The 229,093-nt window shown below is 47.0% G+C and overlaps 4 protein-coding genes and 1 long non-coding RNA gene across 7 annotated transcripts; 3 read left to right on the forward strand and 2 right to left on the reverse strand.

The window, feature by feature from the left end:
* Positions 1–7,787: 7,787 nt before the first annotated feature.
* On the forward strand, positions 7,788–59,417 carry HELZ2 (helicase with zinc finger 2). 2 transcript variants are annotated; one of them, XM_082225742.1, is made up of 21 exons: positions 7,788–7,964; positions 22,725–23,843; positions 25,686–25,869; positions 26,700–26,807; positions 28,414–28,940; positions 29,802–30,434; positions 32,124–32,910; positions 35,603–35,650; positions 36,576–36,651; positions 37,306–40,822; positions 43,365–43,450; positions 44,454–44,588; positions 44,945–45,100; positions 47,868–48,012; positions 49,028–49,144; positions 51,544–51,739; positions 52,817–52,951; positions 54,725–54,946; positions 56,307–56,463; positions 58,036–58,203; positions 58,830–59,417. In XM_082225742.1, the coding sequence occupies exons 2-21, from the start codon at positions 22,843–22,845 to the stop codon at positions 58,952–58,954; spliced, it is 8,523 nt and encodes a 2,840-aa protein (XP_082081868.1). In that variant the 5' UTR covers positions 7,788–7,964; positions 22,725–22,842; the 3' UTR covers positions 58,955–59,417. The 2 variants fall into 2 exon arrangements, with proteins under 2 accessions (XP_082081868.1, XP_082081869.1); XM_082225743.1 differs by lacking the exon at positions 35,603–35,650.
* Positions 10,644–210,724, forward strand: LOC309534407. Its single transcript, XR_014220689.1, has 2 exons — positions 10,644–10,738; positions 209,995–210,724. It is a non-coding gene; the product is annotated as an uncharacterized lncRNA (long non-coding RNA).
* FNDC11 (fibronectin type III domain containing 11) lies at positions 67,041–72,538 on the reverse strand (the record flags this gene model as incomplete). The annotated part of the gene is given in 3 exon segments (XM_082226386.1): positions 67,041–68,055; positions 72,416–72,450; positions 72,452–72,538. Coding segments are annotated over 3 exon segments (1,074 nt in total). The 3' UTR covers positions 67,041–67,103.
* Positions 105,766–129,704, reverse strand: LOC309534207 (serine/threonine-protein kinase 35-like). 2 transcript variants are annotated; one of them, XR_014220599.1, is made up of 4 exons: positions 129,230–129,704; positions 122,633–123,382; positions 110,297–111,556; positions 105,766–110,235 (listed from the first exon to the last, which is right to left on the reverse strand). XR_014220599.1 is itself a non-coding variant. In XM_082226340.1 (3 exons), the coding sequence occupies exons 1-2, from the start codon at positions 129,687–129,689 to the stop codon at positions 122,670–122,672; spliced, it is 1,173 nt and encodes a 390-aa protein (XP_082082466.1). In that variant the 5' UTR covers positions 129,690–129,704; the 3' UTR covers positions 105,766–111,556; positions 122,633–122,669. The 2 variants fall into 2 exon arrangements, 1 of the variants encoding a protein (XP_082082466.1); XM_082226340.1 differs by having other exon boundaries at positions 105,766–111,556.
* Positions 175,211–201,368, forward strand: PDYN (prodynorphin). Its single transcript, XM_082226477.1, has 3 exons — positions 175,211–175,464; positions 196,942–197,086; positions 199,058–201,368. Exons 1-3 carry the CDS (start codon positions 175,439–175,441, stop codon positions 199,727–199,729), a joined length of 843 nt encoding a protein of 280 aa, XP_082082603.1. The 5' UTR covers positions 175,211–175,438; the 3' UTR covers positions 199,730–201,368.
* Positions 210,725–229,093: the final 18,369 nt, after the last annotated feature.

A 229,093-nucleotide genomic window follows, 5' to 3' on the forward strand; every position in this document is an offset into this window, starting at 1 on the left:
AGAAATTATGTGCTGAGTTGTGCCTTACCAAGCGGAAATGAAAAGAAAGAAGAAGAAAAAGGATGAGTGGTTGTGGTTTTTCACAAGGCATCGCTCTTGAAATCCAACAGGTGCAGTAATCTGAAATCCAACAGGTGCAGTTTTTTCTCCTTACGTACAGGTTGGGGAAGTTTTGCCTTTTGGCTTTCTATCTGTCCTGCAGGAGCTCTGCCAGAAACACTGGTCTTCAGCTGGTGGATCGTGACCTGATCCGAGGTGGGTCACACTACAGGAGCACTACCAGCATGCAAATATATGGCAAAATTAAAAATACACCAAAAATATATAACCACACGATTAACATGTGTTGGGGGGGCATTGGGTTGTTGTTTTTATTTTTATTATGTATTTTGTGGTTTTATATCTTGATTTTATTCTGTGAACCACCCTGAGACCCCTGGTATAGGGCGGTATATAAATTCAATGAATAAATAAATGAAGATTAAGAAAGGGGTCTCGAAATGGGTTATAAGAAGCAGGTCTTGGGTTTGAAAAGTTGAAGACCCCTGCTCTACAAAAAGCCAGCATCTTTCACCCAAATCCTGTTTTTGGCATGTATTTCTTTAATCGCTCTGAAACTATGGTAAGCAGGAAGTCATCCGAAATAACAGTATACTGTACAGCTTGTTTCTCTCTCTCTCTCTCTCTCTTGCAATCGGTTGCAACAGACAGGCAGGAAAGCTAAAGCAAGGAGCTGCAAGGCGGAGAGACGTCACTGGAAACCCGTGACAGGCAGAACCACAAAGGGGAAATGGAAACCGAAACTTAACTGCTTTACAGCTACGTCTGGCTTAAACTCCTAGTGCCCTTTGCTCTCTGCACATCGATCCCGGCTCCCTCCCTTTAGGAGCTGCAATCCCATTCAGAAGGACGGGCTCGTTATTGCAAAAACACTGCAGGGTGCCAGATAATTACCGGGTGAAACTCTGTCCATCTCTCCAGACCAGTATCACCTGGCAGGGGCTTTCCAGGGGGGGCTTTCTCAGTACACCTGGAAGAGGAGGAGGCAAGATAAAAAAAGGGGGGGGGATAAGGATGGAGTTTCACTTGAGAACTGGGTTTCCTCCAAAATCTCTCTTAAATGCCAAGACTCAGCCAGGAATAACCATTGCTGCAGAGTTCATAGAATTGTAGATTTGCGATGCAGGAATCTTGAGTTGCTTTGAACATGTGCAGAGTGCCCCTTGAGCTTTATCAAAGGTGACGTTTTCACCTGGGTTCCTTTGTTAAGATCATACCTGAGAAAGGATCCACATAAAAGCTTATTCACCTCCCTTCCCATTCCTCCAGGGGAGGAGTGAGTCGTGGACATTTTGTGTATCTGTTCATTTTGCAAACTCCAATCCCACTGAATCCAACGGGGCTTACGCCCAGGTAACGTAACAGGTTGAACATCTGTTTCCTTCTGCTACTACGCCATCAGTCTCCAGACCTTTCGCCATGCACTGAAAAATGGGCTCTAAATATTAGCCACCTCATCATCCTCAGTAGACGGTCTCTCTCCTAACCAGCTACTCAGAGACACCGTGTCACCTGTACAGTACAGTATAGGCTTAACGTGCTGATTCGTTTTTCTGAATTCAGATCAAAGCTCGTTTTGGAGTAAACACACTGAAATGTGGCACGTATAAGAAAAAACAGGATAAATATAGAGGGCAGCTAGCATTGGCCATATGGGCTCCCTGCTTCCCAAAGCATCAGTGAGTGTGTGTACACAGCCCTTTTCAGGATAGAAGGGGAAAGGAAGAACGATGTTCACTGCCTGGAGCCCTAGTTTGGAGGAAAAGCAGAATGCAAATGTCTATAAATGAGCAGTTTAGCAATACTACCAGAGGACACTAGCTAAATCCGCAGCAGGAAAAGATAAGTGAAATGGGCATAAAATAAATTTGCAGGTTACAGGACTGGATTGTGTTTGCTTTTCTTTTGAGGGTCTTCAGTTGAGTTCACTTTCAATGTTTCTTGCATCAGACTCCCGACATTTTCCTCTGCGGGAAATTCCCTGCAACGGTTTGAGAATGCCTGGGAGAAAGGAAATTTCAGGACAATTACAAAGCGAAATGGACTAGGGCTGTGGTGGTTTGCCTTACTAAATGGAAAGGGAAAATAGAACCCAGCCCTGGAGGAAGAAAGGGAATGGATCAAAACAGTTTGGATGTGTCAGTAATGACTTGGCTGACTAATATTCTACAGTCTTTTAAATGTGTGGAAAGGGAAGGGGTATTGTTTTGCTGTTTCGTTTTACTCATTTACTTGTTTTTATCCTGTATTTTATTCCTTGAACCGGAATAAATAACAGCAACTGCATCTCAGCATCTAGGACCCAAGTGACCACTCAGATCCATGCAAATATTTTGATCAGATTTAGAATGACAATCTCAGTCAGTAGACCACAAGGCTCTTAACCTCAAGGTCAGGCGTTCAAGCCCCACATTAGGCAAAAGATTTCTACAATTCTACAATTTTATTATTCATTTGCAAACCCCCTCTCTCCCCCACTTTTCTTTCATCTAATGCGGACTGTGAGCTATTTGGGGGGATTTTATACTAGGTACAATGACTTGAACATTGTTCATGTTATATTTCGGTTATTAATTCAGAATTTTAATTGTGCTTAACAGTTTCAGCAAGAATCCCTATGTGGTTTACGGAAATTATAAAATCGGAGTAAAGCAAAGTAATGCAACCAAAGATCAGAATGAAGTAAATACATCATTATTAAATTTAGATCGCAGGGCGGTTTACAGTATAAAAACACAAAAATACATAACAAATAAGAACCCCACCCCCAATTTAAAAGGCCATCGATTGTTTAATTAGCCAAAGGCCTGGTTATAGAGGAAGATATGTAATGTAACTGAAAATATGTAATGAAGGAGAGAATTCCACAAACGGGGAGTCATTGCAGAAAAGAACCCTTCTTGTATTGCCACCCTTCAGATGATTTCACTTTTTAATTCTGGTTGCGTCTACTCAGAAGTCCTGTAGAATTGAAGGGGGCTCAGTCCCAAGTCAGTGAGGATCACAGCCCCAAATTACGGAGCAGGATAATTTAATGTGCATTTTATATAAAGTACTTGGCGGTTTTGATGTTCAAGTATAAAAATAAAGGCATATAAATTCTCACATCCAACTAGGTGTGGGTGCCTTTAGTAGATGCAACTCCCAAACCTCTTTTGGGTGGTGTTTTTCTTGCTATTGCTTATCTCGCCTCCTTTTTCCTTGTAAAGGCAACAGTTTATTTCTGCAGGATCACCTTCTTGATCCTCACATACGGTAGCCCTGGTTGTACCCCCACCCTATCAATAAGCAGCTGACCATCACAAGGTGCTCTGCCCCCACCACATTTATTCCTTTGAAGCAAAGCAAGGGAAACTAGCTTTTAAAAACAGCATGCTTTTTATTCCCTCCCCTTTTTATTTATTTATTTGCTGCGATGCAAATTATTGGCTGGTTGCTGGCTACAAGAGCCTGGGGGGAAACTCCATCCAGATACTATGTAGTTTAAAGGGCTTTGGTTTGGCTTCCAATCTACAGTCAAAGCAGGGAGGAAACAATTCCCAAGAGAGATAGATATAGTTTAATGGAAGTTGATGTGGTCATTCAAGGTCACCTTGGTTCAAAGGTAATCTCATCAAGCCAACATAACAATAGGGTGCCCCTCCCAGTGATGGGCCCATTAACCTAGAACCAAAATTCAATCACACTGGTGAAAGGATTGTTAAGACCACTCATCTCCATAAAGAAACAAAGGAGTAGCCCAACCAAGGGGAGGGGAGGGGCTCTCCACCCTGCCAAAGGATGCTAGCCTAAAGGAAGTGCATGGATTAAAAAAAATTATTAAAGATTTCTTAGTTTACAAAAATACATGTGTTGTCTCTCTTTTCAAGCTGCGTTTTCTACAGATCAGTTTCATTTGTTGCAAGACATTAGTGTTGCATACAATGTTAGGCTAGGAAGAAAAGGGGGGGAATGGTGAAGTGGGGTGGGAATGGGTACCAATGCTTCTATTCTTTTTTTAATATATATTTATTCATTTAAAATAAATACATTTATGAAAAACAGACGTACATACAAGTAAACGAACATACAATCAAACAAACAAATAACAGAAGAATCAAACAAACCACCACACTATAAGATATAAAAAGATTAATATAATTATCATCATATATACTCCTGGTATTGAACACAATTATAAAATTTATAGAAAATAAATTTTAAACTGACTTCCAATTAATCTCACTGTACTTTGTCCATCTATTACTTTACATATTTCTTTTTACCTCCCTACAAACTTATATTTATACAATGCAATGCTTCTGTTCTTTGAAGCCCATCCCCGTTCTGACTGCGATACCATTTGCTCGGCTGAAGCATTCCTTGCTGAGAACCACTTTGCTGCCTGAAGTTTGAGAACAGAATTAGAATCATCGAATCACAGAGTGAAGGGACCCTGAGGATCATCCAGTCCACCCCCGCCTGCAATTCAGGAATACACAGCTGTCCCACACGGGGATCAAACTTGCAACCTTGGCATTATCAGCTATCCAACTATTGGGGGTCCTGACTCCATTATTTCTCCTGCTTTGCCTTCATCGTCTTCCTGCCTCTCTGGGTACCTGCCCAGTGAAGCAGAGGTCCTTGCTGCCGTCCCTTCCAGGCAGAGCTCTCTGCCTGTTGCTGCTTCCTTCGCAAAGTCCTTCTCAGGGCTCCTTTCCCCCTCCTTTCCTTGCTGCTGTTGCTGCCCACCTGACCCACACATTTCAACTTGCTGGAAGTGATTTCCTACTAATCGTAGGTTTCACGTTTTGCTCCATCTTCCTATTTTTAACTTTGTGTGGCTGCGCTTTACATACAGTTTTTGGTTTCTTATCTTTGAGAGTGGTTGCAGTATTTTGAACCTGTTACTAGACTAGCATTCTGGTCTTCCTGAAACTCATCTTTCCGCTGCGTTTATTATGCCAGCCATGCATGACTGAGGCCTAGCCTGCAATGTCAGCTCAGAGAACAGGTGAGGGGGATTCCCTTCAGGAAAACCCACTTTGCCTCCTGTGTCATAGGCTCACCCTTCCTCTCTTACGCCTTGCGTGATTGCTCTTCCACGTATGTTGTGTGTTTGTGTGTATTTAACCATGGTTATAATTATCTTGCCAATTCTCTCAAGCAAAAGGACTTTTCACTAAGCTAAGCCATTCTTGTTGCCCCGATAGTTGCACATATTATTCTGAGCTATTCCCCATTGTGGTACAGTCATACCTCGGGTTAAATATGCTTCAGGTTGAGCGTTTTCAGGATACACTCCGCAGCGACCCGGAAGTAATGGAACACGTTACTTTCGGGTTTCACCGCTTGCACATACGCAGATGCTCAAAATGATGTCATGTGCATGCGCAGAAGTGGTGAATTGTGACCCGCGCATGCACAGACGCACAGTCGCGTGTTACGTTCTACTCAGGATGCGAACAGGGCTCCGGAATGGATCCCGTTCGCATCCAGAGGTACCACTGTATTGAACATGGGCCATCCTTCCTTGGAGGTATTTAAGCAGAGGGTGGAAGGGCATCTGTTATGGATGCTTGGGTTGAGATTCCAGCATTGCAGGGGTTTGGACTGGCTGACTCCCAGGGACCCTTCCAAATCTGCAGTTCTGTGATTCTATGATACCCTTGAGAGACTGTGTTGCCCTTGCAGACCTCAGTAGGGAGAGACCTTGGAGTGGGAACAAAAGCAGAATTAATGGGGTCTGCCTATCACTTTTACTATTGACCTCCATTCTAATGTGGAAAATAGCAGAAAACCCACTTATAGTTCGCTATGGGTCACTTTCTCCCAGACCCTAGTCCAACACTCTAAGCACTACCTCACACTGGCTTTTGCCCCTGCTTTTGCCTTTCCTCAGCATCTTAAAAAGCAGAGACATCACCTTGCCAACAAAGGTCCGTATAGTTAAAGCTATGGTTTTCCCAGTAGTGATGTATGGAAGTGAGAGCTGGACCATAAAGAAGGCTGATCACTGAAGAATTGATGCTTTTGAATTCTGGTGCTGGAGGAGACTCTTGAGAGTCCCATGGACTGCAAGAAGATCCAACCTATCCATTCTGAAGGAAATCAGCCCTGAGTGCTCACTGGAAGGACAGATCGTGAAGCTGAGACTCCAATACTTTGGCCACCTCATGAGAAGAGAAGACTCCGTGGAAAAGACCCTGATGTTGGGAAAGATGGAGGGCATAAGGAGAAGGGGACGACAGAGGATGAGATGGTTGGACAGTGTTCTCGAAGCTACCAGCATGAGTTTGAACAAACTGCGGGAGGCAGTGGAAGACAGGAGTGCCTGGCGTGCTCTGGTCCAGGGGGTCACAGAGAGGCAGACACGAGTAAACAACAAGAAGAGTTGGAAGGGAATCTCTTGAGTCATCTAGTCCAACCCCTGTATTCTTGGAACATTTTCCCCAATGTGGGGAGCCAACTTGAATAAAATATTGCCCCCCACAACAATTGATCACAAGATGCAATGAGCACACGCTATTTGAATGGCAATGCCCATCAACTTTGGGGGCCAAATATTTTATGGGGGGGGGAGGGACCTCAGCCCCTAGGAGTTGACTCTTATGGCCACTGTGAACATATCATGTGGTCATTTTGCTTATTCCTTGTTTGATTTGAATGCTGATCACTTCCCCCCACCAGCCCACCATATACTGGAACAAAGACCCAGGAGAGACCTAGTTACAGGTAGGTAGCCATGTTGGTCTGCCGTAGTTGAAACAAAATACAGTTGGGAAACTGTACTTTGAAACAATTAAAGGGAAAAATAAGGTTAGAATGTGTTAAGTCAATTATAGGATAGAAAACAGAGAAAGATGGAAAGGAATTGCTGAAATAATTAATAGAAGTGGAATACAGAAAGGGAGGTGTGAGGAGGTCGTGGAAATTAGTGAAAGAAAGATAAGATATTGAAATTGGACTGTGTTTTAAATGGTTTTTGTTTTTTGTTAGTTGTATGTTAGTGTTTTGCAGTTTTTTTTGTATTGTATTGTATTATTGTATGCTTTTTCTTTTTTGGTTTTTTGTAGTGTTGTGTTCAATTTGTTGGAAAACTAATAAATATTATTATATATAAAAAAGAAACAAAATACAGTGGTACCTCGGGTTAAGTACTTAATTCGTTCCGGAGGTCCGTTCTTAACCTGAAACTGTTCTTAACCTGAAGCACCACTTTAGCTAATGTGGCCTCCCACTGTTGTTGTGCCGCCGGAGCACGATTTCTGTTCTCGTCCTGAAGCAAAGTTCTTAACCTGAAGCACTATTTCTGGGTTAGGGGAGTCTGTAACCTGAAGTGTATGTAACCCGAGGTACCACTGTAAAAAAAAAAATCCTTCCAGTAGCACCTTAGAGACCAAGTAAGTTTGTTATTGGTACAGTATGAGCTTTCGACCTGCAACTTATTATTATTAACTTATTATTATTGCACTGCAAGTTTGCTATCTATCCATTTAAAAGAAGACAGAGGATGGAGAGGCAAGGGCCACGCGCCGAAGCACGATGCAAGGGCTCCCGGGTCATCCTGGCGCCGGGAACCCATCGCGTCCGCGGAATGCCCCGACTTGCTCCAGAAAGGCGGAGGCGCGCGCAGAGGCAGCCGGCTGCGCGGGTCTGGATGCGCCGTCGGGACCGAGCAGGGCGGGCGCGGCTTGCCGGGCTGCCCCGCCCCGGGGCTGGAGCACCGCCTGATGTAATTTCCGAGAAGCGCTGCCATAGGTTTGGCGGCGGCGAGGCCCCAGAAAACGAAACCGTGGCCGGGCTTTAAATAACTCTCCGGCTGCCTCCCCCTCCACCGGCGCATCTTTCCGTCCGCCCTCAACTTCATCCCAAGGCGGGTCGCGGGCATCGGACGCGCATCGCGATTCGGACGCGTTCCCACGGTAAGGCTCGGCGCGGGGCAGGTTGAGAGGGCGCTTCTTCCGCCGGCGTTTCCAGGGGGGGCATGATCTCAGCCGCCCCCATCTCTCCCCCGCCACCTTCCTGCCCCTAGGGAGCTTGGATCTCGCGTGGGAACCGGAGTGGCGGCACGACCCGTGTCTGAATCCAACCCGATCGTCTGAATCCAACCCTCCCCCGGGGGCTTGGAACGGGGAGGCTGCTGGCTGCTCGGAGTTGCGGATCGGGGAGCTTTTGTTGCGGGGATGGGGAGGGGGAGAGTCGGGACTCCCCACGTGGCGAGCGCAGGCTGGGACGGGCTTGCTGCGGACGCAGAGAGAGAGAAGGCATTAACGTGGGAATGGACGGCGCGCTTCTAGCCTGGTGCCGGGATGCGCTCTCCATCCCCACGCCACCCCCATCCTCCCCAGGTCTGGGATCCGCCGCGTCTCTGCTTCCCTTCCCTGCCTCTCCACAAAAGAGAGAAGAGAAAAGGAGAGACAAAGGATGGGAGAGCGCCAGGCGCGATCCGGCAAAGCGGGTTTGCTTGCGCCGATCCAATCCCTAGGATGGCACGGAGGAAGGGAGGCTGGTGCGCCCTCGGGGCGCGCGGAGGAGCGCGCGGAGCTGCAGGCGCGTCTCTGTGTTAGTCTCCGTGCGGGTGATGAGATCAGCCGGCGGAACTCCCTGAGACGGCATCTCTCTCATCTTTCCGCAGAGCGAGAGGTGTTTCTCAGCACAGCCTCTCTCCTCCCTTGACCTTTTGCCGTCCTTAAAATAATGTTTTTAATAGAAAAGTTGTATACTGGTCTCTATTCAGGTAGATATGTTCCTGCGCCCTGCAGCCTCCCCCAAGCTGGCACCCTCCAGATGTTTTGGAACACAACTCCCCCCAGTCGCCCCCCCCCAGGGCATGGCCCAGACATCTGGAGGGCACAGTCCAGAGCAGCTGTGGGGCGGGGATCCTGCAAACCTGCCAGGTGTGCTTCTGCCCCTGTGGACTTTGCCAGACTTTGCATGCACCTGAGGAAATCGCTCCAGCCCCATCCATTGTGAGCCTTCCAAGGTCACTCCCCCGCCCTCCTCCCCCAATCTGTGGGTTTGTTTTTGCTTTTCTTCGAACTGCCTCCAGGTTTCGAGGTGGCTCAGGTTGCCAGGCAAGACTTGCCCGCATCTGTTCAGGGCTGTCCTTCCTCCCAAGGCTCAGTGTTTATTCCGAAGGCTGAACAACAACAACAGGGTGACTAGCAGAGGTCTGGCTGGGCTGTTGCTGCAGCAGCAACAACAAGGACTTCTGTGGCAGCCGAAAGCTTGCACATTGCGGCAGGAAGGATTTTCACGTATTCCCCACCCACCCAACTGCTGCCTGAGCTTATTTTTGGGGTTTGTGGTTTTGTTACCTTTCCACCCCACCTTTAAGGGAGCACAAAGTGGCTTATGTAATCCTCCTCCTCCCCATTTATCCTCACAACAGCCCTGGGAGGTACCGTATTTTTCGCTCTATAACACGCACCTGACCATAACACGCACATAGTTTTTAGAGGAGGAAAACAAGAAAAAAAATATTCTAAACAAAATAGTGGATATATGATTTTTGTGGTTCATGCTGTGGCCACAGACATGCGATCCGACAGTGAGTTTGGAGTAGCCCAATGCAAAAATCCTGAGGATCCATGTGGATCCGTGCTTTGTAACCACGGAGGAGGGAAGGAAGGGGAACCATGGATCCTCTGCTCACGACTGCAGCAGATCCCCACCACCACCCACAGGCATTCGCTCCATAACACGCACAGACATTTCCCCTTACTTTCTAGGAGGAAAAAAGTGAGTGTTATGGTGCAAAAAATACGGTAGGTTAGGTGGCGAGTGAGTGACAGGCCCAAGGTTGCCCAGCGAGCTGCATGGCTGAGTGCAGATTTGAACCCCGGTCTCTCAGGTCATAGTCCTGGCACTCTAACCCAGCCCTTTCCAAATTGAGATCTCCAGCTGTTTTGGGACTACAACTCCCATCATCCCTATCTACCAGGGCCAGTGGTCAGGGATGATGGGAGTTGTAGTCCAAAAAAAAACAGCTGGAGAACCAAGTTTGGAAAGCACTGCTCTAACCACTACACAACACTGCCTCTCACAAAATTGTGTAAAAACATGCTCCCCCCAAAATAATATGAATATATTTGCAATCTCCCTTTCTTTCAAGGATTTTAGGGTAGCATTCATGGTTCTTCCCTTGTCTGTTTTATCTTCACACCATCCCTGTGCGGTAGGTCACTCAGCTTTGTGACTTTGGGTCATCCTCTTCACTCACCTCTGCATTTTGTCCCTAGAAACAGCCCTGAGAGGTAGGTTAGGCTGTTTCTAAGGAGCTTTGCAGGAAGGTGGGAATTCGAATCGGGGTCTTCCCAAGTCTAGGGGTCTTCCCAAGTCTAGACGGCATGCCAGCTGCAAAGCCACCCTGTCTCTCTCTCCTTTCATCTGGCAAAGTGGGCTTTTTAGTCCACAGACCCAGATGCCGCAATAATTACCATATTTTTCGCTCTATAAGACGCACCAGACCACAAGACGCACCTAGTTTTTGGAGGAGGAAAGCAAGAAAAAAAATATTCTGAATCTCAGAAGCCAGAACAGCAAGAGGGATCACTGCGCAGTGAAAGCAGCAATCCCTCTTGCTGTTCTGGCTACTGGGATAGCTGCACAGCCTGCATTCACTCCATAAGACGCACACACATTTCCCCTTACTTTTTAGGAGGGGAAAAGTGAGTCTTATAGAGCAAAAAATACGGTATATCAGTCTTCAAGCTGCCATAAGAAATCATGAAGGCAACAGGCTTATATATTTACTATGGTCTCCAGTTGTTAGCTTTGCTGGAACAGACAAAAACATTATTTTCAACATTTCCCCCATTGATCTGGAGGGCTGGAAAACACAATAGTAATTGCCCCATAACGCCTTGACTCTTCCCCCTTTCCTGAAATCCACAATGAATTTCTCACTTTTCAGACTTTTGACGTTGCCGGTTGATGTGGTTGCTAGACAGTGATCACAAAAGGGCTCGTCCTAAACGCTATGTGGAAAGTTGTTTTTAATACTGCCTGTACAGTGGTACCTCGCAAGACGAATGCCTCGCAAGACAAAAAACTCGCTAGACGAAAGGGTTTTTTGTTTTTTGAGCTGCTTCGCAAGACGATTTCCCCTATGGGCTTGCTTTGCAAGACGGAAACGTCTTGCAAGTTTGTTTCCTTTTTCTTAACACCGTTAATACAGTTGCGACTTGACTTCGAGGAGCAACTCATAGAACACGGTGTGGTAGCCTTTTTTGAGGTTTTTAAAGACTTTGGTGATTTTTGAAGCTTTTCCAAAACTTTCCCGACACCGTGCTTCGCAAGACGACAAAAACCGCAAGACGAAAAAACTCGCGGAATGAATTAATTTCGTCTTGCGAGGCACCACTGTATTTGAACAAAGCTCAAAAGCTGTTTGCAAAGCAGGTTGAAGCGTCTGAAATGAATTGCAAATGTACCCCCACTCCACACAATAATTTCTGTTTGTGCATTACTTGCGTGTAATGCGCAGGCAGACATGCTGAAGCAGGAGGGAGGCTGAACTGCTGGCAGCAGTAGTGATTCAGTGGGGAATCATGGAATTGTAGAATTGGAAGGGACACCTGAAGACCATCTAGTGCAACCCTCTGCATTGCAGGAATCGAGTGCCTTTGTCCACCTAACCCCACCAGCAGCAGAGGTTTTTCAATTAAACAAAAATTGCATGAGAACTAACAAGACACGTAAGCTGTAACTTCACTATGAACTTAGTCCTGGTTCTGCTTGTGCATGCAAGCGGGGGGGGGGGGAGGAAACCCCCCACAATCATCGGTGGGGGGAGGAGAGATAGATACAGATAGGAATACGGAAACCCAACAAAGATAGATTTTGATCTAAGGTAGAATACGTGGCTCCGCTGGTGCAATCGCACAGCAGTGACTTCCCTGCCATTTTGCTCCTCTTCCCCCGGTTCAAACGCAGACGGTTGCATCAGAAAATGACAGCATGTTTATTTTACTTTGTCTTCCCCCAAGTGAAGCTAATAACCCGGAGACTGCTAGGATTGCACAACGCTGTATTTGCAGTTTGCAAAGCCACCCAATCCTCAGTATCGCTGACTGGTGAAGTTAAGGAATGGGAAAACCTTCTGCAGAAAAAAGAAGCCCTGGGCTTTCCCCCGCCTTGCATTACTAGGATGTAGGGAGTTCATTTTTTCGGCTGTTTGCATTCCATGTGGAGAAGGGGGAAAATTTAGTCTGGGGGTGAGGAATGCCAGAATGAGGGGCTCTCTAGACCAGGATGTGGGAAACTATTTCAGCCCTAAGGGCAAATCCCAGGGGTAGGCAGCGCCAGAGGCAAAGGCTCTGAATGTTGACATCATGTAACGTGGGAACTTGTACAAAATTGCAGCTTCTGTTTTTGGGATGCCCAGCTGCGGCTTTGCAAAGAGTTGCGGTTGTGCTGATAAGTTCTGCTTTGGGGTGTGCCAAACAGTGAGCGCTTGTTCACACCCACCAGTTATCAGTGCGCAATTAAGTTTCAAACGGGGGGGGGGGTGACTTCTGAGTTCCAGAAATGCATATCCTCCTTTTTTTTCTCCCCACCACAAAGAAGATAAAGTCCAGGATCCTATTATTCCCCCTCCTGCACAACCCCCGTTGTTCCTTAAGTTACTTCCGCTAGATGACCAGGAGCTAAGAAATTGTATCTTGATATTTCATGCTCAAAGTCTGCCCCCTAAATACGGTTGTGTTTCCACACCCAATATTTCTGTTATCTGCTCTCCAGAGCTAAAGGAGCCGTTCTCTGTGTGCTGGACAGAGAAACACCCTGGGGAGAGTGAAGAGTGTTGCAGAGATTTTATTATAAGCTACCTCTTATTGATTATTTATGCACCACTCTTGGGCCCAGCGGTGCTCAGCAGCACGAATGCGAGTGCCAGAGGGTGATAAGTTAGGAAGGAAGCGTTGGGAATCCTCCGTATCGTAGCAAAGAGAAGCCACTTAGACAACGATTTGAATGCAGGGACCATAGGGGAGGGAAGCAGTGTTAGAAACTAGGATAGAATCATAGAATCGTAGAGTTACAGTGGCACCTCGGGTTAAGAACTTAATTCGTTCTGGAGGTCTGTTCTTAACCTGAAACTGTTCTTAACCTGAGGTACCACTTTAGCTAATGGGGCCTCCTACTCAGTGGTGTAGCGTGGGGGGTGCAGGGGGGGCCGGCCGCACCGGGCGCAACATCTGGGGGGGGGCGCTTGCACTCGCAGCTCTCTGCCCCTACCTGGCTCACTCACTCTCTCTCACTGCAGTGCTGGCTGTGCGAATCCGATCCGAGCCACTGGGTCGCCGCCCACTGTGGAGGGGGTGGGTGCCAGGCGTGCGGTGCGGAGAGAGAGCGAGGGACTATCTGGGGGAGGGACAGTGCAGCGTCTGCCCAGCGCAGCGCTGAGCGCGGGAGAGAACCACACCAGACCAGACCAGGCAGCAGCAAGAAGAAGCTGGCAGCGGCGGCAGGTTAGGGGTTAGGGGGCGCAAATTACTTGCCTTGCCCCGGGTGCTGACAACCCACGCTACGCCACTGCTCCTGCTGCCACCATGTCGCCACCGCACAATTTCTGTTCTCATCCTGAGGTAAAGCTCTTAACCTGAGACTTCTGGGTTAGCGGAGTCTGTAACCTGAAGCATCTGTAACCTGAAGCGTCTGTAACCCGAGATACCACTGTATTATTATTATTATTATTCACCTCATTTCTATAACCACTTCATATTTTAAAGATAAAATCTCAATGCAGTTTATAGCACGTCAAAGCATCAAATGAAACAATCTAGAATAAAAGAAATTCAAGCTTCCAGGAAAATATTTCAGATCCTTCTCGAAAGTGGCATTTTGCATCGCCTGTATTTATTTACCTACTTAATTTATAGAGCTGCCCCATGGCCAAATTACTCTAGGCAAACAGTCTGGTATAGTGGTTAGAGCAGCAGACTAGGGCCCAGGAGATTGCATGACTCCCCACTTGAGTCATGAAGCCCACTGAGTCACCTTGGTGTCAGTCACAGCCTCTTAACCTACCTCACAGGATGGTCGTACGGATTAACTGAGGATGGGAGGTGAACCATGTACAGTGGTACCTCAGGTTACATACGCTTCAGGTTACATACGCTTCAGGTTACAGACTCCGCTAACTCAGAAATAGTGCTTCAGGTTAAGAACTTTGCTTCAGGATGAGAACAGAAATCGTGCTCCGGCGGCGCGGCGGCAGCAGGAGGCCCCATTAGCTAAATTGGTGCTTCAGGTTAAGAACAGACCTCTGGAACAAATTAAGTACTCAACCCGAGGTACCACTGTATTCTTTGGAGAAAAAGGTGGGATATGAATGCAATGAATCCAATGTTGTTAGCCGCCCTGAGCCCGGTTTTTGAACCAGGAAGGACGGGGTATAAATGAAAATGTATTATTATTATTATTATTATTATTATTATTATTATTATTATTATTATTAAGCTCATCTGCTTAGCTGCCTAAGAAAGCTGGAGGGGCCAGCCAGATGGAGATGTTTGTTGCTAACCAGGCATCCAGGGATCTCCATGTGATTGCAGTTGGACCTGCGCCAGTCGTAAAGCATGCCTGGTGCCTGGCTGATTTCCAACACTGGATAGAATCATCAGCGATGAAGACAAAGCTTTGTGTCTGACTGATGCTTGTGGACAGATAAGGTTCAATCCCTGTAAGGGACAGCTGCACATTCCTGAATTGCGGGGGGTTGGACTAGATGACCCTCAGGGTCCCTGCCAGCTGTACATTTCTATGATTTAGTCCAGGTTCCAGGCACCTCTTGCCTTGACAAACAGAAGCCACTCAGATCTGCTCCCCTGCATCTGTTCAGACTATGTGACAGCCGTCCTCAAACCCTGTCCTGGTTCAGAACTGGTAACAGTCAAAGCAGCTGGGAAAGGGAGAGGGTGAGTGAGGTGGGATGGAACTGGGGGAGAGGCATGTGCTGGCAACTCGGAGAGAAGGTTTCTTTGGAAACACAGCGACTGCCAGCTCAGTTCTCCCTGATGCAACAGGAGCTGTTAATATTTGCAAACCGGACAGCATTTTATTCCTAGCCTGCATTCTGTGGCTGTTTGTGGGTCTTTGCCCGGGCTCCGTTATTGCACCATTGCGCAGAGGCGTGGCTTCGTATATTTGTCCTTGGTCTTGTGACACAGGTGGCGTGGAACCTCATGTGAAATAGCGGCAAAAGTGTGTAAGCTCTGAATCGGGAAGTCTCCGTTTCAGATCTTGCTTGTGCCGTGAGCCCAGAAGGCGACCTTAAGCAATCCGCCCGCATTCTGCAAGATAAGGTTAAAAATGCGGTCTGGCGTTACAGGTTTGTTGTAAAGCAACGCTGGGGAACTTTGCCCTTCCAGATGTTGAAGGACTCCAGTTCCCATCAGCCTCAGCCAGCGTGGCTTTAGGACTGATGGGAGTTGGGATTCTGGCAACACCTTGCTTACAGTCCCATAAGACACCTCCTCAAGTGTCCTCAATTGCCACCCTCTGCTTCTCTCTGCTATGTTACCGCAGGTTTGCTGTGGTTTATTATCCAAGTTTGCCTTGGAAACAAAAGAGCGTTTATTAATGGTTGTCCCCTCCCCACTCCCAATCGCACAAAAACAATTTGCATCTTTGGCTGCTCCCAGGCAAAGCAGTCAGAATCAGGAAGTGAAAATTAAGTGGCATTTATCACCTTGTGAGATGAGAGGAGTGCTTGTGTCCGGGCAGCAGTGCCCCAGGTGGAATCTGAGCCTGAAATAAGAACAGTGTGGCACAGGGGAAGGTGTGAATGTAGCAAAAGGGTCCATAGATAGCACAGTGCAGTTGGTGAGATTCTTTTTTTAAAAAATATTATTTATTAATTTTAAAGGGTTACAAAAAGAAAATTTTTTTAAAAAGCATATTAAAAAGATACAAGACATCACATCTCAATAAAAAAAGAACAAGGAGAAAAAAGAAAAGAAACAGAAAAATACAAAGAATCTTCCCATAACTTATCTTTCATTTGCTTATTTCCTTGACCTCCTCACACCTCCCTTTTTTTGTATTCTAGTTCAATTAGCTATTTCAGCAAGTCCTTTCCATCTTTTCCAATTTTTGTCCTCTATTTTATCTTAATATAATGTAACTTTACTTTCCCTCCTTCACCGCTTAGCAATCTATTTTTTCTTAATCCTTTATAGCATTTCTGCTAAAACCACATTATTTCATTCCAACATTCCTTAATTTTACAATGTTTCTGTAAATAAACTTTAAATTTCTTCCAATCTTCTTCCACCAACTCTTCTCCCTGGTCTCGGATTCTGCCAGTCATTTCCGCCAATTCCATGTAGTCCATCACCTTCATCTGCCATTCTTCCCGGGTGGGTAGATCTTGTGTCTTCCAATACTTCGTGATGAGTATTCTTGCTGCTGTTGTGGCATACATAAAAAAAGTTCTATCCTTTTTTGGCACCAATTGGCCGACCATGCCCAGGAGAAAGGCCTCTGGTTTCTTCAGAAAGGTATATTTAAATACCTTTTTCATTTCACTATAAATCATCTCCCAGAATGTCTTAATCCTTGGGCACGTCCACCAAAGGTGAAAAAATGTGCCTTCAGTCTCTTTGCATTTCCAACATTTATTATCAGGCAAGTGGTATATTTTTGCAAGCTTGACTGGTGTCATGTACCACCTGTAGATCATTTTCATTATATTCTCTCTTAGGGCATTACATGCCGTAAACTTCATACCTGTGGTCCATAACTGTTCCCAGTCAGCCATCATAATATTATGTCCTACATCTTGTGCCCATTTAATCATAGTTGATTTCACCGTTTCATCCTGAGTATTCCATTTCAACAGCAAGTTATATATTCTTGACAAATTCTTAGTTTTGGGATCTAACAGTTCTGTTTCCAATTTTGATTTTTCCACCTGGAAACCAATTTTTTTTTCAGTTGGTGAGATTCTTTCTGTAGTTGCTACCTTAAAGGTAAAGGTACCCCTGACCTTTAGGTCCAGTCGCGGACGACTCTGGGGTTGCGGCGCTCATCTCGCTTTGCTGGCTGAGGGAGCCGGCATTTGTCCGCAGACAGCTTCCAGGTCGTATGGCCAGCATAACTAAGCTGCTTCTGGCGAACCAGAGCAGCGCACGGAAACGCTGTTTACCTTCCCGCCGGAGCAATACCTATTTATCTACTGGCACTTTGACATGCCTTTGAACTGCTAGGTTGGCAGGAGCTGGGACCGAGCAACAGGAGCTCATCCCGTTGCGAGGATTCAAACTGCCAACCTTCTGATCGGCAAGCCCTAGGCTCTGTGGTTTAGACCACAGCGCCACCTGTGTCCCAGCTGCTACCTTGTTGTTGTTGTTGTTTAGTCGTTTAGTCGTGTCCGACTCTTCGTGACTCCCTGGACCATAGCATGCCAGGCATTCCTGTCTTCCACTGCCTCCTGCAGTTTGGTCAGACTCATGTTGGTCTCTTCGAGAACGCTGTCCAACCATCTCGTCCTCTGTCATCCCCTTCTCCTGTTATTAAGGAAATGATTATTTTTCTCCTTCCAATAAAGTACAGCAGAACTGTTGTCCAAACATAAACAGTTAACTTAATAAACCTCACAATAATTTCATCGTTATCTGTCTATGTATTTCTAATAGTATAACCATATCAGTAATTTTTGATATAATTGTAAAAATTACTCTGAAAATTTATTATTCCAAAAACGAAACCTTCATCTGGTTGTAAATGTTAAGATTATACCAGCAAGAACGAGTCTTTCTGTAAAAAAATGACAGTCCCTGCATGTATTCTGAAAGTGGCGAAGGGCAAGCTGGTGAGTTCCTTTGGACTTGGCGGGGAAAGAGGTGTCCCTTAAACTAGTTTAAACTGGCAGAGTTTAAGGCTGCTATTGAAAAGGGCAGCTTGCCTGGTGAACTGTGACATTTTGGGTTGAAATGTCACTGCCCGGTACTTATCGACCAGGATTCAGTTTACATTGGCTGCCCTCCTTGAGTGCACGATTAGGCCCCTTCAGTCTATGAAAAACAAAGAAGCCCACATTTTCAGAGTTGCAGAGGCTAGGTCTTTCTGTATTGTGCCCATTATACAGACCAGAACCACCGAGGCACTAAACCTGCCTTCCCCACAACCAGGTGACCTGGAGATGTTTTGTACTACAACAGCAACGACCCTGTGAGATGGGTTAAGGGGCTGCATCTGACTCCAAGGTCACCCAGTCAGCTTCCTGGGGATTTGAACCCAGATCTCCCAGGCCCTAATCCAACACTCTAACCACACTGCTAGAGTCCTCCTGCTAGGGGGGCAACTCTATAAACTGAGTAGGTAAATAAACATGGGGAAAGCAAAATGTCACTTAGAGAAAGATCTGAAATATTTTCCTTGAATTTGTGTTCTTCTGGATTGTTTTATGTGATGTTTTAATGTGTTGCAAACCACTGTGATATTCCCCCTCTTTAAAATATAAAGCGGTATAGAAATGAACTGAAAAACAATTATTATAATGCGCCATTTGGCGATTAGCTTTTATGTCTGAGTTTCTAGCACTGCCTGTGAAAGCACATGAGCAGCCACGAGTGCCACGCTGGCAATCCATGGTTTTGTGGTTCTCTAAGCATGGTGTGTGTGTGTTTCCTTTGCATTGGGGGTGTCCCAGTGCCAAGCAGATGCGAATGTCCACCTTTGTTTTTAGTTTTTGTCCAGTTCTCAGAAGCCCTCAAAAGAGTGCTTTGCATTTGTCAGAGCGAGTGATGCTGGGAGTGACTGTTTGCCCAGCTGGAGAGCAAATCTCATCTCACATCGGCCGGTATCTCTGCAAACAAATGATGTTGTGGTCTTGCCCCACCCAGTTTCTGGGTCAAGCTGCCAGTGACTCACAGATCTTGCATTTTAACTTTCGAAGGCTTCTCCTGGGACTCCCTATTTGTTTAAAAATTTTTGTTTTGTTTGCTGCAGACATTTCCCTTTCGGTTTTGAGAATGACTCTACCGACAGTCATTCCTTCAGGCTCACATCTGCTGATGCAGCGCCGACACCCACGCTGTGTGGCCTCCTTGACTGTGTTCCTCCTTCTCCCCAACCAGCCATCCTTCTCCCCGGGGCTGGGCCAAGGGGAATGCCAGCCACTCTCAGGGCTGCGTACGATGTTAGCCCTCTTCTAGTTGCTTTGAGTGCAAACAGTTTTAGAAACTCGGGTATACAGTCGTACTTTGTTTTGCGACCGGGATCCGTTCCGGAGCCCCGGCCGCTAGCCGAAACGGACGCATTGCAAAGTGCCATGTCTGTGCATGTGCGCGGAGCAGTTTGCACTTCTGCACATGCGCAAAGCGTGGTTTAGCACTTCTGCACATGCATAAGCGGCAAACCCAGAAGTAACCCGTTACGGTACTTCCGGGTTTGCTACGGATGTTCACCGGAATGGACGCTAGACAAGGCGGATGTTCGTGGATGTTCGATTTTTCAGGTTACAGACTGCCAAAACCCAGAAGTATGGGAACGGGTTACTTCCGGGTTTTGGTGGTTGCACATGCGCAGAAGCTCTAAATCGCACTTTGCGCATGCACAGAAGCGCCAAATTGCAACCCGCGTGTGCGCAGATGTGGGTTGCGAACGTGCATCCCACGCGGATTACATTCGCAACCCGAACTTCCACTGTATCAGCGAATTGCCAAATGGCACCTTAAGCCAAGTTACGGTCGCCACAATAAGAGTTTTTAGGTGCCATTCCCCCCATAAGTTGTTTGTTGTTGTTTCTATACTGCTTTAGATTTTAAAGAGAAAACCTCAAAGCGGTTTGAAACATCAAATAAAACAATCCAGAAGAAAACATATCCAACCTTCTCAGATCTTTCTCTAAGTGACATTTTGCTTTCCCTGACACTGCTTAGCGTTATGTCTGAATTGGGGATCATGGCTTGTTCTTGGCTTACATCCCATGGTTTGTTGGAGGAGAAGTGGAAAGTTTATTTAGCTGTGCTGGCTGAGGCTCATGAGACCAGTAGTCCATAACATCTGGAGAGGACAGAACCAGGTGTTTGCACACAGAAAGTCCAAATGAAGTCCTTGGTCCCTCCAGCGCAAATATCTCTGTTGCAGTATTTGAAATTATCTGGGCGCCAGGCCCCTTTTGCAGCTAGCCATCAAGCACTTGCCACCAAGTGAAGATGCCTGGCGCCAGGATTGTGCCTGACATCTCCACCTTCTGGGGATCATTAGATCTGGACTGTCTCCATACACCAAGACCCCATCCTGTGGAATTCCAGGTACCAAAATGCCTTTTCTGTTCAGCCTGAGCAGGAGCAGGCACCATTAAGGAAAAGAGGTCGGAATAGGCCGATAGACATGTTGACTATCCCTGGACCAAATGCCTTTTCTTCTCTGAGTTCTCAAAGTTCTTAAGATGGCTCACGGTTGTCATCTGAACTAGCCAGATATTTAACTGATAATCATTCATAGCCATCCTTTGAAAAATAAGACTTTTAGAGCCACCGTGCCCCAAAATGGCCGCTAGACATTCCGTTTTGGCTACCGTAACCTTGGTTTAAGGAGCCATTTGGCACCTGGTTTATATATCTGAGCTTCTAACACTAGTCTATTAGCACAATGGAAAAAATCAGCATTGCTGGCTTAGGGCGATGTATAGCGAGGAAGACAGCTGGGAGAGCTGGTTCCTGTTTTGCTGCAAGCAGGACGTGGCTCTGATGAGCTGGTGCAACGCAGTTGGCAGAGAAACCAGCGCCTGGTGGAGCAAGGTTCTGAGAAGCCCATGGAAGTCAGCCAGGTTTGGGGGCAAGGAGGGTTTAGGAGAGGATTTTCGGTCACAGCAGTGATCCCGATATTGTACTTGGCAAAACAAGAGAGAGAGAGAGAGAGAGAGAGAGAAGGTACTGCGTCGTATTGTGTGCTGCCTACCCTTAAAGGTGCCTCTGGATGAATTTGTAGTCCATAAACAAGGTTTGTTAAATTCTACCCCTCCAACCCACTGCTGCCCATTCTCAATACTTCCATTAAAATACAGTCATACTTCGGGTTTACAGCCGCTTCAGGTTGCATTTTTTCGGGTTACGGACCGCCGAAACCTGGAAGTACCAGAACAGGTTACCTCCGGGTTTTGGTGGTCGCACATGAGCAGAAGTGCTAAATTGCGCTTTGCGCATGCGCAGAAGCACCAAATCGCCGCGTGCGCAGATGCGGGTTGCAAACGTGCATCCTGCACGGATCACGTTCGCAACCTGCGCGTCCGCTGTATTTCAAAGAACTGCTACCCTGCTTTGCTATCTAGGGAAATTAAAGTTGCTTGCAAAACAGAAGGGGAAAAAGGGGCTTAAGGGCCTGATTTCTGGATTAGGCCAAAGAGAGCCCGTCTTGTCTGGCCTTCTGTTCACCTCCTCTGAAGCGTAGGACTCGAACCGGTGGCTTCAAGTAACAACAAAAGAGATTCTGACTAAACGTCAGGAAGAACTTTCTGACAGTAAGAGATGTTTGACAGTGGAATGGACTTCCTTGAGAGGTGGTGGAGTCTCCTTGGAAACTTTTAAGCAGAGGGTGGATGGCCACCTGTCATGGATGCTTTTATTAAGATTCCTGCATTGCAGGGGGTAGGACTGGATAATAATAATAATTTATTATTATTATTATTATTATTATTATTATTATTATTTATTTATACCCTGCCCTTCCCGGTTCAAAAACCGGACTCAGGGCGGCTAACAAAAAATTAAACACTTAATTGTAAAAGCAGCATAAAATACAGTATAAAAACATGAATAACAATAAAATTCAAAGTTCAGAAATCAGTTTAGGGGAAATCCATCTAATAAGCATTAGATAATCCCCAGGGCTAGCTGGCTGAATTCATCCTACTTGGGCCAGTGAGGAGGCCAGGGGAGAATTAGCTGTGGGGTCTCAGAGCGGGTAATTTTCATAAAATTACTGTTGTTATCCGCTGTGAGCCCGGCTTTGGCTGGGGAGCGCGGGATATAAATAAAATTTATTATTATTATTATTATTAAAAAAGGAGAGGGGAGAGAAGAGAAAGTCAATAAAAGGTCAGGCTGAATTCAAATTAAAGGCCAGGCAGAATAGCTCTGTCTTACAGGCCCAATGGAAAGAGGTTAAATCCTGAAGGGCCCTAATCTGATGGGACAGAGCATTCCACCAGGTCGGAGCCATCACTGAAAAGGCCCTGGCCCTGGTGGAGGATAGTCTGACTTCCTTAGGGCCCGGGACCTCTAAACTATGGTTATTCATGGACCTTAAGGTCCTCTGCGTGGCATACCAGGAGAGGCGGTCCCCCAGGGTTCCTTCCAACTCTACTGTTCTACTATTCTATGAGCAACAACAACATACTTATACCCCACCCATCTGACCGTTTATTTCCTTGACATCTGACGGGAGGGCATTACTTAGGGCAGGTGCCACCACTGAGAAGGCCCTGTGCCTGGTTCCCTGTAGCTTCACTTCCCCAGTGCGGGAATCACCAGAAGGCCCTCGGAGATGGACCTCAGTGTCTGGGCTGAATGATTGGGGTGGCGATGCTCTATCCTCGAGGCTGTTTAGGGCTTCTTAAAACTGTGGACTTTTAAAAACAGTTCTGAATAAAACGCTAATTGCTTATGAAAAAGAAGGGCTGACTTGTTGCAAGGCAGATTCCTTAATCTCCTCTTGTTGTTAATTCTTAGGAGTTTTGAGAGCTGCGACGGGAGCTACTCTTCGCTGGGCATCCGTAGCTGCCTTGGTTCGACATCTCACAGAACCGATTGTTCTCTGCTGTGTGAGCTCATAGGACCTTTTCAAAAGATGCCCCTGTTGAACGGGGCGGTTGCGACACCGCTGGACGGTCTCCAGCAGCAACTCACCTTACACCTGGCCTGCTCAAAATGTGCCCAGAAGGAGAACGAGAGCACCTACAGGTTGAAGGAGGTGGCGCACCGCTGCATGATGGAGATTCTCCTGGGCCAGCGCAGAGGCAAACGGGGGAAGCTGTGGCGAAAAGTAGACAGGCGTCCCAGCTTCCCAAACCCCACGCACTACGACGTCTGCAGGTATTACATCGCCGGCTTGGGTTGCACCAAGCACCGCAACCGCTGCACCTTCGCTTGGAGCTGGGAGGAGGTGTTAGTGTGGACGTTCGAGCGCGCCAACAACATGGAAAGGCGGGCCCTGAAGAGGCTGGTGCAGCAGGCACAGGTTGGCAGCTCCGCCAACGGCCTTTCCAGACCTCCGGCTCTCAGCATCTCGGAGGAAATCTGGAGTGAGTTTGGGGGCCGTTTCCAGGAGATCTGCCGGGTCTGCTTTTACCAGACCCCACAGAGGATCTCTGTTAAGGACTCGGCGCCAGCTTGCCAGGGGCACTGGGGATCCCTTTTGGTCCACGTGATCTCTGATGGCAAGAAGAAGGAGCAGTACACAGAAGTCCGACCCTGCCCAGGCGGCTTGAAGAAGTTCAGCTACTGCAGATACGTCTCCGCCGGCAAACCTTGCCGCCACACTGTTCACCGGTGCAACTACTCCCACAGCGACGTGGAGCAGGCCGTTTGGGAGGCGGAGGCGAACCGAGGCTTGTTGCGCAGAGATCTCCTCCATCTGCCAGGGGTGGAGAGCAAGCCGGGCGAGGAGGTCTTGCAGCCCAGCGTGCAGTTCTACTGCAGGGTCTGCCTGGTGACCTGCAACTCCCAGGAGTCCTTTGAGAACCACTGCTCCTCTGTGGAGCACACCCAGCTGATTGCCACGGACCCCGTGACCGAGTGGGCTCACCGCGCCCCTCCCTACGGCCTGACGGCTTTCGCCCTTTGCAAAAGGTAAGCGCTGCAGTTATTCTTTCCTGGGCCCGGGTCTCTCTGGCGGCCAGGAGTGCATTTGCGCGGTTAAAAGTTACATCCCAATTAGATTACTGCAATAAGGCATGCTTGGTGGAGATGGAGGACAGGGCCTTCTTGGTGGCTGCTCCCAAACTTTGGAACTCCTCCCACCCTGAGAAACCAGACTGGCTCCTTCCTTGTCCTTCCGATGGCAGGTGATGACTTTCTTGTTCTAAGTGGCTTGGGGGGGGGTCTGTCTGCTTTTAATAAAATGACTGGCTTTATTGCACTTATATGTATGACATGCGTAGAACCATAGAATTGTTGAGTTGGAAAAGACCCCAAGGGTCCTTATATAGTCCAAGCCCCTGTAATGCAGGAATCTCAGCATGCATATGTGTCAGGGGTTCAGAAGCAGAGACGCAGAGAAGGGTGGAAACAGAGAGCGAGGGGGAGGAAGCCGAAGGGAGAATGAGTGATGATGACGACCCGAGATCTCCAAGCCTAAGCAGTGAGTCAGAGGACTCCCAAAAGGGAGCCCCAGTGAGCAGAGCAAGGGGGGGATCCGGGGGGACACCCCAGGAGGAAGGGAACAGAGGAGATTCAGAGAGCAGCAGCTGGAAGTCGGGACCCACGCTCATAACTGAGGGCGGCAGCAGCTGGAAGTCGGGACCCACGCTCAAGACTGAGAGCAGCAGGGAGGAAGGTAGCCAGGCATCGGGTTCCGGAGGCTGTCAGCAGGAGGGAGGGCACGAGTCAGGGGTGGTCACGCCCTCCTCAGAGAGCGAGGCAACGGTTAAGAGGAAAGTAGAGAGTTGGGCGCGCGCGCCAAGTTCAAATGCAGCGGAAGCTGGAGCAGTAAGCAGCCCGGAGAGTGAGCCAGGTCCTAAAGCCCGCCGCAAGGAGGCAGAAGGATCAGGGGGGTCAGCGTCAGAGGAGAGTAGAAGGGAGGAGGCCCAGGGGGGCAGAAGGACCCAGAGACGTAGGGAGAGGCGAAGGAGGTGGAGCAAGGCTAGGGTATTAAGCTGGTGTGCAAGAGGCGGGGACTCAGACGGGTCTTCGCCGACCTAGAGCAGAAGGTGTAGAGCTGCACGCTGCAGTTCGGAAATGAAACTTGTAACTCAATAAAGACTCTTTTAAAGTGGACGCTGTGTGGCGTGGTCCTATGTGAGCTGGGACCTGGTAGCAGCTCTGACAATATGTATTTAATTGTTTATTAATGATGGGTTTTTTGTTTTTAGCGGTAATTATTTTAACTGTAAACCACCTTGATGCTCTGTCAGGGAAAAAGCCAGAGTGTAAATACTACTACTACTACTACTACTACTAATAATAATACTAATACTAATAATAATTTATTTATACTACGCCCAGCCACTCTGGGCATCTCCCAACAGAACACTAAAAACAGAATAAAACTTCAAACTTTAAAAACTTCCCTAAGCAGGGCTGCCTTCAGATGTCTTCTAAAGGTCAGATAGTTGTTTATTTCCTTGACATCTGATGGGAGGGAGTTCCACAGGGAGGGTGCCACCACTGAGAAGGCCCTCTGCCTGGTTCCCTGTAACCTCACTTCTCGCAGGGAGGGAACTACCAGAAGGCCCTCAGAGCTGGACCTCAGCGTCCGGACTGAATGATGGATTTAACTCAGATTACCCAGAACAGTTTGCAGATTAGTTCCCATTCCACCTTTGCATCACTCAAAAGGTGACCCAGCCACCTATGATTTTTCGGTGCCCCTGGGTGTGGCTATACAAATTGAAGGGCATGGCTGTGCCAAAAGCACCTGTCTTGATTCTTTTATCCCATATAAGTCAACTCTGGGTTGGTGTCTTCCTGCAGAGTTGATGTCTGTGAATATGGGGAGGACTGCACGTACGCCCATTCTGCCCAGGAGCTGGAAGAATGGATTCAGCGGGCAAAGGTCTCTGAGAAGAACAAGCGGACCGCCAAACAGTATGGCCTGCTTTCGTATCAGGACCGGCTTCTTGCTGAATACCAGGAAAGCCACAACGAAGTCTTAATCGTAAGTTTCACCATTTCTGCATATTCCATAAGTTTTGGTATCCATTCCTCCTTTTCTGCTTTTCCGTTTTTGAGCAAGTAACATTCTTGCCGCTGGAGTCCAATTTAGGTAGTTCTGTCCCTATAATTCCCAAAAGAAAAGCTTCTGGGCTTGTTTGTTTTTTGCAAAGGTTATTTTAAACATCCTTTTAATTCATTTCCCAGTAAGCTTTAACCTTACTACAAGACCACCACATATGATAAAAAAGAACCTTCTTTCTCTTTACATTTCCAACACTTATTTGATTTAGATTTATACATTTTTTGCCCGTTTACTCGGTGTCCGATACCAACGATATATTATTTTCATATCATTTTCTCTTAGACGATAACATGCTGTAAATTTTATTTCCGTAATCCACAATCGCTCCCAGGCCTCCATGTCTATATTGTGACCAATATCTTTTGCCCAATGTATCACTGAGGATTTTACTTTCTCATCCTTTGTCTCCCATTCCAGTAATATTTTATACATTTTAGACAGCACTTTTACATTACATTCCAACAGTTCTCTCTCCAGTTGAGATATTGGTTCCCCAAACCCTCATAATCCTATCTTTCTTAAATACCTCATTCAAATGACGCTATTGTAACCATGTTGTTTATTTCCCTGATAATTCCTTAAGTTCTTTTAATTCATACTCACCTCCCTCTTGTTTTGATAAATTTCTATAAGTAGTCCTAGAGGGATCTTTTTTCTGAACGGTGACGAAAAGGGGGAAGGCTCCCATCTCATCTGGCCAGGCCATTGGCTACTGGCCGCTTGGCTCATCCGGTTGCCTCTCTCGCCAGATTTCCGAGGATGTTGACGGCGTTAAGGTCACCTGTCCGCAACCTCTGCGCGTGCAATCGGAGGACAAGAAGATGCGCTATCGATGGGTTTTCACTGTTCATTCCAAGGTAAGCTTGAGAAGGCAAAATAAATCCTAGAGATGTTGAAGGAGGGGGTCTTGTATCCTTACTTTAGGAAGACAGGGATGGATTAAACTGCCCCATCAATTTAACATTTCAAAGTTTGACTTCCTGCGGTTCCTTAAATTTATTTTTTAACATCTTCTGCATATCCAAATTCATTTAATCATCTACTTTAAATATATAGTCTTATGAAACTGCAGGTTATTACAATAATCCTGCCAATGTTTTTATCTGTTTTGCAATTTATCTGTAAATATCCAACAAACCATTTCCATTCTTTTATACAAAGTTTATTATCTTGATTTCTTATTCTTCCAGTAAGTTTTGCCATTTCTGCATATTCCATAAGTTTTTGTATCCATTCTTCCTTTGCTGGGACTTTTTTGGGTGAGGAGCATTCTTGCCGCTGTAGTCGCATGCATTAATAAATTTCTATATCATTTAGGTAGTTCTGTACCTATGATTCCCAAAAGAAATTATTTTGGGAATCAGGGGACCATTCCAAGTCTACGATTCCGCAATACACTTGTACTTCGGGTTAAGAACTAAATTTGTTCTGGAGGTCCGTTCTGAACCTGAAACTGTTCTTAACCTGAGGTACAGCTTTAGCTAATGGGGTCTCCCGCTGCTGCTGTACCACTGCCACACAATTTCTGTTCTCATCCTGAAGCAAAGTTCTTAACCCGAGGTACTATTTCTGGGTTAGTGGAGTCTGTAACCTGAAGCATCTGTAACCCGAGGTACCACTGTACTGATTTTGGGGGACAGGAGGCGGGCAGGTGTGGAGGACTCCCTGGTCCTGAATGGGGTAACTGTGCCCCTGAAGGACCAGGTGCGCAGCCTGGGAGTCATTTTGGACTCACAGCTGTCCATGGAGGCGCAGGTCAATTCTGTGTCCAGGGCAGCTGTTTACCAGCTCCATCTGGTATGCAGGCTGAGACCCTATCTGCCCACAGACTGTCTCGCCAGAGTGGTGCATGCTCTGGTTATCTCCAGCTTGGACTACCCCAATGTGCTCTATGTGGGGCTACCTTTGAAGGTGACCCAGAAACTGCAATTAATCCAGAATGCGACAGCTAGGCTGGTGACTGGGAGTGGCCGCCGAGACCGCATAACACCGGTCTTGAAAGACCTACATTGGCTCCCAGTACGTTTCCGAACACAATTCAAAGTGTTGGTGCTGACCTTTAAAGCCCTAAATGGTCTTTGCCCAGTATACTGGAAGGAGTGTCTCCACCTCCATCGTTCAGCTCAGACACTGAGGTCCAGCGCCGAGGGCCTTCTGGTGGTTCCCTCATTGCGAGAAGCAAAGCTACAGGGAACTAGGCAGAGGGCCTTCTCGGTAGTGGCGCCTGCCCTGTGGAACGACCTCCCATCAGATGTCAAGGGAATAAACAACTATCTGACTTTTAGAAGATATCTGAAGGCAGCCCTGTTTAGGGAAGCTTTTAATGTTTGATGTATTACTGTATTTTAATATTTGGTTGGAAGCTGCCCAGAGTGGCTGGGGAAGCCCAGCCAGATGGGCGGGGTATAAATAATGAATGATTATTATGTGACGTGAGATAACATGGCCGCCTTCCAATTTCAGAAGCCGCTGGTGCATGTGGCCCTGCTGAAGCGCGTTCCTGGCGCTGCCTTCTACCTGGCAGGGAGCGGGCTCAAGCGAGGTCTAACCTACGCCTCGGGAGAAAGATTCAAGGCCGTACGGGCGTCTCCGCCGGCGACGGAGGTGGAGGTGTGCCTGGAGTGCCAGACCTTCGGTGTCTATGAGCAGTGGCTGGTGTTCGACTTTGGCGCGCGCCCAGTCCTGCTCCGGAAGCTGCATGCCCGGGTGGGGCAGAAGGAGGCCCCCTGGCAAGTGGACCCGTCGTCCGCGGGGCAGAGCAGCCGCTTTGTGGACTTCGAGCGGTGGCACAGCGGCAACCGGGTGGTGGTGCCCAGCATGGAGCGCACCGGGCAGGAGCTGGAGCTGCTGGCCAAGTACAAGCCCCCGTCGCTCTCCCTGGACTTCCAGCGTGGCGCCCAGGGCAAGCCCATCGCCCGCCTGAACTACCGCGAGCAGATGCACAACTTCCTGTTCAGGGAGGAAGAGGCGCAGGAAGCGCTGATTGCCAAGTGAGTGAGGCCAAGGTGGCCTGAGGTGTGCGGCTTTTAGCCTCAGCTTTCCCTTCTGCATTATACAGGGTTGTTGTCTCTAGGAGATAATGTAATACCGGGACATCCAACTCCCAAGAGACTGTGATCTACTCACAGAATAAAAAAGTGGGAGTGATCTACCCATTTTTTGGCTGGGGGGGGTTAGATAAACAATAAGTCATAGTGCCAGCTGAGACTCCGCCTTCCGCTCTTCAAATTGTACACAGATAAAGGAAAGAGGGAGGGGGACCAAATTCTCCTTTTTAGGTAAAAGTAAAGGGACCCCTGACCGTTAGGTCCAGTCGTGGCCGACTCTGGGGTTGCGGCGCTCATCTCACTTTTTTGGCCAAGGGATCCGGCGTACAACTTCCGGGTCATGTGGCCAGCATGACTAAGCCGCTTCTGGCAAACCAGAGCTGCGCATGGAAACACCGTTTACCTTCCCGCCGGAGCAGTACCTATTTATCTACTTGCACTTTGACGTGCTTTCAAACTGCTAGGTTGGCAGGCGCAGGGACTGAGCAACGGGAGCTCACCCTGTCACGGGGATTTGAACCGCCGACCTTCTGATCGGCAAGCCCTAGGCTCTGTGGTTTAACCCACAGCGCCATCCATGTCCCTTTTTACCCGCGGTCAAAAATGAGCCTGTGATCGACTTCTGACAACCTGGGGCCGACCTGTCGATCGCAGTCTACCTGTTCATTATTATTACTATTTAGTATGCATTTAGCTTTGATCATTCGAGATTTTAAATTCATGCCTCTTTGCCCATCTGCCTCCTCCCCTTCTTCCCAATCTCTTTCCCTACTCTTTGATCCCCCCTCTTGTTCTGATATACAGGCTCAACTTCCAAGTGACCATCTCCATTCAGCAGAAGATGGAGACCCTTTCCATGGGGATAAGGTGTGCACTCCCAGGAGAGCTATTTGCCCACCTCCCCACCCCCTACTCCCTGACCCCGGACTCTGACGAAGGCTACCTCCTCTACCGCATGGTCAAAACTGCCTTCCTGGCCCCGGACCATCCGGCCAACAACCGCGTCTTTGAGGTCTCCGTTGAGATGAAGTCCGAGAAGAGCATCTGGCTTCTTCTGCCCAAGCGCTGCTGCGTCGAGCTGGGTCTCCGTGCGGACATGTCCCTCAAGGTGGAGGTCCAGTTCCAGATTGACCAGCTCCAGTTCCGGCAGTGGCACTGGGCCGTGGACCAGCTGAAGGATGAGAAGCTCATCTTCCCTGACGTCGCGGCCTGCTCCATCCCACGACCCCTCGGTCAGGTTCTCCTGCAGAGGGCCAACAAGAAGCAGATCCAAGCCATCTCTTTCATCACCGGGCAGGCGGCTGGAGTCCGGCAAGTGCCGCCTCTCTTGATCTACGGGCCGTTTGGGACCGGGAAGACCTACACCTTGGCCATGGCCACCTTGGAGATCATCAAACAGCCAAAGACCCGCGTCCTGATTTGCACGCACACCAACAGGTGAGTTGGGTCCTTGGAGAGGACTCTGCTTCTGAACACCAGGGGGTGGAAACCAGAGGAGAATTCAGGGAATCAGATCCCTTTACCTTTTTAATGTGCTTTAAAGGCACATTGGAAGCTCTTTAAACATAGCATCATAGAATTGTAGAGTTGGAAGGGACCCTGAGGGTCATCTAGTCCAACTCCTCCAATGCAGGAATCTCAACTAGATGATCCATGGCCGAGGGCCATCCAAGCGCTGATTAAAAACCTCCAAGGAAGGAGAGTCACTGCTTCAGGCCCTAAGGGCCTCTGGAGCGGGAGAAAACAAGCTTGGTCCATCCTCCATGTGACAACGTTTCAGAAGCATCTTTTTGTTCCTTTAGCTGCTTGATATAATCATAGCATGGCAGAGAGGGAAGGGATCCCAAGGGTCATCTAGTCAAACCCGCAGCAATGCAAGGATCCTGCCCACAGCCAGCTCTTGCTGGGCTCCGAACGCCAGCCTTCTGGTTACCATTGCAGTTCTGCATGTTGTGGAGAAAGGGGAGAGAGAAATGTGTTGCTCACACTCTCGTAACACTGATATGAGATCCACACCATGCAGCCCTTTCAATAGGTAAAGTCTAAAGGGCTGTCTAAAGGAACGTGGGTGGTGCTGTGGGTTAAACCACAGAGCCTAGGACAGGGGTCTGCAACCTGCGGCTCCGGAGCCGCATGTGGCTCTCTTACACCTTTGCTGCGGCTCCGGGGCGGATTCTAACGAGGGGAGGAGGCGCATTGTGCGCTCCAACACTCCCCACTGTGGCGGGCGCTGTACTGGCTGTGACGTCGCATGGGGGCGGTGCTTTCGTTAGTCACGCACCGTCCCGACGTCACCTTCCTGCCCGCCCGCCCGCTACATTGTAAGGGGCATGTACTCTGGTCACTGCATTGAAAGGGGGCATGTACGCTGGTCACTGTTTTGAAGGGGAGTGAAGAACACACACACACAAAAAGGTAACTTGTTAATTTAATGTTTATTTCTATGAGGAAGAGTAATTCTGAGGGGTCAAACAAATAAATAATAAAAAAGTGACAAAAAAGTTATTTTTATAATGACGAGTTTTGCGGCTCCCAGTTGTTTTTTCTTCGGAAACGGGTCCAAGTGGCTCTTTTTGTCTTAAAGGTTGCAGACCCCTGGCCTAGGACTTGCTGATCAGAAGGTCGGCAGTTCGAATCCCCACGACGGGGTGAGCTCCTGTTGCTCGGTCCCTGCTCCTGCCAACCTAGCAGTTCGAAAGCACATCAAAGTGCAAGTAGATAAATAGGTACTGCTCCAGTGGGAAGGTAAACGGCGTTTCCGTGCGCTGCTCTGGTTCGCCAGAAGCGGCTTAGTCATGTTGGCCACATGACCCGGAAGCTGTACGCCGGCTCCCTCGGCCAATAAAGCGAGATGAGTGCCGCAACCCCAGAGTCTGCCACGACTGGACCTAATGGTCAGGGGTCCCTTTACCTTTACCTAAAGGGCTGTCACATGGAGAGTGTCTGCCTTGGAAGCAAAAGGTTCAATCCCTGCTAGCATCTCTGTGAGGAGTTACTCCTGCTCAAAATCCTGCACAGCTGCTGCCAGTCCATGTAGACAGCATGGAGCTGCATGGACCAACGGTCTGATTTGTTACAAGCTCTGTGTTTTTAAATGGTTGCAGTAAACCCATCTTATTTCCCCAGTGCCGCCGATATATACATCCGCGAGTATTTCCACGATTACGTGACATCCGGGCACCCCGAGGCTGTCCCGTTAAGGGTCATGTACATCAAACGTAATATCAATATGAGAGACCACACCGTGAACCTCTACTGCTGCTTCTCCCAGAACCGAGACTCCTTCCGCCTCCCCACAAAGGAAGAACTGGATCGGCACAGGATCATCATCACCACTGCCATGCAGTCCCGGGAGCTTGGGCTGACCCCTGGCTATTTCAGCCACATCCTGATCGACGAAGCTGCCCAGATGCTGGAGTGCGAAGCCCTAGTCCCCCTCTCCCTGGCCACCTTCGAGACCCGCATCATCCTCGCGGGGGACCACATGCAGACGACCCCCAAACTCTTCTGCCTGCAGGCCGGGGAGCAGTCGGCCGACCACACGCTCCTGAACCGCCTCTTCCAGTACTACCAGAAGGAGAAGCACGAAGTGGCCTTGAAGAGCAGGATCATCTTCAACGAGAACTACCGCTCCGCGGCGAGCATCATCGACTTCGTCTCCAGGCACTTCTACGTTGGGAAAGGGGACGCCATCCGCGCCATGGGGAACATCCCTCCGCACCCCGAGTTCCACCCGCTCATGTTCTGCCATGTCGCCGGTTCCGCCGAGTGGGATGCCTCCATCAGCTCCTGGCGCAACGCCTCCGAGATCGGGCAGGTAGTGGAGAAGGTGGAGGAGATGGCCCAGAGGTGGCCAGATCAATGGGGAGAGCGGGACTTCAGGAGGATATGCGTGGTCTCTTATGGGAACCAGGTGCGTCATGAGGGTTACTGCGTGGTTGGGACTGTGCGTAATCAGTCATACTAACAGGCTAGAAAACAGTTTCTATCCGTGGGCTGCTAGGCTGCTGAACGGAAAATAATATAGTGCAACTGAGTTTTGGGGTTGGTGTGTTGTGCGGCAAGCACACAGAGTGCAAAAGGATTGAGTGTTTGTGTGTAGGGGGGAGGCTTGGTTAATTTCATTGTACACAGGTTGTACATTGACAATAAAGGTATTACAGTGGTACCTCTGGTTGCGAATGGGATCCCTTCTGGAGGCCCATTCGCAATCTGAAAGAGATGCAACCCCCATCTGTGTGGGTCACGACTTGCCGCTTCTGCGCATGTGTGTGACATCCTTTTTCGCATCTGCACATGTGCGAGCGGCAAAACCCGGAGGTAATTCTTTCCAGTACTTCCGGGTTGCCACGGGATGCAACCTGAAAATGCTCAACCTGAAGCAAACGTAACATGAGGTATGACTGTATTATTATTATTATTATTATTATTATTATTATTATTATTATTATTATTATTATTATTTATTATGTGCTCAGTGACAGGAGGAGGGACATTTATTATTATTATAATTTTTTATTCAGTTTTACATATAACATTTACACCAGACATACCCAACTTTTGGCCCTCCAGAAGTTTTCGCCTACAACTCCCATGATCCCTAGCTAACAGGACCAGTGGTCAGGGATGATGGGAACTTTATTGCCTGGTCACCAAGACATTTAAAAAAACCAAAAAATGCTTGCTTTATAAGCCAGGAGGTTTGTATGCAGCAAGACCAAAGCTAAAGCTCTCCAAAGCCAAATCTTGCAAGCATGCAAAATAACCACATGCAAAATAAATTGGGAAAATATTGCAGGTGAGAGGAAAGTTCCATCCTACCCAACAGTAGCCAGCAAGATGAGGATAACTATCCCAAACATCGATATGGAGACTGCTAATTACAAGTGCTCCTGTTAAGACCTTTTTATTTGCCCAAGCCTATTCTCTCTTTTAAAAAATAATATTTATTGAGAGTTTAAGATTACAGAAAAAAATGAGAAAAAAAGAGAAAAAATAAATTAAACAATACAAGTCAATACATATTGAAAAGGAATAAAAGAACAAAACACACAATACATCAAAACCAAAAACAAAAGCAAAAAATCTTTAAAAAACAAATCCAATATTTCCATATCTTTATCTTTCATTAACTTGTTTCATCGACCTCCTCACACCTCCCTTTTTTGTATTCTAGTTATTAATTATTTCAGCAAATCCTTTCCATCTTTCACTATTTTCTGTCATTTAATTGTCTTAATTTATTTTAACCTTATCTTACCATAAAGAACCCTAAAACTTATTTGTACATAACTCCTTATAACATTTCTACAAAAGCCATATAGTTTCATTCCAACATTTTCCTAAGACTCATTAATTTTACAATATTTCTCTAAATAAATTTTTAAAAATTCTTCCAATCTTCATCCACCGTCTCTTCTCCCTGGTCTCGGGTTCTGTCAGTCCTTTCTTTTTTTTTCATGCATAATTTTTATTAATTTGCGTAGTACAAAATACAAAATACAGAAAAAGATTCAATTCTCATTTTCACAGGCTTTTGGTATGACTTCCTTCAACCTTTCCACAAATCATCCGTTATAATTGTCAGTCCTTTCTATCCATTCCATCTAGTCCATCAACCTGGTGATCTTCTATCCGAGGCTCTTAACTCTTTTCCATGTCCCTTCTTCATATTTATACCTGCACTTTACTTTGTCTCCTGCTGATCTTGTTCTTAATTCCTTTGTCACTGAGGAGTAGATCTCGGGGAGACTCCAACCTAACAATGTCTTTATCCCTTCTCGACAGATCAGCCCATTCTCCATAAACAGAACTAAAATCCAAAGGATATTTCAGAACATGTTTCAAAATCCCTCCAAAGTTAAAGTCCCCCGCCACTCCAATCTCCCCCTGACCCAAAACCAGATCCCAAAAGCCAGAACATCCCTGCCATAAGGGGATTTTTCCAACTTTCCTTCTCCAATCCAAGCGGGACTCCATCTCTCCAAATCTGGCTTTCTCCAGATTTGGTCTTCAAAAACAACAGCTTATGTTCATACAAGGCTGAGGCTCTCTCCACTTGTATTACTTGAGGTTCAACAACAACCTCCTCCTTTGTCTTTTCCACAGCTTGCCATGTCAAAGCAGATTCCTGGGTCGGTTCCTGAGTAGTTTCTGTATAAGTATTCACTTTTTGTCCCAAATCAATCCTTTTTTGTCCAAAATTGTCAATGCTAGTAGTCATCACATCCATCTTCTCATGAAGCTGTTCCAATAAGGCACTTGTTTTACAAAAAGCAATCACTAAGGCTTCTTCTGTCCACATTCTTGTCCAAGGTCAATGCCTAGTTCTCACAGTCTTTAATCTTCAGCTGGAGAATTCCCCAACTCCACTCCTGCAACAGTTTCAAAAACTCCCTCTAGGGGAAACAATTTCTATTTGTATCCGTCCTTTTAAAAGCAGGTCCAGCAACAAAGTTAACAAAGTTAATTTCGATTTTCAGATATTTTGCTCCTTTTAAGTGCAAAAGGAAACATTGGAATCAATATGTTTCTCTTATTTAACTATCTGTCAACATACGTTTTATTCACAGTCAATGAAATCTCCCAAAACATCGTATTCACAGTCAATGAACTTTCCCAAAACATCGGTCTTCCTGGCAGCCCCTACCCAGGTTCGAAACGGTGGTAATTTATCTTTCTTCACTCTCTCCCCCTCTCCACTCTTTCCCCCTCTTCTCCTGCTTCCAAGGGTGGTTTAGTAATTTTAACCGATGGAGATTTAATCCTTTACAGAAGACTTTCCAGACTTTAGCTTGCAATGTCTTTGCTTCAATCTATTTACAAAAGCGGAAGGCGGACTTCCTGTTTGGAACCTTCCCGCTTCGGTGCCAAATTAAAGATGTTTAGTAATCCAATTTTCCGTTCTACTCACGGGTAGTTGTTTAAAGTCCAATTGTCCACAGGAAAAAGTCAGCGCTCTCCAGCAACAGCAATGCGGCTTCACTTCGTGAAAAAAGCAGTCAATTCGAAGCACTGCGCCGCTCACCCCACGTCACTCCGGATCCCCGCGAGTAGGGGAGGCGCAAAAGGTGCCAGCCGAATCCCACGTCCACAGGCTTCTCCCGCGTGTGGTTTTTAATGGGTCTCCGCCTCGCCGTGGCGGTCCAGACCCTAATTTCCACAAAGCGGATTCCTCCCGATCAGAGGAAATCCGGAAGTCTCTGCCCAAGCCTATTCTCAACAACATTTTAATTATTGCCCACTGATTCTCTTTGGGCATTGTCCTGTTATTTTAACTGTGATTATGTTCTGTGTTGCATGTTTAATTTTGCTTCCCTGTGCATTGCTCTGATACTTTACTGTGCGATCGGTTTAGAACTCCTTTGAAGCAATAAATCAGTAGCAAACATTGCCAACTCCCCACTCTCTTGACATGCTTCCAACAGCTACATGAGAGGCAGAAATGCAGCAGGACCCGCAATGGCAAAAAATGTACATCCCTCATGCAAGGGAGCCTTGCTGCAGAAGGACGCCACCAGCCTTGTTAAAGCCACCTGCCTGTTGGTGAACTGACCGGCTCCTCTTTATTTTCACCAGGTGAATGTAATAAGACAGGAGCTGAGGAAGAAGCGGCTGGGGGACGTGGTGGTGGAGGGCTACGAGAATCTGCCAGGTTGGTACTTGCCCAGCTGCCAGGTGTGCTTGAAGCCAAAGAAGGGAACCACAGCTTATGAGAAATAAGGACGCTATCCCATAACCCTTTCCAAGCAGCCACTCCCTGCCACAGGCCAGAGCTCAGTGACAGAGCACCCTTTCGCCACTGCCTGTCAATGTAGCTAAATGGACCACTGACCTGACTTGGTCTAAGGCAACTTCCTATGGTCCTAGGTCTTAGCTTGGTTACAGAGAATCCCATTTTGCATGTCCCAGATTAAAACCCTGGTTGGTGCCTTCAAGTAGGGCTGGAGCAGCTTCCATCCCCCGCCAGAAACCCTGGAGAGCCACTGCCAGTTAGAGTAGACATCACTGAGCTATGTGAACCCAATGTTCTCGATCCAGCTAAGTCCTGCTGAAATCAGTGGAAATCCTGTGAGTAGGGCTTAGTTGCGATATAAGTCTAGGTTGCATTGGACTTGGTTGGATCGAATTATATGTTTCAGACCACCTCTCAGTTCCCACCTTTAGCCTTTCCCTCCATGATCAGATTGTGGCAAATCTGGATCCCGTTTGAGGGACTCTTTACTGTATCTACGTCTGCTTCATGGTCTCCATTTGGAAGCCGCAACCCTTTCCATTTCCTTGCAATTCTGTCTTGTTTTTAAAACAGGGAGGGAGTTCCGCGTTATCATCATCAGCACCGTTCACACCAGGGAGAGCCTCTGCCACGTCAACTGCTCCCACCTGGAATTCTTCAACGATGCTCGGATGCTGAACACCATCATGACGAGGGCCCAGTCCCAGGTCGTTGTCGTGGGGGACGCAGTGGCTTTGTGTTCCTTCGGGCAGTGCAGCAAAGTCTGGAAAGGCTTTCTCAAGGAGTGCATTGACAAGAAGACCGTGACTCCTGAGACCTTGACGCTGGAGGAGATAAGGCAGGCGGTGTGTGACCGGGCCAGCTGGAACAGGGGGAGCCCCCAGCTTGAGGAAGACGGCAGCGACACCGAATCCTGGCTGTCGGATGCAGAGAGCTTGAACGTCGACGACCCCATATTGCAGGAGCTCCTGGATGAGAGCAAAGACATGGTGGTGACGGTCTCCGACGAAGGGCTGATGAACGTGAAGTCCGAGGTGGCCACCGTCCAAAGCAGCAGGCAGGAGTACGTCAGCTTCCACCTGCAAACCATGAAGGAGTGTCTACGCATGAACCCGAACATGTACAAGCGATGCGAGCTCATCAAGGAGAAATACGACCGAGCGTCTGCCTTCACTCTGGACGACGTCCCTCCCTTGAACATCCACATCAAAGGCCGGGTTCACTGTGGGATGGGCTTCACGGGGGACCAGGTCTTGGTGGAGATCCTGCAGCCCAGCCCAGGGAAGGCCACGGGTGAGGGAAGTCTCCGTGGGAAAGTGGTGGGGGTTCTGAAGAAGGCTGACCGGGACCGCATCTTCACCTGCATGATGGACGAGTTCGATCCCCGCGTCATGGTCCCCATTGACCAGACCGTCACCAAAATCTTCGTCCCAGGGCTGAGAGATGAACCCAATGTCATTCCCATCCGCAGGGTGGATCAAGGGGGCAAGATCAAGCTGAAGACCTGCAAGAAGATAACCCAAGAACTGAGGAGGAACTGCCTCTTTGTGGTCCAAGTCCTGAATTGGCGGAACGGCTTTTACTTCCCCTTAGGGATTATTACGGAGGTTCTTCCTCTGGCTAAGACCCTAGAGGAAGGGTTGCGTATCCTTGACACAGAATACTGCCTCAGGAGCAAACACCCACCCTCAGTGAACAAAGAGGTGGCCACAATCTCCTCTGGCAAGCTCTCTCTTACAAAGGGTAGCCGGAAAGACCTTCGGGCTTACCTCACCTTCACCGTTGACCCCCCAGGTGCAAGGGATCTGGACGATGCCATCAGTGTCCGAGACCTGGGTGACAAATATGAGATAGGGGTCCATATTGCCGACGTCGCTTCTGTGATCCCCAAAGGCTGCGCTCTCGATACGGAAGCGAAGAACCGGGGAGCCACCTATTACGCTCCCGGGAAGGAGCCGGTTTGCATGCTCCCGCCTCAGCTAAGCCAAGACCTCTGTAGTCTCCTGCCACAGAAAGATAGGCCTGTGATCTCTCTCTTCGTCACGGTGGATAAGAAGACGGACCAGATGGCGAATGTCTCCTTTGCTGTGTCCACAATCTGCTCAGACCGGCAGCTGACCTATGAGGAGGCAGAGGGTATCATCAAGAACAGCTACAAGGCAGAGGCGCCATCCCTACGCTTTGATACCCTGGAGGATTGTGTTGCGGTTGCGTACCACTTCTCCCGCGTACATCGGCTGTCCCGGCTTCATGAAGACTGTTATTATGATCAACTGGACGAGGAATGCCCTCTGGGCCAGAGGTGTTCCCACCAGATGGTTGAGGAGTTCATGATCATGTTCAACAGTTCCGTGGGCGAGTTCCTCACCAACAGGGCTTCCACCAGAGATCGAACCCCTCTGCGCTGCCAGGTGGAGCCCAACCCACAACAGATGGCTCAGATGAGGGACAAATACCGCGATATAATTCCTCTGTCCACCCACCTCTCCCATCATCTGGGAGCTGCAGCCAGAGGGGTCCACGTGGAGACCAGCGGGAAATTTACCCTCCTGACTTCATTGTGGGACCACCTCAAGTCAGCTGCCGATGCTTGCGATGTCCCCAAGATGCTTGACCTTATTACGACGGACGACATCCATCCCAAGCTGGCCCCGGCGAACATGGAGTTCCGGAAGCTTCTGTCCCGCTCCTTTTTCCTTCGCTCCAATTCGTCTCCTCAGTCCAAAGTGGGCCACTATTCCTTGCACGTGGACTCTTACACCTGGGCGACTTCCCCCATCCGACGCTACATGGACCTGATCCTCCAGCGCCACATCCTGTCTGTGATTTTAAAGAAGCCAGTGCAGTACTCCTCAGAGGACATTGAGTTCCTCTGCCACGATTTCAACAGGAAAAACAGCATGGCGAATGCCTATGAGAAGAAGGCCCACTCGCTGGAGATGGCGACTCAGCTGAAGCAACAAGCCCAGCAGAAGGTTTCCTTTGTGATGTGCGTGGAAGGGATGGCCAAGAACTTCAGAATCATGTTTCCTCTGAACAAGGAGACCCTTCGAGACCCTCACCTTGTCAACTACAGAGCTCTTCAGCTGGTGGCACAACCGGCCTTCATCGAGGAACGGAGCAGCGTGAGGCTGATGTGGAAGAAGAGGATCTACTCCGTGGTGACCTCAAAGGAGTGCACTCCAAAGTCACCAGTGCTGTGGGACAAGAGTGTCTCCCTCTTCAACGTGCAGGCCTGGCGCAACATCCTCGCAGCTGTCAGGAGCAAAGATTATGAGGAGATGATCTCCCTGGTTGAGAAGGGCCACAGCACGCAGCTGAGGACCATGGGCCGGATGGAGAGAAGCAAGTGCTCACACTACGTAGAACTGTCCCTGGAACTCAGCGCCGGAGATGTTTTGTGCCTCCAGCTCACCACTGATATCCAGCGGGGCTTCCTGGTGCCGTCTTTGCAGCTGTGGACTGTGGTCCCAGGCTTCGACGTATGTCTGCAGCACTCTGAGAGGCCCATCGACTGCTTCTCCAAATACGCCACTCTGGCCTCCAAGGATGTTTACAAGGATGCCTCCGATTATCGCAAGGTGTGGCTGCCCATCTCCGACATGGAAGCCGCCTCGTGCGCCGTGGCAGAAAACGACTCCATCGTCTTGCACGACGTCAAGATCTCCTGGGAGAAGCAGAGGTCAAAGAAAGGACACCTCCTGGGGACGTTCTCCTTGACCAAGGAGTTCATGAAGGAGTGCGCCATTGAAGTACACTTGAGCCACTGCTACCTCTGCGTCCGCCTCTCGGGCCTGAAAGCTGATGGGGCCCAGGATGATGCAGACACCCTCAGCCGCGGCCTCCAGCAGCTCAGCTTGACCAAGGGAAGCGCTGAAGCTGGCAAATTCACCATCGACCCTGCTACGTACACCTGGGTGGCCCACGGGCGGACCAATGAGTTTGATGACAATGAGAAATCTGACCAGCGAGGGGCAACGATGGTGCGTTTCAGCATCCACTTTATGTCCATGGAAAAGATCCCGGTGGAGGTCACCCAGGAGACGTCAAGGTTCACCGTGGAGCTGATTCCAAAGTTGCTGCCTGATATGTAAGTCCATTGCTCCGAACCATTTTGGTTGTTCTACAGTTGAGTTTCAAGAACTTTTATCATTGCGGGTCATATGGACAGGCAACAGTTCACAATGTAATAATAATAATAATAATAATAATAATATTATACCCCGCCCTCCCCAGCCAAGACTGGGCTCAGGGTGGCTAACAACCAATAATAAAAACAAGTTGATTGAAATACAACTTAAAAAACAAGATTAAAATACAAAATGCAGCCTCATCACAGGAGGAGAAAGGAAAAAAGAAAGAGGGGGAGGGAATCAGACTGATTCTAAGCCAAAGGCCAGGCTGAACAACTCTGTCTTACAGGCCCTGCAGAAAGAAATCGGATCCCACAGGGCCCTGGTCTCATGAGACAGAGCGTTCCACCAGGCTGGAGCCAGTGTTGAGAAGGCCCTGGCTCTGGTTGAGGCTAATCTGACTTCCTCAGGGCCCGGGACCTCTAGGGTGTTGCTATTTATGGACCTTGAGGCTCTCCGTGGGGCATACTGGGAGAGGCGGTCCCGTAGGTACGAGGGTCCTAGGCCGTGAAGGGCTTTAAAGGTCAAAAGCAGCACCTTAAATCTGACCCTCTACTCCACCGGGAGCCAGTGCAGCTGGAAAAGCACTGGGTAAATATGCTCCCATGGCAGGGACCCCGTGAGGAGCCTCGCTGCAGCAGTCTTTGCTAACCTGGTGCTGTCCAGTTGTTTACAACTCCCGTCAGCCCCAGCCGAGCTGATGGGAGTTGTAGTCCAAAATGTGGGGTGGGCACTAGGTCAGCAAAGGGCACAGCTTGCCAGTATTGGGCACAACTGTTTTGCAGCAAAGGCAGGAGAGTGCAGTTTCTTTTCTTATTTTTTATTTTTTTTATTTCAATGCAAAATTATAACAAAAAAACAAACATTGAATCCAAAATAATACCATGCAAACAAGAAAAAAAGAAGAAAACAGAACACACAAAAAAGAACAAAAAAAACACACACATCTACAAATAAAACCATATCATCATTCTAATCTAATCTAATTACATACATATACACATATTGACTTCCTTTGTTCTAAGACCTCAAAATTTTTGCTCTTAGTAAATTGTGTCTAATGTAGATTACTTCCATCATTGTAGTTTTTTACACCATTTTTCTTTTTCTTTAACCCTGTAAAGCATCATTCATTACATACCGATATACTTACTCCAGAACAATGTTTTTTCATATACTCTTTAGCACATCCCCATTCTTTTAATAATTTCTGGTCTGATTGTCCCCTTATGAATGCTGTGAGTCTTGCCAGATTTATATATTCACAAAATTTAATTTGCCATTCTTTCATTGATGGAATTTCTCTCCCTTTCCAATTTTTTTTGCTATAAGAGAGTGCAGTTTCCATGGTGGTGCTTCCTCGCCGTCACTGCCATGGTGAGTAGCGGTGCTGTCACAGCTGGAAGTCCAGCAGAACAGCAAGGCCCCACCTCACATATGGGCACCAATGACCATGAAGCAAAATCTCCCCACTTTGAGACATTTCCACCACATATGGTGATTGTTCCTTCTTTCTCTTTATGCAAAAGCAACACTGGCCCTCTCCTGCTATACTTCCAAGGCCATTCTATGGCTATTTTAACACAGGGAGAGTTTGGCACAAGGGAGGATCTCAGTTTTATTGGCACTTAAAGCCAGACCTAACAAATCAGCAGTTTCCAGAACAGTTTGAGAACTGCCAGCTTTCAAAATTTACACTTTCCCTAATTGTGCAATGCTGTTTTCCAGCAAAGTAGCGCGTGCATGAGAAGGGCATACGTTGGTGAAGGTAACATTCTTGAATGCATGCTCTTAGAGAAAATACGTTTGCAGAAAGGTGCCTTTTATGCAAAAATTGCACACACAAATGTGTATATCTGGAGAAATTCACACTAAATTGCTGGTGTATTTTCACGAAGAGCTCTTTTAAAATCACACACTGACGCAGGGAATGCGAGGAACCAAATAATAATAATAATAATAATAATAATAATAATAATAATATATTAATAATTTATTATTTATACCCCGCCCATCTGGCTGAGTTTCCCCAGCCACTCTGGGCGGCTCCCAATCAAGTGTTAAAAACAATACAGCGTTAAATATTAAACACTTCCCTGAACAGGGCTGCCTTCAGATGTATTTTAAAGATAGGATAGCTGCTTATTTCCTTCATATCTGAAGGGAGGGCATTCCACAGGGTGGGTGCCACTACCAAGAAGGCCCTCTGTCTGGTTCCCTGTAACCTCACTTCTCGCAATGAGGGAACCGCCAGAAGGCCCTTGGCACTGGATCTCAGTGTCCGGGCAGAACAATGGGGGTAGAGACGCTCCTTCAGGTATACAATACAAGTACAGTACAAGATTAGAAAAATGACAAACCGAGAAATCAGCACATTCTCCCACCCCTAGCTGGAACCTTTCCAGACTCTCCACTTCCTTTTCCCCCTTTTTTTTCTTCCATGCCATCCTTCTTCTCATTGGCTTTAACCTCACACAACATTTCTTCCTTTTCCTGCAGCCGGAAGGAGACCGCCATTTGGAAACTGGAGCACGCGACTGAGCTTGCTCAGCAAATTGCCCTCGGCAAGGAAATCTCTGAAAAACGTAAGTGGAAGCAAACTATAGTGTTTTATAACAACCATAATAGGCTTTGATGCTCCAAAAGCAACCATGATTTGGATTGTACATTATTTCAACATTGTATATTTACATTGTTCTAACCTGCCCAGGGATTTTTATGTTGAAGTTTGCATAAGAAATCTAATCCAATATTGTCACTCTCTATATTTTCCAATAATTAACTAGGGTTGATTGAGTCACGTGCCTTTTAACCGATTGACCAGTTGATTATCTACACAAATGAGTTTGCATATCGCCAGAACCTTCATACTGGTTGTTATTTTGAGATGCTCAAAATAATAATAATCTTTAACGCTTTTGTTAGGGCTTGCAAGATTCAAGGTGCAATTGCATGCACGCTGATCAGGATTTTGCTGTCAATTTGAGGCTTCAACTCGGAACTAGGGGTGGGGGACAAATTTGCTCAGAGTGGGAGAATTTCTTCCTGGGGATTCAAGTACAGAGGCTTACACCCATTTCGCAGTTGGTCAGACTTTATTTTGTAACGCATTACAGGACAAAGCCCAAAGGGTTTAAAGAGTCCACTCCTGCTCTATACCAGGGTCTCCCGCTGTTTTTGGACTACAGTTCCCACCATCCCAGACCACTGGTCCTGCTAGCTAGGGATGATGGGAGTTGTAGTCCAAAAACAGTGGGAGACCCAAGTTTGGGAAACCCTGCTCTATGCCTGCTTGATGACTTTTTGCAGTTCCACCACCTTCAACAGTAATATATCACATTATATTGCACCTTGTAATATAATGTAATAATGCACTGAATAACATTCAAAGCCCTCAAGATTCATACTTTAGTGTTGAGTGATACTTTAGGGAGAAGTGATACCATTTAAATGTGAAATTTTCACGCGTTTTTTAAAATCAGAAAACGAAAAGTTTAGCAGATTTATGACTGAGCGCAGGCGAAAATGATGCAATTGATGTTTTGGATGTGTGTTTTACATTGTCGTTGTTGTTTTGAAAATACACAGCAGTGAGGCAGTCTAAGTTCTGGGCACTCAAAAGCTTTGATCTTCCTGGAAGCGTCCGGAAACTCAACCCGAGCCAGAACCGTGCCATTTCAGAGGCTTTGAGAAAGCCTTTCACACTCATCCAAGGCCCGCCAGGTGAGTTGACAGCATGGAGGGGGGTGCTTAGTTGATTCTTGGTGGGGTGGGGGTTGGGGTGTCACTGATATTAAATCTGCCCCAACTGTTCCATGACTTTATTTATACATATCTCATTAAAAAATCCCATTAGAAGTTCAGTAGAACCAGCGCCAAGTCAGGGATATCTCAACTGGTAGCTCAGTTGGTAAAGCATGGGACTTTTCATCTGAAAGAGTGGTGCGTTCCAGCTCCATGTTGGGCAAAAGATTCCATCATTGCAGGCGGTTAGACTAGATGACCCTTGTTTTCCCTTCCAACTCTATGATTTGGTAACGGCATGCCCCTCACTGCTATTTCCCATCCTCCTTGTCCAGGGACTGGCAAGACCGTGGTTGGTGTCCATATCGTCTACTGGTTCCATCAGCTGAATCTGGAAGAAAAAGGGAAGGGTCCAACTCTGGATGCTGAAGAAGCAAAGAGCCACATCATGTACTGTGGGCCGTCAAACAAATCCGTCGATGTTGTTTCTGGTAATGGTCTTTGTTGAGTAAAGAAGATCCATTCTTACATCATGGAGAGGCAGTCAAAGTGGAGATTGTCTGGGGTGTAAAATTGGTTGGGCTGTTCCCGTCACAGCTGTGCTCCATCCCTCTGCTAAGACCTCTCTGTCATTGAAAGTCTGCTCAATATTGATCCAGGGTAGATTCCAATGTATAGTTAGCAGAGTAACAACTTAAACACGTTGCAGGATTCCCCCCAAAATAGACCAGAGGCAATTAATATTTAATCCAGCAGAGCTTTGCTGCTACTGAAGGCAAATGAGCGTAATGGTCACAAATCCAATACATTCAGGATTGGCACTGTCCATAAGAAATCCAGTTGCAGCAGACTTAAACTTAAAATAAAATAAGACTAAACCTTAACACTATATACAGAACACCACACCAGAAGGAAGAGAGACAGAAAGAGAAAGTGAAACCCATGCTCCTTCTGGCCTCTTATTAATGTCAGCATTATTATAGTCATCTCTTATTGACAGAAGAGATAACAGAATCATTTTACACCAGCTATACTCAGCTTCTCTGAAGGAATAACCCAAACATCATGAACCTTCTGCTTGTTTCTTTCACACATAGAAGCTTCCAGAACCCTCTTGAATTAAATAGAATTGGAAAGATCTCTTCACATCAGATCAATACTTTCTGCACTAACTGACACCCTTCTGCTACTTCCTGAATGCCTTTAAATCCCCTGTAATTCTCTCTACCTGTCTGAAACGTCACTTTTCAGGATGTGACCTGCGGTGAGGTGGAACTTCTTGAAGAGTGTCGACCCGATAGTCAATCCCAAATAAACGTTATTGAACAAGCAGGGAATAGCAAAAAGAAAGAAAAAAGTGTTTAAAACAAATAATGCGAAGTTTAATAAACTTGGATTGTTGTTGTTAATAATAATAGGTCCCACTGAGACTCAAAAGGGGCTTACACAACTTCAAACACTACAGATAAAATACAATAAGCCAAAAAAAAATAAAAGAGAATCATTAAAAATTATTAAACTGTAATAAAATAAAAATATTTAAAAGCAAATCTATTAAGTTACAGATAATAGAAACGATAAAAACGGCACTGTTAAAAGGAGATTCTTTAAAACTACAATCTTCACCTGCCAACAGAAAGACAGCAAGGAGGGAGAGTCCTTTAAAAAATTGTCTGGTGTCTGCTCTGCATAAGACACTCTCCCTGAACTCCAGGGTGGAGCAGTAGTTTGCTGCCTGTCCTGCTCCTAATAATAATAATAATAATAATAATACTGTTAAGAATAATAATATTGTCAATGTACAACCTGTATGGGATGTGGGTGGCGCTGTGGGGTAAACCACAGAGCCTAGGACTTGCCGACCAGAAGGTTGGCGGTTCGAATCCCCACGACAGGGTGAGCTCCTGTTGCTCGGTCCCAGCTCCTGCCAACCTAGCAGTTTGAAAGCATGTCAAAGTGCAAGTAGATAAATAGGTACCGCTCCGGCGGGAAGGTAAACGGTGTTTCTGTGCGCTGCTCTGGTTCGCCAGAAGCGGCTAAGTCATGCTGGCCACATGAAGCTGTACGCCGGCTCCCTCGGCCAGTAAAACGAGATGAGCGCCGCAACCCCAGAGTCATCCGCGACTGGACCTAATGGTTAGGGGTCCCTTTACCTTTACAACCTGTGTACAATGAAATTAACCCAATAATAATAATAATAATAATAATAATAATAATTTATTATTTGTACCCCGCCCATCTGGCTGGGTTTCCCCAGCCACTCTGGGCGGCTTCCACAGAAACCAAAAAACACTAAAATATCATACATTAAAAGCTTCCCTGAATAGGGCCGCCTTAAGATGTCTTCTGAATGTCAGGTAGTTGTCCATCACCTTGACATCCGATGGGAGGGCATTCCACAGGGCGGGCGCCACCACCGAAAAGGCCCTCTGCCTGGTTCCCTGTAGCTTCGCTTCTCGCAATGAGGGAACCGCCAGAAGGCCCTCGGCGCTGGACCTCAGTGTCCGGGCAGAACGATGGGGGTGGAGACGCTCCTTCAGGTATACTGGGCCGAAGCCATTTAGGGCTTTAAAGGTCAGCACCAGCACTTTGAATTGTGCTCGGAAACGTACTGGGAGCCAATGTAGGTCTTTCAAGGCCGGTGTTATGTGGTCTCGGCGGCCGCCCCCAGTCACCAGTCTAGATGCCGCATTCTGGATTAGCTGTAGTTTCCTATGCCCTAAATGGATCCCCACTCCTCAGTCAAGCCAGCCTTCTGGTTTTCCTGCAACAGTAAGCTGGCTATCAACTTCCCATGACTCTTCCCCACCTCCTTCAACGCAGGCAGAGCAATCCTCAGTATAAGAAGCTGCCAGAATTTATAGTGACTTAAATTAAAGCCACTTTAGTAGCACCAGGTGAGCCAGCAAAGCTATGCCTGAGCCAGGTTGAGGGAGGTATACAGGTATTTCCCTGACGGAGCTGGAATGAGGGACTTGTGCTAATGTAGCCCTGGCTGGGCCCCAGTTTATCCCCAACAGCCCAAGATCCACCAATTCCCAACACTCTCATGCTGGTGGCTTTGAACTGCACTGTTGGAATGTTTGTGAATATTCCGCGACTTCGTAGCAAATTGTACGGGCAGGGCCTGTCAATTGACAGCCGAGTTTAATTTGTGGCATAGGAACAGCCTAGTGTCTGTAGCATCTTAAGTTTTGGGTCGCTTTTAATAGGCTGCAGAGTTCATTTTTCAGCCTAGCTGTTTTGCTGCCTCTGCAGAGATGCTGTTGAAGATGAAGAATTCTCTGAGGCCCTTGAGGGTGTATGGAGAAACTATAGAGACCATGGATTTCCCCTATCCAGGAAGCAGCCTACATGTGTCCCGGAAATCCCAGCGGGACGCGAAATCCAAGCCGGAGATCAGGTTCGAACTTCAGTTTCTTCACACAATCAGATATATAGACATTTTTCTAACAGTGCTTAAAGTTAAACCTGCTTGTTTATACGATTTGATACAGCTGAATGTTGTTTCTTTTCTAGTGGGAATAATATATATAAAACAGATGGGATACCAAACCATAGTTTGGTGCTACAAGGATAATCCTGGATGCAATATTTTGCTTGTGCACTTCCCCTTTTCTTTTCCTTAGCCCTGTGTTGAATTAGTTCCTTCCTGGTTTCTGGCAAACCATGGTTTCCCATTGCGTCTGAAGAGACAAACTCTGGTTTGTGCCTACCCTGGAAGCTAGGATTGCAACTGCAATTTGAAGTTGGTTTGATGCAGCAAGCACAAACAATATTCTGCAGATCTGGATGTTGTGGCAAACTATACTTTGGTGCAAACCAGGAAGGAGTCAAGGAAACAAAGAACATTGGGTGGGGAAGAGAGAGAGGAGGGTGGAAAGAGAGTGTTGCAAATGAGCCCAATATTCCTTCCAGACTTGTGAATAAATAATAATTAATTGATTTGCAGTGTAACCCTTTGCATGTTCATTTGGAAACAAGTTCTACCAAGTTTTCTGGGGCTTTCTCCCACATGTGTGTGCTAGGATTTCAGCCTCTGCATGTTTACAGATCAAATAAAAGCAAATGACATTTTAGCAAAGGGAAATGGAGGTGCTTTTTGAGAAGTGGGTTGGAGGAAACTTAATGAGCCCAAGCTCCCAACGTCTTACAGGCAATGGACCTCTTCATATATCTTTCCATTTTGTCTAGCAGCAACACATCAGAATCCAAAACGGCTCTAAACAAAATGAAAAGGGAGCCTGAATTCTCAGTTTTGTCAATAAAACGGTCCTGTTGATTGACTAAAGCTTTAATTGAGTGATTAAATGATCTTAAAGCCTGTAGCCCTAGTAACTTCAAATTATTTGGGAGAAAGCTTATTGCTTGTGCATTGTGTTTAGTCTTTAACTTAAAAGGTAATACTTTCTGCACAGGGACATAACTCTACACTACGTGATCCGTCGTCCACCGAACCCTTTTGCGAGACAAATCTGTGAATTCGATGCACGTGTGAACAGAGGAGAGGAGATAACAGAGGATGAAATTAACGAGTGAGTGCGGTACAGATCTAGTTTTCTGCCAAACCTTCGATGGAGAAACCTTTTATCTTATTACTGCTTTGATTTGCATTCTGAGATTTCAGAATCAGTCCTTCAGACAGTCCTTTGGTGATAGGCAGTCTCATGGGCCCAGTTCAAATGTAATGGTAAAAATGGTAAATGGTATGTGAACGAGCCCTGTGGGCCTTCCACCCTCCTGGCTCCCTTTCTAATACGTGTCAGAATAGGAGATTGAAAGCTCCTGCTTTTGATCTGTAACAAACCACAGTAGCCTGTGATGTCTTCACTCGGAGAAGTACAGTTTGCTTGAACTATGGTTTGCTTGAACTGTGGTTAGAGAACAAGCCAGGTTATTAAACCTTGGTTTGATTCTGGTTTGTTCTCACTAACCAGTTTCAACAAACCACCATTTCCCAAGCATGGACATCACAAAGAACTATGGTCCTGTGGGGAAGCAGGATAATGGGCTAGATCAGGGGTCGGCACGTTTGATCTTGTCTGGGCCAGATTGGTCCTGCGGAAATCTCTCTGTGGGCGGGACTTTCAGCGTCTGTGCATGCGCACCCGTGAAAGCAAGTCCCTGCGCTGTGCTGCACCAGTTTAGCGCAGCGTGCGAGCGGGCTTCTCAGTTGGGGGGCGGCTCGTGGGCCGGTCAAACGACCTCTGCGAGCTGCTTCCGGCTAGATGGACTTTGGTGTAATTCAACGGGATTCTTAAGTTGCTCTCAGCTGACTATGATGAAGTCCCCTGAGTCTTCATTTTCTTTCAAAAACGTCAAACTTTTTAAAACCCTCGAGAGGTACAGGAAAGGTTCTGACGCTTAGTTTGCTGAAGTTTCAGAGAGGAAAGGGCACACCAGGCTGGATTTTATGGGGGTTTGGATTTGGGAACCTCATTCTGTTCAGCCTCTCCGCACCCCTGGTTCGTATGTTCCAAAATCCACTATTGGACAGGGCCTGTTGCTACAGCCTCATAAAAGAACTAATATGTGAACCAGCAGCTGCTTATCTGTGGCTTGCCTCAGTCAAAAATATACTCCCATTCCCACAAACATTGTGGCCTTGTATCTTGGTGACATAACATATTACTTCACCTGCTTCCTTCCAGGGCTCTCACACTGAGAGCCAGTGTGGTGTAGTGGCTAGAGCGGTGGACTTGTAATCTGGGGAACCGGGTTCGCTTCCCCGCTCCTCCACATGCAGCTGCTGGGTGACCTTGGGCTAGTCACACTTCTCTGAAGTCTCTCAGCCCCACTCACCTCACAGAGTGTTTGTTGTGGGGGAGGAAGGGAAAGGAGAATGTTAGCCGCTTTGAGACTCCAGAAGGGGAGTGATAAAGCGGGATATCAAACCCAAACTCTTCTTCTTCTCATGCAGTGGGTGGCTGTAAGGAAAGCTAAGTGCATTCTCATGGTGCTGGGCTGTTAATCTGCTATCCAAACAGTATCTATGCTCCATTCTGGCAGAAACATGCCAAAGTACAAAATGTGCAGACTTTGCTCCCCTCCTAGTGGTGCAGCAATAAAACTGCTAGCACATTTGCAAAGCTAAAGTGGGGTCTGGATGCAGAATCCTACTCTTGAGATTCTCAGCTTCCCTTTTTCCCCTTTCTGGGTCTCCCCCCCCCCCTTTCTAAAAAAAAATCAAGTCTCTAAGCCTTACGAAGTTAGGCTTCAAAGTGTGTGAGTGAAACCTGCTGAAGTCCCATTGGCCAGAATAATAACAATAAGAATAAATTTATTATTTATACCCCACCCATCTGGCTGTGTTTCCCCAGCCACTCTGGGCGGCTTCCAACAGAACACTAAAAATAGAATAAAACCAAACATTAAAAACTTCCCTAAACAGGACTGACTTCAGATGTCTTCTAAAAGTCGGATAGTTGTTTATTTCCGTGACATCTGGTGGGAGGGCATTCCACAGGGTGGGCGCCACCACCGAGAAGGCCCTCTGCCTGGTTCCCTGTAACCTCACTTCTCGCAGTGAGGGAACCAGCAGAAGGCCCTCGGAGCTGGACCTCAGGCTGAACGATGGGGCTGGAGATGCTCCTTCAGGTATACTGGGCCGAGGCTGTTTAGGGCTTTAAAGGTCAGCACCAACACTGCTCAGAAACGTACTGGGAGCCAACGCAGGTCTTTCAGGACCGGTGTTTATATGGTCCCATCAGCCACTTCCAGTCACCAGTCTAGAAAAAGTTGGGCAAGATGGTCAAAATGAGTGGAATCAGTTATGAGAGGTTTTCGGGGTAGGGGAAGCTAGACTGCCAGAGTGCAGAATTGTATTACTATTACTATTTATTAATGGATTTAAAGGGGATATAGAGGCATCTGCCTCCTTGTAAGGTTTTGGGTCATGTCAAGGTACTGAGCTGTCTCCATTGCGGTCTTGCAGTTATAAGCAGTTGCTAACCAAAGCCCGGTCGCATGAGCTGAAGCGCCACGATGTCATCCTGTGCACATGCACCACTGCCTCTGCCACATCTCTGATAGACCACCTGCACGTGAAGCAGGTGCTGATTGACGAGTGTGCCATGTCCACTGAGCCAGAGACCCTCATCCCGCTGGTGAGCTACAAGAAGATGGAGAAGGTGAGCCGGCCGCTTGCGATTACAGCCACGGCGGTTATGCTGATGGCTCGTTTATTTAGATATCTCTCAACACCCAGACGGGTTCCTGTTTTATTTCATGAGGTTGCTGCCAGGGTCCCCTGTAGATTGCTGCTGGACTGCAGCTCCTGCAACTGACTACTGACCAGGCCGCTTGGGAGTTGGTGGGAGTTGGAGTCCAGCAGAATGGGGGGGGGGAGGGCACGGGCGGCACGCTGCCAACCGCCAATTTATTTACTCATTCATTTGTTCAATTTATTAAACTTGTCACCCAAAGGTATCCAAGTGACTTTCAGCAAATAAAAAGGCACAATACATAATACGACGGGGAGGGAATCATATAACACAGTGGTCCTCAATTGGTGGTCTACAGACCACAGGGATCCATGACACATACAGTCATACCTCAGGTTGAATTTGTTTCAGGTTGAACATTTTCGGGTTGCGCTCCATGGCGACCCGGAAGTAAAGGAACATGTTACTTCTGGGTTTCGCCGCTCGCGCATGTGCAGACGGTCAAAATGACGTCATGCGCAGAAGTGGCGAATCGTGACCTGCACACATGCAGACGTGGGTTGCGTTCGCTTCAGGATGCGAACGGGGCTCCGAAACGGATCCCGTTCATATCCAGAGGTACCACTATACCTGTCTATTGTCCGAAACTTCCTGTTTTGGGGGGCTGTGAGATCGCAGAACCCAAAAATGTGTGCTTTAGGGCTCTGTGCTCTCTTGTGGTTCACGTGACTCACACGGGCCAGTTTTGTGCTGGGACATGTTGGAGGGAATTATTATTATTATTAATAGAATTTATATATAATCCATTTTCACATAACTCCATGGCGGGGGAACGACCCCATAGCAGCCATATAAATAGTAACGAACAACATTAGCAGCACTCAAATAATAAACAAAGTGATACTCTGGCTCACTAACAAAACCTCAACCTCCCCCCTAGTCCAAAAACCATTCACATCACACCAATAAGTTTCGCCTGCTTTGCAGCTGACCCGGTTGCTCCTTCTCAGCATAGCGGGCATCACCACAATTATTTCCTTCCAGGTGGTCCTACTGGGAGATCATAAGCAGCTGAGACCCGTGGTCCACAATGACTTCTGCAAGACCCTTGGGATGGAGACATCGCTCTTTGAACGCTACAAAGACTGGGCTTTGATGCTGGATATCCAGTACCGCATGGTAAGGGACGCAGCTGCTTCTTGCGAAGTTGAGGCGAGGCTGCCAAAGCATGGCGTGCCGCCTCCTGGGTTCTTTGGAGAAAAGGAGGAATTGCAGCAGGATGCACAATACTTAGTTCACCTGTTCTGCCTTTTGTTTCCTGCTGGATCTCTCCCCCTTGTGTTGGTTTATTGGGGGATACTGTGCTAGATCATTGGTGTGGGTTTTTTTTATTGTTTTAATCTGTTTCTCACATGGTAACATTATCTCCAATATGGTTCTTTACACTGCATGAGTTTTAGTGCTGATAGCTGCCCTGGGCACATTTTTTTTGGGGGGGGGGAGGCAGATGAACACCATATTGGCCCAAATATAATATAATAATAATAATTTATTATTTGTACCCTGCCCATCTGGCTGGGTTTCCCCAGCCACTCTGGGCGGCTTCCAACAAAGACCAAAAATACACTAAAATGTCACACATTAAAAATATCCCTGAAGATGTCTTCTGAATGTCTGGTAGTTGTTGTTCTCTTTGACATCTGATGGGAGGGTGTTCCACAGGGCGGGTGCCACCACCGAGAAGGCCCTCTGCCTGGTTCCCTGTAAATTCGTTTCTCACAGTGAGGGAACTGCCAGAAGGCCCTCGGAGCTGGACCTCAGTGTCTGGGCTGAATGATGGGGGTGAAGATGCTCCTTCAGGTATACTGGGCCGAGGCTGTTTAGGGCTTTAAAGGTCAGCACCAACACTTTGAATTGTGCTTGGAAACGTACTGGGAGCCAATGTAGGTCCTTCAAGACCAGTGTTATGTGGTCTCAGCGGCCGCCCCCAGTCACCAGTCTGGCTGCTGCATTCTGGATTAGTTGTAGTTTCCGGGTCACCTTCAAAGGTAGCCCCATGTAGAGCGCATTGCAGTAGTCCAAGCGGGAGATAACTAGAGCATGCACCACTCTGGCTAGACAGTCTGCGGGCAGCTAGGGTCTCATCCTGCATACGAGATGGAGCTGGTAAACAGCTGCCCTGGACACAGATTTGACCTGCGCCTCCATGGACAGCTGTGAGTCCAAAATGACTCCTAGGCTGCGCACCTGGTCCTTCAGGGGCACAGTTACCCCATTCAGGACCAGGGAGTCCTCCACACCACACTTTTTTTTCTTTCCAAATTCTGATCGTGAAAAGTTAAAGTGCGGCTTACGCTGCCGGCAAAGCGATGCGGCTCCGCCCCCCCCCCAAGCAGCCCAGGAGCGTGGGGCAATGGCACCAACTTGCCCGCTGCTCCCAAGCCTCCCCCAAGCCGCCGAATTTTAAAGGTGCAGCTTATTTGTGGGTGTGGCTTATATTCGGGCCAATGCGGTAAATGAATTATTGCAGCCCTTTGCTACCACTTTCCCCAACATTTGGTATTCAAAGGTAGAATGCCACTATATATGGCAGTTCCATTTAGCGGTCAGGGCTAAGAGATGCCCCACATTGTGGACAGGGCAGGTTCCATGTTGGGATCCTTAGGAGAGAGATTGAAAATAAAACTACCTTTATACAAGCCTGTGGCGAATCTACACCAGACTTTCCCACATAATACTTTTAATTGTTCCTTTAACTGTACTTGTGGTTATGTGTGTTTTCCCCCTCAACATGCTTGTTTTACCCTACAGTTTATGGATGTGGATATTTTATAACTGATTTTTAGACTTGTAAACTGCTTAGAAGCCATTTTGGCATGTAAGCGGCTTATAAATTTGCTGCTGCTGCTGTTGTTGCTAACAACAAATGCCTGCCTTTTTTCATCCCATCAGCACCAGGACATCTGCCAGTTCCCCTCCGAGGAGTTTTACAACAGGAGGCTAAAGACCTGTGCCAACCCTGCCTGCGGCCACAGCACCCTCTTCCACAAGGACAGGGCCGGCTGCTGCGCCATCGTCTTTGGCCACATAGAGGGGAGAGAGAAGAGTCTCGTGGTCTCCACAGAGGACGGCAACGAGAACTCTCGGGCCAACTTGGAAGAAGCGGAGCAAGTGGTGAGTAAGGAGTAAGGGTTTGGCTCCTTTCGGTTGTCCCTCATGAGGAACGCACTGAGAGTAAACCCCGAAGGGGGGGGGAAATCTACCCTCCCTTATGGGACATCTTCGGGAGAAGATAAGGCTAAGGAAAAAAACCTGTACAAATCTGAAGTGAAGTCTCTAAGTTGGTTGGATGGTGCCTTGTCCGCCTCCTTCCAGCAACTTCTGCAGCCAAGCTGGAGCCAAACGTCTTGCTCTGCTTTTCTTTGGACCACATCAGCCAGGCTGAAAAGGGGGGTTTTGTTATCTGGGCAGCCTAGGACCTCCAGACAAACTGCCCAGTCTTGCACCCCAGGGAGGTATCCTTGGTGCTGCCAATTGCAGCAAAAACAGCACGGAAGGCAGCAGTTCCAAGTTACCTTCCTCTACAGCCACAGCAGGCACTGTGATTCTCCAGCGGTTTGACTTCACCTTTGAATGCCAACATCTATCCGCCATCCAGCAGTTATTAAGACCGTGGTACCTTGGTTTACAAACTTAATCCATTCCGGAAGTCCGTTCTTAAACCGAAACCATTCTTAAACTGAGGTGCGCTTTCCCTAATGAGGTCTCCCGCCACCAGTGCCCTTCCACTGTTCAGATTCCATTCTTAGACCAAGGTAAAGTTTGCAAACTGGGACACTGCTTCTGGTTTTGCGGAGTTCTTAAACCGAATCGTTTGTAAACAGGACTGTTCTTAAACCGAGGTACCACTGTATTATTTACTGTATTTATACAGGTCGTCTAGTAACATGCTATTTCTGTGACTAACAAGAAATAAGATATTAAAATAGAAGAACCAAAGAAATATATACCAGGATAAACCCTTTTCAGCCTGCAAATAATAATAATAATAATAATAATAATAATTTATTATTTATACCCCGCCCATCTGGCTGGGTCTCCCCAGCCACAAAGAAAAAGCTAGTTACAGCTAGAACCCAGATTTTTAAGATCACAGTTTATTTCTTTGCGTGATTTGATTTTTGTTGTTGTTTTTAAATATTGCAGCAGGCTCTCCACTGTTACCCTTTTGACTCATTTTTATCTTCATCAAATTCCTTGTACACCATTTAGAGAGTATTCCAATTAGCCAGTATATAAGCTGTCAAAGTAAATGAATAAAAATAAATTGAGCTTTGGGATAGCTTTGCAGGGTTAACCAGATGTTGATGGACTTGCATTGCCCATCAACCCTGCTCAGCAGTCAGGGATGATGGGCTTTGTAGTCACAACAACATCTGGAGAGCCAGCCCTAAATTGGAGACTGAAGGCAGGTTTCCATCTTGGGTTCTGTGGGTGAAGTAAACAAAGATGCTGTCTTTTCGCTGCCTTTCAGGTGAGGATAGCAAAGCAGCTGACACTCGACAGAACCACCAAACCTGCCGAGATTGCCATCCTGACTCCTTACAATGCTCAGGTGGTCGAAATCAAGAAACTTCTTCTCCAGGCAGGGCTGCGAGATGTCACAGTTTGCACCATCATGAAAAGCCAAGGTAAGTCGCACCCGTGTGACACGGGGCACTGTGTTTTAGCCAGCATGACCTGCCGGGCGTTGATGGCCTTCACGCAGTGCAGAGTTAACTGTGGAACTCTCTGCCACAGGGAGCAGCAATGGCCACTAGCCTAGGCGGCTTTCAAAGAGGATTAGACAAATTCAACTAGCCGTGATGACTGTTGGAGGCAGCAATTCTTATTAATACCAGTTTCTGGAAACCACAGGAGGGGAGAGAGAGCTGTTTGGCTTAGGCTCTGCTTGCAGGTTTCGCATGAACATCTGGTTGGCCACTGTGTGAACAGGATGCTGAGCTAAAAGGGCCTATGACCTGGCCCAGTAGGCTCTTACGACCTGAGAAGCAGCCGCCCTGCACTGGGAAAAACATCCTGTGTCTGCACACAAGTGTTTATAATTATCCCCACGGCTAATCTTCCCTGCTCTTCCCACTCCCAACTGCTAGCTGTGTGAGCAGTGCAAAGGAACGAAGTTTGCAACTTCCATTTGCTGCAGCAAGGAACTTCTCTTGATAAGGTGAAGTGCACCGCGCTTAGGGCTATCTTTTTCTGATAGCACAAGGAAAAGGGAAGAGCCTGGGAAGTGTTGGTGCTGACCTTTAAAGCCCTAAACGGCCTCAGTCCAGTATTCCGAAGGAGCGTCTCCACCCCCATCGTTCTGCCCGGATGCTGAGGTCCAGCGCCGAGGGCCTTCTGGCGGTTCCATCATTGCGAGAAGCAAAGCTACAGGGAACCAGGCAGAGGGCCTTCTCGGTAGTGGCACCCGCCCTGTGGAACACCCTCCCATCAGATTTCAAAGAGATAAACAACTACCTGACATTTATAAGACATCTGAAGGCAGCCCTGTTTAGGGAAGTTTTTAATGTGTGACATTTTAATGTATTTTTAATCTTTCTTGGAAGCCGCCCAGAGTGGCTGGGGAAACCCAGCCAGATGGGCGGGGTACAAATAAACAAACAAACAAATAATTTTTATTAAAATATAACTTTATTGAATAATACAATCAAATTTCCAGATATATCTGCAAAAACACAATTATTTACATATTTGCCAAACATAAATTGTGAAAGAAGATAGAAAATAAGAAGAAACAAAAAAGAAAAAGAAAATAAAGAAAAGAGAAAATGCTGTTTTCCATAAACAGTAATTCCAGAATTACACTTACATATATTATAAAATAAAAATCTTAATTAAAATATCTTTAAAGGCTTCCACCGCCTAAACCACACTTCTTTTGTTGTTTAATTCTCCTTTGCCTCTGTTCTTCCCTTCCATCCCTTTAGATCCCTTAGGATCTTCCATAATCCTTATTATTATTATCATCATCATCATCATGCTTGCCGGTATCCAGTTCTCCTCTGAATACCAAGTGAATCACAAGTGAGGAGGACGCGGTTGCACTCATATGCGCTCCCCATAATGTGCCCCTGCTTGGCCACTGGACGCTGGGCTAGAAGGCACTTTGGTCCGAACCTTGGAAGGGCTTTTCTTCTCGTGTTCCTACAAGGTTCCTGGGTGGAGCGGGGCTTAACCATGTTGCAATTTCTGGCCTCCAGGAAGCGAATGGAAGTACGTCCTGGTGTCCACCGTGCGGTCTTGCTCCCGTTCCGAGGTCGACCGGAAGCCTACCAAAAGCTGGCAGAAGAAACACTTGGGTTTCGTGACCGACCCGAACCAGATCAACGTCTGCATCACGCGGGCGCAGAAAGGGCTCTGCATTATAGGTAGGTGATCTATATGCCCCACGGAGAGCCTCAAGGTCCATAAATAGCAACACCCTAGAGGTCCCGGGCCTTAAGGAAGTCAGATTAGCCTCAACCAGAGCCAGGGCCTTTTCAACACTGGCCCCGGCCTGGTGGAACGCTCTGTCTCATGAGACCAGGGCCCTGCGGGATCTGATTTCTTTCCGCAGGGCCTGTAAGACAGAGTTGCTCCGCCTGGCCTTTGGCTTGGAGTCAATTTGATTCCCTCTCCCTCTTTCTTTTTCCTTTCTCCTCCTGTTGATGAGGCCGCTTTTTAATGTTTTAATGTTGTATTTTAATCTTGTTTTTAAGTTGTATTCACTCAACTTGTTTTATATTATTGTTTGTTAGCTGCCCTAAGCCCGGCCTTGGCTGGGGTATAAATTATTATTATTATTATTATTATTATTATTATTATTATTATTATTATTATTGGTACGTGGCTTAAGGGAAACAGTGAGAGGTGGGCAAGTCCGTTGCTGTGGAGCCTTGTTCTTGCTGGAAAAGATGCCTTCTTCAGATGATGAAGCTGCAAAGAGAGGGATGGACTGCTTTTCATTGTTGCTTAACTCTTCTCTCTTACCCCCAACCCCCGGCTTTGCTTACAGGAAACCGTTACCTGCTGGAGAGCAACCCTTTGTGGCGTAGACTCCTCGAACACTACAGGAGCCGCAGGTGCTTCACTGACGCCACTGAGATCCAGGTCATGAAGGTGCAGGCAATTCGCCGATGAGAACCAACGGCTCTTGGGGGGGGAACCCCTCTTTGTTTTTAAGGCACCTGTTTCACGGGCACCTTTTTAATGAACACGATAATTGCTGGCCGGAGGCAGAACCAGTGGCCTGTCTAGCGCATGGGAATGGCTGCTCAGAAGCTACTGTGTAAAGAACACGCCTCTGGGATGATATGCAAGGCGCTACCGTTTTAGCCATTCAGCCGGGAAGAAAGCACAACGACCAACCTCCAACCTTATTTTGGTGATTGCACTAGACTGTGGCCAGCACAGCACCACATGGCTTAGGCAGCATGAGCTTGTGATGTGCCTGGGTGGGCGTGACTCTGCCATGCTGCCTTCTCGTAAACCAAGGGATATGGGGGCTGTGTCAGTGGTGCTGTCTTGGACGCTGGACTTCTCTGGATGGCACCACTTGCCACACTGTGCTGTTTTCTGAATGCATTCCTTTTGATTTTGTGTATATGTGTAGAGAATCTTTTAGAATGGGGGTGGGCAAAATGTTGGGTGGCTCTGTGGACAGTTTGGGATGTGCATCTTAGCTTTTTGCTTTGGGGTCCAAGTGGATGCTGTAGAAAACCAAAAGGAGATCCAAAACAGGATGTTCAGGATCCCACCCATCTGCCAAAGGAAACTGCACCAGCCCTGCTGCAACTGCCGCACCAATTCCTTGCTCAAAGCGAGCAGACCAGCTTAGTGCATTTGGGGAAGAGAGACACCGCAATGTACAGAGGACCAAGCCCAAGTTAAGTTTTCGTTTTTTTAATAATGAGGCCATCACAGCCATTAAACCCAAATCACTTACTCAAGGTGGCCTCTCTCCTGGGGAACTTTTTTGTACAAATGTTTTTAAAGTGGCCATTTTAAATTTTTTACTTGAAAAGTGTTTCTCCTGGCAAGAATATAATGTATATATTTTTTGTAGCTTGCTTTTTAAAAGTTGCACCTACTGTAGAACCGCAAACCCTGTGACGCTTTGTGCTTTTCGATTCCCCAGCAGTTCTGGACATGCAGTGCAAGTCTCCAGAAAATAACCTGGCATGCCAAGAATGACCAGGTGTTGCAAAGTAGCTTTTTCTCCACACACACACCCATGATCTCTGTATGGGCCTTGATGATGTCATTTCCAATCCGGTGCCTGGTCAGGCTAGGATAACTGAATGTAGCTGCCCAGCTTTGCTGGGTACCGTCTCCCAAATATCACATGGCTTTGAGAACCTAGTTCAGCAGATCCGTGTGCATTGCACTGTTTCCACACGGGTTGTGTGAACTGCACCAGAGGAGAGGCTTACCTTTTATCATTACATTAAGTGCCTACCTTAAAACAGAAAGTCTGCATGAGGCTTGATGCACAGGGACATTGATTCTCAAAATGAGTTGCCAGTCAGCTTTTGCTGGACTCTGCTGTTCTGGCCTGGCCTCATCCAGCTCTGCAAAGCCCATGGAGGTGAACTGAGCCGTGTTTGTAGTAATTTGCTGAAGCTAGACTACTTTTTCTGCAATAACGAGGGTTGTGGGGACTGTTTTTCTGTTCCGGCACCTCTCCACTGTCTTTATATTGTCGTGATGTATATATGGGGCTGCTTTTTAACAGCAGGTGTGGTGGGATGAGGGTCTTAGAGTTCTGCAAGCAGCAAACCTAATTATTGTGCAAACCTTTGGAATCCCCTTTCTCTTAGCATGAGGGTTTCCCCTCTAGAAATGTTTACTTATTGTCAGGAGTCTTAATAGCAATTAAAAAGGGGGGGGGGCTCTTTTCCCTTTAGTTCTACCTCGATTGTTTTAAATGTGAATGTTTGAACTTTGTTAGTGCAAATGCAGCTTCGTGAATCACTTTGCTCTGGAACGGGAAGGAAGTTTTGGACAGGAGTGCTGATCTTATAATAACAGCAGCGGATGTATAAAGAAAGAGCAAGTCAATATACAGACATAATCGTATCCTGGCACTCACTCGTCCTTTCTTTATGCAACGGTGATGGAAGCTTTTAAGCCAGCCTTGGAAATTAAAGCTGCCAGCCCATTTTCACTAGCCTTCATGCTTACTACATGGGTAGCAAGTGGCATAAAAAGAAAATAAGCTCCACATTTTATTACATAGAATAATAAAGTTTCCATTGCAGGCTACCCAGAGGGCGATCCTTACTCGCCACAGCTGACTAGGCATACGGCTGTTTACATTTTCATTTTAAACTCTCCCACCTCTGTGCCCTGACTTGATATCTTCCCCGCCCGCATCCTGTCTCCCTTCCACAATCTTGTGCTTTGGCAACTCTGGCCAACATGGCTAATGAGAGTTGCGGCCCCAAAGGTGGAGTTCTTGGGAAGGCAGTAAGATTGGTTGCTGTAAGCCACAGGAAGGGAGAGGGCTCTTGTTTTCGAATCCTGCTTCTGGATTTCCCAAAGGTATCTGTTTGACCACTGTGAGAACAGGATACTGGACTAGATCGGCCATTGGCCTGATCCAGCAGGGCTGTTCTTATGGGAGACACCAGGTTGTGTTCTTTCTGCCCATTCTACATTAGCTACAGTGGTGCCTCGCAAGACGAAAAGAATCCGTTCTGTGATTCGCTTCGTCTAGCGGTTTTTTTGTCTTGCGAAGCAAGCCCATTGACGGATTAGAGGATTAGCGCTATTAGCGGCTTTTAGCGGCTTATCATCTTATCGGATCAGCTGATAAGCGGCTTAGCGGCTTAGAAAAGGGGGGGAGGAAAAACCCGCAGGAACTCGAAAGACATTTTCGTCTTGCGAAGCAAGCCCATAGGAGATTCGTTTTGCGAAGCACCTCCAAAACGGAAAACTCTTTCGTCTAGCGAGTTTTCCGTCTTGCGAGGCATTTGTCTTGCGGGGCACCACTGTACTCTGCTCCTGGCCAACTCTGTTCCTTTCTTCCACTTCCAACTTTGTGCCTTATACAGTAGCTGCTGCATACCTGGCAGAAATCTACAACCTGCACTGTTGCTCTTTCCCGAACCACAATTGCCTCACCTTTCCCTCACCCTTCTGCTAGGTTAGCAAGCTCTTGACTCCCGCTTTCCCCTATCTGACCAATATCTTTATCCAGAGGGCACAAGCTAGGTTATAGCAAGGAAATACAAGGTAAAATCTTTGTTCCCCTGTAGCAGTGACCTCAGGTACCCATTCCTGCTGGAAGTCTGTAGTCGGGACCTTTTGCAGCTCTACGTGGCTGTGTTTGGTGATTGTTGGAGAGGTACTGCTAGGCGCAAACCCCTGGGCTCTTCTACTGCACATACTTGCTGAAATGAATGGGATGTGTGTAAGTGGACCTGTGCACAGGCCTGCATTGCAGGGGGTTGGACTAGATGACCCTCAGGGGTCCCTTCCAGCTCCACAATTCTGTGATTCCAAGTCGGATTCATTTCAGTGGGGCTCGCGAAGGAGGACTTCCTCGCGGAGTCTATTGTGAGGAGCAGACGCTGCAGTAATTGGCTGTGTCTTGGTCTCAGCATCCAGCGACTGCAAGTGATCCACTTGCTTTTCGTCAGTAGAATTTTATCTGTCAAATAGCTGCAACGTACGTGGCTTCAAGAAAATGTTCAACACCGAGTATTTTTTAAAGTATTTAGAGGTTTGTGCCGTGTATCGTCCCAATACATTTCTACTTAAGACAATCAGTATAAAGGCAGAGGCAATTTGAAAACAAAACAAAAAACTTAGTGCAATAATGTCGTTTAAACACAAATGAAGTGCACGGTTCAGCCCTGGCCCACTAATGAACTGAGCGGGGCCTAGCTCTTGCACAGCCCCCATGCATTTCATGAGTTTCCAACTGAATGAGTTTCCAACACATGAAATGTTGCTTTTCTGTGAAATGGACTGAAAGACAGATGAGCCGTAACCATAGAATCAGGATTGTAAGCGTTGGAAGAGACCCAAAGGGTCACTAGCCCAATGCCCTGAAATACAGGAACTAAGTTACACACTGTTTTTATACATATACTGCTATCTTTACTTGTTGGTTTTGATTGTATCTGTTGGATTACATTTTTAGGATGCAGTGTAATTTTTTAAAAAACAAAACTGGATTTGCATGTACAATTTCTTAAGCACCCTTTTGGAGGGCCTGAAATAAAGTTTAATAGATTTGAAGCTTTAATGTCTATAAATTATGGCTCCTTGTACTATTATTTTTTTTGTTTCAATTTACAGGCTGATTAAAATATTTCTGTGATGTTTATATGAACCTTAACCTTTTCAATGATGCTGATTGTATTATGCGAAATAAAACTTTTCTGAATTCTGACTGGGGTGATGAATTATTTGGGGTGTGTGTGTTTTAGAGGAGTCCTTCCCAGCAAACTCTGGAGAGCTGAGAGACTGAACCTGAGACCTTCCTTATACAAAGGTAGGAGCGTTCTCTCTACCTCTGAGTTATGAAGCCCCCTCACTTGAGGGATCACATTTTTTAAAAAAATGCTCCCAACTAAATAAACCCCCACAAGGTGAAAGCTAATGGTTGCCCCACCTCTAAAAGGGTATTTGTTGTTGTTGTTTAGTGAGCACTCGGGGCTGATTTCCTTCAGAATGGAGAGGTTTGATCTTCTTGCAGTCCATGGGACTCTCAAGAGTCTCCTCCAGCACCATTCAAAAGCATCAAAGGGTATTGCAGTTGGAAAAGGTTCAGAAAACAGCAACGAAAATAATCCAAGGGGTGGAGCAACTCCCTTAAGGGGAAAAACTGCAGCTTTTGGGGAAATTTTTTAGTTTAGAGAAAAGGCAAGTAAGAGAGAACGTGACACCAGTCTATAAAATCATGCACGGAGCAGAGAAAGTAAAATTAGAATGCATGGGCATCCAATGATACTGAATGTTGGAAGAACCAGGATAAAAGAATACTTCTTTACAAAGTTCATAGTTAAACTATAGAACTCCAAGCTACGGAATTTATGCCCTTAGCACACACAGGCTTACTTGTTAATTGACAACTACACAAGAGCCCCACAATACAATAGATATTTGTGATTGGGTTTTGGGAGCTCTTGTACATGTCAAGAACATGAGCCTGCTGGATCCGGCCACTGGGCATCCTGTTCTCGCAGTGACCAACCTGATGCCCGAGGGAAGCCTGCAAGCTGGGCACGCACTTTGCCCACTTGTGATTCAGAAGCATAATGGATGTAGGGAGGGCATAGCCTTTGATAGCTTTGCCTCCCTGGATGTTTGCAAAAAGCAGATGGACTGGGGCATGTGGCCTGGGACTATGGCCCTGGGGGAGGATGAGAGAATCCCTCCCACCATATTCCCAGTGATCCCCTTGTCCCCCCAAACTGCTGTTGGCCCAGTTAGGGGAAATTTACACATGCAATTATGAGCATCTTCAGGAGCAAAATGATGCTGGGTGAAAGGGCTGATCTCCCTCTCCTTTAGTCTCTAGAGGGACCGCCTCTCCTGGTATGCCCCGCGGAGGACCTTAAGGTCCACAAATGACAACATTTTGGAGGTCCCAGGTCGCAAGGTGGTTAGATTGGTCTCAACTAGGGTCAGGGTCTTTTTGGCCATGGCCCTGATCTGGTGGACCGCTCTGTCACAAGAGACTTGGGCCCTGCGGGACTTGACATCTTTCCGCAGGGCCTGCAAGACAGAGCTGTTCCGCCTGGCCTTTTATTTAACCTGTATTTTAACCTGAATTTTAAATTGGGGTCCCCCCCCATTAAGTTTTTACTGTAATTTTATTGGTGTTAGCCACCCTGAGCCCGGCTCTGGCCGGGGAGGGCGGGATATAAATAATAATAATAATAATAATAATAATAATAATAATAATAATTATTTATTATTATTATTATTATTATTATTATTATTATTATTATTATTATTATTATTATTATCCTATCCTACAGTTGTAAGGGACCCCCCCAGGTTCATCCAGTCCAGCCCTCTGCAAAGCAGGAATCTCAGCTAAAGCATCCATGACAGACAGCCATCCAACCTCTGCTTAAAAACCTCCAAGAAAGGAGAGTTCACCACCTCCTGAGGGAGTCCGTTCCACTGTGAAACAGCTCTTTCTTATTCATTTCCCTTCCCATGAAACATCGCCAAGTGATTTGACAGCAAAATCATGAACAATAGAAACACGGTGTGGGTTTCGTGGGGGGCGTCAAACAGCTCTTACTGCCAGCAAGTTCTTCCTGGTGTTTCGTTGGAACGGAATTACCGTATTTTTCGCCCCATAGGACGCACCGTCCCATAAGGCGCACCTAGTCTTTTGGGGGGGAAAGAAAGGGAAAAAAATATTTCCCCCCCCCAGGCGTGGGGCTGGGGCGGGGGAGGCCCGAGCTTCCCCCGATCCCAGCCCCCAAACAGGCAGCTCTCTGCAAGCCGTGGGAGCCCAGCGCTGGCTCCCGCTGCTTGTGGAGAGGTCCGCGAAGCCTGGAGAGTGAGAGGGGTCATGCGCACCGCACCGACCCCTCTCACTCTCCAGGCTTCAGCGAAAGCCTGCATTCGCCCCAGAAATAATTCGCCTCAGAAATAAAAGAAACGCCTGACACTCCACAGTGGGTGGAAGGACCCAACAATCATAGAACTGCAGTTGGAAGGGACCCTAAGGATCATCAATCCAACCCCATGATGCTGGAATATGCAGCTGTCCCATACAGGAAGCGAACCTTCATCCTTGGCATTATCAGCGCAATACTTTAACCAACTGAGCTGCCCAGGCTCCAAATTATAGTTGCATATAAAGCTGGCGCGGATTTTGGAGGAGACCCAAGAGAAGGCAGAATAAACAGAACCGCGTGTCTAAATATGGCTGACAGAGGGAACACGAGCCATCATCTGTTTCCTGGACAGCAAGGAAAAGGCAGATGTCGCTGCCATCATCAGACCATAAGCAATGTCGGCTGGTGTGATGAGCTGGACTCCAATAACATCAGGGGGTCCACAGCTCTCCCATCCCTGCATTAGAGCATGTCAGCAGGATGTTCCCCATGCCTGGGAGAAAAGAGCAGTGGCCCTGAGGCCAGCCAGGCTATCAGTTTGAGTTCCAGCATCTCTCTGAGAAACACTGGGCCGCTAGTTTAAAGGAGGCTTGCAGTGGCCCAAGATGAGCCTTGATGGTTTAGATCAAGCCCGTTTCTCACTATGGCAAACTAGATTATTGATTTGTTTGGATTTTTATTCAGCCCTTTTGCCCAAAGGAGCCCAAGGTGACACCAAACAAAATATTTTTAAAATAAATTGAAAACAATCAAATACCCTCATGGCTAAAAAAATGTCATGGTTGCCAAGAACTGAGATGTCTGTGGAAAGTCTCAAAATGGGTTGTGAAAACAATAAGCCTCCTCATCTGTCGTTTCAGTGGCTTTTTGCCTCCGAGCATCAAGCTAACCACTAGTAGCCATCTGAAAGACCACTGCTATATCTTGGGGGCAGTGGTGGATTCGCAGAACAAAAGACACTGGCTTCTGCTGAGTTCCATTTACACTAGGTGAGACCAAGAATATCTATGTGACCAAGAGCTGCATGTCTTCATATGGCCACAAGTGAAATCCACCAGGGCTCCTATCAACTCTTTCCCCCCAACCCAATCTATAGGACCCTAACTTGAAAGCCCTTTGGATAGCATTTCCTTGGCCAACCATCCAACTGGAGAAGCCAAAACTATCTACATGTTCTAGTAAAAAAAAAAGAAAAAAGTGAATTGGTACAATTTCAGGAAGTCCAGAAGGAAATGTTAGAAGCTTGTTTTTGCCAATTACATCTTTGCCAGTTCCTAATAGAAATGAGGATGATATCTGGACCTACACTGAAAGTAAAGTTTTGAAAGTTTTGGGGAAATGTCAGAAGTTCATTTCATTTCTCTCTGTCCCCCTTAAAACCTTAAGAATCACCAGTCAGCACCATGAGATTACCAAAAATTGCCTTCATAGGTACACTGTTACTGACTCTTGCCTGTGGGTGGCTGGTGTTTGGATGTGGGTCTGGTGCCTTAAAGGCGGTGAATCTGGACTGGGTGACATTCTCCCCCACTGTTGTGGGCGCCTCAGTGGTCTACAGACTACTGTTTTGGCAGCTGAAGGCTTGCCAAATTTCCACCCAAGACCAGAAAAAGCTGGTGGTTTGATGCAAAACCTTTAAAAATAAGTTTTTAATTTGACTTATTTTACATTCCTTGTGAATTGCTACGATGGGAAAGTCAGGGTTCAGACATAGAAGTCTCCATTTCTTCCTCAAGGTACGGTTTTGTCTTAAGCAGGATGGAATCGTGCCACTGTTCATAGACAAGTGTGTAAGTCTCTGCCCTTTTGACAGTGAACCTGTACAAACGGTCGGGCAACAGGTTGTGGATTTCGCAGGTGTGCGACGTGACCGGCATGATTCCGCAGTGGACTCGCTCTTGGGGAGTTCTGGGCTCCAGCAGCTTAAAGCTGAGTTCGTACTGTTCGAGCTGCGGCTGCTGGCTGGTAACAAACCACTTGAGACTCACCCAGTCCTCGTGAGCCACCGACTCCCTCCGGTCAAACATCACGGGCATCTTTGTGCTCAGGACAAGCCTGATGTGAGGGATCTTGGTAATCCCGACGTCCGATACCAGGCGGTGCTTGACGTACAGCCTCCCCGGTACCAGCATAGCAAGGAAATAATCCATCTGCTCAGAGAGACTCGACAGCCTTGGTTTGACAGCGTCCCATCTGGAGAGGAAAGCCATCATGTCGTGGGTCTCCAGGAAGTGGACCAGCTCCTCCCGACCTTTCTCCAGCTCTTCCAACAGGTCAGACAGGAGCAGCAGCTGGATTTTGGTTTGGATGGTCCCCACTTTTTTCATCCTCTGGAACCTCCAGGGGTCTATCAGTTGGAACATGGTGGTGGGGAGCATCAGGTGGTTCTGATCTCCCAGTGCCAAGTGCTTAGGCAGGATTTCAATGTAGTAGGAGCACTTTTTCAGAAGCTCAATCCTCTTATGGTGGCGCTTGAGCAGGTGGAGGCTGAGGTCTGAGTGCAGGAACTCCAGCACGACATTCTTCCTCTCCATGTACATTCTCCAGGCTTCATTCTCCTGCTCCTCTTCGCTGTACACCACCGTCGGGAGGTTGGCCCCTAACTTGTTCAAATAGACATCAATAGTTCCAATGTTCATCATGCCTGGGCTGGAACACAAGAACGAAACAGGCACACAAAGGAAGAGCAGGTCAGCTGAAAGACTGCCATCGCGGCGGCTTCTGAACCCCTCTTAATTTTGGTTCTCAGAGGCTTGCAGCCACAAGTTTGTCCAGTTATAAATGTGATAAGAGACTTCCTCTGTTCTGAAGCTCCTGGACCCTCTGCCATTCCTCTCCTAGTTTCCCTCCACCTTTCAAACTCCTCCCACTGACCCTTTTATTCATCTGGATCATTCCCTATAGGAACCCTACTTTCCTAGACTCCTCTGAGTCCCTCGGCTGGCTGCTGTTCTCTCCTCCTCCTTTCCGAGGCTCTTGCTTAGTCTATACACCTAAGGCAGGGATAGGGAGCCTGTGGCTCTTCACAGGTTGTTGGACTGCCGTTCCCATAATCTGACCACTGAGCCATCCTGGCTGTGGTTGATGGGAGCCAGAGTAAAACAATATACATGGAAAGCCACACATGCCTTTTTCTAGGATCTGAGCAGTTCTGCCAATGCGTACTTCCAGTCCACTAGCCAGACATGCTTAGGAAACAGAGAATCTGCACCAATGGGAGCTAGAGGCCTTCTGGCTATGTAGCTCTGCAGTGACCAGTAGGCAACTAAGCTAATTCCTCCCGGAGGCTACCTTACCACCATCAGACAATCCCTTAGTGCATTTATAGTGTATGTGTGGAAAGCAGCAGGAGGAAAGACAAGATGCAACAATCCTTCAAGGCTACAATAATGTCTGCTGCTCATCCTGGAACAAGGTATTTCCCTGGCACACTTTTGTGGCGCTGCACTCTGCTTTATTTAAGAGGTATGGCTAAGCTGGGATGCGGGTGGCGCTGTGGGTTAAACCACAGAGCCTAGGACTTGCCGATCAGAAGGTCGGCGGTTCAAATCCCCGCGACGGGGTGAGCTCCCGTTGCTTGGTCCCTGCTCCTGCCAACCTAGCAGTTCGAAAGCATGTCAAAGTGCAAGTAGATAAATAGGTACCTCTCTGGCAGGAAGGTAAATGGTGTTTCCGTGTGCTGCACTGGTTCGCCAGAAGCGGCTTAATCATGCTGGCCACACGACCCGGAAGCTGTACACTGGCTCTCTCGGCCAATAAAGCAAGATGAGCGCCGCAACCCCAGAGTCGGTCACGACTGGACCTAATAGTCAGGGGTCCTTTTACTTTTACCAAGCAGGGGTTATGCTTATGACATCTCCTCTTTATATTATTCCATTTTCGGGGCGGGGGCGGAATCCACTTATGTTGGCCTTTCTGAGTGCCTGTCAGGGAGTGCAATATCAAGGCAAACACATAGGCGCTTGGGAGTGGGCATATGTCAGTGTGACCCAAAGCCTGAAAATGGTGGATGGACTCGTGTTTTTGTTGTACAGCAGAACTCTCAGAAAATCTGAAGCGTGCGTAAGGACAGGGAGCCCTGCCTTGAGACATCCCTGAATGGCTGCAAGATGTTTCTAATGTACATTCTTGTGACAGCATGTTTCCTTCTCTTGGCAGCACTAGGGGCACACACACTTGAGCACTTAGCTCAGTTGAAACACAGGCACTAGTAGTTTTCTGCAAGCCTGACAGATGTCATGACCCTGAATGACACATTCTGCAGGTTTTCCAGTAAAATGAGCATATCATGCAAAGATGCACCATGTCCTTGAAACTAGAGGCGTTCTGTGGCAGCTGTTTACCTGGGCCTGTGGAAAGTGCTCTCTGGCTAAACTGTGGGAATAAATTAGGTTAGGTCATTCAGATTATTTTATGCAATGCTGCATGTGGGGTTTTCTTTTGCATTAATTTATAAAGATTATGGTTATTTCATGTATTTGAATTGCTATTGTTCATTTGATATTTTGTAAGCCACTTTGGGCACAATTGTGCAGGAAAGTGGCATATAAATAAACAAGATGATGAAGTCTGGGTATGTAGAGAACAGCTAGCCTAGGGAGATCAACAAGGATCATCTGCATGGTCACTCCGTGACTTTCTTTCAGGCCTTCCAATTCTCAGTATTTTCAGCTTTTTACTCATCTCCACAGCCATGATCTCTAGAGACATACTGTATTCCCTTAAAAAAACAAAAAAGTCAAAGGCAGTATTTTTTTTTGTAAAATGGCATATGCAATGACTGCCACCATTCAGTAAAACTCAAATGGTAAACTGGTTCATAGCTCAGCTCCTTAGCTAAGGATCCCAAAACCTAATTAAAATATCATCTGCCTTAAGAGAAAAATTAAGGCTAAATGTGTCCAATGCCAACTATAAAGCACTAATAAAGAGCTGTGAAAGCCAAGGGGACATATAGTAGGCAGCTTGAGGGTTCCCCAAAATAACTTTAATTTCAATGCTGTATTTGCCTTTGGCTATATCCTGAGCCTTTAAAATCCTAAGAACTTGAAAGCTGACTTAACCATGAACCTTCCTGTTCCTTGGACTTCTATGAACCCCTTCTTCTCATCCCCCAGGGTGTCCCATATTCTCATTCCTCAACCTTCAGGGCAGGGGGAGGAGGCCAATTAAAGATGCTCACAAACGCTTCAGCTTGTGATCTGTTGCAACAACCAGACTGGAACCTGCTGGTTTATCAATGGCCATTTAACCAGAGAGCGCCCAGGGCCTGCCTGCCTGCAGTCTTTTTTTTTTTTACCCTTGAACTTTCTCAGCCTGGCTCCTCTGTGCATCAAAACCACAGCCATAGGGGGAGAAAGTACTGTAGTGTGCAAAAGCGCAACTGGACAGCAGGTTGCCTGGCAGCCAAACCTTGGCAAAACTGTGAAATGTGAAAATCATACCCAAGGTGTACTTGCTGCCGCTGTCTGGTGCACACCTTGTTCACATGGCACATTTCCCCATTAAGAATGGATGCAAGGTGTTTGTATGAGTATAGCGGGCAAAATGACTGCATGAACCAGCTCCTAGGACCTGAGCCTCCCTCCTTTTACCCATATATTGGTGTGTGGTATTGTTAGTGTGGCAGCACGGACACTTTGGAACTCTTCAATATATATTTTGGGCATGGGCTGAAGGCTTTCTCATTTAGACAAGCCTGCCCAGGTGTCATGCATGATTTAATTACAGTTCCTGCAATCAAAATAAAAAAATTCCTTCCAGTAGCACCTTAGAGACCAACTAAGTTAGTTCTTGGTATGAGCTTTTGTGTGCATGCACACTTCTTCAGATGCATGCACACGAAAGCTCATACCAAAAACTAACTTAGTTGGTCTCTAAGGTGCTACTGGAAGGAATTTTTTTTTATTTTGACTATGGCAGACCAACACGGCTACCTATCTGTAACTAGTTCCTGCAATGTTGTACTAAAGGACCCTGGGATTCCTCTTCCAGCTCTATCTACCATTCCATGCATGAGTTTTAATTTGTTTTAGTCCGTGCCATTTGTGGCGTTAACCTTTTGGTACATTTTAAATTATGCTTGCAATTTTTGTGTGTGTGATTAAAAAAGAAAGAAAGAGCTTCCTCTTTCTTTGCAAACCGCTTTGAGGTCCGCCGTCTTCCCCCCCCCCCCCCAGTACAACCAAGCAGCATATCAATTTATGAAATTAAACGAACAAAACATTGCAGCCTAGGGTCTATCCTCCTTTCTGTAGCCCCGCTGTGCTTTCGGCTCAGCGGGTACCTCACTTTGCACCCCCTGAACCCCTCGATGGATTTGGGTGGAGGTGGCAAGAGATATTCTCCCTCACCTGACTCCTTCCCTACCTGTGAGACAGGTGAGTTCCTTTCTGCAAAAGGCGGCCTTACTTCCACTTCTGTCGCCCGCAGCCGTGTTTAGGGAAGCTTTTAATATCTGATGAATTATTGTGTTTTAATATTTTGCTGTAAGGCAAGCCGCCTAGAGTGGCTGGGGAAACCCAGCCAGATGGGCGGGGTATTAATAATAATAATAATAATAATAATAATAATAATAATAATATATTATAATACAATATAATATAATATAATAATAACATAATATAATAATAACATAATATAATAATAACATAATATAATAATAATAATAATAATAATAATAATAATAATAATAATAATAATAATAAAAGGCTCCCACCCATCTCCATAAAGCGGGGTTTCCCAAACCTGGGTCTCCAGCTGTTGTTTTGGGACTACAATTCCCATCATCCCTGACCACTGGTCCTGCTCGCTAGGGATGATGGGAGTTGTAGTCCCAACTACAGCTGGAGACCCACGTTTGGGAAGCCGCGGAGCAACCTCCCCCAGGGATGGGAGGGGAGGCGCCCCTTTCCCCTGCCTTCCACCTATGCAGCCCCCATCGTTTTCGCCCCCCCCTCCCGGGTCCCGAGGCTTCTCCCCCTCCCCTCCCCCCCCCCGGGAGCCTTACCTGTGGCTTAGCATGGTTGCTCCCGGGGCAGCCGCTCACCCGACACCCCCCATCTGCCGGGCCCGGGGCCGGAGCCAGGCTCGGGGCTGCGCGCAGGCCTCGCCCGTCGCCATGGCAACCCATTGTTCCGCGCGGCCGCGTTCTGGAGCCCGCCCAGGAGGGAGGCCCGCGCTTGAACCCGGGGCCGGCGGGGAGAGCGGAGGCCTCTGAGGGGGCGACATGAGGAAGGGCTCCGTCCGGCTGGGTCGTTGCAGGTCCCTTGACTTGCGACTCACTGGAAAACTCAGTTATTATTATTATTATGCAGGTCGCCTGACTTGCGACTCACTGGAAAATCAGTTGTTGTTGTTGTTGTTATTATTATTATTATTATTATTATTATTATGCAGGTCGCTTGACTTGCAACTCACTGGAAAATCAGTTATTATTATTATTATTGTTATGCAGGTCGCTTAACTTGCGACTCACTGGAAAATCAGTTATTATTATTATTATTATTATTATGCAGGTCGCTTAACTTGCGACTCACTGGAAAATCAGTTATTATTATTATTATTATTATTATTATTATTATTATGCAGGTTGCTTGACTTGCGACTCACTCGAAAATCAGTTATTATTATTATTATGCAGGTCGCCTGACTTGCGACACACTGGAAAATCAGTTATTATTATTATTATTATTATTATTATGCAGGTTGCTTGACTTGTGCCTCACTGGAAAACTCAGTTGTTATTATTATTATTATTACATGTATTATTATTATTATTATGCAGGTCGCTTGACTTGTGCCTCACTGGAAAACTCAGTTGTTATTATTATTATTATTATTATGCAGGTCGCTTGACTTGCGACTCACTGGAAAACTCTGTTGTTGTTATTATTATGCAGGTGGCTTTACTTATGACTCACTGGAAAACTCAGTTATTATTAATATTATTACTATTACTATTACTATTATTATTGTCATTATTATTATGCAGGTCGCTTGACTTACAACTCACTGGAAAACTCAGTTATCATCATCATCATCATCATCATCACTGAAAAATTCTGTTGTTGTTGTCCTCATCAATATCATGGGATCAGCCCGGGGGTGGGCAGCTGCCCTCCATCAATTAAAACCAGTAAAAAATAATAAAAATCCTTAGCTGAGATTTTACCCCTCTCCTAACAAAAGCCTGCCCCCCACCAAATCCTGACTATCATCATCATGGGATTAGCCAAGCGGTGTGTGTGTGTGTGTGGGGGAGTGCTCAATAAAAACCAATAACAATTAATAAAAATCCTTAACTGACTGAGGTTCTGCTCCTGCAACAAAAATCCTCACCACCACCATCATCATGGGATTTGTCAAGGGGGGACAGGTGTCCCACCCAATAAATGAAAATCAGTAAAAAAATTAAAATCCTTAACTGAGGTTCTGACCCTCCTAAGAAAAGCTTTCCCCCAAAAAAATCCTGACCATGCCCATCATCATCATCATCATCATCATCATCATCATCATGGGATTAGCTAGGGGAGGCAGCTGCCCCCTCAATCCCCACATCAAAACCTCTTGCAAAAGTAGAAGGGTCCCTTTGTGCCCAAAAGCCTTTTTCTGTGCAAATCCTTCTGGATTCCCAGGTCCTGACTTACAAAAGGACATTTTTTTCCTCCCGCAAGAGGGCAGCAAAGTTGTCTTTTTCCACTTCTGAACTGGCTTTGAATGTTGGGTTGTTTATACGATCTTGTATCCTTAATGATTTCGTGGCTTCAGGCCCAAAAAGAAGCAGTCTTAAATGTCGGTGGGGTGGGGAGCCAGACATTTCGCATAAGTTTTAAATCCAGGACATTTTGAAAAGGAGTGTTTTCAGTGATGGATTTTACATGTTAGAATTTGAAATGTGGGAATCCATAATTCCCACCCTAAAGAAGTTCATTTGTTTACTGGTTAAAATATTAGACTACCTGCTTAACACAATAGGATTAGACAAACAGATTCCTGAAGGACAGGTGGCTATTAGCCATGACACCTAAATGGAGCCTCCATGTTCATAGGCAGTATACCATTTGTCAGAGGGCTCACAGCACGGGCGACCTTTTCCTTTCATGCCTTTTGGAGTTTCTCAAAAAGTATTTGGCAGAAACGGGAAGTTGGACAAAATGGATCTTCGGTGTGATCTTGCAGAGCTCTTTGTGTATTTTTAAAAGGAATCTCTCTGATCCTCCTGGTAAAGGTAAAGGGGCCCCTGACCATTAGGTCCAGTCGTGGCCGACTCTGGGGTTGCGGCGCTCATCTCGCTTTATTGGCTGAAGGAGCTGGCGTACAGCTTCTGGGTCATGTGGCCAGCAGGACTAAGCCGCTTCTGGCGAACCAGAGCAGCACACGGAAACGCCGTTTACCTTCCCGCCGGAGCGGTACCTATTTATCTACTTGCACTTTGAGGTGCTTTCGAACTGCTAGGTTGGCAGGAGCAGGGACCGAGCAACGGGAGCTCACCCCGTCGCGGGGATTCAAACCGCTGACCTTCTGATCAGCAAGCCCTGGGCTCTGTGGTTTAACCCACAGCACCACCCGCATCCCTTGATCCTCATGGAGGGGAGTTCAAATTATCAATGAACCTCCTGGAAAAAGCTGTGCTTTAAGAACTTCCAAAATTTAGGACCTGGTGAGAGCTAGCCAGGGCCATCATCCGTGGGAAGCCTTGTCCCACACATGGGTTCCAAATCTGCTGGGGTTTTCAGCAGTGGCAGATACCATAGAGCACTGATGCACTGCTTTTTGGCTTTGCTTTGGGGCATCTGTGAAAACAGAATCCTGGACCAGATAGGCCTATGGCAAGATCCAAAAGGGCTCGGATGTTCTTACCTTTCCCGCCCCGATCTGGCCACAGTGATCCATGCGACGGTCACCTCCAGGCTTGACTACTGTAATTCGCTATACGCGGGGCTGCCCTTGAAACTGTCCCAGAAACTCCAGCGGGTGCAGAATGCTGCAGCAAGGCTCCTCACGGGGTCCCTGCCATGGGAGCATATTCACCCAGTGCTTTACCAGTTGCACTGGCTCCTGGTGGAGTATCGGGTCAGGTTCAGGGTGCTGGTTTTGACCTTTAAAGCCCTTTGTGGTTTAGGGCTCTCGTACTTACGGGACCGCCTTTCCTGGTATGCCCCACAGAGGACCTTTAGGTCCATGAATGACCATAGTTTAGAGGTCCCGGGTCCTAAGGAGGTCAGATTATTCTCCACCAGGGCCAGGGCCTTCTCAGTGATGGCTCCGACCTGGTGGAATGCTCTGTCCCATGAGACCAGGGCCCTGCAGGATTTAACTTCCTTCCGCAGGGCCTGTAAGACAGAGCTATTCCGCCTGGCTTTCAATTTGAACCTGGCCTGATCTTTTGTTCTCCTTCCTTCCCTCCCCTTCCCCCTTTTATGAAGATTACCCGCTCTGGGATCCCACAGCTAATTCTCCCCTGGTCTCCTCGCTGGCCCAAATAGGACTACAGTGGTGCCTCGCAAGACGAAAAGATTCCGTTCCGCGATTCTCTTCGTCTAGCGGTTTTTTTTGTCTTGCGAAGCAAGCCCATTGACAGCCTAGTGGATTAGCGCTACAGCGGTCTAGCGGCTTTCCGTGATCAGCTGTTAAGCGGGTTTTTCAGCGGAACAGCTGATAGGCGGCTTAGGAAAAGGGGGGGAGCGAAAAAAACCCGCGGGGACGCGCAAGATTTTTTCGTCTTGCGAAGCAACCCCATAGGGAAATTCGTTTTGCGAAGAGCCTCCAAAACGGAAAACCCTTTCGTCTAGCGGGTTTTCCGTCTTGCGAGGCGTTTGTCTTGCGTGGCACCACTGTCATTTAGCCAGCTAGCCCTGGTGATCATCTAATGTTTATTGGATGGATTTCCCCCCTAAAATGATTTTTGAATTCTGAATTTATTGTTATTCCCATTTTATACTGTACTTTATGCTTCTTCTTTTTTGTAGCATCAATTAAGTGTTTTAAATTTGTAGTTAGCCGTGCTGAGCCCGGTTTTCTGAACTGGGAAGGGCGGGGTATAAATAAAAAATTATTATTATTTATTACAGCAACATTATTTCCCACTCATCTGAGTCTTTATCCCATGATGTATAGACCGGTTGGTGACAGGAAGCTGCAATGAACTGCAGAATACTCTGAGCACACCTGTTCTTTGATTTGTGGATGCCTCCCTTCCCCCAGCTTTGCATAATGATGCTCACCACTCTTGGCCCAATCGCATAGAAATCTTCCATGTCACCGCCACATCTTCCAGGGTGTTGTTGGCATGGAGACACCTACATGCAATTATGCCCAAGCACGTACCAAGCTGCATAAAATGCGAACCGTGCCCATCTGGAGCACAGTCTCATGACGTGGATTCTAAATCATTTCCGCGTGTCAGGGATTTTTTTGATTCGGCCCTAAGTGCAAATATATCTGTAAGAGAAAGAAAGGTGAAAAAAAAGGAAAAGGGCAACATTTTAGTTAACAATTTTCAGAGGTTGGGGGGAAAAAAAACAGAAAAAAACTTCCAGTACTCTGATCCTGCACCACTGAGAATTTAGTGTGCCTGGGGAGCAGGATAGTAAATTATCCTAAAAATTAATTTATTAATTACTCATGTGCCAGATTTGGTCTTCCTTAAGACGCAGCTGCTTTACGTATATCAAACACCGCTCAGGCTGCACCCAGTACAAGTTCTGAGGGAGACTTTGTGCAAGATGTCATGCATGCAGTATTTTTCGTCGAACTATTGTCTATGTGCTGTGGATGTGGTGGATGGCATCATTCGTGTTTTAAGTCATATTGCTGGTGTTAGTGAATGGGTGCAGTTCACACTTGGGTATGTTTCCTGGTCCCGTGCATTGATGTAATTCTCTGTGTATGTGCAGGGTATGTGTGTGTGTCTTATGGCTGTTTTAAAGTTAGGAGGTTGTCTTTATCCCAGTATTGCTGTACCCTGCACTGCCTTTCTGGGCACCAAAAACGAGTTGTAGAGCACCACCCTAGAGCCGGTAATCAGATGGCACTGTGTATGTGTGCCATTCTGCCAGTGGAAAGAATTGCACTCGGGCTGCCATACACCCCTCTGCCCCTCCTGGCATGTCTGTGAAAAACTCTGTGCATATAGACGTTCCACTGGTGGCATTCAAATGGTGGTAAGGCTGAAGGGGAAGCCATGGATTGGCAGGGTCCTGAGTGCCCTCGTTTCCTTGGCACAGCCAGAAGTGAGCTCTCAGCTATGCCAGCTCTAGAGGTGGTGCCATCACCATTGATTACTCATTTGTTGTTGTTTAGTCGTTTAGTCGTGTCCAACTCTTCATGACCCCCTGGACCAGAGCACAAAAGGCACTCCTGTCTTCCACTGCCTCCCGCAGTTTGGTCAGGCTCATGCTGGTAGCTTCAAGAACACTGTCCAACCATGTCGTCCTCTGTCGTCCCCTTCTCCTTGTGCCCTCCATCTTTCCCAACATCAGGGTCTTTTCCAGGGAGTCTTCTCTTCTCATGAGGTGGCCAAAGTCTTGGAGCCTCAGCTTCAGGATCCGTCCTTCCAGCGAGCACTCAGGGCTGATTTCCTTCAGAATGGAAAGGTTTGATCTTCTTGCAGTCCATGGGACTCTCAAGAGTCTCCTCCAGCACCAGAATTCAAAAGCATCAATTCTTCGGCGATCAGCCTTCTTTATGGTCCAGCTCTCACTTCCATACATCACTACTGGGAAAACTATCGCTTTGACTATACGGGCCTTTGCTGGCAAGGTGACACCGCTTAATGCCAAAATAGACCTAAGTAGAAAGGTTGCCAAATCAGTACCTTTGTTGGGGCAATGGCTCTGGCTGACTAAAAAGCACCATGATTAGCATAACAAAAGAAGTTGCTCAGTGCCTTGTAACAAAATTGGTGGGCCTTTCTTCCACCTCCTCACCTAGCTATACTGGGTAGGAGAACAGTAGCCAGTGTAGCGTGAGTGAGCTGAGCTGCAAACAGGCTGGAAGCTGGAGACGCAGAGACCTGCTTGCTCTGTGCTGGATCCTAAGCTGTGACTAACGGAGAAGCAAGATCTGTTGGAGTGTCTGTGCTGTGAGCCCCTGCACCTTATGCTGTAGGTTGCATATGTGTATAAATAAAACCAGATATTTGCATTCTCCGCTGACCTTCATTCCAAAGAAGCCAAACTTCAACAAGTGCTGGATTCTCTCATTGCTCAGAGACTGGGGGATGGCATGTAGCAAGATAGACCAGTGTGGTGTAGTGGTTAAGAGCAGTAGACTCGTAATCTGGGGAACCGGGTTCGCTTCCCCGCTCCTTCACATGCAGCTGCTGGGTGACCTTGGGCCAGTCACACTTCTCTGAAGTCTCTCAGCCCCACTCACCTCACAGAGTGTTTGTTGTGGGGGAGGAAGGGAAAGGAGAATGTTAGCCGCTTTGAGACTCCTAAAGGGGAGTGAAAGGCGGGATATCAAGTCCAAACTCCTCCTCCTCCACTTCGTCTTGTAATACAAAACGCGATCAAAACACACAGTAACCAGAGCAGGAGACTTGGTTCAAGTGATCAAGGAGTTCCCTGTGCAAACAGGTGTCTTAACACCTTCCCGTTGACTCCAGGGGGCAAGGGAGCAAAGGAATTGGCAAAGGAAAAATAGTAAGAAAAAGCTGCCCTCCAACATGCCCTGGATGTAGCCAGGGCTGAAATGGCAGTAGCTGTACCATAGAATTTACCCACCAATGACACCCTAGGGGACTTACCAACTTTTCTCCTCTGCTACCACCCCCACTGATTGGTTTCCATCGTACATCTGCCACTCTGGATGTCTTATCCAGAGCCCACTCACTTCACCTTTCTATTCCCCAAGCACCTGAGTGATGCTTTCTTTCATTTCTGAGCCACCCGCCCACCCACCGCTTTCCTTTTATTTTTAACCCACCCTCGTCAGTTTCTTGCGTGGTGCCCCTCACCTCCAACCCACAGCTTTGACACAACACATTTTGGATTGCTGTTTCAACCTCACCCCCAACTCCATCTCCATTAGTGAGCGAAATACAGACCACATCCGATTGTGCGTGCGTGTGCTTTCGAACTCCCACCAAGGCGGAAGCCATTTCCAATGACAACTTGTGTGGGAGATGAAGAGATCAAGGCAAACTGCATGTCCTGAGGGGAGGGGAGAAAGCTGGCATACAGGGCACTCCTAATCACGTCTACTCAGAAGTAAGTTCCATTGAATATGGTGGCACTTACTCCTAGGCAAGCAAGGTTAAGATTGTGCTGATGGTATCAAGGCGGTTTTAAAGGTAAGGTAAATGGACCCCTGACTATTAGGTCCAGTCGTGGCCGACTCTGGGGTTATGGCACTCATCTCGCTTTATTGGCCGAGGGAGCCGGCGTACAGCTTCTGGGTCATGTGGCCAGCATGACTAAGCTGCTTCTGGCGAACCAGAGCAGCGCACAGAAACGCCGTTTACCTTCCCGCCAGAGCGGTACCTATTTATCTACTTGCACTTTGACGTGCTTTCGAACTGCTAGGTTGGCAGGAGCTGGGACTGAGCAATGGGAGCTCACCCCATTGCGGTGATTCGAACCTTCTGATCAACAAGTCCTAGGTTCTGTGGTTTAACCTACAGCACTACCCGCGTCCACAAGGTGGTTTTGGGCTATCCCAATTTCAGTGTTCATGCCTACGAAAGCTTCAGGGTGGACAGACAGCTTCATTTCCAATCAGTGCATGTCCCATAACTTATACTACAAAGGTTCCAGTTAACATTTTGTCCTATTATTTGTTGCTATAACTCAAGAGAATACCCTGTCAGGGACTGGACTGAGGAGGAATGGTGGGGACCGCCCTCCCTCCCTGGCACCTTGCCAAGAAGAGGAGGACAGTATAGATTTAGAACTGCGGTTTGCAGAAGGTCACAGTTCAGAGGCTGCAGTGGGGAGAAGCTGGGAAATATTGGGAGAGCAGTGGGAAGAAGAAGTACCAGGGGAGAGACAGCTGACAGACTCGGAGTTTCTAGAAAGCATTCTTGACCCCCCCCCCGGACCAGGCGTGCCTAGAGAATAGTAGAACAAAGCGCAGAGGCAGGAAGCACAGATCAGCTGGCGTAGGTGACGTAGAATAGGAGGGACTGAGGGGGTGGGACTTTACTTGGAGAAACGCCATTATCTAAGAAAGACCATATTCCTCCATCTTTCTCTGTGAATATTGAATAAACTACTACTTGGCAAGAACTCTTCTTGTTTTTCTGCTTCTTGGCATCCCACTGTGGGAAGAATAGGATTCTCTGAAGCCTGACAGCCCCTCCAGAAAGCAATAATGCTGTAAAATTGGGGAAGGACCACAGAACAGTTAAGAAAGTGGAATGACGTGTGGATATAGTCCGGTACAAATCCACCACCTATTATTGCTTCAGTGACATGTTGCAGAATACATAGACGCACGAAACCTACCTGCCTGGAACGACCCTAGTGTCATTGCAGACAAGACTGATCTATCAAACCTCACCTCTGCCATGAACTCAACAAGTAGACTAAGGGTCCATCCATATTTCTGTTTTCCCTCCTGATTTCAAGTTGAGGATCCAAGGGGACTTACTGTCTTTTCCTCCTGCTACTTTCCCTGGGAAAACCTGTCTACCGCTGAATCAGAGCAAACATCAACTGGCAGAAAACCTGTGACTTGAAATCACGCGACAAGCATAAGTGTGGGAGCTAGTCTTGCAGCCAGAGGTGCACCTAGGGGTTGGATAGATTGGCCCCTGCCAAGGGTGCAGGGCCCAGGTGGGTGCAAAAATTGCACCTCTCCACTTTGGCTCGGAGTGGCTAGGAGCTCACCTGCCCATTCTCTCTTTCTAGCTTTGGAGATGCACATACATCTCCATGCCACAGGTGCAAGGGACCGGGAGTGGCGCTGCCGCCAATACAGCTCCTTGCCAAGGGTGCAAGGGAGCCTAGGTATGCCTCTGCTTGCAGCTGGCAGTCCAGGAAGGCTGACTATGTGTGAAGCAAAACAGAAAAGGAAAAGCTCCCTTTGCATTCTTGTTAAAAGCATGTGTTAAAAGCAGGGGTTTGCTTACCTACCAGATGTTCAGTTTAACACATCATCAGCATATGGCTCACTGCTATATAATCAAAACAGCGATAGTTGCAATGCAATAAAGCGATGTTTCAACGGACGGAAGTGCTGTGTTTGGCCACAACAGTTCCTTCCCCAGAAAACATATATAGGCAGCTGAGTCCTATTTTCGAGTTCTTTGAGTAGAAGCCAGAATGTACAAATATTGCAAAACAAGCAAGCGGAGTGCCAAATCGACCAGCCTCCATTCCGATGTCCCAAACCTGCTTCTAGTGGAGGAGACTCCAGAACACCTTTAGCACAGGTATTGGGATGAGGCTTGCAGGTGCCTCATGTGGTGAAGCAGAAACGGCACAAGAAAAACTAGAAAGTACAGAGCAAGGAGAAGGAGAGGAATATTTGTTTCTTAGGCTGGTCATAGTTTTATCTTTTTATTTCCCAGCGGGGAGGGGAATGACACAGTCAAAAGCGATGAGTGATGTTGGCTTAGGGCTCCTCCAAAATCTGCTGACCTGGGCCTGGAGATTGGCAGGGAAGCCCATCAACAATCACACTGACAGGCGTAGCCTGTTTGGCACCCTGGGACTTGCCTCCCCCCACCCCCGGATTGTGGGATGTGAAACACAGGAGCAGTCAAGTACAGCATTCCTAGAGTGAACATGTTTACACATGGGGAGGAATGTTTGTCCAGCCAGCAGGTAAACTTCCTATTTCCTTCTGGGCTGGGGCAGACTTCCTCTGCATGTGACTAGAGGTGGGTGTGGCCTCACCTGTGCAGGTAACAACAAAAGGACAGGGCAGGACAGCCATCTCTCTCTCTTTGACTACATGCATCGAAGAAGCAACATCTGCTTAGCCAAAGATGCTCTTTTGGCTTCCAGCCAAGAGAGGACAGAGGGACTGTCTCTTTATGAGACAGTTTCCAGGTACAGTGGTGCCCCGCAAGACGAATGCCTCGCAAGACGAAAAACTTGCTAGACGAAAGAGTTTTCTGTTTTTTTAGTCGTTCCGCAAGACGAATTTCCCTATGGGCTTGCTTTGCAAGACGAAACGTCTTGCGAGTTATTGTGAGTTTGTTTCCTTTTTCTTAAAGCCGCCAAGCCGTTAATAGCCGCTAAGCCGCTAAGCCGTTAATAGCCGCTAAGCCGCTAATAGCCGCTAAGCCGCTAATAGCCGTGCTTCGCAAGACGAAAAAACCGCAACACGAAGAGACTCGCGGAACTGATTAATTTCGTCTTGCGAGGCACCACTGTATATATTACTTTTCTAAGCTAAGTCTGCCTTATGGGATCTGATTGTGAACAGAATGTGAGCAAACTATTTTTATACTTTTATAGAAGACATGTCATGTCTTATCTTTTATGAGGGAATAAGGGGAAAATACCAGAATAGTTATTATAGAGGCTTTAGCGAGCCTGAGCAAACGCATCCGCTGTGAGTTTAAAAAGGGGAATGTTACTCTGCTAAATTGTGAACTTGTTAACACAAGTTGGAAAGGCTATAATCAAACAATTTATTCTCTCCTGCATCCCTGAACATTCCCACATGGATTTATTTATTTGTTGCATTTATAACCCAACTCTCCCCCCCCCAAGGAATTCAAGGTGGTGTATGTGGTTCTTTTCCTCCCCATTTAATCCCCACAACAACAACCTTGCAAGGTACGTGTAATGGGGTATGAGTTACTCGTGCGTAAACTGCCGCCTCTCTAGGCTTAATTGCCTTGGTTAAACCGTTCTGACTGCACAGCCCATCTCCATGTGGCTGTCTCAGTCGCTGGCAGAATCTGTCTGTGGGCGTTTCTTAAACCTTTGCCAGCATAAAAGTTGTCTGACTCCCAGTCTCCTCCTCCTCTCACTGCGCGGAAGTCTTCTGCGCAGGGAGGGCGGGGGTAGTGGAGGACCTGTGCTCTCCTCACTGATCTCCAGAGAAGAATCCCGGAGCTCTTCCTTCGCTTCCCCCATCTGCCCCCCTTTATCCCTGGTGTTGCGCTGATTTCCTTCCTCCTCCACCGAGCTGCTTCTCTCCCTGGTGCTGGGTCCTTCGCCCGCAGAATCTGGGAGCCTCCCCTTCACCTCTCGCTCTGATGTCAGTTCCCTGACAGTAGGTTAGGTTGAGAGGCAGAGAGACTGACCCAAGGATATCCAGCGAGCTGGCACTTGTCCCCCCCAGCTGCCAACATTCTGGCCTCGACCCAAGATGCTTATGTTCTCCTGAGCACCTACTATCAGACTCCCATCATGCCTTGCAGCCAGAGTGGCCAAAGGTCAGAGGTGCCAGGGCTTGGATTCCTGCAACATCTGGAGGGTCATTGATTAGCTCCCCATCCCTGATGTAGGGCAATAAAAATGAGAAACGATTTGGTTTTTACAACGTGTTACGGAACTTAGCTCGGTTGTACTTTTTTTAAAAAAAAGGTTTTATATTTTAAATATCTTTTTCTTAGCTCCTTCAGGAGAATGCGTGGCGTAGAAACATAATTAATCAAAAAGCAAAACCCCAGTTGCTGCTACGGTTGTTGTACAATTGCTGTAGTTTATTGGTTTTATTGGTTTTTAATTTGCATCTCTGTGATCTTTCTGCCCTGGGCAGGAGATAGACTCGCTAAACAAATGAAATATATTTCCCCCCCTGTACAGCAGTCTACGCTTTATCGTGACGGGTCCTGTGTTTGGGTAGATTGAGCCTGCGACATACTGGGGAATTGACCCAGTCATCACTCAGAGTGGCGATGACTGAGCTGTTTCACAAGTCACTTGTGGAGAGTAAACACCTATCAGAGACACTGCAAATACAGCTTTTGCGCCACTCGGACGTCGCCGTTATCTTTGAAGCTGACAGCTTGAAGCATATATCTGGATGTTGACAGTGCGTGAGAGCATTCATCAAAAGCGAATGGTTTCCCGTGGCCCAGGAACAGACCGCTGCTAAGTCTGTGTGAGTCGCCAAGACTAAAATGCAATCTTCCTCTGTCCAGGAATTATTATTCTCACCTTTGTAGAATAGACACTCTGCCCACGATGGTCAGAATGGGTGGTATTCAATGAAGACACACATCCCACCATGAATCAGACTCAAGTTAGAACAGCTACAGGCAACTCTGATGCCAAAATCCTCTTTTTTAACCTGCTTAACTCCAACCCTGGGAAGATCTGACAGTGTCTCCAAAATAGAAAGTCTTTCATCTCATTGCCTCTTCTTTTGCCTTGCAAAGCCCAGAGAGAAGGATCGCTGCCGGACTAGGCTTTTGGTTTCTGGGAGGTTTTTCCTTTAGCTGAGCTGCGAGAACTTGTAGCTTGCCAAGTTAATCTTTATTTCTGGAGAGCAGAGGCAGCTGCCTGAGTTGGCTTGTGTGAAAGGAGAGTGGGTGACAGGAGGTGCTACAGTCAGACATAGGAAGGTTCAGGCTTGTAAGCCTTCAGGGAGAATTTCCTTTCCCAAAAATGTGGGAGGTAAAAGAGTCTGCCTTATTCTGAGCCAGTCCAATTGACCCAGTTGGTTCAGTATTGCCTGTTCTGACAGACAGCCACCCTCCAAGGTCTTTGGCAGAGGACTGTCCCAGGATCTACTGCTACCTGGTCTAATAATAATAATAATAATAATAATAATTTATACCCTGCCCATCTGGCTGGGTTTCCCCGGCCACTCTGGGCAGCTCCAAACAGAATATTAAAAACAATAAAACATCAGACATTAAAAACTTCCCTAAAAAGGGCTGCCTTCAGATGTCTTCTAAAAGTCAGATAGTTCTTTATTTCCTTGACATCTAATGAGAGGGCTTTCCACAGGGCGGGTGCCACCACCGAGAAGACCCCCTGCCTGGTTTCCTGTAACCTCGCTTCTCTCAGGGAGGGAACCGCCAGAAGGCCCTCGGAGCTGGACCTCTGTGTCTGGGCTGAACGATGGGGGTGGAGACACTCCTTCAGGTATACTGGGCCAAGGCCATTTAGGGCTTTAAAGGTCAACACCAACACTTTGAATTGTGCTCGGAAACGTACTGTGATCTCTTGGGGAGGGGGTTATGCTTTGAGCCCCACTCCCTTCTTATGCTCAATTTGTATTTATGTGTTAAATGAAACCTTCTATCCTAGAGACACTGCAGTCTCTGCTGATCTTCACCCCAAAGAAACCAAACTCCGAGCAAGCTCTGGGAACCCCGGGATTCTCTTGCCTCTTGGAGATTGGGGTGGCATGTAATGAACTCGTCTGAGACAGATGCAGACAGGGATAAGAATTGCAGTTAAAAGGCTCGCCGGAAAAGGAAGGTCTTCAGCAGGCAGCTAAATGACAGTAAAGATGGAGCCTGTCTGATGCGCAACGGGAGAGAGTGCCAAAGGGTCTCTCCTTGTAGTCTATGTAGGAACATGCTACCAGTTCCCACATCACATGAAGCAGACCTCCTGGTGAGATTGCACCCGCGGGAGGCCCCCTCCTGCAGAGCGCAGAGATCGATTGAATATATAAGGGGTGAGACAATCTTTTAGTTCTGTTTTGAGCTGCAGTTTGCCTTCTTCCATAACCGAAGATCATAGGAACAAGACTTAGGAACATAAGCTGTCTTATACTGAGTAAGAGCGTTGGCTCACCCAGCTCAGTACTGTCTAGACGGACTGAAAGCAGATCGCCAGGATTTCAGGCAGGGAGTATAGTAGTACAGTGGATGCTCAAGTTGCGAACGTGATTTGTGCGGGAGGCACGTTCGCAACACGCAGCGTCCGCAACACGCAGCGCTGCATCTGCACATGCGGGGGTTGTGATTCCGTGCTTCTGCGCATGTGCAAAGCGCGACCGCCAAAACCTGGAAGTAACATGTTCCGGTACTTCCGGGTTTCGGCGCTTCCGTAACCTGAAAAAACGCAACCTGAAGCGTCTGTAACCCAAGGTATGACTGTAGTAATAGTAATAGTAGTAGTAGTAGTAGTAGTAGTAGTAATTTATTTATACCCCACCCATCTGGCTGGGTGCTCCCATCATCATCATCATCATCATCATCAAATTGTGATAAAACATCAGACATTAAAAACTTCCCTAAACAGGGCTGCCTTCAGAAGTCTTCTAAAAGTCAGAGAGTTGTTTATTTCCTTGACATCTGATTGGAGGGCGTTCCACAGGGTGGGTGCCACTGCCGAGAAGGCCCTCTGCCTGGTTCCCTGTAACCTCACTTCTCGCAAGGAGGTAACTGTCATTAGGTGCTGGACCTCAGTGTCCAGGATGAGCGATGGGGGTGGAGACGCTCCTTCAGGTATACTTGGCCAAGGCCGTTTAGGGCAGGCTTCCTCAACCTCAGCCCTCCAGATGTTTTTGGCCTACAACTCCCATGATCCCTAGCTAGCAGGACCAGTGGTCAGGGATGATGGGAATTGTAGTCTCAAAGCATCTGGGGGGCCGAGGTTGAGGAAGCCTTGTTTAGGGCTTTAAGGTCAGCACCAACACTTTGAATTGTGCTCAAATACTTTGCCGACAAAGGTCTGTATAGTTAAACACACATAGAATCATAGAATCATAGAGTTGGAATAGACCACAAGGGCCATCGAGTCCAACCCCATAAAGCTATGGTTTCCCCAGTAGTGATGTATGGAAGTGAGAGCTGGACCAAAAAGAAGGTTGATTGCTGAAGAATTGATGCTTTTGAATTATGGTACTGGAGGAGACTCTTGAGAGTCCCATGGACTGCAAGAAGATCAAACCTCTCCGTTCTGAAGGAAATCAGCCCTGAGTGCTCACTGGAAGGACAGATCCTGAAGCTGAGGCTCCAATACTTTGGCCACCTCATGAGAAGAGAAGACTCCCTGGAAAAAACCCTCATGTTGGGAAAGATGGAGGGCACAAGGAGACGGGGACGACAGAGGACGAGATGGTTGGACAGTGTTCTCGAAGCGACCAGCATGAGTTTGACCAAACTGCGGGAGGCAGTGGAAGACAGGAGTGCCTGGCGTGCTCTGGTCCAGGGGGTCAAGAAGAGTCGGACATGACTAAACAACTATACAACAACGTACTGGGAGCCAAAGCAGATCTCTCAGGACAGGTGTTATATGGTCCCAGCGCCCACTCCCAGTTACCAGTCTAGCTGCTGCATTCTGGATTAATTGTAGTTCCCGGGTCACTTTCAAAGGTAGCCCGACATAGAGCTCATTGCAGTAGTCCAAGCAGGAGATAACCAGAGCATGCGCCACTCTGGCAAGACAGTGCGCAGGCAGGTAGGGTCTCATCCTGTGTAGGAGCTGGAGCTGGTAGACCGAATCTCCCAACCCCATCTGGAGATACCAATGGATTGAGCCTGAGACCTTCTGTTTGCAAGGCAAATATCGGCCTTGTAATTGGAAATCTCTGTAGGAAGCGAACATGGAGTTTCAAGCTGAGCTGCTGGTGTGTGAGTTCGCAGAGGTGTCAGTTCTGGGGGGGATGCATAAATTTATGTGAAAGGGCTTGTGCCAGCACACAAATGAACTTCAGAGACATTACACCAGACCTCCACTTGGCCCAGTAAATTTTACAAGGCTATGAGTCTCTGGGAACTAATGCAAATATAAATTTATATGAAGGCGTCTCGTCCCACGCTCCCCTTTATCAGCCAGATCTCCCTGTCAACGAGCTGCTTGCCGTTGTCCGAGGCATTAATCAGCCCGACCTTTTTGCAATCAAAATTAAGTGTGTGTCATCGTTCCTGCCTTCGGGATCAAAATATAAAGGAGCCGGATTGATTCTGCGCCCCCTCCTTTCTTGCTTGCTCTCCGATCTGACACTTAATAAAACATTATATTTCCTCGTGCCAGGAGTAAGCAAAAACGCTCGTATGCCACCTGTCTGCCGGGCCCCGACACCCGCGATCCATCTTCGTAGGAAATCGATCTCTCGGGGCGGAAGAACTAGCTGAACCCAAATTAAAAGTCTCTTGCAATCTCTGCCCTCGTAGTTCATGTCAGTTGAGTTTATGGGACAGCGATGCAGGACGCTCGGGGAAAACAGAGAGAGGAAAATAATGGACAGAGTGGCTTCATTCTGTCTCCATTTTGGGGGCATGCAGTGCCTGGGGTCTTTGGTGTCGGGATGTCAGAGAGGATGAGAAGCAGGCGAGTAGTTATGATTCCTGCTTTGCAGCAGGTTAGACTAGATGACCCACAGAATCCCTTCAGCTCTACAGTTCTGTGATTCTATGTGGATGGAGGGACAGCTCACCCTCCTGGTGACTGGGAGAGGGAAGCTTCCCATCACTGGATTACTGTGACATCAAGGGATGACTTTCATGTGCAAGCAGATCATGCCAGAAATGTAACACCACAAACAGAACCTCTACATTGCCTGAAATACAATTTCACAGGGCCAGTTTTCACCAGCTGTCAAGAGCATGGGTAGGCAAACTAAGGCCCGGGGGCCGGATCTGGCCCAATCGCCTTCTCAATCCGGCCCACAGACGGTCTGGGAATCAGCATGTTTTTACATGAGTAGAATGTGTGCTTTTGTTTAAAATGCACCACCGGGTTATTTGTGGGGCACAGGAATTCGTTCATTTCCCCCCCAAAATATAGTCCGGCCCCCCACAAGGTCTGAGGGACAGTGGACCAGCCCACAGCTGAAAAAGTTTGCTGAGCCCTGGTCAAGAGCATAGATCATGGGTGAAGAAGACTTTTTTTTCCAGCCTAAAGGCTGCTTTCTCTTCTAGGCAATCTTTTTTTGGGGATGGAGACAGAGCCACAAGTGGGCAGAGCAACCAATGCGAAGCTAGAGGCATTATCTGAGTTCAAGGGCAAATCCCAGTCTGGCAAAAGCCTTTGAGGAGCATGCCAAACTGGGCTAGTAGGGGTGTGTGGCTGGGGGGAGTTTGAAGGGCCAGATGGAGAAGCTTGGAGGGCCACATTCGGCCCTCAGGCCTAAAGTTTCCATCCTTGGCATGGATCAGGGGGTGGCAAGGTTTACCTTGCCTGGGTCGGTTCACTCCCCTGGAGATCTCTCCGTGGGCCGGATTGTGCACAAGCCACAATTTCCAGCATCTGTGTCTGCGCAGATAAGATTTTCGGCATCTGAGCATGCGCAGACGCGATTTCCATCACCGCAAAAGTGAGTCCTTGCGCTGTGCTAATTTAGCACAGCGTGTGGGGACTCGCCGAGTGCATCTCGGTTCAGGGGCGGCCCGTGGGCTGGTTAAATGACCCCCGTGGGCTGCTTGTGGCCCATGGGTCTTAGGTTGCCTACCCCTGGCATAGATGAACCAAGGGATGGATGCCCATATGTGTGCCAGTTTCTCCTTGTTCAGCTTAAAACCTGCTACTTGCCCAAATTCTTGAATCAATTCCAATACCCTCTTTGTGCTAGATTCTGGTTCCTGTAGAGTCAATACTAGATCATCAGCAAATGCTTTCAATTTATACTGTTTAACTCCCACTTGTATACCTTTGATCTCTTGATCCTTTCTTATCATGTTTAGCAAAACCTCAAGGACCGATATAAAAAGCAGTGGAGAAACTGGGCAACCTTGTCGTGTCCCTTTCTCAATCTTGAACTCTTCTGTCACTGCATTATTCACAATTAATTTTGCCTTTTGTTCTGAATAAATTTTTTTGAGGGTAAATTCCCCAAGCCTAAAGACCACCCACCTCTCATTTGGGCTACAACTCCCAATTTCTGGGCTTGCTGGGGGTTGCAAACCCTATTTCTGGTAGGGCTGCCAAATGTCCAGACCTATGTGATCCCAGTGACGGAATCAGTGTCAGTGGGAAATTTCTGGAAATTGTCAAAATGTCTGGGTTTTTGAAAGTTCCCCTTCCCCTTAAAACACAAAACAGAAAAACAACTTCCCCAAGAAAGCTCGACAACTTTCTTTCGGTGATTAAAAAAAAAAGCACAACTTTTTGCATCTGGATTTTTACTTCTTGCAATTTGGCAAATATTTTATGGGGGAATAAGAGGCAACGGGGCAGCTGGGTGTGTGTGCTGGAGGTACAAATGACTATCAGACTTGTACTGGAAAGTTTGTATCACTGGATCAAATCCATCCATTTTATTGAATTAATTAAACTCAATGGTTTTAATTGGGTTTTGAATAAATGTGCAATGAATTGCTACTGCTTTGAATTCCATGGTGCTGTTATCTTCCTTAGTGGGTCGTGCAAACTGCTATTCTGAACAATGCTTTTTATAGGGTAGGGGGCATTGGGGATGGGTTTATGGAACCAGGGAGGCAGTGGCCCCCAAAGGTTTGGGAACCATGGGTCTAGGGGCTGGTAACTGGTGGGCACCTGTTTGCAAAACTCAAAACTAGCTGAGGATAAAATGCCCCGCTTCCCGGCTCCAGGCTAAGCTGACTAAGGTGCCCGTTTCTTGATTTGCAGCCCTCTCCGCAATGCTGTATTTTTTTGCACTCGTCACCCGAGCCGAGACTTTAATTTACTACCCCGAATGCACCTTTGTATAAGCAGCATAAATTGACGCCGAAGTTCTGCGCCCAAGGGAAAACAGAGTGAAAGAAACACAGTACAGTGGTACCTCTGGATGCGAACGGGATCCGTTCCGGAGCCCCATTTGCATCCAGAAGCGAATGCAACCCACATATGCGTGGGTCACGAATTGCCGCTTCTGCTCATGCGCATGATGTCATTTTGAGCGCCTGCGCATGCGCGAGCGGCGAAACCCGGATGTAACACGCTCCATTACTTCCGGGTCGTCGCAGCGCGCAACCTGAAAATACTTATTCCGAACCTACTTCAACCCGAGGTACGACTGTAAGTAAATTTAATTGTAGGGTGTGAATGTGGCCAGCAATGATGCTGGATATGCCCCCCCCTGCATTCAAAAAGTGGGGAGCACATTTGCGGGGGGGGAGGAGGCAGTGGGCAGACCATTTGGGCAGCGCGGAGCCTGCGGGGACCCAAGCCACAGCGTCTCTCCTAGGAGAGACTCACGGCTTGGGCGCACTGCAGGCGCCACAGTGAGTGCCACCCAGCATTTTGTCACCCCCCTCAGTGGTGACACCCAGTGCAGACCGCACCCACTGCACCCCCCTTCCTCCGCCCCTGCCCCAAATCCAGCAAGCATCAGTAGCATCAAAATACTCCAAAGGCAGATGGACTTCCAGGGACCAAAGTTTGAGTCTGGAGGGGGGGAGGAGGGGGAAGAGAACCCCAGAGCTCGTTTGGGGCTTCTGCTCCTCTGCCAAGGGAACGAGCTTTTAATTGTCTCATTTGCTCCGGGCTTTAGAACTTCTCTTCACAGGTGCTTAATTCTCAGCACTTTGGGCAGAGCAAAGAGCCGGGCTATTAATCCTGCATGGCAAAAAGAGCTCTGCTGGAGAACAGTTTTATCAGCCTGCTTCCCCACTGAGTCAGAATCAGCTTACAGAACTACAGAAGTGGATGTCAAGGCGTCTGGTACCTGTTGTGTCAAGTGGATTTCATCACAGCCTCTGGGGCTTCAGACCGAGCAGAAACAACTTTGTCTTGTGTCTAGTCTTGGGCCAACAACACCTTACACAAACTGCTTCGATTTCCAAGAAGTCTGCTTGCTACAGGACCTTGCAGAAATAATTAGCCTTACCGTCTCACACTTTGTTCAAAGTTATTTTATTATTTAAATACAAGTACCCATTGCTACAGGGAGACGGGTGGTGCTGTGGGTTAAACCACAGAGCCTAGGACTTGCCGATCAGAAGGTCGGCAGTTCGAATCCCTGAGATGGGGTGAGCTTCCATCGCTCGGTCCCTGCTCCTGCAAACCTGGCAGTTAGAAAGCACGTCAAAGTGCAAGTAGATAAATAGGTACCACTCCGGCGGGAAGGTAAACAGCGTTTCCGTGAGCTGCTCTGGTTCGCCAGAAGCGGCTTAGTCCTGCTGGCCACATGACCCGGAAACTATACGCCGGCTCCCTTGGCCAATAAAGCGAGATGAGCGCCACAACCCCCGAGTCGGCCACGACTGGACCTAATGGTCAGGGGTCCCTTTACCTTTACCTTTTTACCCATTGCCACAGGTAAGGATCCCAATGAACACATTATGTTAATACTCTTATCTGCACCCCAGTCTCCAAGCAGCAAGAGACTCCGGGGTTTCCAGTGCTTATCCAGGGTTTTTTTTTTCAGTAAAGATCAGTGGGACTGTGGTGTCTTCACATGGTTTTGTTTACATTCATATATATCCTGAGCACATAGCTGTCAAGCGTCCCTTATTTGGCAGGACAGTCCCTTATCCCAGTGCCATGTCCCGCTGCTGTCCCTTATTGGCTTCGTTTGGCTGCTGGCTGGGCTTTCTGCCTTTGGCTCGGAGGGGTTCAGAAGTTGAACATACCTGTGCCTGGAAAATCCCTTATTTTGGCTGCTGATCCCTTATTTTCGAGCCTGCTGGTCCCTTATTTTCAAATCTGTAAGTTGACAGCTATGCCTGAGCATAGGATGGAGGAGGGCTCACAACATTAATACCCCAAAAGATCTTGATTCACTGTTAGTCGCCCAAGGAGATCTTTAAACCATAGTTATGGGTCTAGCATGCAGCAAGCTTCCGGCATCAGCCAAAACTCAACCTCTCTTTGGCCTATTGTTCTCCATCCTAGGATGATGTGGGGTCCAGCTGGGCGAGGTGACGAAAAGCCCTCCTGTTTGTCTCTACGGCAACATAGCGACTTCTTTGGACATGTAAATGGCGGTGCTTAGCTGGCCAGCTAAGGCCATCATCTGACCAGTTCATTGGCTTACTTCTAGTAGATTCTAAACCTCACAGATACAGGGTCACAGGTCTGGAAGGGATCCATGGATATCATCCAGTCTGACCGCTAATCCTGTAATGCTTTTATTAATGTACCTTTCTTATATGCATTCTGAAAGGTGGGGCACAAATAAATGATATGGATAAACTAAAAGGGAGAAAAGGTGGGAATGATTCGGGATCAATAAGTAGCAGCGGTGGTAGGAGAGGGCAGAAAACTCTAGCTGGAATCCTGAAAGGTCTTCTGCCTACTCATAAGGCAACCTGGCATGATGGTTGGAACCTGGACTGAGACAGAAGAAGAGACATGCCAAGGAAGAATGCCACAACGTCCCCTGCAATGGTGGAGCTGAAAGGGGGTCAAGCCAGGTAATGTGTGCATAGGCAGAGCTGTCATCCAGGCTGAGTCCCACCCAATGCCAGCCAAAAGGACCAAACGCACATGAGCCTTCTGGAGCAGGCCAATGTTCCATATAATCCCACAGGTGGCATGGCTCAGAAATGACCCTCCTTAAGACCTGGGACAGCCGCTGGCAATAAGAGAATATTAAGACACATAAAGGCAGTGGTGATGGGTGACAGTGTAATGGCCTGGGACTCAGAACCAGAGGAGTCTCAGTTTGCACCGGATCCTCTGCCTAAGGTGGCATCTGAACCAAGTCTGGGGCCTGGTCCTGAAGAGTCCCAGTCTGCACAGGTTCCCCTGCAACAAGTACCAGCTGGGCCGAGTCAGGGACCCGAGCCTGCCCTGGCTCCAGATGCGGGGATGACCTCGTTGCCTCCAGCTGGGCCATCACTTACAGCTGCTCCACTACCGGTTGGGTCAGGAGAGGCTGAGGCGGCCCCTGGGTCTAGTAACCCACCGACGTCTCCTGAGCTGCAGAGACTGAGGTCTGAGAGAAGGAGAGAACTGAGTACTCGCAGGAGGAGTGCTTGCCTTCAGGTGAAACAGGGAGGTGAGTCGCTGGGGGATCAGGACCGGCCGCTACCCCGACAAAGATGAAAGGCTGTCAGACCCTGGCCCAGGTTGTGGGAGCAACATTGCTGTTTGCTAGACCCTGTCTGAGACCCTGTGCCTGACCTAGCCTGGTTTCCTGCCTCGTGTCCTGCCTTGGCCCTGTCAGACTGTCTCCTCGCCGTACCCTTGGCTTCGGGACTAGACCTGGACTGCGTCGCTCGGGTTACCCCCGGGCCCAGCACAGACAGTCATGTTGTAGTCTGTCCTCACCCCACAGCTTTCGACACTGCTCTTTAAACCCTTGCATGTAACATAATTATGGAAGTGTGACAATTAAAAAATAAACAAGGAATATTTGGTGTTATGCTGGAGGGGATGCCAGGAAACAGGGAATTTTATTCACATGTGGTGGAGGTGTAAATATGCACATTTTTTTTTGGCAAAGGGTGTTTAAGGTGATAACAGAAATCACTGGGTTAAAGCTGACCGGAAGTCCAGAGGTAGCATTATTATCAATTTATGATGGGGTTTGCAGACTATGAAGGACTTGCTCACAAATTTATTGACAGCTGCACGAATCATGGTATCTAGGAAGTGGAAGGGGCAAGAAGAATGTAAAATGGAAGAATGGTATAAAGAGGTGTGGGATATAGCTATTAATGATAAATTAACATGTGCCATTAAGGTAAGACGGGGGATATGCAGGAGAAATGATTTTGGGGAGTTATGGAAGGTGTTTGTAGAATTTGTACTGTTAAAACGGGAAGGGGTCAAACCATCGCAAGAGGTGTTGAAATTTTGGGAGGTTGGATAGTTACAGTGGAATGGTCTCGGTGGTGGGGTCACATTTTTACTCTTATTTATTTATGGTTATTACAACAACAACAACAAATTCATTTTAAAAAAAGCCTCTGATCTATCACTTTGGCTTCGGGTTGCAGGCACTCACATGTCCGCAAGGGGGAGCATGAGCCTTGGTTAAAAATTGGAACAATTGTGAGTCATTTCGCTGTGGGAAAGTTTCCTTACTCAGGTAAGCTTAGGTAAGCATTATGCCATTATGCAGCAGCTGGATGAAAGAGACTGGGTTCAGAAACCCAAGGATGCTATCGGTGAATGGACTTTATCTCTGCTGCTTTAAAAAAGTTATTATAATAATAATATTTTTTTTAAAAAAAAACATTATGACAGTGAGAGTCGTTTGACAGTGGAACAGTCTCCTTCGGGAGGTTGTGGACTCTCCTCCCTTGGAGGTTTCTAAGCAGAGGGTGGGTGGCCATCTGTCGTGGGTGTTTTAGCTGTGATTCCTGTATTTCAGGGGGTTGGAATGGATGACCCTCGGGCGTCTCTCCCAACTCTATAATTCTTTTTTTTAAACTTTTTTTTAATTAGGAATTTCAACATAACAATTTATCAAAAACACATCATCCTCATCCCCCCCATTTCCCATTTCCCCCATCCCCCTCCCCCAAAATACCCCCCCCCAGACTTCCCTCAGCTCCTCTCTCTGGTTTTTCAGCACATGTTATTCTCTGCATATTATAAAATTGTAAAGATCCTTAATTTATCTATCTATATATTACCAATAAGAAACCTGCCGAGGAGTCCAGTTCATTTTGTTGTTTCTTTAAGTACTTTGTAAAAGGTTCCCATACTTCTTTAAAGTTACAGTTGTCCTTATTGCGTAGTTTGTGTGTCAATTTCGCCAATTCTGCGTAGTCCATCAGTTTCTCTTGCCATAGTTTTTTAGTCGGGATTTCTTCGTTCTTCCATCCTTGTGCTATTAAGACTCTTGCCGTAGTTGTTGCGTACATGAAGATGTTTTTCAATTTCCTTGGAAGGTCTTTTCCTACAATCCCTAACAAGAATGCTTCAAGCTCTTTTACAAATATTAATTGGAACATTTTCTTCAACTCATTGTATATCATTTCCCAAATTTTTTAAATTTTACCACAGTCCAACCATATATGGTAAAAAGTCCATTCTTTTTCCTTACATTTCCAACATATATTTGAGCAAGTTTTATACATTCTTCCTATCTGCACTGGTGTTATACACCATCTATACATCATTTTCATGTACCGTAATTTTCTTTCAGCAAAGAACCAACTCTACAATTCTATGATTCATCTCTACATTTAATTTTTGCTTTTGCCCCTCTCCTCTAAAACTGCGAATTGTTTATCTGGAGACACTGGCCAATAAGAGAGACACTTTTTCAAGTGCTGAGCTCTGAGTGTAGACCGTGAAAGTGCAAGAGATCAAAATGATTTATATTTCTTAACAGAGATCATTCTGGAAGGCCTTACTGAACACCTTTTGCATCCATTTAGTCAAGTCGAGTCAAGTAACCTTTATTGGCATCACATAAGAACATTCAGAATAGATAGGCCAGTGTGATCTCATCGCATGGCCCTTAAATGCAAAATGTATGATGACCTCCCCAACAATTTCTAGACCATCTATGTATTCCAACATGGAAACCAGAGACAGAGGTTATGCATCCATTTAGGGCAATAACAGTGGAGACTCCTAGCTCAAGGCCAATAGTAGGGTTGCTTCTCTCTCTAACTTCCCCAACCTTGACTGTGCTCCTGTACCTTTAACATCTCTTTGCAGGCAGAAATGCAATAGGTGAAGCTTCTTTCCAGTAGGAGGGTGTGGGGCTGGGGAGAGTCCCACACCTTTTACCTGTTGCTGCAGAGTTGTTAAAGAACCAGAACTGAACCAAGAAAGCAGCTGTTAAGGAATGAAAACAATAACAATAAAAATCATCTGGACTTTTCCAAATCACGACAGATGAAGGAATCTCTTTGAGGCTGTGTGGAGATGGAGGTGACCTGCGACATTTGTGAGGATGAAGCTAGCAAATTGCCAGCTCCTGTTGGCATGGCAACCCTGCTGGTCCTCAACTGGGAGGCGGCGTTTAAAGTTATGTCTCTGTCAATCTCGACTTGAGGGTTAAACAATGAAAAATGCAGAGATACAAGAAACACGGCAAGGGAGAGGAGGACTGGCTTGGAAGCCCACAGGTTTGCTGCTGCAATCTCTGTTGCAGTGGGCATTTATTCTGTTATCAGCAGGGCATTGTGGCACCTTTGCCTGTAGCTGAATGCATCTGTCTGATCCAGTGCAAAGAGCTCATTCAGAAGTGCAGGTTCCCTCCGTGATAGTCACAGCCACGCCCCCTTCTTATACATAATCTCATGTAATAATAATAATAATAATAATAATAATAATAATAATAATAACAGATGCAACAGGAAGGATTCGAAACCTGCGGGACCAGAGATTTACAGAAGATTGGAAGAAGTATATGAATTATCTGAAGAGCAACTGTAATCAACAAATTACGCTAGTAGGACTACAAGAAGTTTTGTAAGGAGAAATATACACAGTGTTACAAAGTAGGAAAAGATAAGAGATATTGGTTATGAGTTTGAAATGTAATAGGGAAAATAAGAAATGCATACTAAGAGATTAGATTGGAAAATTTTCAGACAGGACTAATGGAAGTCAAAAAATTGAGTAAGATGTAAAAGTAGGTTTAATTATTGTTGGAAATGGTATGTTAAAAAACTAATAAAAATTTATATATATAAGAAATAGATGACCCATTCTTACATTCTCACATTCTTACGATGCCGGACAGACCTGATGACCTTAAGGAGAAAGAGAGAGGTTATTCTTCACGACTTTTTCTCCGCGCTTGTTTTGGTGCTGGAGAAGAGCTCCTAAAACGCCAGCCAGAGGGCCTTGCAGGGCTCCTGTTCTTTGAGCAATTGCGCTTAATGATCTGTAAGGGGCTTGGAGGGAATAAACTTCACGCTCATGCAGGCACCTGGGGAAAAAAGCCATTAGGGGGATGGTGCTAATCGCACTTCCCATTACGGTCTTCCAGCACCTGGAGGAAGAAGGGAAGAACAAGAGTTGGGTGGACTCTGCTGAGACAAGAGCAGAAGGAGGCCGCCTGTTCTTCACTGAAAGGGGACAGAGGGACAGAGGGAGGCCGTGTTTCAAAGAAGCCGTGTGTGCAACAACCAGGCGGGTGTTTCAGTCTTGCACTTTACTTCCTTTTTACGATACGATACGATAATCTTTATTGTCATTGTCCCATACAGAACGAGGTTGAAAAATCTACATCAGACATTCAAAAACCAACAAGCCTGCTATCCCAACTATCCCAATCTGGTTAGCCCCCTAAAACTCTGATACCCCATTTTTAAATACAATATACTCCCATAGAGACTCCTTACACTGCGTTTAAAATCAAAATCACATTTGGGTAGAAACAGTTTCTCAGGCGGCTAGTCCTACTCTTTATAACCCTGTACCTTCTTCCAGAAGGCAGAAGCTGAAAGAGATTGTTTCCGGGGTGCGCACTATCCTGCACTATCTCTGCAGTTTTCTTATGACACCTGGAAGTGTAGATTTGATCCAAGGTGGGAAGAGTGCACCCAATTATTCTCTCCGCAGTCTTTGCAACCTTGTTTTTTCCCTGACCGTGCAGCTCCCAAACCACACACACAGACCATAAGTTCATACACTCTCCACAGTACAATGGTAAAATGCCATCAACAGGTCCTTTGAGAGATTGTTTTTCCGGAGGATTCTCAGAAAATATAACCTCTGCTGTGCTCTCTTCATCAGGTCTTTGCTGTTTTCTCCCCAGATTAGGTCATCTCTTAACTCCATTCCCAGAAATCGAAACACCGAGAGCTGTTCCATGCACTTTCTCTCAATAAAAAGTGACTGAATGTTCAATTTACATTTCCTAAAGTCCACAATAATCTCTTTTGTTTTCTTTAAGTTAAGGACCACTCCCCCAACTGCTCAACTTCCTTCCTATAGGCTGCCTCTCCCTCTCCAGCCGTGATTAAACCAACCACCGTTGTATCACCTGCAAACCTCCTTGAGGTTCCTTCCTTACGTTCTGCCATAATTTCTAAGACGAGGTGCCCCGGCTCCGTGTCACCACCTATGATACCATGCCTTATGAGGAACGGCTAAGGGAGCTGGGCATGTTTAGCCTGGAGATGAGGAGGTTAAGGGGTGATATGATAGCCATGTTCAAATATATAAAAGGATGTCACATAGAGGAGGGAGAAAGGTTGTTTTCTGCTGCTCCAGAGAAGCGGACACGGAGCAATGGATCCAAACTACAAGAAAGAAGATTCCACCTAAACATTAGGAAGAACTTCCTGACAGTAAGAGCTGTTTGACAGTAGAATTTGCTGCCAAGGAGTGTGGTGGAGTCTCCTACTTTGGAGGTCTTTAAGCAGAGGCTTGACAACCATATGTCAGGAGTGCTCTGATGGTGTTTCCTGCTTGGCAGGGGGTTGGACTCGATGGCCCTGGTGGTCTCTTCCAACTCTATGATTCTATGACCTCCACAAGAGCAGCTTCCAGGCCAGCTTTGCCCTTTTTCTTCTTGAACAACAAATGAACAAGGGGTTGAAGTGACAGGGTCAAGCTGCTCCAACCTGCAGCCTGCAGGCTGTGCGTGAGTCCTCCTTTCGCGGCTCATAGCAACACCCCAGAAAAAAAGATGCCTTGTTAACAGAAGCGCTTACATCTGTTTGTGTATTAAATTTGATAATTAAATCTATTGTGCATTTAATTAGATATATTTAGGTAAATAGATTGTGCATATTAAATAATATCAAATATATTGGAAACACTTCAATTTACAAGATGGAAATTAAATTCAGCGCGCAACCTGCAGGTTTCTGTATTTTTGCTGCCCGTTTGGTGTGAAAAAGTCGACCGCCCTGTTTTAGGACTTTTAAAGTTTAGAGAAAAGTCAAGCAGGAGGCGACATGATGGGAGCTTATGAAATCATGCATAGCATCCGGAAAGAAGATAGAGGGAAGTTTTTCTCCCTCTCTCCTAATTCTGGAGCTCGTGGGCATGCAGTGAAGCTGCGTATGTTGGAATATTCAGGACACATAAAAGAAAGAGCTTATTCATGTCCCAAGTAGTTAAACTGTGGAACTCGCTTCCACGGGAGGCAGGGATGGGCGCCAAGCTAGATGGCTTTGAAAGAGGATTCGACAAACTCATGAAGGATCACAGAATTGTAGAGTTGGAAGGGGCCTCCAAGGGCCATCTAGTCTAACCCCCTGCAATGCAGGAGGAGGCTATCAATGGCTACTAGACAAGCCGGCTGTGCTCTGTTTCCACGGAGACAGGGGAGTGGGAGGCTGATTTTGTATTTCAAATCCTGATTCTGCATTTCAAACCCACAACTTACTCCTTAACTCAAAGAAAACAAAAGAGATTATTGTGGACTTTAGGAAATGTAAATTGAATATTCAGCCACTGATTATTGAGGGGAAGTGTGTGGAACAGGTCTCGGTGTTTCGATTTCTGGGAATGGAGTTGAGAAATGAGCTAACCTGGGGAGAAAACAGCAAAGACCTGAAGAAGAGAGCACAGCAGAGGTTATATTTTCTGAGAATCCTCCGGAAAAACAATCTCTCAAAGGTCCTGTTGATGGCATTTTACCATTGTACTGTGGAGAGCGTATTAACTTATGGTCTGAGTGTGTGGTTTGGGAGCTGCACGGTCAGGGAAAAAACAATGCTGTCCAGGGTTGTAAAGACTGCGGAGAGAATAATTGGGTGCACTCTTCCTACCTTGGATCAAATCTATTCTTCCAGGTGCCATAAGAAAGCTGCAGAGATAGCGCAGGATAGTGCGCACCCCGGAAATGATCTCTTTCAGCTTCTGCGTTCTGGAAGGAGGTACAGGGTTATAAAGACTAGGACTAGCTGCCTGAGAAACAGTTTCTACCCAAATGCGATTTTGGTTTTAAACGTAGTGTAAGGAGTCTCTAGGGACCCGGGTGCGCTGTGGGTTAAACCACAGAGCCTAGGACTTGCCGATCGGAAGGTTGGCGGTTCGAATCCCTGCGACGGGGTGAGCTCCTGTTGCTCGGTCCCTGCTCCTGCCAACCTAGCAGTTAGTGCAAGTAGATAAATAGGTACCGCTCCGAGGGGAAGGTAAACAATGTTTCCATGCACTGCTCTGGTTCGCGAGAAGCGGCTTAGTCATGCTGGCCACATGACCTGGAAGCTGTACGCCGGCTCCCTTGGCCAATAAAGCGAGATGAGCGCCGCAACCCCAGAGTTGGCCACAACTGGACCTAATGGTCAGGGGTCCCTTTACCTTTAAGGAGTCTCTATGGGAGTATATTGTATTTAAAAACGGGGTATCAGAGTTTTTAGGCGGCTAACCAGGTTGGGATTGCTGGGATAGCAGGCTTGTTGGTTTTTTAATGTCTTATGTAGATTTTTTCAATTTCGTTGTTCTGTATGGGACAATGACAATAAAGAGTATCGTATCGTATATGGTTGGACCCTGTGAGAACAGGATACTGGACTAGACGGGCCATTGGCTGGATTCAGCAGACTCCCCTTGTGATAGAAGTTGAGTGGAGCAGGTAAACAGCAGTTTTCCAAGGCACTGAATGATCCCAGCCCCCGGCCAGCTCGACTTGGTGGAAATCAGAGGCCCTGGGGAGGCGAGCGAAGTCTCCTGTGGCCCAGGCTTGGAGCCACGCCAGGGCCTTGTCTCGCTGGGCAGCCTGCTGGGATTGACAGGCAGCATTCAAACCGAGTCGGGCCGAATCAATCCATTTCAGGTCCTTGTCGGAAACCATTAAGGGACACAATGCTGACGAGGTCTGTCCGTGGGAGCCGGAGGCTGCTGCCTTCGGCGTGTTTGGTCGATTCCAGCGCCCGGGTGGGGTGGGATGGGAGACAAAGGCCCGCCCACAAAGCACGGCCAAAACAAACCGGCCACGTTCCCAGGGATGTGCAGCTTGGGCCGATTACGTAAGGCGGCTTGAGCTGCCAGCTGCGCTGCCAGTTATGTAACTCCCTGGAAGTCTGCGTCACGCAGCGCTCTCCTGAGCTGCTGCCGTTCGCCACTCCGAACGCAGATTTGCGCGGCACAGGCCCCTCCGGGAAGCACCACGGCCTGCCCCTCTGCACATCTTGAGACCCTCATCATGAAGGGCTGGCTCACACGCGATGTGGAAGCAAGCGCGGCTCTGCCACGCAATGGGAGCTGCAGCCTGGACGAGTCCCTTGTGCAGCATGCAGATTGCTGTGATGCGCTTATGTATCAGTGAACATTACCGACGCATGAAAGTGTTGTGACTCGTGTTACTTTCCTGGGTTGCCAGACCGGGAGGTCTGACCTGAAGTCGCCCGGGCTGGTTGGCACCCTCCAGGAAGCAGGAGGGAAGGTTTACTTTCTGGGTGGTCTTTAATTTCTTGTTGGCATCCATCTGCCCCTTGAGTGAACAATAAGTGTGCCAAGAATTAGTGTGTTGCAGTGGTTAGAGTGTTAGAGACCAGGGTTTGAACCCTCCCTTAGCCATGAAGCTCCCTGGGTGATCTTGGGCCAGTCACCATCTCTCAGCCTAACCTGCCTCAAGGGTTGTTGTGCGGAGGACAACCATGTATACCACCTTGAGATCCGTGGAGAAAGAAAGGTGGTATACAAGTGTCTTGTAACAAATAAATAAAACAGCTCTGCTCCCTTAAAAAAACTGGCTGATTCGAGGAACCTTGTTTTTTACACCCCCCCCCATCCCAGCATGTTTAAGGGCAGCTGCTCTGCCAACTAAGCTATGAGCAACTAGAAAACTGCATCCAAATTATACAAGAGAGAGGGGAAAAAATTGAGTGGTTGTTATGGCAGGAGTTTATACTAACCTCTTGTCAACTCGAGACAGGGTGGAGTGCTGGAAGCCAAGCAGCTGGAGGAACTATGGTACTGTCTGGCCAAACTGGGAGTATCTGATTTTTCCCCCTACTAAAGGCATAAAAGGACAATTATCTTTTTTCTAATGTGGCTTTTGATTATACCCAAGGGAGTTGATAAGAGCCATTTGGTTTCACTGTCAACTTGGAGGGTGTATTTGTGCAACCAACCACTTTGACGTCAAAAATGCAGAAGACAAAGGACCTTAGGAGAGGACCCCAGGTAGGGACGCTTTTGCCACCAGCTTATCAGAAACTATTTGTTTGTGTAGGGAAATGTGGGGGGGAGGGACTACTGTAACTGGAGGGCCACATTCGCTTCTGGCTAGCCTCCTGAGGGCCAAGTGTCAGTGGTGGTTGGGGACAGAGAAAAGTTCAGCAGAGCAACACATATTTCTAAACCTTTGTACAGCACCTTGCATTTCTTCAAGTCACTCTAGATTACCGCCACGGCTAAGAGAACAGAAAGCTGAAATGTGGTGTGCAAACAGAGGTGTTCCGATTGCAGGTCTGTGGGGTTATACTTCACAACACCCCAAAAGATGTAAAACACGTCAAAGTCTCTTATAACAGAGGCCAGGATAGAGCAAACCAAGGCAAACTGGGAGTGTCTGCATCAATGCTCCCCTAAAATGGTGAACTCTCCTTCCTTGGATATTTTTAAGCTGACGTTGGAGGGCCATCTGTCAGGGATGCTTCAGTTGGGATTCCTGCATTGCAGGGGGCTGGATTAGATGACCTTAGGCAGTCCCCTCCAACTCTCTAATTCTGTGAAATGCCAGCGGGAGGGGGTCGTCTTGAAATAGATTCAGATGGATGGAGGTTTTTGCTTTTAAAGTGGCACACAGCAAGTGAAAGCTGCATCGTACCAGGGCAAAACGAATTAGGCAGCAACTTGCTGAAGCAGCTCAGGAGAGCCCCAACCCTATGCCTTTCCCTCAAGAGGTTCATGCCCCTGATTCGGATCAGATGCTACTCAGCCTGTTATAGTCCTGGCCTAATTGATTCTTTCCGCAAAGGAAAAACTAGACAATCCCCAAAGCCTCGCTGCAACCTGCCACTGCTATTTAAAAGTTAGCGTAACAAGAATGTAATTATTGGATCAGCTGTAAGAACCCAGCATCCTGTTTCCAATGGAGACTAGACAAGGGAGGGAGGCCTGAAGGCAACTCTGTGTAACTCCTTTCACTTGGTTCATTTCCCACAGTGCATGAAGCCATTTTTAGCTCGCTAATTGTGGTGGGTTCTGTAGTTCCATTTGCTGCATCAGACAGTCTGTTCTTAAACCCTCGCCACACCTCTTTTCCTGGCTCCTACTTGCCTTTTGAGATCTCTCCGTTCTCCAAATCCCTATGCCCACCCTTTCTTCCTCCCATTAACCAAATTCCACCCCAACCCTTTGTAGAGATATGCAGAGCCACACAATTTGTATCTCCCTGCCTAGGTAAGGGATGCGGGTGGCGCTGTCGGTTAAACCACAGAGCCTAGGACTTGATGATCAGAAGGTCGGCGGTTCGAATCCCCATGACTGGGTGAGCTCCAGTTGCTCGGTCCCTGCTCCTGCCAACCTAGCAGTTTGAAAGCACGTCAAAGTGCAAGTAGATAAATAGGTACCACTCTGGCGGGAAGGTAAACGGCGTTTCCGTGTGCTGCTCTGGTTCGCCAGAAGCGGCTTAGTCATGCTGGCCACATGACCCGGAAGCTGTACGCCGGCTCCCTCGGCCAATAAAGCGAGATGAGCCCTGTAACCCAGAGTCGGCCACAACTGGACCTAATGGTCAGGGATCCCCTTTACCTTTACACCCTGCCTAGAATCATAGAATTGTAGACTTGGGTCATCTTGTTCAACCTCCTGCAATTTAAGAATCTCAACTAAAGCATCCATCTCTGAAGGAAATCCAACCTCTGCTTTAAGATCTCCAATGGAGGAGAGTCCACAGTCTTTCAAGGGAGACTGTTCCACTGTCAAACAGCTTACAGTCAGGAAAATTCTTCCCGATGTTTAGTCGAAATCTCCTTTCTTGTAACTTGAGTCCTACCCCCCCCACACCCAGAGCACTCAGAAACAAGCTTGCTCCATCTCCCATTGACAGCCCTTGAGATATCTTTTCCAGGCTAAACATACCCAACTCCTTCAACTGCTCATCATCAGGCTTGGTTTCCAGAACCTTTACAACATCTTGGTCGCCCTCCTCTGCCCACGTTCCAGCTTGTCAACATCCTTCTTAAATGGTGGTGCCTAGAACGGGGCATTCCAGGTGTGATCTGATCATGACACAATAGAGCAGTGGGAGACGCTATGGGTTAAACCACAGAGACTAGGACTTGCCGATCAGAAGGTTGGCGGTTCGAATCCCCGCGACGGAGTGAGCTCCTGTTGCTCGGTCCCTGCTCCTGCCCACCTAGCAGTTCGAAAGCACGTCAAAGTGCAAGTAGACAAATAGGTACCGCTCCGGCGGGAAGGAAAATGGCTCTGGTTCGCCAGAAGCGGCTTAATCATGCTGGCCACATGACCCGGAAGCTGTACGCCGGCTCCCTTGGCCAGTAAAGCGAGATGAGTCCTGCAACCCCAGAGTCGGCCACGAATGGACCTAATACTTCCCTTGACCTGGATACTAATCTTCTGTTGATGAAGTCTAGAATAGCATCAGCTTTTTTTTGCTGCTGCATCACATGTGCAGCTTTTCATCTTCTGGAAGCTTGTCACCAGGAGAAGTTAATCCAAGCCCTTCCACAGCTGCTGGTGGTCAAGATTAAAAAAAAGGGGGGGAGAGGGTTGTGGCAGCCCATGCCCCAGTGCTCATGGCTGGATCCCCACCTACCAAACATAGCTGTAAAAGGAATAATGAAGACAAAGACACTTCATCTCAAAACTGGGTATGGCTTTTCAACCCCATCCTCTACGTTTATTCACACAAACGTTTCTTTAATTTACAAAACTGCTGCCATTCATACACAATCAGGGTTTCCACAGTGTTCAAGAAACTTAAATACAAGGTCGCACACCAACCCAAGTAAACCAAATAGCTTAAAAAAAACAACAACCAACAACATATAAAGTTGTTCACACACACACACACACACACGCGCACACAGGTCCTAGGTTACCAGCTTCTGTGCAAAGAAAAATGAGAAATTGCAAAATTGGAAACTGTGTTTTGGAGTCTGGGTTTAAGCCTTTCCCTTGTGTGTGCAGGTTTTCCAGGTTTAAGAAGACACCATGTCCAGTCAAGCTTAAGGTGGGCGAAACTCGCAACTGGACCAAACGGAATAAAAAGGGGAGAGAGAAAGAGATGAGGTTGGAGGCAGGGGAAGGGAAGGCTGGACTACGGCCAGTTCAGACCAAGGTGGGCTACCTTTGTTGTGTCATTTCAGACTGCAAGTGTGTGTGGATGTGTTTTGGGGTGGTGGTGGTTCATAATGGGGTGCTCCTCCAGTCCTCTGCTCCGAAAACTTGGTGTAGGGCAGAGAGGTGGCTAGATCTTCTTGTCCATGACATGCCAGTTTCCTATGTGGTGGTTGTTTTTTAAAGAAAACAAGTGACTTCCATACACAAGACCTCACCTACACTCTTAAATGGTACAGCTAAACACAGAGTGACCACCTGAGCGAGAAGCTGTGACTTTGATGCATGCATCCCGCTTTCTCCTTCGACTTGGCTTCCTTGCAACTAGGAAAGCTCTACAGCAGAGAAACACACCCAAGCAAGGAGGGGTGAGGCGGCTTTTCCATCTTGCCGATCAAGCACTGGCGTCCCATGACTTGAAAACGCCTGGCAGAAAAGCAACCCAGATAGTAGCTCTGGGCAGCTTTCCGCAACAGACACTTCATTCCAGTCAGTGGAAAGCTGCTGCTTGCGTTGGGACGTCCGGATAGAGACTCATGCCGAGGAAACGGTCCACGCTGAGTGGACACATGGCACCCAGAACGCAGCTTCCAAGGTAACTGGACACCCACCCTCAGTTAGGTACCTTGGACTCAAGTAAATAGGAAAGCGTTTCTCAAACTTTGGTCTCTGGCTGTTGTTGGGACTACAACTCTCATCACCCCTAGTTAGCAGGACCAGTGGTCAGGGATGATGGGATCTGTAGTCCAACAACAGCCGGAGACCCAAAGTTTGAGAAACACTGAGATTGGGGAAACGACAGACAGTGACATGTGTCACAAGAGGGGGGTCCAACAGCCTCTGTCCCAAGCCAATGGTGGATGGGAGAGGTCTATTTCAGAGAGCGGGGATTTAAGTCCCTCGTTGTGCTTCTGCCCTTCCACATACAACCGCTGATAGAAGGGGCGCAAGTCTGTTTAAATGGAAGAGCAATCCTGTCACTTAGGTGCATTTGCTTCAGAGATGTGTTTTTGTTGAAAGGAGAAGCCAGGTAAAAAAATACCCCTTGGCTTAAACTGTAAGCTGTGCTAGAGTGAAACCCAGCAAGGTTAAATCCGGACTAGACAAATGCATACACGGAGAGAGGGGGAGAAAGACAAGGAATTCACAGAGACTGCGTTCTCTCTCCCACCAGGAGTGGGGGATGTTTATTGCTCTACTCTGACAGTGTTTGGAGATGTCTGAGTGGGATCCTGAGGGAACCAAAGCATCAGGGGAAAAGGAAGAGAATTGCCACCCATTATTAGCACCTCAATCCTGAAAACAGAAGCAGCAGCAGCAGGAGGAGGAGGAGGAGAAAGAGGGGCCCCTTAAGTATACTGATTCCCCTTGACCTCTGCCACGGAAGAAAAACAAGGTTCAGGGAGATACTGGAGGAGTAGCAAAGGGATCAACATTGCCAGGAGAACAGCCACGTTAGCTTAAGAAAACTGGTGGGTTTCCTGCGGTATTTAATTCTCAAGGAGCAGCACTGGAAGCATGGAAGCATCTGGGGCATCAAATATCACTGGCCAATCTTCCCTAAGGATTGTCATCCAACCAAACCACGAAAGGATGGGGAGGACCATCACGGCCTGCTTGACCAGGGGCTTCACGCAGGAGCATGACATGAGCAGCACAGGAGGAGACTTTTTGATGGGACAGTGCCATTATGGCCCAAAATTTCATGCCCTGGTTCTACCAACGGTGCTGTCCCTAAAAACGATGTCCAAAATAGCCTGCAAGGAGGTGGCAGTCCTAAGTCTCAGGAGTGCTGCAACAAACTGCTCAGCAGTAGCCCCTGGGACAGTTGTACCCTGTGGTGAGGTTAGGAGTCACCCTGTCCTCATCCTCCATCCCAACTTCACAGTGGCCCATTCTGGTACAGAAGGTGACAGCACCCTCTGTGTGCTTGCAAAAGAGATTACTAAAAGAAGCAATGCTGCTAATTTTGTGGCTGGGTCGGCTATGCCTGCAACACACAAGGAGGAGTCAAAGGAAAGGGAGGTGGTGGTTGTAGTGGTCAGGGACTTTGGAAGCCAGTTGTGAAATTCCCCCCTCAGGCCGTCTGCTGTCGCTTGCCGCACCCATACAAGACAATGTCTGGCAGGTCTGAGCCCACACTGCCAGCTTTGAACGACATGGATGTAAACAGTTTTAATGTAAAGTCATACACACGACGCATGAAAGTGATGTCAGTCAAACCCCTCCAAAACAACTGTGACGTGGACCTCCAGTTATATTTCACATTCCTCAGGAATAAGCTGGCAATCCCCATGCCAAATTCATCCAAGCTGAAGGATTCTTGCCACCCATCCCTATAAGAGTGAAGTTGGGAGACGAAACACCAGGCTACAGTATGGGACCCCAAGGATCGATGCATTCGCACAAACAACCGTAAACGGGACAGCATCCAGAAATGGGGGCAGCTCATCGGGCAGGTGGTCTCCTCAAGAGAAACTTGCGTGTGTGCCTACTCTTTCAAAGAAGGAACGCTGCTCTCATTCACATGCCATCTTGCAGATCTCCCACCCTGCCCATAAAAGTTTGTTGCAGATTCACAAAGGCAATGCAAAAACATTTAAGGTCTTTCCAAAGAGATTTAGCTGTATTCCGTGGGCAACCGAACGAAGCTGCCCCAGAGAATAAGAGGGAAGAGACGACATTTTGGGGGCAACAATGAAATACAAGTGAGAGGGGAAAACTCCTTCCTTGTCCCAGTGCTGCCTCCTTCAAGCCCCACACCCCTCCAAATAAAGGCACTATGGTCAAGCTACCACCACAAAACCACAAGCATTTACTGCAGCGTGAGCACGAGAGGGGCATGTGTGCCTGAAGTCCCAGAAGCAGCGAGGATGAACTGGGCTACGGGTTGGCATTTGCTTGTAGAGCTTATCCCAGGGTCTCGGTCATGCACCCGCTCCTGTGGGTTCCTCCCTGCCTCTCACCTCAAAGGTGCAGGAGTGAGAAGCAAGGACTAATCTACTCCGACAAAGACTGCTACACACAGATGCTCTGGAGAAGAGGAAGGGAAACCGCCTATCTTGCTAGCATTCAGAAATATGAAAGGGTTAAGCCTAAGGCTCTCACTGATCTCTTGGTTTCAAAATTTGCCAGCTAGCCGAGTTGCAAACTCAAAGCAACCCTTGGTGAACCTTCTCGGCAGACTGTTTCTCCTCATCAACACATCTTGCTGTTCTGGCCATGAGCACGGTTGTGTGGAACCAGCAACAGAGGACAAATTGCTGAGCAAAAGAATGCTGTTATGAGACTCTGGCTGTTCTATGGTTGACTCACCTACTTCCAAGCTGCTTTGTTCTAACTGGTTGAAATATATTCCTGGTTAGGAGGAGCAAGACCTGTGCATCACCTGGAGCCTTCTAGTTCAGCATCAAGGAAACTGGTGGCTTCCAGGTATTGTTGGCTAGATTAGCCCCAAGTGGCATGGCCAGTGGTCAGGGATGATAGGAACTGCAACAGCTTCTGGCGGGCCAAAGGTTGCTCAATCCTGTTCTGGGCGAGCCAAGGTGAATCATTTTCACTTTAAGGGAATCACCGAAGGGTCAAGAGACAGAGAGAGACAGACAGACACAGAGGTTGTGGCTTAGATCAAGAGCAAAAAGCCTATAGCCTACACCGAGATACCTTGACAGCTAATTAAATGAGGGTTTTTCTGAGTAGTGTGCAAAGGAAGTTCAACACAAATTGATCCCCAGCATTAGGAAATCCAGTTGAGACCAGGACTTGCAAATGGTAGGCCTTGAAATATGCAGGCAAGCCTTCTCAGCCACAAATAACCATCCAGGGAAGAATTTGGTTGTGGCTGCCCACATTCCAGAAAGAGGGGGATGCAAAGAGCAAGACAGTAGGCAGAGCAGAGACTTCTTTCATGGCCTTCCAAGAGCCGCAGAATAAACAGCACAGCATCCCCTCCAGAGTCTCACCAATCCTGGCCACGGCCACAGCCACCAGCCTCAGTAGTAGTGTGGAGGTATGCAGGCAACCCAGCAAGTGGACTGCCAACAAGTGTTAACCGAATTGCGCTGGCTTGGCAAAGCCGCTCCCTTCACTTCCATGGGTCTGGACAGCGCCTGGAACAAACAGCCTCATCCCCATAGTAGTAGCACCATTGCCAATCAAGACCGACGGAAGAAGAGATGGACAGGATTAGAACCTCCCTCTGCGGCAGCTGGTAAGTTTAGTGTAAAGACCCACTCATCGCTGGAAGAGATCAGCTAAAGAACAATTGCTGGAATGCCAGCTGGGAAATGGGATATTTGGAAGAGTTAAGAGTGTTTCAAACCAGAGGACTGCAGGAGAGGGAGGGTATTAAGTGTGAGTTTGAGTGGGTTTATGTATAAGTATTTGCTAGCACAAACAAGCCCCAAGGGCAAGCTCTCTTTACACCAAGGCAGTTCTGGGCAAGATCTACCAAGCCAAAGTAGCCAAAATGAGCCCAAAGTTAAGGGATCAGTTTGATGTGTCCAGGCTCTCACAGTCATTTAAGTAGCCAAGCAAGCCACCAAACCCATTGGTGGACTTTTCAAGGGCAGAAAAAACACCTGCCCATGTGTGGGCTCTTTTCACCCCCCCCCCCAAATACTACTATGTTCTTGACCTGTGAAATTTGGCATGCAAAACTGCAGGTGTTTCTCAGGCACCACACTGCCTGTAATCCTGTGGCCACATAAAAAAAGGAAAGAGAGTTTATTCTTGTAATCATGACTTCTTATTGCCAAGTTCCACTGGTGAAGAACACTTTTAGGAAAGGGAGAAGGAGAAAGGTTTATCCCAGCTCGCTTTTTGTTCCCCAAATCAGCAGCAACCTCTAGAGTTGACAACTTGCGTTCAGCTCTAGGTCTCCCAACATCCCTTCTGAATCTCTTCCAGCTAAAAAGAAACACTAAGAAAAACAGATCTTGGACCCAGAGTTCTGGTGTTTAGCAGCAGTAGAAAAAACTGTTTTGCATATCCCAACCCCGTATTTTGTTTAGGTAAAAAAGGAATTCTCCAGAAGTATGTGCACAGATTTAGTTGGTCAGCAAAGCTGAGCGAGCAGAAGGGAGGGGAAGGGGAAAGCGAACAAGGGGAGAGGAAGGGGGGGGAACATAAATTTGATAAACTTTTAAGAGTCTCAATAATGAAATGGGTTACAACAGCTCCTGCTCCTCTTAGGTGTCTCATGTGACTTTTAAGAAGAATCTCGATGCTTAACGTTGCCAGAGATCCTGGTGATCGGCCTGGAGCCTCCTCAGTTTTCCTCTATGCATGTAAGTCGTGGAGATTGTAGGTCCCTGGTAAGAAATCAAGAAAGAGAAAAGAAAATGAATTATGACAACTCTGGTGGAACAAATACTGGTTACATTTGCTGGCCTCCAAACCCTTTGCATTCCTTTGGCCACAAACAACCAGCCTTGGCAGAGAAGAATGGGCATACCAAGCCCATCGATTTTATGATTCTTTTCATCATATGTACACACTGCCTCACTGTAAAAACATATTCTCAAAGCAGTTTACAAAAAAGATAAAACATGGAAATTATCAACGAGAAAAATTAGCAACAATAATTTAAGCCTATCCAAAAGTTAAAATAACAATAGATTAAAAACAGATTTAAGCAAGCATCAACTTTCTAAATATCTGGGTAGGCTTGTTTAAACAATTTTGTGGGGGTCTTATCTCCTTCCTCAAGGAATACAGTCTCCCAGTTAGATGCCAGCAGCAGCTGTGGATGTTCAGAAGAAACCAACGGGGCACTTGCACCTCTAACAAGGCAGGGATGTCCTTGACTTTTGTTCAGAGATTCCACCTGCCCCTTAAGAAGATCTTTTAGAATTAAAATATACGCAAACCGCCTTTTAGCCCTAAAGCAAGGGCCCCAAAGGCAGTGCACAAAAGACTAAAACCAAATTTAAACAATGAACCAGATTAAGATTGGACCTCCCTAGCCCACCCTCGCCCACCGTCCCCTTGACCCAGCTTCTGCCTCTGTGGAGCAAAGCCACAGTCCTGTTTGCTAAAGCAAGAGAAGGCAGCTGGGCAATGGTCCCAGTGAAACAGCAAAGAGATCCCCCCAGGACCTTGGAGATTAGAGGGAGAAGCTTCTGGCCGAGTGTATCAGCATTCTACCAGTGTCACCAGACTCATTTGCAAAGCTGGCTGAGTGTTTTGCTCTGCAGTTTATCCTGTAACTTCTCTGCTGCGGCTCTCCGAGGTCTGTGCGTAATTATAGTGTTTCATCGAAGTTGTAATGGTGGTGGAGGCGGCAGCATTTCTCTCCCCTGAGTGCCGAAAGCAAGCATTTGTAGATTTCCCGGCCAAACACCAGCTCCTTTACACTGCAGATGGTGGAGGGGAAGCTGGCTGACTGCTGCAATGCACTGCAGAAGTTCCGAGCACTTGCTTCATCCAAAGGCTAAATCAAGAGTCTTTATATAGTTGCTATATGTCCTGTCCTCCACACAATGAAACTGTCTGCACCGTTCCAGCTCACCTCCACCTTAAATGGCAGGAGATGCAAGCTGCGTCAACACCGCTGTCACTTGGCTATTACATGATGCTTTTACATGCTCAGTTCAAGAGCTAACTGATAATTTTGGCCTCTTCCAGTGCACACACAGTGTTTCAGTTCTGGTTTCATCTGCTCAAGCATCTTGCGGCCTGGGCTTATGGGCAGCTGCACTACCTCGGCCTTGATCTCTTCCCTGTGAATTGCATTTTCTTCCCCATTTTGTGTCATCATCTTTTGGGTAAAAATCTTATTACACAATCACTTCTAAACAGAGGCACCGAAAGAGGCTGGGACCAGCAGAGGAGTCATAATGTCAAACTGGACCACACAACATTCATGCGATTTGTAGTTTTTTGAAAGTAAGCAGGTATGTCCCAAAGTTCACCAGGATCAGGACCGCAGCGGGGGCAGGAAGGGTTAAAGCACCTATCTCTATCTAGATAGCGCAAGTTTATCCCCAGCAAAATGTCCCCAGCCAGAACTGGTGTGTTGTAAAAGTGAAGGAGAGTTTTTTCCAATGCAAAGCTCACTCTTAAAGTAACATCATGATTTCATCAGTCCCTTTACAGGGCTATTGTAGGGGTTGCTAGAATGTATTTTCAGTCTTCTGTACACAAAGCCCTTTATAAATGCTAAATATAACATGAATGACATCACATCTAAGTCACTTAGCCCTTAGCTCCCAATGGTGAGAATTAACTGATGAGCACGGTCAGATTTTCTGTTTAACAGCCCTGCAGCTTAATAGTTCTAAAAGCCACAGGGCTTCCAGGTGTTGCTTTCTGTACTGAATTAGCAGAACAAGACAAGCTTTGCCGCCGCTGCACAGACCTCAAGTTAGCCTGGCTGGGAGCGTAAAGAGGCATTAAGCCAATTATTGGGCTCATAACTCAGGCAACCTGCCTCATACCTCGCTGACAAAATGCACCTGGGAATAAGGTTTAGGCTAGTTTTTGCTTCAGCATCCAAACTCAGGAACCAAGTTTCTTGTGACAAACCCTCCAGTGGAAAGCCCAATTAGTTGGAGGAAGCTGCAAGCAGAAAATAATGGTTAAAGGGTATGTGATAATTGGCAATGCATTTTCCCAGGCTCTAATTTTCTTGTTGGATTTGGCAAAGGTGCTTCATAAACGGAGCTTAGATACAGTTAAAATTGGCCCCTTAAGAGAGGAGGGTTCAGGTGAGGCTGCTGCAATTAGAGCAACGTTTAAACAGACAGGGCAACCTATTTGACAAAATCAGCTGAAGCAGAAAGGCAGGTAAATTTCAGCTTAAGATGCTGCCTGACCTATCAGACCCTGTGGAATGCACTGTCATTTCGAAAGCTCTCATTCTGAGGGTTTCTACGTACATGACTGTGCACTTGGTGTCACTGCAAATGTATCTCACTCCTGCAAACATCATAGGCCCCCTTACAAAAACTAAAGTCTTGACTCTTCCTAATCCTATTCATCTCTTTCGTCACCTCAGATCTTTGCCAGAAATTCCGAATTTTATGGAACTCCAAATACTGAAATAATCCAAAACTGGTATGTTTGCTGTATTCCACAAACACACACAGACTATGCTTATAAATCAGTGGGCCGGGGAGAAAAACACCCCATTACCTAAATTCCATCAATATGTTTGTGTGTGGACCCACAGCCCCTCAATAGTCTACCTGAACCCTTGCAATTCGCAGGAGTGAACAGGACAACCATCAAGTTAGATCATGGCAATAAGTCTTATGTAAGCCTTTGCAAGATTAATGGTTCTGATCTTGCCAATGGAAGGAAAAGGCTTACTCACTAGCCCTGACCCTGTGAAAAGGAAGGCCACACCAAGGATCAGTCCTGCCTAATATACAAGTGGGCAAAGGCATTACAGAGCAGTAGCTCTGGCGAATGCAAAGCTTTGAGATCTTTGTGTTTCCCACTTCAGCTTGAGATGGGGGAAAGAACCCTACTGCAGATACAGTGGTACCTCAGGATGCGAACGGGATCCATTCCGGAGCCCCATTCGCATCCTGAAGCCAACGCAACCCACGACTGCGCGTCTGCACGTGTCGCGATTCACCGCTTCTGCGCATGACGTCATTTTGAGCATCTGCGCATGTGTGAGTGGCGAAACCTGGAAGTAACGTGCTCCGTTACTTCCAGGTCGCTGCGGAGCGCAACCCGAAAAGGCTTAACCTGAAGCGACTTCAACCTGAGATATGACTGTACAGAGAGGCGTTTTAGCCCAGCAGATCTCAATCTTCTGCTGGTTGGGCACAACAGTTCTTGCCTTCAGTTCTGAAATCATTCACTTGCGATTTAGCAGGAGCTCATGTGAACAAGCAAGGCTCCGTTTCTGTCATAGTTAGGACAGCCTCCCCTTTTTACATTAACAAGGAATTGTAGGGTGTGTTCCAACCACTCCTCCTGGCTGCCTGTTCCAGTTCACTATGAATCTCTGAGGAATTGTGCTGCAGGGATAAGACCGGGGTGGGGGTGGGGAGTGTTTACATTATTTACTTATCCCAGGACAAGCATGAGAGACAAGCATGCCCTGACTGAGCCAAAGGTTGGTGACTTTCAGCTCACATCAACCCTTGAACGCAAATGAATCATGCGAGAGGAGGGGCCTATGGCTCACTAATTAAGGACAAGACCAATATGCAATTAAAGTCCCAGGTTCAAATCCAGCCATCTTCAATGAAAAATATTTCAGGAAGTAGGGCAGGTAATGGACATGTACCTACTGTCAAATCTCTCACACACAAGGAAGAATGAATGGGCTAATGGACTGAATAGTTTGGTATAAGACAGCCCCATAGGCTTGTGGCCCAGGCTAAGTGATTACATTAAGAGCACTGCAACAAGCAAACTCCAGTGCTTGCAGAAATCTGGCCTCAGCTACCATAGATCAGTGGGAGAGCATTGGCCTTGAAAGCAGAAGGTTGCTGGTTCGATCTCCTGCCTCTCCAGGAAGGATTGGGAGAAACTCCTGCCTGAAATCCTGACAGTCAGTGTAGACAAAACTGAGCTATCAGTGGTCTGACTATAAGTCAGCTGCCTGCATCTCTGTTCTCCGAGGTATTCAGTCAGGATGAGAAGACAACAGCACCAATGACAGCAGCGGGAAATCAGAGAACACGACACCCATTTCTAAGAGCACATGGCTGGCACTTTGCTCAGAAGTGAGCAAGGGGGATATGCAGAGTGGCACGTCCCTGCCCCTTACATAACAGGGCAGCCTCTTCTTCGCTGCAGCTGCGCTTTGCATGGAGACGCTACCAGCTCTGGCCCAGGGTGGGTGGAAGAGGCAGCTGGGCCTTAGAATAAACAGCCATAGGGCAGGTCTGTGCCCTCGCAGTGCTTATTACGTTTGCATTTTACCATTCTGAAGCGATGTGCAGGAGGGATTTCCCCCGAGGGCACAGCCTGGTTACGCAACTCAGCAGCAGCATCATGTTAGCAGAGCACGAGTGACTGCAGATGGCAAAACACAGGCTGCCCAAAGGGGGGGGGGGAGAGAAGAGAGAAGAGAGGGAAAGCAGAAAGGATCTTGGATGCCAGTACCCTCACCCCTCTCAAAAGAAGAACTCATCCACATCAGATCAAACACCTACCCAGCCAACCTGATGTCTCTAGATGCCCACAAAATAGGACATGGGGACAATAGCTTCTCCTACTGTTCGCAATGGGACGCAGGTGGTGCTGTGGGTTAAACCACAGAGCCTAGGATTTGCCGATCAGAAGGTCGGCGGTTCGAATCCCCTTGACGGGGTGAGCTCCCGTTGCTCGGTCCCTGCTCCTGCCAACCTAGCATTTTGAAAGCACATCAAAGTGCAAGTAGATAAATAGGTACTGCTCCGGCAGGAAGGTAAACAGCGTTTCCGTGCGCTGCTCTTGTTTGCCAGAAGCGGCTTCGTCATGCTGGCCACATGACCTGGAAGCTGTACGCCGGCTCCCTCGGCCAATAAAGCAAGATGAGCACCACAACCCCAGAGTTGGTCACGACTGGACCTAATGGTCAGGGGTCCCTTTACTGTTCCCAATGCCTGGTACTCATCATTTTGGAGGTGGTATACAACCATCATGGCTGGCAGCTATTGACAGCCTTATTCTCCAGGAATCAGCACAATTGCCTTTAGAAGCCACCTAACCCTTTGTTACAGCTTGCAATATGGTTTTATATCATGCTGTGGAGAAGTACTTCCTTTTGCCAGTTTCCCAAAAAACTTCAAAAGGTTAGTGAGACAGATCTTTCTCTTTGCAAGCAGAGGAAACTGCCTTATACTGAATCAAGATCATGCGTTTATGTAGCTCTGTGGTTCCCAAACATTTGGGGGCCAACCCCCTCCTTCCATAAACTCAACCCATGCCCTCTACCCTGTAAAAAGATTAAGAATAGCAGTTTGTACAACCCATTAAAGAAGATACTAGTACATTAAAATTGAAAACAGTAGCAATTAATTGCACATTTATTCAAAATCCAATTAAAACTATTTAGGTTAATTAAGTGAACAAAACTGATAGCCAGTGATTCCTGCTTTTCAATGCCTGCTAGTCCTTTACACCTCCATTACCCTGCTAAGTTATGTTGCCCATCCCCAGGGGGCAGTACCACAGTTTGGGAACTGCCGATCTAACTCAACAGTGTCTACACTGACTGGCAGTGGCTCTCCAGGGTTGCAGGCAGGTTTCTTATCCGGAAATGTTGCAGATTTCATCTGGGACCTTTTGCATGCAAACAGTGCGCTGTATCATTGGGCTATGGAAAAGCCCATAAAGTCCTGTTAGCTATTCCTTGCCAAAACCTATTCTTCTATATGCAGTATTTTTATCCTTAAGAATGCTTTCTACCAATTTAGGCAGAACAGACATTAACTGGCCTGCAAGTTCCTTGATCCCTGTCATGCCCATTGGATTCACTTATGCCCCTATTATTCTACCAGTTTCAGATACGGCTGGAATTGCATCAGAGACTACCTTATGGATCCAAACTTGAGACAAATTTTAACATGTGCTTATCCATGGAGGTTGAAGGAGTGAAATTCTTTTATGTTCATTTCTTAGAAAACGTGGAGAAGGTTGCTTAAGAAGAGGATGTTAGGAACTTAAAAGATATAGTTCCCACATCAAGCATGGTCTCACGGTGGTACTGAGGGCTCCCCCCTCCCCATTGGGCATAATCTCAGATGTATGTAATGTCTCCTAAGGAGATGTGGCAATAGATTGGGGCACAGGATGCATTTTGGCTACACCCAACATCTGGAGAGTACTTTCTTCCTGAAATTTAAAGCCTGCATCAAATATAGGACTGGATAAAGGAAGGTGTGCAGAAGCAATGCCGGGCTACATAATACTGTTTACTTTGAATGACAATTCCTCCCACTTTGTCCACAGGTTTTGTAATGATGTTAGGATTGTGTGAAAGAGCTTTCAAACAATCGCGTTGTGACTTGGACAAATTGTCCTTAATTTCGGGACCCTTCTTTTCTAATTTTTCCAAATCTCATAATACCAGTTGGTGAAATAAAGTAAATCATTATTTACTCCAGCTAATACGAATCCACCCATTTTTTTATTTCACCAATTTCACCTGTGAACAAAGGGGGTGGAATTGTCATTCAAAATAAACAGCAATATGTAGCCATTCGAAATAAGATGGGTTCATGAAACAATTTTATATTCTCCCACCACGCTGATGAAGATCTACGAAGCAGCAGTCAATATCTGGAATCTGTTCAGTGTTGGACATTATATTTGCTGAATACACTAAGCTCCACAGCTTGTCTTTCATCGAACAAAGTCTGGTACCTCGCTTCATTTAAAGATTTTCAGAGACTTTGAGACTAAGATTTCATTTTGAACTTGTTATTGTTTGAAGGAATTCTATAAAGATTGTCTATTACGTATGTATATGGTCATCATGTTGCCTAAACAGTGTTGACAGTTCAGCACAGACAGAACTGGGCCAAATTATAGGCCACAGCCCTGACACCAAACCTGGCCAACCCATGGAAAAGTTGTGCACAAGTTTTATTTTAGAACAGTAACCGTACAACAAGGATTTTTAAGAAGCTAAACAGGCACCACTAGGCAACACCCCACACAACATTCTTATCTAAGCTCATTCCGGACTGGTGAGCGGAAAGAACAGCACATCACTTTTTATGTAACTTCTGGAATGTACGCTGGAGGGCAAGACAGCCCCGACAGCTGAAGGAAATTGGAAGGCAAAGGCTGCCAAGAGAACCTTTCACATAATCTTCCTGGGTAGGAATGAATGAGGTCGCTTTCAGCGCAGAGAGAGGATGCACCTGAAGACAGATTCATTCTTAGGAAGCCAATTCAATGGTTTGGGCTTGAGTGAGGGAGGCCTGCACAACTTGCGATGTAGCAAGCCATACAAAGCCCTTGAGTCACTTATGGTGGTCTGTTAGGTCCCTAAAAATCCCTTGTTTTGGGGATCGCCAAACAGAAGGTTGTTTGGACCCTTTACGGCTGGTGGGCTGAATTTAGGGTGATGAACCGCTAGCTGTGCAAGCCTGCCCTGGGCAGGGAGAGCTCCCACCATGCCTCACCTTTCTCTGTCCTTCAGGTTATCTAAAGTCTCACTGCTACTTACTAAGTAGTCATCTTTTCATGCTATACTTGCTCTAAAGATCACATTGACTTGCATTTTGCAGTCCAGTTAAAGATTGGCTTCTGCCAATCTACTGTAATAAAATGAAGAAGAAATGGCCTGCCAAGACAAATTTATCACTTCACTTGCTGCAGCATTCAACTACTGTTGCAGCATTCTGATCGCCTACTGAAATTAACAACCATTTTCCATAATTTCAGCCAAGTTCTCTGCACATCCTTGGTAACAGATTGTTTGTATATGGCTTTGCAAATGGTTCAAGGGTCCTCCCATTCCTGAAATGTGAAAGTGTTTTGCAAGCGGTGCTTGGAAGGGAAACAAGATTCCTGTTTCTGCTGTGTTTTCAATACAGGAGCACGTGGCAGGATTCGGAGAATCAAAAGCATGGTCACCGAGCCCTGCTGACTGGAGCTGACTGGTTGCTGGCACCTACTCTGGAGGAGGCTTCCGCCTTCCTGCTGCAAGTACGTGAGAGGGACACAGCTATAAGTACTGTGCGTGCACTGTGCAAAAAGAGCAGGACGGCCCTCGCTCAGCCCTGCGAAGGTGAAGCGAAACAAGGACAACTGCATTCCTTACTGGTGAAGCCAAAAGAGAAGGAAGCCTCTATAAGGAAGCTAATGAGGGACTCTCCAGAAGCAGTTGCATCATGGGTAATTTGCACTGAGGGAAGGGTGGGAACATTGGTTCTGGGTGAAGAAACTAAGGAGAATGGAAAACTTTTAGGGAAGCTTTTAATAGACTATTTTTAATAGACTATTGTATTTTAATATTCTGTTGGAAGCCGCCCAGAGTGGCTGGGGAAACCCAGCCAGATGGGCGGGGTATAAATAATAAATTATTATTATATTAGTTCTGCTCTTAGAAATGCCCAATTCAGTAATTCAGAAGTGTGGCTAATGAATGGATGCCTCAACTAGACAAGCTTTCAGCTGTTTTTCTTTATTGCCCGTATATTCATATTCAGAAGCTACTGCCCCTTTTCTGCAGTGAACCTGAACATGGGATAGAAGGTGTAAATCACAGAGCTAATAATGGCCATTAACACTCGCCCCTGCTGGGAACAGCTGCATGTCACAAGAGACCTACAGGATCAGACCAAAGGTCCATCTAGTCCAGAATCAAATTTCCCGCAGCAGCTAACTTAGATGTCTTCTGTACCTGTCCCCAGCACACACTATTCAGAGGGATACACTGCCTCTGAACATGGCAGTTCTAAAACCTAGCCATCATTCTGAAGCGGAGATAAAAAACAAAGTTTGGCAAAATTCCCCAAGCCATTACAGTGGCGCCCCGCAAGACGAATGCCTCGCAAGACGAAAAACTCGCTAGACGAAAGAGTTTTCCATTTTTTGAGTCATTCTGCAAGACGAATTTCCCTATGGGCTTGCTTCGCAAGACGAAACGTCTTGCGAGTTCGTTTCCTTTTTCTTAAAGCCGCTAATAGTCGCTAAGCCACTAATAGCCGTGCTTCGCAAGACGAAAAGACTCACAGAACGGATTAATTTCGTCTTGCGAGGCACCACTGTACTTAAGGACCCAGAGCATCACAGGACCACTAACCCAACAAGCAAGGGCTCACAGCTGCAGTCACCAGATTGGCATTGGCAGGTGCAAAGGGCATCTTTTAACCTGGCAATTGCAACATACTTGCCCCAAGTCTGCAGAAGAATGGGGTTCTCTGCCTAATAGTCTGCAGAGATGCTTGGAGAGCACTGAGACTTTCTCACAGCTCTTGGTGTGTTGCTGTGACTCTGCAAAACAGGGGTGACCCTTCCCCTCCATCCTTCATCACCTCAGCTCAGAGCTGGAGAGGGAAGGAGCAACTTCCCTTACTCCACTTTCCCCGAGCCTAAAGCACTGGGTGATGTCAAACCAGACTCTGACCTTTCCTCTGCTGCTTGTTGCAAGCACAAATCTTTGCTGGCTACCGAAGGCAACTAGTGTCTTGAGGGCCCAACACATACTTGTTTCAGAACACAAAGGGGTTCCTCTGCTGCTTCACATCACCAGTATGAAAATAGCTGAGAGCAGGCCCACTGCCTCAAATGAGAGCCACTGAAGTTATTGACCCAGGAGTGACACTGCATTCACAATTTTAGGGTGAAAGGTATCTGCAAGGAATGGAGCGCACCAACCTTTCTTATAAAAGGCAGCTCACTGCTCCCATAGAAGCAATCAAGTATGCTGCCTTTAGGGCTGCAATGTTTAACCAATTAGAGCGCTGGTTAAATGTGTTTATCTATTAAACACACTCCTGATTAATTGAGCATTTATAAAAAGGTTTTGACATGACTATAAAAACTGCAGGTGGCAGTTGGAAGTGGCTTTCTCCCTTTTCTTGAACACATGACGAATGCCTCTTTCAAGGTGATGTCTGCTGTTATTTCAAAAACAATGCTTTTTACCTGTATGCAAATTCATACAAATACTTGCCTTTGTATACAGGGTTCATGGTATCCTTGTAACAACAAGGATCTGATTTTTAGTGGTTCAGCATCTTGCTCCTTAGGGATGCGGGTGGTGCTGTGGGTTAAACCTCAGAGCCTAGGACTTGCCGATCAGAAGGTCGGCGGTTCGAATCCCCGCAACGGGGTGAGCTCCCGTTGCTCGGTCCCTGCTCCTGCCAACCTAGCAGTTCAAAAGCACATCAAAGTGCAAGTAGATAAATAGGTACCGCTCCTGCGGGAAGGTAAACGGCGTTTCCGTGCACTGCTCTGGTTCGCCAGAAGCGGCTTAGTCATGCTGGCCACATGACCCGGAAGCTGTGCGCCGGCTCCCTTGGCCAATAAAGCAAGATGAGCGCCGCAACCCCAGAGTCGGTCACGACTGGACCTAATGGTCAGGGATGCCTTTACCTTTTATCTTGCTCCTTAATCTCATTCACTGCACACAACCTCATCTTATTCAGGTAGAAAGGAAGGGAGCAGACACGCACAAACTGCTCTTGCACCATTTGAACAGCATTAGAGAGCAAAGCTGTAGGTTATTGTTTTATTATCATTTATTATTTCTTGAATTTATAAACCACCCTATACCTGGAGTTCTCAGGCTGGTTCACAGAACAATCTTTTCAAAGGTCGTTACAGGGAAAAACCAAGGTAAACCAGGTGGAAATGCTATCAAAGGAAGAAATTCTTAGGCAACTGAATGTCTCTAAAGCCCCAAGCAGCTTAACAGACAGAAAATGGCTTCATTGCCCCACTAAGTTGTGCAGAGAAGAGAGAAACTGCAGAGGACTTACCCCAGTTTTCAAAGCACACCAACACTTTGACCTGAGTTTAAGCAGCACAAGTAACCTGGTCCATCCTGGATTCAAGCTCAAAGGCATCGGGTCGGTCCTGCGGGTTAGCAGCCAACATGTCTTTCAAGAGCTGCTTGATCCCCTCGGACATGGAAGTCCTGCGTTTCTGGGGGATGTGCAACTCCATCTTTGGGTTTTCTAGCAGCGCCTCCCCGACGGGCACAATCTCAGTCCCCTGCTTGATGTAGGTCCCCAGCAGCTCCTTCTTGGTCTCGGCATCGATGAACGTTATCCTCTCGATCATTGCCCAGATGATGATGCCCAGGGCAAAGATGTCTGCCTTGGCAGTGTAGTGCCCCTCCCAGACCTCAGGAGCCATGTAGAAGTCTGAGCCGCAAGCCGAAGACAGCCAGTATTTGTTCACATTCACATTTTTGTTATCGTTCCCCCCGTCCTTGCCTCGAGCAGTCAAGCCGGCGCACACCTTGCTGAGCCCAAAGTCTGCCACCTTGAGGACAGGAGCGCCCGACTGCTCCGTGATGAGGATGTTGTCCGGCTTCAGGTCTCTGTGCACAATGTGGTTCTTGTGAAGGAAGGCAATGGCGCTCGTCAGCTGCAACATGAAACTCTTGTTGGTGGCCGGGTCCGGCCTGCGGGAAAGGATGTACTGGTTCAGGTCTCCCCCTTCGCAGTACTCCATGACGAACCAGAGATAACAAGGTTCTTCAGCATAGCCCAGGATCCTCTCACCTTGCCGGGGGAAGAGAAAGGAGAAGGAGAAGGGTTACTGCATGAGCAAGACGGGGAGACTACAAAGATAAATCGGAACATGGGAAAGGAGTGTGCAATTGGACAGCACATCTTCCTAGCACTGTCCCAGAGGTCTATTCTACACAAAACTAAACCAATTTATTTTGTGAAAACTGGATGTGCCGTAGTGAATCCATCACTGGAGGCCCTGTCAACAGGTCAGGACATGGCCTGGCTCTTTGATGAACATAAATGCTTTCAGAAATCTCTCTATTAAAGATCAACACACTTTTGACTTCTGTGCAACATTTCAGATCTCACAGGAACAGACCTCCAGCAATATTCTGAGATCCCGTGGGCAATATTTTAATACACTTTCTCCCATGCTGACTAGCAGCTATCTCCTAGGCACCCTCTTCCAAGGCCTCTAGCCACAAAAGCACCACAAAAATGGCTGTCGGGGTGTGTTTCATTGCAAACAATGACTTGGAGCCATCTGACTGAACTGGCTGCTTGAATGGGAAGGCAGGTAGTCCTCACCAGCACGCAGCCCATCAGCAGATGGAATTTATTAAATCCAGGAGACAAGTTATTGCTCAATCAAGCTAATCTGGTTTCGCTTTTGAAACGAAAAGCATTTGATACCATATTACAAAGGCTATGCCCTGTGTGCATTTTCCTGTGGTGTGCGTATGTTTTTGTGGGGTGAGTGCTGCACACTGTGAGGGTAGATGTACCTTAGCCAGAAGGAGAGAGGGATGGTGATCCTGTTTCTGTGGTTATGGTTGGAGGGGAAGGGTCCAAATGTTTGTGGACCATACCTTTTTTCAATCCTCCATCCACTGTACAGGTATTCTGTTGCCAGGCTACTGAATCATTTCCCTGGAAGCATATTAAAAGTCTAAGTATGCCACTATGTTTTTGTTATTCTGAGATGCTATTCTTTCATCTGGTATTACAGCCTCTTAGTTCCATTACAGTGGTGCCTTGTGTTACGGACAGGATCCGTTCCGGAGGCCCGCCCGTAACATGAAAAGCCCACAACTTGAAGCGCTGTTTCTGCGCAGGCGCGATTTAGCGCTTCTGCGCATGTGGCAAAACCTGGAAGTAACCCATTCCAGAACTTCTGGGTTGCCATGGGATGCAAGACGAAAACACACAACCTGAAGCGGATGTAACATGAGGTATGACTGTATTACATATATGTTTATATGTTGGGAAACCACTTAAGACAGTACTAAGCGATATATAAATATATGAAATAATAACAATCCTGCATGTAAGCTTAGAATTGCTTTTCCTTTTCCTACTGAAATGTCTTTTGGGCTCTCGCGCATCTTGTCGCTCCACCTTGCAGCAAGCCAAGGGCCTTGGGAAGAGTGGGCAAGATAGCAAAACAGACCTTCCAAAGAGAAGAAGCCAAGTATGACCAAACAGAACCAGAGATAAGTTGCTCCCAGGTCTTTGATAACAGCCTCCATAATAGTGAGGAGCACAGGCTATTTGCATAAACAAGTCTGTTCCCATGACTACTGCTATGGTAATTGAAGGCTATATCACCACTTGGCTATCCTTCCCCTGTCAACAGCAAGTAGGGAAAACTTTAGAAAGAAAAATAAAATACATGAAAAAGGGTGTGGGCTACAGGCCTCTAGAAGGATTTGATTGTATACAGGGGGAGCGGGCGGAAAAAGAGAGTATTCTTTCCTGTTATAAGCTGGAGGTGAACAAGAGGATGAGAGGGAAGGCAGTGAGAAAATGGAAACTGAAGAAAATAAAAATCAGAAGGTCTTATGGGGGTCACTCCATTCACTAAATTACAAGCCGCGCAGGTACTCCCTCTGTTCCATTAATGCCTCAAACCTAAGTTTTTTTCCGTCTAAAGAAAAACATGAAAAAGTTTGTAACATAACCAAGATTAAACAATTTAATGTTTGAGTTGTTCCGTCTCAAGTATTAAACACGGTAAGCAATTTCATAGCCAGTAATGGGCCATGAGGAATAAGCATCCGTTTAGAGCGTCCTTTGCAATTAACAGCCACACGGTATAAACAGCCACACACAGAAACTGCAACCCCTATGCACACTTACCTGAAAGAAAGCCTAGCTGAACACAATTAGAATTACTTTCAAGTCAATGTGCGTAGGATTGGACTGTGAAATCCCTCATTTGAAGTTTTCATCCCCAAAAAGTTTTTGATTTGAGTTTCTGCTGAAATGAGGCTGCATTTTAATGTTGTACTGTACTTTAATCTTGTTTTTAAGTTGCATTTTAATCAGTTGTTTTTATACCTGGTGTTAGCCACCCTGAGCCCGGACTTGGCTGGGGAGGGAGGGGGATTAATAAAAACTATTATTATCATTATTATTATTGATGCTAAGATGCCTAGTGCACATTAGCAGAAAGTCAATTAATCAAAACCAGCTAAACGGCTATGGGAAAAACACCCCTCTCCCATATTAATTAGACACACTGGAAAGTTAGTGATCACCTTCTCTTTCCAATGTTGAGTGACACCCCCCCCCCTGTTGTGTTGACGAGGCAACAGTGAGTGACTAGCCGTGAGTTCGAGGCAATAAAGCAAGAAACTCAAAAGGTTGCCAACGCACAGCAAATGGATGCTGCACGTTTTTCTGTGGTGCCCAACTGGGCTTTTTGTGAGCTCTCGCATGGCACGCAGCTGAGCAGGCTCTGTGGCACGCCAGCCGACACGTGAAGGGGCTTGGCTTAGCTATAATAAGCCAACTGACAGTATGCCTTGCAAAGAGCACACAGTCCAGCACAAGCTCAGACTGGGTGATGCTGCTGGGTCCAAGGCTGCACATTGCCTACACACATGCTCTTCACACATGCACTCTCTTCTCCCCATCCCCCACCGCTCTCCACACGCGGTATATTTACTTGGGTCTAAGGAATGCCCTTTATTAAAAGACACAGGCTACGCTAAATGTAGAGAAATAATAAAAGAAAATCTGTGGCAACCTTCTGCTAAAGAATTGTCCCACAGAAAGCTCAGTTGCTGTTTGCTCTCTTTCCCTCCTTATTAGGCACCTCACCCCCCCAAGAGGATCATCCTCACCACCTGAGCCTTCGGCTTAATTGTGGTGCCTGCTATTCCAAAGGGCATGGCGACAGTGACTCCTGACGGCATACGAGGTTGACTAGTGTGGAGGTGGATCACTAGGGACAGGAATACAGACCGAGGTGGTGGTGGTGGTGGGAGTTGGGTATGAGGAAAGAAATAAAGCTATTTCCAGGAGGTCTCTGCTCATCCCAAAGGAAATGAACTACTATCAGAGGAGAGATGAGGGACAAGGAGATAGGTGTGCATGTGTAGAGGTTAGATATATGCATTAAGATGACTCTTTCGCACACTAGACTGGCCTGAACAAAGTTGGAAAATATTTACAGATGGGCTGCAAGCTAATTGCTTGTTCCAGAGATCATCTTTAGGAGCTCTTTATTGCACTGACTGAAGCCACCATGAGATGCGGCTTCAACTTATGAAGTCAGGAAGGCAAAAAGGGGGAACAGAAAAGACAACAACTGCAAAGAACCATCAAAGACACACACACACAACTGTTAAGCAAACTTTCTGAGGATTTTTATAAAAAAGCACTTCAGGGGCTGGTATTTTGTAAGCATTCACTCATCTTTGCAGAGCCTACATACGCAGTCCTCTCTCTGAGGAAGGTCTCTGTACATGATTCAGTCAGCTTGGATTTGGAGAAGGGACCTAAGAGGACCACATGCAAATTTCCTATACAGTGGTACCTCAGGTTAAGTATTTAATTCGTTTCGGAGATCCGTACTTAACCTGAAACTGTTCTTAACCTGAAGCACCACTTTAGCTAATGGGGCCTCCTGCTGCTGCCGCGCCGCAGGAGCACGATTTCTCTTCTCATCCTGAAGCAAAGTTCTTGACCTGAAGCACTATTTCTGGGTTAGCGGAGTCTGTAACCTGAAGCGTATGTAACCTGAGGTACCGCTGTACTCAGGGAATAGGCACAGCTTAGTGGTAAGAACATAAGAAAAGCCAGTGGTCAATTTAGTCTAGCATACTGTTCTCACAGCAGCCAGCGCACTACTGGAGGTAGAACTTAGCCACACTGTCTGTGTCCCACTGAGGATGTGCCCATCTTTCCCCATGACTCTTTGCGCTATACTTCCATAACCAAAGGAGTCCAGCAGGGCTGGTCCAATAAAAGGGGTGATGCAAGATCTACACCAGGAAGTGTGTGTGTGTATTACATTGAGACCTGCTACCCCGGTGGATCCTGCCACCCAAGGCAGTCATCTCACAGATGGTCTGGCCCTGGGGTCCAGTATATTGTAGGATGTGTAAGCAAGATGCTTAGCACCCCCTTCTCATCGTTTTAAAATTGTGTACCTATTACATATAAAGATCCATTCATGGGCCCCAATACTTTGGTGTATCCACACACCAGGCATCTACAGCGGACGCTCGGGTTGCAAACATGATCCGTGCAGGATGCACGTTCGCAACCTGCATCTGCGCACGCACGGGTTGCGATTCAGCGCTTCTGCGCATAGCGTGATTTAATGCTCCTGTGCATGTGCAACCGCTCAAACCCGGAAGTAACCCGTTCCTGTACTTCTGGGCTTCGGCGGTCCGCAACCCGAAAAAAAACGCAACCTGAAGCGGCTGTAACCCGAGGCATGACTGTATAGGGAACATTGCATAGGGATTTTCCCCTGTCCCTCCCCCAACATCTCCACAAGACCCAATACCTTGAAGTGTATGCATATACAGTCATACCTCGGGTTGAAGTCGCTTCAGCTTAAGCCTTTTCGGGTTGTGCTCTGCGGCGACCTGGAAGTAATGGAGCGCGTTGCCTCCGGGTTTCGCCGCTTGCGCAGACACTCAAAATGACATCATGTGCATGTGCGGAAGCAGAGAATCACGACCGGCGCATGCGAGTTGCGTTCGCTTCAGGATGCGAACAGGGCTCCGGAACGGATCCCGTTCGCATCCAGAGGTACCACTGTACAGAGGTTTCATGTGCCACGCAACCGCTATTTATGCACCTTTTTGCTTCTGCTACGAATACAAAGGGCAGTTTGCAGGACCCATCCCTTGAATGTAGCCACACAAGATTACTCCACATAAGTCACCCTAGGAAGGATTCCCCTCACATACACACCTCAGTTTAGTGAGGGGAAGTTTAGTAGCTCAACCTGGGGAGAAAAAACTCCCTCCCCCCTTTCCATAGAGTCTTGCCCTGAACCAAACCTCCAGTCCCTCTCCTTTCACCAGATGCCTTAACATAAGAAGAGGCTGGCTGTTGAGATCAGGCCTTTCAAGGCAGACGGGGCACCTGTCCTCTGCCCTCACCCCCCCAGAAGAAAACTCGCAAGCAGGAAGTAGGCATTCCCAGGCACCCAACACATGGGCAGCATTAGGCCCCGTGCATTAAGCGCCCCAGTTTAAGGCACAAGCGACTTGCAAACTACTCCGGGGATCATTTCCCCAGAGCAGCATGCAGATCGAACAAGCAAAACAAACTGAAAGTGGAGGGAAGGGGACGCGCGGACCCGCTGTAGCGTGCACGCGCGTGTGCTGGGCCTGTGCAGAGCAGCCGCAGCAGCCTCCTTACCTTTGCACAGGATCCTCGCCCAGCACACCCTCCCCTCCCCCCCCCCGACTCCCGAGGAGCCCCAGCAAAGGCGGGAGGGGGGGGCTCTCTCGGGGTGGGCCCCTTACTCCCGAGGTGGGGCATTTCCTCCCGAGGTATGCAGGGTTTTTTTGGGGGGGACCCTCCATGGGTGGCCCCCCTCCCCCCGGGGTGGTATATGGCGCCCCTCCCCCCCCCTGCGCGGCCTACCTTTGAGGGAGGTCTCGACGAGGCGGAGGTAGAGGGCGCTCTGCTTGTTGCCGTGGCTCATGCGCTGCCCGAGGCCGTCTCTCTGCAGGACGCACTCCTCGAAGCGCACCACGTTGGGGTGCCGGCGGCGGAGGCTGGTCAGGGCCCAGAACTCGGCCAGCGCCAGCTCCACGTTCTCGGGCGCGTCGCAGCGGATGCGCTTGACGGCCAGGCGGGCCCCGCTGCGGCCCGACACGGCCTCGTACACCACGCCGTAGGCGCCGCGCCCGATCTCGGCCACCAGGCGGTAGCGCGGCGGGGAAGCCGCCGCCTGGCTCGGGCCGCCTCCCACCTCCATGGCGGCGGCAGCAGCGGCGGCGGCTCCCTCCTTCAGCAACGGCGGCGCGGCCCGCTCGCGCCTCAAGCGCCGCTCCGGCAGCCTTTGTGTCCCTCGGCGGCCGCCGTCGCCGCCCGTTTCCATGGCAGCGCCGCGGCGGGGCCTAGCTGGTGGGGCCGCCGCCGTCGTCGTGGCCGCGGCCGGGGGAGCCCCCTCTTCATCCCGCCCGCCCGGCTGCTCCGGGACGGGGCTCGGCCGCTCCTCGGGCTCGCCGCCGCCGCCGCCTCGGACGCGCTTCTTCCGGGCCGCCTCAGGAACTGCGGAAGGGAGAGGAGGGGGGGGGAGGGCGGCGTCGGGTGCGAGGCGAAGGGGGGGGGAGAGAGAGAAACACACAGAAGGGCGGCTGGTCAGTGAGGAGAGAAGCGCGTCGGGGGATGGGGGAAGCGAAAGGTCGGAGGGGAGAAAGCGCGCCCTGCCTGCCCCTTTAAAAAGCGCGCAGCCAATCGCCGCTCGCGGCGGCCAGGTGGAAGTCGGGGCGGGGGGGGGGGAGAAGCGGGCCGTACCATCTTCCTCCTCGAAAGGGGGAGGGGCACAGAGCAACCCCTTCTCAAAATCCGAACGAGAGCCGCCCTTCTCCCAAGCGCGGATGGTTTTCACGGGAGGAACGTTAAATAATAACGCGCGTAATAAACCCTTTCCCTCGCCGTAGCGCGAGGTGAGCCGAGAGCACCCCTCGTTAACCCCCCCTCCCCCTTCGGAATAGCTCGCTCCCTTCTTGGACTGTCAACATTTCATTCATAGCTTCAGGGAGGCGGACGAGTCCATTCTGCAGCTTGGGATGGGGAACGGGAGATCAGCCCATTCAGATGCTCCATTGTATTGTTTTCCCTGCTCCCTTCCTTGACAACTTTTGCAACCCGGGATTTTTTTGGGGGTGGGGGTGGGGCAACTGCTGGACTGCAAAGAAACCTTCGACTTACCTGGAACGAGGAAACGACCCTCTCCCTCCTCTGAGCGCCCCCTCCCCAGCTTGCGCGGTTGGAGGTGTCGGTTCCCAAGCTGAGAAGGAAGAAAGGGAGCCGAGGGAGATGCTCTGAATGGATGCAGAGACGCTGCGAGCTTAGCTGATGCTGTCGCTAGGAGAGGAGCGAAAGAGGTGGACGGCGGGGAATGGGGGGGGGGAGGGGATCATTGCATAAGCCCCTTATGTAATAGCAACTGGCCATCCCCGGTGAGGAGAGAGAGGGACATGCAGACAGGCAGGCAACCAACATCTGCTTATCCTCACGAAGAGGCACCAAAAGCGGTTCGTGCGCTACTGCCTGGGAAGGGGGATATGAACCTGGGAGGGAAGACTCGCCTCTTTCCCTTGGTGGGTTTTTCAAACTGGAAGGGGGGAAAAATTATTTAAACTGAATGCAAACTTCCCTTAAGTTTAGGAAAGGCCATAGCTCGACGGTGGAGCATTACATTGTATGCTAAAGATCCCAGATTACAACCTCCAGCAATTCCCACTGACAAACTGGAACGTGTCCAGAGGAGGGCAACCAAAATGGTCAAAGGCCTGGAAACGATGCCTTATGAGGAACGGCTAAGGGAGCTGGGCATGTTTAGCCTGGAGAAGAGGAGGTTAAGGGGTGATATGATAGCCATGTTCTGAAGAAGTGTGCATGCACACGAAAGCTCATACCAAGAACTAACTTAGTTGGTCTTTAAGGTGCTACTGGAAGGAATTTTTTTATGTTCAAATATATAAAAGGATGTCACATAGAGGAGGGAGAAAGGTTGTTTTCTGCTGCTCCAGAGAAGCGGACACGGAGCAATGGATCCAAACTACAAGAAAGAAGATTCCACCTAAACATTAGGAAGAACTTCCTGACAGTAAGAGCTGTTTGACAGTGGAATTTGCTGCCAAGGAGTGTGGTGGAGTCTCCTACTTTGGAGGTCTTTAAGCAGAGGCTTGACAACCATATGTCAGGAGTGCTCTGATGGTGTTTCCTGCTTGGCAGGGGGTTGGACTCGATGGCCCTTGCGGTCTCTTCCAACTCTATGATTCTATGATTCAATACTGATTTGCAGGATTTCTTCGCTGCTGTAAAACAGATGAACACCCTGATGGCTGGCACCCACCAACAGCACATGTGGGTTTATGGGAACACTTGATGCACTAATCATCTGTTCTGGGGGAAAGCCAACTACTTTGATAATATTTAAAAAATAATAATAAATGTTCAGTAGCACCTTGGAGACCAACTAAGTTTGTTCTTAGGGACGCGGGTGGCGCTGTGGGTTAAGCCACAGAGCCTAGGGCTTGCCGATCAGAAGGTCGGCGGTTGAAATCCCCGCGATGGGGTGAGCTCCCGTTGCTCGGTCCCAGCTCCTGCCAACCCAGCAGTTCGAAAGCATGAAGTGCAAGTAGATAAATAGGTACCGCTCCGGCGGGAAGGTAAACGACGTTTCCGTGTGCTGCTCTGGTTCGCAAGAAGCGGCTTAGTCATGCTGGCCACATAAGCCGGAAGTTGTTTGCCGGCTCCCTCGGCCAATAAAACGAGATGAGTGCCGCAACCCCAGAGTCGGCCACGACTGGACCTAATGATCAGGGGTCCCTTTACCTTTACCTTAAGTTTGTTCTTGGTGTAAGCTTTCGTGTGCATGCACACTTATTCAGAATTGTGCATGCACATGAAAGCTTATACAGTCATACCTCTTGTTACATTAGCTTCAGGTTACATCTTTTCAGGTTGTGTCCCTCGGTGACCCGGAAGTACCGGAAAGGGTTACTTTCGGGTTTCGCCGCTCGCGCCTGTGCGCAAAATGACATAATGCACAGAAGCGGCAAATTGCAACGTGCGCGTGCTGCGTTCCTTTCAGGTTGTGAACGGGGCTCTGGAATGGATCCTGTTCGCAACCAGAGGTACCACTGTACAAAGAACAAACTTAGTTGGTCTCTAAGGTGCCACTGGACATTTTTTTTAAAAAAATTATATGTATTTTGACTGCGTCAGGCCAACACGGCTACCTACCTGAATCTAGTACTTTGATAATGTTTACGTTCATGCCTATGTTCTTTCTTTTGAAAATTAATAAAATATTAAAGGGGGGGACAGATGAAACCACTTCAATCATAAAATGACAAAAATACAACAACAGCCCAAATGGAACAGAGCTGTATAAATCCAGGTAGCCCTGGAAGAGACCCTTGTCTGAAATGCTGCTGTCATTCAGTGTGGACAGTACCAGGCTAGATGGACCAACGATAAAGCAGCTGTCTATGTTACTATGATGTAAATGTTACATATAAAACAGAAGCTTTTCTAATGCTTTTAAAACCAAGCACATGCTAGTCTTCTGGAATGTACTGGTTACATGAACTAGCCAATCTGACCCTAACCATGATTTCCTTGGGATGTTATTTCTGTTTTGGAATGACAACCTTGCAAAGTGGCTTATCGGCAGGCGCTCCAAAGTGTAAATGCCCTTTTAATGTATTTTTTAAGATTGCGTTTCCGAATAAAAACCAGAAGCAGAACACAATAGAAGTGCTGGAACTCTCAACTTGCTTGCAGTTTGCTGAGTTTGTCCTCACAACTTGGTGAGGTCTCACCTGAGGAATGGCAGCTGCTTGGCAGAGCCTTTATCCTCCTCATAAAGGGAGGGCTAATATGTGGCAGTGAGGCAGTGCGTGGGCTTTGCATATAGAGCGGGAACCACAGTTCAGTCCCCAGGATCTCCCAGTCAATCTCAAACTGACATAGCTTTATTTTTATTTAACAAAATTGGCATGAGGCTTGTTTGTGAAAACAACAACCCACCAACCTGCTAAGCAATCTTCAAAAATAGAGAATATTAATGCTATCAGTAAAAAAACAGGAAATGCTTCTGGATTTGAGCTGCAGTCAGCCAAGGCGGCTAGACAATACCACATGGTGAGTCTTGGTATAAGGGAGCCACTTATCAAGTTGGCATGAACCTGCTGGAGTCTCATCAATTCAACACAACAAAGCACTGCTAAAAGCCTAGTCGCAGGTAGCAGAGGTGACCTTCAAGCAGGATAGACTGACATGGGCTTAGACCAATAGTGGGAGAACCCTCAGTTCCTGGAGGCCTCTCTCTTTGTGCTTGGGATTCCCCAAGCCACTCCTTACGCCACACCCATTACTAGCCCTGCTTTGCTCAAAGGCTTTTGCCTGGTTGGAACAGGTCCTTGGACTCTGCTTGGCCAGATGAGGGAAGGATATTTGTGTGCACATGTAGAACCCCCGGACACTAGCTTAGATGGAACGTAGCTTATTGTACAATGGTAAGAACCAAGTTGTGGGATGCAGGTGGCGCTGTGGGTTAAACCACAGAGCCTAGGACTTGCCGATCAGAAGGTCGGTGGTTCAAATCCCCACGACGGGGTGAGCTCCCGCGCTCAGTCCCTGCTCCTGCCAACCTAGCAGTTCGAAAGCACGTCAAAGTGCAAGCAGATAAATAGGTACCGCTCCGGTGGGAAGGTAAATGGCGTTTCTTTGTGCTGCTCTGGTTGGCCAGAAGCGGCTTAGTCATGCTGGCCACATGACCCGGAAGCTGTACACCGGCTCCCTTGGCCAATAAAGCGAGATGAGCGCCGCAACCCCAGAGTTGGCCACGACTGGACCTAACGGTCAGGGATCCCTTTACCCTTTACCTTTAAGAACCAAATTCATAGCTCTGCCCACGTCCATAGCTCTGCATATGGTCTCTGGAAGGTTGGTCAGGAGCGAATGTGGCTTTTTGGCTGAAAAAGTACCCTTGCTCCTGGCTTAGATAGAAAATGGACCCGATTCTGCACAAGGCAACTGCTCCAGATTAAAGTGATCAAGCTCATCTACTTATCATGCCTTTCAAATTCACCTGCCACCATAATCTGTCTGAGGGAAACGCTCACTTTGACCCATTCCATTTTCCATAACGTTAGGGTTCCACATTTGCTGAGACACCACTGTCATTTTCTTAATGTTATTCAACGTATTATTATCCTGAGGGCATGATGCTTTTCAAGATGCTTACAGTCAGCAAGGAGTCCCAAGCAGCCTGCACAAACTCAACACAGAGCTTTTCGATCTTGATCACATCCTTTTTAATCCATTGTGGCTGCTCTACGGTTTGCTGAAGCTGATGGTTTCCCAGGCCTTGTAGGGCTCAGATTAACACCCACCTCTTGGCAGAAGTTAGGTTAGGTAGCAGGAACATAATGCACCATATTTTTCTGCAAGTCTAGCCATGACCAATTTCCTTTCGGGCCCATTTCAAGATGTTGCAATTAAAGCCCTCTCTGACTTTTCAAAGTTAAAGTGTTGGACTTGGGGATTCGACCCAAGGTTTCCCTTGTCCATCAGCCACGAATCTCACTGGATTGCTTCTTGCAAGTCACAGTCTCTAGACTCATAACAGTGTTGCTGGAAGGATAAGGAGGCACTCCTTGTAGGAGATCCAAATACAATCACTAAAAAAACCATTCAACACCATAGAAGGTGAGGCCACTATCCTAGGGGAACAGACACATCAAAGAATGCGTGTTCATCTCTTTCATGGACCATGCCTGACCAAAGGGTCAAAGGCAGCACCAGCTCCCCTGTAGCACCCTGCAATTCAGGTTTCATTTCAAGTGCATCGCTTCACTCACCTTCCCTCCCATGTCTCGTGTTACTGTCGCAGGTAAGTCTACCAGCAGGCCTCCTCTCCAGGGGTGGCTGCATCAGTGTCAACCCCTTCTCCAGGCCTTCCAGTTCTCCATTTTGCCCACTCTGGCTTCCTCGAGAGTAACTCCCCAGTGACAGTGCACTCCTCCCAGAGTGGCTTCAGGGTTCTGGAGAAGGCTGTCGCCAAAGAGAGAACGGGGTGTCTTGCTTCAGTGCTTTCGGCCTCGACAGGTCCAGAAATTCATGGAGGAGAAGTTTTGGTGAACCTGGGATGCTTGCATTCCCCCTCTGGCCCCATGCAATGGGACTTAAGTGGGTGGGGGGCAGCCTGAAGATGGCTTCTGGTAAGGGGCTGAGGGCCAAAACTCCCCAGGGTGGAGCCTCACTATTCTCATCTTTTTCTCCACTGGGCTTGCACACCACTGCAAGGCCTCCAGGCTTTTTATATCTTCTCTGTGTCCCCTCCCTTCCTTCTGCCTGAGGCAGGGCAGCTTGGCTCCTTGGTTAAGAATGCCCCACCTTGCTGCTTTGCTCACAGGTGGGACCTCAAGGCAGTACCTGCATGTGGACTCCTGTGGGAGCTGTTGCTCTCTTAAAGGGCCAGATGGTCACACACACACACACACACACACACACACACACACACACACACACACCAGCTAGCATGGTCACATGTGGATGAATAGAAACATGAGTCTAGAACTGGAAATGTAATGCGGCCATCTGCTCACACCTTGCTGAATAACACTGGAACTTGCACACTAAGTAAGATTTATGGAAGTGTGCAGTGGGAAGCCATATCTGCAGGAGATACACAACGGTATCTAAGTGAGCTCTCTGCAAGGCACAACTAGAACATGCCTGAGACTGTGTTTTGGTGTGTAAGGATTTATTCATTTATATGTGAACTCTGTGGGGATGGATAATATTACTGATGCACCCACAAATCTGGGGTGCTCGCTTAAAGGCATTCCTTTTGCCTCTAGTGCTCCATTGCACACCCAAGTAAGTTTCCGGATGGCAACTGAGTACTTTGTGTTGCTGCCTGATAGTTACCATTTTAATTAAAGAATCGTCAGAGTGTTTGGAGCTGCTTTTGTGGGAAATTGTACTCAAACATAACTAGAAAGCTTGAGGCTGGTTATTACATGAAGGGGTTAAGATCATAGAAATGTATTCCTAGACTCAGGTAGGTCATGCCTCTCACCTGGAAGGAAGTTATGTTTCCTCCTTTGTTCATTCTATCACTGAGATAGGACATTTCACTATATATTGTATCCCCAGATTTATGCTTGTGTTTGCTTGCTGCTGCATGGAACAAAGCATGAATCTGACTTTTGGAGTTTGGAAGTAAAGCTTACTAAACAGCATGGTCTGTTCATTGCGAGAGGGTTAGAGAGGGGAAGTGCGGTAAGTGGACTAGAACAGGATATATAAAAGGTCTGCTATTCCCACAATTCACTGTGCTGGATGTTTCGGTGATTTTAAACTCTGCTAGGGGCTCTCTCCTGGAGAGTGTGCTTAGCCTCACTTATTGGATATAGGGATCCAGCCAGTTCTGTTATTTACTCCACACAGGTGATCTATATCTATATTTCCACCCCACAGTTTACACATTTTCAGACCTGGAAAATCAGCTTGGAGAGACCCAAGCAGAAATATCTCTTTTGTCAGAGGTGCAGTTTGGCAGTTCATTTTTCTCTGATGCTTCTGACCCAAGTGTGGAGCTGTGGCCGTCTCACAACATTGGGCCGCCGCACGAGAAAGCACCTGTTCCCCTCACAGAACTGCAGTTCCCAAAGTTCTCTGGGAAGAGGGATTGATTGTTAAACCACTCTCAGCACCCTTGCCGGTACCTAGGATTGTTTGAGGGAAACCGTAACCCTTTAAAATGGTATGACGATGCTTTAAACGCACAGCGCAGATGAGGCCTGAGTTATTAAGGTGCCACAATACTATTTGTCGTTCCATTTGTTACTGAATCTCAATTGCCCCTGCCTTGTTGGAGGTTTCTTCTGTTTTAATATATAACTTAACCTCCCCCGGAGGTGTTCCGAAATGTGCTAAGGAGTCAATTTGCTTTACTCACTCAATACTGCTGAATAAACCCGTCAAGCCAATTTGCTCTTCCACCTTGCTGCTTAATCTTGTTGTGCAGAACTCTGTTGGGCTGGCAGTGCCCCAACACACCCCTGGCGCAGAACACAATTGTGAAAGATGCCTGTTGATTTAACCGGAGCCTCTCTGCAGCACTGACTTGATTAGTTTGGTGTAATGAAGGCAATATTCTGGAAATCCATTCAGGCCGAGATCTCTGATATGTTAGGATATCATATGCCCTTGGAACCTAAAATAGTTCTGCTTGGCTGTATAAAATATGTTCTTCTGGGAAATGACCAAGAAACGGTGCTTATTTGAACACTGAGATTCTAAAGGCTTCTATACATTATGATATTTCTGTACCCCAAAGCAACCTATCTCTATCAACCAAATAAAATAAACTTTGTCAAACCATAACATGGAATTATTTTAATCATATTCAAAGTTTTATTAAAGAGGAACATGTAAAAGCACAAGCTCTGAGATCCTTAACACAATCTGAAATTTTTTTTTAAGCACAAAGAGGGGGCAAAGGATTAGTTTCTAAATTGTACTTTGTATTGCTTAGTGTAACTTACAGATCTATAGAACCCCTTAAAAAGATATGGGAACTGGACACAAATTTTTCCCAAGGATGAGAATAAAATTTCGGAATTGGGACACTTAAAATCTGTTCTCACCATACAGATGGCAATGCACTCCTTCAAAAATGTCAAAAATGTTTTATTTTTTATCACCTAATTGCTGGAGGGGTTGTAATAAACTTAGTACAGTGGTACCTCAGGTTACAGACGCTTCAGGTTACAGACTCTGCTAACCCAGAAATAGTACCTCGGGTTAAGAACTTTGCTTCAGGTTGAGAACAGCGTGCTCCGGCAGCACAGCGGTGGCAGCAGCCCCCATTAGCTAAAGTGGTGCTTCAGGTTGAGAACAGTTTCAGGTTAAGAACGGACCTCCGGAATGAATTAAATTCTTAACCCGAGGTACCACTGTACATACCATCATTTGTGGTGGGAATTTCATTTGGTGCAAGATTTTTTAAATTTAAATTTGGACCAAAATGTAAATATTACTAAAGAAACTATTGCTTGTTGTCCAAAATCAATGTTACTAATTTTTTTTGATGATACGAACGTTTTGTCAAAAGAACTGGTCTCGTATGTGATCTTGACAGCAGGAATAGTAATTGCAACACAAATGGAAAACATCCTCAAATATTACACCGGACACTTGGTACCACTCACTCTGGAATATAGGGTTTCACGCCACCCCAATCTCTGAGTGGTAAGAGGCAATAGCAAGGGGCAATTTGGGGAAATCAACATTGCTGACACCCTTGGAACCATCAGGGAGAGAAGACTGCAGCGTAGCTTGCCAGTTTGCAGAAACCACCAGCTCTGGAATTAGCATGGCTAATTTTTAAGGGGATATATATGGAGACCTTTTGTGATCACCGCCGAAGAAAGTCTTTTGCTATACAATGTGCAATGAAGTTTACAAATGTAAGTTGCTGTTTTTTGTTTAAAGGGCAGAGAAACTTCTCACAATGAACTGTTTCCTGGCATTGAAAATGGTGGTTCTGCTTCAGGTTGTTTTTTTAAAAATATATATATAATTAGTTCCAATAAGGTACAACCACTACAATGGCAAATCTTTATTAAGAAATACAGAACAGGGCTTTATTTAATCCCCTCTCTGGGTTACTATCAATGTAAGATATAAAAGAGAACCTTTTTATACCTTACATCGATAAACAGGCATTTAGAGAAAGTGGTTTGGTTTACCTGGGCTCCTTGCAGCTTTTAATTGGTGAGTAAGCTGCTCCCTTATTAACAGATTCCAGATTTCAGAATGCTACCGCAGGGATTATTGCTGGTCTCCAAAATTGGACAATCGCATGCTTTGTAGCTAATAACAGAGAAGTTAGCAGACATTAATCCTAGAGTGACTTTTAAAGTACTGGAGTAACTAATTAACTTTCACAGTGCTACCTCATTTATCACCCATCACCATATCATAGACACCAGGCCAGAGAGGCTAGAGTGCCTGGTGATACAAACAGAGGATTACCTGGAAAGGGGAGCGTATGGGGTGCCATGCTCCTTATGGGGGAGACTGTCCACCTTTGGTTCCCACCATGCGCTCAGCTCTCATCTGTGGTTCCTAGAAGCCATCAGCATGTGACAGCGGTCACAGCCAGGGAAAAAGCTTTGACTGATTGGCTAAACCAGGTGAGGGAAGCTGATGGGTCTCAGACCATTGGTGAGTTAGGGGTCTCCCCTGTATGCGAACACAGGCTCCGGCAGACTGAGTGGATGAGACCCATAGTGGGTCCCGGTGTCAAGAAGGCTGTAGAGGGAAGTGATGGGCAGTTGGGGCTCATTACCTGGGAAGGTAGACTGTCTGAGAGAAGGAAAACCCAGATCCTCAACCTCCACTGCCTTTTGGAGAAGAAAAAGCTAAGAAGTAAACCCTAGACAAATCCTGAGTGGAGTTCCCAAGATGATTTTTAAGCACCTTGTATGCCCCCTTCTCCCCTTCATGGATCACTGCCTTGCTGTGGCAAAGGGGCTTCAGGATCTGTCCTTTCAGTGAGCACTCGGGGCTGATTTCCTTCAGAATGGATAGGTTTGATCTTCTTGCAGTCCATGGGACTCTCAAGAGTCTCCTCCAGCCTTGCTGTGGTGAAGGGGCTTGAATAACTCAGAGAAGCTATGAGCTATGCCATGCAGGACCACCCAAGATGGACAGGTCATAGTGGAGAGTTTTCACCAAAGGTGATGCATCTGGAGCAGGAACTGGCAAGCCACTCCAGTATCCCTGCCAAGAAAACCCCATGGACAAAGACAACAGGCATATATCACTGCAGATGGTGACAGAAGTCACGAAATTAAAAGACACCTGCTTCTTGGGAGAAAAGCAATGAGAAACCTAGACAGCATCTTAAAAAGCAGAGACATCACCTTGCCAACAAAGGTCCGTATAGTTAAAGCTATAGTTTTCCCAGTAGTGATGTATGGAAGTGAGAGCTGGGCCATAAAGAAGGCTGATCGCCGAAGAATTGATGCTTTTGAATTATGGTGCCGGAGGAGACTCTTAAGAGTCCCATGGACTGTAAGAACGGTTTCCGGTTACGAACAGACCTTTAGAACAGATTCAATTCGTAACCAGAGGTACCACTGCACTTTCACTGTGTCTTGCTTCCCCGTGAGAGGCAGTATGCCTCTGAATCATAGCTGTCAACTTACAGATTTGAAAACAAGGGACCAGCAGCCTCGAAAATAAGGGATCAACAGCCAAAATAAGGGATTTTAGGCAACCAGCTGCAATGCGAAGTTAAAAGGGACCAGATAATTTTGGAGAGCAGCGCTGGTTTTTATCCTTTCATTTCCAGAGGTTGCTGCTCAAGACACCAGCTGATGAAGCACTGCCATTAAATAAATACAAGCAGCAACCACTTTTCGCGCAAAACAAAGTCCAAGCTACGAAGATGCTGCTGCAGTTGGAGCCTCACTCCTCCCTGGCCGGCAGGCAGGGAGGGAGAGGAGCTGCTTCCTTTGAAACCCGGGAAATTTAAGGGACATCATCAATAAGGGACAGAGCTGGACATGGCGCTGGGATAAGGGACTGTCCCACCAAATAAGGGACACTTGACAGCTATGCTCTGTGTCAGGGAACTGCCATCAGTGCCGGAGGGAGAGAGCAAAATCCAGAGGGATTCCGGAGAGCGTCCCGGGATTGGGAGAGGCAGCCCATCTTCTGGGGAAGAGAATCAGCGTAGCACCAGTGGAGAAGGGGGGCAGATGGGGGAAGCGGCGAGGCGGTCCCATGACTCCTTGCCGGGGACCAGCGGGGAGAGTAGAGGTCCTCCGCTGCCTACGCCCTCCTTGCGCAGAAGGCTTTCGCGCAGAGAGAGTAGGAGGAGACTAGGCGTCAAAGAGCTTCTTTGCTGGAAGAAGTTTAAGAAACGCCCACTGACGGATTCTGCCAGCGACTGAGACAGCCATGGGTGAGTGGCTGTCTGGACAGAAAAGCTTCACTCAGGCAATCCAGCCAGGTGTTTGCACCGGCTTACGCACGAGCAACCCCTAGAACCATTACATTCTGAATGTCAAATGCTGGGAACTGAAGGACCCCTCTTGTGCCTGGGTCCTGGTTTCAGGCTCCCAATAGGCATCCGGTTGGCCACTGCAAGAACAGGCTGCTGGGCTAAACATGCCACTGGCCTGATCTAACGGGCTCTTCTTAGGTCCTTAGAGAATCCCAACATCCCAGGCAATGAGGCATGATACACACACACACACAATATTCACAATATTTCAGAGACGTGAGGTCATGTAAAATGGCTTGCTTCCACACCCACACAGTGGGACTTGAATCCGCATCGGAGATGCTTTTCAAACAGAGTGGCAATTGCTATTCACGTACCGCTCAAAAGCCTTTTGATTCTTGTAATTGGTAAATCAGTACTTTTATGCAATACGCCCCTGCCCAGTCGCTTAACCCATGGCTCTTTAACAATCGTCCCCGTGGCTAATTATACCTAGTACTTATTGCTTCCCAGGGAGAAGGTTTAGTACGCTGTTCCTTACATCTCCTCCCACAAAGTTACAAACCCTTCTCAGCCACGGCATTTAAAAGCAGAATGAAAGCAGTTCTTTCCCTGTTGGTTTTTCCTCTCTCCATTCAGGTGACATTGAAGTGCACCTTATAAAAGCTTTCGGGGACAATGGATTGCGTGACGGTTACTCTTTGTGGCATCTGTGCCTTTTTGTTGCTTGTTGTCGAAGGGCTGCCCTCCCAGAATCTCCTGACAAGGACACTTCAGAACAAATCACTCCCATCAAGGAGGCATCTGTGGCCAGATTACACATTATGGTAGCGTGTAAACACGGTGGGAAACGGGGACAATGGCTGCTCCTTGCAACAAAATAGATGTGTGAAGGTAGTTCTCAAGTGGTCCATGTGATTTTCGCTGTGCTGACTCCCCTTTTCGTTGCGGTTTGCATTTTGGTGGGGTGAAAGCTTCCTGGGTCATGTGAGCAGCTATGTTGCACAAACAGCCTTGGCATGCATTTGTGTCTCAAGAAATTCCTACAGTGTCATTTGCTCAGGAGAGCTGAGACAAAGAAAGCACGTGCTGCAAAGGGCCTTTTTGTAAGGCGACCGGATGCAAAGGAAGGTTATTTCTGGAATAAGCTAGAAGCTGAATGAAAACAGCAGTCCCACAGGGCACTAAGCAGTAGCGCTATGCTCCCCATTAAAAAACACACACAACAGCAGCAATGCCCATTCTTATAGTCAATAATACGTTTCTTTCAAAGTGTAAACAGGCAAGGAGGAAGCTTCTAACAAAAGGGTCAGGAGCCCCTAAAAGCTGCAGTAGCACTTTGCTGCTGGATGAGTTGATGCTGCAGTTTCATCTGAAGAAGAAGAAGAAGAGTTGGGAGAATAATGTGCCAAACAGTGGAATGAACTGGGTGCTCTGTAAAATGTCTGGCTTCTCTGTAAAAACTGAGTGAGCAAATGGTGCCATTTTGTAGAATCAGAACAGAAAGTTGGAGTTGACCTTGTAGTTTGTCTAGACCATCAACCCAGTGCACAATGCAGAGGCTGAGAACCTTCCGGCGGTTCCCTCATTGTGAGAACTGAGGTTACAGGGAACCAGGCAGAGGGCCTTCTCGGTAGTGGCGCCCGCCCTGTGGAACGCCCTCCCTTCAGATGTGAAGGAAATAAGCAGCTATCTTTAAAAGACATCTGAAGGCAGCCCTGTTTAGGGAAGTTTTTAATATTTAATGCTGTAGTGTTTTTAACACTCGATTGGAAGCCGCCCAGCGTGGCTGGGGAAACTCATCAGATGGGCGGGGTATAAATAATAAATAATTATTCTTATTCTTATGCTCGCATTTTCCCTTTCTGCTCCTTTCCTAATAAGTCCTAGCGCTGCATTCACCTCCTTTCACTGCCACAGCACATTGAGATGTCATTATTTTGGTGACATATCCACCAAGACTCCAGGAGTTTTCTGAATATTGGCTGGGGAAAAAATGGGAAATTTCCATTTGCAAGGAGGTGGTGTCTCCTGATTTCTCTGAGATGAAGCTGGTTCCCTCCCTCCACCCCCATCCACTTTGAAAAGCAAGAGGAGGTAATTACAAGCCAGGAAAGAGCCCTTCGCACAGTCAGCAGCTCCTTGGCTAGTTAATTTTGCATGAAGGAGTGGAGTTGTTCTCTGATGACGGATCACTCGGCAGCCTCGCGGCCTAATGAAGCTCTGTCTGATTAAAGAGCAGATTGCACAGCCTTTGCAAAGAGCGCTTGTAGGCGGCTGTCGGGGATCCCTCCTTTCAACTCTGCAACTCGTTTCCAGATTAAGCCAGCCCATCTCCTCCTGGGGATGAACATCAGAAGATAAGAAGGAATCTGCCTGATCAGGTCAACGGCTTCTCCAGTCCCGCTCTCCGTTCTTACAGCGGCCAACCAGATGTCCATGGAAAGCCTGCAAGCAGGACTTGAGCACGACAGTGCTCTCTCCCCAACTGCAATCCCCAGAAACCAATATTCAGAGCCATACAGCCTCTGAAAGTGGAGGTAAAGGTAAAGGGACCCCTGACCATTAGGTCCAGTCGTGGCCGACTCTGGGGTTGTGGCGCTCATCTCGCTTTATTGGCCGAGGGAGCCGGCATACAGCTTCTGGGTCACGTGGCCAGCATGACTAAGCTGCTTCTGGCAAACCAGAGCAGCACACGGAAACGCCGTTTACCTTCATGCCGGAGCAGTACCTATGTATCTACTTGTACTTTGATGTGCTTTCGAACTGCTAGGTTGGCAGGAGCTGGGACCGAGCAACGGGAGCTCACCCCGTTGCGGGGATTTGAACCGCTGACCTTCTGATCAGCAAGTCCTAGGCTCTGTGGTTTAACCCAAAGTGCCACCCATGTCCCGAAAGTGGAGGTATTGTGGCTAAATAGCTGTTTATAGCCTTATTGTGGGAATGTTCAGGGAGGCAGGAGAGGATATATTGTTTATTAATATCCTCGCTAACTTGCACTAGCAAGTTCTATAACCTAGCAGAGTTTTACATTCCCCTTTTAAAAGCACAGCAGATAGCTGGTTGCAGGCTTGTTTAAGCCTCTCAATATTAGGTTCCTGGTACGTTCCCTTATTTCCCTCTTAAAAGAATAAACACGTCACAATCTTGTGTAAAGTATATAAAATAGGTTTACTCACATCATCAGTTCACAGTTGGATCCCTGAAGGCAGACTTAGTTACAAAGTATATACGTGTGGATCTATACCATATGAGGATAATCTCAGTGTCCTCTGTTGGCTGAGAGCCAACGCTTACTGTGTTATCAAGCTGGGAACCTGGACTCCTGACAGCCAGGTCATTTAAGTACTGTCCACATTGCAACGGCTCCATGGTTTCTCGCAAGAGATATCCCCAGTTCTACCTGGTGATTTAACCTGGGACCTTCTGCATGCAAAATGGATGCTCTATCACTTATCTACGACCCTTCTCCTATCTGCTGGTGGCCTGTGTGCTTGCAAGCACCACCTTCACAAGCACAAGAAACTTGCTTATACTGAGATTCTTACAAAGCGGGATTCTGAACGGCATAGATGGCTTAGCTCAGCCACCACGAGAAAAAGGTCAGGGATGATGGGAGTTGTAGTCCAGTATCATCTGGAAGGCCAAAGGTTTCAGATCTGAGCTAGATCAGGGTTTCCCCAAACTTGGGTCACCACCTGTTTTTTGGACTACAAATCCCATCAGCCCTGACCACTGGTCCTGCTAACTAGGGATGATGGGAGTTGTAGTTCAAAAACAGCTGGAGACCAGAGTTTGGGAAGCCCTTGGCTAGATGGACCTCGTGTAGAGAGGCTTTCTAGATTAATAAAAAGCAACAGCCCACCCACAACTGCCTGTTTCCCTGTATATGTTTCAAAGCTGTGCCTGATCAGAACGTGCTTTCACCACTGGAGCCTTCATACAGATAAGGAGTTTGCTAGTAAATAAAGGAATGCATGTGTTTTGATGGCTGGTGCTCCCCATAACAGCAGCTCAAGGCTTATTCTTTCTCCCGCTTCCTTCTGGCGCTTCCTGAAATGGCAGCAACCAAAAACAGGGTCACTTCTTGCCTGCAAGATGTCAGCTTCGCTTCCTTAGCAACGCAGGCGCGAAGGCAGGTGTGTCGGAGCTCCTTTGCACAACAGCCTTGAGAAAAACGTCACAAGGACGCCTCCCTTCCCCAAGGCTGAAGTGAATCACAACATATTCAGGAGAGAAGTGGCTCATGCTAATGGGGGGAAATGAATTGAGAGACGCAGTTCCTGATGCAGGGCAGATTTAATCCACAGGAACCTGCCCACTGATGATGTTCTTCATCCAAGGTCCTCCTCTCTGCAACTTTACCTTCTGAGGTCAGGCAGGTGACGTTAAAGAGAGAGCCTCCTTTGTGGTGGCTCCCAAGCCATGCAACTTCCTCCCTAGCTATTTATTGGTTTATTAAATTCGTGCCCTGCCCTTCCTCTCAAAGGATTCCAGGGTGGCAGACATCGGCATGTCAATACAATACAACTTAGAATCCTATGATTCTATGACATTTAAAACAATTAAAACCATATAAAATGTTTTTTTATATGGCAGCCCTGTTCAGGGAAGTTTTTAACGTGTGATATTTTACTGTATTTCTGTTTTCTATGGAAGCCGCCCAGAGTGGCTGGGGAGGCCCAGCCAGATGGGCGGGGTAGAAATAATAAATTATTATTATTATTATTATTATTATTATTATTATTATTATTATTATTATTATTATATTTTAAAGAAATAAATGAGAGCCAACTGAAAATGTTATGTTTTTGGTGCCAGGCAAAATCAGCTCTGTCCTCTCGTGCTTTTGAATGGTGATGGGTATCCTTTTATGGGTTCCCAGCTACAGCTTTTTTCCTTGCACGCTGCTGCTGGTTTTTGGTTGGTAATGCTTTGTTGCTTTTATTGGTGCCTTGAGGATTTTTGCGCTGAAAGTGGTGTCGTCAGCACAGGGCTTTGGGGCAGAGGTCCAGAGCCCCACTCAGCAGAAGGATCAGGAGGGGCACACCAGCACAGCAGGGCTGTTTTACCCTGTTCTAGTGGGAGGGAGTTCCGTAGGGACAGGCCCACTAAGCAAACAGTGTGACTCCTTTCTGGCCCTGCTTCAAATAACAAGTGTGTTTGCCTGTCTCAGACATATCCCTGAACTCCAACAATGCCTCTTGCTTGGCCTGGATGGAAGGCAGAGGTAGGTGTGTGTGTGTGTGTGTGTGTGTGTCTGTAAGAATTAGCCTGCTAAAATTAGCATTCGTGTCCCAACCACTTTTGCTCCTGGCCCCACCGGTCTGTGGCCCCTGGAAGTTTGCCATGGTGGGAATGTGGCTGGAAAATTCCTCCCACTGCTGAGACAGGGCTTAGGGCTGAGCCAACAGAGCTTGTCTTGTGTTCCTGGTGGGTTTTATACTGAAAGGAGAATTGGCATGAATGTTCTTTTTTATGCATTTTCTTCCCCAAGGATTCTCTACAGTGCCCTTTTGAGTGGCTTAGGAGGGAAGTTCGCCTTTTGATCCATTAGTTCCCCAAGGAGCAAAGCAAAGGGATTTATTGTCACCTGCTATTCACTTGCTTTGCGAGCTCCCGTAATTACCAAATCAGCAGATTTCTGTAGGATCAGCCACTTGCCAGGCTCCTGGTGCTTAGATTTCTCCGCCCCTGAGATTGGGTCATTGTGTGTGTTCATTATTTGGGGATAAAATTCAACAGTGGGCAAATGTCATCTGGCACCTGGCAGGAGGTGTGTTATTCCTGTGCGAAAGATGAAGGTATCGCTCAAGAATCTGCCACTTTAAATCTGTTACTACCTGTGGCTTTGTGTGGCGTTCCTGTGGAAAACATTAGCAACTCTCAGCAGACAGCTGGCTCCCCCTGCTGTTTTAGCTTCTCCTCTACAATGGATAATTCGCCCTGGTTTTAAAAAAGCAGTGCTGCCTTCATTGTTATTTGGCGATTAAACCCCAGCAACCTTAATTGCCAGTGTGCAGTGTTAAGAGAAGAAGTTTCTCCCCAAGCCTCACATGTCATTTTTCAGGTCTAGAATTTGGCAGCACTTGAATGTTTTAACACTTCTCTGCATGGCATTATCCCCTTCCAAAAGGAAATCTCAAGAGCACTTGCAGAAACCGAATCTTGTGATTATTATTATTCTTGCTTTTTCTTCACCCATTAAGACATCTTCTCACCTGGGACCAATCCAGATTTTGAGTGGCATTTGAATCTAGCACCTCGGGGGCAATGGGTGCTTAATCAGTAGCAAAGCTGTGCCTTCCCAGTGCGGTTCAAATGAACCAGGACTGGGTTATGACGACGAGGCTTTGCTGGTTCCTGATTTCAAAAAGTGAGAGGTGCTATATCATGTCTGAAAGGGACATGCAGTTCAAACTGAATTGTGTGCTTGCTTATGCAGAGTCATCAGTGTGCATGGCACTGTAGGCTTAAGACAGTGGATGCATAGCATGTTAGTTACCTGAAGGGGAGTTGTTGTGGTTTAGTCGTTTAGTTGTGTCTGACTTGTAATCCATTCTTGTAATGGATCCAAACTACAAGAAAGAAGATTCCACCTAAACATTAGGAAGAACTTCCTGACAGTAAGAGCTGTTTGACAGTGGAATTTGCTGCCAAGGAGTGTGGTGGAGTCTCCTTCTTTGGAGGTCTTTAAGCAGAGGCTTGACAACCATATGTCAGGAGTGCTCTGATGGTGTTTCCTGCTTGGCAGGGGGTTGGACTCGATGGCCCTGGTGGTCTCTTCCAACTCTATCATTCTATGATTCTATGATTCTATGATTCTATGATTCTATGACTCTTCATGACCCCATGGACCAGAGCACGCCAGGCACTCCTGTCTCCCACTGCCTCCCGCAGTTTGGTCAAACTCATGCTGGTAGCTTCGAGAACACTGTCCCACCATCTCGTCCTCTGTCGTCCCCTTCTCCTTGTGCCCTCCATCTTTCCCAACATCAGGGTCTTTTCCAGGGAGTCATCTCTTCTCATGAGGTGGCCAAAGTATTGGAGTCTCAGCTTCAGGATCCGTCCTTCCAGTGAGCACTCAGGGCTGATTTCCTTCAGAATGGAGAGGTTTGATCTTCTTGCAGTCCATGGGACTCTCAAGAGTCTCCTCCAGCACCAGAATTCAAAAGCATCAATTCTTCGGCGATCAGCCTTCTTTATGGCCCAGCTCTCACTTCCATACATCACTACTGGGAAAACCATGGCTTTAACTACTATACGGACCTTTGTCAGCAAGGTGATGTCTCTGCTTTTTAAGATGCTGTCTAGGTTTGTCATTGCTTTTCTCCCAAGAAGCAGGCGTCTTTTCATTCCGTGACTGCTGTCACCATCTGCAGTGATCATGGAGCCCAAGAAAGTAAAACCTCTCACTGCCTCCATTTCTTCCCCTTCTATTTGCCAGGAGGTGATTGGCTCAGTGGCCATGATCTTAGTTTTTTTGATGTTGAGCTTCAGACCATATTTTGCACTCTCCTCTTTCACCTTCATTAAGAGGTTCTTTAATTCCTCCTCACTTTCTGCCATCAAAGTTCTGTCATCTGCATATCTGAGGTTGTTGATATTTTTTCCGGCAATCTTAATTCCGGCTTGGGATTCATCCAGTCCAGCAACTGCCTTCGTGTCAAGTCAGACTATTGGTCCATCTCTCCATCATGCTATGTTGCTATGGCCATTGGCTAATGCGAATAAAGTTTATCTATCTGTCTATCTCCATCAAGCCAACACCAGGGGGAGACATTGTGGTGCCCTCAAACTGTTGGATTCCACTTGCCACCAACCTGCTGGTTGGAGACTGATGGAAGTTGCACATAGGGTTGCCAACTGTCCTGTATAATACAGGATTGTCCCGTATTTCAATGTAAAATGCTATGTCCTGTCAGTTACTTTTTCCTAGAAAAAGAGGTGCAGGAACTCCCACATTTGTTTTTGATGGACAACCCTAAGTTGTTGAGCAATTTTTAGCGGAGAGCCAAAGTTGTTGAGCATCACTGCGGCTGCATTTACAAAATTGCCTCTGACACGCTGTCCCACAGTCTCCGACACAAAGCCATGAGCAGCATGCAGCTTGAAGCCTCCGACACACAGCTCTGGGCATCATGCTGCTAAACAGCTGCTGGCATGCTACAAAGAGGTGCCAGAATGCACCAAATAGGTGCCAGTACTCTGGTGAGTTCTGGGTGAAAAAAAGCCCTGTGTCCTGTACTGATACAGTTTTGTCCTGTATTTTAAGTCCTCTGTCTGTCTGTCTGTCTGTCTGTCTGTCTCTGTCCTCTCCAAATGCACGTGTTTGAAAGGGTGTGTGAAAGCAGTGGCATAGCATGGGGGGGGGTTTAGGGAGCTGTCACTGCAGGCAGTTTTTGGGGGGCCTGCCCCATCACGCGCCCTGCCCCATTGCATCATTCACAGCACCCTTCAGCTGGAGGGCAGCTGAGAAGGATGCAACAGGCATATGCCCTGGCCCTTGCAGGCCCAGAGCTCCTTTTCCAAGTGGCGCTGCTTGCAGGGAGGGTGCCATGGGCTGCTACGTCCTTTTCACAGTGCCCTCCAGCTGGGGGGTGGCTGAGAAGGAGGCAACAGGCATGCACCCTGGCCCTAGCACTGGGCTCATTCCTGACCATTGGGAATGCTGACAGGGGCTCATGGGAACTGGAGTCCAATCAAGGCTGTCTTAAGCATATGCAGCCCCAGGTTGCAAAGATCTGCCCAGCGCCCCCGCCCCCCAGGTTGCCTAGAGTTGTTTTTTAGGGCGGGCCAGCGAGGTGCGCACGGCAGAACTGGCCTGCCGGCCGCCTCAGCACCAACAGGGGAGCCTGAGGAGGCGACAGCGACTGAGCGAAGCCAGGAGCCTCGTGTGAGCAGCATGCACTGGCCGGCCCTCTTGATGGCCTGCCAATCCCAGGTGTGCAGGAGGGTGGAGCCAGCTGGCTGCCTCAGCACCTTGCTTGCCTGCAGCAGAAGAGCTGTGGCGCTCCGATGGGCTCTGCTCCGCTCAGCAGTGGCTGTCGGCTCTTCCCAATCCCCGGACTCCAAATCTCGGCCCCAGACTCTTGACCTGGCACCCCCGAGAGCCCAGAGCCCGGGTGCCCCGCACCCCTAGCACCTATGGGTAAGACGGCCCTGAGTCCCATGATCTTTTGAGATCCCCGTGTTGGCTCCCCTGGTCTGGTTTCCCTAATCACAAACAGGGATAGATGAACTTTGATTTTCCATATCCATCTTTTCTCCCTCAATTCTCCACGCCCTAACAATGTGAATGTATAAAGCAAGACTCCATGACCTCTCAACAGTTAGAGCATTACTAATTTTATTAAATGATATGAGCATGCATTCTTACCCATGTACATGGCATTCGAAAAAAAGTCATTAACTTACATCAGGGATGGCCAATGTAGTACCATCCATATGTTGTGTACTGCACTTCCCATCAGCCCCAGACAATCTAGCCAATGGTAGGGATGATAGGAGTTGTAGTCCAATACATCTGGAAGCCACCACAGGTATGAAGTTTACGGCATGTAATGCCTTAAGAGAGAATATTATGAAAATGATATACAGGTGGTACATGACCCCAGTCAAGCTTGCAAAAATCTACCATTTGCCCGATAACAAATGTTGGAAATGTAAAGAAACGGAAGGTACATTCTTTCACCTTTGGTGGACGTGCCCAAAGATTAAGGCTTTCTAGGAAATGATATATAATGAACTGAAAAAGGTATTTAAATATACCTTCCTGAAGAAACCAGAGGCCTTTCTCCTGGGCATTGTCGGCCAATTGGTGCCAAAGAAGGATAGAACTTTTTTTATGTATGCTACAACAGCAGCAAGAATACTCATTGCAAAGTATTGGAAGACACAAGATTTACCCACTCTGGAAGAATGGCAGATGAAGGTGATAGACTACATGGAATTGGCAGAAATGACTGGCAGAATCCGAGACCAGGGAGAAGAGTTGGTGAAAGAAGACTGGAAGAAATTTAAAGACTATTTACAGAAATATTGTAAAATTAATGAATGTTAGAAGGATGTTGGATAGAAACTAAGGGGTTTCCAGCTGTGATGCTTTAGGAGATACGGAAAAAAAGGTTTCCAAATGGGTAAAAGCTTAATGGTAAGGATTTGCTGAACTAACAAATCGAAGTGGAATACAAAGAAGGGAGGTATGAGGAGGTCTGGGGAAATAAGCGTAAGGAAGATATGTTATGGAAAATTATTTGTTTTTTAAACTGTTTTTATGTTGTATTTTGTTTCTTTTTATTTTTTTATTTTTTTCATTGTTATATTTTAAAAAACTTTAATAAATATCTTTTGGGGAAAAAATACATCTGGAAGCCATCACATTTGCTAAGTGTACAATACAAATGTAGGTGCACAACAATCTCAGTACATTTCATGAATCTTGTCTCTTATGTATCCTGGCTGCCCAATAACATTGATGTGGTGGATCAGAATTTTTGCAAGAATCCTAGCAGGTTCTAGTTGGCCCATGGGATCCATTGGGCACTAAACCTTTGGGGGAAACTCTTACCCAACTGCTGCAGAGGCTCTCCAGACTGAATTCCTTGGTAAGCTCAAATCTGATTTGCTGTGAGTTGTTCTTCTTTTTTTTAAGTGGTTTTGCAGCTGAGCTGTTGTGAAAAATCATGATTTTGAAATTGGTGCTAAGGGTATCTCTTTAAAGTTTAGCTATAAACATACAAATGCAAGTATGCCAAGTAATAACAATTATGATTTGGTTTAAAAGCAACAACAACTCTTAAACATATGCTACCCAAATAAGAAGCAGATGTTGAAAAGCCAGAAACAAAAAATAAAAGGGAATTAAACAAGCAGTTATTCCATGCGCTGAAAAGCAAAAAAACCCCACCCCTAACCCAAATATCATTTTATAAGCAACAGAGTTTTCCGCTGAGGAATTCTAAAGCACTGGTAGAGCCTGCTCTTAAATGGATTCTGGTGATTTATTTCTGTTCCAATAGTCCATAACTGGCTGCCAACTTTCTCATGATTGGATAATGCGACCAACCCCCTGTGCTATTTTATTAAAGGCTGTAACTTTATTTCTTAGCATTACATGCCAAACCTTTCTAATCCAGCCCTCCTTTGATGGTTCCCACATATTTTTGCACCTCTTTTTGCAGCAACTCTTTCCCATCCATTTTTTTGCAACAAAGGTTAGCAATTTGCCTCCCGGGTATCTATATTGTTTTCCTAACACGTTCCTGCAAATTGTTTAGCACATAGATTGTGGATTTATAAGTATTCACAATGGGCGATATCCAACTAGCACGTCCTGTCAGCTCAAGATTAACCACTTGATCAACAAGACTTCCTTCCTTTCCTGCTTGCACTCTCTCAAAATCACTTTGGAGAGTTGGGGGAACCCCAGAACAGATTTAGGGTGCTCACAGGTGGTGGAGTGGGGGGAGAAGCTGCAATGCACAAGCAGAAATCATTGTGCCAATAAGAGGCTTAACACTGCTTTGGATACCAAAAATAATTTCATTGTTTTTATATATGGTGCCATTATCTATATGCAGCCATAATAGGTATTGGCATTGATGCTAACCATCAATACCAAGATGAAGGTCTACCAGGCTTGCGTGTTGAGCATGCTACATTATGGTAGTCTGATGAGGGCAACTTACACCCACCAGAAGCAATGCTTCAATGCCTTTCACATGCACTGCATGAGGAAGATTTTGGCCATCACATGGCAGGACTATGTCAGAGATGTGCGCTCCCAAGTCCACATTCCCAGCACACTCCTGTCTCAGAGAGGTCTATGCCGGCTTGGGTGGTGCTGTGGTCTAAATCACAGAGCCTCTTGGGCTTGTCAATCAGAAGGTCACGGTTTGAATCCCCGTGGCGGGGTGAGCTCCCATTGTTCTGTCCCATTTCCTGCCAACCTAGCAGTTTGAAAGCATGCCAGTGCAAGTAGATAAATAGGTACCACTGTGGTGGGAAGGTAAAATGGCGTTTCCGTGCGCTCTGGCTTCTGTCACGGTGGCCTGTTGCACTAGAAGCAGTTTTAGTCCTGCTGGCCACAGGACCCAGAAAGTTTTCTGTGGACAAATGCAGGCTCCCTCGGCCTGAAAGCGAGATGAGCGCCGTAACCCCATAGTCACCTTTGACTGGACTTAACTGTCCAGGGGTCCTTTAACTTTTTTTTAACCTATGCTGGCTTGATCAGACCTACAGAATGGAAGATGGCAGAATCCCCAAGGATGGGCTCTATGGAGAGCTGGCTTCAGGCACCAGGCCCATTGGCAGACGAACTCTATGTTACAAAGATGTCTGCACATGGGACATGAAGGCTGGCAACATCAACCCTGCCAAGTGGGGATCACGACCACAGTGCCTGGAGACAGACAGACAGACAGACAGACAGACAGAGACAGATTGTGTGTCCATAGAAGTAACCAAAGGACAAATAACTGCTGGGAGGAGCACAGAGAGAAGAAACCCCCTGGTGCATCTGCAGCAGCACAACTGGACGCCATCATCTGCCCCAGCTGCAACTAAACATGTCTCTCCTATATCGGTCTCTACAGCCACAGCAGGCACTGAAACTCTCCAATGGTTTGACTTCACCCTCGAAGGCACACTTTTCCATTGTCTCCCGAGACAGATGGGTGCCAACCACAGAAAACCTAATAAAACCACAAAAGTGAGACAAATATGAAAGGCTAATAATGGTGGAACCAGCTGTTCTTTTAGCCCCTGCCTTTCTTTCAAGGCTGCTGCAAGGATGGTTGAGCTGATCCCAATGTGGCTATGATTCCTCTCCACTGTTGGATAGGAATATTCCTCTGAATATTGTGATTCTGCTGGGAAACACAAGTGGTTTGAACTCAGTCTGAGTCCTGCTTGGGCAGGGGCTTCCCACAGGGACATCTGGTTGGCCACTGTAAAAACAGGATGCTTGATTAGATGGACCACTAGGCTTCTCTCTTCTTGCAATGCGCTTTTGATGCTCACATTGTGCTATATAAGTGCACAGAACTGTTTTTGCAATTCTTTAGTAGATCGCAATGTGATACCATACACACTTTTGCTCTTCCTGCTCCAAATCCGCCCTCTGCCTCTGGATATGTCCCTCTCTAGATCTCAAGTTCTTGGGGACTTCAAAACATCACTCTGGCAACTGCTTTCCCCATTGTTCGGATGAGAGGGATTCAATGAAAGCCTTTGCAATTCTTTTAAAAGACGATGTTGTGTAACCCTGGGAAGGGCAGTGGAACATCTGCTTTGCATTCAATTGTTCTGGGTTCAGTCTCCAGCATTCCCAGGTCGGGCTGAAGCCCTGGAGAGATTCCTTTGTCTCCATGTTCTTGTGTGTCCTGATTGCCTGACAAGGCCTCCCTCCAAGAGCGATCGTGGAAGTGTATGTTTGTGAAACAGGCTCTTTGCTCTTTCTCCTTATCAGGACTGGGCTGCTCTCCATGGTCCTGAAACAGCATTCAAGAGTCATAGAATCATAGAGTTGGAAGAGACCACAAGGGCCATCGAGTCCAACCCCCTGCCAAGCAGGAAACACCATCAGAGCACTCCTGACATATGGTTGTCAAGCCTCTGCTTAAAGACCTCCAAAGTAGGAGACTCCACCACACTCCTTGGCAGCAAATTCCACTGTCGAACAGCTCTTACTGTCAGGAAGTTCTTCCTAATGTTTAGGTGGAATCTTCTTTCTTGTAGTTTGCATCCATTGCTCCGTGTCCGCTTCTCTGGAGCAGCAGAAAACAACCTTTCTCCCTCCTCTATGTGACATCCTTTTATATATTTGAACATGGCTATCATATCACCCCTTAACCTCCTCTTCTCCAGGCTAAACATGCCCAGCTCCCTTAGCCATTCCTCATAAGGCATCATTTCCAGGCCTTTGACCATTTTGGTTGCCCTCCTCTGGACACGTTCCAGTTTGTCAGTGTCCTTCTTGAACTGTGGTGCCCAGAACTGGACACAGTACTCCAGGTGAGGTCTGACCAGAGCAGAATACAGTGGCACTATTACTTCCCTTGATCTAGATGCTATACTCCTATTGATGTAGCCTAGAATTGCATTGGCTTTTTTAGCTGCCGCGTCACACTGTTGGCTCATGTCAAGTTTGTGGTCAACCAAGACTCCTAGATCCTTTTCACATGTACTGCTCTCAAGCCAGGTGTCCCCCATCTTGTATTTGTGCCTCTCATTTTTTTTGCCGAAGTGCAATATTTTACATCAAGTAGAAACTGGGAAACTGGTAGGAAAAGTTTGCCCTCTCAAAGTACTGTACCTGAACCTTGTGAACTGAGTCCAGAGGTGGGTATAGCAAGTCCACTGTCCTGTTTCTGTAGTGGGCAACCAGATAATATTGTATCTTGTGAGATTCCGTACGCTGCTTTGAAGTGGCAATCACATCCAGAAAAGTGGTGTATAAGTCAGGTAAAGGTAAATTGACCCCTGACCATTAGGTCCAGTTGTGGCCAACTCTGGGGTTGCGGCGCTCATCTCACTTTATTGGCTGAGGGAGCCGGCGTACAGCTTCCGGGTCATGTGGCCAGCAGGACTAAGCCGCTTCTGGTGAACCAGAGCAGCGCATGGAAACGCCGTTTACCTTCCCGCCGGAGCAGAACCTATTTATCTACTCGCACTTTGACGTGCTTTCAAACTGCTAGGTGGGCAGGAGCAGGGACCGAGCAACGGGAGCTCACCCTGTCATGGGGATTTGAACCATCAACCTTCTGATCGGCAAGTCCTAGGCTCTGTGGTTTAACCCACAGCGCCACCCACGTCCCCATAAGTCAGGTAGGTAAATAAATAAATGAGACAAATTTTTTAAAGCCGCAAAGAAATCAATGATGTAAGGACATAGCATAAGAGCCCTGATAGATTAGGCAAAAGACCTGTCTAGTCAAGCTTCTGGTCTCCTGCAGTGCCTAGCTATTGTTTCCTGGAAGTCCACAAGCAGGACATAGGTAGAATTGCCCTCTCCCATGCATGATCTGCAACAACGGTTATTCAGAGGCATACTTCATGGGTACAGAAACTTCTTGGGAGTGCTCTGAAAACTGCCTCAACAGTTCCGGGGCTTGCCATTTGGCACTGGCAAAATGGAGATGGGTTTTTATATATATAAAAAAAGATGACAAGAGTTACTCTGTGACATGATGTTAAATTAACGCCCACTTCCTTTCTCACCAGCCCAGAGTCTATGCTAATTCTTAACCCCCCCCCCAAGCTTTTAACTGTGATCAAGTTGAGAACTTAACTTTGCCATTACTGCTTATTCTTCATCTTCAGCCTTGGTGCTTAATTGCCATTGTCCCAGCAAAATGTCAGAGTGAATCACAGACACTATTCCATTAGTATGAATATTAATTAAACAAACCATGGAGTGTATGTGTGCGATTCTGCCGCTGCCGCCCTTTTTGTGCTGTGAACTTTTCCCATGGCTGGCTTCAGTATCCCTTAACAACAGCCTGAGGGCTGCACAAAACAATCCCTCCTTTCCAGATTAATTTCCCACCTGTTGGAGAAAAGCAACCCAGCGATAGATAGATAGAGATTTTAATAAATACATGGTGGGAGAGGGGAGGGTTAAGCAGACCCCTCCCCGCACCATTCTTGAAAGTGGCTGAGTTCAGTGGTGGTTTTTCAGGGGTTTTTTATTTAAAAAAATCAATTGAAAGCCTGTTCCTGTACATGGTCTACTTCATCTTCCCAGAAGTGCTCAGGTGGCCACTGTGAGACCACTAAATGTAGACTAAATGGTAGACTAAATGTCCCACAGGCTCAGATCCTACAGATCTTTATTAGTTCTTAAGACTGACCCATGGGACTTTGAACAGACTTTAAATGAAAGCAGTGATTCCCACTCTCCCTTCCTCCCCGAGGCAAAAGCTCCTCAGAGATCATTTAGAAGAAGAAGAGTTTGGATTTGATATCCCACTTTATCACTACCCGAAGGAGTCTCAAAGCGGCTAACAATCTCCTTTCCCTTCCTCCCCCACAACAAACACTCTGTGAGGTGAGTGGGGCTGAGAGATGTCAGAGAAGTGTGACTGGCCCAAGGCCACCCAGCAGCTGCATGTGGAGGAGCGGGGAAGCGAACCCAGTTCACCAGATTACGAGTCCACTGCTCTTAGCCACTACACCACGCTGGCTCTCTAGCATTAAACAGGGTTGCCATTTTTTATTTTAAACCCTCTCCATGCTTCTGTATCCTTAACAGCAGGTTGAGAAGCACCATAAATTCAATGAGTGACCCTTCTCCTGGCATGGAGCAAAGTACAATCTGATAAGCCTTTCGTGCTTCAGGTTATCACCAAAGGCACAGGAGCAGAGCCCATTAAAAACGTGGCTGTCTAAGAAACCAGGCAGACTGAGATATTAGCCTGGGAAAATGCCAGCTAATTTTCATTCTTCTAGCCGTAATGACAGATGATGCTGAGTGCCCACAACAGGAGGTGTCTCCCATCTTCATTTCCTGCTTATGAGTTTTCCAAATGCCCCTGGCTGGTTGTTGTTGTGCACTGAATGCTGGCTTCAGTCGCGCTGACTCAGCTCTTTTCTGATCAGAGAAGATGGAGGGTTTCTAGGTTAGGAGTACAAAATGGAGTACCTCTGGTTTTCATAACCAAACTCAGAGCTCCAGGGGCTCTCAAAACTCTTCCCGGCAGGCTGCTCCAAAGGTTGGTGGGCGCAGCTGATCAGATCTCATGTTTTGTTACCTGATTGCCTGACGTGAGCGCAATCAGCTCTCTGTAGCTCAACACCGCCACTTCTGCCTTCCTGTAATTGCAGGCGCGCACAAAGGGAATCAAAGGCCCAAACTCAGGACCTATTCATGATCTAGCCTGAGATGGCAGCCTTGGAGAGCGAGGATTTCATTTCAGCTGAATGCCCTCATTTGAAGGCAGAAAGGGCCTTATCAGGCAGGCTAACGACAAAAAAAAGCGGCCCCTTTTGTGCCTTTTCAACAGGAGGCACTCAAAATGGAAAACAGGTTTGGAAATCAGGGACGCTAGAAGTTTGCAGGGGGGAGGGGATAACAAGAGGGAGATTTGGAGGCACTGTATCATGTTGTATTGTGTCCATGGGCATGGAGGGAGTATGATCTCTGCCCACTGAGTTGAACTCAACGGATTGGCAAGCTGAAAGGACCCATGGAGGGCATCAAAGTCCAGCTTCCTTGCTCAGTGCGGGTTCTACAATGCAGAAACTTGCAAATGCAGCATCCCTGAACACAGGAAGCTGCCCTATACTGAGTCAGGCCATTGGCCCATTTAGCTCAGGATTACCCACCCTGGGTGACTGGCGGTGGCTGTGCTGGGTTTTAAGCAGAGATCTGTCTCCTCTGCCAGGGATGGAACCTGGGACCTTCTGCATGCAGGGCTGTACCATTTAGGTTCATCACAAAACCTGGAAAGAAAATGTGCCAGTGTTCTGTCTTTAGATGCCTGCAAGCTAAAAGAGCAGAATTGCCAACTTTAGAGACAGACGACATTCTTGGGAGCCTGGTGTACACAAGAAGTGCCTACAATGGGTTTGGCAATAAGGCACATAGGTTGCTAATTCATGCCTTGAAGAAACAGAGATCCAGGAATTCAATTAATTGTATCCGATCATCTTAAGGTGCTTTAATATATGACGCTTGTCAGGGGCTCAGGAACAGAGGCACAGGGGAGGAAGGAAATGGAGAGCGAAGGGGAAGAATCTGAGGGCAGCGTAGGGGAGTATGACAGTGACCCGAGAGATTCCATGAGCTTCTCCAGCGGATCGGAAGATTCCCAGAAGGAGGCGCCAATGGTCAGGGCAAGGGGGGTCCCAGGGGGGACGCACCAGAAACAAGGGGCCAGCGGGGACTCCCAAAGCAGCAGCGGGAGATCAGGACCAGCTTCCCCACCAGAGCGTAGTGGGGGGGGGAGAGTCCCATGTGTCAGGACCAGCGTCTCCTCCAGCAGGGAGAGAAGATGAGTCAGGGCTGACCACGCCTCTATCGGAGAGTGGGGGAATGGAGGGGAGGTCAGGTCCAGCTAGCCCCCCCCAAAGGGGGAAGCAGTGACAGGAGCAGTGTAACGGTCAGGAGGAAGGTTGCCGTCTGGGCGCGCGCGCCAAGTTCGAATGTACAGGCGTGTGAGACAGCAGAAAGCCCGGATTGGGAACCAGGTCCTAAAGCCCGCCGGAGGCAGGGGGAAGACTCAGGGGACTCAGCGTCAGAAGAGTCTAGGAAGGGCGAGACCCCAACTGACAGGCGGACCCAGAGGAGGAAAGAGCAGAGGAAGAGGTGGAGCAAGGCTAGAGTCTTAAACTGGTGTCTGGGGGGGAGGAGACTCAGACGGAGCTTCGGCGGTCTAGAGTTTCAGACGTAGAGCTGCGCGCTGCGGCTGTGAAACCAAAACTGAACTTCAATAAAGACTTTTGTATATAACAACGAACCGGTGTTGGTCCTTTGTGAGCTGGGACCTCGGGCAGCTCTGACAACGCTCCTTCAATTAGCAAAGAATTTATATGCTTTTTCAAAAAAGCACAACCTATATTCCAATTATTCGCCATCTCCAGAGGCTATCAACTCATATATTGCTCAGACTGCTCTTCCAATCTTCACAGAAGGTCACAGGAACTTTTTGAACAGGGCTATCTCTGAGGAGGAAATCTGCGTTACTTTAGCTGAGATTTTGGCATTGAGGGGGGTTGGACTAGATGACCCCTGCTGGTCCCTTCCAACTCTACAGCTCTATGATTCTATGAGGGGATTCTAAAAAGGGCAAATCTCTGGGGCCAGATGGATTTTCTGGGGATTTTTATAAGGCCTTTTGTGATGATTTATTGTCCTATTTGACTTTACCATTTAACAGTATTCTGGCTGGGGTTGTCATCCCACCCTCATGGAAATCTTCAAGAATTGTGTTACTGCCCAAACCAAATACTGATTCTCCGGGGGGGGGGTCATAACACCCTATAGATGCTAAATTACTCTCCTCTGTAACGGTTCAGAGACTTAATACTTTTATAGAATTAAGGATATTCCTCCTAATACTCACCCTATTTCCATGGCGGCCCTAAATGAAAAAAAGGAAACATGAATATGGATTCAGTTAATTCAAATGACTACATTTGCTAAATCGCTAGCTCATAAAGGGGGTTGTTTATGTTCTCTACTTTTGAATCCTTAATTGCTCAAATGTCTCTGAATGCTAAAGGCTTGGCGTCCAGTATTTACAAATAGCTAAGAAGCCAGGCAATGGGCTCCTTGCAGGGTCTCAAGCTATCCTGGGAGGGTGAACCTAAATGACAGATTGATGAACATAAATGGAATTAATCCATTTGGGGAAATGTTCCATTAAAAACCATATCTCCTAGGATTCAAGAATCCACTCTAAAAATGATACTTAGGCTGTATCAGAGGCCAGTGTTTTGTTGTTGTTGTTTAGTCATTTAGTCGTGTCTGACTCTTCGTGACCCCCTGGACCAGAGCACGCCAGGCCCTCCTGTCTTCCACCGCCTCCCGCAGTTTGGTCAGACTCATGTTTGTGGCTTCGAGAACACTGTCCAACCATCTCGTCCTCTGTCGTCCCCTTCTCCTTGTGCCCTCCATCTTTCCCAACATCAGGGTCTTTCCCAGGGAGTCTTCTCTCCTCATGAGGTGGCCAAAGTCTTGGAGCCTCAGCTTCAGGATCTGTCCTTCCAGTGAGCACTCAGGGCTGATTTCCTTAAGAATGAATAGGTTTGATCTTCTTGCAGTCTATGGGACTCTCAAGAGTCTCCTCCAGCACCATAATTCAAAAGCATCCATTCTTCGGTGATCAGCCTTCTTTATGTTCCAACTTGGTACACCTTTCCTAAATCAAATATCTCTCCACTATACTGGCAATTTGCTATTGGAACATATATGCATATGTGGTGGGAATGTGAAGTTTTATATAGTTTTTGGATAAAGGTTTTTTATCAGTACCTCTCTTTTTTTTATTATAAACTTTATTACAAGCGCATAAACTTACACGTACAAAGAAAAAAAAGTTATATGATAAAGGGGAAAAAAAACACACAAAACAAGCAATAAAATATAACACATACACTTTAAAGGAAAAAGGAAACAAAACAAAGAAGAAAAATTCCAATCACCCCCTTGCACACATTTGACTTCCATTAACCTCAGCTTTGGATTAAGTATTCCACATAAATCTTCTGCAGTTATTTTCATTAATCTTTACATGTCATAGGAGTTAAACGTCGTCTACTGTTAAATTATTGATTCCCAAGTTAGTCTCAAGGTAACTTAAAAATTTGGACCAGTCCTCTATCTTTTTAATGGGGTTATCCCGCCTAATATATTGTGTAAGTCTCGCCAATTCCAAGTATTGATACAATTTCACCTGCCACTCTCTCATTGTTGGTATTTTGGGGGATTTCCATTTCTTTGCTATTAAAATCCTCACAGCAATGGTGGCGTACTGGAAAAAAGTCTGGTCCGTCTTTTTTATTTCCTCCCCAATCATCCCTAAGAGGAAAGCTTCCGGTTTCTTGGGAAAATTATACTTCAAAATTTTCTTTAACTCCTCGTAAATTTGTCCCCAGAAACCCTTCACCTCCTCACAGGTCCACCAAATATGGAGGAAAGTCCCCACCTTATCTTTGCACCTCCAGCAAGTGTTATCTGCTGTTCTATACATTCTCCCTAGTCTGGCCGGGGTCAGGTACCAACGATACATCATCTTATATAAATTCTCCCGTAAGTCAGCACACGCAGTAAATCTCATGCCTTTCTTCCACAAAGTTTGCCATTTATCATAGCCTAACTCGTATCCTAGATCTTTATTCCATTTAATCATTACCTCTTTGATCAACTCTTCCTTATTTTCACTTTCCAGCAGTTGCCTATACATTTTAGATAGTAGTTTAGTGTTACTCTCCATAATCTCCACTTGGAATCTAGATTTATTTTCTCCCATCCCTATTCTCTTATGTTCCCTCCATAATGCGTTAATTTGGTGCAGGTGAAACCAATCCTTAATTTTCTCTTTCAATTCATCCTGCTGTCTTAATTTCCACCCTTCTTCTGATTTAATTAGGAGATCCTCATACGTCCACCTTCTACCTGTCATATTTAATTTCTTTATTTTAATGATGTCCACAGGTGAAAGCCACCATGGGGTATTTTGTTCAATCATATTTTTCTTCCTGTTCCAAACTTCTAAAAGTGACCCTCTAACTATATGATTATAAAAACCTCTATGGACTTTATCTTTCTCCTGCCAGAGGTAGGCATGCCATCCAAATCTTAAGTCGAATCCTTCCAGATCTAATAAATCAGTATCTTTCAGGGTGGCCCAATCTTTTATCCAAAGTAGGCATGCCGCCTCATAGTAAAGCCTTAGATTTGGTACACCAAAGCCCCCTCTTTCCCTGGAGTCCGTCAAGTATTTGAGTTTCACCCTAGGTTTCTTCTCCTGCCAAATATATTTGGTCAAAGTCCTTTGCCAGTTTTTAAAGCAGGCGGTACCTTTTATAACTGGTAAGTTCTGGAACAGGAATAACAGTCTCGGGAGAATACACATCTTAATCGATGCCATCCTCCCGGTCCAAGATAAATTCAATCTACGCCAGGTATCCATATCTTTCTTAATTTCTTTCCACAGTTTATTATAATTGTCCTCCACCAGATTAATATTCTTTGGAGATAACCAAATTCCCAAATATTTCACTTTATTTACTACTTTAATATCCACCTGTTGTTCCAACTGTAATCTCTCCTGTGCTGTCAAGTTCTTTATTAATATTTTAGTTTTCCCCCTATTTAGCTTGAATCCGGATAGTTTACCGAACTCTTCCAAAAGTTCTACCGCTCTGCTAGTGCTTTCAATTGGGTTCTCTAAAAAAAGGACCAAATCGTCAGCGTAGGCCTTTAATTTGTATTCCTTCTCTCCAATCCTTAATCCCCTGATATCCTGGGTCACCCTTATTTTATTTGCGGCTGTTTCTAGTACCAAAATAAACAACAAGGGTGACAGAGGGCAACCCTGCCTTGTACCTTTCATAATTGGGAAGTATTTAGTCAAGTTGTTATTAATAATTAGCCTAGCCTGCTGCTCTGTATAGATCGCCCTAATACCCTTCAAGTAGGGACCCCCTATTCCCACCTTATCAAGATTTTGTAGCAGAAATTCCCAAGAGACACGGTCGAAAGCTTTTTCTGCATCAATAAAAATAAGGGCCGCTGGCACATCTGGTCTTGCCTCCAGATACTCCATAATATCTAATACATGCCGGACGTTATCCCTCAATTGCCTACCTGGGAGAAATCCCACTTGGTCTCTATGTATATATCTATTTAGTAATTTTTTAAGTCTGCTTGCCATGATATCTGCAAAAATCTTATAATCGCAATTTAAGAGTGAAATTGGCCTGTAATTTTTTAAATCTGCCTTTTCCTTTTCAGTCTTAGGGATTAACGTGATATACGCCTCCTTCCAGGAGCTGGGTATCCTCCCCTCTTGAAGAGTGTTATTTATTACTTCCGTTAATACCGGCGCTAACAGATCTGCCAGTTTTTTATAATATTTTGCAGGCAGACCGTCTGGACCGGGAGATTTCCCGTTCTTCATCTTATTAATAGCGTCCCTGACCTCTTTTACAGACACCACTTTGTTTAATTGTGTACAATCCTCTTCTGTAAAAAAATTCCTTTCTTCTTGGTCCAGATAGTTCTCTATTTCTGCACTGCTCTCTTCTCCTTTTTCATACAGCTTTTCAAAAAAAGTAACAAACCTGCTTTCAATTTCATCTGGGTCTTCTATCACCCTCTCATCTATAATAAGTTTATTAATCGTATTTTGTTTCTTTCTTTTCCTGAGCTGCCATGCAAGTAGCTTCCCCATTTTATTAGCCGACTCGAAATATTTCTGTCTTGTAAATTTAATTTTCTGTTCTACCTCTTGATTCAAAATAGCTGAGTATTGGGACTGCAGCACCCTCACCGCTTGATTAATCGTTTCATCTGTCGGATTTATGGCCAGTTTCTTTTCATAGTCTCTCAATTGGGCCAAGATACCTTCCTTCTTTTTCTCCCTTACCTTCTTTCTATAGCTATTTTGCTGTATCAAAAAGCCCCTTAAGACTGCTTTACCGGCATCCCATACCAGCTCTGTTGGGGTGTCTCTATTCAGATTTATCTCCAGATACTCTCTCAAGGTTTTTTTGGCCATGTCCAGCACTTCCTCATTCTCAAATAGATATTCATTCATCCTCCACCTGGGCTGCCCTTTCAATTCATTTTTAATTTCCAGAGTCAAGGGGCAGTGATCTGACAGGGTCCTGGGTAATATCTCACATCTCTTAACTCTCCATACCATAACCCTAGTCACCCATATCTGATCGATCCTGCCCCAGCTCTGGTGGGGCTCTGAGTAATGAGTGAATTGTTTGGTGGTGGGATTTCGGTGCCTCCAAATATCAATTAGATCTAAGTTTTCCACTAAGTCATTAAAGGCGTTAGGGAGCTTCCCCCTGTTTGCGTTCCTCTGGTTCTCACTTCTATCCAGACTTGGTGTTGGTACCCCGTTCCAGTCTCCCAATAAAATTAGCTTATAAGGTTCCAATTCCAGCAGCATGCTTTCAAGTTTTCCAAAGAACTCTGTTCTCTTTGTATTCGGTGCATATACCGACACTACATTAATTCTTTCCCCTCGAAAGTTTAATTGAATACCTAGTATTCTACCTTCCTCATCTTTACAAATTTGTATTGGTTCCCACCTTTCTTTAGCGTATATTACCACTCCTTTTTTTTTTGTTTACGTCCGAATTTACAAATTCTACTCCCAACTTTTTGTTCACCAAAATATGTCTATGTCTCTTTGCAATATGGGTTTCCTGAAAACAGATTACATCACATTTCTTATTTCTCAAAGCTTTTTGAATTTTATTCCTTTTAACTTTCTCGTTCATCCCATTCACGTTCCATGATAAAAATTTTAAAGTGTCCAGTGTTGTCTTAGTTCTCCAACTACTTTACCTCAAATCAAAACTCGAATTAAAATCTGGCGCCTTTTTTCCCTAAGAGCCCCTCCTCATCAGCCGCCCCTTCTCCCACTGCGGCTTCTTCGTCTTCATCTCCTGAGCTTAACCCCCTCTCTCCTTGGTCTTTCGCGCTCCCTTCCCCCTCCTCTTCCTTTTCTCGACCATTCCCTTTCGCCTCTTCCCTGTCTCGCACTCTATATTCTGTCCTTCCCAGCTCTCTTTCATATCTTCTCAAAAACTTCTCTGTTTCCTGTATGTCCGTCAGTTTGAATTTCTTATCTTTATAGAAGAAAGTAATCCCCTCAGGGAATTCCCACCTAAATTGTATGCCATTTCTCTTTAAAACAGCTACCACTTGTCTATAACCCTCTCTTTTTCGTAATAGTCTAATTGGAATCTCTTTATAAATAATGATGGGCCTACCTTCGATTCTGAGTTTGTTACGATAGCTCGTCCTTAGAATTAGATTTCTCATTTCTAAGGAGTTAAATATCACCAGACAGTCTCCCAAAAATTTGTTAGTTTTTAAGTGTTGTGGTCTAGACATTCTAAATGCATTATCTATTGTTAATGCTATCTCTTCTTCTTCCAACCCCAGCCATTTAGAGAGCTCCTTAATCATTTTCTTTCTAACATCCTCATTTCTTTCTTCTGCCACACCTCTAAATTTTAAATGAAGCTGCTTTTGTCGCATGTCAGTCATGGCGAGATTATCCCAAATCCTGTCCTGTGCTTTGTTTAACTCACCCAGCTCTTCTTTCATCCTCCCTGTTTCTTTTTTCTGTTCCCTCATTTCTTTCTGTAGTTTCTTGTTAGACTCCTCAATTATCTTAGATTTTACTGACAGGTCTTGAATTTTAGATGAGAGCTCTCCTACTGCCTCTTCTATTTTTTTATCAATCAGGTCTTGCATATCCCCTAGCTTATTTTCCATATATGTTTCGTTTTGTTTAAATTCTTCCTTTATTTTAATCCATAAGCTATCTAGATCTTTAATCTCCTCTTGACGCGATGTCTTTCTTTCCCCCGGGGTCCCGCCCACTTTCTTTGAGTCTTTCCCCTCCTTCCCCATCATTATTTGTAACGCTCTCCCTTTAATCACCGTTAATTTCTTCTTATATACCTTTTTTACCCTATACTCCTGATCTTTCCTCCTTTCCTCTCAAAGAGCGCCCACCGGGGTAATGTATATTATATCTAGTCTAACTATACCCATACAAACATAAGTAACCCCTGTGAGGGCAGCGGTTCCACGGTATGTTCTTTAAAAACCCTGGGGGGGGGGTTTGATCCAAAAGCGTCAATTGGTCCACTCCGGGCTTTGACTTTTTCTTTTACTTCTCTCAGTCCTCCCCCTCGGATCCTTTGCCTGCCCTCATCTGCGTCACACCCCACACCCAGCACCCGGGGAGGGGGTGGGGAAGGGATGGAGGGTAGGGGAGGGGTGGGGTGGCTCTTAGACACGTAGTTGTCTCACACAGCTTCTTGTCCTATACATTCAAGTTTAGTCCTAATTAGTTTACTCCCGACATTTCAGGAACTTCAGGAGTTTCCAACGCTTCAGGAACTTCAGGCACTTTAAACACTTTACGCTCTGTGGTCTCCTCTTCCCTGGGGGTTGCAGTCCCGATAGTAAGTTGCAGTCCCAGTTGCGGTCTAGGCTCCCACTCAAAGTTGCAACCCCCCCTTTTCAGCCCCTCACAAGTCAGGCTCAGTCATAAAAAAAGGGCTCTATACAGTTGGTTTACTCCTTGACCAGCTTCCTCCACCAAGAGCCAGCTGCTTAAAAAAGCGACCTGGCCAGCTGTAACCGTCGCTGCATGAGGCGTCTTTGATATATCTCAAGGCGCAAACCGAGTATCAGGCCCCTGTCACACCTCCCTTAGCGTGTTCTCACCAGCCTTCTTATAAATAAATATCCTTAGGGGAGGTGGGTAGCGTTGGAGGGCCGAGGAGATTCGGCAGTGTAGCCGAGACCGAACCTCTCCGGGTGGCTTGAAAAGACGTTAGTCACAGTCTATGCCCCAGAATTGGCGTTATACTTATTTTATAAAATCATTGAAGGTCATTATGGTCCGTATTTACTATCAGTTCGGCTCTTACGCACTCAGTCAGACTATTCACTAACCTCCTCACTCCTGTGACTTCCCTTCTGCGCCTTCTTGCCTCCGCTGCCGAGGAAAATCCCGTAGGTAAACAAACAAAGGAAACCTGGGCGTCTCCTAGCTTCACATCAGCTGCGCGCTTATGTAGTAAGCACTTCAGACAGAAAAAAGGGCTTTTCACACGCTGGAGACCCCGTTCTTATCTCCAAGGGGTCCCTGACGCTATTCGCAGTTGAAGCTCCGGGCGTTTCGCTGTGGAATGGCACTTCCCAATTTGCGCTGGCGGTCACTGTTCTCTCGTACCTCTCTGTCTTTCCCAGAGGGGGTAGGTCGACCGCGTCCACACTGCTGGTGGCCTCTCCCCCAAGGGTTTTCCCCCCTGAGGTTTCGGGGTACGCTGCGCCCTTGTGTCTTCCCCACGTTCCCACAGCGCCCAGAAAGCCGAGAGCTGGCTTTCTGTGCTTCCTCACCGCTCGCGTCCGGAACCGGAAGTCCCCTTATCAGTACCTCTCAAATCACAGATCAATCACTAACACCAGATCCAGCCTTTGCCTTGATTTCAATAGAAAGCAATTCTCATCCCAGAGTATCTCATAAGATGCTGATCTTTCCATTTCTAATGGCAGCAAGAATGCCAATAGCTTGTCAATGGAAATCTTGCTCACCTTCCTTGATTGATTATTGGCTTGGTAGAGTCTGGGATACAGCTATTTCTGAGCATCTCACATATCAAAGAAAAGTAACTAGGGGAGAATCTAAATCAGATTATTTTCATGCTACTTGGTCTAATTTTTTGATATGCATCAATACAACAGAGACCAAACATAGACGCCCAATGGTCCAATGAAGTTTGTGGAAAAGATGTACTTCAGACAATTAAGATAAATTGCTTTCTCAATGCCTTGGATTGTGATTATGAAAATTGCATCGCATGAATTAATGTAGAGCAGGCACAGGCAAACTCGGCCCTCCGGATGTTTTGGGACTACAGCTCACATCATCCCTAGCTAACAGGACCAGTTGTCAGGGATAATGGGAGTTGTAGTCCCAAAACATCTGGTGGGCCGAGTTTGCCTATGCCTGATGTAGAGTGTTCTTTCCCCCTTTCTTCCCCTCCCTCTTATCCATTCTAGTTTTCCTTCCCTCCAGTTTTGAATCAGTATGTTCTGTGTAGCTTGTATTTCATCTTCATTTTCAAAATTACTAAAGTTTCTTTTAAAAACAACAACCGGGAGGCATCTCTGAGCATACACAGAGTGCATTTCTCATCCATTGCATCTACACATCTGGCATTAGAAGGAGGATTTTGTAGCCAGAGGAGTCTGGCCCTTTACAGTGGTACCTCGGGTTAAAAACTTCCCTAAACCTTGGGGTCCCTTCCAATTCTATGTTTCTATTATTCTACATTGGTTCTGACTCCACCTACTGTCTGGGCTTCCTGCCTTTCAGTCCCAATGGGCACTGCTTCTAGGCCATTTAATATTTTTAATTTCAGACATTTTAACAGCTGGCCTTACCTCCTCTTGCCTCCATCTCTGTTTCTGTCTCTTGCATGTGATGACCGTTTGTGTCCAAACAGAGGCTTGCATTACAGTGGTACCTCACATTACAGATGCTTCAGGTTACAGACGCTTCGGGTTACAGACTCCGCTAACCCAGAAATATTACCTCGGGTTAAGAACTTTGCTTCAGGATGAGAACAGAAATCGCGCGGCGGCAGCAGCGGGAGGCCCCATTAGCTAAAGTGGTACCTCAGGTTAAGAACAGTTTCAGGTTCTAGCAGAATGCTAGAATGGGAGACGAAAGTTGAAGAGGTAAAATCAGTTATGATTAAATGGGCACAAGATATAGGTCATAATATTATGTTGGAAGATTGGGAAAAGCTATGGAAAATTGACTTAGAATTCACACATTGCTCTTTGTTGAAAGAAAATTATATGAAGATGATGTATAGATGGTATATGACACCAGTGCAGTTAGGAAAAATGTATAAAACCAGTTCAAATATGTGTTGGAAATGTAAGGAAAAGGAGGGGACATTTTACCGTATGTGGTGGGAATGTAATGAAATTAAAAAGTTTTGGGAAATGATATATAATGAATCGAAGAAAATGTTCCATCTAACATTTGTTAAGAAACCTGAAGCATTTCTGTTATGGATTGTAGGAAAAGACCTGCCAAGGAAGTTGAAAACTATCTTCATGTATGCGACAACGGCGGCAAGATTCTTAATAGCACAAGGATGGAAGATCGAGGAAATCCAGACTAAAGAACTATGGCAAGAGAAATTGATGGACTATGCAGAATTGGCAAAATTGCACCCAAACTACGAAACAAGGATAACTGTGACTTTAATGATGAATGGAACCTTTTACAAAGTACTTAAAGAAACAACAAAGTGAATTGGACTCCTTGGCAGGTTTTGAATAAACACTCACAAACTTTTTATTGACAATAATCAGTCAGATAAATTAAGGATCTATATAGTTTTGTACCATGCAGAGAATAGCATTTGTAGAGAAACCAGAGATTGGAACTGAGGGAAGTGAGGGGGAGAGGGGGGTTATTTAATGGGGAGGGGGGAAAATGGGGGGGAAATCAAAGATGATATGTTTTAAGACAATGTGTTTTGTTTAAATTCTTAATAAAAATATATATTTTTAAAAAGAACAGTTTCAGGTTAAGTTCTTAACCCGAGGTACCACTGGACCATAACGAAGGCTGATCGCCGAAGAATTAATGCTTTTGAATTATGGTGCTGGAGGAGACTCATGAGAGTCCCATGGGCTGCAAGAAGATCAAACATATCCATTCTGAAGGAAATCAGCCCTGAGTGCTCACTGGAAGGACAGATCTTGAAGCTGAGGCTCCAATACTTTGGCCACCTCATGAGAAGAGAAGACTCCCTGGAAAAGACCCTGATGTTGGGAAAGATGGAGGGCACAAGGAGAAGGGGACGACAGAGGACGAGATGGTTGGACAGTGTTCTCGAAGCTACCAGCATGAGTTTGACCAAACTGCGGGAGGCAGTGGAAGACAGGAGGGCCTGGCGTGCTCTGGTCCAGGGGGTCATGAAGAGTCGGACACGACTAAACGACTAAACAACAACAACCACTGTACATGTAAACTGGGCACTTGACAGCATTTTGGAGTTCCAAGGTGTCGGAAGCAGACCTTGGATAGCTCAGTGAGTACAGCCCTGAGACTGTCCTGAGTTCGAGTCCAACACTGGGAGAAAGACTCCTGTATTGCAGAGGTTGCCCTAGATGACCCTCACAGCCCCTTCCAACTCTACGATTCTATCATTTTCCCTCTCCTCTCTTTCTTTCTCCGCCATACAGATAGATGCCTTCTCTGCAGAAGATGAATTTTCCTCTCATTGTTATTGTGTCTCTCTCAAGGTGAATTATCAATAGGAATATGATGTGCATATAGAAAGGAGAGGAAGTGACTGAATTGAAGCGGGGGAGGGGGCAGGTACAGCAGGGTGGATACGCATGTGGGTGAACAGGGAAGGGCCAGCACTGGCAGCATGCAAGGTTTTATGGGATGGTGGATAATGGACGGCCCACGCTTTTCAAAAGGAATGGGTGGCGTGGTTGAGCACACCTCCCACGCGTCATTACGGAAGGTCAAGGCAAGGGGGAGGTAAATGGATTCCCCTCCTCTGTCTCATACATAGACACCCACCCACAACCACATGCAGAGTGAGAGAACAAAGCGAAGGAGAAGGGAAAAACGAAGGCAGCCCATTGTTAATCCCTTCGGTAACCCTGTTATTTCCATTAATGCTGAACTGCGTTTGGTATTGATCTTTTGGCAGCTTTAGAAATGGGGCATCAATGTGCTCTAATATTTCGTGTGTGTGTGTGTGTGTGTGTGTGTGTAACAAATTGAGCTAAGCACAAAGCCATTGAAAAAAGAAAGAAAGAAAGAAAGAAAGAAAGAAAGAAAAGTCTTCTTTCACAGGTATATCTCAACTTTTGCCCCAAATAGAAGAAGAAGAAGAAGAAGAAGAGTTTGGATTTGATACCCCGCTTTATCACTACCCGAAGGTGTCTCAAAGCGGCTAACATTCTCCTTTTCCCTTCCTCCCCCACAACAAACACTCTGTGGGGTGAGTGCGGCTGAGAGACTTCAGAGAAGTGTGACTGGCCCAAGGTCACCCAGCAGCTGCATGCGGAGGAGAAGGGAATCGAACCCAGTTCACCAGATTATGAGTCCACTGCTCTGAACCACTACACCACACTGGCTCTCCCAGCTCTCACCTGGGAGCATCTCCCCTTCCCTGCCTCTCACACAGGGCCCTTCACCAACTGACCATTACTTCCATCTGCGTAAAGGTCTCTCTTGAACCTGGAGCAGAGGACAACAGCAACAAAAGGCAGATCAAAACCGAAACAAACAAACAGGGAAAAGAGTGCGCTCTGATGTTTGGAAGGACTTTCTGATGGCAAAAGCAGAGCAGATGGTGGTGGATTCTCCTTCGTTGGAGGCATTTAAGCAGAGGTTCGATGGCTTCCTGCCAGGGATTCTTTATAGTTTGGTTCCTGCATTGCAGGGGGTTGGACTAGATGACCTTTGGGCTCCCTTCAAACTCTACAATTCTGTGATCATATGATACGCCATATAGCACCCTGTGATCATAAAGGTAAAGGGACCCCTGACCATTAGGTTCAGTTGTGGCCGACTCTGGGGTTGGGGCGCTCATCTCGCTTTATTGACCGAGGGATCTGGGGTACAGCTTCCGGGTCATGTGGCCAGCAGGACTAAGCCACTTCTGGCGAACCAGAGCAGCACACGGAAACACCGTTTACCTTCCCGCTGGAGTGGTACCTATTTATCTACTTGCACTTTGATGTGCTTTCGAGCTGCTAGGTTGGCAGGAGCAGGGACCGAGCAACGGGAGCTCACACCGTCGTGGGGATTCGAACCGCTGACCTTCTGATCGGCAAGTCCTAGGCTCTGTGGTTTAACCCACAGCGCCATCCGCATCCCATCCTGTGATCATACAGTGAAATATATTCTAGGGTAGAATCCAACACAAGGATTTCTGCTTATGCAATGGAACGCCCTCCCTTAAAATTATTATTATCTTTTATAGTGTGTGTGTGTGTGCTTGTGTATCCCATCTTTTTCCTCCTAGGAGCTTGAGGTGGCATAAACAGTCCTCCCCCTTCTAATTGCATCAACACAACACCCTTGTGAGGCTGGTTAGGCTGAGAGGCGGTGACTGGCCCAGTGAGCTACATGGCAGACTCTCCCTGGGAAGTGAAGCTTGCTAAGGGTGCTGGGAACTGTAGCTTTGTGAAGGGGTGAACTATAGTTCCCAGGATTCTTCGAGCCATATGCTTTTAAATATACAGTGTGGATTCAGAACTGTGGCCCGCCCACTTCCTTTGTTTGGATGACAGAAACGTAAAAGAGCATTTGAATACCTTATCTGTAAAGCATTTTAAGAGATAGCCAAAAGGAGGGAATCTCTCATGTAATGCAGATTCTAAGCTGGTTTGCTTAGGCCAGGGGTGCCCAAACTTTTCCACAGAGGGCCAGATTTGATGAAGTGAACATGCGTGAGGGCCGACCAATGCTGTTCAGCTTTTTCTAAGGATTTTATCCCAGGACATATACTGCCAAGGGGACCAGATTAAATCGACCAGCGGGCCGGATTAGGCCCCTGAAATGGACTTTGGACATGCCTGGCTTAGGTCAGCTTGACGGTGTTAAACCAGCCTGATTTTGAAACTTCAGTGGCCAGGACCACTAAATGCCCACTTTCGAGTTTGAGTTTGTGCAGATCTGACAATCTCGTCTATAGACATTCACTGCATGCAGCGTGGCAGGCATCTCCGCTTGGATAAATGCAGTGTTCCGTTTGCTTTCAGTTCATTTATCTACCAGACAGTTCAATCTCTGTTCAGCTCTTCCTTCAAAAAGTGCATGTGACAATTTTTAGACGTGATGGGTTCTGGCTGCAGGTTTTAGGCACTTTCCACGTAGGGATTTTGCAGTGTGCAAAGCTGGTCCGAGAGCCAACTCACTCACGCACTCTGCAGCGTGGCAGAAACATTTGTGCCTGTCGTGCATTTGCTGCAACAAAGAGGGACGAGTCACAGCTGAGTAGCAGAACACAGGGCTTCCATGCAAAAGCTCCCTGATACTACCACCCATTAAAAGGGTCAGTGGGAGGGAAGAGAGTGGAACGGACCCTATGCTTTAGATCCTGGGAGATGCTTCTGGCTAGAGAAGACAAGGCTGAGTTCAATGCACCAATTCCTTGAGTCTCCATTGTTTGCCTTATCCCAGATATGCCCGCTCGACTCCTTTGATCTGCTGTACTGTCGCTGCTACAGGTGTCAAACAAAACCCATTCCCCCTTTGTAAGAAATCGCTCTTTGGAACTCATTGCCTATCGACATCATACAGGTGCCTTCGCTGTACTGTTTTTGATGCCTACGTGAAACTTTTTTTATTCATGAAAGCCTGGACAGGAGCCTGTAAAAGTTATATGTGCTGTATTTTTTTTAAAGCTCCTGTTGATTTTAAATCGACTTTAATTTTTTTATACTGCCTGCTTTTAACTGCTTTTACTTATCGTTTTAATGCTTTATTTTATATTATTGTAAACCACTTAGAGGGGGTGCTTTTTTAAACTTACAATCAAATGGTATATCAATTTGTTAAATAATAAAAAAACAAATAATTATAGAATAGCCCAAGGCCCATCTAGTCCAGCTTCCTTTTGGAAGACTTTTAGAAGACATCTGAAGGCAGCCCTCTTTAGGGAAGCTTTTAATGTTTAACAGACCACTGTATTTTAATACTTTGTTGGAAGCCACCCAGAGTGGCTGGGGAAACGCAGCCAGATGGGTGGAGTATAAACAAATTATTATTATTATTATTATTATTATTATTATTATTATTATTATTATTCCTGATCTCACAGAGGCCAAGTGGATGTCTATGCCAGGACCAGAGGGCAACAAGAAGGCTCTCCCAAACTCCTGAGTGTTCCCTTAATCCCCAAAGCAGTGGCGTAGCGTGGGGGGTACAGGGGGGGCCGGCCGCACCGGGCGCAACATCTGGGGGTTAGGGTTAGGGGGCGCAAATCCACGGGTTAGGGGGCGCAAATTACTTGCCTTGCCCCGGGTGCTGACAACCCACGCTACGCCACTGCCCCAAAGCAAGTTTGCTGTGGTTTCCCAAATGTCTGTGGATATGCATTTCTCTTTCTTTACATTCGGGGACATTTCTCACTGACCTGGGTTTGCCTGCTTTAGCCGGGAGGGGAGCCTGTCTTGCGACCCTGGCAGGGATTTCTGCCTGCTGCTGCGCAGTCCCCTTTTTTGCCATTTTGGGGGTATCGATTTCAAACTCCGTAGTAGTCGCCTAAGAAATGTAACGTGTGAAGGGGCCCTTATTGTGATGGACACCCTATGCACCCAGAGGGGATTGCTTCTGAGATCTAGGGGTTTTGTTTTGGAGAATGAAGTTTGCGCCTCGCCAGCTCTTTTCCGCTGCCCCCCGACTCCTGCAGAAAGGCTCTCTAGCAAGGCTCTGCTGGTGGCCTTCCTTTCCCCCCCCCCCATGGAGGTGTCGAAGAGCCAGATGATGCTTCTCATTATTCAGAGCTTCCGTCTTCCCCTATTGGCTCGGGAGAGCTTGAGCTGCGCCGGGGCTGTGTGGCAGGAGGCGGCGGCGTGTCAATAAAAAGAGGGGCAAGGGGAGGAACCCGTTGCAAAAGGGGGAAGAAAGAACCCGAGCTACGAAGCAAAGAAGGGGTCGCAGCACCTTCACCGCCGCTCCATCCGCCCAGCCACCAAGGATGAACTAAAGCGCAAAGCAGGCTGCGCGCACACCGGCAAGAGGAACCTGCAACTTTCGCGTCCTGCCCAGAGAACCCACCTGAGGCCAGCTCTCCGAAGAAGCGTCTCCATGAACTTTGGCAGTTCTTTGCGCAGGTAACACCTTCACTTTTCCCTCTCTCTGTGTCTCATTTGCCTCCTTTTCCACGCCGGCTGCTGTGCAATCCTTTGTCCTCCCCGAAAACCTTCTTTCTTTCTCCACCCATTGATTTATTTCTTTTCATACCCACCACCTCAGCCTCAGTTTCGCCACTGGCAACCAGGGAACGCTCTTTAATCTGGCGGCGTTTGCCCGCTTTGCGTTCAGCAGGGCTCCGATTCAGCACACCCACACACTTAGTTGAGAGTAAGTCCCACTGAAACTCAGCGGGGCTTGCTTCTGAGTAGGTGCGTGTGAGACTGCACCGCGAAAAGCATCAACTACGAAAAGTAGAAGCAATTAAATGATATATATAGATGAGTCTCTATTCTCCACTTACCTCCATTCCTTAGCAATGGATTTCTGAACTCTGCCTGTTTATTATATCTATTCCACTTCGAAGCACGCATCAGTTTCAACTCAGGGGGAGCCAGCAAAGAAAATCTTGCCAGTGCGTTAAGATCAGTCTTGTTGCCATGCATTCCTAACTTTCAGCCGAAAGGAAAGGAGATAAAATTATTTCGGTTTTTTTGTTAAAGAATGTGCATTTTTTTATATACCACAAAAGTTCCTTTCCGGTTCGCTTGTTTGCTACAAGTGATTTCTTTGAACCGTGGGCATATTTGATTGGGGTTTCCTCTATTGCTGGAGAAAATCTGTGTGCATTTCTTGTGATTTTTGCCAGGAGAAATAAATAGTGGGCACAATCCAGACAGAAGTAAGAACTCGAATCAGTTTGATTTCGGGCACACGCCTGCTGAAGTCAATGGGACTTTTAACAGCACAGTTCTGCTCAGAAGTAAGTCCCGTAAAATTCAGTGGGGCTTACGGCTTGGTAACTGGGGTTTGATTGGCAGCCTAAAGTACTTATGACTGCAGTCCTGTGCGCACTTAACTATCATAGAATCATAGAACTGTAGAGTTGGGAGGGACCCCAAGGCCATCTAGTCCAACCCTCTGCAGGAATCTCAACTAGATCATACATGACAGATGACCATCCAACCTCTGCTTAAAAACCTCCAAGGAAGGAGAGTCCATCACCTTTCAAGGGAGTCTGTTCCCTGGAGGAACAGCTCTTTCTGTCAGACAGTTCTTCCTGACGTTTAGTCGGAATCTCCTTTGTTGTAACTCGAAGCCATTGTTTTGGTCCTAGCCTCTGGGGGTAAGCTCCATTGAACTAAATGGGGTTTACTTCTGAGGAGACACATCCAAGACCGCAGCTTACCTCTCCCTTTTCTCTAGCTCTGCTATTGTTTCCCAGTCCACTGGATTTGACAGAGCAGCCTCAAGGCTGATTGTCTAGAAGCCGTTTAAAAGAGTGAGAACAAAGGATGCTTTAGTTACAGGTAGTTAGTTAGCCGTGTTGGTCTGCCGTAGTCACAGTGGCGTAGCGTGGGTTGTCAGCACCCGGGGCAAGGCAAGTAATTTGCGCCCCCTAACCCGTGGATTTGCGCCCCCTAACCCGTGGATTTGCGCCCCCTAACCCTAACCCCCAGATGTTGCACCCGGTGCGGCCGGCCCCCCTGCACCCCCCACGCTACGCCACTGCATAGTCGAAACAAAATTAAAAAAAAAAATTCCTTCCAGTAGCACCTTAGAGACCAACTAAGTTTGTTATTGGTATGAGCTTTCGTGTGCATGCACACTTCTTCGGATACACGGAAAGAGAAGCTACCAGACCTTTATATATAGTGAGAGGGTGGGGAGGGGTATTACTCAGAAGGGTGGTGGGAATGGGTGATGCTTTGTGCACCAACATTGCACTGGGAAGTTCTCTTGCACAATTCCTATTGGAATGAAGAGGAATTTTGCCCTAAGTGTGGTCCAGTCTTTGCCAACCTCGTGCTCTCCACAGTGGCGTAGCGTGGGGGGTGCAGGGGGGCCAGCCGCACCGGGCGCAACATCTGAGGGTTAGGGTTAGGGGGCGCAAATCCACGGGTTAGGGGGCGCAAATTACTTGCCTTGCCCCGGGTGCTGACAACCCACGCTACGCCACTGGCTCTCCAGATGTTTGGGACTACGATGCCACTCAACTGGCACCAGGGTGTGGAAGACTGGGGATCAGAGGCACACCTTGGCTCCCTTGCCCTCTTGGCAAGCAGTTGTATCAGCGCTGCCTTGGCAACCTGCACTGGCACCTCCACCACCCCTTGCTCCTTTGACAATCTCCAGCTCTCCCCATCTTCCTTCCTTTGTGCTGCCCTCTAGGCCTGCTCCTTTAGTGGGGGCCAAGCTAGCCAACCCCTTGGTACACCTGGGGATCCATTAGAAAGAGGGATGGGGTAGAAACAAAAGGGGAGATAAAAGGGTGTGAGTGTGTGTTTCTGTTATATATTTTTTGGGGTGTGCTCCTTGAACCATTTCGGGACACCTTCAAAACAACTCATGGCAGATTCTTCAAACATAGCAACAAGCAGGCAATGACGAGAGATGGATCGTACCTATGCATAGCTGTCAACTTTCCCCTTTTCTTGCGAGGAATCCTATTCGGAATAAGGGCATTTCCCTTTAAAAAAGGGAAATGTTGACAGCTATGATTCATATTGTGCCCCCATTTGCCACAGAGGCAAACCAAACCGGGTTAATTCCAAGAGGGCGAGGATGTAATCTGCTTTCTTCACTGATTTGCAATTTTTTGCTGCTCCTTCATAACACTGTTTCTGTAATAAGAGCCATCTGGGGCCAGAATCCATTGGGAGGGGGACTTTGGTAATCTTTGGTAGTATGGCACCCTGAGCAAGCCCAAAATCTGGCGCCCCCAAATTGATCTTCGCAATGATGGAGCGTCTCAATTTTGCAACCCCTTGGCTCGGCGCCTTCTGCAAGGGAGCTGTCTGCACCGCCCTAAATCCAGTGCTGATTGGGACATTCTCCTGCACAAGGCGAACTTCCTGGAGACTACTCTCCTCCCCCCTGTGAATCAGAGGGCTTAAAAAAATCCCTAGGGAGCAAAGCTATCTGTCCCCCACATCGTCACCTCCCACCTCTAGAAAGGGTATTCATAGAAGGTCCATTTCTCATTTCTCATTTTCGTCACTAGTTATATATTCAGTACTGTATCCCTAGCTACACATACAAAGAGAAATTATCACCAAATGAACCATCAGCAATGGAGATTCCGACTTCAGAAAACTGTCTTTGCCCTGGCAGACCACTTGTGATCTTTACTTAAATTTCATCTGTATATACCGTATTTTTCGCTCTATAACACGCACCCGGCCATAACACACACATAGTTTTTAGAGGAGGAAAAGAAGAAGAAAAAATATTCTAAACGAAACAGTGGATGTATGATTTTTGTGGTTCATGCTGTGGCCACAGACATGTGATCTGACAGTGAGTTTGGGGTAGCCCAATGCAAAAATCCTGAGGATCCATGTGGATCCATGCTTTGTAATCACGTTTTTGCACCACTGCGGCCCCAGGCAACAGTGGGTGCGTGATTTTTTTGGTGCAAGCTGTAGCCATGGACATGCTATGTGATCTGATGGTGAATTTGGGGTGACCCAGTGCAAAAATCCTGAGGATCTATGTGGATCCGTGCTTTGTAACCAGGCTCTCTGTCCCTCTCTTCTCCCCACTCAGTGGCTCTTCTCCCGCTTTGCTGTTTCAAAGCGAGCCAAGCGAGCCACGGAGGAGGGAAGGAAGGGGAACCATGGATCCTCTGCTCACGACTGCAGCAGATCCCCCCCGCCACCCATAGGCATTCCCTCCATAACACGCACAGACATTTCCCCTTACTTTCTAGGAGGAAAAAAGTGAGTGTTATGGAGCAAAAAATACGGTATATATATATACCATTCCAAATGGACAGAACAATTCATGGAGGCTAAGTCTCCCATTAGCTAAGTTATCTAAGTGGAACCCCCATGTCCAAAAAGCAGTGTACCCCTGCCCAAGGGACACAACAGTGGTGGGAGACCCCCCCCCCCGGCAGCGTGTGACTGGAGAAGATGAGCCTTTGGTCGAATCCAGTTGGGCTCTTCCCATGTTTGCTGTGAGTCGTGCTGTGTATTTCCATAAAGAAAAGTCTCTTGAAAACCAGGGCTCCGCGGTCACACCCTTTACCAAACACCCAAAACAATAATTTTCTCTGCAACATCAAATCCATTTTTTTTACACCACAGTCACAAAAAGCCAAGGCAAATAAAACAATATAGCATAACCAGTGGGCAATAAAGATCACATCTAGAAGGCCAGACATGGAAACCCTAATAAATCGGGGCAGTTTCTTCCCCCTCCCATTTTAGGCTGCTGAAATACCACGCGGAATTGTAGAATTGGAAGGGACCCCGGCGGTCATCTAGTCCAGGGGTCAGCAAACTTTTTCAGCAGGGGGCCAGTCCACTGTCCCTCAGACCTTGTGGAGGGCCAGACTATATTTTGAAAAAAAATATATGAATGAATTCCTATGCCCCACAAAAATAACCCAGAGGTGCATTTTAAATAAAAGCACACATTCTACTCATGTAAAAACACCAGGCAGGCCCCACAAATAACCCAGAGATGCATTTTAAATGAAAGGACACATTCTACTCATGTAAAAACATGCTGATTCCTGGACCGTCCACGGGCCGGATTTAGAAGGCGATTGGGCTGGATCCGGCCCCTGGGCCTTAGTTTGCCTACCATGATCTAGTTCAATTCCCTGCAATACAGGAATCTCAACTAGATCATACAAGACAAATGACCATCCAACCTCTGTTTAGAAAAGTCTGCCACTTCCAAGGTGGTCCGTTCCACTGTCGAACAACCCTTATTGCCGTAAAGTCCAACATGGATGCTGAGTCAATAAGCAGGCTTTCGCCATCTTCCAGTGTCTTCCAGATGTTTTGGACTTCATCTTCTGTCAGCTCCACTTGCCAGACTGTATTTACAGGGAGGCGCGTAAGCCCCTACAGTCCAAAGACAACTGGAAAGCTTTCCCCATTTCCTTCCTCCTTGCAGAGAAATATTTGAGGTCAATTTGGGAGAGCCAAAATGGCTCCAGGATTGTTCTTCTGTACTATTTCAGACACGTGGTTTATATACTTATGTATGTATTTGCCTACATTTATGAACATTTATTATATATATTATATATTTAAGACCTTATAAATCCTATAACACAACCAAAGCATCTGGTTGATGAAGTCTGGCATATACAATTGTCGGAATATGGAAGACTCTGCAATGTTTTTATTGCCTTTCATTACCACTTTGCTTTAGTTTTTTTTTTCTGGACAGAGTTCTCAAATGTTTTCAATAAAAGCAGGGGAGTTATTACTCCGTTTTCACTGGGGGGTGGGAAATTCTCAAGCGTTTCCCCAAAGCACCATTTCCATTGTGAACAAATTGCATTTCCTGTCCCCCACCCCCAGATTCAATATGTTATTTTTACTTGAGAAAAGTGCTCTTCTGACCACTTTAAAAAGCCATAATAATAAAAAAGCGGTAAACACCAGTGAACTTTATGAAATCTCTTACGGCGATGCCTTCAACCTTTCCCTGCAATGTGGTCTTTTTTCCTTTTATTAAAAAAGGGTGTTTATTTTACGCTGTGTTGTGGGTGCTCTCTGTAGTGCTGCAGATACATTAATCCACACACAAACACACTTGTCCGTTTTCCTTTCCCAGCTTGACACCAGAGGTAACATTGACAAAACTCAGCCATGAGGCATCTTCCACTTTGGGGTTTTCTCAAACCCAAGCTGCATTTGCAGAAATTAAAATGTGGGGGGAAAGTTTAGCAGTTCAGCATCTGCCAATATTCATGCAGCAAAATTGGGGGCATACCTGTTGAGACACCGCCTTTACACAGCCGTGTAAAAGCTCAGTGTAAAATTAGGGCTTTCTCAAATGTTAGGGCTTTTTTTTTGTTTTGAGTGTGGTTTTCCTGAGCTGCTTCTGTTTTCTTTTCTTTTTAAAAAAGCAGTTGTGAGCAGGGCCGGATTTCGGTTTGATGAGGCCCTAAGCTACTGAAGGTAATAGGGGCCTTTATATATCCAGCTGTCCTTTGTCAACAACAAATTGTCACTGTTTTCTGTGTTGAATATATGCTGTATGGTAATTTATGGACCTAATAGGTATCTAAAGCCATTTGCACATAACAAATAGGAGCCTACACAATACAAAACACTGTTGCTGTATGTAGGTTTTATTTTTTATCTTATGTTTTGGAAATGTACATCCAGGTTTGTTTACCCTTTAAATTTTTGGGGGGCCCCCAAGAGAGTGGGGCCCTAAGCTATAGCTTGTCTAGCTTATACGTAAATCTGGCACTGGTGGGAAGGGGTTCTGGACTGGAACAGGAGTGCATTGTGCAGAATATAACCTTTCCCCTTCTGCACCTCTTTCCAGTCCAAATCCCACCCCAAGACATGTCTTATACTAGGGGTCAGCAAACCTTTTCAGCAGGGGGCCGGTCCACTGTCCCTCAGACTTCGTGGGGGGCCGGACTATATCTTGAAGGAAAAAAAAATGAACGAATTCCTATGCCCCACAAATAACCCAGAGATGCATTTTAAATAAAAGGACACATTCTACTCATGTAAAAGCACGCTGATTCCTGGAACATCCGTGGACTGGATTGAGAAGGTGATTGGGCCGGATCCGGCCCCCGGGCCTTAGTTTGCCTACCCATGTCTTATACTGACTCAGACCATTGGTCCATCTGCTCATAATTGTCCACTAAGGGCTCCTCCAAATCAATATTCCCCAACCTTTTCCCGACCGTTGTCCCCTTCCAACCTTGTTTCCTTCCTGTGGGGCAGCGTAGCCAAGAGGGGCAACTGCCCCCCATAAGTAAAAGTAAATACGAATGAATACAAATATGAGGTTCTGCCCCCTAACAAAAACCCTGGCGACGTCCATGCCCCCCTCCATCCTAGCATTAGAAAGATGACTGTTTAAATGTTTTGTTTGTAAATCGAACATGTTTTATTTATAATTTTTTATAATTTATACAAAATACAATTACATAAAGTGATAGGAGCATAATGAAATATTGTTGAAGCAGAAAAACATAGACTCATAGGAAACTCGGCTAAAACACCCAATATCAGAGGGGTAGACTATGTCTAGTCTTCAGTGAGTATTCTCTCCCCCCCCCTTTAATCTTATTAAATGTTTTTAACATATAATGCAGTAAAAACCAAAGTGGTCTAAAGAGAAATAACACAAAACAAGACAGAAAAAGAAAGAAAAAGAGTTGAGAAGAAAAGAGAGAGAAAAAGAACTGAAATAAAATAAGAATAACATATACTGTATTGTTCTGTGTATAAGATGCCCCCATGTATAAGGCGCCCCCCATTCTTGGGGACTCCAATTTAAGAAAATGGGGGAAAAGATATTCGTGTATAAGACAAGCCCCGATTTTGAACATTATTTTAGAGTTAAAAAAACACCATAGACTTATACATGGAAAAGTATGGTAATTTTGTGTTTTATTATGAATAATATATCTATAGCCTCCTGTTGTCCCTATATCTTAATCTTCAATCCACATGCAGAGACGGGAATCCCCCCCCCCAGCTTTCACTGGGGAGCTACCCCCTTCCTCAGTCTCACCCTCTGAGGAAGACCACTGACCAGGTCTCGGTGTTTCGATTTCTGGGAATGGAGTTGAGAGACGACCTAACCTGGGGAGAGAACAGCAAAGACCTGGTGAAGAGAGCACAGCAGAGGTTATATTTTCTGAGAATCCTCCGGAAAAACAATCTCTCAAAGGACCTGTTGATGGCATTTTACCATTGTACTGTGGAGAGTGTATAAACTTATGGTCTGTGTGTGTGGTTTGGGAGCTGCACGGCCAGGGAGAAAACAATGCTATCCAGGGTTGTAAAGACTTGCAGAGAGAATTATTGGGTGCACTCTTCCCACCTTGGATCAAATCTATGCTGCCAGGTGCCATAAGAAAGCGGCAGAGATAGCGCAGGATAGTGCGCACCCCGGAAATGATCTCTTTCAGCTTCTGCCTTCTGGAAGAAGGTATAGGGTTATAAAGGCCAGGACTAGCCGCCTGAAAAACAGTTTCTACGCTAATGCAATTCTGGTTCTAAACGCAGCATAAGGGGTCTGTAGTATAGTGTGTTTTAAAATGGGGTTTTAGAGTTTTTAGGGGTTTCTGAATGTTTTATGTAGTTTTTATGTAGTTTTTATGTAGTTTTTATGTAGTTTTATGTAGTTTTGTAGTAGTTTTATGTAGTTTTGTAGTAGTTTTATGTAGTTTTGTAGTAGTTTTATGTAGTTTTCAATTTCATTGTTCCGCAAGGGACAATGACAATAAAGATATCGTATCGTATCTGATCAGTCTCCCACACAGGGTTTCCTTTTCTATCCAACACCAGTGAGCATTCGTTCTGATTTGTTTGCAGGAACAATGGCAATGAGCATGCATCCTAATTTTCTTGCATGGTGTTTATACGTTTTCCAGTTAAGGATTCCTTCACCCCACAATTTGCAGTGTGGTTCCTCATCACCTTCCTAATTATAATAAATAATAATAAATTTTTATTTATACCCCGCCCTTCCCGGTTCAGAAAACCGGGCTCAGGGCGGCTAACAACAAATTTAAAACACTTAATTGATGCAACAAAAAACAGTATAAAACGTGAATAACGATAAATTCAGAATACAAAAATCAATTTAGGGGGGAAATCCATCCAATAAACATTCGATGATCACCAGGGCTAGCTGGCTAAATTAGTCCTATTTGGGCCAGCGAGGAGACCAGGGGAGAAATAGCTGTGGGATCCCAGAGCGGGGAATCTTCATAAAAAGGGGAGGGAAGGAAGGGGAATAAAAGATCGGGCTAAGTTCAAATTGAAAGCCAGGCAGAATAGTTCTGTCTTACAGGCCCTGCGGAAGGAGGTTAAATCCTTCAGGGCCCTGGTCTCATGGGACAGAATTCCACTAGGTCGGAGCCATCACTGAGAAGGCCCTGGCCCTGGCGGAGGATAGTCTGACTTCCTTAGATAAACTAACTTAAAAAGTTAGTTGTTTTTTTTTTTAATGGTGGTAGGATGACAGAGCTCTTTAACCTACTTTAACAGTGCAACCCCGGATTTCTGGTATATATTTAATTCCGCCTGCAAAATACTAGCAGCCTGGAGGCAACCGTAATTTCAGCAGCTCTCCAGGGTTTCTGACAAGGGTCTCTTCTTGCACTACCTGGGCATCCCAGTGATTGAGTCTAGGACCTTCTGATCTAAAATAATAATAATAATAATAATAATAATAATAATAATAATTTATTATTTATACCCCGCCCATCTGGCTGGGCTTCCCCAGCCACTCTGGGTGGCTTCCAAAAAAATATTAAAATACTGTAATACATCAAACATTAAAAGCTTCCCTAAACAGGGCTGCCTTCAGATGTCTTCTAAAAGTCTGGTAGTTGTTGTTCTCTTTGACATCTGGTGGGAGGGCGTTCCACAGGGCGGGTGCCACCACCGAGAAGGCCCTCTGCCCGGTTCCCTGTAACTTGGCTTCTCGCAGTGAGGGAACCGCCAGAAGGCCCTTGGAGCTGGACCTCAATGTCCAGGCAGAATGATGGCGATGGAGACGCTCCTTCAGGTATACTGGAGCGAAGCCGTTTAGGGCTTTAAAGGTCAGCACCAACACTTTGAATTGTGATCGGAAACGTACTGTGAGCCAATGTAGGTCTTTCAGACCGGTGTTATGTGGTCTTGGCGGCTGCTCCCAGTCACCAGTCTAGCTGCCGCGTTCTGGATTAGATGTAGTTTCTGGGTCACTTTCAAAGGTAATGAGCAATGGTCCTTCCTTTCTCCCAATAAATATTTGCTCCTAAGGAGTGCCATTGCAATAAAAAATGTGATTGGTGCATGCAGTTCTACAACTGTTGTGCAATCGAGTGCCCTGGCCATTTCTCTGGCTTCTGCTGGGTCTGTGTCTTCTGACAATTCAGGTGTGGCTACAGAAGCCTGTTTTATGTTAGCACGTAAGGTAGGGCTGGAGAACCAGAGGTTGTTGGAATCCAACTCCCATCAGCTCCTGCCAGCCTGGCCAGTCATCAGGGATGAAGGGATTTGTTGTCTAGCAACATCTGGCAAGCCACAGGCTCTCCACCTCAGATGCAGGATGACCAGGTGCAAAGGAGGTAGGAATTTCAAATGCGGTGCAACACCTTACACTTGACAACCTACAGCTGCTTATTTGCCAACCCCCTCTTTTGTTGTATAGTCGTTTAGTCGTGTCTGACTCTTCGTGAGCCCATGGACCAGAGCACGCCAGGCACTCCTGTCTTCCACTGCCTCCCGCAGTTTGGTCAAACTCATGTTTGTAGCTTCGAGAACACTGTCCCACCATATCATCCTCCGTCGTCCCCTTCTCCTTGTGCCCTCCATCTTTCCCAACATCAGGGTTTTTTCCAGGGAGTCTTCTCTTCTCATGAGGTGGCCAAAGTATTGGAGCCTCAGCTTCAGGATCTGTCCTTCCAGTGAGCACTCAGGGCTGATTTCCTTAAGAATGGAGAGGTTTGATCTTCTTGCAGTCCATGGGACTCTCCAGAGTCTCCTCCAGCACCAGAATTCAAAAGCATCAATTCTTCGGCGATCAGCCTTCTTTATGGTCCAGCTCTCACTTCCATACATCACTACTGGGAAAACCATAGCTTTAACTATACAGAGCAATTTGATCTTCATCTGGTTAGCTGTCTGAATGTAAAATGGAGAAGAGAGATTGCGATCCAGAAGGGCCAACATTTTGTGGAAGGGATTCGAGTGCATAACAGAACTTTAGGATGGTGGATGAAAAAGCTCTGTCTCCCTAGCGTAAAAAAAATCCACTTAAACAAACATCTTGTTTTATTTGTGGCTTGGAAAGTGACAGGGAAATGCAAGGAGTGTGGAATGAATGAGCCATTTATGGGAAGACGTATAAACTGCTCCACCATCAAAGCAGGATGAATGCTCATTCCTATATAATCATTCCTGAAACAAATAGGAACAGATGCTCAGTAAACGTTGTACATCATACAAACGCTGTGTAAGCTTTGTAAAAGCAAATCTGGGTGAATAAACTGCAACCCCAAAGAGTCTCATTCCTGGGCATTCACAGCCATTTCACACCCCATAAGCATATATGTGAAATTAAAATTTCGTTTTGCCCTGGTGTTCATCACTTCACATTTGTTTACCTTGAGTTGCATTTGCCATTTTATTGCCCATTCACTCAATTGAGAGGTCCTTTTGGAGTGCTTTGCAAACGCTTCCAGGTTTAAGGACCTGGAACTATTAAGCATCATAAGCAAACTTGGCTACCCCTCTGCTCTCCCTTAATGCAATATTATTTATAAACAAGTTAAAAAGCACAGTCCAAATATTGATCCTTGTGGGTGGGGAGACGCTACATCCCTGCATCAGAAGAACTGTCCATTTATTCCTACAGTGGTGAATTCCTGGACTGTGAATGCCCAGGAATGAGACCGTATAAGCTAAACAAGCTGTAGCTTAGGGCCCCAAGCTCCCCCCCCCAATATTTCACTATTAATATACTTCTTCTTCATTGTATTTCAGTTCAACAATTACTTTGATAAAATACATATTTTGTTACGTGCAAGTGGGTTTAGATACCTACTAGGTCCATAAATTACCACATATAGCATATAGGTAAACGTAAAGGGACCCCTGACCATTAGGTCCAGTCGTGGCCGACTCTGGGGTTGCGGCGCTCATCTCGCTTTATTGGCCGAGGGAGCCGACGTACAGCTTCCGGGTCATGTGGCCAGCATGACTAAGCCGCTTCTGGTGAACCAGAGCAGCGCATGGAAATGCCATTTACCTTCCCGCCGGAGCGGTACCTATTTATCTACTTGCACTTTGACGTGCTTTCGAACTGCTAGGTTGGCAGGAGCAGGGACTGAGCAACGGGAGCTCACCCCGTTGTGGGGATTCGAACCGCCGACCTTCTGATTGGCAAGCCCTAGGCTCTGTGGTTTAACTCACAGCACCACCCCATCCCTCCATATAGCATATATTCAACACAAAAAACAGTGGCAATTTGTTGTTGACAAAGAACAGCTGGACATGTAAAGGGCCCCATTACCTTCAGTAGCTTAGGGTCTCATCAAACCTAAATCCAGCCCTGCTCCTACTCCATGCTTCCTGATATGCAACCAATTCCTGATCCATAGGAACACCTGTTGTTGATGATGTTGGCATCCGTCTGTCTTGAGAGACAACAGAGTGCGCCTCCAGGGGTGAACTCGAACTGTTGTGTTAGCAGCACCGAAATGAACTCCCTGGGGCACAAGCCTGGGCAGTGTGGATAGAGGTCCTGAGCTGCCCAGACAACAAGACCCCCCTTTCGGGCCGACTAGTGTGGTCCAAAGGAAAGAGGAGCAATGCGTTTGGCACCAATTTGGCTGCAGGAGTTGCCAGAAAGAGGCATTCAAGTCTTAGGGACTCCACTCCAGATTTCTGTAGGATTTACCGTATTTTTTGTTCTATAGGACGCACATTTTCCCCTCCAAAAATTAAGGGGAAATGTGTGTGCGTCCTATAGAGCGAATGCAGGCTGCGCCGCTAAGCCCAAAGCCAGAACAGGAAGACGGAGCACTGCGGAGGGCTCCGTCTCGCTGCTCTAGCTTGGGGACGGCTGCGCGCAAACCTCTGCAGGGCAGCGGGGCGCTGCGCTCCAAAGGCTTCAGGGATCTTTGAGGCTGGCGGTGGAGGAAAGCAGCGCTTCCCTCCACCGCCAGCCCCACAAACTCTGGTGAATGTACCTTGAACGCACCTTGTTTTAGAGGGGGAGAACAAGAATTTTTTCCCCCCTGTTCTCCCCCTCCTATGGTCCGGTGCGTCCAATGGAAAATACGGTACTTCTTTGTCTGTTCTGCTCCTGAAAATGTTCAGCAAGGGAGTAGGTATGGATTTTAATTTGGGGTTTACACCCTAAGCCTTTCTCATGAATGGGTATAGCCACAAGGCAGCAGAGGTCTAGGACCAGAGTTTTCCTTCTCCTAGATGGGCTCCCTTTCCAGGTTGATGAGCCCATCTGCCTCTCACTTCCCTCTGCAGCCTTCTTGACCGCTGGACCCACGATTGCTCTCATCCACTCAATCTGCCGGAGCCTGTCTTCACATGTAGGGGAAACCCCTAACTCACCAAGGGTCTGAGACTTGTCGACTATCCTCACCTGGTTTAGCCAGCCAGTCACATATTGACATCTTTTGGGAGCTACAGGTGGAAGCCGAGTGCAGGATGGGGACCAAAGGTTCCAGGGAACCAGGCAGAGGGCCTTCTCGGTAGTGGCGCCCGCCCTGTGGAACACCCTCCCACCAGAATTCAAAGAGAACAACAACTACCAGACTTTTAGAAGACATCTGAAGGCAGCCCTGTTTAGGGAAGCTTTTAATGTTTAATAGGTTACTGTATTTTAGTGTTTTGTTGGAAGCCGCCCAGAGTGGCTGGGGAAGCCAAGCCAGATGGGCGGGGTATAAATAATAATTATTATTATTATTATTATTATTATTATTATTATTATTATTATTATTATTATTATTATTATTAACTACCCCTAACACCCATACACCTGTATAACACTATTCATGTTATGAAGTAAGAGGATAGAGAATTTTCTCTCTCCCTTGTTCATAACACTAGAACTCGTGGACGTCCTATGAAACTGAATGTTGGAGGATTTAGGACAGAAAACGGAAGTTCTTCTGTCCCCAGTGCATTGTTAAACTGTGGAACTCCCTCCCACTGGAGGCAGTGATGGCTACCAACTCAGATGGCTTTAAAAGAGGATTAGACAAAGAACAAAGGTATTAATGGCTACTAACTAGGATGGGTGCATGGTGTTCTGCATTCACGAGAGGCAGTTATGCTTTTGAATGGCTGCAAATGGCAGGAGAATGCTGTTGCTCTTGGGTCCTCCTTGGGGGCTTCTCGTAGGCATCTAGCAGCCTGTTGCAAAAACAGGATGCTGGAGTTACATGGGCAAACCAGTGAATTTTATTAGCTGATTGGGTTCTAGTATTATGGGAGAGAGAAACATAATAAGCCATGCATAATTATATCTTCTAACCAACGTCTCAGTGTACCTGGGAGTCTTAGAATCATAGAATCATAGAGTTGGAAGAGACCACAAGGGCCATTGAGTCCAACCCCCTGCCAAGCAGGAAAACCATCAGAGCACTCCTGACATATGGTTGTCAAGCCTCTGCTTAAAGACCTCCAAAGTAGGAGACTCCACCACACTCCTTGGCAGCAAATTCCACTGTCAAACAGCTCTTACTGTCAGGAAGTTCTTCCTAGTGTTTAGGTGGAATCTTCTTTCTTGTAGTTTGGATCCATTGCTCCGTGTCCGCTTCTCTGGAGCAGCAGAAAACAACCTTTCTCCCTCCTCTATATGACATCCTTTTATATATTTGAACATGGCTATCATATCACCCCTTAACCTCCTCTTCTCCAGGCTAAACATGCCCAGCTCCCTTAGCCGTTCCTCATAAGGCATCGTTTCCAGGCCTTTGACCATTTTGGTTGCCCTCCTCTGGACACGTTCCAGTTTGTCAGTGTCCTTCTTGAATTGTGGTGCCCAGAACTGGACACAGTACTCCAGGTGAGGTCTGACCAGAGCAGAATACAGTGGCACTATTACTTCCCTTGATCTAGATGCTATACTCCTATTGATGCAGCCCAGAATTGCATTGGCTTTTTTAGCTGCCGCGTCACACTGTTGGCTCATGTCATGTTTGTGGTCAACCAAGACTCCTAGATCCTTTTCACATGTACTGCTCTCAAGCCAGGAGTCAGCCCAACATGATGGGACTTACTTCTGAGTAAGTGTGCTTAGAATTGCATTGTCAGTCTCCCCCCCTCCCCGCCCCTTTTGGAAAACAACTAAAAAGCCCCCAATGCTTTGAGTCGCATCAGGGAAAAAGGTGGGGTATAAACAACAAACAAACAAACAAACACACACATAAAATAATACATACCTTGGTTTTCAAACGCCTTGGGAGTCAAATGTTTTGGCTCCCGAATGATCGAAAACCGGAAGTGATTGTTCCAGTTTTCGAATGTTCTTTGGAACCCGAACATCTGATGTGACTTCCAACAGCTTCTGATTGCAGCCAATCAGAAGCCACACCTTGGTTTCTGAATGTTTTGGAAGTTGAATGGACTTCTGGAATGGATTCCATTTGACTTCCGAGGTACTACTGTAATGCTTTAACCCATTTTGGCACCTTCCAGATTCTGTGGACTACATTTCCCATCAGGCTCTGAAAACATGCCTAATTGCTAATGATGATGGGATTTGTAGTCTATAATATCTGAAAAGCACTACGTTGGCTATATTTGCAATAATGATGATGATGATGATGATGATGAAATAATTGTCAGGAGTTCAGCCTACACTCGAGTAGGACCCTGGTAGAGACACATGCCCAACTAGAATGTTCCCTCCCTCCCTCGATCGTTTGGGAGCTTCAAAAGCTTTCTTCTGCCCGAACATCACAGCGACCAATGCCAACCGACACCGGCACACTTAGGGATTCGCAGAGTTTGCGCAACCTGCGCGTGACAGACCTCAGCAACTCAGCATTTTGGCTAATCTACTTTATTTACATATAAACACACAAGGAGCACTGCATCATGGCTCTCTCTCTCTTTGGCATCAGACAGCAAAGAGAGAAAGAATAAGGACAATAGTCTGCCTTCACAGAACACAGTAACACAAACATCCTGTCTCCGTCACTTCCCACTCTGTGGAATGAAAACATACACCGTCATGTGATAGACAACAATCCCATGACTGCAACCATGGAGCAGGAATTCTAACAATAATAATATGCTTCCCATCTGAGTAAGCTTTAGCCTTTTATAGAGTAGAGTGTGCTTCCACCTTCCTCCTTATGCCCACCCCAAGAGAGAGGTGGTGGAACAGCCTCCCTTTGAGGTTTAAAGACACCTGGACGTATCTGAATGAGGTTTCCACTAACAGCAGCAGCACTGACTCTGCAGAGCTGCCTGGCACATTACGGCAGGGCTGAGGGACCCGTTGCTGGACTCCCACCACCCTCAGCCAGACTCATAGAAGCACAGAATCATAGCACTGTAAGAGTTGGAAGAGACCCCGAGGGTCATCTAGTCCAACCCCCTGCAATGCAGGAATCTCAACTAAAGCGTCTGTTAGGGGATGATGGGAGTTGTAGTCCAGCAACATCAGGAGGGGCACAGATTCCCCGTCCCTGGACTAAGACAATGCTGGGGTTATCAAGAGTGGAACAAATGTCATCATTGGCAATGAGGCGAGGAGAATGCCTGAATTTACAGCACACACAAACACACACCCGGAGTTTGCTTGCAGGCAAGTTTGCAGTTGCATGCAAAAGTCGCTTTTGTTCTGTCTGTCGGCGTGTGTTACACACACACACACACACACACACACACACACACACACATATATATATACAAGCCTGTCTTCTCTAAGCGCATTTTATCTTTAATTGCACCATTGTCTCTATCGTTATTTGCGCATCCAAACTGGCCCTTGGCACACCGTTCGAGAGCTGCCTCTGCGCTCCGCAACCCAGCAGCAGCAAAATGAGAAATTTAATTCTCTCCCCTCCTGCTTTAATAAGAGCCTTTAAATCATCCCGAGAGAAATCGATAGAAGCAAGCTGATTCAGAGGAATGGCAGGGATGATATAAGAACCTATCAAGCCACACATCCCTCACTGCTGGCTGTCTGTTTGTGGACTGGCAAGTGAGCGGAGCATTCTGCACCAAAAACAACCGGTGGGAAATTGGTTTAGTTATGCAATGCATCTGCCCCCACCAAACCTTAGCCAAAAAGGCTGCCAGAGCAGTTGATGAAACATCTGTGGTAAGACAGTCTCTCCTCCTTCCTTGCCCGCACTCCAGCAGAGTCTGTTCCACTGTCAAACAGCTTTTATTGTCAGAGGACCCATGTACCTATGGGACCTCCTCTCCTGGTATGCCCCGCAGAGGACCTTAAGGTCCGCAAATGACAACATTTTGGAAGTCCCAGGTCGCAAGGTGTTTAGATTGGTCTCAACTAGGGCCAGGGCCTTTTCAGTACTGGCCCCGACTTGGTGGAACGCTCTGTCACAAGAGACCAGGGCCCTGCAGGACTTGACATCTTTCCGCAAGGCCTGCAAGACAGAGCTGTTCCACCTGGGCTTTGGTTTGGACTCAGTCTGATCCTTATGTTTCCCTCCCCTTGTGATTTTTAAATTACTTTTTAAAGGCTGCATTTTAAATTGCATTTTAACCTGTATTTTAAATTGGTCCCCCCCCATTATGTTTTTACTGTAATTTTACTGGTGTTAGCTGCCCTGAGCCCAGCTCTGGCTGGGGAGGGCGGGGTATAAATAAAATTTATTATTTTTATTATTATAAAGTTCTTCCTGATGCTTGGTCTGAATCTCCTTTATTGTAACTTGAATCCATTGATTCGGGTTCTAGCCTCTGGAGCAGGAGAAAACAAGCTTGTTCCATCTTCCTTGTGATAGCCTTTGAGATATCCGAAGCGGAACGGACTCCCTCAGAAAGTGGCAAACTCTTCTCCATTGGAAGTTTTTTCAGCAAAGGTTGGGAGATTCTTTAGCTGTGATTCCTGCATTGGGGACGCAAGCCAGCAGAGATAAGAACTCTTCGCAACAGAAGCGCAGAGAGAGGCTGTGTAAAGCATATTTAAGGCATTTTATTCAGCATCGGGACAAGGAAAAACATGTCTGCTCCCCTTCGTGTCCAAGCAAACAGCATAAGCAAAAGTTATACACGCAACGGAAGTTCCCAGCAAGCCGTGCTGGAATGTAAACAGACACCTGACATACAACAACTCCACATATCTGTTAAGGTGGAACGGAATATCGTAACACCAATGTCCTCTTTTTTTGTTTTAACCTTAGTTTTTAATGCAATACAAGCGTCACTCAAATCCTGCCAAAATGTTTAGTTGTTTACAGTGTTAGAATCATAGAATCATAGAGTTGGAATAGACCACAAGGGCCATCGAGTTCAACCCCCTGCCAAGCAGGAAACACCATTCTCTTAAATAAAATTTTCCATTCCTTCTTAAAGTTTCTATCTTCCTGGTTTCTGATTTTCCAGGTCAATTTTGCCATTTCGGCATAGTTCATCATCTTCATCAGTCATTTGTCTCTGGTCGGGACATTATCTTCTTTCCATCATTGGGCCAGTAGTATCTGCGCTGCTTTTGTCATGTACATAAATAATTGTGTCTGCTCCTTTGGTATCTCTGCGTCTAAGATTCCTAGTAAAAAAGGCTTCTGGTTTTTTAACAAACGTTATTTTAAACATTTTTTTCAACTCATTATATATAATTTCCCAGAACGCTTTTGTTGTCTTGCACGTCCACCACATGTGTTCGAATGTGCCTTCCTTCTCCCTACATTTCCAACATATGTCTAATGCAGTTATGTCTAAAGCATCTTTGCTAGCTTTATAGGTGTTAAATACCACCGGCACATCAATTTCATATAGTGCTCCTTCAACGCACAGCATGCTGTGAATTTAAGTCCACCAATATCCTCTCTTTTGTAGAGGTGAAATTTTATTATTTTATTTTTCTTTAGCCTTGGAAAGAATTATCTCCTTTAACTCCCTTTCCCCCCTCAAGCTGCACTTGGCTCTGCAGTCATTCTGGGAGGCTCTATTAATTAATGCTCTTAAGGCAATTTGCGATCAGCAGATGAAAGGTGCCAAAAGATCGCAAAGTATTGTAATCAGATAGTGAATCATGCCTCTGAGCCACCGGCAGCTCGGTGGAATTTATGTTCTGCTAACGTCGATAATTCGACATATGATAATGCATATCATTCAAATTACAGCTTAATTTAGCACAAATGAATATGGGAGGATTAGCATATTTCTCCATCAGCCCCAATTAAAGGACATTAAGGAGAAAGTCAGCTGGAGCAGAGAGGAGAGAGCAAGCGTAAAAGATCCCCAGGGATTCAGAACAGGGACCCCTCTGGGGCTTAGCAGCTGGGGAGCGACAAAGGAAGAGTGTTTGCCTGAAAGTTTTTTGGTACTTTTTTTTGGGGGGGGGGGTTCATTTCCAGTGGAAGCAAATCCCACTGCCAAAGCTCGCAGCCCGGTGACAATATGGAAGTGGGAATAGGTGAGATATTCCGATCCCATCATCCGCCTGCAAAGACCTGGGCGAAAAGGCGCATCTTGACCTGATCTTGAAAAGTATGCAAATATGAGGCCAGATGCACCCTGGGACATTCCACCCCGCGACGGGGTGAGCTCCCATTGCTCGGTCCCTGCTCCTGCCAACCTAGCAGTTCGAAAGCACGTCAAAGTGCAAGTAGATAAATAGGTACCGCTCTGGCGGGAAGGTAAATGGCGTTTCCGTGCGCTGCTCTGGTTCGCCAGAAGAAGAAGAAGAAGAAGAGTTTGGATTTGATATCCCGCCTTTCACTCCCCTTCAGGAGTCTCAAAGCGGCTAACAATCTCCTTTCCCTTCCTCCCCCACAACAAACACTCTGTGAGGTGAGTGGGGCTGAGAGACTTCACAGAAGTGTGACTGGCCCAAGGTCACCCAGCAGATGCATGTGGAGGAGCGGAGACGCGGCTTAGTCATGCTGGCCACATGACCTGAAGCTTGGCCAGTAAAGCAAGATGAGCGCTGCAACCCCAGAGTCATCCGCAACTGGACCTAATGGTCAGGGGTCCCTTTACCTTTACTTATAGGTTGGAATACACACATGCACACACAAAGTGTATTTTCAGTTGGAACTTGCTGGAATTCAGTTCCAGCTCCTCTCAGGTGGGAGCCATAGCTAAAACGAGAGAGATGTTCATGGTGAGTTCTGGCACCTCTTTTTCTAGAAAAATAGCACATATATCCTCTTAATACTGACTGAGATAACTGCCTCTCCTGGTTTTTGTACAGCCAGTTGTGGATGGCAAATAGCTGCCTTCTTAATGGGCCATTAGGCTGCTCTGCCTGAGGCCATGTTGGAAGGTGCCTTAAATCAAGAGGCCATTGCACAGGGAATGCCAGAGCAGCCTCCTGACTTGGGGAGGAAGGAGCAACGGAAAGGGCACTTGCATGCGCCTGCTGCTTTGTGCAAAGAAATGGCGACTGAGACTGCTTAAACCTTCCCATTCTTTCCTTTATTTATTTCCTTCCTTCCATTCATGAGTCATTTTCCATTATGCATCTCAAAGTAATCTCACAATGGGAAACATCAGCAAGATATAATTTCATGTGTAAAAATAATTGAATGAAGGCCTTTTGCTTTTTGGATTGAGGAGCTCGGTGGAGCTTATTCAGACTCCAAATTCTTGACCAAAGGCCGATTGTAGTTTCTCTGAGGGTGCCAGAGATTTCCCCTGGAGATCCTCACAGCTGTCCATGGAGGCGCAGGTCAATTCTGTGTCCAGGGCAGTTGTGTACCAGCTCCATCTGGTGCGCAGGCTGAGACCCTACCTGCCTGCGGACTGTCTCGCCAGAGTGGTGCATGCTCTGGTTATTTCCCACTTGGACTACTGCAATGCGCTCTACGTGGGGCTACCTTTGAAGGTGACATGGAAACTACAACTAATCCAGAATGCGGCAGCTAGACTGGGGACTGGGAGCGGCTGCCGAGACCACATAACACTGGTCTTGAAAGGCCTACACTGCCTCCCAGTACGTTTCTGAGCATAATTCAAAGTGTTGGTGCTGACCTTTAAAGCCCTAAACGGCCTCGGTCCAGTATATCTGAAGGAGCGTCTCCACCCCAATTGTTCTGCCTGGACACTGAGGTCCACTGCCGAGGGCCTTCTGATGGTTCCCTCACTGCAAGAAGCCAAGTTACAGGGAACCAGGCAGAGGGCCTTCTCGGTAGTGGCACCCGCCCTGTGGAACGCCCTCCTACCAGATGTCAAAGAGAAGAACAACTACCAGACTTTTAGAAGACATCTGAAGGCAGCCCTGTTTAGGGAAGCTTTTAATGTTTAACAGACCACTGTACAGTGGTACCTCGGGTTAAGTACTTAATTCATTCCGGAGGTCCGTTCTCAACCTGAAACTGTTCTTAACCTGAAGCACCACTTTAGCTAATGCTGTTGCCACGCCACCGGAGCACGATTTCTGTTATCATCCTGAAGCAAAGTTCTTAACCTGAAGCACTATTTCTGGGTTAGCAGAGTCTGTAACCTGAAGCGTATGTAACCTGAAGTGTATGTAACCTGAGGTACCACTGTATTTTAATACTCTGTTGGAAGCCGCCCAGAGTAGCTGGGGAAACCCAGCCAGATGGGCGGGGTATAAATAATAAATTCTATTCTATTCTATTCTATTCTGCATGCAAAGCTGATTCCACCCTCCTGTCCCTCCCTCCCCAAAAGGCATGAAGCTCTCAACAGTGCTGGTATTTCAGAGAATTACTCCTCCCCTGGAAAGTCATTCTGCCATTCACTCACCTCTCTTCCCAATTCCTTCAGGTGCCTGCTTTCAAGAATGGAGTGGCAGCTTCTGGCATTTGCCATTTGCCTCAGTTTGGCTACCTCGAATTCGGCAGACTGTTCCGCTCAGTGCTCCGCATGTGCTCTTCACAGCCAGGATGTGGAGAAGCTGGTCAGCCCCTTGGTAAGTCGCAGCCTGGTCATCCACCTGAATCCTAATCCGATCTGGGATGCTGTTTATGCAAGCAAAACATACATGCAAGCATAATTTTGTTGGTAACCTATCTTGGTCTCAGACCTGTGGGAATGTTCCGGGTGGCAGGAGAGGATATATTGTTTATTAATACCTTTCCTAACTTGCACTAGCAAGTTCCTTTACTTAGCAGAGTGCATTCCCCTTTACACAGCAGAAAACTAGTTGCAAACTCGTGTGAGTTTCTTAAGACAATACGCAATTCCATCTGGCTTGTCCAGATTGAAATGTGTTCTGATATTTTCCTGGTAAGACCCCTTGAATCTCTCCTAAAAGAATAAAGACACCACAGTCTTATTCATAAGCAAGAAAAAGAAAGTTTACTCATGGTCAGGCAGAGCGCAGTGTGATCTCTGAAGGCAGGCTTTAGGCTTAAAGTTTCAAACATATACTTAGAGTGTTAAAATCGAAATGTGGAAATATGGAAATAACGACAAGAGGCAGGATTGAGATTTGGAGTTATGCTTCAAGGTCCAGACTAAGGGAAGTCCCAAAAATTAATAATTACAATTTGGAAGATAATTCGATCTTTTTTATTTTAGATTTTTTATTTTTGTTGGATTATGATTTGATATGTTAATTGGATTTTTTTTATTGGAAAATTAATAAAAAATTTTTAACAGAAAATAAAATTTCAAACATATGCATACAGGTTTACTCCATAAGAGAGATTTACCTAGTGACTGGAAGCTAGCAATCCAGCAGTTCACAGGACGCAAGGAAGATGGAAAAGAAGGGAGTGGCAGCATGCCTGGTCCTTTTGTGACCTGGTCTGGAAAGGTCACGCCCACCCACTAGTCACATGCAAGAGGAAGGATGCTCCAGCCCAGGAGGAACAGGAAGTTTCGACTGGCTGGACCAAACATTCCCTTGCATGTCCACTCTAGGAAAACAAGGAATGTTGTACTTGACTGCTCCCAGTGGATTACATCCACGAGACCCACCTCTCCTGTGTCTATTGAGAGGATACCTACATTTAACATCAGCTGATCCATCCCCCGGCCAATCACCTTCCAAGACCCCACTGTTCCATCATCCCTCATCCAACCATAGTCCTTCAAGGACTCCAAGCATTGTTACTGCATGTGCAGAGCTCTCCTCGTACCTTATCTGGAGTTGTTTTTGTGGGAATGTTCTGGGGTGCAGGAGAGGATATATTGACTAATTATATCCTTATCCAACTTGTGCTAACAAGTTCCCAAAATATCAGCAGAGTTTATAGACATTCCCCTTTAAGTTCGCAACGGTAACGTGTGCACAGGTTCGCTAGAACCTCTATAATAATTACTCTGGTAATTTCCCCTTTTGTTCCTTCTTAAAATACAAGACACAACACAGTCTTTATAAAAGTATAAAAGAGTTTACTCACGATCTGTTCACAATATGATCCCAGACGGCAGACAGGCTTAAAAAGGTTACATACATTTAGAATCTATCTTGTAGCAAGATAGTCCTTATCTCCTCTCTTGGCTGAGAGCCAAGAGGGCATCTTTAGATGCTTCCTCATCGAAGGAAAATGGCAGAGAGAGAGAGATGGCTGCCTGCCCTGTGCTTTTGTCATTACCTGCACAGGTGAGGCCACACCCACCTCTGGTCACATGCGGAGGAAGTCCGTCCCCAGGAAGTTTACCTGCTTGCTGGACAGACATCCCTCCCCATGTTCTAACATGTACACTCTAGGAATGTTGTCATTGACTGCTCCTGTGTTTACATCCCACAGTTTTTCGCTCTAACATTCAGCTGTTAGATTCCTCCTAAACTGGTTCTTACCAGTTTTATGACCGAACCTCCCTTTTGCGTACGCAATGCTGGCACTCACTGATAATGGGTTTTAGAGAATTTCTGTCTCCGGGCCACGGAGGGAATGTTTACCAGGTTGCCCCTTTTGTTGGTGTCTTACAGATATGCTCCCTGGAGTGCCAAGGCTCCTTGCTGTCCAGTGCTGAGTGGGAGAAGTGTAAGAAAGCTCTGTCCTTCCTCGCCCCTTTCCTGATTGAGGGGGAGCCCGACAGACCATCCCAGGGGGATGAAGAGGAGGAGACCGAACAGGAAGGTGACCCTAGACCCAGGGAGGTGTACAGTGGGCCGGCCAAGCGTTATGGAGGCTTCATGAAAAAGCTGGACAAGAACAAGATATTTTCTCTCCTCCGCGAGAACGCCCTTGCCAAGGGGAACGTGGCAAAGAAGTACGGTGGATTCTTCCGGAAGGTGGGGGAGAGGGCAGCCTCTGAGGTGGGCGCTGAGGAGGAATACCCGGCGGCTCTGGAGACCGGGGACCTGGCCTACAATGGGGAAGAGTCGGATGCGGGGTTGCTCAAGGATGAGATGAAACGCTACGGGGGTTTCCTCCGCAAGTACCCCAAGCGAGGTTCCGACACGGCGGCCGGCGAGGAAGGCAGGCAAGAGCTGGGGGACCTGCGCAAGCGCTACGGGGGCTTCATGCGCAGGATCCGACCCAAGCTGAAGTGGGACAATCAGAAGCGCTACGGAGGGTTCCTGCGGCGCCAGTTCAAGGTGACCACCAGGTCGGAGGAAGAGCCCAATGCCTACTCAGAGGAGGCCTATGACCTATAGAAGCCGCTTTGGGCAGACACCCAAGGCGTTCTCCGGCCATGACGCCCCCAAATATGGACTGTGTGGGTCACTCCAACCGCTCACCCCAGTGCTCAGCCAAGTAGTGCAAGGACCATCGGCAGGCCTGATAGAGAAGGAATGAATCAACATCATGGGGTACCTTAGCATAGATTTTGAGGTGGAGGGAAGCCAGGGTTTGGGGGTTCAGGGCCTGAGATGCAGCTTTCTGGTGCTGTCCTCAATCTCTAGAAAGAGGGGTGCATGTATGGCGATACCATCTGCTTCCAGCCTCTAAAGAGATTTGTTCTCATCTGTCATTAATTTTTTGTTTCCCTGTCTGCCAAAAAACGAATCCAGCCTGGCTAACAAATCTAATTAGCCGGTACAATAACAAAACCACATCAATGAAGCGCACCAAAAGTGCACACCTAAGCCTGTTTGCTTGGAAGTAAAATCCCTCTGAATTCCTAGCCAGCGCGCTTAGAAGTGCAGCCTGTAAACAAATTTAGACGGTGAAAACAGCAGCAATCAAAGCTCATTGAAGAGTAATAGCTTGGAAACACCTGCTGGTACAAAGCAATCACAGTCCAAACCTCAGCTGGATAAAGCGGCCTTCCCCAACCTCCTGATGTTTCGGACGACAGCTCCCATCAGCCGCAACCTGTATGGCTGTGCAGTCTGAAACTGATGGGATTTGTAGTCCAAAAACAGCTGTAAAGCAACTGGTTGGTGAAAGGTCAAATGGAAATAGCAAGACTTTTTAACAACTTTAAATAGTGTCACATCCATCCTACAAAAAGCAGTATTCAGAATAGCGCTTTGCACGGCCCACTAAGGAAGACAATAACATAATAATGTTCACAATAGGAATCCTAGAATCACAGATTTGGAAGGGACCCCAGGGGTCATCTAGTCCAACCCCCTGCAATGCAGGAATATGCAGCTGTCCCATACGGGGGTCGAAGCTGCAACCTTGCCATTATCAGCACCATGCTCTAACCAACTGAGCTATCAACTGCACATTTATTCAAAATCAAAACTATTTAATTAATTCAACAAGATGGATGAACTTGATCCAGTGATGACAGCTTTTCAAAGCCAACAGAGTGATAGATAACTCAGTCGGTAGAGCATGAGACTCTTAATCTCAGGGTGGTGGATTCGAGTCCTACTTTGTGCAAAAATATTCCTGTGTTGTTGGTGGCTGGACAACGTGAGCCCCCGGTCCCTTCCAACTCTAGGATTTTATGATAGTCATTTGCACCTCCAGTGCCCAGCTGCCACCCCTTGCCTCTCAGATAATCCTAGTGCCCCTCAGGGGGTGATCTTGCCCACTTTGTGAACCTCTGGAGCAGGCGAATGGGTTTGCTCTAAGCATGATAAAATCTGGCTGCTGCCCTCTCTCTTTACACTGTGCATATATGATTTACTTTAAGTGTTCCCTTTAAAATGTCAAGTGTGAAATGTGACAAGGAGGTGTTTCAAAACACGCGCATCGTACAGGCACACACGTTCCCAGGGTCGCGACTGGCAAGCCAGAGTCAGTTGGCTTTGTAGTGTTTGAAATCACCCTCTGTGGACCGGCTTTGCAAGGAATCTGTCATGCAGGACCTTTAGGACTCGAGAGGACAGTGGGGCAAAAAAAAAACACCAACCCAAACTAAAACAGAGAAAAGGGTGTGTGCCCCGTGGGAACCGATGTTTGTATCATGCCAGCTTCAAATTAAGTGAAAACCTTTGTGTCGCCAAGCTGAGCCAGATGTGGTGTGATAGATTCGTTTGCACCCTGGAAGTCTGCATTTTTATTTCTTCTGCTCGTGCAGTTTCCTAAGTGCTACCCCAAACACCCATTTCCCAGAGCCAATTAAAGCATGTGGCTCACAGATCACACAATAATTTCTCCGTCTTTCGCATGATGTAGGCAGGGGTCAGCAAACTTTTTCAGCAGCGGGCCAGCCCACTGTCCAGCAGACCTTGCGGGGGGCCGGACTATATTTTGAAAAATAAAATAAATGAAGGAATTCCTATGCCCCACAAATAACCCAGAGATGCATTTTAAATAAAAGCACACATTCTACTCGTGTAAAAACACCAGGCAGGCCCCACCAATAACCCAGAGATGCATTTTAAATAAAAGGACACATTCTACTCATGTAAAAACACGCTGATTCCCAGACCGTCCATGGGCCGGATTTAGAAGGCGATTGGGCCAGATCCGACCCCTGGGCCTTAGTTTGCCTACCCATGATGTGGGGGGTGAGGAGTGAATTCTGTGTCCGACTTGACTCAGACCCATTTCCCCCCCAAGCCCCAACCCCATCGTGCTTGTCCTTTGGAACATTGGCACCAGGGCTGTCTTTAGCATATTTGGTGCAGAGGTGCAAAGATCCGTCTAGTGCCCCCAAATTTAGTTTAGCCCCGCCCTGGCACCGTTGAGTCTGACAAGTGCTGCTGCTGTGAGGTGAAAACTGGAATGGTCATGGCTGGGGAGGATCAGGAAGAGGTTGGGAGGAACAGGGAGAGAAGTGGAGAGAAATGGAAGATCTGCCAAGGAAGGGAGAGCGAGAGAGAGAGAGATTGGCTGCTCTGTTTCGGGATTCTCAGGATCAGAGGACCCCAACCCACTTCCCTGTTCTGCTGGCTGCTTCCACCACTCCCAGACCCGCCCAGGAGCCACTGGGACATAGCTGTCAACTTTTCCCTTTTCTTGCGAGGAATCCTATTCGGAATAAGGGAATTTCCCTTAAAAAAAGGGAAACATTGACAGCTTTGCACTGGGGGTGGCTGGGGTCTCCCTCTCAGCATTTCTGGGGGCGATCGGCTTCTCTTGTGGGTGCGCAGCTGCCACCTGGCGAGTGGGGCTAAGCGCGGATCAGTGGCGCTTGTTTCCAGCAGCTGGGACAGGCGCGATCTCAATCCCTCCGCTTTCCTTCCTCTTCCTCCTCCTCCTCCTCCTCCTCCTCCTCCTCCTCCTCCCCCCCCACTTCCCTTCTCTCCGTTGCAATGCAGCGGCCAGTGGTCAACTTTGACAGCAGCCAGGGAAGGGGAGGTTGGGGTCGGGTGAGTGGTGTCGCCACGAGCCAACCACCCTGGGGAGCTTAGGCGGGTTCAGCGGCGGGTGTCTGGCACCAGTGGCGTAGCGTGGGGGGTGCAGGGGGGGCCGGCTGCACCGGGCGCAACATCTGGGGGTTAGGGTTAGGGGGCGCAAATCCATGGGTTAGGGGGCGCAAATTACTTGCCTTGCCCCGGGTGCTGACAACCCACGCTACGCCACTGTCTGGCACCCTCCAGAATTCGGCGCCCGGGTGCCCTGCACCCCTTGCATGCCCGGGTAAAGACGGCCCTGATTGGCACTATGTCCCACGGAGAGTGGCATCTGCCACTGGGTTTTGAAGGCCAGGCCGATCTTACCCTCAGAAGCAGATCGCCACTTGTCCAAGCCACGAGCGACCAAATTAGAAAGTTGCGTTTTGCTAGAGAGTGAAGAATCTGCTGGGGCTTCACCTGGAAGCAGCAGCCGAAGTCTGCAAGGCACTCTGAGGGACAAAATTCCTGGCTGCCTGTGGGTGATAAAGGCTCAGGAAGGAAAGGGTAGTCTAAGGGTGTTTAATGGGGCTTGTTGGTATCCGTCTGCCTTGGGAGACAACGGAAGACTGCATCTTTGGGGGTGAAGTCAAGCTGTTGGAGAGTTAGAGCACCTGCTGTGGCTGTAGAGACTGAAATGGGAGAGACACGTTTTGCTGCAGCTGGGGCAGGTGAAGACATCCTTACTCCTAGGTAAATCTGCATAGAATGACACCTTAGGGTATCCACAGATAGTGGCTCAGTAGCCCAGCTTTTGTTGATTGCAGTCCACACTGGCAGGCTGGTCAACTTGCTAATTTCCTGAAGCATGGGGAAACTTATTTCCTCCCTTCCCTTGAGGGCCACATTCCCCCTGTTAATAAATAATAAATAAATAAATAAATAAATAAATAAATAAATAATAATAATAATGTATTTATTTACACCCTGCCCATCTGGCTGGGTTTCCCCAGCCACTCCGGGTGGCTCCCAACAGAATTAAAAGCACAATAAAACACCAGACATTAAAAACTCCCCTAAGCAGGGCTGCCTTCAGATGTCTCCTAAAAGTCAGATACGGTAGTTGTTTATCTCCTTGACATCTGATGGGAAGGCATTCCACAGAGCGGGTGCCACCACTGAGAAGGCCCTCTGCCTGGTTCCCTGTAACTTGGCTTCTCGCAGGGATGCTGCAGTCTAGCAGTGGGTGGGGCTGGAAAATGTATTTGGGGCTGGACCCACCCCATCACCCTCTCTCTCTCTCACGCACCCCATTCTCCCATGCCCTTCTCTAATGTAGACTTGGCCAATCTGCTAGAAAACAGTCCTTGGAAAGAGTGTAGCATGTGCATATGGGAAATCAATCTTTATTGGGGTTTTTTTTCCCATTCACCATTGGCATTACAATAATCAATCAGTGGTAGTTTTTCCTAATCTCCCGTGTGGTTCCCTCTGCAGCCCCTTTTGCTATCCCACCCCCACAGAAAAAAAAAGAAAGCCTGGCCATTTCAATTTATTTGCCAAATGATTAAGTTGCCTTTCAGCACAAGGTACTCAGGACAAAGCAGGGTACTCTTCAAAAGGTGTGTTTTTAATTAAAAAACCAAACACATAATATATTTAATTCCATTTATGAATTGTTTCCCATCAAGGATGTAACATTGCGACAAGAACATCGGCGAAACAAAACAACACCCCTCACAATTCTAACAATTGACAAACCCCAGTTTCATATGCAAAGGCAACGAAATGCAATTTCGAAACTGAAAAACCATTTCAAATCCAGGACAGGTGCAGCCTGAGATAGAGACATCCACTTAAAAGGTCTTCAACAGGCAGCAAAACAGTGCTTTCTCCTAGGGCCTGCCCATACCTTGGCCCAGGGCCAGCCCAGGACTTTTTGCTGCTATAGTCAAAACAGAAAATGTCATGCCAGCATCGCCCTCACTTCTGCAACCAACACGCCTGCTCCTCTGCTGTACACCTGTCCACCTGCTGGGGGGCAGAAGGAGGCCAGAGAGGAGCTGGCTGCAGAGGGTGGGCACGTGGCGATGGCAGAAGGGCAGGAGAAGGCGACTGGCACACTCCTTGTAGGCCACCCCTCACAGCTGTCCGGATCTGGCCGCCCTAAGGCAACTGCCTCACATTGCCCCATTGGTGGGCTGGCCCTGCCTCGATTCATAGGCGCCAACTCCTAGGAGCTGAGGCAGTTTCAGCCCCCCAATGTCTTTTTTCAGAGGGCTTTTGGCTCCACCCCTTGCCTCCTTGTGACACCAGGATGTTGTGTGACTTCGCATTGGGCCTGTGGGAATGTTCATGGATGCAGGAGAGGATATATTATTGGATTATGGCCTTTCCAACTTGTGTAAACAAGTTCACAATTTAGCAGAGTAATATTCCCCTTTTTAAACTCACAGTGGATGCGTTTGCTCAGGCTCGCTAAAGCCTCTATAATAACTGTTCTGGTATTTCCCCCTTATTCCATCATAAAAGATAAGACACAATACTCACATTCTGTTCACAATCGGATCCCAGAAGGCAGACTTAGCTTAGAAAAGTTACATACATCTGGAAACTATCTCTTAGCTACAAGAGGGCATCTTTGGCTAAGCAGATGTGGTTTCTTCGATGCATGTAGTCAAAGAGAGAGAGATGGCTGCACTGCCTTGTGCTTTTGTCGTTACCTGCACAGGTGAGGCCACACCCACCTCTAGTCACATGCAGAGGAAGTCTGTCCCAGCCCAGAAGAAAACAGGAAGTTTACCTGCTGGCTGGACAAACATTCCTCCCCTTGTGTAAACATGTTCATTCACTCTAGAATGTTGTACTTGACTGCTCTTGCGTTTCACGTCCCACAGGGCCCCCTCAATCCTTTGGAGAAGCTGATGCCTCTGCCTCAACTTAATGTGGATGGTGAATCCTTTCTGCATCCTTCAGTTTCTCCTTGCCCACCCTTCACTCTCCTCCAATTCCTGCTGCCCCACAATTTCTCCTCCCCAAACCAGGAGACTTCCCATGCCCTGAAGATCCATATAGGAGAGCCGCATTGATTGCACAGGGAGCATCCAGGTTTAGCTTATTTATTTCTTAAAATTTATACCCTGCTTGATTGCAGAAAACCCAACCCAGCCAACCAACCAAGCCCAAGAGCCCTCAAAGCAGAATAAAACCAGTAAGTTGTTGGTAAAATCATTTAGTAAGAACAACTCTGCTAAACGTTCAAGGGATAAAATCAAGGAGCTAAAAACGATTCAAAGCATGTATCAACGTACTTCTTAGTTTGTCTAGATGAAAATGTTTTTAGCAGGTACCAAACGAAGATCATGGCCACTGGTCCCATCACCTCCTGGCAAATAGAAGGGGAAGAAATGGAGGCAGTGAGAGATTTTACTTTCTTGGGTTCCATGATGACAGCAGTCACGAAATTAAAAGATGCCTGATTCTTGGGAGAAAAGCAATGACAAACCTAGACAGCATCTTAAAAAGCAGAGACATCACCTTGCCGACAAAGGTCCGTATAGTTAAAGCTATGGTTTTCCCAATAGTGATGTATGGAAGTGAGAGCTGGACCATAAAGAAAGCAGTATCGCTGAAGAACTGATGCTTTTGAATTCTGGTGATGGAGGAGACTCTTGAGAGTCCCATGGACTGCAAGAAGATCAAACCTCTCCATTCTGAAGGAAATCAGCCCTGAGTGCTCACTGGAAGGACAGTTCCTGAAGCTGAGGCTCCAAGACTTTGGCCACCTCATGAGAAGAGAAGACTCCCTGGAAAAGACTCTGATGTTGGGAAAGATGGAGGGCACAAGGAGAAGGGGACGACAGAGGACGAGATGGTGGGACAGTGTTCTCGAAGCTACCAGCATGAGTTTGACCAAACTGCGGGAGGCGGTGGAAGACAGGAGTGCCTGTCATGCTCTGGTCCAGGGGGTCATGAAGAGTCGGACACGACTAAATGACTAAACAACAACAAAAAGGGTGCAATCCAGGAGGAGGAGCAGTAGTTGGAGGAGAACGCTGCACGTAGGAGGGTGAATCAAAGGAGAATTGAGGGGTCACACATTCCACATCAAGCCAAGGTACAGATGCCTACCCTCCTGAGACCCCACAACTGAAGCATCAGACTAGAAAGCAGGAGAAAACCTCCCTACGCTTTGTTAGGAGAAGCAGGGCAGTTCCAGTTCTACTTGTGTGCCAGTCCCTGAGTGCCACTTATGGTTCAATGGCCAGATGTCCCTCTCCATCCCCCGTCGACTGAGATATTATCCAGCCCCTACAAAGGGTCTTGGGTGGCAGATCTGCCTATGCAAGCTTCACTGGAGTAGCTCTCTCTTCCTGGATCAGGGCAAGACGGGACCCAGGACTGTCAGGGGCTCACACCTCTAATAATACTACTTCACTCTCTCCGACTTCCCTATTTGCAAGATATATGTGCTGTTTTAGTGGAGCAGCCAGAATCTCTTACTTGCGTGGAGGTCACCCTCATCAGCGCCAAAGCGGTCTTTTCGCAAGATAAAAACCTCCTAACAAAGGGAAGCGCCATCAATCTCCTCTTTCCCATTCGTCCCCGCCTTTCCCCATTGTTATTCCACAGCCACCTATTGGCTGCCCCCTGAATTAGGCCGTCTATTCACCTGGCATAATGGGGAGCATTGCCCGGAGAGCCTCAGATCCGGCCCGCTTCTATTCAAGCTAAATTGCGGCTCTGACCCTTCGCCATGAGGAATATAAGGCGCAGCAAAATAACAATTTTGCCCCATTGTTGAAGTGATCCCGAGGTAACCTGCAATTTGTTGGCTCAGCAGCCGCTTGGGCTTTGATATTCCACCATCGTATTTGCAGGTGCTGTTCAGTCCTCTTTCTTTGGCTGTGAGGGACAGGCACGATTCAAGGGTCCAGGCTGCCTGTATTTAGGTTGCCCGCACTCAGGAACAATGAAAGGTACTCTAGAAGATGCTTCTTTGCTGGTAAACCGCCATTAACAAGCGGTCTTTGCATGCAGTCTGATTAATAATTTTTTTTTAAAAAAAAATATTTCTTATACCCTGCCCATTTGACTGGGTCACCCCAGCCACTCTGGGTGGCTTCAAACAAATTATTGTTAATAATAATAATAATAATAATAATAATAATAATAATATACTGCCCTGTACCCGGAGGTCTCAGCTCTGTTCACAGAAAGGATCAAAATAAAAACCACAATATATATAATCAAAATAAAAACAACAACCCAATAACACCCCCCAAAAAAATTAAGCAACAAAACAAAACATCAAGGATTAATAATAATAATAATATTTTATTTATATCCTGCCCTCCCCAGCCAAAGCCGGGCTCAGAGCGGCTAACAACAATAAAAGTAACACAGCTAATGATAATAGATAAAGACTCTTGTGTTGCTTCACAGCATGTATATTTGCAATACTAACAAGCTGTTTCCCGCCACCCAATTAAAAATTATGTCCTTACCCTTTTCATTTATGCACAAGCAATTAACGGTACAAAAATGACTTCTTTCCCCTCAACTACTTGGAACCTTAACACTCTTTAGATCAGTGATGGCCAAACTCCCATCATCCCTAGCTAACAGGACCAGTGGTCAGGGATGGTGGGAATTGTAGTCCCCAAAAAGCTGGAGGGCCAAGTTTGGCCATCATTGCTTTAGATATACTCTCCCCCCCTCTTGCAGGGGTGCACCAAAGGTTTTTAATGGTGTGCATGAAAATGCACAGTGTTAGCACATGGGATCAAACGTGTGCAAGCAAAGAGGTGTGTTGTCCGCACAGCTAGATGGGCCAGTGATCCGATTTGGGATCCAGCAGTTTCGTATGTTCCTGTGTAGTTATTGCAGATCCAGAGTTCTGGGTGAAAGAGAAATGTCTAGCAAGCCTGAGGATGTCCTCGGTTCTTGACTGCAGCATCAAGCAATGACTTTCATCCTATGTCCATGTCCGTTGATATTACATGCCCAGACAATGGTCTGAGGTTCTGTTACATTGTGAAAGCTGAGCGGATCTTAGCCAAGCACACTTGTAACCTCCTGAGCCAAATGTCCCCCAAATTCAGAATTCACCAGGGTTCAAATCTGAAAATTGCCCGAGTTGAACATTTGGCTTCAGAGCGTAATTTTATGGTCATTAATAACAACGACCCTTAAACAATTAAATAGCGTTGATCATTTTGAAGTGACTTGGTGAGCCAAACCATTTCCCTAAATTCAACATCATCCATAATATGGCTGAATAGTAAAATCTGGGTGAATAGAAATTCTAACCTGCTGCACACAAGTTCAGGTTCGAGGTGAAGGATAGAACTGTAGAGCTAAAAGGGGACTAAAAGGCCAACCCCAAGTCAAAGCTCCAAATGGCCTCCAGCTCTAGTATCAACTTAGGAGATTCACTAACCATACCTACAGCGTGGAACGTTTGGCGCAGGAATCCCAGCTGGAATGAGGAGCCCAGGTGACTGCTGTCCGTCAAGACCAGCTACTCAACAGCCAACGATGTTCCAGCTGTTTTACATTCCCTGCGGTGTTCCCCCCTTCCAGTTCATTGCTCCATGACACCCCTGACCTTCACCCAAGCAGGTAAAGTCCATGACCCCTCAAATGACCCCCACCTACCTAATAACCACAGCTTGAGTCAACCTACCTCCCAGGTTCCCCCTCCTATGCCAACTGGGTAATGTTTGGCCTTCTGCAAATCAGCCACATCCTTCCTTTCTTCTCAGCTGTCTGCACAGCCTCTTGGCTCCAGGCAATGGCCAGCTGTTCTCCTTTAAATCGTCCATCCTCTTTGAACCGGGAGGGCTGACAACCCCTAAGGCTGGTCCTACCCCTAGCAAGAGTGAGCCGGTCACCTCAGGCCACAGATGTGGAAGGATGGGGAGCAGCGAATGTGTCATTTTGGAGAGCAGAGCTGTGTGTGACCCACCTGGATTGCCCTGCATCCCTTAACCCAGGCTGTTGTCCTCAGGTGTGGTGCAGGATGTTGCCCCATTGTCCGTGTTGAGATTCTGAATGTGCATCTTGCCCTTTGTGCCTGGCAGCTAAACCTGACTGCTTCTTAGGGGGGGGGGAACTCTGTATATTTGGGCGCTGCCTCCCCTGTTTGTTCACCCCCCAGGACCTGGTATTCAGAGGCAAATCACCTGTAACATGGATACTTCTTTTCTCACTGTTAACAAACCTCCCCCTCTTCACAGTTAAATTTGCCTAATCCTTTTAAAAAGTCATCTCTCAGCATAAGCCCATCATTACACCCGAGGGCAGGTTAGTTTTGTGCGTAAATTAAATAAGTGTTTTTTTCCCCTTAGGCTAGCACAGCTGAGAAACCTGAATTCTACTTTGACATACAACAAAGTTTCACATAAACCTCACGCATTCAACAAAACGACAGGATTCACATTTCACAGGGCAAAACACGCTTCCAGTTTCACATTTGAAATTCAGCCTCAGCAAGGACCTCACAAAAGCCCTAATCTCTAGTTATGGCTGATTCGTTCTAAGACAACAAAATTAGTAATCGTTTTGCTTTTCCCCACTTAAATATTCCAGCCCTCCCACCACCCCCTGCCTGCTCCTGACAGCATACATTACTGGGAATGCTGAAACAACTTTTAACCCTGGGTAAAAATAAACTCAAATCTTTGCAGGGAAGCTCTGAGACGGGTTGAATGGGGGAAATGAGCTCTTTCTGCATGCATGGTGTGATGAGATCCTGGACGATGCACTCTTTGGCTCAGCACTGGCCCTGCCAAATCCCTCTCCGTGTCTCTTGCGCCGTTCTTTTGTGTACTGGTTGCTTTGGGTATATTTTGCCCTCGAGTTTTCGAGGATCAATAAAGCATTTGGCGTGCCCAGCAACCAGGTTTGTTCTTTCTCCCCTTGTTCTCCTTCTCCGTGATGAATAATAATAAAAAAATGTGACCGTGACCTTGGATGATCTGTTCTTTACCCACTCGAAATGAACGAAGTGTTCCTGTGTGGTGATGGGGGCGCTTGTGGCTTGGTGGGAAGGAGTATTCTCGGTGCCAAGATTTGGAGGCGCCCAGCAGGCCCTTCTTAACCTGGAACAGCCAGGACTGTTGGCTTTTTGCAGTATGGTAGCGTTGCAGAGAGCTTGCTGGGGAGACCTTGCATTAAAAAGGGACTCAAAAATAACTTAAAGAAGGTTTTAATAAGAAAAACAAAAACTCCATTTACACTAAATACATCAACAAACCAGACCCAACCACCAACCCATCCCCCAGGGTAATGGGAGAGCTAGGTGCTGCTCCGTATATACTCTACCCAATTGCTGACATAGTTTAATCAGTACAACTCAGCAGCACCTGCTATGTTTCACAGCTGTAAAGCTGGATCTCGTTAGTTTGCTCTGGCCCTTGCTCCGGCCCCTTAAAGACACACACATCGGGTGGAACAATGATGAACCTTTACATTTCAAGAAACCATTCAACAAGGACATGCGCCGCCTCCACAGCTGGCAATGCTTCTGAACACCAGCTGCTGGAAACCACAGGAGGGGAGAGGGTGCTATTGGGTTCAGGCCTTGTTTGTGAGCACACGGGCTCCCACAGGCATCTGACTGGCCACTGTGAGAACAGGATGCTGGACGCAGTGGCGTAGCGTGGGTTGTCAGCACCCGGGGCAAGGCAAGTAATTTGCGCCCCCTAACCCGTGGATTTGCGCCCCCTAACCCTAACCCCCAGGTGTTGCGCCCGGTGCGGCCGGGCCCCCATGCACCCCCCACGCTACGCCACTGGCTGGACGAGATAGACCACTGGCCTAATCCAACAACAACAACAACATACTTTTATTTACATCCGGCCCTCCCCAGCCGAAGCCGGGCTCAGAGTGGCTAACAACAATAAAAGTAACAAAGCATTCTAAAATCAATTTATTCTAAAATCAATTCAGAGTCTAATTAACGGCAACCATTGGGCTAGAGTTCTATGAGGATTACAGAAGGAGAGAGGGGGTCAGACTGTGCCTTGGCCAAAGGCCTGGTAAAACAGCTCCGTCTTGCAGACCCTGCAGAAAGATGTCAAGTCCCGCAGGGCCCTAGTCTCTTGGGACAGAGCGTTCCACCAGATCGGGGCCATGGCCAAAAAAACCCTGGCTCTGGTTGAGGCCAGCCTAACTTCCCTGTGGCCCAGGACCTCCAAGATGTTTTTGTTTGAAGACCACAAGGTCCTCCTTGGGACATAGCAGGAGAGACGGTCCCGTAGGTACGAGGGTCCTAGGGCGTATAGGGCTTAAACCTGATCCTGTACTCCACCAGGAGACAGTGCAGCTGGTATAGCACCGGGTGAATGTGATCCCGCTGCGAGGACCCCGTAAGGAGTCTCGCCGCGGCATTCTGCACCCGCTGGAGTTTCTGGGTCAGTCTCAAGGGCAGCCCCACATAGAGTGAGTTACAATAATCAAGTCTGGAGGTGACTGTCACGTGGATCACAGTGGCTAGGTCAGGGCGAGAGAGGTAACAACAACAACAACAACAACAAAAACAACAATTTATTATTTTTTCCCCAGCCACTCTGGGCAGCTTCCAACAAATATTAAAAATACATTAAAATGTCACACATTAAAAACTTCCCTAAACAAGCTCAGGTGTGCGCAGTCCAGACAGCTGCCATATATGCACAACTAAGAGCACCTGCGCAGATGGCTGCTTCATTGAACTAAGAGTTCAGCACAGGGAAGCAAATCAGGTGATGAGCATGGGGCGAAGATAACCACCCCCCAGTGGTCTGTACAGCTATGCAAAGCTACAAGTTGAAATGCAGTGGATTGGGGAAATGACCTCACTGAATTTCAGGTCACTGAGATACACATCACCTAAGAATTTTCGCCTTGCCCCTTGCCCTCTTGGGCAGTCGATGCAACATGTCTGCATGCTATTTCCCCAGCAAGTTCCCCAGCTTGTTGGGCAGAAGGCAGGGAGACAAACAGTAGGTGGCGCCAGAGAGCCAATGGCAGGAAGAGCCATCTAATTCTGGTTTTGTCCCCATCCTCTTTTCTGCAGAGTTCGACAAGGTATTATTTAAGGAGGAAGGTGACAGGAGGGGTTATGCCTTGGAGGCAGGACGGTCGGGGCTGAGGGAGGGCAGATCATAGAATCATAGAATGGCAGAGTTGGGAGGAACCACGAGGGTCATCTAGTCCAGCCCCTGCAATGCAGGAATCTTTTGCCCAATGTGGGGCTCGAACTCCCAAACATGAGATCAAGAGTCTCACGCTCTACTGACTGAGCTGCCTTCAGATGTCTTCTAAAAGTCTGGTAGTTGTTGTTCTCTTTGACATCTGGTGGGAGGACGTTCCACAGGGTGGGTGCCACTACCGAGAAGGCCCTCTGCCTGGTTCCCTGTAACTTGGCTTCTCGCAGCGAGGGAACCGCCAGAAGGCCCTCAGCACTGGACCTCAGTGTCTGGGCAGAACGATGGGGGTGGAGACACTCCTTCAGGTATACTGGACCGAGGCCGTTTAGGGCTTTCAAGGTCAGCACCAACACTTTGAATTGTGCTCGGAAACGTACTGGGAGCCAATGCAGGTCTTTCAAGACCGGTGTTAAATGGTCTCGGCGGCCGCTCCCAGTCACCAGTCTAGCTGCCGCATTCTGGATTAGTTGTAGTTTCTGAGTCACCTTCAAAGGTAGCCCCACGTAGAGTGCATTGCAGTAGTCCAAGCGGGAGATAACCAGAGCATGCACCACTCTGGCGAGACAGTCCGTGGGCAGGTAGGGTCTCAGCCTACGTACCAGATGGAGCTGGTAAACAGCTGCCCTGGACACAGATTTGACCTTGGAGGCAGGACGGTCGGGGCTGAGGGAGGGCAGATCATAGAATCATAGAATGGCAGAGTTGGGAGGAACCACGAGGTTCATGTAGTCCAGCCCCTGCAATGCAGGAATCTTTTGCCCAATGTGGGGCTCGAACTCCCAAACATGAGATCAAGAGTCTCGTGCCCCATTTACCCTGATGGCAAGCCTCCACTGCTTGCATGTCTGAAATGAACCAGGGTTGCATGCGCAGCACAGGGATTTCTTTTAAGTAAGCACCCCCCTCCTGCGACCTCTGGCATGGGATATGAAGCCCTATTTCATACCAGCTATGGAGGAGCTGGCTGAAATGTTCCTGGAATGTATATCACACCAGGCTGCAGGTGCTCGCAATGTGTGAGAGTTTTGCATTATTCAGTCCTCCCTCGCATTCAACACATGCATCCCTTCCACACTGGATACCAAATGCCAGGCAGAGGCATTCTAGCGCAACCTTTTGCAATATGCCAGGATATGAGAAGCATTCAATGCTCCCTGCTGGAGAGCAGCTGCCTGTCAGTGTAGATGATGATGATGATGATGATGATAATAATAATAATAATAATAATAATAATAATAATAATAATAATAATAATAATTTATTATTTATACCCCACCCATCTGGCTGAGTTCCCCAGCTACTCTGGGCAGTTCCCAATCAAGTGTTAAAAACAACACAGCGTTAAATATTAAAAACTTCCCTGAACAGGGCTGCCTTCAGATGTCTTTTAAAGATAGGATAGCTGCTTATTTCCTTCACATCTGAAGGGAGGGTGTTCCACAGGGCGGGCGCCACTACCGAGAAGGCCCTCCGTCTGGTTCCCTGTAAACTCACTTCTTGCAATGAGGGAACCGGCAGGAGGCCCTCGGCGCTTGATCTCAGTGTCCGGGCTGAACGATGGGGGTGGAGACGCTCCTTCAGGTATACAGGACCAACGCTGTTTAGGGCTTTAAAGGTCAGCACCAACACTTTGAATTGTGTTCGGAAACGTACTGGGAGCCAGAGTAGGTCTTTCAAGACTGGTGTTATGCGATCTCAGTGGCCACTCCCAGTCACCAGTCTAGCGGCCGCATTCTGGATTAGTTGCAGTTTCTGGGTCACCTTCAAAGGTAGCCCCACGTAGCGCGCGTTGCAGTAGTCAAAGCGGGAGATAACTAGAGCATGCACCACTCTGGCGGGCAGGTAGGGTCTCAGCCTGCGTACCAGATGGAGCTGGTAGACAGCTGCCCTGGACACAGAATTAACCTGCACCTCCATGGTCAGCTGGGAGTCCAAAATGACAACACTGAGCTAAATGCCCCAGCAGTCTGGCTCGGTGCAAGGCAGCTGCCTGCATCCCGAAGACTCTCGCCCTGCAATCCTGTGCATGTCTACTCACAAGTAAGCCCCACCAAACCCAGTGGGACATACTCCCGTGTAACTGTGCATAGGATTGCAGGCAGTTTAAGAAATCCTTTGCTTTGAAAAGGGCCATCCTAGTGAAGATCAATACCAAAGCAGTTCTGATATTTGTGGACGCGGAGAAAGCTTTTGACAATATTTCCTGGAGTTTTATGAAAAAGAATTTACTGGGGATGAGGGTTGGTCAAGGTTTTGGAAACGGTATAGGTGCAATTTATTCAGAACATAGGCTAAATTAATTGTGAACAACGTTGTGACGGAAGAATTTAAGATTGAGAAAGGAACACGACAAGGTTGCCCAATCTCTCCATTGCTTTTTATCTCGGTCCTGGAGGTTTTGTTAAACATGATTAGAAGGGACCAATTGGTAAAAGGTATACAAGTGGGAGCCAAACAGTACAAATTGAAAGCATTTGCTGATGACTTGGTATTAACTTTACAGGAACCAGAATGAAGCACTAAAAGAGTATTAGAATTGATTCAAGAATTTGGTCAGGTGGCAGGATTTAAGCTGAATAAGATGAAAACTAAAGTTTTAGAGAAAAATTTAACTGAAATGGAGAGAGACAAGTTTCAGAAAGAGACAGGATTATCATTGGTTAAGAAAGTAAAATATCTAGGGGTTAACATGACTGCCAAGAACGTGAATTTATTTTAGGACAATTATGAAAAATGCTGGGTTGAAGTGAAAAAGGATCTAGAAATACGGTCAAATTTGAAGTTATCATTGCTAGGCCGAATTGCTGCAATAAAAATGAATGTATTGCCAAGAAAAGTTTTTGTTTCAAACTTTGCAAATTTTGGACAAAATGGACTGTTTCAAGAAGTGGCAGAGAGATATCTCTAGATTTGTCTGGCAGGGCAAGAAACCTCGAATAAAATCTAAGATATTAACAGATGCTAAAGAGGTGGACTTGCCCTGCCAGACTTTAAACTTTATTATGAATCAGCCGCATTTCGCTGGCTGAGAGAATGGATGCTTCTTGAAAACACGGATGTGCTGGATTTGGAAGGTTTCAATAATGTATTTGGTTGGCATGCATACCTGTGGTATGATAAGGTCAAAGCACATAAAGCGTTTAAAACCCATTTTGTCAGAAAAGCATTGTTTAATGTTTGGATAAGATATAAGGACTTGTTAGAAAATAAAACTCCAAGATGGTTGTCACCAATGGAAGCAAAGGCACAGAAAAAACTCAATATGGAGGCCAAATGGCCGAAGTATTGGGAAATTTTGGAACAAGAGGGAGACAGATTAAAATTGCAGAGTTTTGAAAAACTAAAAAATAGAGTACGAGATTGGCTCCACTATTATCAAATAATGGAGGCATATAATTTGGATAAAAAACTAGGCTTCCAGGTGGAAAAATCAAAATTGGAATCAGAATTGTTAGACCCTAAAGTTAAGAATTTGTCTAGAATGTATAACTTGCTGTTGAAATGGAATACTCAAGATGAAACGGTGAAATCTGCTATGATTAAATGGGCACAAGATGTTGGACATAATATTATGATGGCTGACTGGGAACAGTTATGGACCACTGGCATGAAGTTTACGGCATGTAATGCCTTAAAAGAGAATTTAATGAAAATGATTTACAGGTGGTACATAACACCAGTCAAGCTTGCAAAAATTTATCATTTGCCCGATAATAAATGTTGGAAATGTAATGAAACTGAAGGTACATTCTTTCACCTTTGGTGGACATGCCCAAAGATTAAGGCATTCTGGGAGATGATCTATAATGAAATGAAAAAGATATTTAAATATACCTACCTGAAGAAACCAGAGGCATTTCTCCTGGGCATGGTCGGCTAATTGGTGCCAAAGAAGGATAGAACTTTCTTTATGTATGCTACAATAGCAGCAAGAATACTCATTGCAAAGTACTGGAAGACACAAGATCTACCCACCAGGGAAGAATGGCAGATGAAGCTGATGGACTATATGGAACTGGCGGAAATGACTGGCAGAATCCGAGACCAGGGAGAAGAGTTGGTGGAAGAAGATTGGAAAAAATTTAAAGTATATTTACAAAAACATTGTAAAATCAATGAATGTTAGAAGGATGTTGGAATGAAGTTATATGGTTTTAGCAGAAATGTCATAAAGAATTAAGTAAAAGCTGATTGATAGTGGGTCAAAATGAAAAAATTAAAGGTTAGACCGTTAAGATATATTACAGGAAAAAATTGAGAAAGATGGAAAGAATTTGCTGAGATAGTTAATTCAACTAGAATACAAAAAGGGAGGTGTGAGGAGGTCGATGAAACAAGTAAATGAAAGGTTAAGTTATGAAATATTGGATGTGTTTTAACGTTTTTTCTCTTTTTTGCTGCTTTGTTGTTTATGTTTTTTCTTTATTTTAGATGTGTTGCAATGTATGTATGTTAATTCTTTATTGTGTTTCCTTTTTATGGTTTTTTGCAATTTTTAAATTCTTAATAAATATTTTAAAAGAAAAGAAAAGAAAAGAAAAGGGCCATCCTTTTCTGCCAAGCAAGAGGAATAAATTGTCCAAGGATGAGGCTAGGAATGAATCATGTGTGGCCCTGGATGGGAAGCTGGTCTTCTGCTTCTATTCTCAGCCTTTCCCGTGACTCACTGCCTGTAAAGCTCACTCTTTGCAAAAGGCCTGGCCTACGCAGGCCCCTTCATGCCCTCAAGCCATCTCCATGGGGACGAGGTTCGCCCCACAAGAGCCTAAGCGAGCTACTTAGCCTTCCCTCCTATTCACCCCATGCGTCATCGCTGCCCAGCTGCAAGCGCCAGGACATATAACACAGTGCGCCGAGCTCTGGGGGAAGACAAATGCCGCCGCCGCAGAAGCGTGAAGAGGAATGAACGAGGGGGGTTGCTTTATAGATCAACGAGGCTCAAATCCAATTCTGCACAAAGTCTCAGTTCTCAACTGGCTCAGCAATAACGAGGCGGGATTTTATTTCAGTATTGAGAAGGAGTGTTAGAGTGCAGTCTGCAAAGTTTAATCAATTAATCAGCCAGACTAATTGACCCTTTTGGTCGATTCTAAAGGTGCTCTTGATTATTTGGACAGCAGAGTACGTAAAAAAGAAGAAGTAAAATAACCAATTAGCTATAATATAGGTACCTACAAAAAACATAGGGACGAGGGTGACGCTGTGGGTTAAACCACAGAGCCTAGGACTTGCCGATCAGAAGGTCAGCGGTTCGAGTCTCTGTGATGGGGTGAGCTCCCATTGCTCGGTCCCTGCTCCTGCCAACCTAGCAGTTCGAAAGCACGTCCAAGTTCAAGTAGATAAATAGGTACCACTTTGGCGGGAAGCTAAACGGTGTTTCCGTGCGCTGCTCTGGTTCACCAGAAGCAGCTTAGTCATGCTGGCCATATGACCCGGAAGCTGTACGCCGGCTCCCTCGGCCAGTAAAGTGATATGAGCGCCGCAACCCCAGAGTCGGTCACGACTGGACCTAATGGTCAGGGGTACCTTTACCTTTACAAAAAACATCGCCATGGATCTGTCTTAGGACTAGGAGAGGTCTTCCACTTCCTCCTCTTCCCCCGAGGGAATCTGCCTTCCATATGCAATTCTTTTGGTCCATCTAGCCCAGGACTCTAGTGCTGTGACGAACATTTCCTTCACCTTCTTTTCAACTCCAACAGTTGATGAAAAAAGAAAACACATTTAAAAATTGTCAAAGGGAAGAAATTATTTTGGTGAAATTGTCATGGGTAGGTTGTTCTTTGTGTTTGTCTGCTGACTTTAACTTCTGAGATGGCTGAGAGTTTTGTGAGGGTTTCCCCCTTTGTTCTACATATCTTCTCCCTGGTTGTCTGCATTCTGCAGCCTTCCCAGGTGCCATGATGTCACGGGCTGCACTTTCTTTCACTCTGCAAATCATCTCCCTGGTGGTCTGCATTCTACAGCCTTCCTGGGTGCCTGTTCCTCCTGTGAAAACCCCATGTTGTCATGGGCCAGGCTTGCCTTCATTCTACAATTCATCTCCACTGATTCGTGTGCTACAGTTAAAGCCCAGAGGAAGATGTCACGAGGCAATTCCTCCTATGATGTCTATTCAGATCAGGAAGTGTGGGCACCTGGGGAGACTGCAGAGTGCTGGGGAAATGTTTCGTGGAAAGGAAAAAAAACACACACACACCATTACACTTGGCCACCTTGTAATGTTAAGGTGAACTCAACCCTGCACACAGCAAATTCAAAAGAAATTCAGAAACACCCTGAGAATGAGGGAGAAAAGCAGAATGTTGCAGGAGAAGAGAACTTGTGAGAAGCTGGATGGAAGGTTTTGCCACCACATTATCTTCTGATGGGGAGATGCTCTTCATGGTCTCCAGCAGAGAGATATCTTTTCTAACTGGAGATGCTGGTACTATGTGCATGAAGATGCAACATTACACAATGGTCCTTCCCATTCCAAGAGAGTGCTTGCTGTGATGCATGCATGTGTCACCCAAAGGGCCTAGAATGATATGCCTTTTGTTATTTCCACCCTTCAGAATAGCTGCTTTTATTCCTGTTCAGCTTTGATTAGTTTGGCAAATCAACTGAAACTTGTATGATAAATTGACTAAGATTTCCGCAACGGTGTGACAGCCCCAGTATGAATTTCAGCCTGCCAGGAGGCAACATTGATGGGCAGAGAACCAAGAGCATTGGGTCATGGAAATGATTGTGTGTGTATGTAATTCAAGGAGGGTGAAATTTGATCTATTAGCAGGATGCTTTAAACACTAACAGACTGTATCACATTTGAACAGCAGCCTGACAAGGCTAGGCAATTACCATAATCAAAGGGTGAAAGGGAGTCGCCATTCTCAAAACGCGATGGATACGTTCCAGGGAATAACAGCCAACTGTGTTTCCACCTTGTGGATGTCCCCAAATGTATTGCGTGTAGGAGGATATGTAGCCAAAATCACAAATGCATGGTTGCTAGATAGTCACAGACATAGGGCTCCATGATGTCACATCCTCTAGTCTAAACTTTTGTGGTGGGAAGGAAAACAATAGAAGGTTAATCTCTATTTCCTTCTGTCACTACACATTATTCTCCTACCTGCATATTTGCTCTCCTCCAGAGAACAACCTCCATTTTGAACTGGACTATGTATAGTGGTTAAGAGTGGTAGACTCGTAATCTGGGGAACCGGGTTCGCGTCTCTGCTCCTCCGCATGCAGCTGCTGGGTGACCTTGGGCTAGTCACACTTCTCTGAAGTCTCTCAGCCCCACTCACCTCACAGAGTGTTTGTTGTGGGGGAGGAAGGGAAAGGAGAATGTTAGCCGCTTTGAGACTCCTTCGGGTAGTGATAAAGCGGGATATCAAATCCAAACTCTTCTTCTTCTTCTTATTGCCTGCCTGATTTTCATCACTGCACTTGTTGAATCCTGGCAAGACTTGTGATGTGAGGAATACTCGTATTTTTCATCTTTACTTATGAACCTGAGAGTGATTTCTTTGTAAAGAGGGAAACATAAAAAGGGAGAAGATATTCTCAGTCTGCCTAAAAGATCATAGGATATAATTGTTCTAGAAGGTTATGCAAACTTTGTCCTAATAGCTTCTAGAGATAAGCTGTGCATGGATGGAGATTTTTAACTCTGCTATTTGCATTCTCACACAAGTGAGAAAGAGGAAGAATAATTACTTAATAATATATCCCCTCTTACTCATCAAAACCCATCCTACATTGGGAATACGTACTATATGTTCACCAGTATTCGGAGTACTGTGAGACTACAGAATACTGTGAGTTGGGCAGCCAAGTCAAGCACCAAACATTCTTAAGATTAAGGGTTGCCAACTGATTGAAGCAGGCCTTGTTCTTGTGGCTTTAACAGCAGTTCCATCTGGCTTGGCGCTCATACTTAACCCCACACTGTGAAAAACTTAATTTGCTGGTTTCTGCAGATCCAGTTGCTGTCCAGGTCATAAGAGCAGGTCAGCCTACTGTCGTTTTTCCTGATTAGTTGGGAAAAAGAAGAATTTTCTAACCCAGACATAAATGGTCTTTCCTACATAGGAATAGAGAGCTGCCTTTTAGCAGGTCTGCCTATGACAGTGGCCTAGATCCTGATCTCTCCTGGGTAAAATTTGACATAAGGCAGCACTTGCCAATTGCCTGACTTAGTCATGAACTGGGGGGGTGGGGTGGGGGGCACAGCTTTGCAGTGGTTCTGGTCTTAGTTGGATGGTTGCTTCCAGAGGTTGATGCTTGGGGAGTGCTCTTTGGCCCCATGGAGCCTTCAATGTGGGGTTCCTCGGGGTTCAATTTTATCCCCCAGGCTGTTTAACATCTACATGAAACCACTGAGTGGGGTCATCCAGAGCTCTGGAGTACATTGTCAACCATTTGCTGATGACACACAGTTCTACTTCTGCAGGTGTGGCAGTGGAAGTGTTGGGCCAGTGTCTTGCCTCGGTAATGGACTGGATGAGAGCCAACAGACTGAGGCCCAATCCAGATAAGTCTGAGGCACTGTTAGTGGGTGGTTCGCTAGACTGGCTGGCTGGCAGGTGGCCTGCTCTTGCACTGTCATATTCACTTATGGATTGTGAATGGTTGCTGCAACTGTTTAAGGACGTCAGGGTTACTGTGAAATGTCCTATACAGCAGTGTTTCCCAACCTTTTTTGGGCAAAGGCACACTTGTTTCATGAAAAAAATCTCGAGGCACACCACCATGCCAGATGGGGAAAGGTCACTTTTTACTTATGTAAAAAATAAAAAATAAAAAAATAGTAACAGCATAGAAGGTAATGGTTAGGCTAGCATCCCTCTTCCAAATATGCTAGGTTTTTATTTGCAGGGACTGTTCTACATGGGAAAGCATTCAGCACTGTCATTCTCCCATCTGCCATCTGAATTGGTACTATTCTGGGTCAACTTACTCTGCTGCATGTGTAGATGAAAATGGCACCAAGTGTGGGGGAGGGGGCAGAACAGGTTTCAGATACAGGATATTAAGCATACACGTACTTCAGATTGAACTGGTTGCTTGCTTTGCAAGTTTTCATTTCCCAAATGACTGCCTTGGCAAGCGCAATACCTACCAGGCTCAACGCCGGTCTCGCGCTGCCGCTTCCCGCGCTCTCAAGGACCCGAGTAGGCCGGCCGAAGCGAGCGGCGATGGGATGTGGGAGGGAGGGAGGGAGCCGCCCCGCGTGTGCCTATGTGGGGCACGTTACAGCCCTGTGACGTCAGCGCCACGCAGGCAGCCAGGCAGGCAGACGGCGAGAGCCCCGCGCTGGGCGGCCTCTCCTCACCGCCGCCGCCCCACCTCTCACCGCCTGACTCGCCCGCCTCCCTCCCATGGCACACCAGGGAACGTCTCGCGGCACACTAGTGTGCCGCGGAACACCAGTTGGGAAACACTGCTATACAGGTTTATCAAGACAACAGGTCCTGTTTGGTTTTGCTTGCTTCAGAGAGTTGCAAGCAAAGAACCAAGTACTTGCAGATAACATTACATTGTGCAAGGGAGTGTATCCGGAAAGGACTCGTGCAGGTGTCCTACATGCCAGGAAACGAGATTTCTGCAGATTTGTTGTCTAAGGTTGTTAACAGAGAACAACTTCAGGTGTATGTACAGTGGTTGCAGCTGGGTTGAAATACTGTGCCACAGGTTACACGGATGCTGGCATTTCCATTCCACCTTAAGGAGCAGACGTGTGGAATTATTGCGTGTCACATGTCTGTTTACATTCCAGGACAGCTTGCGGGGAACTTCCATTGTGTGTATAGCTTTTGCTTTTTCCTGTTCTCTCTGAGACGACGAGAGAGAGAGAGAGAGACGTCATATTTCTTTGTCCTGATTTATGATTAATAAATCTGCAGTTGTAGCTTGCTTCCACAAGCCTCACGCCTATACTGTGTGCGCAGTTCTATCTGCTGATAGTGTGCCCTGGCTTAGAAGGCCGGGTCACTGATTTACGTTGGAGCAGAGGCCGGTGGTCCACGCAGCGGGACGGCTGCAAGGGAACGGCCCGGCTGGGGTTAGCCAACTGGCCTCCCGGCCCTCTGCATGTCAACAGTGGTTACACGCCCTCTGAAGGAGCAGGCACACAGTTGGGGGCATTTCTGGAGCCATTGCTGACACTTGAGGTTCAGGTGGCCTCGGTGGTGCAGAGTACCTTCCATCAGCTTTGGCTGGTGGCCCAGCTGTGCCCCTACCTGCACGAATATGGGATGGGGAGCGGGAAGAGTACCATTTCCTTCTGCCTTGCCCAGCAAAAGCATGTGCTAAATTTCTTCTATGTAGTGATCTAAAGGGGGAGCTGCATCTTTCCTACCACACCTGCTCCTTCTGGGGTGTGGGAGGTTCTCCACTCAACAGAAAACTGTGGTTCTAGGCTTCAGGTCAGTAGTTATGGTTACATATCTGAGAGTTTCCAGTGGGAGTTATTTTTTATCCACATCTTCGATGGCTCACCAAAGCTTCCATCTCAAGGTCATTCCCCTAATGGGGAGAAGATTCATCCTTCTCCTCTGGTAACCTTCCAATTCAGAGACAACAGCAGGCAAACAACAAACAGTTACTATGGTGACAGCTGAAAAATAATTTCCAGCTGGTGCAAAACTTAAGAGGTGGGGAAAGTTGGCGCCAGAACTTTGAGGGAACTGGAGCTAAAAACTCATCGCCTTTGAGGTGGGTAGGGTGCCTTGCCCCAGCGTGCTGTTCTTCAAGTGTTTTGGACCACATCTCCTATCAACCTTGACCACACTGGCTAGAACTGATGGAGTTGTTGGTCAAAACATCTGGAGGGCATTCGGTTGGGGGAGTTTGGTGTACCGCGTTGTTGTTTAGTCGTTTACTTGTGTCCGACTCTTCATGACCCCATGGATCAGAGCATGCCAGGCACTCCTGTCTTCCACTGCCTCCTGCAGTTTGGTCAAACTCATGCTGGTAGCTTTGAGAACACTATCCAACCATCTTGTCCTCTGTCGTCCCCTTCTCCTTGTGCCCTCCATCTTTCCCAGCATCAGGGTCTTTTCCAGGGAGTCTTCTCTTCTCCTGAGGTGGCCAAAGTATTGGAGCCTCAGCTTCAGGATCTGTCCTTCCAGTGAGCACTCAGGGCTGATTTCCTTCAGAATGGAGAGGTTTGATCTTCTTGCAGTCCATGGGACTCTCAAGAGTCTCCTCCAGCACCATAACTCAAAAGCATTTGGTGTACCACAGTGTTCCTCAAATTTGGGTCTCCAGCTGTTGTTGGACTACAACTCCCATCACCCTTGACCACAGGTCCTTCTAGCTAGGGATGACGGGAGTTGTAGTCCAACAACAGCTGGATACCCAGGTTTGGGGTGACATGTTCCAAGACAAAACAGGACCCTTACTAGGCGAGCCGTGCTGGAATTTGGGGAGGGAAGGGTTGTCGCTTAGCAGAAAAGCACCGGCTTTGCATGCAGAAAGTCCCAACCTCAATTCTTGGCTTCTCGAGGTAGGAACAGCCCTGCCTGAAGCCTTTCGGAGGTGCTGCTACTCAGTGTAGATGCTGCTGCACTAAATGGTCCAAAGATCTGACTCATGCTTGAAGGAGCTGGGTAAGTTTAGCCTGGAAAAGAGACCAGGGATTGAGCCTGGGACCTTCTGCATGAAAAACAGATGTTCTGGCACTGAGCTATGGGGGAAGGCTGATTTTAGGCTGGTGAGAACTTTGAATCTGTGTCTCCCACAATTTCAAGAGGTTCTTTCCCCCCCCTTTAGGGTTTCTTCTGTCCTTTCTTCAATAGGAAGGGGACACGAGAGAAGGGGAAAGCAAGGATGGAATTGTCAGAAAGCCAAAAGGCAAGGAACCAGAGCAGCTTTGGAAGTGGTAGAGGACCACTGTTCAGGCAGAGAGGTGCTTCTGGGTCTCTCCCCCTCTCTCTCCCCACTTCAGCTTTAGCTGGTGCATGAGCGCCGCCTGGTGGTGGGAAGGTTGAATACAAACAAGCTGAGTGTAAAATTGAAAGCTGACATTTATATATTAGTTACAGGTAGGTAGCCGTGTTGGTCTGCCGTAGTCGACACAACAACAACAAAATCCTTCCAGTAGCACCTTACGGACAAACTAAGTTTGTTATTGGTATGAGCTTTCGTGTGCATCCACACTTCTATCTCTGATGGACAGCTCCAGACAGCCTATTCGTTCATTAATGAGAATTTGTGTTTCTGGTGGGATCAGGGCAGGTTACACATGATCCCACTTTCATCATTGCAAATGTTTCGGGGCAGATATTTTGCTTTGTTTCCTGTCAGTGCATGTCGTGTAACTTACGCCTGAAATCCTGCAACTTTTTCTCCTCACCCCCCACTAATGTTCTGCAGCAATTTTTTTTCCGGGGGGGGGGCATGTTTTCCTGCTTTTGTTGTGCTATAATGCAAGAGTGTCCCTCAAGATGGCATGAATACAGCAACATTGGGGAAACACTGAAGAAAAATTAATAAAGTGGATTGGTATTTGAATGGACCTGCCACTAGTACCTAGTACCTACCACCTACCACGCGGGTGGCGCTGTGGGTTAAACCACAGAGCCTAGGGCTTGCTGATCAGAAGGTCGGTGGTTCAAATCCCCGCGACGGGGTGAGCTCCGGTTGCTCTGTCCCAGCTCCTGCCAACCTAGCAGTTCGAAAGCCACATCAAAGTGCAAGTAGATAAATAGGTACCGCTCTGGCGGGAAGGTAAACAGCGTTTCCGTGCGCTGCTCTGGTTTCTGCCATGGTGTTCCATTCTGCCAGAAGCAGTTTAGTCATGCTGGCCACATGATCCGGAAAGCTGTCTGTGGGCAAACGCCAGCTCCCTTGGCCTGAAAGCGAGACGAGTGCCTCAACCCTACAGTCGCCTTTGACTGGACTTAACCATCCAGGGGTCCTTTACCTTTTTTACCTGCAGGCAGCAGATAGGACTAATTTAGCCAGCTAGCCCTGGTGATCATCTAATGTTTATTGGATGGACTTTCCCCTGAAACTGATTTTTGATTTTATTGTTATTCACATTTTATACTGTATTTTATGCTGTTCTTTGTAGCATCAATTAAGTGTTTTAAATTTGTTGTTAGCCGCCCTGAGCCCGGTTTTCTGAACCGGGGAGGGTGGGGTATAAATAAAAAAATATTATTATTATTTATTATAGTGGTGGCTACTCGTCACAAAGGCTGCGCTCAGCTGGAGGCAGAGGTGCTTCTAAACACCAGTAGCTGGAAACCACAGGAGGGGAGAGCTGTTTTTGTGCTTAAATCCTGCCCGCGGGTTTCTCCACCTGGCTGGCCACTGCGAGAACAGGATTCTGGACTAGACGGGCCACTGGCCTGATCTAGCAACCTCTTTTTATGCTCTTAACTCAACTTGCTTTGAGGTCCCATCCCTCGAAGCATCCCGAAGCCAGCCTTTAGTTGTATTATTCTGTCTGCTGGACAGGGCATGGGCCAATGACTGTCTCCTCCTTTCCATGAGCAATAATCTGACCTCCCAGCATACGATACCACATGTCTCTCTCCTTCATCTCAAAAGAAGCCAACTCTCCAGTTTTCCTTCAGGTGGGCACGCTTAAAACCTAGATCTTGCTCAGGTGCACCTTTAACACCCAGGCTGCCTCACCAAAGCCCACAAAGTGTTTGTATGTTGACGGACGGCTTGGGGAGTTGCATTTTATGGACCAAGAAGGTGTTTTTTTAATAACCAGCATCTTAACCTCCATGCTTGCAGAGACGAAAGAAGGTGGCTAATGATCTGGTCAGACCTCACCTGGAGTACTGTGTCCAGTTCTGGGACACTGACAAACTGGAACGTGTCCAGAGGAGGGCAACCAAAATGGTCAAAGGCCTGGAAACGATGCCTTATGAGGAACGGCTAAGGGAGCTGGGCATGTTTAGCCTGGAGAAGAGGAGGTTCAGGGGTGATATGATAGCCATGTTCAAATATATAAAAGGATGTCACATAGAGGAGGGAGAAAGGTTGTTTTCGGCTGCTCCAGAGAAGCGGACACGGAGCAATGGATCCAAACTACAAGAAAGAAGATTCCACCTAAACATTAGGAAGAACTTCCTGACAGTAAGAGCTGTTCGACAGTGGAATTTGCTGCCAAGGAGTGTGGTGGAGTCTCCTACTTTGGAGGTCTTTAAGCAGAGGCTTGACAACCATATGTCAGGAGTGCTCTGATGGTGTTTCCTGCTTGGCAGGGGGTTGGACTCGATGGCCCCTCTAGGATTCTATGATAAAGGCAACAGCATTTAGATGCAGCAACACATCCAAAGCATTTAAGACACATTGCAAATGAATTAGTCAATGTGTGGATAAAGAGTTCACGTTGACTCAAGATTAGGCAAAGGAATCCTTTGTGCCAGGTCCACCCAACACGGGAGCCGTCAAGGTTAATGGAATCCAAGGTGTTAAGAGATTTGTGTGCAAAATACCAGAAATGATTTCAGAAAGCCTTGTTGGCACCGCTCTCGCTTTTCTCCTTTGTTCACAGTCCGACAGAAGCAGAATGCAAACATTCAGAGGTCACAAGCCGTTTATTATAACCATCACCTTTCAGTTCCTCAAACCCTTGATCAGGTTCCCGGGGGGGGGGGAAGAGAGGAAGACCACAGGCTTGTGACAGCCTTTGGGGAGATGGGTTAAGGATGCATGTTATTTCCTCGTCAAGCCCCCCAACATGTGTGAATCTGGAAGTTGGGTTGAAATGGCAGCTCTCTGGGACCTGCTCAGAGCTCACCTCCTAGTTTGCTTGGAACAGCAAGCAAGCTCACTGGGGAGCTTTTATAGGAAGCCAGGGGATACCACCTGACCTGTCTAGCCTATTAGGATCAGGTTTCCTTGGTGGGTGTGGCTGATCTCCTTGCAATACTCTCTTTTGACCAGAGGTGAGGGTGTGCTACAAGATGGAGCCAGCAGTGGTTGGACCAGGGTTCAAATTGGCGCACTCGCACTCAGCGTAACCTACCTCACGGGGCGGTTGTGGTTGCAAGGATAAGATGAGGTGGCTGAGTACGTATACCACCTTGATTTCTTTGGGAGGAAAGGTGGAATAGAAATGTAATAAACAAATAAACAAAATCCCCTGTACAGTGGTACCTCTGGTTGCGAACGGGATCCATTCCGGAGGCCTGTTCGCAATATGAAAAGAACACAACCCTCAGCGGCGCGTCTGCACACACGCAGGTTGCAATTTGCTGCTTCTGCGCATGCGCGTGATGTCATTTTGCACGTCTGTGCATGCGCGAGTGGTGAAACCTGGAAGTAACCCTTTCTGGTACTTCCGGGTCGCCGCGGGACGTAACCTGAAAGAATGTAACATGAAGTAGACGTAATATGAGGTATGACTGTAGTCATCAATTCAAGAATGGCCACAATTGAGTCAACACAAGACCAGGCCAAAGGGCACCGGGGATCACAACAAGAGCTGCCTTGTGGTCTCTGGGATGGTGTTTCCCAATGCCTCCTTGCTTTCTCTTATTCCTAGAAGTCCCATCCAGGACATCTTCACGGTGCTCCTCTGCCTCCCTCTTCAGACCCTCCCTTGAACCCTTTCCCCACGATTCACCTCGTCTCCTTGAACAGCAAGGCCCAGACTGCATCTCTGTACGCATTCAATCCTCGTTCGTCTTTCTTGCCTCTCCCGGCTCCCAGTCTCTGCCTTTTGATGAGTTGTCTTTGCCCACTTTCAAAATACAGACCCCTAAGCTCCAAGGGGCAGGGACCTGCCTTCACACTGCTAATTGCTGAAAGTTGGAAAAGTTGCGTCGGGTTGGCTGGCGTCGTATGCATAACAAAATATGAAAATAACCTGCAATGCAAAAATCTATCAGTTCATAAGCCAGTAATTATGCAAACAGATGCAATCTACAATTATGTCAAGCTTTTGTATAAGCGCATTTCAAAAAGACTCAAATCAAAATTGCATATTTTTTTTGGGTGGTTGGGTAACCAAGGCACAGCTCCAACTCAAACCACTGTGCGTTCCATGACAGCAATGGCTGGTAGTCAAATGATTATGCCGCGCTCTAACACAGCTGTCGCCAAAGTCCATACAATAATAATTAGAATTATTGTTCTCTTTCAGCATGAAGAACAATCTGGGAATTGGACTTTCCATTCCTAA

Source organism: Podarcis vaucheri (genome assembly GCF_965113315.1).
Source record: "Podarcis vaucheri genome assembly, chromosome: 6".
Classification (NCBI taxonomy): domain Eukaryota; kingdom Metazoa; phylum Chordata; class Lepidosauria; order Squamata; family Lacertidae; genus Podarcis; species Podarcis vaucheri.

Bases quoted from the DNA above. Each gene is read 5' to 3' on its own strand.
- PDYN (XM_082226477.1), top strand. From the start codon at position 175,439: ATGAACTTTGGCAGTTCTTTGCGCAG. The intron at 175,465-196,941 runs GTAACACCTTCA...CAATTCCTTCAG, and splicing joins TTTGGCAGTTCTTTGCGCAG to GTGCCTGCTTTCAAGAATGG. The intron at 197,087-199,057 runs GTAAGTCGCAGC...GGTGTCTTACAG, and splicing joins AGAAGCTGGTCAGCCCCTTG to ATATGCTCCCTGGAGTGCCA.
- LOC309534207 (XM_082226340.1), bottom strand. From the start codon at position 129,689: ATGGAAACGGGCGGCGACGGCGGCCGCCGAGGGACACAAAGGCTGCCG. The intron at 123,383-129,229 runs GTAGGCCGCGCA...TCCCCCGGCAAG, and splicing joins CGTCGAGACCTCCCTCAAAG to GTGAGAGGATCCTGGGCTAT.
- HELZ2 (XM_082225742.1), top strand. From the start codon at position 22,843: ATGCCCCTGTTGAACGGGGCGGTTGCGACACCGCTGGACGGTCTCCAG. The intron at 49,145-51,543 runs GTGAGTGCGGTA...GCGGTCTTGCAG, and splicing joins ACAGAGGATGAAATTAACGA to TTATAAGCAGTTGCTAACCA. The intron at 51,740-52,816 runs GTGAGCCGGCCG...ATTTCCTTCCAG, and splicing joins GCTACAAGAAGATGGAGAAG to GTGGTCCTACTGGGAGATCA.